At 41.2% G+C, this 288,358-nt stretch overlaps 12 protein-coding genes and 1 non-coding gene across 19 annotated transcripts; 7 read left to right on the top strand and 6 right to left on the bottom strand.

Moving 5' to 3' along the window:
- The first annotated feature begins 43,549 nt into the window (after positions 1-43,549).
- Positions 43,550-68,555, top strand: dok4 (docking protein 4). Its single transcript, XM_076078003.1, has 8 exons — positions 43,550-43,615; positions 60,784-60,891; positions 62,603-62,717; positions 63,445-63,564; positions 63,754-63,943; positions 66,714-66,852; positions 67,981-68,095; positions 68,410-68,555. The coding sequence occupies exons 1-8, from the start codon at positions 43,550-43,552 to the stop codon at positions 68,553-68,555; spliced, it is 999 nt and encodes a 332-aa protein (XP_075934118.1).
- Positions 68,556-83,213: 14,658 nt separating this feature from the next.
- nadsyn1 (NAD synthetase 1) lies at positions 83,214-101,140 on the top strand. The gene is made up of 22 exons (XM_076077919.1): positions 83,214-83,507; positions 84,767-84,827; positions 84,993-85,109; positions 85,318-85,371; positions 85,496-85,585; positions 86,284-86,335; positions 86,465-86,553; positions 86,681-86,798; positions 87,583-87,714; positions 88,336-88,407; positions 90,474-90,598; positions 90,737-90,785; positions 91,620-91,722; positions 92,519-92,687; positions 93,260-93,395; positions 93,729-93,835; positions 94,857-94,988; positions 95,383-95,452; positions 96,295-96,423; positions 97,493-97,669; positions 98,559-98,703; positions 98,837-101,140. The coding sequence occupies exons 1-22, from the start codon at positions 83,423-83,425 to the stop codon at positions 98,854-98,856; spliced, it is 2,232 nt and encodes a 743-aa protein (XP_075934034.1). The 5' UTR covers positions 83,214-83,422; the 3' UTR covers positions 98,857-101,140.
- Positions 101,141-101,665: 525 nt separating this feature from the next.
- On the top strand, positions 101,666-121,968 carry tpcn2 (two pore segment channel 2). The gene is made up of 25 exons (XM_076077914.1): positions 101,666-102,060; positions 106,034-106,089; positions 106,439-106,515; positions 107,979-108,156; positions 108,272-108,388; positions 109,661-109,767; positions 111,121-111,193; positions 111,682-111,781; positions 111,865-111,930; positions 112,742-112,806; positions 113,508-113,599; positions 113,780-113,861; positions 114,145-114,234; positions 114,404-114,523; positions 114,652-114,711; positions 115,627-115,755; positions 117,475-117,524; positions 118,470-118,569; positions 118,901-118,972; positions 120,249-120,322; positions 120,567-120,672; positions 120,995-121,077; positions 121,171-121,252; positions 121,512-121,603; positions 121,712-121,968. Exons 1-25 carry the CDS (start codon positions 101,898-101,900, stop codon positions 121,788-121,790), a joined length of 2,313 nt encoding a protein of 770 aa, XP_075934029.1. The 5' UTR covers positions 101,666-101,897; the 3' UTR covers positions 121,791-121,968.
- Positions 121,969-124,767: 2,799 nt separating this feature from the next.
- Positions 124,768-135,831, top strand: pop4 (POP4 homolog, ribonuclease P/MRP subunit). Of its 4 annotated transcripts, none has more exons than XM_076077924.1 (7): positions 124,768-124,900; positions 130,535-130,590; positions 132,115-132,344; positions 132,499-132,576; positions 132,668-132,729; positions 133,209-133,310; positions 134,850-135,831. In XM_076077924.1, exons 1-7 carry the CDS (start codon positions 124,888-124,890, stop codon positions 134,984-134,986), a joined length of 678 nt encoding a protein of 225 aa, XP_075934039.1. In that variant the 5' UTR covers positions 124,768-124,887; the 3' UTR covers positions 134,987-135,831. The 4 variants fall into 4 exon arrangements, with proteins under 4 accessions (XP_075934039.1, XP_075934036.1, XP_075934037.1 ...); XM_076077923.1 differs by lacking the exon at positions 124,768-124,900 and adding an exon at positions 128,085-129,513; XM_076077921.1 differs by lacking the exons at positions 130,535-130,590; positions 132,115-132,344; positions 132,499-132,576; ... (1 more) ...; positions 133,209-133,310; positions 134,850-135,831 and adding an exon at positions 125,948-129,003 and having other exon boundaries at positions 124,782-124,900.
- Positions 135,832-138,175: 2,344 nt separating this feature from the next.
- On the top strand, positions 138,176-141,027 carry plekhf1 (pleckstrin homology domain containing, family F (with FYVE domain) member 1). The gene is made up of 2 exons (XM_076077999.1): positions 138,176-138,565; positions 139,433-141,027. Exons 1-2 carry the CDS (start codon positions 138,310-138,312, stop codon positions 140,032-140,034), a joined length of 858 nt encoding a protein of 285 aa, XP_075934114.1. The 5' UTR covers positions 138,176-138,309; the 3' UTR covers positions 140,035-141,027.
- Positions 141,028-145,037: 4,010 nt separating this feature from the next.
- drc8 (dynein regulatory complex subunit 8) lies at positions 145,038-147,287 on the bottom strand. The gene is given in 6 exon segments (XM_076078063.1): positions 145,038-145,156; positions 145,321-145,387; positions 145,555-145,597; positions 146,271-146,357; positions 146,923-146,995; positions 147,260-147,287. Coding segments are annotated over 6 exon segments (417 nt in total).
- A 2,019-nt stretch (positions 147,288-149,306) lies between these two features.
- pcsk6 (proprotein convertase subtilisin/kexin type 6) lies at positions 149,307-169,742 on the bottom strand. Its single transcript, XM_076077781.1, has 21 exons — positions 169,578-169,742; positions 167,645-167,749; positions 165,980-166,090; positions 165,742-165,885; positions 165,425-165,501; positions 164,845-164,933; positions 164,003-164,175; positions 163,684-163,896; positions 161,299-161,399; positions 160,003-160,106; positions 159,731-159,848; positions 156,895-157,083; positions 155,841-155,977; positions 155,579-155,734; positions 155,338-155,440; positions 153,396-153,592; positions 153,147-153,234; positions 152,957-153,060; positions 152,607-152,736; positions 151,379-151,491; positions 149,307-150,023 (listed from the first exon to the last, which is right to left on the bottom strand). The coding sequence occupies exons 1-21, from the start codon at positions 169,740-169,742 to the stop codon at positions 149,926-149,928; spliced, it is 2,715 nt and encodes a 904-aa protein (XP_075933896.1). The 3' UTR covers positions 149,307-149,925.
- Positions 169,743-172,954: 3,212 nt separating this feature from the next.
- Positions 172,955-177,612, bottom strand: cry5 (cryptochrome circadian regulator 5). The gene is made up of 11 exons (XM_076077945.1): positions 177,443-177,612; positions 176,844-177,062; positions 176,553-176,747; positions 176,280-176,398; positions 175,964-176,118; positions 175,045-175,185; positions 174,640-174,807; positions 174,369-174,509; positions 173,839-173,990; positions 173,491-173,723; positions 172,955-173,385 (listed from the first exon to the last, which is right to left on the bottom strand). The coding sequence occupies exons 2-11, from the start codon at positions 177,056-177,058 to the stop codon at positions 173,324-173,326; spliced, it is 1,581 nt and encodes a 526-aa protein (XP_075934060.1). The 5' UTR covers positions 177,059-177,062; positions 177,443-177,612; the 3' UTR covers positions 172,955-173,323.
- Positions 177,613-177,880: 268 nt separating this feature from the next.
- trnah-gug (transfer RNA histidin (anticodon GUG)) lies at positions 177,881-177,952 on the top strand. Its single transcript has one exon. It is a non-coding gene; the product is annotated as a tRNA-His (tRNA).
- A 1,970-nt stretch (positions 177,953-179,922) lies between these two features.
- Positions 179,923-229,928, top strand: LOC142933711 (FERM domain-containing protein 5-like). Its single transcript, XM_076077920.1, has 14 exons — positions 179,923-180,306; positions 216,435-216,539; positions 217,607-217,649; positions 217,767-217,845; positions 220,074-220,171; positions 220,853-220,976; positions 224,114-224,201; positions 224,474-224,562; positions 225,501-225,564; positions 225,958-226,049; positions 226,145-226,219; positions 226,384-226,452; positions 226,576-226,682; positions 229,333-229,928. Exons 1-14 carry the CDS (start codon positions 180,205-180,207, stop codon positions 229,926-229,928), a joined length of 1,731 nt encoding a protein of 576 aa, XP_075934035.1. The 5' UTR covers positions 179,923-180,204.
- Positions 229,929-233,238: 3,310 nt separating this feature from the next.
- Positions 233,239-238,766, bottom strand: wdr76 (WD repeat domain 76). Its single transcript, XM_076078014.1, has 15 exons — positions 238,397-238,766; positions 238,096-238,212; positions 237,940-238,008; positions 237,683-237,775; positions 236,978-237,036; positions 236,643-236,760; positions 236,418-236,513; positions 236,145-236,185; positions 235,813-235,966; positions 235,264-235,422; positions 235,018-235,133; positions 234,801-234,899; positions 234,557-234,709; positions 234,408-234,461; positions 233,239-234,286 (listed from the first exon to the last, which is right to left on the bottom strand). The coding sequence occupies exons 1-15, from the start codon at positions 238,436-238,438 to the stop codon at positions 234,037-234,039; spliced, it is 1,620 nt and encodes a 539-aa protein (XP_075934129.1). The 5' UTR covers positions 238,439-238,766; the 3' UTR covers positions 233,239-234,036.
- A 961-nt stretch (positions 238,767-239,727) lies between these two features.
- Positions 239,728-244,830, bottom strand: LOC142933799 (pro-cathepsin H-like). 2 transcript variants are annotated; one of them, XM_076078026.1, is made up of 12 exons: positions 244,709-244,830; positions 243,719-243,750; positions 243,473-243,578; positions 243,248-243,318; positions 243,053-243,157; positions 242,462-242,548; positions 242,183-242,238; positions 242,002-242,083; positions 241,845-241,913; positions 241,437-241,543; positions 240,586-240,714; positions 239,728-240,489 (listed from the first exon to the last, which is right to left on the bottom strand). In XM_076078026.1, exons 1-12 carry the CDS (start codon positions 244,782-244,784, stop codon positions 240,414-240,416), a joined length of 996 nt encoding a protein of 331 aa, XP_075934141.1. In that variant the 5' UTR covers positions 244,785-244,830; the 3' UTR covers positions 239,728-240,413. The 2 variants fall into 2 exon arrangements, with proteins under 2 accessions (XP_075934141.1, XP_075934142.1); XM_076078027.1 differs by lacking the exon at positions 239,728-240,489 and having other exon boundaries at positions 240,604-241,024.
- Positions 244,831-247,285: 2,455 nt separating this feature from the next.
- Positions 247,286-273,782, bottom strand: LOC142933798 (ras-specific guanine nucleotide-releasing factor 1). 3 transcript variants are annotated; one of them, XM_076078023.1, is made up of 27 exons: positions 273,340-273,782; positions 267,309-267,415; positions 265,706-265,853; positions 264,810-264,902; positions 263,159-263,412; positions 262,961-263,040; positions 262,392-262,585; positions 261,049-261,158; positions 260,722-260,840; positions 258,932-259,098; positions 258,460-258,538; positions 257,367-257,509; positions 256,987-257,069; positions 256,095-256,343; positions 253,118-253,491; positions 252,567-252,688; positions 250,590-250,758; positions 250,122-250,228; positions 249,891-250,003; positions 249,372-249,432; positions 249,142-249,248; positions 248,879-248,963; positions 248,531-248,728; positions 247,991-248,070; positions 247,765-247,882; positions 247,606-247,674; positions 247,286-247,378 (listed from the first exon to the last, which is right to left on the bottom strand). In XM_076078023.1, exons 1-27 carry the CDS (start codon positions 273,613-273,615, stop codon positions 247,286-247,288), a joined length of 3,798 nt encoding a protein of 1,265 aa, XP_075934138.1. In that variant the 5' UTR covers positions 273,616-273,782. The 3 variants fall into 3 exon arrangements, with proteins under 3 accessions (XP_075934138.1, XP_075934139.1, XP_075934140.1); XM_076078024.1 differs by having other exon boundaries at positions 258,460-258,523; positions 258,938-259,098; XM_076078025.1 differs by having other exon boundaries at positions 257,367-257,503; positions 258,460-258,523; positions 258,938-259,098.
- Between the last annotated feature and the right edge of the window lie 14,576 nt (positions 273,783-288,358).

Here is a 288,358-nt window from a genome sequence, read left to right as displayed (position 1 = left end):
CCTCCAGCTGCAAACAGCCCACTGTGGACAGACCCAGTTCCGGCTTATCTCTGGTGCTTGCGGTAACACTACTGCATTTCTCCACAGAGACCGCCAAAATCAACACAAAAGTAAAGTTCCTCATAGTAGCTTTAAGGTATAACATCATGATCAGATTATGAAAATGCCTATACTACTACTATATGACATCTGTCCGTCTTCTCAACTGTCCCACTGACAAGTTTCTCAGCATTAAATGAATACGTCTTTACTTCACAGTGACACAGTCAGCAGTTTGCATTAATGACTACTGACAAGGGACCATGCCACTAGCATGACTAAAAATGGACAGTTTGGCCAATATCTTGCTTCCATCCTCCATTCCTACCTTTTGTTTTTACGTGTAGACTTGTAGAAGGGTAAATACAAGAAGAGAAGATCACCAACTGATCTTTGTTTGTTTGTGTCCCATTTGCTGCTGCAATGACCCTGTTTCTTGCAATGAACCATTAAACTTTCATCCTCTGTTAAACAGTATTAGAGAGATAAAGAAGGAAAGAGCGGAAGAAAGATACAGTTAAAACACAAGACACAATAAAGACAGAATTAGTTTGTCTGTACTTTTAACAGACCATGAAGAATAGCAAGGGACAGCAACTTGCAAAGTAAGTTGAGAAATATTGGGAAAACTTAATTTGGTTTATACAGCAAAAATAAAGTATCATCGCCATGGTGTAAGATCATTTTGACTGTTTGCTTGCCGGACATGAAGAGCAAAATTGCCCACCTATTGTTGCTGTCCGTCTGGGTTTGTCTGCATTTCTTGCTGATGATACTGCTTTTGGGATTGTAATCCTGCAGTCAAACTGGAAGCAGCACCAAGAACAACTCATGAATACCAACTGCAAAATTAGTTATAAAATGTGATTGTCAGTGGAAACATTTTAAACATGGATGGAAGCCCATTCTGTTTTCTACCCAAGGAACCTGTCAAAGCGGGCCAGACAACTAGGCCCCAGCAACCCCATGTTCACTGCAGGTCAATTGGTTTTGTTTAAATTCCCACTACTGACGAGCAATATCAGTTAGGGGAGGTTGTGCATCATTAGCTAATCCTGTCAAGGGGCACAAATTCAAGGGCCCTCAGAGGGCCATGAATGACAGTCTGCAGAGACGTCTCTGGGTCGTTGGCTTTCAATCGTTAAAATGTTCTTACAGTCTTAAAGCACATCTTGAGAAATGGTGACTGTACCACCATCCAGCATTGGTACCAGCCATGACGGTGTGTGGCCCATATTGTTTTCACCTTGTTAGTCTGTGTGTGTGTAATTATGGCAAAATGTGGTCCTGAGACCCGAACTGTAGCAGGAACTACCACAGAAGAAATGTTGAGTACTTTGCCAGGTGTTGTCTGCCTGTCAGTGGACAGATATTGTCACCGCGATAGCATCAAAACCGTAAAGAAGCAGTCTTGAAACTTGACAGGTGTGTAGTTGAGCTCAAAATGAAGGCAGAGTTTGAAGATGGGTGCAGTCCAAGCAAGGGCACCGGAAGTAGTAGGGTAGAAAGTGGGGAAGGCGCCACTGGCCCCCCTACTTTAATGCCCTCATCCTGATTTGGTGTTGTGGCTGGTGTGATCCTATCACGAAATGGTCCTTAGGTTTTAGTAGCTTTTGATAGAGGCCTGGTCTGTCTATCAGGTCTGATCAAAGACCTAAAGTGTCAGGTACAACTGACTGTGTCTATCTTGCATCTGTCACAGTCTTGGGCCCTTCCTCTTGGCCCCTATTCCACAGGCTCCTTCATTTCCATTTCCCTCTTTACCCAATCACCTGACTGCCCTGCCCATCTACACACCTGTTCTCACTTTCGTCATCTGCTCAAGGAGGCTTGAAAGAGAAGACGTCACACTGCACATCGTGTCCTATCATTGGGGTACAACATATGCACAGTACAATCTGGTCTGCACTTGCCGAAAGGCTCACTAGCTGAGACACAGGAGACTGGGTGCTGAAAACTAGGCTCACTAGCTGAGACACAATGATCAATTCGTTTCACTGAGGCGTCTGCAGGGAGGGTGTCATAGTCGCTTTTTTTATGGGTGAGAATTACAATTCTGCAATTATTAAAAAGATCTTTAATAATAGACCACAAACAAATATCTATTTGATAATGTCCTATTGTATATTGGCCGCCATCCATTCAAGCATACTAAAAAAGTTCTGTCAGGCCGAGTGCACCCAAAGAACAACTGATCGGTCACCATACCAATATTGCAGCTCCAGTTATTTTGCTCATGTGTCATACCCGTAGCTCAAGCCTTCATTCAATAAGCCTTGCATTTGCTCCGCAGTGGCCTGGCCAACCCTGCCCACCTTCTCCCCTGCATCTCATTCCCTCCTCAGCCCCTCAGTTCATATACCGGTCCAGTCACTGCCATTCATTCCCTGCCAATTTGACAATGCAACTTAAATGAAATGTCATTATCTTGATAGTAGGGCTGGGATTTGCCTTGTTCTACCTCGTTATAAGATACTGAGGTTTGGTTCCTCGATACATTCTAGAAGTAAATCAAACTGCAGAGGAAACTAGTAGAGTTTGTAGGAAGTGGGAGATGGTTTAGACCTCAGCTGAACCAAATTAGTTTTAAGATTTTTACGCTGGGCGACGCACGGCGCAGTTTTGTTTTTTTCCGGCTAACGATTCTGTCAATCAAGCCCACGTGTCCCCCCCCAATGTATTCCTGAGACTCTGACGCGTCGAAGGAGGGTTCATTGACTGAAATCGACCAATCATAGCTGAGATAGGCCCACATACACACAGGGAAACTGGAATTCAGACGAGAAAATCCCATGGATGACAGACAGAAACAGGCTCAGAGAGGATTCAGGCTCTCAAAATGATGCCAAACTGCTGTATTTGGATAGATTGAACAGTATTAGTGATAAAACAAGTGAAATATAGTTATATAGTATATAAAAGTACAATGGAACAGCTGGAACAGCTGGTTCCAAAATGACAAATCCGCTCGACCTCCTGTGACCTCTCTGTACTAAAACCTCTCTAACTTTTTTTCCCTTCACTTTATCAAAGCAAACGATTTGCAGAGAGACTCTGACATGTTGTGCTATGATTTGGGAGAGTTTTAGCTCTCACCTGCATCTTTAAAAAGAGATACTCATGCTTTCAGTGCTTTTTTTTTTCAGGCGAACCTGAAACTTTTCAATTTGAGCTGTGTGCCATCTTCATTCACTATTAACCAGTAACATATACACAATATTTACACATCTGAACAAATCTCACACGTGTTACCTGTATTATAACATAAAAATAATTAAAATAGACCTTGTAGTTACAGAATTAAAGTATTTTTAGTATGGGTATGCAATTTTTGAGCAGAGGCCTAAAAATAGGGCTATGGCTTAGTCTTATTTATCAGACTAGAAAAAAATCTCCATTTTAAAGGTCAACTCAACCATTTTTGATGTTTTTTCTAGAGCTGCATTAATTGATTCATTGGCAACTTGGAGACAGAATGATATGACTGCTGCATTAATTTCCGCTGCAGATGGTAGTTCAAATTTCAACTCCTTGATATAGAGTGCTGCAGACATATTTCTGTTGGACAACCAGGGAAGTTAGCATCACACTAGTTCCCTCAACAAAAAGCCAATGAACGAGGTCATCACCAGTTGATTGGTCTGATTTATTGATCTTAGTATGCCCATGTGTAAAATTGCTCTTTACATTATTGCAACATATGCGTCCCCAGTCCATAGATATTCATATCTATGTGTGTCTTTCTTTTTGGCATGATAATTTATTGTATTGTTGCTTTTCTTATAGCAATATTGTCAGTAGGAGAATTTCAATACCACCCAACCCTGTTTTCTAAAGTGTGTAATCCTAAACTTGTGATGAGTGCCACACATAACAGGATTTTACACTTGATTGTATTGGATGTTTCTGACTTAAACGAACCTTGGGAGTCATAGTCCTCTTCTCAGCATATGTTGTTTTTTGATGTGCCCAGGCTTGTACCTTCCACTTCTGATCAAATTTGCTAACAGAGTTGCTCATCTTTTGTGCTGATGATTTCACCTAGAGAGTTTCATGCCCTCCAAGCCTTGGAAGTGCTCCAACTGCCAGTCACCTGAAATTACCTGTGCAGAAAATAAATTAGACTTTTACCTCACCAGGATGCCAAAATAACTTTTTCCCCACTGGGCTTTGCCAGGCGCGCTTTCAATGATGACGAATGATCAAGACAAAGAAGATGTAACCTATTTAACCTCCATTTGTTCAAGTCAAAAGAGAATCAAATCTTTTAGCAGTAAACCCACAGCCTTTTACTGTGGATGTAAAGAGTGAGAGGAAGCATAACGGCGGAGGTGGCAGACCAGTGAATGTGTGGAAAGAAGAATTGACTATACAAACAAATATTGCATACACAACTAATCTCTTGGTGGATTGACTTGGCATGGCTGCTGATATAAATGGGATTGATATCCACCAGTGCTCTTGGAATCTATCTCGCTCTGCTTTCCATTTACAAAAGCCCATGCTAGGCAATATTGCCCTAAATGAGGCATTGTGGAGATGGCATATGAAACTGATAGAATATGCACAGTGTGTTTTATTTGCCTCTCTTTAGTATTGTTGGCTGGCCATATGATTTGTGAGCTGATGTGTTTGCACCCGAATGCTTGCAGGTTGGTGAAAGATGGCCGTGGTGAAGTGTAGTCTCTGGGACTCCCCACTCTGAAGAACTGAAGAAAGATCTTGGATGAGTTGTAAAACAACTTCAAGAATCGAAGAGAAAATATAACAGCTGTCTTTGTCTGAATGCTCCTACATTTTAAGGTGAGTTAGATGTTATTCCTCAGATAGGCCAATCAGGATGTACAGTAGCCTGTGTTTGTATAACTGGCTAATGTTACCATTTAAGAAATTGTTGTAGTGAGTTTTGTTGAAAAATATAAAATTTTAATTTAGCTTTTAAAAGATAAATTTCAGTTTTTTATAACTTGCGTTTTAAGTAATAGCAATGTGAATCTCTATAGACATATCTGCATATGACTGCAGAATCTGTGGCAACGGGACAAGGTTTTGGTATTTTGGTTTTAGTCAAAGTAATATTGACCAATCACGTTTAAGCTAGCTGTGGTTGTGTAAAAGTTAACAGTCCTCTTAAAAATAATTACATCAAAATGCTGCATGTTTGTTAGTCGGTTATTATCGAGAATTTTAAATTGGATTAGTGTCATGTGAAATATTAAATGCGTCTTATATCAGTAGACAAACCGTGATGACTTCTCATTCACATCCTATAGTCTGATAATAGGCAGTCATTTGGCTCAGCTGATTTGATATGTACAGTTACATATAGTTTTTTTGTGGGGGTTACATGTCGGTCATCCAATGAAAATAATGCAATTAGAAACACCTGAACATTTCGTTCAGCAACATTTAGTGTCACCGCAATCTTTTAAATGGCAATTCAAGGAAATGCTTTAGAATATTTGAAAACACAATGAAGAGAAAAATATGAATTAGAATAAAATATAGCGATGATGTCTTGACCCCTCGGGGCCTGCTGGCCTCTTTGGTTAGCCATGCATGCCTGAATGACAATAATAATCCAGGATACATTTTCAAATTGTTTTATGCAGCATATACTTGTTTCTTAGTGTCAGTTAAATGGTGGTTTATGCACTTATTAAAGCGGTAAAAAAGAGATTAAAGAAGTGGAACAGGGGGATATGCCTGCAGAGAAAAAAAAGGGGGGAGAAAGAAAGCCAAACAGAGAATGAGGAAGAGATGGAAGCTTAGAAAGAGAACATTTCTTAATTAATCAGTGTTATACATGATATGAAGCCACTGTATCAGCAGATACTCAGCATTAGCTCCATCATTACAACTTATAACTTGAACATAGCACTTCAAATGTAACCAAACTTATCAGCTTTTCTTGGATAAAGATTGATTACAGGGCATGGATAAAAATGTGGATGACTCGTAGACACAGTGAAGGTATCGCGGTGGGAGGGTGTTCGTCCATCCATCTCTCCCTGCCTCACCTGCCTTAAGGGTTGAATATCCCCCGGGGCATTCCAGCAGAGAGTCTTAGGTCTCTGGGGAAAACGCTCCTCTGTCCTGACAGGCTCGGCCTCCAGCAATGACTGATGCACAACAGCAGTACAGAGTCCCGAGGCACTGAGTCTCCAGGAGCATCACCACCAGCACCAATCCCTCCTTTTTCTATCTTTTTCTATCTTTACGACTGGTCAGAACGGGCGGAAAGCTCGGCCTGTGGTGTTTGTTGCCAGACATACAGCATCGCTCATACAGACATCTTCACATTTAAGGCTGCTTCCTTGAGTCCTACACCTGCCGGGACATAGTTGCGTCACACACCCTACTCACAGTTGGAAACACCAGAAAAATGCACTCTGGTTCAGGAAAGAACACCAGGGGCAGACTTTAGCGTTAGGCAAGGACGACAACCTGGGCCTCCAAATAAAAGGGCCCCAAACAGCTATGGATTTATTATGATTTGAAGATGTGAATAAGTTATTTGACACCGAAATAACTTATTCATAAAAATATGTAACTCAGCTGTATACTACTTACCAACTTTTAGTTAATAGGAAAACATTGTAGTACCCAACAGAGAAACATTACCGGTGATGCTGCAGATCCAGAATTGACCCACAAAATATGAAAAATAAAATATGACGCATTATTCTTTAAACTATCCCATCACATTAGAACTGAAAGCTACACCTTGAATAGAGTGAAGTAATGTCAAGTATATTGTGCTGATAATGCCTCTACCACAATGCACTTCAAAAAGAATTGCAATGCTATGGGTGCGGTATTGAAAGTTTTTCTCCCCAGTACATTAGAGTGAAAAGTTCTCCAAAATCTCTAACTCCACCCCCGAAAAACACACCCAGGTTGGGGTTTCTCGCAGTCAGGTGCATAGGAGTGCATAGAGGAAATTTCCAAATATGCCTATTAGTCGCTTGTTTTGACCACTGCGGTTATGAGAGCGTGGATTTAAATGAAATCCGCTCCTGTTGACTCCAGAGAAGTGAAGAAGAGTTCTGGTTGTGGAGTGAACTGCAGTCGATTAGCCATGACATGCTGTCTGTCTATCAGTCTACAGAGCCATGAAGCTGCGCCCCGCATGCTGAACAGAGTGCCGTTCGCTTGTTTATTAAATTTGACAAAAGCACGCCTTCGGGTCCTCAGATATACACCCACCAGGAGGAATGTAGATCAGATGAAAAGTTCTCGAGATTTCCAAGGATAACAAACACCACCATTTCTTCACACATGGCGCTAGTGCGCTGAGCCGATGCCGTTTTGCCTCTGATCTCGGGCTTTTGGCGGGGAGCTCCAAAAAAACTCACGGCGAGTGGAAGCGTCGCTATTTGACGAGTCGGGGTGACAACTGGCTTCCTTAAACTTCAGGATTCATCGAGACTGTGCGCTTGGTGAGAGACTGCACAGAGCTGCATCATGATACACTGGGCATTTCCCAGGCGTGGAACAGTTTTTATTCTGCTGTGTGTGCGTATAACAAGGTATGACTGACATATTGCTGTGTGTGTTCTATTTAGATTACAATCCATTAGCTGTGGGCTGTAGCAGTGCCTGTGCTGAATGGAGGCTTTTGTTAAGTAAAGAAAGCTAACTCTGAAATAACCTTGTTAATGAGATGCCTCATTTTGATAAAAGCTCAAATCGGCCTCCGTTCTACTTTATGGTTTTCTGTGTATGAATGTGTGTGTTTGTGTGTGAGTGTGTGTGTGTGTGTTTGTGTGTTCTTGTGCCATTTATTCTCCCAGAGAAAGAGAATCCAGAGTTGTTGCAATGTTCAAGGTTAGATTATTTCCAGACTTTGTGACTGAAGGTGACCTTAGTGTAAAGACGGAGTGTATCTGTTGCAGTCCAACCCATCCTCTTCCACCCATGTGACCTATGACACACACGCGCTTATGCCTCTCCGGTTAGAGTGACCGTATAACAGCGGGGTGAACCAATTAGCGAGCTCTATCCATTCACATTCACAAACACCATTAAGCTCATGAAGTGGCCCCTGATTCTCGAAATGTGAAAAGATCTTCCTGGGTTTAAATATACTTTTTGACCAATGGGTATATGGGCCCTGGAGTGTAAGGAAGCAAATATTAGAATCACACAATAATAAAATGATGTATTAATTACAAGGGGCTAAATAATTAACTGTGAAATTGAACCACTGCTGAATACTTAATGCTGAAATATATATACCACTGAATTTATGTAATTTAAATACTTTACTTTGAAAACCATTTGCATGAATTTATGTAGGTTGAAAACTTTTTGGAAGGGGTTCACGAATTTAGGGAGGAAATTAGAGTACCTGATATTAAAAGTTACCGCTCAAATTCAGTTTGTAAAATGATATTCCAAAGATTCAACTCAAGTAAAAAAACAAGTGGCTCTGGTGCACCAAGGTCAACAGATAAAACCAAAACGTTCTACATTTATGGATTCAAGGATAATTTGTCATTAAAATTACTATAACTATTATTAACTAAATGCGGTAGTGACACCAATAGTGCATTTTTCTTTCAAAACTTGCATCAGGAGAAATTCAAACAGCAGCAACAAAACAATTCTCTGGGCATAATGGCCGACATCTGAACAATAACAACGAAGGAAACACTTTGACTTTGTTTGTGTGCCAATCATCATTCAGTAATGTCTCTGATGGCCACCAGAGAAATTACAGCATCGGTCATTGCCTTAAAACCACAGACTACATCGTGACGTCACCTATTGGTTTGCTGTCGCCATCTTGGAATATGGCCATCGCCAAGTTGTTTTTTTCGCAACCGATAAACAGAGGATACCATATTTGGAATGTGGAGGAGTGATGTAGAGACGCCGTATATGTCGCTGGTAGCTGCAGCTATCTGCCAATCACAGTAAGACCGCCCTAAAGCATATCCTGCTTTGTGTTTTTTTTTACTCTAAATGGACCATAAGTTAGTAAATGATCATCATGCTGTATTGAAGAAGACTTGAAACTAGAGATTGAGACCATAAACTCATGTTTACAATGTTTACTGAGGTAATAAATCAAGAGAGAAGTAGAGTCATTTTCTCATAGACTTCTATACAATCCGAATTCTTTTTGCAACCAGAGGAGTCGCCCCCTGCTGGCCAGTAGAGAGAATGAAAGTTTTAAGACACGCATCGGCTTCACTCGGCAGAACCGTGCGTGTTGGTCAAAAAACGAGGCGTGGCCAGGAGCATTGTTGGCACATTGCTGAGGCATGCAAAGACCTGAACTAAAGGCAATGGTGCAGTATTTTCCTGTTATTTAAATGGAATTATTCAGACAGTGAGATGCGCCTACATAGGCCGGTTCACTACGCGTAACCTCTGCTTGTTACACACAAATGTCCATGAAGTAAAAGTGCACACGTAGTTTTGGCAAAATGTACACAAGTATTCATAATGCAGACCCTGTGAGTCTTATACATTTACAGTATATATTGAATGATTATTACTGATGCATTAATATGAAAGTAGCATTCTACAGTAGTATAGCTGGCTGAGGTGATATATATTTTAACTACTTTACTGATTTGCAGTTCTATCCACAAAAATGCATCATATTTTAGTGATGCTGTTTTTTAAAATGTAAAACGAATCTTAAAAAGTAACGTGTAGCTAAAGCTGTCAGATAAATGAAGTGCAGTGCAAAGTACAATATCTTCCTCTGAAATACAGTGAAAGCGAAATGGAAATACCCAAGTACCTCAAATTTGTGCTTAAGTGAAGTACTTAAATAAAGGCACATAGTTTTCAGCACCCAGTCTCCCGTTTCTCTCCTTGTTTCCTCGTCGCACAAGCAATAATTCTGTTTTTCCTTCTAATCATTACCATTTGACAACACGCTGCACTAACACGCAAACACCGTCTGGAGAAGCAGCATCTTTATCCCAACAGGAAGTCGTGCGCGTGCGCGTGTGCGTGCGTTAAGCTCGGCGGTGTGTGAAAGGAGGAGACGGGAGTGATATTTCTCCCAGACACACTCTGCTCCAGCTCTCCGACTTCACCATATGGAGCCCATTACGCCCATTTATGAACGTTCTACATCGGCTACACACACACACACACACACACACACACACACACACACATACACACTTATGATACGCACAGAAACAGACTCGCTTGATAGCACCGCAGCGACGCCATGGAAGGAACATATGTCATGTAATAAATAAGAGCGCGTCGACATTTACCCCCGCAGTCTGCGTGTGTGTGTGTGTGTGTGTGTAGAGGCCTGTCAGTGCGAGTCTCCGTATCTGTATTTTGTCCCATGAGCCTCACTGTGTCAGTGCTATCACACCCTTATCAGCTCACTGGCACCAAACCTCTCTGTCTTATACATACACACACACACGCACACACGCACACGCACACTCCTGTGTTTCTCTCTTTATGTCATAAACACTGAGGTATGGTCAAGCTGGCATTAGCTGATGCAGCGTTTTATAATTTGTTTGTGTGTATTAGGTTCATGCTTGAAACTTTGTGTTTGTGTATATGTGTGTGGGAGGGCGTTGGGTGTTTGGGGGGTTGTTTTGTCTGTTTCCTCTATATACTTGTGAGACTCGACTGCTCTGTTGCGCTTCACTTCCTACATCTTAGGTGCCAAGGAGTCCCAATGCCAAGGTGTGTGTGTGTGTGTGTGTGTGTGTGTGTGTGTGTGTGTGTGTGTGTGTGTGTGTGTGTGTGTGTGTGTGTGTGTGTGAAGTTTCCACTGTGTCATCAGTATACAGTTCAACAGTCACCTGGGGACACACATGAATACAAGCTCTTCAGCGTGCATGTACGCACGCACACACACACACACACACACACACACACACACACACACACACACACAGCCTGTATATACTGTAGAGATGATGGTTTGTTATTAACCCTACCGTAACTCTTGTAATACAACACCCCTCCCAGTTTAAGCAGGGCTGTTAAAAACCCTGCATTTTTATTCTTCTGTTAAAACATTTAAGGATTAATCCTTTTATTTTTTTATTCTAAATTTAAAGTTGACCGTCTTTCCATTTTTAAAAGATGGGTTCAACATTTTCAAATACGCCACAATACATTAATTACGTGCCACATGCACGAAAGTTATTGTTTGCTGTAATCATTCCTCCTCTTCATAAAAGGGATGTGGACTTGAATCACGTGACTTTTCAGGTCAGACTGGAGTCATGAATGTGATGACTTGACTGAAACTCGACTTTGACATAAACACAAATGACTTGTGACTTTACTTGAACCAGGGCTGCCTGGAATATTGGTCAAGTAATTTGGGAAAAACACATACTTGTAAAAACGTTACATAGCATTTGTGAGTCATATAAAAGCATACTACTTTATTTTTTTTATCTTCCTAATTTTCCTTGATATTGCGATCAAATACAATTTTACTTTCCCTTCCTATAATGCAAAAAATAGTTTGGTCTGTCGAGAGAAACGAAAAAGAGCAACCATTCCCCAACCTCTCGCGTCACCGGGGTCATGCGTCGTAGTTTTGCTCACATACTTTGACCTCAGCAAGATGGCCCTTCACGAAATGCAAGTAGCGATTCCGCTCTGTTGCTGCTTTTTAAATTGCGTGTTGGAAGTGATTCGGAGTGTTTATTCCCCTTGTGGGCGCAGGCAGTATGTTGATGGAAGTCAGGCGTGACAACAAGCTTTAGAGATCATCTAGTCCCAGGGGTGAGCATGACACACACCGAGCCTGCTTGGACTTTAGCCTTTTTCGTCTTGGAATGACTTGACACTGTCCCAAAAGCTCCCAAAGAGTGAGCAGTGAATCAACTCTTTCGTTTTCCTGACAACGGATATACACTTTGAATCATTCCAGTCAGCAACCGGTTATAAAATAGTGCGAACAGGAGGTTAAAGGTGCGTTTGTCGAAGCGGACCAACAGACTTTCAACAAATCGGACAGATTGATAGATGGATAGATGGCTGGACGGATGGTTAGAATCACCTGAAGACTGTTATCACATACATTAAAAATACTCATCATTTCCCTTTATGCCTCTTGGCATGTAGGGCAGCAACACAAGTCTTCCACTCCTGTCTGTCCTGGGCGAGTCGCTGGATGGTGCCCCATGAGTGGTTTAGGCTCTGTATCTCCTCCTCCACAGTTCTTCTCCATGTGTTTCTTGGTCGGCCTCTTTTTCTTTTCCCTTCTGGTGTCCAATGTAAGGTTGTTCTTGTAATATCAGCAAGATCTTTTCTCAACACATGTCCTATCCATCCCCATCTTCTTCTCATTAGGATGGTCTCCATGCATTCTTGTTGGCATTTGTCATACAGTTCTTTATTTGAAATGGTGTTTGGCCAGCAAATGTGCAGTATTCGTCTTAAACTCTTGGTGTGGAAGGTTGATAGTCTGTTGAGGTCTTCTTGTGTCATTCTCCAGCATTCAGAACCGTACAATAGGGTGGATAAAACACAGCTCTGATATAATTTAAGCTGATCTAATTTAAGTTTGGTCTTGATGGTGTACTGCTGTGACTTTGAAAGCGTTCCTTGCCTTATTGAGACGATTCTTGATGTCTTTATCTGTGCCCCCATCGTGTCTGACAGTGCTGCCCAAATATGTGAACTCGTCAGTTTTAGGGAGATCTTCTCCATTAACCTGAATTGGTGAGGGATTGTGGGAAATTAAAATAACTGCCACGGATTAAATTATGAGTTGAAGAGAAACTGAAAGTTTATTCCATTCAATTGAAGTATTGAAATCTAAAAAGGATGAAATCAAAATTAAGTAGTTGGACAAATATTTAGGTACCTCTAAGTCCCCACTTGATTTGTATAACTTTCTCCAACTAGAAACCAATGAATAAATGTTCCCAGTTTTATTTGTGAAGGGTGCATGATGTGCAGTTCAGGACTTAACGCAAATTGAGGACTTGACTTGGTTTGATGACTGTAGAAACCGCTTGAGACCAAGAAGTCGTACAGCGACATTCATGGAATGCATGCAGCCGGCAGCAAACACTTGCAGAGTCTGAATGTATGCGCAGCCAATTTGCTTCCACAACCTCGCTCACCAATTTCACACATTTCCCAAATTTTAGATCCAACGCGTTACAGATACAGTATGTCTTAATTCTTATCAGTACATGGTTCTTCAATCTTTATTGTTTTGTTTCCACTGCTGCTTATATTTTTGATATTATATTTATTGTATTATATTTTAGTTTTTTTTATAGTCACTGTTAATTTTGTTCACGCATTTGTACTTGAATATAACCGGAGTGACAGCAGACCTCTTGAATCTTGCATTTATTTTTTTGATGATTGCGTGCCCTTTGATGAAAAGCATATTGACATTGTAACGTTCAATAGTCTCAGCGCTTCACACTATAGGATGGCGTCCGTTAAATGATATAAGAGACAGGAGGAAGGGTCGGTGGCGTGGCAGTTATAGCGGCATTTGTCAGCTATAAAGAGATCCGCCTGGAACAAGAAATCGATGTATGAGTTTTCACAAAGACGACTACCACACACACCCCCACAGAGGCTGAAGCATCTGCGGCCGAACCTCATCAGTCGACAAAACTGAAAAAAACGCAAAAAACAACAACTGTAAAGTCCTCTTTTGGGAGACGTTCACGTTATTTTGGCCATACCTCCTGTTGGACCAGAGCAACATATCAGGTGAAAGCTCGCCTCCTTGTCTGGTTGCAAAGGATGAAACCTTGACATTGATAGCCCTGAGCTGTTCAGTGCACAGCGGGTATGCGCACTTTCAGCACCGCTTAGAGTCACGCTATTTTTTCACTCATGCTCTCACCTGATTGGCCGGCTGATTGATCGGCTGTCAGGGTGACTGATGGCGTTGGCGCTCGCGTCCAACACATCCAAGGTAACGCAGTGATGCGACAACCCCAAAGCTCCCCAATCAGCATTTCCTCGGCGAACAGAGCACGGAGGAGAGTGTCACGTTCATCTATCATTCTGATAGTAACTGGTACGGCTCCCACGAGTCTCACAGTTGACCCCATTCAAAGCGTCTATTAGTAAAACTGTACTGTCGCCACACACGATCGATGTGTGGGCTTCTCTGACCTCCTCATGTAGGCTAATGGAACTCTGTAATAACCCGCCCGGCTATTATGCGGTTAGTTCACGTTGGTTGAAATGACAAGAGTTGTATTCTATCATACTCTACCTCAATTGTGTCAGCTGCCATGCTTTATGTATGTATTCCTTTCAGAAGAAAAAAAAAGACACTATTTCGCTCAATATTCATGATTTACATCATGCTGAGTGAGTGTAATTATCGTTTTCACCAATCCGTTGCAGTTATTTTAGTGTCCTGTTTTACATTTTGACTTGTAAAGTTTTTGAATTTTGAATGTTCTTTCTTCTACAATAACCCTTCAAATATGGACATATTTACACATGTAAAAAATATATATTAGCACATGTAAAAAAAGGGAAACAAAGCAAACACAAATAAAGTCAGTGGAAGGCCAAAATTATTGTCAAAAAACTGCAAAAAAGGCGAGGTTGCGCATACCCCCCTTAAAACCACACTGTCGTTTTTATACGCTGGTTTTTGTACAGATTAAACATACGAGATACAACACCTTAAAGCTACATTTAGTATCTTTTTTATCATATTTATTAAATTATTAAAAATAACTTTTTACGATAATCATAAAATGAGAAAGTTTGTGAGCCGGCCACCAAGTTTACAAACAGTCAATCCAAAACCGCCCACTGACCGGTGCACATCACAGATTATCACTTATATGATAAAACGTTATCTTGTTCATAAAATTAGCCAACTGCAGCTTTAGTAGTAAGAAGTAGAAAGATTTTTTTTCTATCTTTTGGATGGAGCCAGAAAAGCCATTTCCCCCCGTTTCCAGTTCATATCAGGCGGCAACCTCCGGTTCTGCCGAGTGAAGCCAATGCAGAAGTGTCTTAAAACTTTCATTCTCTCTACTGACCAGCAGGGGGCGACTCCTCTGGTTGCAAAAACTTGTATAGAAGTCTATGAGAAAATGACCCTACTTCTGACTTGATTTATTACCTTAGTAAACATTGTAAACATGAATTTATGATCTCAATCGTTAGTTTAAGTCTTCTTCAATACATGATGTTTCTTTAGTAAATGATGGTCCGTTTAGAGTTAAATCGACCATTAAGTGGAGTATGCTTTAGGGCGGGCTTACTGTGATTGACAGGTCGCTGTCGCTACCAGAGCCGTATACGGCGTCTCTACATCACTACTCAAAATATGGTAACTTCCGTTCGTTGGTTGCGAAAAAAACAACATGGCAACGTCCGTAATTCGAGATGGCGGCGGAAAATTCGCCAAATTCGAGGCTTCAAAACAGAAGTCCACAAACCAATGGGTGACGTCACAACTACTACGTCCACCTCTTATATACAGTCTATGGTTTATATGCTATGTCAAGCTAACCGGCTGGTAGCCGCATTCATATTTACCGGAAAAACATGAGAGGGGTATCAATCCTATCTAACTGTTAACAGTAAAAAAGCAAATATGCATATTATCCAAAATTAAATGTTCCTTTTTAAAAGTAGTCCTTCACATGAAGTGCTTGTCAGAGGGTTGAACCGGATCTGAAATTTTCCAAATAACAACTTCAGCATCACGCGAAACTTCACACAGTGAGCGGTGTGCAAGCTGAGAGGGTTAAGTAGGGTTTGAGCTTTTCTCAATTATGTTAGTCTTCATACACCTGCTTCTGCCACAACTTAATGTCTAGTAGTGAAGCATTTCAGCTTATATTTGTCATCCAGCTACTGCTATCTACTAGCAGGTTGGCTACATTGCCTTAAGAAATTGTTTAGTCGTTTTAGACTGAGGCTTTTTACTGAGTATTACGGTACGAGGCGGGTCCTGTTGGAGCGTGGCTGGCCGGCTGGGCGTGTTTTGTGTATGTGTTGTCCTGCCGGGCTCCTCTCCGCTCCACCACAGCACGGCACGGCACGGCTCAGCGTCGCAGACACATTACAGGGAGGAGAGAAAGAGAGAGGAGCGGTGAGCCGCATCAGCGCCGCCGCTGCGTACGAAACAAACCACCCGTGTTGTGTGTCAACAGACAGCCGGCGGCCAGCGCTTAACCCTCGCGCTCCGTCTTTGGATTTAACTGTGGCGTCTGCTGCAGCTGCAAGGAGGTTGACCAGAGCCGGCGGAGCTACTGCAGCAGGGAGGTTAGGAGCGGAGGGGTGAGTCAGCGGAGGCGGAGAAGCATCAGAGACACCCGCCCGAACACCGGGACCCCGCCCGCAGCCTCCACCCGCTGCGCTGGAGCTCACGGACGGTCGCAGCTGTCATCCAGGTAACACGCATTGAAGGCTGAAGCACGAGTTTATGGTGACGCGATGATTGTTTCTCCGCGATGCCCAGCAGTGTAATTACATAATATTATAATAGAGGTGCGACCTTACTCCACCTTTATTGTTATTATTATGGTTATATTATTAAACGATAAGTGGCACTATATTGCTGTGATATTCATGAAAGTTTTCTGGCGTAATAGGCTACAGTCACTAAAAGACCACATCACACCAGAAAGCTCTAACCGGTGTTGTGCGTCCATCACCATATAAGTTTCTAAAAGATTACCGCTCAATTATAGTCTATTTAATTATAAGGAACTAAATGTGAAATCTAGAATATTGTTATTTTATATAACTATTATATTCATAATCCGTGATTGGTTCAAATGTTTTTGAGGCAAAAGTGCCAGATTTAAATCAAACAAACAAATAAGTCGATTAACTGATTATTGTTTTTGAATATTTTCAAAAGTTGTTTTTGAATATTTTCTTCAGCAAAAATTCCTCAGGCTCCAGCTTTCCAGTCTCTGGTTTTATACATATTTCGAAATTTCTGAATAGTTCTGAAAATGGCATATCTTTAGGTTTTTTAACTGAAGTCGGTGTAAACAAACATGCTATTTCCCAACTCTTTATTGAGCAAACAATATATTGATTATTGTAGGCAATTACTTACATATAAAACAACACTTCAATAAAAGTAATCTTAGTTGGAGCCTTACCAGAAATAATAAATACAATCTCCCCCCCCCCCCCCCCCCCCCCACAGTAGGCTCCACACCACAAGGCATTATTTCTTCCCTGTGCTTCCAACCGTGATACAGACTCATTTTAGAGATGCAGTGAGTGTCTGTCAAGTTGAAAGTATCCAAAGTAAGATTGTTTGCAATTCCATTCTAGCAGCACGCCTGTTGGTGTCACACTGATACTCTTAATGACTATGGATCAAGTTCAGGTAGCGACCCCCCATCGCCTCAACTGTTCTGTGGGGAGGAAATGATGCTGTAGCAACGACCCCCTGTGTCTTCTCATCCCTCCATATATCGACGATTCAATAAAAGCAGCCGGAGTCCATCGGTTTGGTTGCCACTGGATAAAATCACCACTGTTAGTTTGTTCGGTTTGTCCTCAGTACTGAACATTCGTCCCACGTATGTGCCGTTACTCCCTAACCCGCGGAGAAGAAAGGCTGATAATGGAGACCCTGTATTCTTTTTTCTTTTTTTAGTGAGTGAGTTTGATCATGCCGGGGAGTTGAGGGCATCCAGGGTGAAGGATTAGTCGTCCAGCACTGTTACCATCGGAGGCACATGAAGACTGTGCATACCAGCGTGGTTATGCCTATGTGGTGAGGATATAGCACTATAGTGTGTGTGTGTGTGTGTCCACTGTGTGGATGAACTCTAACGGAAACCTCTATGGTCTGTATCCCATGAGGACAGAGACACACACACACACACATACAAACACACTTCTGCATACCTCCTCTGCTAATGGATCAGTTATCATGTGTGTGTGTGTAATCTATAGCGCACACTCGTGGTGAAGCTGTCTAGTGTCTATGCACACAGAACATTCACACGGGTCTCCTGAGTGATGCTCGTGCATGCTCTTTCATTATTTGCATTCTGGAGTGTGTGTGTGTGTGTGTGTGTGTGCGTGTGGCTCAATCTCCGGGTGAATGAGGAGAGAGGGGAATACAGTGGGGAGATGGAGGGAGAGAGGGAGGGGGTGGAGGATAAAGGTTGAAGGGATAGTGAGGAGCAGAAGAAGGAGGTTGAGAAGAGAAAGAGAAAAAGGTGAGGGGGCAGGACAGAGGAGGAGGAGGAGGAGGGAGACTTCTCTCCTGTGTTTTTCCTGCTCTAATTTGCTTTGACAGCTGCTCCATTGGCTCAGGCTCTGAACCAGCCTTTACGTTGTATTGGAGGGAGAGAGACACTAAAGGCTGGGCTGCACCAACAGGGAAAGATTTAATCTAAGATTAGTTCTAATCAGAGTTTAGCAAAACTAGGTTTAAAATGAGCAAATCCAGGTTTATAATCGAGGAGAGCTAAATTGCACAATTCAAATCCAATTTCTGTTTTGTGAATCCAAGTTTAAACCAAAATGAAATAGTTTAAACAATATGGAAATGCTTCCTTACCCCATTAAAAAACAATAAAAATCAATACATTTCTGTGCTGTCGAGACCTAGTTTGCTAAAAATTCAGTTAGTTAGGCTAATGTTACTCACGATAGCTCTAATTTCTCCTCCTTTGAGAAAAACTTGCTTGCTGAATTAATAAAGCAATTTGGCCAAATAATAGAAGATAAAAAAAACGGACAACAGCACACGATGAGGATAAAAAATAACTATTTTTTGGTGCAACAGAATTGAATTCCATCTCGGTTTAGAGTCAAACTAAACTGATGTTTAATGATCTGACTTCAGACTTAAGTGCAACAATTCAACTGTGCAATACTGTGTCGTCAGCATAGCAGTGGAAATCGAGACCATGGTGGCGTATGATGTTTCCAAGGGAGAGCACGTAGAGGATGAAGAGGAGGGGACCGAGTACCGAACCTTGGGGGACACCTTGAGAGACTGGGGCTGTGTCAGAGTTGAATTTATTGATATTTATGAACCGGTGGAGGTGTAACGTGGACCAAGAGAGGGCTGTGCTAGTAATGTGGAGGGAGGACTCGAGACGGTAAAGGAGGATGGAGTGGTTGATGGTGTCAAAGGCTCCACTGAGGTCGAGTAGTATTAGGATGTTGAGGGAGTGGTCATCAGAGGAGAGGAGGAGGTCGTTGGTGACTTTGATCAGGGCGGTTTCTGTGCTGTGATGAGATCTGAATCCGGATTGAAATAACTCGTACAGTTGGTTGGTGTCCAGGTGAGTTTGGAGTTGGTAGGCAACAGGTGGGGGAGTAGTCGCGGGAAACTGTGCTAACATCCTTAACCTTTGGAGCATGGAAATTAAATCCTCAAACTGACAGGCTCCCTTTCAGTGTCCAAAGAGACGGCCCGCCTCCTTGGTGGCTGAGGTGATCTGCTCGCCACTGCATGATGGGAGCACTGACACCAAAATAACCCCTGTGTCCAAAATCCAAAGAATGCGGCTGGTGTGCTCAGTCACCTGCCCGTGATGACAGGCTACATTACCAGTGTCTGTGTTCGTCTCGTCCTCCACACTGTCATTTCAGCTTATTACAACTCGCAGCCTGTTTTTACATGCGAACAAAGTGACAATTAGGCTTTTAGACAGGAGCTCTGGTTTATGATGTTTGCCAGACTTGTGTTGACATGTGCACAAGCGTTTGACGTGGGCTCTCGTCTAACTAGAGCTGTATGTTTTTGCGATGATTTGGTTGTGTCCTCTCCCATCAGCTTCTACTCAGCTTAACCACTTTCTTTGGTGAGGAAAAAGTTCTGTATCTGTCCGTGTACATTTGCACGTATGCAGGATGGACGAGGAGAGCGCAGCAGACGAGGGAAGTATTGTGATGGATAGTCATCTCGCAGCACCCTATGGGCGTCATACGTCAGCTGTCAGCGGTGTGTACACTGTCCACCCTCCCAGCTGCAAATCTTCTCCCATAGCAATGGACAGTTTCTCACGGAAATGGAACTGGATGCTGAAAAGCAAGTCCAAACTCTCAACCTAAACTGATATCAGATGACTCCTAGGTTGCCTCATATAGATGATAGATGATTCATCGTCTATGTCACGATGAATTGTCACAAATTAGTTTGAGAAAGATAAATAAAATAAGTTTATTCACACCTCAGTGGGCTGATTGGTTGGTTGAACCTATGGTTATATGTCACTGGTTGCTGTTATTGTTATTTAATGTGATATTCAGATATTTTAAAAAGTATTATGAAATGGATAAACTGGGATCGGTACAAGGTTCATAATGTTGATAATTTGATAAATTTGCTTCACCACCATGCTCTAAAATGGGACGTGTATTATTAACCATTAATTATGTATAATCACCTGAAACTAGTGCTGGGCGGTATGACCAAAAATTTGTATCAACAGCACTTTGAACGTGCGAGCAGGGTTGTTGTAAATCAGTGTCAATATACTTAAGCAATGGCTGTCGAATGTCCGTTCTACAAACTACATGGTGAGACTCATTCAGTGAATTCATGCAGTGGCCGTCCGCTGTTTAAACGTGGCGTTTGTAGTTTGTGGCGAGCTCTCCCTCACTGCTTGTTTCTATTTGGTGTCCTCATCAAGTTAACAAGCACAGCAACTTAATTAAATGAATGAGTTGGTGGTTTTGTGTGAATGGATCATAATCAGTACAGGCAGCTTCAAGTGTAGCAGCTGGAGCGCCAGCATCACTCTGTGTGTGTGTGTGTGTGTGTGTGTGCGTGTGTGTGTGTGTGTGTGTGTGTGTGTGTGTTGGTGTTTGTAAATCATGGGTACTGCCTGTTTTCTGCGTCTGGGGACTGGAGCTTGGTGCAAAGGATTGTGGGTGCAGTCTGGTTCTGGTTGACTGGCCTTGACAGTGAGTGAAAGAGCGAGAGAGAGAGAGAGAGAGACAGAGAGAGAGAGAGAGATGGTCTGTAATTAGTGCTCAGGGCCAACTGACTGCCACATTCCACATCTGTAAATGACAGAGTGCAGGCTGGACTCTCTCTCTCTCTCTCTCTCTCTCTCTCTCTCTCTCTCTCTCTCTGTGTCTATGTCTCTCTTGCAGTTCGGTCAGACCGGCCGTTTCCACATCCCAGCGTTCAAACCTCCAGAGGAGGAAGGAGATGAAGGCGGTCCTCATCGTCCCCCTCCTCGCTCGTCCTCCTTCCGTGACACCCTTCCTTCTTATCTCACACAAGGGGACCAGATCCCTTCGCTAGTATCTTGATGCTACAATAGTCTTGATTTTTAATATGCTCTGATGTGTTTCACTCCACACTTTCAGTTGGGCACAATTAGCTGGTTACTATTGTTTTAACTCATCCATCTCATCCCCATACATGGAGCTCGCAGGCGACGTCCTGCGTTACGTTTTGATCATTTGTGGTTTCCAACAAAATATCTAACGTATTCCATTATTCAGCCTGTAGTGTGATTGAGATTAATATGTGACCATCTCCAGAAATATATCCATCTGCTAAACACCATCGAGAGCTACATTAAGACGCGGGTCTTGACACCAGAGAGATTATGGCCTTATGTGGCCATGGGTGTGGAACCTTTCTCCAGAGCTATTGGCAACCGAAACTCAGGGACAGTGAAGTAACATCCTCCTCGCCACGCCAAGCAACTACACCTCCACCTCCACCTGACAATTAAAAGTAAGCCTAGTACAAGCAGTCACAGTCATCTTACTGGCAGAATAAATGGCAACACGCAAAAAATGTAAATGAATAGCCGAATCAATTTAACGCTAGCCTGTGATAAGAAATGAATATATGCTAGCTGCCATTGCACGTCCATAGCAACCTCCTCGTAATGTGCAGACAGACCAGGAGGGCCTATTTTAATGTAAACATTATTATGTATTAGTAAAAAATCATTAAAATTGGAATGTGTCTATAACTTTCATATTGCCATACTTATTAATGAGCGTTTTCTGAAAGCAATAGCTCACTTCACGCCGGCGTGGTTATATCACAGCTAAGGGGCGCTATCGGCCCGACACGAAGCGGATCACAATAACACACGGCCTGTCGAGAGCTGTTGCTTAAATGGCTAACTGCCTGCATTTATATAGAGCTTCTCTACTTCACCAGAAAACTGTAGGATTTCCTTCTCCTACTTTAGAGGAATTTATATATATATTCAGAACTCAAAGTCCACAGTGTGTCAAATCTGTCTCTTAATACTATCTGACTTCCCTTCTCTGTCTGTGGCTCTCAGCTCCAACCGACTGGTTTCTCTGAAGACGTGAATATTTAAAAATGCCTCACATTTATAGCTAATTTTTAAAAAAGAAGAAGAAAAAGCTCAGTAATTTCCTAAAACAGCCGTCCCCTTTAGCGAATGCTTCTCCAACAGGAGGAAATAGTGCATTGGTTGGGGACTGTTTTCAGCAGCGGATGAATTCACATTTAGTGCTGTAATGAGTATTTGTGGCAGCAGGACGGTGTATTTGGGATTGAGTCAAAGTAAACTACAGTGTTTTTAGAATTGGAATACTAAGGCAGAGTATAATCCATCTAATGAAAGAGCCCAAACCTTTGCCGTCTTGAAGCTAAGTCAGGATTTGCATATTAAGTACGGATTTAAAAGAATCGCTTTGAATATTTCTCCTGAGTAGTGGTTGAATTATTTGTTTGGACCTGTCACCCATTGAGGCAGTATTACCGAACAATTAGAAGTCACATAAAAATGCTTCTTTCATGTTTCATGTGTATTTCTTCTTAGGAAAGTCTTGACAGCAGTCGTGGGATAGAAAGCGATAGGGTGTGTGTGTGTAGGTGTGTGTGCACCTGCAGGATGTCAGGTAGCCGAACATGCGTGGCAGCCTCACACCGATGAAACGTCTCTTTGCATACTAAAATATTTATAGCCGTTTTTTCGACCAGTCGTTGCCTGTTCAGCTGCTGCCGACTGAAATGGGATTCCACCAGATCTTATATAATACGAGGAACTGCTGAACTCTGCTGTACTTTGGGTTTTAGAAGTGCCATCGATCTGAATTACTAGGAGGAAAGTCGTATGCAGTTTCTATTAAATACACTTAGCATCGTAAATAGGAAGACAAGGCAAATATTTGATTTCACCGTTTGGGGGTGGTTCAATAAACAAAAAAAAATTCTCAACAGCAGTTGCTGAAGAGGACACCAATGGAGCTGCCAAAAGTACTGTAACAGTTAATAATATAATAAATGTATATGGAGGAAACCCTATACATACTGTATAATTGATAGGCAAATAACTTAAAGGTTGTAACCATAGACTGTATATGAGAAGTGGACGTAGTCATCGTGACGTCACCTATTGGTTTGTGGACTGCCCCTTTTTAAAAAAACAGAAATTGATAAAAAAGTGTTAACAATAGTGAACCCCTTTCTTCCTGGGATACAGGGCTTAAGTGTAGTACACAAGTATTTGTGGTGGGAAAGAGGATTTGCTTAGTTTTGTATCAGTTCATTATCATCTGCATTAGTCAATGCAAAATGAGTCGAGAGAGTGTAGGATTCTAACAGTTACAAATCGAGTGACGGCTGACTCATATGAACAAGTCGAGCAGAATGCTGTTGAAACAATGGTAAAATGTGTCCTAGACATCTAATAATGATAACAGTAATAGTAATAAACTCACTTTAAAATGTCTTTTGACCTCCAGATGACCAAATGAATGCGTTTATTCTTTAAGAATGTGTTGCTCGATTATTGATGGGGATTCATTTTTCTTTTGTTGTATAGCCCATTTCTAAACTATAGTATAAGTTACAACGACGTCAAATCCAGCAAGACTCGACGGTAAATTAGGCATATAGAGCACAACTGCCACTGAATGGTTCAGTCACTACTAGCCGTGTTTCCATTCACGTATTTCTTTTTCGAAAAACTGAATGGAAATGACAACATTTGATAGAACTTCCTCAAGAAGTTTTTACGCTCGCTTGAGGTGTTTTTTTGCCTTTGTCAAAACAGGTTCATGCGATAAATGGATTGTGGAAAGAAACGCCTTTGCCAAATAAATTCTGGCGTAGCGAACATTTAACTCACATGGCTGATCAGCTGTTCCCGCTGTCGGCATCTTCACAGATAGTCCCTTAACGTGTGAATGCTCGTTTTTGTCTCCGGACAAAATGAAACGTGGCCGAACAATTAAAACTTGCCCAATTGAAACAAATTTAAATTTATGGAAGACCTCTCTTCATTTTTCTATCGTACAGGGGTTAGATGGACCGGTATCCGGTTCGCAACCTCTACTCCTTCTACTCTGTTTACTGGCGGATTACAGCCATGCGAATTGTACAGCGCTGTCTTTTGACCAAATGACACTTGAGTTCATTCGCTCCAAACCAGTTGATGGAAACATTTGTTTAGTTGTTAATTACGTTTGGGTTGTTAGTTACGTTTTTTTTTTTTTTTTGTGACATTTCAGATGTTTGCTTAACATTCGTTTGACGATCAAATGGAAACACGGCAAATGAACGATACCAAACCATGAAGATTTGGGGCAGCAGTCAAACATGCTATTATTTTTTTAACGGATGTTGTAATGCAGTGTGACCGGCTCAATAGATGGAAAGCAATTCTTTTAGAAATCACTTTAAGCTTTCTGCTTTGGACCCACAGGGCTCTGCGAGGAGCGACTCTGAATTAGTCTCACTAAACAAAGTGTGATAAGAAGGAGAGGTGTTGAGTTGATGTGGGACCAGTGACTTATGTTTGCCAAAAGCGCTGCAGCTCTGTACCGGCGGGAGCCAGGTCATCAGAACAAGAATGCACAGTCATGATAATGTAAAAGATGATATAAAGGCTTCATATAAGGGTGAAAGAAAATGAGCTGAAGTGTGATTTAATGTTGAGGGTGCTCCAGGATGATTCAGCTGCTGAAACGGCAACCCACTGATTAAATAATAGCGTGATGACATGTATCTTATGAGCAGGGCTTGTAGTTATCAAACTTATTAGTTGTAATGTTTTTTGATAAAAGCTAAGAATAAGACACTTTAACAAAGCCTTTAACTGATCTGTGGAGGGAAGTGACCTTATGGGGCTGAATGGGGAGTCTAAAATAATGTAGCGTGTAGCACAACAGTGTATGGTAGAGGGCAGTGATCGTATTAGAAGCCAACATACCAACGCAACGCAGCATCCTTCCTCATTAGGCCGTCTTTGTGTAGGTGTGTAAAGACGCTTGCGTGCGTTGGCGCGATGCCCATCTGTATTTTGTTTATTCCACCCTGCCTCTGCCTCACGTCAGTGTGATTACTGTCAGTGCTGGTGTGTCACGGCCCGTCACATCTTTGACAGTTAGGATGAGTGGGAGGGAGGTGGGCCGTGTGTTTGTGATCACTGACCTTTATCTCTGAGTCCTTTCAGCTCCTCTGTGTTTGTGGTCTTTTGCTGAAAAACTCTCTGGAATAATTATCCTGATATCACACCCCTTCGCTCACCCCTCCCTTTCCGTAGTGTGCAACTATGGTGGCCTTGGTGGTCAGTGGCCCTACGCTCCAAACGATGACACTTCAGCTACCTCTGTAGCGTCGGTTTTGGACGTATCAGGGATGGCGTGTCAGTTTCTGCTTGCATAGTCTCTTTTGAAAATAAACTTTCAAGTTCACAGGAAATGTACAGTTTCCTTGCCCTAAAACATACAGACTTTTTTACAAAAAACTTCCAATATAGGTGTACTACTTGGTAGGTTTAAGAGGAGATCGTGGTTTAGGTTAAAATAAGTATGTTTGTTACCTACAAATGTGTTTTATTTTTTTATGTAACTGGTGTTACTTAAGTAACCTACCTTATCTACGCACAAAACTACGATAAAAACCATCAATGTTGATCAAAGTCTGTTTGTATGACCTCCCAAGCCCTCCCAGCCCACCCCACGAGGACTTGCCCGCTCTTCATACTACATCAGTTGCTCTCTGTCTAATAAAGACGCGGCTGGGTTTACATTGGAGTTAGTTGAAAGCCCGACGCTTCGCATACGTTTTGCATCTGTATTAGATGCCAAGGGTATCGCTGACACTGCTCTGCAATGGTTGAGGCCCTTACTAAAAGACAGGTGTTTCTGCCTTGGCATTGCTGATGCTAGGTCAGTTGCAATAGGTGCTCGCTGTGGGGGGGGGGGGGGGGGGGGGGGGGGGGGCCCAAGGATCGGTGTTGGGTCCACTTCTCTTTTGTTGATTTCAAGATATTATTGGTTCGGTACAAAGCCCAGAGAGGCCTCGCCCCAGGTTATCTATCAGACCTCTGTACGTCCCCTCCCGCACCTTGAGATCCTCGGATGCGTTGTTCCTTGTACCGAGGTCCAGATTCTTACAAAAAAGGTGATACAGCCTTTGCAGTGAGGGCTCCAAGACTTTGGAATGACAAGGACATCAGGGCTGTCTCATCTTTTAAATCACTTTTAAAAACCCTCTTTTTAAAAAATTGTTTTTAAGTATGCTTTTTGACATTTAAGTTCGTTATACTCTCTGTGTTTTTATGTGCTTAGTTTTTGACTTTTAGTTAAAGTCTTAATGTTTTAAATGCGTTCTGCTTTTATTGCGAAACACTTTGTAAGAGTGTAAGGAAAGCTGAGCTAAGGAGGAAAACACAGTCTTAGTTTCAGGGGATTATACTCTAATGAAGACATAGTTATGAAAACTATATTCCATGGCTGCTAAAAGATCCCCCTAAATCCTCCACACTGCTCCTTTAATTGTTACATTACCATTATGAGGAATCACATGCTGAGTGATAACAGCATAATAGGCCTGTTATATTCCTACAACCGCGATGCTGATGAGCTGGGTGATAAAGCAGCTGCTGCCTGTGTGTCTGACTTTCCGTTGCAACGTGACCGCAGATAAGGAGTGGAATTGAAAGGAACGTTCAGACATTTTGGGAAATATGCTTGTTTGTCTTTTGCGAGCCAGATGAGAAGATAAGTAACTGTTTCATCTCCACAACAGGATGTGTTTAGCTTAGCTACGCTTAGCATAGAGGGTGGAATTAAAGGGCTGACTGTGTCAAAAGTGACAAATAGAAGATGTAAGTCGTAAGACAATAAAAGTTTGTCTAGCACCAGAACTTGTCTGCATGGAAATCATTTCTCTATGGTTCATGCATCCATGTCATGAAGTCCTTTGATTGTTAGGTATTCAATTCACCAGATGAGAAATTCACATCTGGTGAATTCTATGAGTCATTTTCATATTGAAATCAATTTGAAATACGGAGCAGCAAATTGCAAGAGCTTCAAGTTTCATTTTCTCTGACGGACTGCCGTAAAAACCGCTGATTTATGATGACGATTGGTCCAACTGTATCTTATTTCACTGTTCAGTTGCAATATTTGTCATGATTGCCAGCATTGGGAATCCTGTTTGTAGACCCTCATTACCTCATGGGACCCACCTTCAAATATGCTTATTCTTTTATTGGAAACCCCAATAAAAAAATTAAAAAAATCATCTTCTGTTGAATTTATTAGCACTAAAGATCAACAACTACTTACAAAATATCAGCTTCTTTGAAAAAAGTTAAGCTCATGCCGGTGTAAGAGTGGTCGGGATACCGGTTTCGTCAGCAGTGCCATGTTCTGCCAAGACATGGATTTTGCAATACTGTCGTTATTATAATAAACACGCACACACATGTTTTGGTTTTGGCACACACTTCGGGAGACGTACTTGTCATAACACCTATTCAGATAGCAAGTTGTACAGGCTACAGCCTACCTTTACCGGTACCTTGCTGCATCTTGCACGCGGGGGGCGTCAATTGCATTGTCGCTGTGGCGCTGCTACTGCCAGCCCTCAACGGATCACTTTCGGTGTCTATTTTGGCTGAGAACCAAGGGTCATGTGGAAAAAATCTGTGACACGTTGACTGCCTGATAGCAGACAGAATCGTCAACTTTGTTTCCAACTGGCTCGCTGGAGTGGGCGGATTCAAAGGTCTGGACCCAGGCAACGAATCTCTGAAAAGATTTTATTGTGAACATTTTCGCCCACCCCTCACAGTGTATAACACCATTGTATTTATTTGTTGCCCAAATTCTAAGTCCCTGTCTGATGCCAATAAAGCATCATATGATGCAAATTGAAACCGAGAGAGAGGGAGTCGCGACAACTGGCTTGATGTCAAAATCAATGCGGACCTTTTTAATAATGAAAATGTTTTTGTACAAGGTGAAACTGTTAAAAAGTAATGGAAAGAAAGAAGACGGGGAGAGGGCCCGGCAGCATTGTGAGGCTGCGTAGTGGGGTCAACTTTGCCAGCAATTACAACCGCCAGCCTTTGATTTATTTTTGGTCCAAAATGTCAATCCGTGTCCCTGAGAATGCTGACTCACAACTGCTGCCCAAATGCCTGCAGTTTAATAATCCTGAGCACCGGAGTCATGCTGCCGGTATCATTGAGATTACTGATGAATGCATGTGCGTGTGTGTGTGTGTGTGAGAGAGATAGAGACAGACTGATGTAGATAGAAAGAGACAGAGGGAGAGGCTCTGTGCTTTTCTTTGATCTCTACTAGGCTCTCGTGTGTGTGTGTGTGTGTGTGTGTGTGTGTGTGTGTGTGTGTGTGTGTGTGTGTGTGTGTTCGCTGTTAGGATTTAGAAATTACATTCATTTACATATGAGGCGGCCTTTTTCAATTTTCTATATAAGTCTGTCTAAATTAAACTTTTCTTAGAGACTGTCATGTCATTGTATCCACTTGTGTGTGTGTGTGTGTGTGTGTGTGTGTTCGTCTGTCTCCGTCTTTGACAAAAAACACTCACGCACACTTGACAGGCGCCAGTCTCGTATCAGTGTAATATCTGTAGATAGCTCAGTGGTCCGTTCCAGCACTGGCAGATGGTGTTCATTGACCAGTGCCCTTTACTTCCCTCCCTCCTCCCTTCCTAGTACCCTTCTTTCCTTCCTCTCTTCCTTAGTCCCTTCCTTCCTACATCCAGTCTGGATAAAGGCACGTGCCTCTCTAGCCCAAGCCCTAAGGGAAGAGCGCCATACTTTGAAGCGAATCTTACATCGTGGCCAAACGGTGGAATTACAACTTCCTGGTCTGTCATGTGACACCATTGGGTTAAAAAAAAGACCTTCCCCATATATTTAGTATGTGGGAAAGGAGCGTCTGTAAATAAGCGGAAAGTAAAAAAAAAAAAAAAAAGATTTGGTTCTAAAATGCACTAATAACACTAACAAATCCAGCATTATTTTCCTTCATTTATTCATGTGAAAGAGCCCGAGAGGCTGAACCGAGGGCTGGGAGGTGAGGAAACGCTAGTGCGCTTGCTCTATGGGCCCCATGGATGTGGAGGATCACCAGATGATCTGGGTGATTTTATACTCGGAAGTCTAACTCTTTTTTGCTTCACTGAGCAACTTCCATTGGAATAAACGGGGCCCTGCCTCCAATGCTCTTTTGCTCTTGCCTTGAACTTTGAAAGCCCTCACCAAACAGTAGAAATTGCCAAGGATTTAGTGCTACCCACTGTGCCCTGCATGTGTGTATGCACGAATGCGTGCGTGCGTGTGTGTGTGTGTGTGTGTGTGTGTGTGTGTGTGTGTGTTCACAGAGATAAAGTAGTCTGCCAATTTAATCTCTGTGAAGTCTGTCTGTGTCCACGTCCAGCCTCACTGCTGAGGGAAGAAAACGGTCGGGGTACATTTTATAGAGTAGTAATTCACAATAATTAGGTGTTGTACTGCGGGAATGGTTCTATTTTATTTCCCTTGGATACTTTTCAATGTCTTTTTCCAATTAGCTTTTCACTTCTATGAAGCTATATTTGTTCTTTATGCCTGTTTCGCAACTTCAGATGAGGCTGCATTAATGACGTTCTCTGTGGTTTTGGCTTTGACGGTGCACTTAACGGGTTTGATGCAGCACTTATTCACATGGGTGTGTCTGTATCTCCCTCTTTGACGAGGTGATACGTGTTTGGATTTGTGGGCTGTATACTGATATTTCTCCAGACACATACGGTGGAAGTCTATAGCTGGACTAAAGATCCACACAAGAAAGAACTTGAGACAAAATTGTGTAACTGTAATACCGAAAGTGTTCAGTAAACATTGTAAACATGAGTTTATGGTCTCAATCTCTAGTTTCAAGTCTTCTTCAATACAGCATGATGTTCATTTAGTAAACCATGATCCATTTAGAGAAAAATAGACCATAAAGCAGAGTATGCTTTAGGGCGGGCTTACTGTGATTGACAGGTCGCTGCCGCTACCAGAGCCGTATACGGCGTCTCTACGTCACTCCTCCAAAGTCCAAATATGATGTCTTCCTTTAAATGATTGCAAAAGGTCAAGATGGCGATGGCCAAAACGCCTAACTCGAAGCTTCAAAACGGCAGTCCACACTGATGGGTGGTGTCACGATGACTACGTACACTTCTTATATACAGTCTATGATTTTTAGAGACAATCTGTGTGTGCCACTGACCGGTGGCTGCACGGTCCGTGTACGAAAACCTCCCTGGGAGGACCGGGAGCCCGACCTTCAGTTGCCGGCTGTGTAGCAACTCAAATTCAGCCAGAGTAAACACCAGCGCCGGGAGCTGATGCAGATTCTAGCCCATGTAACGGCAGCTACAGAAAGCTTGCTGATGCGGCAGCGCATTGGGACAGTCCCCCAGGATCAGACCCCTGGTGCTGGGGTTTGCATTGGCTGAATATGAGTTGCTACAGAGCCGCACTCTGTACTACCAGCGAAGTGGTCTCCTGGAGGCAGGGAGCACGAAATGAGATACCATTTCAAGATACAGAGATACCGCGGATTGTTTTCTCGCTTTGAATTTGATGCAATTAACCAAGAATCTGGTGTTCTGTATTGGTGTAGTCACATTACATTACATATTATTTACTAAAAAGTACCAATAACACATGATAAAAACCGTACAGGCTATAATTGTTTAATTGCAAACTTACAGTCAAATGGAAACATTTAGCCACTGCTTCATCAGTGTCTCTTGTTTTAATCTAAATGCGTTGGCTTGTTTAGTCTGGTCCAGAGCACAGCATTCATCCCCGGGCTCTTTGTGAACTTGGAAGAGACCGACCGGATGCACTGGCTGCGCGGCCTTTATAACTGTCTGGATTGATGATGTAATATTGTACGATTAAGTGGAAAAATGTTTATTGATGTTCAGCATTACTGCAGGACTTTGGCACACAGCGTTTGATTTTGGAGAGGTGTCCACTTAGACCAATGAGGTAAAAGTCACCTCTCACACGGACGACACATTTTCAGCATAAATATTTAACAGCCACTTTCTCTTTGCTCTACAATCCCATTACCACTGAATATGTTAAATGATACACTCAAATATTAGACAACTAGGCCCTTCTTTGAGCTGAACGCTGACACCGGTTTGGTAAAGTGATTAAGACAATGCCAATTAGCTCTAAACACAAAGTGCAGCTGAGGCTGATGGGAATGGCAATAGTTTTGGAAAAACTAAATTTTGACCTGATGATTGCACTAGATGAAAAGTCAGATCATTACCAAAGTTGTCATCGTTCATCCCAAGGGCGACATGAAAGTGAAAGCCAAAAACGATTATGAGAGAACTATTAAGAGAAAATTAAACTTTGTTCGAGACCTTTCTTCGTCTCAGCAACACACTCTCGCTGGATCTGGCAACTATCATTCGCATATGTCCTGGCCAACAAATTTGCATAATTTTAAATCCGGCTGTTGACTGTGTAAATAACACATTTTTGCAAAAGAAAATACATATAAATATGCAAATTTTACCCAATCTGCTCTCATTCATCCACACCATGTTCACAACCCTTCCAATCAAGGACCCAGGAAGTGCATACCAGGAAGTGCATACCATTTCAAACAATTGGCGGAGCTTGTAATGCGTCATCTTTTGAGCATCTTTGGTTTTATCCGATGCCACTTGTGTTCAAATATATGTAAATGATTGAAATATAAAAGTCAAATATTTCATGTGAATGACAATTCATTTATCGTGTCATTTTGTTTTTTTGAGTTACAGCAACCTCTACACCTCAGCCAAAACTTTTTATGCAATATTTGGACATTTTTTTCGGCATGTCCTCTCTGGTCTTTCAATGCACAGATTGCACATTAGAACCGGTGGAAGCAAACGCACTTGAGCAGTTAACACAAACTGTAGAGCAAGGGGTTTATGGAATTTTAGTGATATTTGTGTGCGTGTGTGTGTGTTTGTGTGTGTGTGTGTGTGTGTGTGTGTGTGTGCCAAGAGAACATCAGTGCACCAGCTTCATGTGAGGCTGTTTCGTGTAGGCGGAGGCCCGAGCATAATGTTTTATATCCGCACTACACAGCAGCACCCAATTTGTATTGACGCGTCCCTCCGGGTCGGCCGCCCCGCCCGTTGCAGAGCAAGCGAAGTCATGACAAACTGTGAAATTAACTTAATTGGCACTTTGCTGTCACAGCCACTTTACTCTGTTGCTCCATGAATATAGGCTTTCATGTAGTCTCACTTAATGATATACATACACACGCTGCACATTTTGAACTTGGCGGCTTAGCTCTGCTCATTCGTGGTCATCTCGACCAAATCATTTGTTGTCTGTTGTCGGTCATTGCTTTAGTTTTCCTCCGTGTTGCTTTCGGATGAAGGACTTTTTTGTTGTTGTTGTCAAAACTCTCTTTTCGTTTTAACATGAATGTATCCAAATATTACAGAAGGTCTGAAGAAGCTGTTTATCATGACTTGCGAGATAACCGTGAGTGGTTATGGCTGTGAGCATGTGTGTTTATCGTGTATGCATAAGCTCATCTGATACGGGCGCTGGAGACGCAGTGTCTTGTCTGTCTGTGGCCCAGCTGTCCAGGGACGTGTGTGTGTGTGTGTGTGTGTGTGTGTGTGTGTGTGTGTGTGTGTGTGTGTGTGTGTGTGTGTGTGTGTGTGTGTGTGTGTGTGTGTGTGTGTGTGTGTGTGTGTGTGTGTGTGTGTGTGTGTGTGTGTGTGTGTGTGTGTGTGTGTGTGTTTATCCCCACCGTTATCTGTGACAGATAGTTATGAGCAGACAGACTGACGCTTTCCCAAGTGTTAGCCTTGGGGCGGACTGGGGAGAGGCATGAGGGTGTGTTTGTGTGTGTGTGAGAGAGAGAGAGAGAGAAAGGAAGAAATGAGCGTCTGAAATGCTCTGTTTCATCCCAAACTCCCACAGTTTTTTTCTTCCCTCGTTCTTTATATCATTGTTTCCTTCCTTTTTCTTTCCGTTACTCCTATTGTTTGTCTTTGCTGCAAAAAATATATTCTATTTTCACAAGTTATTCAGTCTCACATCCAATATTTAATTCGTTTTTCTTTCCCAGAGGGATCAAGCCTATTTACTGCAAGCGATGCCAACTTTACATTGAATATTGTATATACAGTTTGTCATTTAGAGAAATAGACTTATTTGCTTTAGCCATAACGATTAAAAAAAGTTATACCAGCGCCGTCTGTATAACTTCCAGTTCAGCATGTACGGGAAGGGAAAATGGCTGCGAGGGTGGATGTGGGAGCTGCTATCAGCTGAATCAGGTTATACAGGTTTGCCGAACTGAACAATCTCAGCACCTTCAGTGAGCCCCGAGTGGAGACTGTGTCAGTCACCGGTCAACTGTATAAAACGGGCGTAATGCTTTTATTTCTACCTCCTTAAATATATGAAAGCAGAGTGCGAGGCCGTGGCTATTTCCAGGAAGCACTACATACAAGAGCAGACCTGCTACTTATCCTACTTTAAAGAATATCTTGAGGAAATGTTTGTTCTGACTTACGTTTCTTAACTTCTCTAGGGCCGCTGTCCTGCTCTGTGCCCCCTGAATCATTCAGGGTCCCCCTCCACCAAAGGCACCAGCAACGGATATGATCCCTCACTGGCTTCTCACCACTCAACACAGGCAATTGAGTTGAAGGTGAGTGCTTTCCAACCCTGCGCCACCCAAGCACACTTTCAGATGCTTTCGAAATATTTATATAAATCAATATAATTTATTGGGTCTGCACGGTGGTGTAGTGGCAGCGTGGGTTCCCTCCGGGTTCTCCGGCTTCCTCCCACAGTCCAAAGACATGCAGCTTAGGTTATTTGGAGATCTGAAATTGCCCGTAGGTGTGAATGTAAGCGTGAATGTTTGTCTCTCTCTATATGTGCCCTGCGATAAACTGGCGACCTGTCCAGGGTGTACCCTGCCTTCGCCCAATGTCAGCTGGGATTGGCTCCAGCGCCCCGCGACCCTGAATAGGATAAGCGGTTTGGATAATGGAATGGAATATAATTTATTTGTATTGAGCAGTATTTAACTTGTAAGTTCTTAAAGAAATTAAAGAGTTTATGTGTATCTTCATTTCGTATGATATTATCAAACTGTTGTAAATATAACCAGATTTGAAACAAATCTTGTATTGAATGCAAATGTGAAATGTGATTAATGTGAAATGTGATAGAGGGATGGCCATGAGAGGAGGGGGAATGGAAGAGGAAAGGATATGAGGTTTTTTGGTGTGTGTGTGTGTGTGTGTGTGTGTGTGTGTGTGATAGAGAGTGTTTTTGTTGGAAGGTGTTGCAGGGTGAAACTGGGTAAGAAAAGTTCAATTCCTCATACGGTAATAAAGCCTGCATCAATCATACACAGACAGCCACGCCGTAAAAAAAAAATATATAGTATATATATATATATATATATACTATATATTTTTTATAACTAGGAAGTCGAATTGAGATTAAAACCTCTTTTACAAGTGAGACCGAGCCAAGAAAGGGTCAAATAGCAGCATCCAACACATGACAGGACATCAAATCACAGCAGCAGCATTTTATATGATAAAATACATAACATCATACAGTTTTAACAAGGACGCATTCTAAAATCATCTAAAGAGATAAGGGTCTCAAGGGGAAGTTTGGCCTGCAGATGGATCCAGGGCCATGGACAGTTAGTATTTTAACTTTGTTGAAAACCGGTCTATACGTTTCGGTGTTTTACAGATATTTGAAACCGTACACTGGAACTATTTCTTTGCGAACAGTAGTGTCAGGGGTGTTATGGTGCCTGAGTATACATGTGTCCGGGTGAATAAATAGTTTTGAGAGTCATAATTGATTGTCATCATAAGCACTTGAAAACAATTTCATCATAAACACATTGGTTGTATAGATATGAATGTAAACATATTTTTTTGATTCATATGAAACTGTAGTGGGGCCGCATTTGACTGTTAAAATGGTCAAAATCATCACTGAAACTCTCGATGGATTTTTCTGATTGCCAGACAGTCAAATAAAAAAAAGGAATGAACAGTTGAATTTTCATGTTAAACAGGCAACTCCGATTAGGGGTACTTCCATGAAGTTTTATTACGAATATTCATGGTCCCCAGAGTATGAAACTTTCCACGCAATAAGTAAGACAATATAGTCTGCAGAAAACGGCTTTGTAGAAAGAGGATAGCCATGTGTCTATTGAGCAGCCCTGCACACACACACACACACGCACACACACAAATGCAGACACAGATTTGTTAGTGAGAGGGTGTGAAATTGAGTAGACTGCTCTTCTCTAATCAATTCCTTATAACAAGCCTCACCTTACAGGAACTTCTGCTTTGTCCCCCAAGGGAACTGCAGGCTTCACTGGTTTTTGTTGGACGCTGCGTGCGAGTCACATACTCATTGACAGATCCGCTTCACATGTCCTGAAGTGGAAACACAATCCACTCCAAATGCCCGATTGATTTTACAGATCAATTTCTCTGCTGTTTGTGGTTTTTGTTTTTGGGGGGGGTTCTGACTGTCCATGCATAGGTTGGGATGTTTGATGATTTGTCTGTGGGCTGCACTGTTCGTAAATTGGACCATCGGATGCAAATCGATGAAGATTGAGGTCTACTATTAGTTCAGCTTAATTAGAAGACTTTTGTGTGTGAGTGAGTGTGTGTGTGTGTGTGTTTTATGAGGATACGTTGGAATGAATGGATGACCGCCGTGAAGAAAACCTGGCTTCACCTGTGCACAATAATCTCCTTTTTATTTTGATTTGAAGGCTGTAGCTGTTACACTGTGTGTGACCAAAATTATATATTATAAATGATTGTAAAATAATGAACTTATGAAAAAAAAAACATAAGCCAAACTAAGCAGCAGGTTAACGTGGCTCCTGCACATGTCCGAATGTATCTGGTTCTTAAACGGGCAGACGTGACACATAGGTACACCGGTTTTCTCTGAACGAATGAATGAGAAGAAGAACGGAGGAGGGGAAAAGTGGAAGATGGAGAAGAGAAGGGACAGGCATGGAGGAATAGGGACTGATTGCCTGACTGATTTCATGAGTCACTTCTCTGCAGGCGAGAGGCTGGAGAGACAGGTGGCTGTGTGTGTGTATGTCCCCGTGGCTCACTGTGATGTGTGTGTGTGTGTGTGTGTGTGTGTGTGTGTGTGTGTGTGTGGCACTGGCAGTAATCGTATTAGTTGTGTGTGTGTGTGTGTGTGTGTGTGTTGTACAGAGATACTGACCAGATGTGATCTTTGATGTTCAAAAGTGTCGACCTGAGAGTGAAAATACTCAGGAGAGGATAAAGGTCACAACACACAAACAATCAGAAGAACACACCTGCACACACGCACGTGCACACATATACATATTTATTTGTTGGAATTTGCAAGACGTAGTTGCAGGTTGGACTCATACACATCCATCTTTGAACTTGACATACTGTACGGCTCAGCTATGTGTATTTACGGTTGCCGGCGAGGAGGCACTATTTTTTCGTCCGTCCGTCTGTCCCATTCTCATGAAACCGACATCTCAGGAATACCTGGAGGCAATTTCAGAAAAATTTGGCACAAATGTCCTCTTGGACCTGAGGATGAACTGATTACATTTTGGTGGTCAAAGGCGAATAGATCCTCACTAAGTCCTGCCCTCTGACGCAGACTGACCTGTTAAAGGTCCGCCAGATATCCGTCTGCTCCTTAGACTCAATCCTTTCAGATTTTCTTTAATTTTCAGGCTGGTTTTGTGGATTTCGCGCTGGTTAAACATGTAATAGTGCCACAGACCCTCTTTTGTCTATGTAAAGCCACTAAAATATGACTAACTGCACTTGTAAGAAGTCCTACCACTGATTCTATTACCTGCGATAGGGGCTGCCATCTCTTTCACACTCATCGTTCAACGTTCCCACTCGCTACAGGGATGCATCACAGTTCATCTGATATAAGGACGCTTTTGCCGGAGTGATTGAGAGGTGTTCGAACCATAGCATAACGGTCGCTGGCTGGTCGGGGGACAGAGTGTGAACACGCCATCGATTCAGTGTCATCGCACACATGCAAACGCAAACACACACAGGAAGAACCGACGCAGGATCAATGAGGGGGCATCAGCCAATCGATGTGGTGCCCTTGTTATGAGTTAGATCTTGCCTTGACAAGATGCCTTTGTGTGTGTGTGTGTGTGTGTGTGTGTGTGTGTGTGTGTGTGTGTGTGTGTGTGTGTGTGTGTGTGTGTGTGTGTGTGTGTGTGTGTGTGTGTGTGTGTGTGTGTGTGTGTGTATTCAAGCAGATGAATGACTAACCCATTAAGTCTGATGGTGCGATTGAAGCTCATTTGAAAGTAATTAAACACACACCCAATGCAGTTTGTTTTCGAATGTGTATTTGTATCTTTCTTTCCTTTCCTAGTTCTTTGTGTTGTATTATCATTCAAGTATTCAGTACCTTGCTCCAAGGCGCACAGTTCATTGTGTGGATATCCACAGACACCAGTGATAAAATCAAATCATTTAATCAAACTGAAATCTTCCACATCTTGTTTCAAAATACAATTTAAATGTAGAAATTCAAACAAATTTAAGATTTAAAGAAGTTTTACAAGATATGCAGTGAAATACCGGGCGGCATACTTTTGAGGCTGAGCCATGAAGGGTAATGTGCAATATAGGATAATAATTCAGATTTAGAAAAAAAATATATACACGGGTACAATTGTCCAATTAAAGCTATATAAACTACAGCAAAACCTCTTGTACAGTACTCAAGAGCAAATATGCAGTGTCCAGGACATTGCAAAGGATTCACAGAGGACAATGTGCTGGACAAGGCAGAGGATATACAGGATATATCTTCTTGTTTTGTTTTACAGTTTATGATTCAGTTTAAAGCTGGAGTGCTACACTTTTGTCTCCCCCCTCTGGCAGTGAGAGTAATTTCCACATGGGAGAGACCATAGTGACAGAGAAGCAGCTCGGAGTACGGCGGAAAATCCTAAAAAGCTCCAGATAAAAAAGAAACTTGGCATTCGAAGGAAGAATGAAAGTTTTTTTTTAAATTACACATTAAGACTTGAATTCTTTAAAATATTGACAGCTCTAGACTTCCATATATTTCTGATTAAATGTGGTGAAAGACCCTATGCCCAGTAGCATATGTATGCATATTGAAAGGGGGGGTAAAGGAAAGTACTTTTTGGGGAGAAAGGCTCCGATTGCATTCGGTCCTTCTGGTCATGATGGTGCTTATCAAAGCTTATTCATCATGGCTCTTTTATGCCCGACACCGAAGCTCATTGGTTTCGTTTCAGCGGACTTAATAGCATATCATCAAACCTGAGTTATGAAAGCATAGTCAGTGGATCGTTGAGTTCTGTATGGGACACATGAGCTGAAAAGGGAATAGTTGAATAATATGAAAAGCAGTCGGCTGGTTTCAAGAGCTCATAATCTCTGGAGCCATCAAAATGGTACAAAATCAAGCACCCATGTCAGGATCATCACCTTCCTCACGCACCACCGTTCTGTGTGGTTTGGAACAATAGCACACACGATGTTTTGCTATCAAAATCCATCAGGATTTCAATGAGTGCAGTTTCTAAATCACAATAACTGCTGTTTAAATAAAATTATTAAGGCCTTAAGCTGTTCCAGGTCAAAGTTTCAACCGGCGATAGGAAAACTGTGACCGGAGAATTTACGAAGCTGCAGCTAATAACATTAAATCTGTGAGGCCACACTATAACAATACACTCTTTACTGTTTTCTGGTTAATAAGCTCTCTGCATACAGGTATCAGTGCATTTTATTGTACACACTGCCAAGGATGGTTTATTTGAGAAAGAAGAAGCACCACTCTGTACTATTGGATGTTTGGAAATGTAGCGAGTGTGCTGTCAGGTTTTCGCCGTATTTAAAAAAACAACAGATGGGTCTCTCTCTAAATAAACTATTTAGCGTCACTGCGTTTTCTGACAGATAGTAGCAGTGGTTTAGGAAGTACTCAGATCCTCTATTAAATGAACAGTGGTAACATCTTCCCATGCGATGCAGCAGTCTGTCGCCCATATTGGGATCCAGTCCCGGGTGAGCGGAGTACAGCAGCATGTCAGGCCGCTGCACGCCACCAAAGTAGGACGTCCTCCCTTGGAGCGTCATTTTTTACGTGTTTTGGCCAATAACAGATTAGCATGAAAAAAGGGGATTACCTTTAATATGATACAAGATGTCCCACCCTGAGGGAGGACAGCAGGAGTTTGTCCTCCTCTGCCTCCAACTACCACTTTCTTGCCTGTCCTACAGGTGTCACTGTTGAAGCATTTTAATCAGTATTTAACGATGGATATTTTTCCAAAGAAGACAGAAAAAACATTTTATAAATGATACTGAGTTTAGGTAATGGTTATAGGTATAGGTAAATAGATTTTATCTCCCTCTTGCCTCTCAAATACCATATACCCAGTGGTATATATTCATGTTATTGTCATCCTATGGGCTACACTATAATCAAGGACACAAATATTGATTTATTGGGAAATAAAAACTTGTGAGAAAGCTTTATCGACACAGCAGAGTGCGCTCCTGGCTGTGTGGAGGCCGCACCATCCACCCCTACATAAATCGTGATGCCCCTCCAGAAGGCTACGTCATCTGCTGCTAGTACACCCTCTCTTCCAGCAGCGTAACACAATCAGTACAGTGTAAAGTGTAAAGGCTGATTTTTGAAAATCAAATTGAAAATGTGCATTAACAGGTAGATGGAAACACACCTAGGGACATATTTGACTTTAGGGAACGTGTTAACCAACAGCTATGCGGTCTCCTTATAGCTCTGTTTCGGTCTCCTCCAACTCCTGAGAAATTTGTCTAGCTGTTTAGCTGCTAAATGTTCCACTATTTTCACCAGCCGGTCACTTTATCCGTCTGTTGGCTGGTGGTTATTAGGTAGCAAACAAAAGGTTTATCAGAGCTTTTTAGAAAACGGCTGCATGCTGCTGCTGGAAACAAAGTTGATATGAGCTGCGAGTACAAACCAAAACACATTTTGGGCTGTTAAACCAAAACAATGAGCTGAAAGACGTTAAAGTGCTAGTGTGTAGGATTTAACGGGATCTATTTGCAGAAATGGAATATAATATTCCTAACTATGTTTTCATCATTGTGTTTCCGTTATCTTAGAACGAGCACTTCCCACTGCTAGATGGCACTAAATCCCACACACTGCCCCTTTAAATAGCCATGCAAATCTGAGTTTGATCATGATTCTCTGTGGGCTCAATTGATCCACTATTAACATACAAATACTGATAAGAGCAGGTTTACAATTACTATTTGATATTTTCACAAAATCCTTTATCCCTTGTACCTGGTGGTTCTCAATGAAAAATGAAGAGTCAGGCCAACCAGAGGCTTCTAGTCTTCTTAGCAATGTGCTTAAGTATTTATGTTGAACATACTAATGGCCACAAATGGAAATGACTTATTCATATAATGTCTCATGAATAGTACACCTTGAGCACAGTGCGTCCTGAGCAGCATATTTATTTAAGGTGGTGCAATTGCACAGCTCCATGAGGACAAACAGATGATTGTTGTATTTACACAATCATATGTACATGTTTGTTGTAGTCATTGACATCTGTGTGTGTATTTGCACGAGTGTGTTCTTCCATTTAGTCTGAATCCGTGTGTGTGTTTAATAGTCTTTTGTGCCTGAGCCACTTAGCTAAACCAACATTTCCATAATGATAAGCCCCTGCCCGTCTTTTGCCAGCCTTCTGTTTGTTTGTGTGTGTGTGTGTGTGTGTGTGTGTGTGTGTGTGTGTGTGTGTGTGTGTGTGTGTGTATGTGCGTGCACCTGTGTGTGTATTAATGATCCCCTTGTTAAAGTTTAATGTCTCTGTTCCGCTGTTGTCAGGGAGATTTACCACTGAGCCCTCTGGGAAATGTCTGCCCCACTGCTCCTAGCCTGATGGCAAACACCCACCCACCCACCCACACACACACACACACACCCACCCACCCACCCACCCACACACACACATACACACACACACACACACACACACACATACACATTGGGTTGCACACGTGCATCTGCATGCTCAGTATGCACAAATGGCCGTATAAGTCACGTCACCTCTTGTATATCAGCTTCATTATACGGCGAGTGAGTCAATGAAGACGGCAAGTGTCCTCTCTCTCCGGAGGGGAGATGTGTGTCTGCTGTACTTTACACTCGGCTTCCTCCGGCACTAGGTCAAAGCCATCGTTGTCTCCTCATTCCTCCTCTTTTCTTTTTTTTCAGACAAAAATGTGACAGAAAATTTGGACCATCATGTCCAAAATCAAAAGCAGATGATTTAGTTTGTAGTACTCTTATCTTCCTACTTATTGTCACTGTCGGGTGGAAACCTTGTAGGTCCAGAATTGTAACTTTTCAGGAAATAAAAAAACACTGCATGGTCAAAGTTAGTATTATGTCTTTATATATGTTCAGATACATACATGACTACTGTCATTATATTACTCATATTTTACCAAGAATATTCATATTTTACCAAAATTAAGCTTAAATAGAGTTTTATTATGGGTTGTGATCAGCAAATGTCAAGGTGCGCTTTTAGACCATGTAATGTAATGTAATGTAATGGATGGATGTAATTCCCTCCAGGCAAAAAACATAATGCCTCCGGCCACGGCTGTTGCCAGCCAAAAGGCCCAAAAAAAGGCCAAAAACATTTAAATGACGAAATATCGAAATAGAAGGTTTCCGCCCAATAGCAACAATATATTGTTCAGTATCACTGTGGACTATCATTTCTTTAACAGATCGTTTCAGGATCTCTTGCCTATATGAAGGAGGAAAACGTCTAACGTTGACATTTTTCAAATGCATACTCCGACAAGAATAAAGTAAGTACTTGACGTGATCATTTACAATTAAAGGCCGATAACGCCACCGGACACGCCAATTGTCGCAAAATGGCTCGAACAATAGAGTTCTCCGGACAATGAGCGGCTCTATTCACACACAGGCACAATCGTACGTTGCACAGACTTTGTGCTGCAGGTTAAAATCCGTTGACAGTCTGGTCCGAATGATTCTGACATTTGTGTTCCTCCGGTTCGAGATAATTTCAGGGTTGCAATGGATGTTTGAAAGGGGCTCAGGACTACAGCGGGTTCATCCGAGCTAAAATAAACTAAAAAGGCTGCATGAAGCTGAGGGGAACTGCAGAGATTTGAGCGACACCTCACATCACACAGTCATTTGGCTGTTAAAAAAAAGGCTTTAACGGATAACCACAACCAAGGGCAACAGATCCATGTTCGCACAAAGGTGGTAATACTGTAAGCATGGATCTTCGGCGGCATTGCAACGCAATAAATGCTGAAAGTAAGGGATGAAGTTATTCGGGTGTTTGAAGTGGAAATGTTTCTAGATGGAAGCAGGGAGTAAACAGCGTGGCATGATGGGTAAGCAGGCTTTGATTAGAGAACAGATTAAACCTCATACATTTGTATTTCCTAGATACACTCCCTGCTAATGGATGCTGCCTCCTGTGATATCCTTGGTAGAGCATCACAGCTTCATGCCATTACATACACACACACTCATACACAAGCTCACACATGCGCTCATTTTTCTCAGACAAATGGCAAAGCATACTGCCCGTTACAGCACAAAGTCACCGGCAGCCATCCCGCCCTCTTGCCCTCAATAATGGTGCATGCCACCCGCATGAATAATGGACGGTAATGTTGTGCTCCTCACGCTCACTCTCTGAATAATATATACATATATAAACATTTGTGCCTCTCCCTCTCTCTGTACATTTCTTAGAGATGCCAATAATGGAGATGATGGAAAGACCCATCTGGTGAGGAGTGAATGAAAGAAGGACGGAGGAAAGGAAAAAACGCACGGACAGCAAGAGGCGAAAGAAGGAGAGAAACAAGTCCAACAGAGGGGAACGAAAAGGAAACGGGAGGAAAGGAAACGGGGAGGGCGGGGAAGATGTGAAGAGCTGCAAGAAGAGCGACGGAGTTTGAGGACCGATAGAAACAGGAAGTGCTAGAGGGAGGAAGCACACAAAGTCCTGAAGGAGACGGACGGGATTGAAAGTGAACGGACAGAGCACAGGACAGAGGAGCTGAGAGCTAGGAGGGGAAAGCGAGGGACTGTTTGAGGGAGGGAAGAAGCATCTGGATGGTCTCCACGGCGACGGCCGGCAGGTTACCACCCACCCGAAGATGGCCTCCAACTTCAACGACATCGTCAAGCAGGGCTACGTGCGCATGCGCAGCCGCAAGCTGGGGGTGAGTCCGTGTCTGTGTTGTCTCTCCATTCGTGTTTAATCACACCCACCACAAAATGCTATTCCTGAAAAAGGTATTTTCAAAGACTCCTTTGATTTGTTTCTACTCCTACAGCGCGACGAAGGCGTTTGAGATTTTGCACAGTACAAAGTCATTATTGTCTTTCGACCAACTGTACATAATCTCATTGTGATGACGTGACTTTATGATGATGCACAGTTTATGAGTTATTGTGATTTATATATTGCGTTAAACTCTATTGAAGTCCATTCAGTCCCTTTTATATTGGTAGATTTATACAGTGCAGACTTGCACGGTAAGTATATCATGAATTATCCTGTACAACACATTGCCGATAATATAGTACATCAATTACTTTTTCAAAATGTTGAGAACTTAATTTTCAAGTTAAAGTTACTGCAAGGAACTTTCATTTTGTTCATTTTGTCTGCTCCTGTGGAAAAAAGTGTTGTGGACCTGCAGCTCCCTGAAGAAAAACTTGTCATTTTACTTTTGCCGGGTCTGACAGTCTGCTCCTTGTAGTTCTGGTTCTCCCGTAACGCCATTAACTCAGCAATACCCAGCAATACGGCTGCAGCAGCAGATGAGTAACCGTTGAAAAGTTCCTTGTAGTAAATTGAAATACTTAATTCATTAAAGCCTGATGCGAAAAGAGCCATTTCACACATATGGAACTCAGCAAATATATTAAGGTCAATTAGTTTTTGCATAATGAAAGTGTCATCCAAAAACCAACGAACACAGCAATCCAGCATTACTCCGGTTGCACCTGTTACAAATCCAGTGTCACTTGTTTAAGGACTTTTTTCTTAACACTAAGCATGTTGCTCGAAGATGTACCATCTTGTATGACCTCCACGATGAACCTGTCTCCTCTCTGTTCCGTGTCCATTTCTGCATGTGGCTTGAGCTGCACGGGGAATGCTAATTTGAGCAAGTGTGACGTCACGTTCAGACGGCGTAGGCAGTGGAATTCAACTCTGCATGAATTCTGCATATTAGGGAAACAAACACAAATCAATTCGAGCCAGGTTCTGTTCAGCAGCTCATTTCAAATAACCCCACTCCTCTGCTATCGCTGCTCGCACACGGCGCCGTTCAGCTCTAGGAGGGGGACTGATGACGTTCCAATTACAGCATCGGCGCGGTGCTTAGGGTAACACCAAAATAAAAGTTTCTTGTCCTCAAGTTAAGCAGCTCAGTTACTGGCTTCTGTATAGACAAAAGTGTGGCCGGAGGGGAAATAACGCGCTTGCTTTTTAGTTCTTGACCGACTTTTCTGTTTGTTCTTTAAATGCTTTGTGCACAAATATAACTGTGTGCGTTTTTATCCTTCCTTTTACCAGCAGAGACAAAACCTTATCACTGTAAAGTGTGTGTGTGTGTGTGTGTGTGTGTGTGTGTGTGTGTGTGTGTGTGTGTGTGTGTGTACCACCACAGTGAATACCAAAACTCAACATGTCCTTGGAAATTGTCTTGAGATCTTTAACCCTGTCAGCAAAGTTAGCATCCTTGTAAAGGATAACAATAGTGGTTGGTCAGTGTGTCCACCACGTTTTTTTGCCTTTTCGTGGTTGTGAACAGAGAGAGAGAGAGAGAGAGAGAGCTGAAAGCAACCAAGCAATTCTATGTCAAATCTGACATTCAGCACCCCCGTATAGCCACAATGGAATGATCCTTTGTTTCACACCTACATTTTGCCGACAAATGAGGCATAATGTGTCCTAAGGACATCTTGCAGTGACAACCATGAGGTTTTAAGTTAGTGGCTTTTGTGTGAAACGACTCGCCGACTTTTACAGGATTGGATTGGATACATGATGTTCTGTGCAGACATTCATGTTCCTCTGAGGATAAATTGTACCAACTTTGGCCATCTTGAGGTCAATGTTTTAATTTGTCCAATACTTTTAATTATGACAAAAAAAAACACCACTAATGAGCATTAGGCGCAGTGGGCTGCTGTGAAGCGCCCGAGGAGCAACTTTGGGGTTCAGTGTTTCGCTCAAGGACACTTTGACATGCGGTTAAGAGGAGCCGGGGGATTGAACTGCCGTCCCTTTAAATGATTAAAGCTTCGATTCAGTTAACACAACTTTCCCGGGGGGGAAACTGTTGTTTCTAATTCGACTTATTCTGAACTCCTTAACTTTCTAACCCTCATCTTTTAGAGTCTGAATCGGAGGAAACAAAAGGAGAAATGTCACCTCCTTTGTTTGAGGCGACCTTGCCGAACGTAGACCCGATCCTTCATGAAGTCCTACTGGGTTATCCAGCTCTGGGACACTACACTCCAGCTCTGTCCCCCTGCGTCTCCTCGTACTGCGTGTCCTCTACCGGCACCGGGCTTTGGATCGGCGCTAGAAACCGTCTGGCTCTGATACCGACATTGATTGTTTACTGTCATCCATCATTAATCTGTACTGCTTTTGTTAATTTGCCCATTTTTATCTGGCTTCTCAATTAGCACTTGTCACTTTTGGATGAGTTTCAGGAGTTCTGAAATGTGCTGCAAATACGGGCAACATATGAGCAGGAAAATGGTGTTGATTGGCCCAGCCAGCGTCTTTTTTTATTTAAAAACCATTCAGACTAATTTTATTTACTGTACAGTTGAGCTTGTAGTGGAATTAACGGGACCGAAGCAAATTTGACTTTTACAGTTTTTCTCTTTGGGAATCTTTGCGCATTTTTTATTTTTTTTTGTCCGTCTTATTTTCCCTCTTTCTCACTCTGCCCGTCATTTAATTGCTCTGTGTCTTCTTTTTCTCCCTCTGCGGTTTTTCTGCCCAGAGCGCTGATTCCTCACATCTCATTCTTCCTTTTCTGCCTCATTATCTATATCCTTCCTTAGCATTCTCTCTCTGTCATCTTTCTATCCCTCGCTCTTTTTTTTTCATTTGCTCTCTTAATCCAGTTTCCCGCTGTGCCAGTTTTGTCAGCAGTCAGTCCATACGTTGTGATGTGTGGTGTGACGCAGGGACAGTTTGGCATCGGTGGAATGCAGCTGGCATGCTTTGCATATGAAAAGCTCTTTACTGGTTTTACAGTAATTTAATTTAAAAGAAGGTTTCTGTTTCCCTTTTACATGTTGTGGTTATTGCAATGTTCAAGTACTTTGATATAGACTGTCATTACTTACAGTCAAGTCGGAAAAACGGCTAATGTTAGATACCAATATATTTGGCTGATACTGACTCATATAGCTATTCAATTTAATTCTATGTTTATATACAAGAATATACATTATGTACTGGGATTTCAATTCCTGTATTAGTTTGAATAATTATTTAATAATTTAATAAATCCAATGATATATTTTTATATTCTTTGTCTCTGGACAGCGAGAAACATGGCCAATACTAGCAGACATAAAAGAACAATTAACCTATGGCGGCCGTGGCTCAGAGGTAGAGCAGGTTCTTCCAATCAGAACATCGGCAGTTCAATCCCCGGCTCTTCCATCAGATGTCAATGTGTCCTTGGGCCCAAATTGCTCCTGTGCAGGCTGTGGAGTGTGGGTGTCAAAGGTTAGTAAGTCCTGATGGGCAGGTGGCACCTTGTAGGGTAGCCCCTGCCATCAGTTTATTAATGGGTGTGAATGGGTGAATGACATGTAGTGTTAAAGCGCTGTGAGTGGAAGACTAGAAAGGCGCTACAAGTACATTTACTATTTGCCAACTTGAAACAAATGCGGTTTCTGGTTCGCAACCTCTACTTCTTCACCTATCTTTTCTGGCGGATTACTGCCCTATATAACGATGCCAAACTACGCTGTAGCCGAGTTTATGGGCTCTAAACAAGTTGATGGAAATTAACCTAATTCACATTTCTTTTTTTAGCGACATTACAAAAGTTTGCTTGAAATTCACTTGTTGATTGAATGGAAACATACGCTACTAGCGACACCTTTCACATTTTATGTAGTCAATGTATCTTTTGTTAATATTAGCATAAGTGGGCGATTGTGGCTAAGTGGATAGCAGGGCCGTCTTTCAATCAGAGGGTTGGCGGTTCGAACCCCGGCTCCGACTCCGCTAGTCGCATGTCGATGTGTCCTTGAGCAAGACACTTAACCCCAAAATTGCTCCCGTAGCTGTGCCTACGGTGTAGAAATGTGATAGACTCTGAATTGTAAGTTGCTTTGGATAAAAGTGTCTGCTAAATGACTGTAATGTAATGTAAGTGCAGCTCTAAGGTGGAAAAGCAGTCTGCTTTTGCTCGCTTTCTTTTTTAAATTTGTGATATATTCAAAGATAAGCGTAGCATTAACAAAGTCTTAATAAGCCTCAGACTTGTCTTGATACCCTGTAGGGCGATCAGTTTTCAGTCAGTGAGTCAACACGGTGTTGTAGGAAACTCAGGCGAGAGACAGGGGTTGAGACGGGGGCATGAGCACAAAGAGAGGTAACGAGGGAGTTACCCGAGTTAGTCTCTGCATCCTTAGGGCAGAGAGGACGCGCACAGCTGAGGTCCTCCTGAAGGCTGGGTAGATTCACTACCGAAGTCATGCTTAATTTACCTCAGCGGGAAAACGACAAAGCCAAAGGAAAAAAGCCCCAGACATGCAAAAATCCAAGCGCACGCTGACTTACCGCTAACCTCGCGTGCACCGATGTACCCACGGAGCCCTGATGCTTCCACGCAACGGCCTGTTTTTCATGTCCTGCATAAGTATTACCACAGTCCTCTGAGCGTAGTGAACTTCCGTATTGATGAGATTGATATTGATCAGCCTCTAGGCGTGGGACAGGGGTTTCTAAACCCCCACACTCTCCTTCACCAACCTCCCACTGATGACGCATGCAGTCAATGCACTGCACTCAGATGGTTGATAGGCACCGAGTCTAAAAGCATATGTTAGTTGTATTTTCACCATCTGTCCATATGCTTATGTGTGCCCTGAAGATATCTTAGACGGGGTGTGTATTCAAATATGGAGACAGCATACATTTATCTTTAATACCTTTTCGATCTTGCTCCTCGGCAGATGTACGTTATGTTCAAAGAAACATACGGTAAATTATTCACTTGGATTAATAGAGGAGGCAACACCCTGGAGTCCTGGAAGAGTCTCACAGTTGGAATTAAATGTGACATTGCCTGAGGCCCGAGTAAACTTAGAGACGACACATGGACACATGCAGGATATAACACTTCAGACGCTGTTTATCTTCATCTGTAAGATATGTCGTGTGCATAAGTTTCACGACCATTCACACTGGAGAGAGTATTTTCATTAAGATCCCTTTAGCTGTCTGCAAATGCACAGACGAAGTGGGTTTGATTTAAGGGCCGCAGAGACGCATGTGGCAGTTTTATTGTGTCCACAATTTCAGATGGGTCATTTTTGAAGGTCAAATTGAATAAGCACTTTTGTTATTGTGATTTTGTTCAGCAAAACCATTCATTTGGAGTTGTGTTTGTGTCGACTTGATGAAGGTAAACCAAATATTCACTCTCACCTTTCACATTACACATTACATTTTTAATATCAAATTAGCGATTAGCATAACTATAATAGTAGGCTTAGCATTGATTATCAAATCCAAACACTTAGCTAAAATAGACTATACGTTTTTTCATCAGTAGGTCTTTTCAAACTGCTCTTAGTCCCAGGCTAAGTGAGCTGTTAGCCTGAGGTTAAGGCCACATCCATACTACTCTGTTTTCGTTTGGAAACGCATATGTTTTGCTACGTTTACGCTGCGCGTCTACACTACGCCGGTGTTTTCGAGCACCGAAAACGGAGGAGTTTGAAAACGCTCCCGAAGACGGATAAGTTTGAAAACGCCGGGGTTGCGTATTCGTGTGGACGGTCGAAAACTGATACGTTTGGAAACGATGACGCCCACACCCACGTTCGCTACTTGATTGGTTCTTAGCAGTCATGACGTGTCCTTCCCTGATTCGTCACACACCTATCACAGAGATTGTTTTAGTTTTAAAACTCCGTTTTCAAATGGAAACGGAGTAGTATGGACATGGCCTAAGTGAGCTGTTCACCTGAGGCTAAGTGAGCTGATAGCCTGGGGCTAAGGGAGCTGGTAGCCTGGGGCTAAGTGAACTGGTAGCCTGTGGCTAGATGAGCTGTTAGCCTAAGGCTAACTGAGCTGTTAGACTGAGGCTAAGTGAGCTATTAGCCTGAGGCTAAGTGAGCTGTTAGACTGAGGCTAAGTGAGCTTTTAGACTGAGGCTAAGTGAGCTATCAGCCTTGGGCTAAGTGAGCTGTTAGCCTGAGGCTAAGTTAGCTGTTAGACTGAGGCTAAGTGAGCTTTTAGACTGAGGATAAGTGAGCTTTTAGACCAGGGGTCGGGAACCTTTTTGACTCAGAGAGCCATGAAAGCAAAATATTTGGAAATTTATTTCAGTGAGAGCCATATAATATATTTTAAGACTGAATTCAACTAAATGTGAGTATAATAAGCCTCTGAATTTATTGTTTTAAATAATGTTGTTGTAATACTCACAATTAATGCGACTTCTGCGACTTCTGCCGCTTTACATTCGACCGTTTCATCGATGCAATTTTGTCATTGCAAATTAAGCACACCGCAGAACCTGCTCTCTCCACAAAGGCAAATTCTTCAGTCCATTCGTCCTGAAATGTACGATACTCCTCATCCTTTTTTCTTTTCGCCATCTTCTTCGTCGAAGGGTTAGCTTTGAGCTAACAACCGAGAACACTGAGTCAAAAGGGGGCGTTTACCTGTTTACCCAGCAACGGCCAACGTCAGCTATTATCATCCAATAAAAATAATGGACAATTGCTCCTGCAGCCAACTGCAGCCCTGAACAGGACATGAGCAGTGGAAAATCGATGGATGGATTAAAACAAGTGATAATATTTTATGTTTTATCTGAAAAGCCGAAATCTGCGAGCCAGATGCAATCATCAAAAGAGCCACACCTGGCTCGCGAGCCATAGGTTCCCGACCCCTGTTTTAGACTAAGGATAAGTGAGCTGTTAGACTGAGGCTAAGTGAGCTATTAGCCTGGGGTTAAGTGAGCTTCCACACTGGCACAATCCTGGCAAATTCCAAAGCAAAGTTGGCTCTGTGGGATTATCCCCTGAAAATCTAAAATTGCCAGTGTAAAGCAGGGTTTAAGCAAACACTGTAATTTGTGTCACTGATTTTGTAGTGTGATAAGTTATCCCAGTGCCAACTCTTAGCCCTGGGCTGCAAGAATATGTATTGTGGAAAAAAAAACAGGATAAAAGTGAAGTACTTGATGATCTTTTTACAGTTCAGCCTGCCACATCTAGTTTTCTCTGCTCAGTCCAAGGAACCTGTAAATGTGTTTTATACGCCTTGAAGGCATCATTATGTAAGCAGCCCTCTGAGACTAATAGGTTAGCCTGCACTATCGAGTCTGAACTCCCCTGATCTGACATTCAGCTTCACCTCTCCTCTCAGCACTGCTCTGGCTGCAGGCACTTTGACCTCCCTGCTTCCCCACATAATATCCTCCTCCTGCTTCTCCTCATCTGCTCCCTTTCTCTGTTTTTTAAGAGACAAATTCAGGTCGCTCAGTCTTGACAGATAAAGCTACAGACTTCATTATGGTGCACTGCAACAATACAGTATTATCTTCCAAGTTCAATGTTTTGAGTTTTTTTTTAAAGACATATCCAAAGATTATAATAAAAGATTACTGCAAATTCTTTAATAAAAGCTGGTGTTCCAATAATTGCCATATCTCAAATAATAGGTGGGCACAAACAAATACTAACTGGTTGCTAATAAAGGTCAGATAAATAACATCCCTGTGGTCTGGAATTACCTGTGTTACAACAGGTCTGATGGGAAATTTAGAAGACAATGGCATTATATTCTTTGCAATTGAGGTAAACAAAGGCCACAATTAGGGATGTCAAAGATGGACAGATCAAGTTGTCCCCAGGACATGCAGCTGAGCAGTTGTTTCCAGCAGCTGGGCTAATGTTAGCCACAGTGCCAACTCATCAGTCCATCACGTATCAGGTCTGCAGATTATTTCATATAAAAACCAGTAAGGCTGAAGTGCATGATGGGGAGGTGGGGTAACCTATTTTACATTAATTCGCTAACGCTACTGTTTATTTACTGTTGGAGGCAACAGCAAATTTGATTAAATGTTAATTAATTGTTAGGTATGTCCAACCCACCTAGTCTGATCTAATGAATGTCCTCTAATGAAGTTGGAAGGTGTGCAATGCTTTGGATTTTGTTGGGCCAGTTGTTGATTAGTGACAGGTGAGAGCGCTGCAATTTTAAATGAAGTCGATGGCGTCTCCGTGCAAATGACCCTTCTTCTTTACCCTCGGATGTTTGTATTTTCTTGTTTTGCGCCAGTGGCATTACAGAAACGCCATCAACGCGCCCACCTGCCCGTTTTGAATTCTCCGGAGAACGATCTGCTCTATTCACACACAAACTCAATTGGACATTACGCAGACTTTGCACTAGGAAGCAGGCAGGCTAAAATCTGTTTAATGTCCAGTACAACTGAATCGGAAATGTGCGTTCCTTCCCAATAATGTCCAGAGAAGTTCAGGGTTGCAGTGCATGTGTGAAAAGGAATGATAATAAAAATATTGTTACACCCGACGCTCATTATTGTTCCTGACTAGTGTAATATGTCTCCAATCACCAAGCACAGAACCTGAGGATTCATGCAAGGAATGAAACAAATATTATATTGTATTGTAGAGATTTATCTTAATTAAGGATGTTGCTGGATGGAGTACAGGTGTACTGTTAGTTTTGTATATGATGAATACATATATTGTTTGGATGAATGTAGTTTCAATGTGTTGCTGGTCATTTTTCCCAGTGAGTTTTGCTGAATCACCAAACCTTCACTCTGATGAAAGTACTCAGCACTGAAGTTTGAGTCTCAGGAACCACTTTGACGTCAACTGTTCAAATAAAGTGTAAGGAGAAATGAGCACGGAACCTGCCACGTTAAATCGTTACAATGCCCTCATGCAGAGTGCTCATGTGCACTGTTCTTCTATTTCTGACAATTTCCAGGCATCCGGGGGGCAGCCCGATTTTTCATTTGTTATGTTGACAGTTTACGCACCATAAAACTGTCAGCTCAGCGAATGGAAGTTTGTGTGGAGAAAAAGATGGACTCATGAGATGAGATGAAGTTATGACCCCACTGACACACACGCACTAACCGCCAGTCAGAAATGATAGGAAAATGATACATGTGTTATGAAATATGTGAATGCGTGCACACTGGGTTGTCAACATATCTGTGCTTTAGGCCCTCTGCATATATACGTCTGCATTCAGATACATATATGCACACAAACATTTTTATTTTTCAAGCTGCGGTGTGTTGGTCTATTATGGCCGCACCTTGTGCTATATGTGTCTAATATGTTTAAATTTCCTGGTGGTCACTGATTGGTTGACACCGCACGCTGAAAATAACTGGAACATTTTACGTCCGAGAAATGTTGCCAGATTGGCCGATTTTCCGCCCAGTTGTGAAGCTTTAGGAAGGATTATGTCGGTAAAAATTAGCTTGGGTGGGTTTCCAACATTTTGGCCTGGTTTGTCAGTGCAGATGTTTTTCTCCTTCTTTTCTGGCTAGCAACAACGTTTTTAGAACCAACGTGGCAACACAGCAGTAGCTAGAAGGCTACTTGACCGGGCTGGTGAACCATCACAGGCACCCCCACCGGCTTTAAGATGGTCAGATTAGCTGGCAGCAGTGACAATTTGCAACAATTTGCTGAAGATATTATTGCGATGTAAGATTACAGGAACGTCTGTAGGACTATCCTTCATATTCCTGAACATGGGTACATTTCATGAACTACAAAAAGGTCATTGTCTAACGGCGGGTCCAGGGGACCTTCATACCACCTACAAAGAGCTTCAGAGAGATGTGTTCAGAGCACCGGAACAAAAACACAGACACATCACCGACATCGATAATAACATCCAGAACACAAGATTCACTCTCAATGGCTTCTGCAATATGAGAAAAAACGTTCAAAATACTAACTTTATAAGACTATATAGCTTCAAACCAGGGCATGAAAAAAATGGAGCTTTCAAAGTAATTTATTAATGTTGAGAGCAAAGGGCATGGGTTTGTTAATGTTGGTAGGGACATTTTTAATGGGACAGGCACATTTGAGTATATGTGATCTCTAACTCGTGGAAAAGCGTGGGAATGGCGTTAGTTGAATAAATGTTATTCTACATGTTACTTATGTTAAAGTTGATAAATGTTTGGCCTGATTACAGAACAGCAAAGAAAAACACCTGATGACCTCTTAGCCGTCACCTTACACTTGGAATTGAAATATATCATCAGTTGTCTGATGTTAGTTGTATGAGATATCCCTCATTTCTCTCACACAGCTACTGTACTCCTCCTATGGGATACGTCTCTACCTGTGTACCGTCCTTTCCCAAATGTATGCCCATGTGGAGGGCAGGAATGTCAGATAAAACGGTGTAAAAATCTCTGCATGGCTAGATTCATGTAGAAAGATCCTCTGATTGAAGGACGACCCGTTCTAGCACTGAGCCACAGTCGCCCCCAGTCAACAATACCAACAATGCATTAGCAGTCGCTCAGTGATGTGCAGCACATTTTGGGCCCACCACATATGATGGAATGGTTATGGGAGCTATTGAAATGACTCGGACTGCGTTTTCCACCTCCACAGTGATAAGCGAAGCACCCAGGTGATTACTCCGAATCATCATCTTGGTGGCTGTTAGCACTGACCTTGCTTTCTGTGAGAGGAGCAGGCCAAAGTCATTGCCAAATATAGCAGCCAGACTATTACAGAGCCAGTGTTGCCGAAAGGAGTCATATGCTGCCGTTACTCTGCAGGCGCTAGGACCATGCTGCAGAGGCGGTGGCCCGAAGCTTACTGAAGCAGGTAAGATAAGATCAGATCAATCTTTAATGACGTCCGTGGGGACATCGGGTGGAGCGGGACGAAGCATTCCCAGAGGCACTGCGACAGCACATCGATCCGTCTTGTCCGAAGCTGATTGTCCTGCTAAGGAAAAGATGTGTCCAATCAGATAGGAATAGGTCACACTTGTTTGGGCAGCTCGCCGCCCTGTCTGGGAATTGAACCCCAATCTCCTGTGTGATTGGCGGGCACAGTCGCTGATGAGGAGGGAGGTGCTTTTGTGTGCAGCGAGATGCACTACAGGAAGGCACCAAAACAAAAGTTAGTGTAGTGGGCCTAGAATCGACATTCGGCAGTTGACGGTGGTCAGCATTGAAGGCTGCCACTGGAGGTGTTACAGTAGAAGTGAGCAGTGAAGCAGTTTTGTGATATGTATGACGCATTAAACTGGCTGTAGGGATGTCACAAGAACCGATACTTTGGTACCGAGTCAATGCCGAAATTCTGTCATTTTGAACGGTATGACTTTTGTGCAGTGCACAACCGAACGTTGATGCATTCAAATCTGAATGGACGCAGTAAATTCACAATTGACGTGTCCAGGAGACGCACCCAAATGTTTCCCCGATGATGCTACATTGTGAACAACAAATCAGTGTTGGAATCGGCTGGATGAGAGCTGGTTACGTTAGCTGTTCGCAGCCGGTGGGCAGCACAGTCCCGCACGGCTAAATAATGGACCTACCGTCAACGGACATCGCTTTGAGTGACGTTTTGATGTGTTCAAGCTCGATTCAGTAAATATTTGTATTGGTAAGGTAGATTGTAATGCTATCATGATGTGTTTCACATGTAATCTTGGAAATTTTGTTTTTGGCCAGATACTTGAAGAAAAACAGTTGTTTGAAGGAGATGTTTTTTTTACTGTGGTATCGAGAATCGTGGAATTTTAGCTGGTATTGGTATCGCCTACTAAAATCTTGGTATCGTGACATCCGTAATTGGCTATGTCAGGATATTTATACCCTTTTAGCGACTTAGTCAGCAGTGTCTCTCCCTGCAGCCATGTGGGGTGCATTTCCACTGACCTACTAAATATATTAACTGTCAGTGATTTCACATGTTCTTTCCAGATCAGTGAAAATTCAGCCTACCAGGGCTGCTGCCCAGGAAATGGAATGCAGCCTTCTCTCGACGTGCATATGCTTCGCAGGCTTATATATATCGGGAGGATGTGCTTATAATTGTGTTGTCGGCCTGATCAATAAACTCAAGTGCCAGCGCCGCCTAGTATGTTTACATTGGGCCAGCGCATGGATATCAGATGTCTGCGACCGGGTCTGCTCCCCTTCCACAATCTGAGCTATCTATTTTGCAAGAGCTCCGTCACTGCACTCTGTGCTCAGCGCCGCCAAAGATGATTGTGATTGGTTTAAAGAAATACAAACAAGCTTATTTTCCCCAGATGCCAGAATGGTAATATTTGGAGCCTGACCTTTCTTCAGCTCTGACACATTGCTGTGGAGATAGGTCTGGCCATGCGAGACATCCTACTGGCCAGTCGCGTTTTTATTTTTATTTTTAAAGGACGGCCGCATTCGGCTGAAAGTCACTCGTTAACATGGTCACTCGTTAGACCAAAACACTGTTGACGTCCATGGCTGCAAGCAAATAAATGTGTTGACTTCCACTGTACTGATAAAAAATGCTTGTGTTGTAGCGCCCATTTTAAAACTCAATAAACTCAAAACTCCATGTCACTGTATTTGACCTTCTGTACATGACCACAGATAACTTAGTTGGAAGCATCTAGTGACTTGTATGCTTGTAATTTATCGCTGGTGTCATGTTGCACACTCAGTTTCTCCACCAAACACATGTATATATCTTGCCACTAAATACTGGGCCACTTGTTAATGTTTTCTACTCACTCACTAATAGCACACAGATCTGAAAAGTCAATTAGTTTAGGTCATATTTGGAATCTTTAGTGATTAATGCTCTTGCATAGCTTGACAAGCTTACACTTACTTACGTCATCATTGTATACAAATTGTTAAAAGGTTCATACATTGACGTCTTTGGCATAACTTCAAAGCTGTAACCTCTTCACATGCAGTTGATAATGTTTGTTCATTTCTTGAATGTTGTAAATTGCGATCCAGATCTCACACATTGCACCTTTAAGCACACACACAAACACACCACTTCCCTTTGTCTATGTCAGATGGGCTGATGAAGAAAATGCACGCTCAGCAGGATTTTGATGCTGTGGCAGCGGGATGGTTTGGTTGCCGTGGCAGCATGTGGAGGTGGATGGTTACTTGGGTGGCAAGGGGAGGGGGGGGGGGGGAGATGACATATTGCTCTCCTGGGAAAACAGCAGCCGGTCAGAGGTAAATTATCCGACCTCCCTTGTTCACTCTCTCTTTCTCCGTCTCTGTAATTGTATGTTCCACTCAATCCAGAACACACTGTGCCTACCGCTGTTTGCACAATGAGTTGTTTTGCTTTAGTCTGCACCTGAGTTTGGTTGTCTCCCCATCCATGTCCACAATCTACAGACCTTACTATGAACAGTTTTTTATCGGGACTATTTATTACTTTTATTGTATGATTCAGCGTTCATGTTCAAAATCTCACTTGATGAAGTTGCTCATATATCTATTGTTTTAGATGTGTGTTAGAGACACACCTGGTCAATCCCGCTGACATCCTGCCAGCTCGCATGAATGGCATGAAAATAATTCACTCTAGACTTTCCACATTGGTGGTTTTGGACCAAATGCATCACATTTTTTTAATACAGTCATTTGGTGTGTTTGTGAATCTCATAAAATTGTATTCATCACTTTATAGCTGTTTCTTTTGTAATAGTTGTGTACTGTATGAAAATGTCTCTAGGGTCAAGTACGCTTTATGTGACCTGCAACGCCGACAGGGTAACAGCCATGTTAATGCCTATTAGATCTGGTGTTCGTTAGAATTCACATACTAACTTTTGCTTTTTAGTCCTGACAGTCTTTTTAGGGTTCTGAGTAAACACTTGTTGGGTTCAGGTTATGGCAAGAAAAACAAAACAAAATGAGACACAACACTAGAAGTTGCTCACAAGTCATTTTTCCAAGTCCAAGACTTTGAGGGGCAAGTCCAAGTCAAGTCTCAAGTTTTTAAACAAGAGTCCAACTCAAGTCTCAAGTCTTTGAGCTAGAGTCCAACTCAAGTCTCAAGTCTTTGAGCTAGAGTCCAAGTCAAGTCTCAAGTCTTTGAGGGGCAAGTCCAAGTCAAGACACAAGTCACTGTGTGTGCCACTTAAGTCCGACTTAAGTCCAAGTCCCCATCTCTGCACAACACCAATAAATTCTCTTGAAATCCAGGGTTCAGAGCAAGGTGACATATTTCACAGCATATTTGTGTTTTAACAAATCAAAATCAACAAAAGACCAGTGGTGTCACACTTCACTTCCTGATGAAGTTTTCATATCTTGCGGTTGTGAATTCAAGTAAACCGCTTTCCATACGCACATGATCCATTTCTATTACCTCTATAAAACCGCTATATATTTTGCCTTTGTTATCCACGTAGACATTTGTAATGTCTGACTCGAACAGTTACATTTTTATGTAGAGTATTTTATTATTTTAATCCTGCAATGTTAAGCACCTTTGTATTACAGAGAGGAAACAGCTGATGTTCATTTCCACTGTTTTTTTACCCTGTCTTCTTGGTCCCGGTCCCTCTCTGTCACAAACCTCCCCCCTGCCGTCCTCTCCAGTCTTGTATTCGTTCCTCTTTCCTTCATTATTGCTTCATTATCTCTTGCTGTTGTCTGTTCCGTTCTCTGTCTCCTCCTCCCTCCCCACAGCCTCTCTGTATTTCCTTTGACGAAATTGAATGGGCTTTTTAATTGTAAGTCAATTTACCACAGCTGCTATAATGCCCCCCCCCCCCCCCCCCTCTCTCTCTCACCACTCCCGAAACTGCAAATTGCGCATGCTGTAGCTACTCTAATTTCTCCATCCTTACAATAACATGAAACATGAACAGTGTGAGAGGACACGCACTTTGTTTGTTTGTTGTCAGTTTTGCGAAAGAAACTCTCAGCCTCTTCAATGAAGACTAAAGGCTGCAACTGCAATTCTTTATTTTGTTAAGACGTTTAAGTGTTGCATGTACTGTGTCCTTTTCATTCCCCATTACCTCCCATTATGCTTAAAAGTTTAATACAATTGAATTTATTTTGAACCATGGATGAAGTGAATATTTGGTCAAGATTTTTGGAGCTTCTGTCCTAATAAATCTGAAGCTAAATAGACACAGATTGTTTGTAGACTCAATGAAAACTGCAGCGCACATTTGCTTAACGCCATTTCCTCAGTCAATCTGGCCCACAATGTGGTAATAGACTTTGCTTCTAACATTTGGTAGCCTAAATGTTGTCTTCAATGACAATAGTCCAACAGAAGTCAAACTATAGCCGACTGTTGCATTGGTTGACTTAAAGAACAATATTAATAGATTGGACTTGGAACAAATCTGTCTTCACCTGACTGACTTGGCTCGGAACAATCGAGACCTGGGATGTTCCTGTGACTTTCAAAACAATGACTATGTTCCATATCTGGGCTTAAGTGCATCAAATCTGCCATAGACACGGCAACAGCAAGCGTGCCCCGCGTCCTTAGGAAACCGTTTACGCTGTCGTCCGGGCTATTTTCAGCATGTTTCTGTTCTGTGTTTTCTCTATTGGCTGCGGGTTTTTTTTTCTAAATGCTGTGCGTGTGTTGTCAAATTCATTAAATGTTTTTGTAATTTTCTTGTGTTTTTTCTATTTGCACCTGTTTGTACTGCGTTGAGCTCACAGACCAAAAAAATGTTCACCTGCCAAAACTTTGTCCCCTACCTGTTTCACAGATGAAAAAAAATGAACTTGTTCTAAATTCATAATCACAGAAGAGAAAATCATTTAAATCAGACTTAGAAAATAGATCGCCTGAATTTTTTCTCACTTGCCTGCTGTCCGTACGTCTGCTTTCATGCCCACCATCTCTTTTTTTGCCCATCCTCCATATCATCCATCTCCCTCCTCCCCTTCATCTCTCCTTCCCCATATCACTTCGCCCATCCTGTGTTTGAAGTAATCGGGTCTCTGCAGACAAACTGCGAGCAGCGCTTAGTGAAGTTAAAGAGAGGAGCGAGGGGGAGGGGGTGGCAGGGAGGGAAAGACGACAGAAAGTGCTAATTGCTCCCTTCTCACATCTTCAAAGATGAAACTGATGAGAAACAGCTTGGAGTTCCTCTTATTCCAGAGGGGTTTTGCTCACATTATAGCACAGGAAAATGATGTTTCCCCAGACATGGCATTAGTGGTAACCTTGAAGTGCTGCGTCGGCAGGAGACTTGGATGGATACATGGGCATTTCGAAATAAGTCAATAAACGTAATTATTTATCAGGAGGTGTCACATCTTATTGACTAAAGATACCGCTAAGCTTCCTTGCTACGAAATGCATTTAGACTGTTTATCTTGTCACGCCTATTTCATATGCATACATCTTTAAGACTGTTAGTTCAGCGTCATGTGAAGTCCTGCCTTACAGAGTTACCTCTGTATTTGTACCTCGACTTAAACCAATGAAATTGGCTTACTGCATAGTGCTGATTAAAAGAAAAAAGAGGTTGCATTTCATTTCTGCACCTCTGAGCTCAGTTTGTTGTTTTGTAGTGTTTTCTAAGACATTTCAGTCCAGAGTGCAACGTAGCAAGAGGGCATGCAGTGTTTCCTTTCAGAAAGTCACTTTCTCTTTACTAGACAAAGTTTCTCTGCTAGTCACATGCCCTAACATGCGGCCGGTCGCTGGCAACAGACTCTTGTAACTGTTTAGGTGTTGACTTTCCAATACAATTTTTTCTGAGATGGATTTTTTTTAAATGTTTTTATTATTCACGACCTTTTCTATGTGTGACGCAGTCATTCTCAACTTAGTAACAGAATCAACAATAAATCAACTATTGGTTAACTGGCAAACACACATTGCATCATGTCAGCAAGTCCACATATGTTAGTATACATTACATACTGTCCTGTACGTACAGTAGTAATAGTGTAGGCCTTTTATTCTGTTACTAGTTAGTCGAGGCTTGTTAACTTGTTTTTGTTCTGTCACACAAGGTTTGGATTTTGATCCTCATATTGTTTCTGACAAAAACAAAAGTAGTATTGAATATTAAATTACTTTTACCAAAAACTGTGCATTTATATCACAGATCTATCGGCGTTGCTGGCTGGTGTTCAAGAAGTCATCGAGCAAAGGACCTCGTCGTCTGGAGAAATACCCTGATGAGAAGTCTGCCTACATCAGAGCCTTTCCTAAGGTGTGTGTGTGTGTGTGTGTGTGTGTGTGTGTGTGTGTGTGTGTGTGTGTGTGTGTGTGTGTGTGTGTGTGTGTGTGTGTGTGTGTGTGTGTGTGTGTGTGTGTGTGTGTGTGTGTGTGTGTGTGACAGGTATACTCTGTTCTGCAGGAGAAAACTAAAGACTTGACAGACACACATCGACAGGGATGAAAGTAATCAGCCTTCACTTAAAACACCTTCTGAGCTCAGCGAGAATCCACAATCCTTCTTCTTCTTCTTCTCTTTTCTTCACTCCGTCTCTCTCAGAAATCACTCGTCTTTCGTTCTTCACCATCATCATCACCACTTCTCCTTCACTTGACCTCCTGCTTTCATACTCCACTTAATGTCCTTCAACACGCCAGGGGGCCTAAAGTGAAGCTGCAGAGGGACTTTGCTCTATTTTTTTATCCTTTTTTCCATTTATTTTCACTGTAAACACAATTATAAAGCCGTACGAGAGGTTTCACAGAGGGTTTCACTTTTGTGCAAGACAGTAGTTTTATTCCATACCAACCAATTAACTGGCTAACGCTGTGTTCTCACTGCGAGCGACAAAGCAGAATGGCACGTTTTGCCAGCTACGAGTTGTCATTGAAGTTAAATCGGAAAGAATACATTTTTCTTTACATTCATTTAAACAGAAGGAAACAGGTATTTTGGGGGGAGAGAAGGACCGTAAATGGTGAAACCAGGCGGCAACCTCTAGTTCTGCCGAGTGAAGCCGATGCAGAAGTGCCTTAAAACTTTCATTCTGTCTCCTGACCATCAGGGGGCGACTCCTCTGACTGTCAAAAGAAGTCCTATCGTAAAGACGTCTATGGGAAAATGACCCTACCTCTCTGTTAATTAGTTAAACATGAGTTTATGGTCTCAATCTCTAGTGTCAAGTCTTCTTCAATACAGCATGATGTTCATTTAGTAAATGGTGGTCCATTTAGAGTCAAATAGACCATAAAACGCGGAGTATGCTGTAGAGCAGGCTTTCTGTGATTGACAGGTCACTGTCAATTACCAGAGCCGTATACGCCATGTCTACGTCACTCTTCCACATTCCAAATATGGTAACTTCTGTTCACCGGTTGCAAAAATCTTATATCTTCTTCGTTATTTTTTCTGCGTTTTCCAAAGAATGTTTAGCAGCACGAGCGATCAGTGCACCTGTGCAAGCCCCCGCAGTGTTTAAGGAACAAAACTATTTGGTTAGGTTTAGGAAAAGGTCGTGGTTTGGGTTCAAATGATAATGACAAATAAGTCAACGCTGATTTTTGGTTCCACACGGGACATGAACAGCAGTCTCCTGGATGAAAGTCTTGTGTTATTTTAGACCAACTTGTACCTCTCCGACTTCCTCCCAATGTGGAATTTGTCAGTTTTTATACTACTTCCCTTGTCCTAGCTTACATACAAATTGATTACGTGGGATATATAAGAATTATAGTGCACTACTTTTTGTAGGTATTGCTACAAACAGTGTATGAGAAAGAGTGTCTTCAGACTGAATGCGATTAAAATCTTCTCACCTCGTTTTATTTCCACAAATTTCCCAATTGGAGATTTTTTTCAAGTGAACTAACATCGTCAATGAAGAATGTCAATCAGACATTGACTTCTGGAATACCTGCTGCTGAAAAATAACTCCTCACACTAAGATCAACTTTGTTAACAATTTTACCTTCAACCTGTTGCTTAGGTGACAGAGATTAGCAACGTCAAGAATATCACGCGGTTGCCTCGAGATACCAAGCGACAGGCGGTGGCCATTGTGTTTACAGACGACACCGCACGCACCTTCACCTGTGAATCAGGTAACGTACGGACACGCGCGCACACACACACGCACACACACAGATTGACAGCTCTGTATTGTCAGGACTCGACCCTAAACCCTCCCCTCAACACACTACACCAAACTGCAAAATACACATCCCTGTCCACTCTGTCTTTTAGACTCGGTTTTCGATCAAAACCACTTTCCACCCAAGTTTGAGCATGCATACTTTCTGTTGATGCAGTTATCGCACCAGACCCTTAGTAAAAATGTAAGGGATAGCGCAAGATTGTGTGAAATACGCTGCTTTGTTTGTGAGTGAGATGAGAAGATTGATATCAGTTTCATGCCTGTGGGTGAAGAACAGAGATGGGGTCAGGACGTGTTTAGCCTAGCTTAGCATAAAGACTGGGAGCAGGGGGAAACGGCTAGCGTGGCTCAGTCCAAAGTAAAACAAAGAAACACCAATCAACGGCTCTAAAGCTCACTAATTATCATGGTGTGTCTCGTTTGTGTAACATGTACGTAAACAGACACGTAAAAAGCACATCATATGTGGAATATTTCAAGGAGTACCGCGGGAAGCTGAGCACAGTTAGTCCATCTGGGTGTTGTTCACCATTAAATAGTTGAGAGAGATACAAATGTCTCAGTAGTCTCAAAACATCTGCCCGTAGAAGAGGTCGTCATTTCACCATTTGACTACTTTTTTAACAAGACTCTTGGTTCTAGTAGATGTGATATCTCTCTGTCTGTCTTTACAGAGCTGGAGGCAGAGGACTGGTTTAAGACGCTGTCAATCGAGTGTCTGGGGACACGGCTCAACGACATCAGTATGGGAGAGCCGGACCTCCTGGCTGCCGGAGTGCAGTGTGAACACACAGGTAGTTCACACACACACACACACAAAATCAAACAAGCAGAGTCAAAATTTCCATCTCAAGGGGGTGGTTAAGCTTCTACTGCCACCACCGCAGGTCTGTGGTTTAGCTTAGGGACCTCCAGCTCAGATCTTAAAAGCAACTCAAACTATGACCCCTGACTTTGTTCATGTCGTTCCTCGGTCCCCGCAGAGCGCTTCAACGTGTTCCTCCTGCCCTGTCCCAACCTGGACATCTACGGGGAGTGCATGATGCAGATCACCCACGAGAACATCTACCTGTGGGACATTCACAACCCCCGCACCAAGCTGGTCACCTGGCCGCTCTGCTCCCTGCGGCGCTACGGACGCGACGCCACCCGCTTCACCTTCGAAGCCGGGAGGTGAGACCGGGGAATGGGATGGCTGGGGGATGTTTGATCGCTGACTGTCCCCACATACATGCAGGTCACACACATCGTGGGTTGCCACACACATACATAGTGAAGTGTTAGGTACATTTTGTTCACCCTTTTTAAAGGGCACCTTTGGTATTTTTCAACCTATTTTCCCATGTTGTTGTGACTAAAATTCATTTTTGAAATTGGTCCAGTATTGAGGGAGAACGCTAAACCGTCAAAAGTGCTCATTTTTGCCACTGACAGGCTCAGCTTGTTATTAAAAAGGTCTGACAACATTATGGAAAGAACCCTACAGAGAAACGAAACCTTTTTCTTCACCTTTCGTTTCATCCGGTCTGTTTGGTATCGCAGAAGTCCTGTTCTGAAATTTTGCGTCACATCGGGTACATCCCAAGTCTCTCATTTGCATCCACGTTTCCCTCACTTGCGTATTTTTCTTGCATTTTAGTCCCTACCACCAGCGATGCATGGAGAGTTGATTTTTCGGGGAAATTTTAAATTATTTAACTCACATCAAACCCGGCAACGCTCAGGAATTATCAGCCTCACGTGATGGAATGAAATGATCCCGTTATATGAAATAACAGATCATAAAAACACAAATATTTCTAATAAATGAAGACAGTTGTTTGTGGTCCTTTTGTTGTTCAGATCTACAGTTAACATATGGTGAATCAGAAAACAAAATACATTTGGGAGTGATTTAAGATCTGACCAATCAGATGCAGCATCCACTCAATAACTGATATGGCGGGGCGTGTCGGCCGTTAAAAGACTTCCGTGAAGGCTGCTCTCGTGTATCCTCGCTCATGGCGCCTCACAGATCCCACCACGCTCCTCGATCTTGCTCCTCAGAGCCCAAAAAAGAGCTTTGGGACGGCCTTCGAGATGACGGTGCAGAACAACTTACGGTTCGAGCGAGGAAAAATCAAATAAGAGACTTGAGACTCCTCCCTCCAACTCTCACTCTCGTTTCCACTATTGTCTTCCGGCAACAAGGCACATGACACGTTCACAAACAAAAAATAAAGCACTTTGGCGGTGCGATATGATTACATTGTAGCCAGTTTTTAGCGGCAGCCATCTGCAGTGTTCTCCTTCAACACTGGACCAGTTTAAAAAAACGGACTAAATGTCTCCATTAGTCACTAAGACACCAACACATAGTAAAATAGGAAAAATACAGAAATGACCCTTTTAATATGAAACGTCCAACTGTTTATTAGAACTGGAAACCAAAGTGTGTGCCTGTGCACTTTGTCAGTGAGCTTACGGTCAGTCCAAGGATACCTCCCTCTCTCTCTTTCTCTCTAAGTCCATGAAGAGATTGATTGAATAGATTAGACGATGAATCAATGCTGGGTCAGACCTTATCTCCCACTCTTTGACAAAACCTGACGAGCTATGATTGGGTCTGGATGCAGATAAAGGTGTCAGTGTGTGTGTAGCGAGAGAGCCCTCTGTCTGTGGGTGTGTTGTACTGCGTCGCCCCCAAAGACCGTGTCTCCTTTGTAGTGTATTCATTTACAGCTCGTCCACTGCCACTTCCTTTCATCAAACTTATTGGAAACAGACTGTTTGAAACGAGTTAATTTACTATTAATGTACTAATAGTATTAAGTACGAAGTGTTAAGTCATCTGTGAAAGTACACTGAGGATGTGCAGCGGTGCACTTGTTCTTGTCGGTCATTTAACGTGGCACAGGAATATGAATCTTGGCTCACTTTCACACCAGTAGTTCAGGTCATGTGGTCCGGAAATGATAAGTTGACTGACTTTTTTGCAAACAAACCAAGAGTTATAATAATGCAATCATACGGAGTGACAGGATGCTCATTCATTGGACAGTTTTGGTGATCCAGCATCATCGCCCACACGGGGAAATGAGATTGATCGACCGACAATAGGGCATGCATCATTCTACCGGACCTAATGTGTGGAAGCCTTGGCCCATATATCCGACCTTCGCCCCTGAAGGCTTAATCGTCTTCAGACCGATAGCCGATGGGTTCCGAGATTGGTCAACTTATGATTGAGGTTCTGTTTGTTTTAAAGATATCGAATATCGTTCTGATACTGACTAAAAATAGCTGGATCTGGCATCAGTGGCATTAGGCCAATCTGGTATTGGATACCATTATTTTAATAACTGACAATTTATTGCATTTATATATATGTATTTATTTGTTATATTCTATTGGTATGGGATCGGTACTCAGTATCGACCGATTCCCAAAGCCCAGGTATCGTCATTGGGACTGAAAAAGTTGGATCGGTGCATGTTTTTTATACATTTTTTACCTTGTTGCTGCTGTACTGACTGATGAGCCAACTTAATTTCGTTGTATGTTTTTACGATGACAATAAACATCCTTATCCTTATTCTTATCCCTAGTTTATTAGTTTGTAATAAGTCAGTGTGAACGCCGACTAAAAGCAAACAATGTATCATGTCTTTCTTTGATCTGACCCAAATTAACTACAATCAAGGGAACTCGGTGCCATTTGCATTTTTTCATAAAAATGGAGGTTCGGCTTTAAAACTGACAATGCTTCCGTGTTTCCATTACATTTGTGTCAGGGGACACTGAATCACTTCCTGAAATCTCACACTGATTCATTTCTATTGAGTGTAGAGGGAGTAGGAGCTTATTAAGGTTTTCCAGACAATCCTCCATTATACTGTATTGGCCATTCTGTGCTGTGCTGTATTGCACACTGGCTTCACACTAATCTTGCTGTTATGTGTAGGATGTGTGACAGCGGCGAAGGCCTCTACACCTTCCAGACCAGAGAGGGAGAGCAGATCTACCAGAGGGTCCATTCCTCTACGCTGGCTATTGCAGAGCAGCACAAGAAGGTCTTGCTGGAGATGGAGAAGAACAGCAGGGTGAGAGCCTGGCTAGAGTGTGGTGGGGCCCAAAACAGAGCTAAAAGAAAGGGAACAGTGGTCTTACATCTATCAGGTGGTTAGAAATACGGCGCTAAATGAATGCTAATGTTACTCTGTGTCTGCTGGATGTGTATAGGTAAGTGAACATGATCACCATGTCAGCTTCATCAGGTAGTAATATGTTCAACAGGGTTTCAACGTTTCGCCCAAGGCCCCAAACAGGCTAATCCAGCTATGATTATAAGGATTACAGTTTTTTTACACATACACAAATGGTGAAATTAAACAAAGATTTTCTTGGAATGTCGTCCCAGCATAAACACCTATATCCTTCACAAACACAAAAAAAAAAAATAGTAATAAAACATATGTACCGAGAAATTTACAATTACAGATTATGCTTACTGAGCAAATCAAGCACAATCTACTCCAATACAGGCCGGCCATCGCCAGCCATTCATAACTAAATCAATATATATAATAACCAAACAGTTTTTTAATAGTATGTTTTGTGGTAATAGTCTTCTGTTCTATATTGATGTTTGATATTTGTGTTTTTCTTTTTACAAAAAAAAAGATACAGCAAAAGTTCTATAATTGAAATAGTGAGTAAATGTGTTGAACTAATTGTTGATCTGACCTGGGCGGGTCATGTCCCCAATGTTACATTTGCATCCTGTCACTGCTGCAGGTTATAGCCATAAAGTTGTGGCAGCTCTCTACCAAAGAAGTTGGGTTGTACGAGACACTTATCAATGGTCCGTGTATTACCTACAAAATATGACGGCCGGCATGCCAGCAGTTTGGAGAAACAGACGGGACCAATGTAATGCAATTACATTACCGGAGTACCTAAAAAAATATTCTATATTTTGAATATTTTCACCGCTTTACCTTGCCGTCAGACAGCCCGACCCGTTGGGAAACTCAAGCCATTATATCCATCTATGCTGTCTTTAAAGCCACTGGACTCCATTGACAGAAACAGTCATTTTGCGTGGCTGTTGCTACCTCTGCCTTGGTTTGCTATTGTGTGACTTTGGTGAATCATAATGAACTAATTAGACTAATCTGCAGTGCTTTTTTTAAACTCCTGAAGTTGTGTCCTATGTTTATGACTCCCAGTTGATGTCTATGGGTTCAGAGCCTGGCTCCTACCCATGCACCCCCACCGCCATCCTGCCCCGATCCGTCTACTGGCACCACATCACCGGAAACCAGACCGGCATGGATGGCAGCGGTAGGCCCTTACACAGACCCTTCAGACAATTATTTTTTTATCTATTCCTTTTCTTATGTAGGCTTCTTACATATTATGTATAGTTCAAAAGCATGACAACACATTTCTCAGTCCATTGCTATTGAACTTTATGTCATGGCTCCAAACAAACCTGCTGGCACCAACATGGCGAGAGTAGAGAGTAGAGTACACACCAAAATCAGAAAAAATCAGAAAAAGAAAACCTCATGTATTTTGGGTTTTGCCTCTTCCACTTAAATATACTTTTAAATCAGCTGTCCTGGTTAAAAGCCGTGTTTATCCTCTGTCTGTAGGTGATGCTGCAGAGGACGACCTGCTGTCCACCCGCCTGCCACCGGACCATCACGCCACGCTGCCCCTGGCAAACGCACATGCACAGTCCCAGTCGCACATACACACACAATCAATGACACACTACCCCACCTACCCTAGACAGTGACACACACACATACACGTAAGAAGGTACGGACGTTGAAAATGACGCAGAGACAAATAAAACACGTGCATACATGCATGCAGGCCCACACAATTCACACACACACACTGAAAGAAACACACGCTGTTCCCTCCTTATTTAAGTTTTACAGCCCAACGTCACACCTCACAAGAGATGGTGTAGGCAGGACTGACACTGGCCAACACACCATGCTGAATGCAGGAAGTGAAAACTAAATCCAGCGAAAGACTGCGAGGAGATAGAGCTTCCTTACATGACTGCAGCTCCTACAATTCCACAGGAGGCGGGGGGGGGGGTATTTGACGTTTTTCCACACTCAGGGTGAGAAACTCCGGCAGATTGGCATGTATTGCCTACTGTTTAAATGTGCAATGTGTAGGGAAAAAAAGAAAAGAAAACACTCAAAAAAGGAATCAACAGAACGTGAAGAGGTGACGTTGTGTGCAAAGACGTCTACGTATTGTGTTGCAGAGATATTTGCTGAAATGAGCATGCTAACCAGCTACAGTTACCTCGTATTCAATCAGCACAAACCCCAGCGCCGGGAGTCACATCAGGCCAGATGAGCGCTGGGTCTAACTTGTGTAACGGGGGAAACAGAATGTTTGCTGATCTGGCGGGGAGCATGGTTTGGGCAGTCCACTGGAATCAGTCCCCCCAATTACAGTTGCTACAACTCTGCAAATCTGCAGAATTTTTGCCACTCTGGATTTAATCAAACAAACTACCAAAGTGCACACAGACCGTACAGCTCCTAGTTAGTGGCACAGTAAACAAAAAATTGCTATTTATTTTTCAATAACAGAGGACTTTAAACTTAGACTGCATCGACCAAGTAGTAGAGGAGAAATGCTGCCACCTATTTGTTTGGAGCGGGTGGGCCAGATCTTACAGATTGCACCTTTAAACCACCAAGGTATTATATATATATATATATATATATATATATATATATATATATATATACTGTATATATTCCGGATGGCCACTCATGGAGGCAGTGTCCAAAGCCTTGATCTTGTTACAAAGCTACCTGGGTAGACTTGGTAGATTTTTTGTGAGGAATCTTTGAATGATGTTTGAGTTTCTCACCCCAAGAGTGACAATTTCCAAATGGCTGCCATGGGATAAACGTCAATAAGGCCCAGTGTGTTACATTGAATGCTGCGTGGACCGGGACTGCATGGTGCCTTAATAGCACCACATGGACTGTGCTATCATTGGACATATGCTGACATTGAGGATTCCCAGTGTACCCTTGCCAGCTGACACACTTGTCCAAAGAACACTTGATAATTTCACTGTATGTCCACGTCTGGATCAATGCCTTTGATTTTGCTGATAACTGATGTGACTTTGCAGTTACTGGAGCTGTGCTGTGCCGAGGTTCTGAACCTCGGGTTGAAACTGTGATCGGATTTATTTTTATGGATTGGCTCCTGTACTAAACTGGATATTAGCACTCAAGCTGCGTACGCATCAAATGCGAAGCGAGTTTTAGCCTTCCGTTACTTGCACGAATTCCGCCGCGGTGATCATTTGTGTTTTTTCTCGTCACTCGCGCTAGACGTGCCGGAGAGGACGGGGGGCTTACCTCTATGAAGATACCAACATTTCATCAAACATGGCAGAAATAACCACTCTTGCTTCCTTGTACATGCTGTGGAATTCCCAGATACATTACGTCTGTGAATTTCATCAAACCGTATTCACTGTATCTAGCAAGCCACACATCAACTGGTTTAATACAGCATTACGAACCCAAAATTAACTGATTTTGCTGTGATTTAATTGCAATAAACAGACAAAGGGATGCCGAAATGACTATATAATGATGCAGATTTTGAAAAAAGTTTTGAATTCAGCAAGAAGACAAGCACAACTTTTAAAATGCTTGTTTTCTGAACGGACTTTGTATCTATCAATGCTCAGCTATGCTAACATAGTAGCTATTCCATCAAGACTCAAAATAACATCATCTAGGCATTTATACGGCAGTGACATTACATTATAGACACTATGGTTTATACACATACATTTATACACATAGAGTTCCTGGACAAATATGAGGTACCATCGTAGAGCTCTGGTGGCCACAGATATAATATTTTATTCCTCCAATTCTGATTCAACGATGTCAAGATGTCAGTGAAGACAGGAGGAGGCTGATAGACTTTCAGCGTCCTGCGAATCTCCAGGTATTCACATCATTTGCGTCGCCTGGCACAAATTTGCATCCGTTCGCGTCTTTGCATTGACTTTGTATGTATTTCGCTTCGCATTTGGCGTGAACACACCATTAGAGCTTCAGACTTTCTGGGAAGTATCCTATTACACCACCCAGTAGCCACATGCTTCTATTGAGCTATATTTGCACAACCCTGTTATTTTCTTAGGTTAGGGTTAGAAGCGGAAGAGGGACTTGCAGTGTAGAGGTCAACAGATAGCCCATACCGATGATTAATTTGCATTGAACCTGCCAATAACTGAACATCAGTGTCTTTACATATGACCCTTACTAGAGCGACAAAACCCTGAACACTGAATTGGAATCTCCCCACTGAAACACAGGAGAGAAAACTTGTTCAAACATTGGCATTCACAGACTTTCTCAGAAGGGCAGGGGTGGTAATCATAAAAGGGCATCTATTCTTCCATTGGGTTTAGGGTTCATTTCTGCCCTAAGGTCACACCAGAGCGAAAATGTAGCATATGACAAGAATATTTGGGCCAACCTGAAGGGCACTTGGACCGACCACAGAAGAACTTTGGCTCACCAAGAAGCACTTGGACCACGCAAAAGCCCTATGATGTGACAACAGGGAAAATCAAACCACGGAAGAGAAATTCTGATATTATAACGGTGTAAAAGCAGTCAGATTGTTGGTTCCGTAAAAGTTTCTTTAACTTCGTATACATGGCCTTTTTCTAACCTTTTTGTTGCTTCCACTCAGTCAATCTAGTCTGGGGGACAGACGGTATAATTCTAAGTTATTACTACTACTTGGATCTAACTTTCAGACTTTTTGGCCCTAAATTCTACGAGTAATCATACCACTGAGTTAAACAATGAGATCTGGGAACACGGCAACATCTCTCAAAAGTAGGCTTCTATTGTACAGTCAGACAGGCCTGAGACAAACCGTTAGGTCAACCCAATTTATTTGGAAGAGACAATGAAGATGCACAGTAAAATTGTTACCTTAAGTGTTCAACCATACTTTGACAAACCATCAGTGCTGCAGCTTAGAGTTCCGCAACCTGATCTGAACTGTGTATCTAGTATTGATTTGGTTTGGGGCCATTGTCCTGCGTAAACCTTGGTACTTGGGCAGGAGGCAATCTCTGTTTCCGAAAAAGGGAAGCCAATGCAGAAGTGCCTTTTAAACTTGCATTCTTGCTAATGGCCATCAGGACGCGACTCCTCTGGTTGCAAAAATAAGTCCGATTGTATCGAGGTCTATGAGAAAATTACCCTATTTATCACTTGATTTATGTCCTCTGTAAACATTGTAAACATGAGTTTATTGTCTCAATCGCCAATTTCAAGTATTCTGCAATACAGTGTGATGTTCATGTAGTAAATTATGGTCACATTTAGAGTAAAATAGACTATAAAAATGGGTATGCTTTAGGGCGAGGCTATCTTGTGATTGACAGGTTGCTATCAAACCGTTGCAGTTTGGGAGTTGTCCGTGTTTTCATCTCAGAAATTTAACCCTTTCTCAGTGTGTTTTCAGAACATGAAAGTTAACTGTAACATTTTGGTCGCCTATTCTGAACAGAAATTCAGCGTTAGGTTGTACTTAGCTCCACCCTCTTGTGTCCCTTCTGCTTGCAAAAAAACAAGATGGCGGCAGCCAAAAACCAAGAGGCTGCAGTGCACAAACCAATAGGTGACGTCACATTGACTCCTTCCACTTCTTAGATACTGTCTATGGTCTTGGGTCTGGTCGTGTTGGGTTATTTTCAAATGAACTGTATTATAATATCTCTCTCTCTCTCTCTCTCTCTCTCTCTCTCTCTCTCTCTCTCTGATTGTTACAGTTGTCTGCTTTCATGTGTGTCATGTGTTGTAAGACACATTGCCTAGTGGGGAGAGCCTTATAGGTCAGGTGTGAAAGATAGAGCTGGGTTTTGTTCTGTTTTAGGCCCAAGCCGAACTCTGCAATAGTTGTAGACACACATTTTTCCTGTTGAATCAGGAAGTATGAGCAAGAATTCAGGTGGCCTTGCTTTCAGTTTTACCTCCATGTGGTAAAATAATCTGCCTATAATTATACAATTTTGAAAGTTCCTGAAATTATGAAAGTAACAAATTGTAAGAAACCATAACTTTCCTTCAATAACGCCCTCTTCCAAAAGGGGGCGTTGTATCATTAGCATCTTAGAAGGTCAAAGTCTTTCTATAAATGCAGTATTGAGCAACACTGAAGTGTATCATAATTCAACCCAGTCTCACTCCCAACTTGTCAAATCCCAGCTCTTGGTCAGTGCCCCTCGGCATCTGATATCGATGCGCCGATGCAAACTTTAGCATCTGTATGGGACGCACAGGGCTTTCAACTAACTCCAATGTAAACCCATCCACTTCATTATTGGACACACAGAGCAACTGTAATCATGTAATCTCTATAAACACATTCGTATGCAGAATCTGTAGACAACGGGACAGGGTTTTGGTATCGGACGCCTTCTGGTTTCTGTTTGTAGTCCATATAGTAATGACCAATTGCAAATATCAGGCTGTGGGTGATGATTAGAAGGATGTGCCGCCGGAACAAGAAAGGTCGGATCATGTTTTTCTCAACTGTGGGCTCATATGGGAGATATCCTTTAATTGCTGCCTTTTGATTTTGTCCTAAGGGTTCAAGACTGTTAATATGACAGTGGAGATTTAACCACAGCAATGTGACGTCTAGGAACACACCGACCACCTTCACGACGCCATTGGGAAATGCCTCGAATCTGTATTGTGTCTAAATCTGACATAGCTCGATTAATGCTGGAATCCTTGTACAAGTTACATTTCATGTTTGTTTTTTACGTCATTGTTACATGACAGGGCTAAGCATTTTGTTGGTTGTTTACATGATGTAAGTTATGTATTGTGTGTAGATGTGTTTTTGTGTACCTACATACTGTATAAGTTTTGTATATATTGCTATTTATTTCATATGGAATGTGTGTGAGTGTGTGTGCGATAGAGAGAGAGAAAGAGCGTGACATGAGGGATTATTGGAACATGTGTTCATTTAAACTACAGACTCATTTTCTACCTTGCAATGTTGAACAAGCAGATGATAACCGGTCCACACTTTGTCGGCGTGTCGCTTCACACATAAATCTGCTCCTGAGTGAACAAAAGCATATTCACCATCCTGTCTTCTGCACCGTCCCCTCTCACACAGCATGAATCTTTTTGGCCTTAGATTAACCACAATCACACGCCATGATGCCGTTTATTTGTTTGTTTGCTTTGTAAAGAAACTGTAGCATCCTTCAGCGAGGTGTTTCGTAAAGAAGGCTTCGAGAAGCAGAACTCATTGTGAAAAGCCCGTCTTGAATGAGCTCAACAAACTAAACCTGGATTAAACTGTTTCATAAAGCCAATTCAGAGCTAATGGGGTCAAACTGAGTCTGGATTGAGAACAGCTGACCTGAAACATCAAGCACAGGTCACATCCTTGAAGAAAACACAAAGGAAAAACTGTGATGTTCCCAGCAACAGAGCAGCACATAAGTATTAGGAAGAAAAGTTCAGTCGAATTATACTACAATACTTGGTTTGTACAAGTGACATAATAGCCTTCGTATGGCGAAAGTACAATTTTCATATCTTCAGACTCGTCTGTCTCCAGTACTTTTGATAATAGTGTTTCTGGGTATCTGTTTAATTTCTTTAATTGATAATGCTACTTTCGCTAAGGCTGCAGCCGTGGGTCAAACACATTACCTTTCATCTGATTTAATTATAGCGCAAGACTAAAAGCACGGTGGCGTTGAGCTAATTGCTAATAGCAGTCGTTATGTTTGGCAAGTATTGATTTCCGTTTTTACCGTTCCAGTTTAGCATGTTAGCATGCTAACATTTGCTAATTAGCACTAAACTGAAAGTATAGTCGAGGCTGATTGGAATCTCATTCATTTTGCAGATATCTGGTCTTAAACCAAAGTATTGGACACATTTGAATTTTGACATGATGATGGCTTAGAAAAGTCAGAGGATGACCAAATGTATAACAGTATGAACATAAATTCACTGCAACAGTTTTTAGACTTGTTACTCTTGACCACAATTGTCCACTGGCTGGTGGCACTGGAGAGGATCTAGTCATTAGGATACATCACCTGGGAACTATGAACATCCGTACCACATTTTGTGCCAATCCATCCAGTAGATTTTGAGCTATTTGACAGAATTAGTGAAAATTTCACCTGCTCGTGGCCGTAGATGAAATGTCAGAGGATCACCAAAATCATTAGGATTCATCATCTGGGAACCATGAACGTCTGCAGAATATTCCATGGCAATTAAAATCTGATATTTGTTGAGATATTTCAGTTTTAACCAAAGTTATCACTTTAACCAAACCTCTTCTTTGAGACGGAATTTCCTGGATTAAAAAAAAAGCCTGATTTATTGAGGTAAGTCCGACTTTTACTGGCAATGTTGCTTTGTAAAACACCCTGCTGGTTATATGAGTGGAAGAGGTGATTGATGTAAATGTCTGGGAAAAGGATGGAAACTCTGCCGTTTTTCTCTCCATCACCAGACGGTTCTAGTCACTGTTTGTGATTGTAGTGTAATGACACTGACTGTGTCAGCTCTCACCAGTGGCTATGACCTCTCCTTAGCTTTGTAACGGATGACAAGATGTTGTTTCCACCCATTTACACTGTCCACACCAAGTGCATGTTTTGTAGAAAAATAAAGTCCATTACTTATTGGTAGCTCTCCATAGTGATGTCAATCCTTTGAATGTGACTGTTGATGCTTTGCCTTTTCTTTTGTTTTTTAAACTATTGGCACATGTAAAATATTGGACATAAAGTTTAAATATTTAGTCTATGTTCATATGGTATGTAAAAAAGCTGGTAAGTTTACAATAAATGAATGAATAAATGAATGAAAGATGTTACTTGTAGTGACGGACCCACCGAGAATTACAACCCTCAGCCCCACAGAGCTTTTTGGCATCTTTTAGCTCGTTGTTTTGGTAATTGTATTGTTTTTGGTTGAGTCTCAGCTCTCATCAACTGGCTGGAAAAGGCTCAGATAATTCCACTGTACCTGTTCAACAGCAAACAGCAGACAGTCACAGTTAGTGATCGCCTCATGGAGACCACTTCACTGGAAGGAGAGTGGGCAGCTCCAGGAGACGGACCTTTAGTTGGCAGTTTGCTTGAATTCTGCCAGCACAAACTCAAGACCCGGGGGGTATTAAACTGGACCGCCTGGACTCCTCGCAGAATCTGCAAACTTTGTGTTGCTGCCTTTACACAGGTTGCTGTGTAAATAGCTGAGTTGCCGCATGCTCTCCTCCCAGCAAAGTAGTTTCCTAGCAGCGGGTTAATTAAACAAAAATACGAGTTGTTTTCTTGTTAGATTTAATCCCATAGACAAACTATTGAGACCTACACGGCCTACACTGCCCCTGATTAATGGCACAGGAAACCCAATGCAAACTATTGGCCCACAACAAAGAGCAGTGTTATTTTTGACACGCTCAGAGTTTCAGCAGTTTTGTCGAATTTTGCGTATTCTTGCCCTGCCCTTAGTAAGTTTATAACTGATGACTGTAAATCAACATTGTATGGACCCATTAGTCGAGGTGAAATGTTAACCCCTATTTCATTGGAACAGAATGCTGCACATTGCACATTTAGCGCAGAGTAACGCTTTCATCAGGTGGCCTGAAGCCAGAGTTATGTTGTTCCATCTCTACTGGATGTTTGAATAACCAACCGCTTACTAACAAGTTTGCCGAAACAAATATAATATGTGAAATAAATATAACGCGTAAAGTTTGGCCTGAAGTTTATGTGTAAAGTCAACGTAAACTGCTACCTGGAAGAAATCGCTTTCGCACCAAACCTTTCTGTTCTAAACGATCTCTGGAGAATAAAAAGATACACAACCCTCTGAACTATAACAGCTGCTCTGACAGCATGACGATGACCTTCAGCAATGTCGGAAATTAACACTGAAGACTTCAAGTTTATGATGAGTACATATAAAGATTTACACACGATACAGCAGTGGCTGTTACAAACACACCTGGTCAGAGGTCTGCACTCTCCTGCACATTTTTTTAGTTGTTGAAATTATCCCAAAGTAAGTTAGAATAGGGGAATTGTGGTTGAAAGTAAGAAAATCTACTCAAGAACTGTAGCCTACTTAAAGGTATAATATGCAGGAATTTCCTATCAAAACTTAAATAATCCCTTTCAATCACCACTCACGACCCAAGAGAAGTGTGTCTACAGATACCCTGCCCTATTCCTGTATTTTCTGTTTCCATCTCATTTTGCTGTGTTGGAGACGTTTGTGTTCCAGTCATTCCCAGGTCATAAAGCTGGCTTTGACGCACGAACACACACAGAGCAGACCGGTCTCTGCGGACAGGATGAAGCCTGTGCTTTCAGCGGTGTGGGTGCCTTTAGTTGTGCTTTAGAACGAAACCACCGTGAAATGATCAGAAAATAACTTTTTATTTTTCTGATCAACTACTTTTGTAGTGGCAGATTTATAGAAATATTCATGTGGCTGACCTGGGGACTTTAAAGGGGCGGCAGGAATATAAGACATTTATCAATATTTGTTTGCAAAAAGCCCCGAATTAAGATATTTTAACTCAACGCATTACATTATTGTGACGGACAAGTAAAGCATTGAATAGAAATACCATCAATTGGCGTTAGAAATCGATAAATTGTTTTATTACCAGTAGGCCAATTCTGATTTTTTTTTATTGAATATATAGCACGTAGCTTAAAATGCGTTCATAACAATTCAATTACATGTGCATAATAAAGCAAAAGTATAGTCATAAGTAGAAATGATCTTATCAGCTAATGTAGCTTAGTCCGTGAAAATACATCATAATATTAGTTGTTTTGTATCAATAATCTAAATCCAGTGGGGTAACGATTATAACATTTCCCTCTGAAATGTAGAGTAACGGTAGAAGTACAAAGGTGTACAGGAAATTACTCAAGTAAATCATTTGAGTAAATAAGAGTGACAATCCACCACTGTTACCGATGAACTGTTTATGGGTGAAAAACTGTTGGAACATGCGAATGGAACCAGAGAACCGAATATTTAAGTGACGCGTTGTGTCGTTCGCAGAACGTTCGGCACAATGACGATAGTTTCAGCAGAACGGGCTCATTTCACCCGCAGACCTCTAGCTGAGAGCCGCAGACACATTCAGAGCGACGCAACTCCAGAAAAAGTGGAAAAATCCAAACCTCGAGACAATTTTAAAGTCAAGTTAGCGACCAGTGAACGCAACAGATAACTGGTAAGTATTTAAATAGCCCAGTGTGATTATTTTAAGATAATTATGTCCGACGTTTAGGTTAGCTGTAGCTATACACTTTGACGTAGCGTTAGTTGACTCCTGCAGTAGCCTAAACGTTAACTCAACATTTTCTCGACTCAAAATATATTCAATAAAATACAAATATAAGTGGCAGAAAAATGAAAATATACTCAAGTAGTATTTTAGTAGTGGAGCAGTTAAAGCATCTCAATTGTAAAATCCGTTTCTGCAAAGTAACACTGGCTTTCACATACATGTAGTGAACTGAAACATGCAATATATCCCAGAATGATCATGATATGATATATAATATATTGTGCTACATATAATGTAGCATTGTCTCCAAAGCAGCTTCCTGTGTGAGTCCAGTAACGATCAGAAAGAGTCCTTAATCTTCTGGCCGGCTTCAGTGACCAACAAGCTGTAGACAGAGCACAAAACATCTCTTCCATCACAATGGATGTCAGAGCAGAGTTTGACCGTGTTACAGCCGACATGGGGGGGGAAGAGTTTTATTCCACTCTCTTGGCGGTGATACAGGAATTTTTGGACGAAACATCCAACACTCCTCCTCCTCCTGTACTTGTACCTGCCGGGCTGGAACTAAATGCCCAACCTCAGCCAATAGACAGCAATGGTGGAGGGTACAATGCCTGTGTCCCCCTGGGAGCAGATACTCCTACATTTGAGGAGCTATGGTCAACCGTGTCTGCTCCCACTATGTACGATGGAGCTGTGCGTGCAGAAGACATCAGGCAGCCAGATTACCCTTGTAGTCAGGCGGGTTCATATAGCCAGGGACAGGTAAGACACTAAGAATAGATGAGGGACAGGTGTCTTTAGGAGTAGTTGTATGTATATATATATATATAAATAACTGTGTGTGTGTCAGGATTTCTGTTTTTTGAAGCCCAAAAAGCGCATCTAAATATGAAGAAATACAAAAGGCGGATGTTACTTCACCCAAACGGGTCCGGTTGGAGCAAAAATTCACTTTTAATCAAGTTGGTCCTCATTGAATGCTGCATGAATACATTAATTAGACCCATATTTAGCTTTTTGCTCCAGACCTTCATATGAATACACCGTCCTGACTCCTGTGACCCTCAACAGCAACCTGTGTGTTTTACATGTGATATGACTTCACAGATGTCATTCAAACAGTTATTATGATTTAAAGGGAGGGATCTTGACACCTGTTGGATTGGTGACACCCTTACAGCCGGTCTCATCACTTGTCCTGTGTGTGTGTGTCTGTGTTTGTCTCTCCAGAATAACGATTTGCCGGTGATGAGTCTCCGCGAAGGCCAGAAGCTGCGTTTTATTGGAATGCTGTAAGTAACACGCTCAAAACATGCACACGAGTGCTCACACACACTCTTTCTATTTTCCTACCTGACTCTCTTTACCTGTGTAGGAATGGAGAGATGTTGTACAAGGTCGAAGAAGACCATTTCGCGCCACCTGTCTGGGCCGCTCCTCCACCGAATGCCTCCACTTCAATGTACGTTCTTTTTACAGTTTACAGTTTTGGGTCAAAATGTACATTTCATTTTTTGTTTTGTTTTACTGTCAATAAAGCTGATTCTGTCACATGATCTCTGGCCATAAATAAGCCAGATTCTTTATCGAATATCATCTTATATTTCATGTAAAGCCGCAATTTCCGGTGTTATTTGTCTACCAAAATGCCTTCATGTATATTACTACGATCAAGTCTCTTTTAATGGGTTTTTGATTTAACAACACGTACGTCTTTCCTCACAGTTTTGCACAGCGCTAACAGGAGCTCTTACTTCGTTTTGTTTCCCCGTAGAAAGAGGAAGTTTGACAAGCAGGAGGACGACCGGCCGTACGTAAAGAAGCCCCTGAACGCCTTCATGCTCTTCATGAAGGAGCAGAGGGCAGATATCAAGGTCCCGGTGTTCAACCAGAACAGAGGGAATGCGGCCGTGAATACAATCCTGGGCCAGAGGGTAAGTGTGTCTGCTCTGGATGCTTGAGACACTCAGTGTTGCACCCTCCATCAAATTTTCTACAGCCACAGCTGTAAAAAAAAAGCCCCTTTAAATCTTCACACCTTTGCAGTGATTTGTGCTGTTCATTTATTGCCTCATGACCAGAACCCAGCCACTTGTATCTGTTAATATGTCTTAATGCTGGCGTTTTGTGTACGTGCACACTGTAGCTGTGTGCGTGCGTGTGCTAACAGCGTGCCGTCGTCTGTCCACAGTGGTCATTGCTGACAAGCGAGGATAAGGCCAAATACTACGACATGGCCCAAAAAGAAAAAGAGCTGCACGCCCAGCGACACCCCGACTGGTGCATCGCAGACAACTATGTAAGCACACCCCTCGCACGCATGTTTTGCATCACGAAACTTTTTTTATTCTATCAGCTGGTATTTGATGGAAAGCATGATGTGTGCAGGGCAAAAAGAAGAAGAGGAAGAGGGGGAAGGCTTCCGTCAGAGTTGAAGGTATGTATTTGATGTGAAAACGTGATGAAAACACTTTGGATCCTATTTGATGAGTTTGAATCGCAGATCGTTAAATTACATTGATTTCACAAACAAGAAACATGGGTTACTTTTAAACCCTTGTCAGGATTCCAGTAGAAAATGTAATGCCATTTGATTCAGTGTTGTTGAACGCACATTTAAGAAGCAGCTGCTTGTTTTTTTTGTTTATGTTGAAGCGCCTGCATGTAAATCCGACGCTGAACCGGCCAAGAAGTGGATGTGTCACCAGCATTTGTGATGGATATGGAGGACAAAAGATTACTGAAATATAAATAAAGAAATACATATCATATATTTAATTTCTACATTTTTGTTCACCTACATTTATTTATTTATGTGTCTGTATGCTAATGAGGTGGGAGGTCCTAACCTCTGTCTAAAGCAGGATTGGTCACAGGAGTGTGATCGCTTCTGGTCTACTCCTTCTGCCTTGCACAGTAACGTTGAAGTTGACTAGCCCACTCAGCTAACTGTTAGCACAAGCCGAAGTCGTTGGCATTTGTTTTAACGCTGGTTTATTCATGGCATTGTTTTTACAAGCCATTTCAAATCAAATACGATCATTAGCGAACGATTTAGAGAACCATGTACTCAACGACTATCTTCAGTTTCGGCTGGATAGATTCATGATAGATGACTTGACTCAGCTCAATGCCAATATGGATGTGGAAGTTGACCAAACGGTGTTCAAGAAGCTGCCCGCCAACTTTACATCCTCTCGGAGACAGAGGAGGCGACCCTTGGATGTCCGTCATACATTTTACCTCCAAATATAATCGAAGCACACATCGGCCCAATCCCAGTGTCCCCATAAGGCCTCAAACCCTGAACCCTCAAGGACTTACTGACGTCACCTGGTAAGTGGTTGAGTGTGAGAGACTGTGAGGGCTTGAAATGGTGTAAATATGAATGGGACAGCACTTTGCTGCAACATATCACGTTACTATAACAACGACAAAAAATCGTTGTTACTCACAAACATCTGTGATGGACTCCTCCTCCTCACAAACATCTGTGATGGACTCCTCCTCACAAACATCTGTGATCGACCCCTCCTCCTCACAAACATCTGTGATGGAGCCCTCCTCACAAACATCTGTGATGGACTCCTCCTCACACACATCTGTGATGGAGCCCTCCTCCTCACAAACATCTGTGATGGACTCCTCCTCACACACATCTGTGATGGAGCCCTCCTCCTCACACACATCTGTGATGGACTCCTCCTCACACACATCTGTGATGGACCCCTCCTCCTCACACACATCTGTGATGGACCCCTCCTACTCACAAGAGGGGATGATGGAGCCCACTCCTCTTCACGAGCAGAAAATGCCGTCAGGCCTGATGTTGGGGACCCTCACACCCCCCATACGCAGACTGCAGTGACTGTGCCCATGTGCCACATGTGTCGCCTGCCACAGGTGTACAATGTCGGCCATAGTTAAAAGTTTGTATTCATGCATTTTTTTAGTTATTTGCCTTTCTTTTCCCATCTTTTGATATGGTTGAAATTGAATAAAGTTGTATTGAACAACATAAAGTAGAGAATGGAATTATTTATTGCTGTAAAAAAAATAGTTTCCACCTTTGGGTGGAACAGTGTTGCTGTGGTTAGTGCTGTTGCCTCACATTAAGAGGGTTCGATTCCAAAGAGGTTAGTCGGTAACTCTAAATTGTTCGAGGTCTCGTTGTCCTAATAACAGGAGCAGAACAGGCTACCTGCCACAACGCTGTCAACGCCGCTGGTGGAAAATGCCGTTATCAAAAAAGGAGAAAATTTGACAGCGTCTGTACTTTTCTAATGTTACCTCGTTTACATTTCACTAAGTTTTTGTAGTTTTAATCCCAACAATGCTGTTCGTCCCGAAACCTAACTAAATAGTTTTGCTGCCTAAGAAAGTGTTGTTGTTGTTGTTGTTTTTTTAAAGTATAGTATAAGAAAACTAACAAAATAGCCAAACACTTACTTAAAGGCCGTACATTTCAAAACGAAATAAATTGTGAGGAATAGTCAGAAGGTCTCCACATAGAGGTTGAAAGTAAAGAGAGGGTGCGGCTGAGTGTGAGCATTGGGAATGGCAGAGGCATAGTTGCTTTATATACAGCAACTTGGCCTTTGAATTAACTGGACGAGAACGTGGATGTGTGATTTGATCTTCAATACAAGACAATATATATATATATATAAATATACTTTTATATATGTCTCCTCCCAGAGATTCACTATTCACTCACTCATTTATCTAATTATTTTAACTTTTTTTTAAACCTAGTCTTCCATCATTTCCATGATTTTTTGTAACAACAGCTCTGCCAATAAATACAATATACAAGATATTTTAGCATTTGGTATTTGAAATATCAGACATTCGCAATGTTTTATTCTCAAAGAATAGTCAAATAAAACACAATGACAGGCAACAATACATTCAACAGATTCAACATTTCAAAGACAGGCCAGGAACATACTCGTTTTCACGGTGACTGACGTAATGCCTCCTTTGTCCTGTGGGGCGCAGTAATGTACTCAGAAGCGAGTTAAATCCCAAAATAACAGAAGAAGAAGAAGACGCGTAGTACTGTACATTTCTCCAAACCAAGTCGACTCCTCTCCACATACTCTTAATGATAGCCGGTCTAGATATAGCTACAGTATTTACCTATACCTTAGCGTGCAAGCTTAACTTTATATACGATATCATTAGCATTGTGGTCCGCCTGGTTTGGTCACGCGACGCACCAGCTGTTGTCGCAGCAAACTAACGACCAAGAACATGGGACGGAAAGTCACCCTCGCTACTTGCTCATTGAATCAGTGGGCTTTGGACTTCGACGGCAACCTAGAGAGAATACTGAAGAGTAAGTCGGACTATTGCTGCAGGGCAGTGCTGTCATAGAGTGTACCTTCTGCCAACTGTAGCTTTCTGGTTTGTATTAATAATGTAAACATGTATGCAAAAACTGGTTTCCCAAAAAACACACCAGACACTCCATAGACGTTATGCAAATCCTCATATTAGATATGTGGAGTATAAACGGGTGTAGCTTCGCTCCTGACCAACTGTGTCTCGGTTTCTTATCAAGTATGATTGGTCAGCCACTCAGGACCATGTAAATAGACCCTTTCCTCTCAAAATGATGCGTTTTCTATTCAAAGACATACATTCACACAGCTGTCTCCAAATCGAACAGTGCAACTCAACCTGATCCTCAAAGTATTGATCATAAAGCCTGAAAACCGTTCACACACTTCATGTAACAGCCATAAACATGCAGTGACAGTGTGAACCGTCTTTCCTTAAAACAAGCATTCCCTCCTCACAGGGTTCTGGGTCCAGTACTTTGCACTTTATACAATCCATGGGTCTGTCACCAGAGCTAATAGCTAATTCTGCACTCTGAGCTAACCAGAAGTGTTCCCTCTTGAGATAATGAACATTACCACCAGTTACTTTTGTGATTTGTGCAGTTTTAACCACAAAAACAACTTTTCATCTTGATCTACCCATAAACTCGACCCATCCATACTAGGGATTAAACGTCAAGATATCTCTGTCTTTGCTGCCACATTTATTACCTTTTTTTTAATTGGCCTCTTGCAGGTCTCCTAACTTTGTGGAAGTGCAATATTAAATCACTGAAAACCTCTGAAATCTATGGGATTCCATTTGTGCCAAAATTATGTCAAATGCCTATGTTGATCGCTCACCTGACAAAACATAACAACAGTCAGACGACACATCATAACGACATTAAAAACAACAGGGAGGACGACCCACCATGATGACAGGGAGTGCCACTAACTGTTAGAAGTACTGTTTAAAGTTGAATAGACACAAACACATGTTTTGTTAGTTGAGCAATCGACTTAGACAATCAGATTGACTTAAATAGTTTTCTCACAGCTGAAGTACAGTTCAAAGTTTTGTAGAGAGAGAGACACATTTTTGTCACATGTTCAGTCAACATGGACGGTGAGCATGTCATAGTTTTGGCCCAAATGGAACCCTGTAGCAATCTTCTTCTGCCACGGGGGTCAATGCACACAAAACCAACAGTATTTGTTTGCCAAAATACCAATAATCCTGCCTGTTGCCTGTCTGTGTGTTTCTCTGCAGGTATTGAGATTGCTAAAGCTCACGGAGCCAAATACAGACTGGGCCCTGAACTGGAGATATGGTATGATGGGCAAACGCTTCATTACGTTTCACACTGACATGAGTGTATTCACACATTGAAATGTCATAGTATGATCTAAGTGGACTAGCTCCTTGTAGCGCAGAACTTTTATTAGATACTAATGCTGCCAGAGTTTGACTTTGACTTTTCTTGTTCACTTTACAGCGGCTATGGCTGCGCTGACCACTTCTATGAGTCAGACACGTTGCTCCACAGCTTTCAGGTCCTGAGGAAGCTTCTAGAGTCTCCTGTCACCCAGGACATCATCTGTGATGTGGGGATGTGGGTATCACCATCAAACCGGCAGACTCTAAACTAAATGTTTCAAGTTTTTAATCACTTTAAATTACAAAAAAGTCAAGGATTGCTCAGAACATTGGACACGCTTCCCATTTGCAGTCCACACATTAGAATTTAAACTGACACTTTGTCGTGAGAGTTTATATTTACTTAAGAAAAATGTAACCTTGGAACATCCTGTTCCCCTCAGGCCCATCATGCATCATAATGTGCGCTACAACTGTCGGGTCCTTTTCCTCAACAGGTACGTCAGCGCACCAGTCCACTCTCATAAATGACTTGTGTTTTTTTCCCTACATTTTATGCATTTATATAACTTGACTGGACACATATGTTTTATCACTGAGCATTTGTCCTTCATCCTGTAGAAAAATACTGCTGATCAGACCTAAAATGCTGATGGCCAATTACGGGGTCTACAGAGAATTGCGCTGGTTCTCACCTTGGAAGCAGTTAAGGTCAGTCATCACTCATTGACACGCGACACGTTGTGGACCTGTGGGAAGTGTAAGAGTCTGCTTCTCTGCAGCCCTTTGTGACCTCCGGATACCCTGCTTTGCAGGGACTTTGAAGTATATAATCACAGAATGCTAATTCCAGCAAAAATCCCTCCTTAGTAGCACAATCTGGTTAAACTTGAGCCGTGCTCCACATGATGAGTAAGCTGTTTGTGATGTGTAAAACATATGGAAGTGGCCTTTTAAAAAATATGCTTACTTATAATGTTGTCCAGTACAGAGACACAATAGCTTTAAGGTGAGCTTAGCACGAAGACCGGAAGCTAACCCGAACGTTTTCATACAACTCCAAAGCTGTCTTGTGATGGAGCTTGTTAGCTAGCGTGCTAGTCACCAGACCGACCAGAGCTGGAACAGTAACCAAACCTGTTCAAACCCCCGTTAGGACAGGTTAGTCTAGTGCTAACTGGCACTGAAACCACAATGCCTCATTTTCTATATTGGCAGTTGAATAAATAAGATGCATTTAGATATAGATAGATATAGATATTTTCACTTTTGTAGAAGCGAGGCTAACAGTTCCCCCATGAGTGTGGTCTTTGAACTAAGGCCTAAAACAATGATGGAATTTTGCTTCACCTTTTGAAAACAACTGGGGTGGTATTGAAAGTACTTGTCTTTTTGCTTGTTTCATTAAGGCAGGTGGAGGAGTATTTTCTACCCCGAATGATCCAGGAGGTAACGGGGCAGGTAAAAAAACAAAAACAAACTATTGTTATCTGTATTTTGAGACTAAGACTAGCCTTTTTTTCGCCACCGGAAACATTAGCGAAGAGATGGTCAGTGTTTTTTATTCCCATGTTTCTTTGTGACCATCAGGATACAGTCCCATTCGGTGACTGTGTGCTGTCCACGAAGGACACCTGCATTGGCACTGAGTTATGCCAAGAGCTCTGGCACCCCAGAAGGTACAGCACAGCAACAGAGGATTGTGTAAAGGTGCATTGCATGGGGTGTTGTCGTTTTCTGTGTTCTGACTGAAACAATCCAAACCTCCCGATGACAGAATTTTTTTTTTTTGTCTCTTTTCGTCAGCCCCCATATTCAGATGGGTCTGGATGGGGTTGAAATCTTTACAAATGCGTCTGCCAGCCACCACGTGCTCCGCAAAGCTGACCAAAGAGTCAACCTGATCAAGTCAGCCACCACCAAGGTACACTTTAACCCTCTGAACCCCAAGCAGTTTCAAGCAAAGTAAAGTTAGAAAAAGTGTGAAAAAACTTTTATTTTTCAAAAGTTGGAACAAAAATTGAATCTATATAACATTTCCCACATGTGTTACCAATATTGGAAAAAAAAGGGGGTCTCCTCGTGCTACACATATTGACCTACTAACATTTTTACAACCTCTCTTGTTCTTTCCTCTCTGCTCTGTGTAAACAGCCGAGTCATTTATATGGTATATACATTTTAATTTAATAGATCGGCCCCATTGTCCCCGATACCTGATCAAGATATTTGAGTCAGTATCGGCCCGATGTCTGTATCGTTGCATCCGTAGAATCTACAAACATTTGCTTGTTTATGCACGTAAAAACAGGGAAACGTTGTGACTATGCTTGGTAGAAACATATGTAGTATGTAGTTACGCAAGAGTATGCGCACCAACACAAACAAAATGCGCACCAACACACTGAGGCAGCCATCTGCGGCACCATCTTGAGATGTCACAGATATTGAAAAAATATCCCAATTGCAATATTGGTCAGAAAAAAAATTAGACACATTCCTGCAATCATGTAGCTCGACCAGCAACTTACCATAGACTTGATGATTGTTGTACTTACACAGACAATGCAAAACAGAGATCACCAGAGGGCAGTGCTGCACTACTAATACAGGACATAGTGCATCCGTAACATCCCGTGTTCTTAGCACAATGCAATGGTTTGACTAAAATCAGTACTGCATTCAGTGTATCGTTGGTGTTGTTCCAGAGTGGCGGAATCTACCTTTACGCCAACCAGAGGGGCTGTGATGGAGACCGTGTCTACTATGATGGTTGTGCCATGGTGGCCATCAACGGAGACATCGTGGCACTGGGAGCGGAGTTCTCGCTTAATGATGTGGTATGGACATGAAAAGAACCAGACCAGGCTCAATACATACCTGCAAATAAGTCTTCATGTAGTCGGAAATCATAAAATGACCGGTGTGAAGTGACATTATTGTAGGTGTGGGCAAAAGAATGGGTTTGGTGTTTCCTGTGTGTACGGGTCTGTTGGGTAAGTGTTGCAGAACAGGTCACACAGTTAGATAGCAGGCAGACAGCATTCCTTTGTCGCAGAATGATCTTTGTGTGTGAGTGTGTTTTACCTGTATTTTGGGGACGTAAATCTGTTTACACAGTCAAATTGTGGGGACTCACCTTACTTATTGGGACAAAATGCATGTTCTCAGAAACGGTTTATTGACAAGTACGTACAAACACATACAAGGAATTTTGCTTTGTGATTGGTGCATAACAATAAACAATAACGTAAATCATTCAATTTTAGTGTGAAGACTTTGATGTAATGTTGGTGTAAGGTTAGTTTTAGGTTATGGTTAAATTCAGGTTGGGGTCAGGATTAGGCTCGTAGCAGTTATGGTTAGTCTCCAGAAAATGAATGTAAGTCAATGTAATGTTCTCAAAACTGTCCTAGGTAATCGTGTGTGTGTGTGTGTGTGTGTGTGTGTGTGTGTTGTAGGAGGTGATTACAGCCACTCTTGACCTTGAGGATGTGCGTAGCTACCGAGGGGAAATTTGCCAGCCGAACATGGTGAGACAGCACCTCCCTCCAACCTTTGTAATGTACAAAGTTGACGAATCATGGCTTATTGATTTTTGTTTTGCTTTTATTCACTATTGCCCTCCATCACTTCTAGCACTTATTACCAGGTTCTATCAGGTGAAAATTTCAATGTGTCCAGTACTTTATTATGACAAAATATATGCAAAACTACTGATATTCCCATCAGCCTTAGCTGTACTTTGCGTTTATGATCAGCAAATGTCAGCATGCTAAACTAAGATAGTGAACATATCAAACATTATACTTGCTATAGAGTGATGAAGGGGTGACGTATGTTTTTGTGCCAACCAGGAAGTTGGCATCGCCTGGTTCCCTCCACAAAAAGCCAATGGGATTTTTCCATTGGATTTTGGATTATTGCAGAAAGTAGGCTCAGTGGCAAACAAATGTTTATGATACTTACATGTTTTGTTCAGCAAGATAATCTTCACAACGAACCCACTTTTAAGGTTTTTGTAGCGTGAACGCAATAAAGGTAAAAGGCTAACGTTAGGCTATAACGCTACAATGTAAAACGTATACCGACGGTGAGGAGTTGCCCCCAGAGACTTTTAGCATCAGCCGTCTGCAGCGTTCTCCCTCAATACTGGACAAAAGTGTTTGTCCCCTTTAGTCACTTAGACACAACAATGTGGGAAATTAGGGTCCAGGCAGAAAAATATCAGTTAGCCTTTAAGTAACTAAATCTGAACAATAACCTTTATTAAAGTACAAAGATAATTATTTTAGTTTAAGTACATTATTGTTGTACTATTTATTCAGTGGCCTGTGGCCCCATAATCACCTATGTGACATATTGTTCATTTTAATGTGTAGAAAGCCTTGGTTGTATAGTATGTAAGGTGTGGCTGTTTCTACAGTTGAGTGACCCTGGGCGGTAAAGCAGGCCTGACTCTTGTATTTCACATATCACAGCCAATGAGACTGCAACAGAGGCTGCTCTGGGGCCCCGCTCTCATGATGAAGGTGCTTCTATCTTTACAGACCCGTGAGCAAGTCTGCTCCTCTTAAGACACATATCTCAGCTAAGTTAGGTCCATGTCCGATCTCTGGCCATGAGAGGTCGAGTCCCAAATCATGCCTTTAAGTGGAAATGGAGAGAACTGAGTCCGGACAAACAAACCAAAACTGCTTAAATGTGCAGAATACAACTCAAACAATATATTAACTTAACATCAAACGTATGCCACTGAAACACACTTGAACAAAGCCCGAAGACAATTAAATCAAATAAGAAATAAAAAAATTAATATTATAGCTGCACCAATCAATATTTTCATGTTAACAATGGATCAAACGACTATGTGTAATGTGAAATGGGTCATTCATAGTAACAAACCCACAGAGAATTACCAGCCTACTTTGCCGCTCCCCTCAGCTCTACAGAGCTTTTTAGCCTCTTTCAGCTCGATGTTTTGGTGTCATGGTGTTTCCAGCAACATGCAGCTGTTTTCGGTGTCAAACCCGCTGCACACTACCTGCTCAGTACCAAACAGCAGAGAGACACTATTAGCGACTAGCTGGTGAACACAGTGGAGCATTCAGCAGCTGCTGAGCAAGATATGTTTTCTCAGGAGTTGTGTGACCAAAACGGAGCTAAATGAGTGAATATTGGACTGACATTCATCAGGTGCACACAAACACGACTCCAAGTAGATGATACTGGTGCTCTGTCTGCTGGATGTGTAAAAAGGCGACTGTCTACTTAAAACTACTAACTTCATAATAGATCAAACCCCATAAAAGATGTTGTCTCCGTGTTGCGCTGCCCCAGGTGGCCAGAAATAATCTTCCCACATATTAAATAATCCCAAATAGTTTCTTTCTTAAAAATCATATTCAATTTGAATTCTCTTTACTTTCTAGCATCTTTAGTTGGTTTAGTTAGACAGTCACACATAGCTAGGTTACAAGTGAACTATGGCTTATAAACCTTTCTCCATTTCCTGATCACTGTTTGATGCTCGTGTGTGTTTCATTATGTGTCGCTTTGTCTTGCCATTTCCTCTCAGTCTCATGCTTTTATGTTGTAGGAAATTGAACCCAAACCGTGCCACAGGGTCAAAGTTGACTTTTCTTTATCCAATGGTGATGATATCTACCTCCCTACCCACCAACCAATAACATTGCACTTCCATTCACCAGAGGAAGAGATCAGGTACAAATGCATACATTTACTTTGGTGCAAAATATGTATTTTTTCGAAGCAGAAAACTATTTATATGCTTCTAAAAAGGGCCAGTTGAAGAAACCCAGTGCAGAAATCACAACAGCATTTGCCACCTGTGTTGTTCAGTCTAGGGCCGGCCTGCTGGCTGTGGGACTACCTGAGGAGAAGTGGACAGGTGAGGAGGAACACACACACACACGCGCTGAAAAAATGCTGCTGCACAGTGTGTCGTGTGTCTCAGTTGACCCTTCACTAAGCCCCGCCCCCTGATGCTACTCTGTCAAGTTGTCAGAGCTACCATGGAGCCCACACTGTCACGAACTTCGATTCCTAAATAAATAATATCTAATTTTTGGAAAAACATAAAAGTAATTTCATAGAGAAGCAGAAAGGAGTGTCTACAATATGTGTCCAGGATGTCAAACTGATTCAGCAGTGAAAAACGAGTGGACAAACAAGGTTAAAAAGATAAAGATAGAAGCTAAAGCTACAGATCACGGTGTAAAAGTGAACCACCACATCACCTGGAGATCGTGACAGAAGAAATTAAGGAACAACACTGTTCCTGTAAAGCCGGGTAGACATTAATCACTGTCATTAAAAAGCCAAAGCAGCATGTGTATATGAATGTATGTTCAGTATACCTTCAGTAGCTAGCGTAGCATAGAGGTACTAACACTAGTTAATGATATGCAAACATACTCGGCTAATGATAGCGACACAAGTTTTTACGTAGAAACAGAAAGTTTTTGAAACATATATCTCCTTCCCACTACACAACATTTAACCATGACCAGCTCCAAATCCACAAAACCGATCTGAAAATTAAGAACATCTGAAACTATTGGATGAGAGTCTATGCATCAGAGCCGGGTAGTTGTAGGACCCTGATCGGAGCCGGCTGATGCTAAGCTGTGATTGGCCGATCTGCGTTAAATATAGGCGGAAGTTAGCGAAGCGTCGAAATAACTAAAATGAAGAAGCTATTTGATTTTGACTTGTGTCCCAGGCTGGTTTCCTGTTGCCTCTGAGTGGAGGTGTCGACAGCTCCTCCACCGCCTGCATTGTCCACTCGATGTGCGTGCTGCTCTGCCAGGCTATAGAGGACGGCAGTGAGTACTATCCTGTTTGCTTTCATTTCAGATTATTGTAAACACACTTGTTCTCTCAATGTGACTCTTGACACATGCTCTTGTTAAGGCATAAGGTGGTAATTTTCTATATTTTCCATATTCTCAACAAAAGTTGAGACCAAATCCAGCAGTGAATGTGTGCATCAAAGCCTGATATGTCTTCTTCCTTTGAGCCATAGAGCTCCGCTTTAAAAAACACACATCACTGAGCCATACTGTTGCTTCACTGCCATGAACACACACGTTGTTGTTTATTTTGAATCAATCCTACATAACCCGTTCTGCTGCCACAAATACTCACCACAGCACTAAATGTAATAGTCCCCAACAAATGCCCTATTTCATCCTGCTTGAGTAACGTCTGTTAGAAGCTACAGTGAGTCACCGTTTTAGGAATTAAAAAAATGAAACACTATATTTGTGAGGTCTGGGCTTTGTGTTGAGAGCCACAGACAGGGTTGGGAAGTAAGAATTGAGCGACTTACTACACTTACTGGTCTGATCTTTTCATGAGATTTGTTGGCAATGAAAAAAGTTATATAGTATGATACATTGGAAATCTGCACGGTAAAGAAGCAGTATTAGTGTAAGAGGGTTAGTTGAACGATGCTTTTATAAGCCTGAGAATCCAGCCTTGGATCTTAGTTGCATGCCAACCGCCTCACTTTCCCGTCTTTCCTGTCTCTTTTCACTCACACGAAATAGAAGTTTAAAAAAAGTAATATTTTCTTGTCCCCTCCCCCTCCTCTGCTTTCTCTCTCTCCATGTCTATCAGACAGCCAGGTACTGGAGGATGTCCGCAGAGTGGTAGGGGATGACTCCTACCGTCCTGAGCACCCGAGGGAGCTGTGTGGTCACATCTTCACCACCTGCTACATGGCCAGCAAAAACTCCTCAGAGGACACATGCAGCAGGGCCAAAGGCCTGGCCAATCAGATCGGCAGGTAGGCGGGGTTCAACCTGAAGGGCTTTTGTTTGAAGAGTGTGAGAATCAAGTGAAACAATAGTACAATGCAGCACATGAAGAATGGAAATCAGTGACGCAAATACTGGCTAATAATAACACAACCACAGTCTTGATGCCAGATTGTGATAAACAGACACTATTATCACAATTATAAAGTGAATATTTTTGTATTTAATATGATATATAATATTTACAAATAGTATGTGGCATAAATGTTTTGTTAAAAGTTACATATTTATGAATGCGAGAGAACCGAGAATACAGTAGCATACAGTAGAATAAGAATTATGTGAACTAATATATAACGTATGAGAAAATGATTATAAAGTAGGGTAGAGCAATGGCCCTGTAGTTCTGTGGCAAAATAAACAATATAGGCCATAATAGTGTTAATGTTATTTATTTTAAATTAAATTTATTCAATAATTTAAAAAATCAATATTTGTATTTATGTTTCATCTCTAGTCTGTTATTTTCTTTGGAGTTATTGTCCTTTGAGCTGCATTGAAATATCTTTTCATCCTCTGTTATTCATTTCTTTGTCTGCAGCACACACATGAATATTAACATAGATCTGGCAGTGAAAGGCATTCTGGGTATATTCTCACTGGTTACTGGAAGGTGTCCTCAGTTTCGAGCCAACAGAGGAAGCCACAGAGAAAACCTGGCTCTGCAGAATGTACAGGTACGACACTCAGTCACACTCACACTTTGAGTCAACGTGATGGTTTTATCGTCACGACAATGTCTTTGCCACTCCTCCTTTTGTCTGTCATTAACATATTCTGACCACAGTCTTCTTCACACTTATGTTTCAGTAACACAACTGTGACCGTTTTGTAGTTTCAATCAGTGCCGCAGAGAGTTTTGTATTCACTGTGTGTGTGTGTGTGTGTGTGTGTGTGTGTGTGTGTGTGTGTGTGTGTGTGTGTGTGTGTGTGTGTGTGTGTGTGTGTGTGTGTGTGTGTGTGTGTGTGTGTGTGCGTGTGTGTGTGCGTGCCTGCGTGTGCGTTCCCAGGCTCGAGTCAGGATGGTCCTGGCCTACCTGTTTGCCCAGCTAAGTCTGTGGGCCCGGGGGAAGCCAGGTGGATTGCTGGTGCTGGGCTCAGCTAACGTAGATGAGAGGTATTACTGGGGCTAGTCCCTGACCAGACATATATGTGAAATTTCCTTTTGAAATATATTCTAAGTTTGCAGTTGTTTCATAGGTAAAATAGATACACCTCAATAAGTAAGTAAGATTTATTTATAAAGCGCTTTTCACAGACAGAAGTCACAAAGTGCCTAACAGGAGCAGAATATCATACATAAATAACACAATGTGACCATACAAGGGCCAATAATTTAAGAACAAAATGTAAAACATGAAATGTATTTAAGAAGGCACAATAAACAGAAAGTACACAATTAAAACATTGCTTAAAAGCAGGCCTAGAGCATGACTTTTACCCAAACGCCAGTCTAAACAGGTATGTCTTGAGCTGATTTTTAAACAAATTCACGGAACCAGCAAAACGTAGGGGTGCAGGCAGAGCATTCCACAGCCTTGGCGCTACTGCCTCAAAAGCTCGGTCACCACGGGTCTTAAGGCGAGTGCGTGGGACAGACGGATAATGAAGTGTCTGATGACAATTTGGACAGACATGGATGTGAACTGCAACACGACTGTTTGGCAGAGGCGGTAATTCTCTCTACTGACCATCAGGGGGCGACTCCTCTGGTTCCAAAAATAAGTTTGATTGTATGGAAGTCTATGAGAAAATGACTCTACTTCTCACTTTAGTTATTCCATCAGTAAACTTCAGTTTATGGTCTCAATCGCTAGTTTCAAGTCTTCTTCAATACAGCATGATGTCCATTTAGAGTAAAACAGACCATAAAGCAGGGTACATTGTGATTGATAGGTTGTTACCACAGCGTTGTCGCGCACATGCGACCGTGGTGTAGTTCGTTCACTGACGTAACGTTAGCTTTTTACTTCTGCAGATTGCATTCACACTTCAAAAACATAAAAGTGGTGTTCATTTTTGACGATTATCTTGCTGAACAAAACGCGTGAATGTAGCGAGAGCGGTGCAACTACCGAAAGATAAATGCTTTCTGAATGGAGAATAATTACCGCCTAACAACAACCTTTCCTGCTCAGTCTGACAGGGTATTTCACAAAGTACGACTGCTCCAGTGCCGACATCAACCCCATAGGAGGCATCAGCAAGACGGACCTGAAGAGCTTCCTGCTCTACTGTGTCGAGCAGTTCCAGCTCACCGCTCTGAGAGGGTGAGGTCAGCTGACAGACATTTTGGGGAGATTAAACTGCTGGGTAACGTACCTGTTAGTATTCAGAACAAAGGTGGAAGGAGTAAAAGGCGGAAGCAGGAATCCGCTCCAGTATATTACCCTCTTCACCAAACACAAAACCTTCAGAGGTAGAAGTGAAAGTAGCTCCAGTATTTATGGGAAATGAGCTAAACCCACCAGCACCACCAGTGTGAGACAATGCGTTAATGGTCTTACACATCCTGCAGCACATTTAAACATTTCTATATACATATTAAGATAGATATAGGTATGGGTAGGCTTAAATTTCATGCACCAGTCATTGTTATATGCAAACTTCATATTCTGCAAGCCACAAACGGAGCATCTCGTGTGGTTTTGGTTTCCTCTGCAGCATCCTGTCGGCTCCGCCCACAGCTGAGCTGGAGCCGCTGACAGACGGGCAGGTCTCACAAACAGATGAGGTGAGAAAAGAAGGCGGTGTTGGGAAACGGGTTTGGTGCGAGCAAGAGCGTAGAAGTAGGGGGGGGCGCTCATTGTCCCTCGTACACCCCTGGCCCGATCTGGCGAAGCAACCGATGGGATCCCATCGCAAAGTGGTCTCTAGTAAATATTAGTATTGTTAAGATATTAACCAGTAATATTTGTACGCATGGAGTTTCAAACTGTGTACAGTAAAATGTGTACAAATGGGTCTACTAGGGTTGGGACAATATTCATATCTCCCGATTCGATACTATCACAATACTTGGATGCCGAATTTTTCAACTATTTCGATTTGATATTACGATTTATTGAGATTTTTTGTTTTTAGGTTCTCTAAACAAATAGTTAAAATGTTTGATTTTCAGCATTTATGTAGTCACAGCTGACCTGAAGTCAAATATATGTGAGTCATTGTCAGGAATTATTTATTATAATTTTCCCAACAACCTCCAAATAAATCAAAGAATAAAGACATTTCCCTCACAATTTAGTGGAATTTTCTCTTTAATTGACAAGAGTCAAAGGTAACATGTTTTATACTTCTGGTGAATATAATTCAATTCATCTTCTTTCAATATACAGTATGAATTTTGTACATACCCTTTGTAAATACCTTATTTTGAAAAAACGGACCTAGTCACACGTGCATCCTTGCGCTAACTTCATCGCTAGCTCTCCCCGTCAGCTTCTTTCTCTTTGTACATCTCTGGTCAGCTCGACAGGCCCAACAACAGTATTTGTTTCATAATGCTTTATTTGTCATCATCCTTTTCCTACCTTCATCCATCTTTCACTAACCACCTCATGCCTCCCTCCTCAGGCAGACATGGGGATGACCTACTCTGAGTTATCCGTGATCGGACGGCTGAGGAAGATCTCCAAGTGCGGCCCCTTCAGTATGTTCTGTAAACTCATTCACATGTGGAGGGACGCGCTCTCACCCGCAGAGGTCAGTTATCTTCTTTGCAGTGTGGAACACAATTGCAGCGCAGACACTTTGAGTGGAAGCAGGACTTTCAACAAATCTTTATGGCATTATCGACTGGAGTTTTGTTTTTTGAGATTATTTTAGGGCTGAACGATTTGAGGAAAATATCTAGTTGCGACTTTTCATGACCAATATTGTGATAACAATTTAAATTCCAATTATTTTCTATAAATGTAATTCTTAGCTTGTATCAAGAATAATCATGAATTCAATTATTTCTGCTGGAATAGAATCCGATAAAACAATACATGTGATTACAAGTATACTAAACATTACTCTATTATTCAAATATTCTGCAATAATGGCATTCATACCGCCTTGTTATAGAGTCGCTTTGTAACAATATTTATTAATAATGGCTACATACCTGATCCATTCTGTTTTTATTGACAAATTGCTGGTTTTGCACACTTGTTATTCTATTTTGTTAAAACTAAACGGAAGTCACATATAGGGGTGTTACAATAACCGTGATGTTTGAAAAATTAAACATTGATATTGTATACACATTTGATAATATCGTGTAAATAATCCAACTCCTTTAAACAGTTATGGTTACAGACTCTCTTTCCACCTTCCTACACTTGTATTTTGAGTGTAATAAATTTGCCAAAAGAGAGACAAAACAATATAAAAGTGAATTTCACCAATAGCATTATTTATTTTATCATATTTTCCATAAAGCTTGCGATTATAATGTTGTCATGAATTCTTTTGGCCACAATAATCGTGTAGTAAAAATCTGATAACGGGACAGCCCTGATTGATATTGGGCTGATGACTCACCAGCTGTACACTTTAGCTGCTTGAGCTAACGTTAACGTCTCACAGAGTGACAGCTCTAAAGCCTGACGGTGACTTGGGGCTTAAAACGATGATGTGATCGGCTTCCAAGTTGAATGAGACTTCAGCAAATCTACATTGAAACATTTCAAAATGTGTCTTTTGAACCTGATAGTGAATATTGTGCATTTAGTGGCTGTCTAAGACTTTTACCTAGAAACAACAGCGTGTCGTCGTCTTTTCCCAGGTGGCACAGAAGGTGAAGCACTTCTTCCGGATGTACTCGGTGAACCGCCACAAGATGACCACGGTGACGCCGTCCTACCACGCCGAGAGCTACAGCCCCGACGACAACCGCTTTGACCTCCGACCTTTCCTCTACAACACACGCTGGACCTGGCAGTTCAGGTGCATCGACAACCAGGTAGCAGTAAGGCAGGAGCGTCACTGCCACCTCATTCTCCGTTTGAATGGTGGGGGGAGACGGAGAAGTCAAATCTGACGGAGATGTAGCGATACAGGAAGGAACTACTATAGTATTTGGTAGAGCTGGACTTTTTTCGAGTGTGATGGCTGTACCTCCTGCACACACTATAGTTATCTATAGTCAACACTTAGTAGTTCATCATAGTAGTAAAAGTAGGATCACAAAACTCACAGTTGGGATCGTATCATAGTTTTGAGTCACGAATCAGATCAGAAAAAACTAAAGAGAACAAATCTAACTTTTAGAGATTGCCCAATCACATTTTTTGTTTATTTCTTTATCCCAGATACCAATTTCCGATCGTGCTATACAGGTCGTTTTTTTTTTTTTTCAGCGGCTGGTATACAAGGCTCCAGACTATTATTTTTCACCACCGTCCCAAAGAATAATTACAACCGTCCCGAAGACGGTGTTGAAACCTTCAAAAATTCTAAATCTTATTATTTTTCTTTGTAACTCTTATCTGTAGTGGTTATTTGCATAAAAGACAATTCAAATGATTAGGAAATAGAAGATGGCATTTTGATTGATAAGAAAATCGTACTTTAGTAGTTTTAATGATGTATTACAAGCTGCTTAGAGCAACGGTTAGCAAGTTAAACCTCTATAGTATCAATTTTATGTTGTTTGAAAACATCTCCTTCAAACAACTGGATTTATTCAAGTTTCTTGCCATAAGCTACATTTTACACGTCATAATAACGTTAGAATTTAGATTCTATTTCTAGTGCACACATTTAGCTAATTTCTTTACCGTCACACTTTACCTTGTCTTGACATACAGTATCTTTGCCTTTTCTAAATATTTGAAAAATTATATTTTTAGATACCACTGCTGAGGGTTCCGTTGCTGGTTGCTGCTGCTGGAGGGACTTCCTGGCCAGCTGGAATAAAGGATGCGCCCCCTAAAACAGAACCTTTAAATGCAGGAAGTGGCCAATTGGAAAGTACTAAGTGTCTGCCACATTCTGGTGAGGATTGGGGTTACTAGTCAAGAGAACACTATATTGTGTTATACACCATTTTTTGGAAAAACCCACCTGTGATTCCTCATGCCAGCCAGCTCGGTCCCTCACACTGATGGCTACCCTCCTTTCCCCACAGGTGTCCCAGATGGCAGATAACACCCCAAAGCAATACGAACCTAAGGTCTTCAGTGTCCTGAGAAAATCCATCACATCTGTGACGGCTCAAAAGGATCGATTATGTGGTGATTTATGTGGCACTTTCAGTAAAGCCAAATACTTTGAACTGTGTTGGTAAGCACAGGGTCAAGCAGGAGAAAAAAAAAATAATAATTTCAGGGACTATATCGAACCTTTGTTCTACCTCAGTGTCAGTGTTTTTAAAAGTTGATGTCTGATTTAACCTGTATGTGATATAGCAAATATATCGAAATGTCATATTAGTTATATGGTGTTAAAGCCAAGAAAAAATAGTTTATATTCATATTGTGGCCGGTAAAAGTCCAATATATATACACAGTATGTGCAGTTAGCATTAGCTTGTTTAATTCTAATTTGAATGTTTCAGATGTTTTTATCTGTATACCTTTTAAGAAAAACAGCGACACTGAATTGAATCAAATTTGCCTCAGTATAATCACAGAAGTGTATTTCAAATATATATTGTTCGTATATACAGTATATATATATATATATATATAACGATTTGTTTAGCTTATATCTCAACGGATTCAGTCTTCAGCCATGCTCGTGGCTCAGTGACGCTGTACTTTTACTGTAGGTTCAGTGGGGCTGAGCTAAATGCTAACATTAGCATGCTGACATGATAACAATGAACATGTTAATAAGTTGATAATGTTACATTGGCCTTCTTGTCAGGTTAGCATGCTAGCATTTACTAATTAGCACTGAATGTTAGTAGTTTTGCAGTTATTTGGTCCTAAGTCAACGTATTGGACACATAAGTTCATACCTGATGATGGCGTTGGATGAATATTGCTACATCTTCTGGGAACCATGAATGTCTGTACGAACTCCCAAAGGCAATTCATCCAATAGTTGTTGGGATGGTTCAGTCAAAGACGCAGTTGTCAACCTCATGGTGGCCGTAGATGAAAAGTCAAGGAAATGACTAAATATTTGGGATTCATCCTCTGGGAACCATGAATGTCTTTACAAAAATCCCGAGGCAATCCATCCAATAGTTTTTGAGATATCTAAGTCTTACCACCACTTTGGTCCAGACTGAAGTGTCCAATATGTCCGGTCAAACTGTTGGATGGACCAACCAACATTGCCATACTCAGAGCCATGCCACTAGTGTGACTTTAAAAGCATTTTAAGAAATCTTTGAAGATTTTGAAAATGGCAGTAGAAGATTCAATATTTCTTTATTTCTTTTCGTTCATTTTGAGTTTAAAGATAGGTTCACATTTTGTCAAGTCTATCTTATCACAATACTCTCATGTCGATTTGTAAATTTAAGGATTGCTGGTCACTGTAATCACTCCTCCTGTCCACACTGACCCTGAAAAAAATCCCTTCCATTTAAATTTACATAAGCAAGTGGATATGGTATTAAAAATGACTTGGGCCTATTGTTTAAGGTCCCATGGGGATGCAAATTTGTTAGATTAGACCTCTGGAGGAACAGCTTTCTTTATCTTTGAGAAGCTAATAGCGTTATAATATCTTTATTTAGACTGCGAGGTATATTGGGTTGTAGTATGCGCTATGTGTGGGCCTCTGAATCACTGACATATTCACAATGCACATTCTGCCCACGCTCACCCTAAAATGCTGTACATAGGAATGTCCAGTTACTTGTGCTTTTTCTGGGGTTCAGGCGAATAACTGAGGAAACACAAATTCTAAGATGCTGGTTCACATGCCCTCTCACTCAACCTCTGGTTCCAATGTCAGGTGGAGGGTTCATTCCTGGGACATTCTTCAGTAAGGGTTAATGGTTCTCATTTGCTACTAAACTATGACAGATTAGATTAAGACCGTGAAAGACATTTTCCTCCAATGTCTGGGACACTGAGGTTATTGGATTACAGGCTTGTATTTGGAGTTTAATGTCGTTGGTGAGACACTGTATGGGAGGGGTTGTGTGTTTGCTGGAAATAAAGTGACTCCAAAATACAAATTAGTTTTAAGGTGTTGTTTGTACATGTTTAAAGTTGAATGACAAAATTAATTATTCTAGTTGGACAATGTATTGGGGACAGCAGCAGCATCTCTGTAGAAAAAAACCCCTGCTGGTTTAATTAGTTGTCAGCTGACAGAGCATGTGACACGTGAGGTTGGGGCCTAATTAACAGGATTCATCTTTCTTTTAATATAGTTGTCATTTTTTCCCCACCCACAGCACTTCTGTCTGCCAGGAGATACTGTTGGGACTGCAGCTCCATACTGAATAAACTGTAGTCACTTACCCAAACACTTGACTTTGTCTCATACTTTTGAACAAAAAATACTGATAAGAGTATCAAGAAAATCTTGATTTTTTTCATGTAAATTTTGAGTCAATATGTCATTATTGTAATTACAGCAATGGGCTTCCATACCTGACACCTGAGCAGCAGTTCCGACACGATGTGAACGTTATTCCCGGCGTGACGGGGCTCTTGAACCGACACCGCGTTTAGACAGACCCTGTGAAGTTTTGTTTGTACTCGCGCGCGTGGCACCGTAGCGCGAACCTCCGCAGATTGCGCGCGAGCCACGAGCCGTGTATCGGAACTTGTAATCTATATTTCCTACAATAGTTTCCTAACACTGCTTGCTTTTACCACACGCCACTTTCCTCACCGGTATACATTGAACGTTTCTGTCCTCTCACGTGACTGTGAGATGAGGTTCCTCGCTCCACTGTGCAGCAGTAGATTGCAGCACGTGCAGCGTGCTGTAGGTGGAGTTTTGAGTGTTTTTAAAGTCAGTGTAAAGTGATACTTGAGAACAGGAGGGAGGGTGGAGCAGCGCAGAGGGGCGACTTCCTAAAAACACATTCCCCTTGCCCTCAGTTTGAGGCTGTCGTGCGCCGCTTGAAACTATGTAACTTTAGAGTTGTCACTGACCGTAGAGCTGCTGTCGGACTTAACTCACTCTCCTTGGAGAGCTGAATCCACTCCGTGTCCCGCCGAACTGCTACTTTCACTTTCACAGCGCAGGAGCTGCCCCGCAGAAGAACTCGGGAGATGTCCCAGCTGGAAACGCAGGTTCTGGTGGCCGGTAACGTGAACGGAGCCTTCGATGATTATGGCTCCTTGTCGGGCAAAGAGCACGGAGGGGCCCCGGGGAGCAGCAGACGGAGGTCGCACACCGTCGCCGGGCAGTCGTGCGCTGTCGAGAGTGACACAGGTGAGTGGACGGTGTATCGTGACCCTCTCGGGTCGGCGGCGTTTCCTCTGTTTGTTATTCGGTATATAAGCCAGTTGGTGGAAGAATATTCACATCCTCCAAAAGAAAATCGCAACACAACAATGTAAAAGTCCTCCATTATAAACAAAACACTCCTATAGGCCCATTTAAAACTTTAATTCAAAAAAGTAAATAAGGAAGTAGTATCAGTAAAATAAACTGCAAAAAAAAAGTCCCTATCATTATGTCCGGTCAAACCCACCTGCAGCTAAAGTGAGCTATGATCCTGTTACATTCAACTATTCATATTAAACACATTTATACAGTAGTGTGCATCGTGTAAGCACATTATAAGCCTAAATAATAATATACAAACGTTATTCCAATCGTCACATTCATACATGCAGATACATACATGAAATTTGACATCTGCATTTAACCCATCTGTAAAGTGTCCAGGAAGTACATTTGAATAGCTTAAATAATAGCAAACTATTTATTGGTACGGATCCCTGTCTAATTACCACAAACCATGAACACCGGGAGTCTGGATCTTCAGAGATGCTCCTCTTCACAGCACTGTTGTAATGCCTGGTTATTTAAGTCACTGTCACTTTTGTGTGAGCTTGAACCAGTGCGGCCATTCTCCTTTCGATTCTCACTAGACGTTAGTCAACCTCTTGACCATATCTGCGTGACTTTATGCACCAGATTTCTGCCACACAATACAGTTGTACCTGATAAAGTTGGCCACTGAGTGTGTAGTTTTAATATATATTGATGTAAGGCTGCAACTAACAACTCTGTTAATCTGTTGTTATAATGGCCATCACGTTCTAATGTCTGTCTTTAATGTACTGTCCAACCGACAGTCCAACACCCCGAAAAGTTACCCAATGAGGTGTTTTTGGCTTCCTCCTTGTGAGTTATTATTGTGGGTCACAGATTGGTGTCCAATCGGTACGTCTGACTCTAATGTCAGAGCGGAATCTATGAAGCGGTATCAAACCTTTCTTCAACTCTACCAGCCGAGAAAATGAGAAAAGCAGATATATGTGTACAATATTGATTAAGACACATTGTTTTCCTAAAGCTTTGGCTCGGTTTCATTCCATTTACCAGAGAGTAAACTGTTGTGCAATGAAGTGAGAACCCCCTTTGTTGTGCTCTTTGCGGCTAATGGAATTTAAGCAGCAGGGATGCGTCTTGTGTGACTCGGGCAGGGTCCAAATTTAACTTTTTGATCCGTCTGCCAATGGCTGGTAAACTAGTTTCAAAAGCTTACCGGACAAAATATTTTTCAACCAGACATAAAAATGTCATTAAAAACATTGCAGCTCATTGTATTGCTGTCATAAAAAAAAAAGTTGATCTCTCGCTACCTCACCCACAGAAGAGCCACGTTTGTAAACTTTCTTTCGACCGTACTGCCATCGCGCTCATCATTTCCCCCCCTGTGTTACCCGACCAGCACCACTGCTGACCCACTCAGGTTTATGACACTAGGTGGTACATGACGTGTCCATAGATGACTTTCATAGAGATGGGTCTGTATGTGCTGATAATACAATCATAAGAAACCCCAAACTAGTAGTTCTTTTACATCAACATCATTGATCAGAATTGCAGGAAAAGATCAGTTTCATGTCTGCGCATCCAGTGTAGAGATGTAGAGCCTAGCTTAGCTCAAAGACTGGAAGCAGGTAAAGTGCTAGCATAGCTCCATCAAAAGTGAAAAAACAAACCAACGCGGCAACAACCAAAAGACCGTTTTATTTCAAGGTTGCACCCTTTGAGCTCGCGAGCTACACACCAATACATCCCAGAGTGTGTACTTTATTCCAATTGCTGATAATTCACTTTTTAAGTATTACGTTATATTAATAATAGTGATTTAATAAGGAGTTTACAAAAATAAAAATGTTATTTGTGGTCTCTTTTGTGACACAACATTTTGAAATGGCTACAAGTATGTATGTTGATTCATTAAGTTAATCTTCAATTTAAAAGTTAAAGATTTAAAGGTACTCCATACATCTGAATCTTTTTAGCTGTTTCTGTCACACTGTTGGTCACTTGACTTCATACAGGCGAATATGATTGAACAGGTGGTGTTGTCGGTTCTCTGTGACAGTTTCTCTTTTTCTCGACTGCTGCTGCAGCGAGCGTGAGGAGTGCAGCTCTCACTTGTTTGTCCGCCGCAGACGTGTTTGTCGGCCGTGTGTGTGTGTTGCAGCCGTTTAAAGTGTTGCCCTGTCAGTGACACCCGCCGACCATCAATGACACATCCTGCCGTGAAACTTTGAGTCAGCAGCACCAAATATGTATGTGTGTGTGTGTGTGTGTGTGTGTGTGTGTGTGTGTGTGTGTGTGGGGCCAGAACTGAGTCATCACGTCTTTGTCTATGTAACTGCTGGATGGAAAACACAGTCATTGAACACGATCACCTGACAGCTGTGGAACAAGCTTGTGCTGTGTGACAGGGTTGCCAGGTTGGCATTTTGAGAAATTGGCAACCGATTCTGTGCCTTTGGTTGCCAACAGAGTCCGTGTTATAAACCTTTTATGTCACACTTTCATTATTAAGCTGACGTATAACTGCATAGTATCTCAAGTACTCAAAATATAAGGTGGCTAAATACGGCAAGCCTATTTTCAGTTTTCGCAACCAGAAGCTGAGGCCGCTTTTAAAAGTTTGTGCTGAGCCCTGCATGGCTCTATTTTATACAACTGTGTTCTTCAACCAGTCTCCACGTGATTTGCTTGACAGCTTTGCCTATATCTTACAATCGTTAACATATAGCCAAATCTGAATTTTACTTGCACATTCTTAACACCACCCCCCCCTTTTTGCATCACATAATCCAATTCAGCACCACTGTTAAAGGCCCAGGTCAGATAAAATCAAACCTCAGCCTCATGCAGGACGTATTATACGGGTGTTGAACCCAAACTCGATGGCTTATTCATCCAAAGAAAGGTGCTGACCGGTCGGGATATCTTGATAAAACTCTTTCAAAAGAATATTTAGAAATTATTGTAAAAAAGAAATGACCATCATAGTTTCTCAATGCCCAATGTGAGGTAATTAAATTACCAGTTTTATCCGAGTAACCAAAAGATTGTTTTTTTTTTATGAACAAAGAAAATCATCAAGTCTTCATGACACAGTGACACTCGTGGATATTAGGCATTTTGACCCCTCCTCCCTCGTTGACATGAATATAGGACGGAAAGTAACTCTGGGTTTGGCAATAGAGACAGAGCGGATCCTGGCACTCAGTAGGCGGCAAGTATTTTTTTTTTTTTATTATTTCTGTAAGTTACGCTAAAGCATTTTGACAGTATGCATCTTGTGTTATAGCGGAATGTGGATACATCAGAAAGATATGCAGTATTATGTTTTGGTTTTCAGAGTACAACGCTCTGTCTCCATTAGTGCATTGAGGACCTAATGATTTAAATAAGGGCCAATGAAGTTTTCACACTGGGAAGTAGATTTAGCTATAAAATAAAGAAGAAGAAAAATCAGCTGATGTACAGGCATCTCTTTCCCAAATATGAGTCTATGGGAAAATTTATATTTTTGGGCTCAATGGCATCATGTGATGGACCTGGAAGTTGTAATTCCACCTTTTGGCCACTGTGTAAAACTTGCCTCAAAGCCTGGTGCTGTACCTGGGGGCTTTGATCAAACTGTGAGGGAAAGATAAGCCACACCTTTTTATTACCTCAAGGAAGAACAAACTTTCACCTCAGCTCCCAGTCCAACCAGTCCTACAGACAACAGCCTCTCAGAGACTGTTTTATGTAGTTTGTTTTTGTCCGGTGGGAGCATGCTACGCTATTCACTGAGCGAAGGGGATTCAGGGCAGTGAAGATCACAGCTCTCCGAGCGCTTCTGAGATATACGTGAAGATGTTCCATGTTGTTCAGATGATGCTGCTGCTCACACTTCCCTCGCTGTCCACAGATGCTGAGGAGCTCTACATCCAGCAAGCTGTTGTACTGATCGAGGACGCCATACAGGTAAGTGCAATGACTTATTTCTCTTTTGGTAAAAGATAAGAAGAGGTAAATACTACCATATTGTGTGTCGGCTCAGGCCACTTTCTTGTGTCCTTCATGCTCATCCTCCTTCATGAATTCAAGTTATCGTCGGGTGTCTCGGATAAGAATGTCCGTCATAGATTATAGCATGTGGAAATAAAACTTATAAGGTCGTTGGACTTTTAATTTATGCTTCGGTCGTTTTTTCCAAATAAGGAACACTGTCAGCCCCCTTCCCTCAGCCTAAAGATTACCAAAAAGTCTTTCAGTGTTTTCACCACTTCACGCGTTGACTACTGTCTTCTTCCCTTTGTGTGCTCGCTTGTAGTACCGCTCCATCAACCACCGGGTGGATGCCCGCTCACTCCGCCTGTATCGATGGTACTACTCCAGGATATGCCAGTGGTGAGTTCACACCTTTTCAAACACCTGCTCAGGCCTGTGGATGGAACTAGACCTGAGTTGATGTTTGCAATATGTTAACGTTTTAGGGCCACACGTCTGCAGGGACTGAAACTGGACAGTCACTTATTTTTGCTTTTTTGACGGACGATTTGAAATCCGTTTAGCTGCTTCAGGATGGAACAGAGGCCTCGTTAATGTTATTGGTACTGGGTTAGAGTTAACCACTGGCTTTTTACCGGCTAAAACATTCCCAGCGACTCAAATTCAGGAATAGAACATAGGACATTTTTATCAATTTTCCTAAATAATTGAGATCACTGCTGATATTTATATCTCCGGAGGTGTCCACCACGAGATGGTGTTGAGGCAGAGACATTCAGTGGGAGGAGAGATAATAACCGATGACTGTAAGATTACTAATAGATGGATGTTTTGTTCTGACCTCTCGCCACATAAACGGACGTCCTCAAATCTACACTTATATCTACATCTACAAATCCTTTATTTATTGAGTCACATCCAAAGCAGCATTATAAGAATCAAGCTGTCAATTAATTTGAATCATTGTGATAAAAAAATTCAATATTGAAATCATGTGGATAATACACATGTGATAATATCGTGTAAATATATGTCCCCTGCTCCCAACAAGTGATTTTGTTTGAGTTGACCACGACATTGTATTGATGGCAGATGTTAGGCTTTGTGATTTCTTTCCTTTCATCAGTTCATCTGGTTGCCTTGTCACTGTCCAAGCGTTCTTTTTCTACAGCAATGGTTACAGACTCTCTCTCCAACTACCTACAATCATATTTTGATTGTAATTCATTTGCCAAAAAGGAGACAAAACGCACAATAAACAAAGTTAAAGATGACTGTTAGTATTGTTATTGATTTTTTTAATATTGCGATAATGTTGCTATCATGATTTTTTTTTTGGGCCACGATAATCATGTAGTGAAAATCCGATATTGTGACAGCCCTAATATATATATATATATATAAAAAAACAAGCGCTGCATACAAATTCACCTTTAAACTGTAGTTTTACTGGTTTCCAGCAAGGTTCTTTGTGTCTACGAAGCAAACGGCATGTGTGCATCCCATAATGAATAATTGTTTAATATTTGTCGCATTAGTGTTATTTAGATATCGCCGTTACAGTCAGAACCGAAACCAACTATTCACGTGACAACACTGCAGGTGTGTTTACCCCCTTCTCTGCTCCAGAGACAACGGTGAAGCAAACGACGTTGTTTGTATACAAGTCACACTAATAGTCACATTAAGAACTCAAAATATAAGGTGATGAAAAATGGCGTGCCTGCAACCAAAAAGCTGATGCCTTTTGCCAGCCTGCCAACCACTTTTACAAGTTAGTGATGGGCCTCGTTCTAAGCCGTTTTTCTCTGATATCCCTACACCCATTTGTCCGTCTACTCACCCGTCTTTCCCGGCACCAGGGGCTTGGGCCTAGCCATCGGCGTGGTGTTGCTGCTGGCGTTCGTCGAGCGCCCGTCCTCCCTGTCCATCTCCTCGGACCCCCGACATCGCTTTCCGCCTTGGGAGCCTCCCTGTGGCTTCACCGAAAGCATCGAGATGTTCTGCCTCGTCATCTTCTCTCTTGATATTGCCGTTAAGGTAAGCACAGCCAGGGTGGAGGACATTTGCTCCCAGGACACTGGCAGCTGTCTGGTTAAACAAGGGTTGTGATGTTTTAAATAATCTTGCTGCACTCCTTATGTTTTGTCCTCAGGGCTACTTGATTGGCTGGGAGGAATTCAGAAAAAGCAAATGGCTGATCGGCTACACATTTGTCATTTCATTCTCCGTCATCGACTGGGTGTTGTCTGTCAGCATGGCGTGTGATGAGGTGAGACCGTCCTCCTCTGTAACGCTTCTTTTAGCATGGTGTGCTTAGAGAAGGCAACAACCTCCGGTTCTGAAATGTGAAGCCGATGCAGAAGTGCCTTAAACTTGTAGTCTTTCTAATGGCCATCAGGGGGCGACTCCTCCGGTTTGCAAAAAGAAGTCAGATTGTATAGAAGTCTATGAGAAAATGACTTTACTTCTCAGTTGATTTATTACCTCAGTTAACATTGTAAACATGAGTTTATGGTCTCAATCTCTAGTTTCAAGTCTTCTTCAATACAGCATGATGTTCATTTAGTAAATTATGATCCATTTAGAGTCAAATAGACGGTGAAGCAGAGTAATCTTTAGGGTGTGGCTACCTCGTGATTGAGCAGACAAATCAGACTGTAGGACACTCCTTTTCAGTCATTGCCTGATTCAAAGTTTGCCAAGTACAGTCCAAATGACAGAAAGTGGTCTTGCTTCGTCCATTTTAGTGAGGATACTTAGGGAGCCGGGCTCATAACTCTTATAACTTTCAGCCTACAACTGTTAAACTGTGTCACACAGGGGTGTCGTACAAAATTGTGAGCCCACAATAACCATAGGTTCGATTTTAATTCAATTCATTTGGGACCTCATTTGGGACTTCCAGTGTTTATATTTGTTGATACAGAGTTTATTCTCTCAACCAATTTTTTTGCCAATTTTCACTTTTCCCCATACTACGACGCCCCCAGCAATTTAGACTTATCTTTATCAAAAACTTTCTTCGAAGATATGAGGACCCACTATCTGGGACAGTCTTATCACAGCAACCCCTTTGGTACATTACTTCTGTGGTGGCCCACTGGTGTTTTAAATATAAGATATAGTTATGTAAGATAAACATAGGTCTCACAGTCAAAACCTATAATTTGTCAATGCCAAATTAGTTTGCCTGAAGGTACAATTATGGTTCAGTTGACGTACAATTGCACTGCCTCTGTGTATTTGATAAATGTAAATGTAAAAAGGAACAGTGGCAGTGTGGTATATGATATGAGCTTTTATATCGTAGTATAAGGATAAAAGATGTATCTGTTGACTGCGTTTCACAGTCAACTAAATATTATAAAGGGTGGCTTTGTCTTTGAAATAATTTACATTTCATTTTGGTGTGCATGTACCCGTTGTTGTAAGATTCAAACTCCCAAGGACATCGAACATGGCATATTCTCTGCGTCTACTGAGTTGAATCGTGATCACCCTGCATTTAAAAAAGTGACGCTGTCTTTTCTCTGCTAATCAGAAATTTCGAGTACGGCGACTCCTCCGGCCATTCTTCCTCCTGCAGAACTCCTCCATGATGAAAAAGACACTGAAGTGCATCAAGAGGACTCTGCCAGAGATTGCCAGGTATCTGACGTCTTTACTGAAGCATATCAAACAACTATTGGATTAATACTACTGTATTACAGTAGATGGAGGTCAGCACCCCACCAGTTTGGAGAAAGAGATAGGAGTACCAGCACGGGAGCAAAGAGATGTACTGCTGCGGACGAATTGAATTGAATTGAATTTCAAATCATGAACAGTGAAGAGGATTGTTTGGAGGTTGTGTTTGGTGCTATAAATTAGTTGTAGGTATTTCAGGCACCAGCAACAGTTGGAAGCTTCATTCATAACGTTGACATTTGAATTAAAAGCAGTATTTCTGCACAGTTGCAGATTAAGATCAGGCTATACTAATATTATTAGTATTATACTATTTGTAGAATTAGATTCCAGTGGTGGCTGCGTACAATCTCTAACTGGTGTGATCCAAATATTTCCGATAACTCCAGAGCGTTGTAAAGGACAAAAGTCAGAATGTTTTGAAAAAAAGATAGAAGTAATCATTTCCAAAATTCACTACGTAGTTTTATCTAAAAAAATATTTTCTTTCAATCCAGATTTGCTCTCCCTCTTCCTGCACACAAAGGGAGGAACGCACTGACGAGCTGTATTCATTAAAGAAAGTGGATTTAATCAAAAAGGACGAACTCATTTAATCCGATGAATCACAAGTATTTTTATTTTATTTTTAGGTCAATGACGTCATACAATGTGATGACAGACATTCAAAGCTTCATTTCGAAAACCGTAATAGAAAATTCACATACAATTTTGACAGTTGGAGCACTTCCAAGACTCCAATTTCCAAAAAATTTAGAGGGAGAAGTAAACTGCGATTTCCCAAGGAGCATTTCTGTAAGAAATCATCCAATCACAGAGCTTTAAAATCTGTAGTTTGTACCTAATAGCTCACAGATTGTAGAAACCTCATAAAACTGTCTCCCGTTTGGATCAGTTCACTTTCGGATTCTGGGTCAGTTTTGGATCATCAGTGTTTTGTTACCAACTGCAGCAACAGACACCTGGAAATTGATGCAGCGCTGACTGGATTCTTTTCTACGGCAACAGTTGCTGGGGCTTGTGGGTATTGTAGTATTTAGAGCCCTCCGCCATGAAAGACTAAAGAAATATGAATTTTCAGTTTTAAAGTTGAAATGATTAAAACTGATGGCCACTGCATAAACCTGTAATATACCAAAGATTTAGATTCTTCACCCTTACCCTGTGTGTGTGTGTGTGTGTGTGTGTGTGTGTGTGTGTGTGTGTGTGTGTGTGTGTGTGTGTGTGTGTGTGTGTGTGTGTGTGTGTGTGTGTGTGTGTGTGTGTGTGTGTGTGTGTGTGTGTGTGTGTGTGTGCGTGTGCGTGCGTGCGCAGTGTCATCCTGCTGCTGGCGCTCCACCTGTGTCTCTTCACTATGATCGGCATGCTGCTGTTTGCTAAAAGCGAGGTGAGTTCAGCAAAGCTGTAAGACCTAGAAAGGAAGAAGGTGCGTGTGTGAAGCCACTAATTAGGTTTGAGGCCCAAACAATTTCAAAGAACTTGTGAAGCCCTCTGTCAAAATTCCCACCAAAATTTGTAGTGATGCACAAGAAAGAGATGACGAAATCCATCCCTGGAACAGGGAGGTTCACTTTATCTGTCTAGACAGGGATGGGACATTCAAAAAAGAAAGAGCAGAATATCGTTTCTTTAATATTTCCAGTGTTGGTGGATATCTGAAATATTTGTTTAACTTTGTTAAAATCATTAGTGGTTTGAATTCTAATATCAAGTGCTGCAGTAGTGCTCATGTAGAACTAAAGAACTAATGACTATTTTTGTTTATCAATTTATATATTAATACGTCAATTAATCAAGAAGCCCACGCGGCTTCTTTCTACGAAATATCAAAACTAACTCAAACTAACTGCCTCTGCCTCTGTGTGTTCTGTTCAGGATCCGAAGAAGAACGAGGAGTGGAGGTTACATTTCAGAGACCTGCCCAGTTCTCTCACCTCTCTGCTGGTGCTGCTCACCACAGCCAACAACCCAGATGGTACTCAATCAGTCACCTGATACACCAGCCTTTGTTTTCCGTGATGGAACTCTTTCTAACGTGTGTCTTCTGTCCTGTCACAGTGATGATCCCTGCCTACTCCCTGCACAGAGGCTACTCCATTTTCTTTGTCACCTTCAGTGTGATTGGTAAGCGGTGATTATCGTTTTCTGTGTCAGTCAAGGGACAGTTCTGATGTTTTGAAGTGTATTTTTGAAAGCTAAACGAATCAATATCAGTTTAAGTGTACGCTTTATTTAGAATACTTACACTGCTTTACCTTGCTGTCAGAAAGCCCGAACTGATACCGTTAACTATGCTCTCTTGAAGACTCCTTTGGAAAAAGCAGTAATTTTAACGCAGGAGTCGCTGGTATACTGCTGCCTCGATCGATTACTTTCTTTGTGCTATTGTGTGACTTTGGTTTTTTAAAGTGTTGGTTCAGATTCACCAAAGTCGCATAACAACACAAAATAACTAACTGACCGAGGCAGCAGCAGACCAGCAACTCCCATGTTCTGCATGGTAAAAATGACTATTTTTGTCAATGGAGTCTTGTGACTTTGTCGAGAGCCTAGATGACGGCTTTAGTTCCCCGTTGGAATGGGCTGTCTGTCTGCGAGATAAAGTGATGAAAATATTAAAAATATAACGTGCATGTAAACTAATATTGATTTTTTTTAGGTGTTTAAAATATGTTTAGCTGCCCCCGTCCACAGCAGTACGCTGCTTGGCTCCAGTGCCGATACTCACTGCTTCTCCAAACTAGGGACGTGCCCACCACCATCTACTGTATGTAATACACTGACTATACATGAGTACCTCACACTTCAAAACATCCAAACTATCCCTTAAAGTGGCTTGAACTAATACTAGATCATTGTGCTGCTGTTAAAAGCAAAATACATGTGTTTGTGGGAAGTTTTTTTTTAAGAGTGGATTTGTTTTGCTTCCTGGCAGGAACCTACTGCCTGATGAACTTACTGACAGCCATCATCTATAACCAGTTCAGGGGATATTTACTGGTGAGTCACACATGCAGTAGGACGCCATGCTGCTGAGGAGCATTTCATGACCCTGAGAGTTATCGTGCAGTTAAAGTTACTCCACACAATCATACTTGAAAACACCCAACACACAACAAGCTCAGTCTGTTTTGATTGTATGCGGCAGACAGCATTAATGTGAGAGTTTTAGTTATTTTTTATTTTTACCAAACAAATGATGACTGCTGTTACTTAATTATTTCCAGCTGGAAAAGTAGGTGTGTCTACGGGTAAAACCAAGTCATCAGACATATTTCATATGCCCCAGCATACGCCCAGCATTGAGTCATGATTTTGTGCTTAGCCTAAATTAAATAGCAGGAATTAAGTCATTGGCGAATACAAAACAGCATTACAGCATTACGGCAGTCAGTGTTGCTGTCGTGTATTCCAATCCACACCAGTACAGTATATCCCTTTAAGACCCTCAGGCCACCTGTTTGCTTGAGCAAGTGAGTGGAACAGCTAGTTGTGACTGCCCTCTTCTGGAAAATAAGAAGAGTCTAGATTATAGCATTCTCAGATATTACCAATTCAAAGGCATCATTATCTGTACTGGAGCAATAAAAAGGCAAGAGACAAATACAGTGTGCATTGCCCACAATAGTAATGGGAAATGCTTAAAGAAAACAGTTTGAGTGTGCAGTCAGGGAATCTTTCTGATCGTGTTTTTGGTCCAGATGTCGGTCCAAACGTCCATCATCAGGAGACGACTGGGGATCAGAGCTGCTTTCCAAATCCTGAGCTGCCAGGGAGCCCAGCAGGCTGCTGAGTAAGAGAGACACGCGCACATTATATTTTAGTTTAACAAGTTGTATTGTGTGCTACCTCCAGAGGAGCAGCAATGTCAGCGCGGTTCACAGTAAACAGGCCCCTGCGGTGGCTCAGAATATTCTCCCCACAGATATAAAATGAAGAGAACAGAGATGGTTGTATTGTTTTCTCCTGTCAGGGAGCATGTGGCTGTTGATCTGGTGCTGAAGGTGATGTCCAGGGTCCAGATGAAGAGCTACTACAGAGAGGCCATCACTAAGGTCAGAGCCGACACCACACCGCTCTCTCTACACACACATTCTATGTTTTGGTCTGATTACACGTGCCTCGCTGTGTGGAAGGGACTGGGATCATTCTTTTATTTGTAAGGCCTGTTTTAAACATTTCTTTCCTAACAAAATGTAACAAATGTATAAAGATAAATACATAGATACAAATTAGCTGGATTAAGTTGTTAGAATAATAAATCATACACGAGCAATATGGTAAAAAACAAATGGTTCTTCACCTTGACTGTTTTCCTTTACGCCATCTGGACTTCAGGAGGCGCAGAAGTATGCACATGTGGGCTACATGGACCGAGAGCAGTTCAAGAAGATATTTGATGAACTGGACAAAGATCGCATTAAGGAGGTAGAGATGTGCCCACGGTCACTCCTGCTTCAAAGATTCATTCAACATTACCTCTCCCTGTGACATCTGTTTCATGCTTCTGACTGTGTGCATGCTTGTGTGTGTGTGTGTGTGTGTGTGTGTGTGTGTGTGTGTGCGTGTGCGTGTGGGTCTGTGTGTGTTCCTCCAGCACCCTCCCTTGCCCCAGTACAACTCTCCGTTCCTGCAGAGACTCCAGGTGGTCTTCAGTCACTACTTTCTTACTATACTTGGCAATGCGGTGGCACTGGGCAATGTCATGTGCATATGTGTAAGTTGCACACACACACACACACACACACACATATGTACACATGTATATACTCATACACCCTCACACGCTGACCGAGCTGTCCACCATATGGCAATATTACCTTTCTGTGTGTGTGTGTGTTTCAGACCGTCCTGGTGCTGAATGCTGAAAAGTCCACGGCAGAGAGAGACAACTACATCCTCGAGGTGAACACAGTCATATAATGTCTTACAGATGTTCATGGTCCACAGAGGATGATTCTTAATCAACCCCCTAATCTTTCCCCCAGTTTGTTAACGTAGCCGGGCCGACCGCTCGTGCATGTTAGTGCTTATGAGTCTTTGTATGCCCCGCTGGCTAGCTAACGGCCGCCACTCTTCACTGCGCTCATACAGCGGTTACCGCCGACAATGCCGACACGGCATTTTCGCGGAAGCGTAGCGCCCACCCTCTGGTTCCCCCCTTCAGGTAAACACCGTTAGCTCTGTCAGCACTGTTGCCGTTGTTAGCACCAGCTCAGCCGTCGCCATGTTGAGAGCCGTGTAGAGGCAATCCCTCAATCATAGATTTGCTCTAAATTCTCTTTGAAATGATTGTCCGTTAAGTGACTATCTACCGCCGAATGAGGTAACACAATGGTGACTGAGCCTGTGGCCCACTGATGAAAGCCATTGCATTTGCAGTATTACGAACTTGGTGACCGTGGCGACATTCCTGGGAAAAATGACAGGCAGCTCATGCTGTTTGGTTCTCTCATAAGTGAGATCCATAAACACACCTTCAATTAACGCTTTGGTCCATGACACAGTAACTCACAAATGTATGCCTGAAATTGATTGTGAATATTGAACCTTGATGTTTTTGATGACCAGGTCAAGCTTCTTTTTTTTCACACATGAATAATATTAAGGATTCACACCACTTATATTATATATTATTACTTATAAAAACCGGTTCTCTAGCTCCCCCAATAAGACAAAGGGTTAAACAATAGCAAAATCATCAGCAGGTCACTTGTTTCATCTAATGGTCTAAAATGAACATTGCAGCTTTGTTAAAACTGTGACCATAACCTTCTTCATAAATGAACTGACCTCAGTCTTCCACTGTCCACCCGTCAGATCATCAACCTGTGCTTCATCCTTTACTACCTGTTTGAAGTGTGCGTAAAGATCTTCGCCTTCGGATGGAAGGGGTACCTGTCCTACAGGAACAACATCTTTGACTGCATCCTCACCATCCTGCTCTTGGTAACTGCCTGCTCTAACCACTCACTCTTTATTGTTGTCATATTTAGTACAACACTATGCAGTTTAGTCAAATGTGAAAAGATGACACCAAGGACACCTTTTTCTGTTACACCGCCCACACAATATTATCGCTAGCAGGACAAGCTTTTAATATTGTGTATAGTGTCCCATAGTATTCTGTCTGTTGATCTTTGGTGGCTTGAAGGTTTGGACAGGATTTAGACTGCATGTTTAGTATGAACAAAATACTTGACCCAGCTACAGCAGCGTTTTAAAAGTGTTGCAGTGTCATTGAGTGACCATGTGTCCATCCTGATTATTAAAGGAGTAATTCATCATTTAAGGGGATGGCTAGCCTGGCTTTGTCAAAAGATAATACAATCCACCTACTGGCCCCTCTAAAGCTCACTTAGCAACATGTTATGTCTCATTCCTTTAATCTGTACAAGAATTAAACGAATTAAACTATTTCTTGGCAGTGGCCAGCCACCAGCTGAGACTGTTGATCTTGTCAACTTACTTTCGTCAAGAAAGTTATTTTTCCAAAATGTCTGCATCTCTGCATCCCAAATCTTGCATGCCTCCAACGGTGAACGAAGAATCAAAAAATTAAGTAAATCCTCGATGAATTGAAGTAAATGGGGGCCGCGATTAACAGTAAATCTATATCAAAGCATCCGTTTAACGACTCTCACACAACTCGTGTGTGTAAGCCAAGTCTAATTAATCCAGTTGAATTCTCACTACTTCCCAAACACGCGCATTGTCGTTGGAAACTGTTTGGAAAAGGGCAGACACTTTCAAGAATTACTTGGCAGGTGATTGGATGAACCTTCTGTCAATCAAACTCTGGCTGAAGCCAGCCGGAAGGGAGCAAACATCTTTTCCATGGAGAAAATTCTTCAGTGTTGTTCTTTGTTCTTCTGTCATTGAAGAAATACTGATAAAACTAATGCTATAGCAGTGTCTACACTAACCTCTATAGGAGCCGCTACTGTTGTTTAGAGCGAGCAGTCGCCTCTCCGTGTCATCCCGCTCACACCTAAGCCACGCCCCTAGCTGCCAGTAGCTCCTCACAGGACGCTGATTGGTCCGTGCTCTGGCTTACCGGACTCAAACGCATTACTTTAAGCCTGACAAGATGAATCTTCTTGTGATATGTCTGCAAAACGTCTTTGACGGAACATCAACACTATATCCTCTTCATATTCTGTTGATCATTTTAATTTATTTTTTAAATGTCTTAAACTAAAATTCTGGCCAGACCTTGCTCAATTTATATGAAAAGCTCACCATCGCAAATTTCATGACCTTACTCAATTGTAACACGTCTCCTCCTGTTATTTGCCCAACCCTCCCTCGTATGCAAATAGAAAAAGGAGACACTGTGTAAACACTGAATTTAGCCTGAAGTGTCTGTTTGACATTGTTTTGCCTGTTGCTCGACATACCTGATGGATGCAAACACCACACCACATGAATGACCGTGTTGCTCCGTAACTGCTGGATGTGTAGATAAGCAACTGTCACCATGTCACTTTAAAAGTTTACCAAAGGTCAATTTTGACCTTTGGACTTGTATCTGCTGCCCTCGAGTGGCCAAAAAGATCCGTTATTACAGGTTTAATGAAGATAAAGGTCTCATGAACATTGGATTTGTTGCTATTGTTACCACTTCAGATATTCATCACTGATCTTATGTGTGTTTTCCCCCATCAGGTCCTACAGATTAGTATATTTGTCACCTACAGGCTTATTTATTCTCAGTGGTAGGTTTGTATTTTCTTCTAATCACTTTAAAGGGAATGTTTGTGTATGATGATTCACATTGAAGTCGCAGGAATGTTTCAAAATAAAATCAAGTTTTATGTTTCAAATGTAACTTTATTTAACAAGATCCAGGACAAACAAACAAAAAATCTAAAATAATAAAAAAACAACGCACATGCACAAATAGAAATACACATGTAAGCCAAAATCTAAAATAAGAGTATCGGCTAAGAACATAGACAAATGGCAATAGAGACTTTTCCCAGAGGCTGGAGCACAAAGCATTTTCTTTCCCATCTCTACAACAGAAACAGACGGCGATTACACATCTTTGGATCAAACGTATTCCAGATTTTAAGGATACATTGAAGTGAATTACAAAGACACAACTGTTTAACCAAACTTACTGACGTTTATAAAGACGCGTCCAACATTCCAACCGTACCTTGAAAGTTGAATGTAGCGATTCTGGAGAAAGATTGTTGTTATTTGAACTTGACATCCAAACAAATTCAAACTAGAATTGTCACGATGTAGTTTACATCCATGTCTGTCCAAATTGTCGTCACTTCATCATCTTATCAGTGTTAGACATTTGTGTGAAATTGTCAAAATTAGCATATGAATTCTTGAGTTATGTCAAAAAACGTGTTTTGTGAACTTTGATCACCAAATTCTAATGAGACCACGTCGACATTTATGCCAAATTCAATTTGCCGACAGCACCATTTAAATGTGCAGTTGCCATTTATGTTTGAATTTGTTATTCAGGAGTGAAGATGCTGCTTATGAAAGGCTCAAAATGCTTATTAACTATACACAGGAATATAATTTGTAGCGGCAGGAGACAAAAGCTCACAAAGGGAGTTCTAGAAATGTAAATTACCCGCCAATTGTCTTCTGTGTGTGTGTGTGTGTGTGTGTGTGTGTGTGTCTCACAACAGGGACCCTTCCTCTCAGGGTATAATGTCTCTGTGGGAGATGGTTCGTTTGATCAACATGCTGATTGTGTTCCGCTTCCTGCGCATCATCCCAGATATCAAGGTACGCAGCACTGTTTTTTTTTTTCATAAAAACTGTCCCAGAACAAATGTAGTAGCACTCACACACTCATTGTTCGCTTATCTGAGTATTATGAAAAGAGCGAAAAATTGCATGCCTAACCAAGACATTTATGGGTATTAAAAGTAAAAGGATATCCAGTGAAACACTATAATGTGAAACGTTGTTGTGCTTAGCCATGATAATAACCGGTTCACAAGAGTTCAGCATTGTGTCCTCTCTCACAATGCAAATCTTCTGTTACAGACACTGCAGTCTAATCAATATTACGTTCCTGTGACTGTCTTTCTGTCCCTTTTCTCTTGTTGTCCAGCTCATGGCTTTGGTCGCAAGTACAGTGTTGGACCTGGTGAAAAACCTCAGAGCCTTTGCAGGGATACTGATCGTGAGTCAGCATACTTAAAGGAGCAGTGTGTAGGACTTAGAAATGGAATATAATATTCATAACTATGTTTTTCATTTGTGTACCTGAAAATAAGAATTATTGTGTTTTCTGTAGCTTAGAATGAGCATTTCATGAGCCGTTCACATCTACATAGGGAGCGGGTCGTCTTCCATGGAGTCCGCCATGTTTCTACTGTAGCCCAGAACAGACAAACCAGGCGGCAACCTCCGGGTCTGAAAATTGAAGCCAATGCAGAAAGTGCCTTAAACCTGCATTCTTTCTAATGACCAGCAGGGGGCGACTCCTCTGGTTGCAAAAATAAGTCAGATTGTATAGAAGTCTATGAGAAAATGACTCTACTTCTCACTTGATTTATTACCTCAGTAAACATTTAAGCATGTGTTTATGGTCTCAATCTCTAGTTTCAAGTCTTCTTCAATACAACATGGTGTTCATTTAGTAAATTAGAGTCAAATAGACCATAAAGGAAGTTGTGCTTTAGGGCGGGGCTACCTTGTGATTGACAGGTTGCTACCACAGTGTTGTCCAGTCTGGAAGTTGTCAGTGTTTTCGTCTTACAGCTTGAACCCTTCCACAGAGTCTTTTCAGTTCATTAAGGTTAATTCTAACTGTTTTGGTTGCTTAAAAATGTTTTATTCAGGGTTCGGTTGGAATTTCCATCCTGTCATCCCACTTTTGGTACCAAAAAACAAAAATGCCGACCCTGAGGCTTCAAAACCGTACTCCACAAACCAATGGGTGACAACTCGCTGACAACGTCCACTTCTCATATACACTGAGACAAACCAAACACTGTCTCTGGAGAGGGCCTTTCCCGTTTTTTACGTTACCTGAATGCCACATTTGGTTCTCTACATGCTTGGAAAGGGAGGGGTGAGCGGAGGGGTATTCAGTTGGTTGTAATCTGCAACCGCACCGTTAGATGCCACTAAATCCAACAAACTGCTCCTCTAAATCAACCAGGTGATCTACTCTTACGGTTTGCCATAGAAATATGTTCTAAATCAGTAACTTTTGTTTCAATGGAGCTCAAGAAGAAAAAATCCTAAATATAAAAAGTTTTAATATTATTTTACATGTATTTCAAAGGGCGTCTACTTACTAGTGTTGTGTGAAAACCTTTTATTTGCTATTTTGGTCATACTCATGCTAGTATTCAGTTTTCACCTGAGAGACGTGCAGAGCAGTTGCCATGTAAGTGGAGAAAGCCTAACATGGGGAATGGTTTGGGGTCTTCTTCACGCTCTCTCTGCAGGTGGTGTACTATGTGTTTGCCGTGGTTGGGATCTGGCTGTTTGAGGGAGCCATTGAACCGCCTTCAAAGATGAGGTATGAGGTCATCTATAGTACTTTTTATATTTTAAGCTAAAATTCTGGCCAGATCGTACACACTGCACCTTTTAAGTAACCTGTAGACTGAACAACCCGCTCTGTTGCTGCGTCGGACTGTCCATCCAAGATGAACAGTGCTATTTGTTACAGATCAGAATCATGAGGCTACATTTGTTACATAGAGTGACGGTATGAATCTGAGCCGTCCCTGATTTTGTGTGTATGTGTGTGTGTTTCCAAGTGTGCTCACCAATACCTCCATGGGTAACATCACCTCTAACTTCAGCATGACGTGTGGCACCTATGAGCAGCTGGAATACTGGCCAAACAACTTCGATGACTTCGCTGTGAGTAACAACAACACCAGTCGGATCTTCATCGTTGTGTACGAGATCAAATCTGGGATTAAAAATCTATGTTTTTGATTGATATATATTTATTCCTTATTGTGTGGCACTTTATAACATAATTATTTACATTTGCGGATGATGAGCTATCGCTGTCAATGATGGTTTACTGATCGTCGTTTAGTGATGGGTTAGGGACAGTGATTTAATCGTTTTGCGCCGCTGAAGACCGCTATGATATACAGCGAACAAAAGTGCAGCAGAGTGAAAGAAGAGTATCTTTCCCTCCCTCTCTCTCTCTCTCTCTCTCTCTCTCTCTCAGGCAGCCATCATGTTGCTGTACAATGTCATGATAGTCAACAACTGGCAGGCCTTCCTGGAAGCATACAGCAGACACACCACAGAGTAAGAAATCATTTGACACGCACAGCAGCTGACGCTGGTGACGGTGGTGCCGGGTGATGACGATGCTGAAGAGCGTGTTTTATTTTTTCCCAGGTGGTCGAAGATCTACTTCGTGTGTTGGTGGCTCACCTCCTCTGTCATGTGGGTCAACTTGTTTGTGGCGGTCATTTTAGAGGTCAGTTCCCTCAGACGGATGCATACATACATACATTCATTCATTGATCCGGTCATATTGTGCACCTATTTAACAACGTATGCAAAGAAATTGACAAAACAAAGTCAATTTATTTTTGTTTTTTTATATCAAAATCCAATCCAATCAGCGAGTGTTGGTTTATGTGGCTTTTTGAAGCAAAATCTGTAATAATGCCAGCCTTCTCTTTTAATAAGAACTACATAACAAATGTGCTAACAATGCCAATGTTTTCTGACAGAACTTCATCTATAAGTGGGACCGGAGTCACAGCTGCTCTGTTACAGATGTGGAGAGGATCAGATATGAAACCTCTGTTCAGCTCATGTTCAGGTAGGTGGACTCTGCCGGTTTGTTGTGAGTCATATACCTTTAAAAACATCCCAGCTAACTGATTGTCCAATCATTCCTTTTTCCATGACTTGCCCTCTTTCTCTGCAGAGAGCAGATCCAGGAGCCAACCGAAGAGGAATTACGATGTCAATTAAACCAACACCCCCACTTACACCTACACTGGTGACACACACACACAGAGCACCAGCACCTACATTCAAGTACATTCACTTGTGAGTCAAGAGACTGCTACTAATTTAGTCTATTGTGTGGTAAAAGCACTGAGATGTCAATGTTATAGCATTCTACTACGAGTGTATTTTAAATGTATTAATATGTATATAAATTACTTCTACTGAAACAAGTATGGAAGCACGTGTTCTGATTATGTTATTCATGAACCACAAGTTGTGTGCCAATTCCGTACATAAATGTTGTTCAGTGTCTATTAATGTCTTTGTAATAACTGCACAAGAATTTAATGAAAACTGTGACTACAAAAAGCTCCGACCAATTTAAAATATGGAAACTTGCACATAGAGAAAGCAATTCTAAATTGCTCACTGTCTCACTAGATTGAAAAGGTGAAGGTTGGGCAAGGTTTGTTTCTCCAAAGAACTAACGATACACTGTAATAATATACACAAGAATATTCATTCTGTGGTAATCAGGCAGAAACCTCCTGTTCTGAAAAGTGAAACGAATGCGGAAGTGCCTTAAACCTGTATTCTTTCTAATGGCCATCAGGGGGCGACTCCTCAGGTTGTAAAAGGAAGTCAGATTGTATAGAAGTCTGTGAGAAAATGACTCTACTTCTCACTTGATTTATTACCTCAGTAAACATTGTAAACATGAGTTTATGGTCTCAATCGCTAGTTTCAAGTCTTTTTCAATACAACATGATGTTCATTTAGTAAATTATGCTCCATTTAGAGTAAAATAGACAATAAAGCAGAGTATGCTGTAGGGCGGGGCTACCTTGTGATTGACAGGTCCCTTACCACGCCGTTGTCCGGTCTGGGAGTTTCACAGTGCGTTTTCAATTCTTGAAAGTTATTTAGTAAACCTTTTTGGTGAAAAAAAAGACGACGGCCGAAATGCCGAACACTTTGAAATGTGTTTTTTTTCTAAGTATATTGTCTCCTCACACTCTGGTATATGAGTCAGCAAATAATGTATGTATGTATTTATATAAACTGCTGCTGTAAAATGAGAATGAACTTTATGTTGCTTGTTTCCAAAGAATTAGCAGATTTCTATCTTTCACTGGATGCAGTGGGAACTCGGATGTTTCTAACAATTTGCAAGTTTTAGAATCTATCCTGATCTGTTTTGATAACAAAGTGACTCACACCCACAGGCTCACAAACGTGTACTTTTAGCTTGGTGTTTTGCACGAACAACAACGGAGGAGGCACACCCAACGCGTTTAGTGTGGCTTGATTGTGTGACGGTGCAACCACAGGAATCACAGCATGGAAATATACTCTACTGGTATCAGTACGTAACTTAATATATTTATAGCCTGATATCAAACTTCACAAATTTGCCTCCAGGGTCTTTACAATCCATCTTAAAAATCAAACTTTAATGGGGGGAAAAAATGGCAGAAACCTCAGGAGGAGCAAGCGAGGAGGGATCCCTCTCTCAGGACAGACATGCAAAACTGTAGACGTTGCGTGTATCGAATAGAGCAACATGGTAAAATCACAGTGTTGACACAGAATTATAGATAGATAGCAACCTTATGGTGCGGGTGAATACTAGGATTCAAAATACAGATCTCAGACGTTGCACGCCCGCTTCAGTTTTATTGGTTAGATGTGACATAGAAATATGTTGCACCTAAAACTGGCCAAACCACTTTAGCAAAATAATATTCTGTAGAGAGAATGTGTGTTCCCCGCACTGCATGAAAGAACATCCACCAGGAAGCGCGCCTCTAACTGGAAAGCACTCGGAGGGCATTCCAGCACCTTTTGACCCAGGCCTCTGCACGTTACCCCGCAGTACTGAACAGTAGTGAAACACAATCGCCTGATACATGTCCCACATTTTTATTTTGATGTATTTACTTCCATCCACGTAAGTACAGCGGTTCATAAGGAAATGTTCCACATGTCCCAATCTATCTGAAAACCAGCCGCCTGTTCACACGGTTATAGCTGAAATCTGATCTCAGATTTTTGACATCCTGCTAACTATTGGAACCAAAAACAAAAGCCCCCTTGGTGAAAGTAAATACATGTGTACATTCTGTGCGTGAGAACATGCAGCCACGTGTATTTGTTGATGTGACTGCTTTATATTCACACCCGACACCCCAATATGTCAGCTTTCCATGACATTTAGGGAGTGACGCGCATGTGAAAAAGGGGCAGATGTTCTGGGAGTATTTGTGGTGCTGGTGAGGCTGGAGGTTCTCTGTAGTTCTGGTATCTTGACTAGCTGCTGTTTTTTTTCATATGTTTTTATTCCTTATTTAGTTTGTATCAGTGCTTTGTATGTGTCGAAGTATCTGTCTGTCTGTCTAGTGAAGGTTTGAATCCTGCTCCTCTGTATTTATTGTGGGCAATATCACATCGTTATATTCATTAATTAATGTTATGTTTTACTAGTTTTTGAATTATGGCAACACAAAAAACACAAGTTCCATAAAAATTTACTCCAACAACAAGTAACAACGATTTGAATGATATTACGTGGTTGGACAGGAACATGGAGCAATGTGGCCCTTTTTTTGATTCTTCTGTGCAGTCAGTTCTTTGAATAAGGCACTGCACTTGTTTTTGTTTCACTGATCTCTGTGCAGAAACTTAGTGCCGCACCAGTTACCTGAATATTGTAACACGTTTAACTGAGCATCATTTCAATATTCAATTGCGAGTTATAGAAACATGTCAAACACACAGAGCTTTGGAAGAGTTAAAGGAGCACAGGACTTACTGAATGTAGAGGGTGTGAATGACAGCACCAGTACAGCTTGATAAGACGATACGGGAATATATTATTTTCTTTTGAAAAGGCTGGCAATCGCATCAGGATATTTAAAAATGTCTTAAATCGACAGATACTAATTAGAAAGGGCTTGTGATGCGTGGTGTAGACTGTAGAGGGCACCAGTGCGCCTCGCGGCGGAGAGTCTGCCGTTTAGGAGAAGGGACAGAAGAAGAAGGAACAGGAAGTGAACTCGTGTGAGAATCAAAACACATGTGGTGAACAGTTTTTCTGCAGTTAGAAAGTGTAGGATTTCCCACCGTTTTCTTCGTGAAGTCGGCGAAAACATGAATATGGACGGTGAGTTTTATTTCCGAGAGGGAAGTAACGTTTCAGTTATAAAGTAGCCAGGACGTAATTGTTTCTGACCCATAAACCCGACATTAGTCAAACTCACGTCAACCTTCGTTTCAAATCCAACGATATGTTCTCTCTCTTTGTCTACTTTGACCCGGCTCGGATAAACGCATATTTAACGTTATGATTTCTGTGTAACGTTCTGTCGACAGTCAACAGTAGGGATTTGGTTAAAGCAGTGGAGCTATACAGTCATATTTTAATGATAAACCTGCATTCAAAATATCTAATACAAAAGTACAAATACAACTAAAGCCATCTCGCCTATACAACCATATAGGCTATATAACTCAGTGACGTGCGGTGAGGTTCGTGGCTGGTGAGGCACTGACCATTTCAGAGTCAGATTTACAAATGTATGAACCCAATATAGAGTAGCTTAAATCACCATTCAATTGGCAGCTTGCACATTGGCTACTGGTTGTTTTTCATATCAGCATTCTTTACACACACATAGGTAAGGTACATATTTGATTGCACCAGGAGCGTGTGTTCTGCGACCTACATAATACAAGTGTCAACAAATATTACAGTGGTGACAAAATATGAGAAAGCAAAAGGCACGCGCTCAACCCAGTTTGTGAGGAATTGCGCAATCTCAGATGCGGCAGAGCTCGTCGCTGCCTCACCTCGCGTGTCTCCTCTCTGTTTGAACAGGACATGCGCATATTCAGCGATTTTGACTGTAAAAATGCTTAAAATTATTGAAATCATACAGAATCCCTTTGCAGTTTAAGTAAATGTTGATTGTCATAGTCTTCAACCAATCAGATCTTTAGTTTGACATGTTGGGCGTATTCTTTGACTTGATTGGTCAGTGGGCTAGCATGACTGTTGTGAAGCTAGCTAGCAGAACGTTGTAGTAGTAAGAGTTAAAGTTTAAAGATATGCAAGAAGTTTTTACTTGACATGACATTTTTTGCGTTTTGGTTGGTGTAGATTATTTTTCTTTAACTAGCTTGTTTTTTTGTTAACATTCAATGGCTGAAGGAGGAGAAGAAACGGATTTGGTGGCGGATTTACTGGCAACGCCTTTCTGGAGAAGGACATTTGAAGAAAAGCTGGAGATTGTAAGAAAGGGCCGGCCAACCCCACAGCTAAACCTGACCAAGCAAGGAAAAGGATATGTGCGCCACTTTCAGTCCACCAACTACGAACGGTATTCCTGGCTGACGGCGTCGGTGAAGAGTTGCAAATTGTATTGCTGGAAATGCGTTTTATTTTCAACTGAGCGTGTTGGTGTTTGGAGCCACGGTGGATTTGTAAACCTGAGTTGCCTGTCCAAGGCAGCAACAAGACACCAAAGCACGACAGGACACTTGCAAGCTACGGTGCTTTCGAAAACTTTTGGGCAGAACCAAGTGGATCCACAACTCGACGAACAAGTTCGCAGGGAAAAGGAGCTCTATAACGAAAAAGTTAAGAAAAATAGGGAAATACTGAAAAGACTGATAGATTGTGTCATCTTTTTGGGTAAACAGGAGCTCTCATTCATGGGACCCGACGAAAGTAAGGAGCCCACAAATAGGGGCAACTATGTGGAGCTACTTTCCCTTCTGGCCGAGCACGACACAGACTTACACTACCACCTTTCCACGAACAAAGCCTTTACCGGGACATCAGACCAAATACAAAACGACCTGATCAGTGCTATAGCTGAAGTGATGGGAGAGGAGATAAGAAGTGAGATAAATCGAGCACCCTTTGTCGCTGTTATGGTGGACGAAACGACTGATGTGAGTAATACAGGGCAGCTGGCACTGATGCTCCGCTATGTGACAGATACCGGCGTCAAGGAAAGGTTTGTCCGATTTGATGTTGTTACCGGCAACAAGAGAGCCGATGACATTGCTGCTCTTCTCATCCGATTCCTGGAGGACCACGATTGTCTGGACAAAGTCGTGGCTCAGTGTTTTGATGGCGCAGCGGTCACGGCATCTGGACTTAATGAAGTGCAGGCTAAAGTTAAAGAGAAGGCTCCTATGGCTTTATTTACACACTGCTATGCCCATCAGCTGAATTTAGTGCTGACTCAAGGGGTCTCAAAGCTGAGAGAATGTAAAACATTTTTTTCACATCTGAATGGCCTCGCTGCGTTTTTTTCCAGGACCCCAGATTGCACACAGCTGCTCGACGACATCTGCCAGCGGCGTCTTCCTCGTGTGGAACCATCACGGTGGCAATGTAGCTCTGACCTGGTCAACGAAGTCTCTGAAAAGAGAGCTGCCCTGCAGGAGCTTTTTGAGCACATTCTGGAGCACCTTGACGACTACAACGATGAATCTGTGCGCTGTGCCGACGGCTACAAAGCCCATCTGGAGAACTTTGAGTTTGTTTTTTTGCTGTCCACTTTCCGTGGGATTTTTGAGTATTCGGATGTGCTTTTTAGAGTACTAGAGAACAAAAAACTGGATGTACAATTCTGTCTGAAAATAGTGGATGATGTTTGTTACACTATTGGGAAAGAAAAGGGACGGTTTGCTGACATTTTTGAGTCCACTGTACACGTAGCAGGTGCCCCAAGCGCACGGAGAGGCCAAGCGGAGGGAGACATTCGTGCACGGTACCAGAAACTCCACAGCGATATCGTGGACAACATTGTTGCCCAGATAGGAAATCGGTTCAAAGACCACGAGAAATTATTGTTTCTCTCCCTCCTCGACCCCCAGCAGTTTAAGGCATATCGGAAGAAATTCCCGGATTCGGTCTTCTCCAGCCTAACGCAGAGTCACGGATCTCTGTTTGATGACCTGACGAGGCTTAAAACAGAACTGACTGTAATGTATGGCATGGCCGGCTTTGAAGGAAAACGCCCTGCTGATCTACTTGCTTTCCTTCAGCAGAACGCTCTGAAGGAGAGCATGTGTCAACTTTACACACTGGCATGTTTGGCGGTGACGATCCCAGTAGCGACTGCCTCCGTCGAGCGGGCGTTGTCCGCCCACAAACGCATCGAAACATACTCAAGAAGTACAAATGGGGAGACTCGACTGTCATCGCTGGCATCCATGGCAATTGAGAAGGACCTCTTGCTGGAGCTGAACCGCACCGGTGTGCTGTACAACCGCGTCATTGAACTCTTTGTTAGCAAAGAAAGTAGGATGGACTTCGTCTTCATATAGTGAACAGCAGCTTTGTTTTTACTGCAGTGTTCATTTTTCTATCGTGTGGAAGGCTCAAACAGTAGTTTATTTTTTTTCCTGTTTTTCCACTACACTAGCATTCTTACTTTGCGAGCAACAGGTGTAGGCCTAATTCATGATATGGATAATATTCCATTCTTATGTGCCATTTTTCAGCATGCTGGTATGTTCCTGCTGCCTCAGTGACGTGACTCTCTGGCACATTGGACTGGAACAGTCTTGATTAGTTGGTATAATTTCCACCTGTGGTTTTACTGCTTTGATAAAACCAAATGTGTGATATGAGAAAGGTCTATTGCCTCTTTCTTATCCTCCACCTACAGTGTTTACCATGTGTCATACATCTTTTCATTTTAAAGCTGCGATAATTTTTTGTGGGGTAAAATGGCTACATGTAAAAAAGGCCAGAGACAGTCATCCCCAACTGTGTAGTTCCCTTCAGCTCTAAGGCCAGAGGTTTTGTTGCTATTTAACCCTGTTGACCACATTACACACTATGAGCGACAAGCAAGTAACTTTCAATGGATGTCTCATGCTAAACATTAAGTATATCTCCGGCCTAAGGAGCGTTTTAGCATCTTTAAGCTCGTTGTTTTGGTTTCACGGCCCACGACTTCAGTCTCTGCTCTCATTTACCCCGTTTCTGCTTTCCAGCAGTAGCAGCCAGCTGTTTTCAGTGAAAATATGCACAGTGGAACCCTTAGCAGCTAAAGAACCAGATATTTCCCAAGAGGACCAAAAGCGGAGCTAAAAAAGTGAATATTGGCTCGGGGCTACGGCTACTGCCAGCGCTTCTATTCTACATAAGTTGCCTCATAATGGCCATAATGTTTGATTTGATTTCAATTTCAAAATGACTCTACTTCTCTCGATGTATTCCCTCAGTAAACATTGAAAACATGAGTTTATGGTCTCCATCTCTACTTTCAAGTGTTCCTCAATACAACAGGATGTTCATTTTGGAATTTATGGTCTCATTTAGAGTCAAATAGACCATAAAGCAAGGGATGCTTTAGGGCGATTTGTGATTGACAGGTCGCTACCACAGCGTTGTCCGGTCTGGGAGTTGTCTGTGTTTTCGTCTTACAACTTGAACCCTTTCACGGTGCGTTTTCAGTTCATTAAGGTTAATTCTAACCGTTTTGGTTGCTTAAAAATGTTTTATTCAGGGTTCGATTCCATTTAGAGTAGACCATAAAGCAGAGTATGCTTTAGGGCGGGCTTACTGTGATTGACAGGTCGCTGCCGTATACGTCATCTCTACGTCACTCCTCCGCATTCCAAATATGGTTGCAAAAAAAACAGCAATCCAAGATGGCGACGGGCATAATCCAAGATGGCGACGGCGAGAGGTTCTGCGATGCACACTCGCTGATCGCGTGACCAGTGTGGTCCGGGCCTTACATGTCTCAGGTACAAACGAACGCTAATCTTCCTCCGCTGGATGTGTTAACAGGCGGTAGGTTGCTGAACTCGTCAGGTATATCACCTCTGCAAGGCCTCTACGCGTCCAACGTGAGAGTTTTTTGTTTGGAGTTTTGCCCCCAAGTCGCTAAAAAAGTGATTACGGCAGCTTTAACAAAAGACGCCACACGTTAAATGTAGCTGCTGAGCAAGAACTTTGCCTTCAAATTTCAGATTTTAATTGAAACCTTAAATTGTCTGATCAAAGAGTAAATAAATAAGATTATATCTCAGACCAGATACTCAATGGCAGATTTTAGTGTCAGTTTTGATACTTAACATTTCAGTCTGCACTGAAATATATTGAGATGGGACACCCAGCTGTCCCCACAGAGAAAGACGCTTAGTCTGAAACAGGTCGTCAGCCTCCGTCTGAACTTTTTAAATGTGTTATCAGTGCGAATGGAAGTGAGTGAGATTTTTGTAACTAGTCAGACAGGTCTGTAATCTCTCTCACACTCACACACCCTCCCTCCCTCCCCCAGTCTCCTCTTTAAAAGCAACTTTTAATTTGGTTCCCTTGAGGCTCTACAATTAGAGAATGTACGACATGTACCCAGACCTGAGATTAAGACTGGAGAGGTTGTCGTTGGACAACTGATAACCTCATTCATCAGTGCCACAGGGAAGTCCCTGCCCAAAGAAACAACAAAATTAGCTCATTCCTGGACGGCTATTTTTGTCAACCAATCCAAATCAATTTGATCACCAACCTCGACACCTGACATTTAGATTTTCAGCTCATTCTCAGTGTTTGTACCGACAGGTGTCAAAGTGATATCTAACTCTCTAGCATTTGCAGTATTGTCACTAAGTACATTATGCAAATGAATGGTGCATGATGTGAGCTGAATGCTTTTTCACATGTTCGGTTAAAGAGAGCCAACAGCCTCTCCTGCATTCTGGTCCAGTACCTCAGTAAGTTGGTTAGCTTGTGTGTAATACTGGTTTTGTTTGTCCTGTTCAACAGAAGCGCTTGTTAGAGCCACAATTCCTCAGGATCTGGTGAAGGTTCTTTGTGTTGAGGTAAGCAGACACCGCTACGTTGACAAGGGATGTGCTGTATAGTGTAACTATGAAATGTGTATTCCAGATATGTAATCTCATGCAGTTTCCAGTCACGTTGTGCAAAGATGTTACTGCAGAAAAGCGAGTGATGTGAGATTAAAAAATCAGCAACTATTTTGATTATCAGTTCATTGTTTTTGTCATTTTTCTAGAAAAACAAAACAAAAAACAAATTGCTGGTTCCACCTTTTAAAATATGAGGATGGGATGCCTTCCTTCATTAACTAAATGATCATGTAATGATAGTCAAATTAATATCTTTGCTTTTGGACTGTTGGTTGGATACAAGAAGACATTTGAAACTGGAAAATCCATTTTCCATATCTTTCTGACATTTTATATTTGTCTACACGCGATCATCAAAAATATATGGATGTTCTCTTTTTAAATATACGTTTATCGACATAAAGGTTTATTTTAATCCTTTCGTCAGCATTTGCATGTGCCTAAAGGCCGGGTTTTGCTCAGTGCTCACACAGCGACCGCTTCATCATCTTCATCATCTTCATCATCTTCACCGAGTTTAAGACTGTTTTAGTTTTTAAGATTGCACAAGTGAGATGCTACAAAAACTAGCAAGTAAAACAGCAGGCCCATTTTATAGACTACTACATAAGTCAGTCAACAGTCTAAAAAGGTGTCATTTGAATAAAGAATAGAATAGGGTATTTTATATTTTTGACCTTTGAACTAGTGGGCACTTATTTAAAGAAATGCAATTGTCAGAGTGCCTTGAATCTTTTTCAGACTGCCGTTTAATACCACGGACTTCCTTCAGATGTAATCTAGGCACTTATATTCTGTTTTTAGGTTTATTTTGTAACATCTGCCTCTTGGGACTACAGATGAAAAATAGCCTCTTGGCTAACTGTGGTGCATTTACAGAAATGTGCACTCTCCCTTATCAAATAAACCAATAAATAAAAATAAAAAGGCATTATGTTTTTGGGTTGTCTGTCCGGTCCATTCTCGTGAACGCGATGCCTCAGCAACGTCTGGAGGGAATTTCTTCAAATTTGGCACGAACGTCCATCTGGACTCAAGTATGAACTGATTAATTTGGTCGTCAAAGGTCAATGTTTTTGACCATAACTCCAAAATTCATATGCTTATTATGACAATATCATACAAATGTCTAAGAGGATAAAATGATGAAGTGAGGACATTTTGGACAGACATGGATCTAAACTGCAACTTGACTGGTTCACAGAGGCATACAAGCGTGAGGTGATAAAAACATAATATTTTGTTATATTTTATTTTACAAAATACTTTCAACTACTTTTTAAAGTAGCTTTAATTAACCAAACTAGATGTTTCCCTCGGATAGTTTAGCTGTAGTTCAACTTCTTCCAGTGTGAAGTAATTGGAAGCTTGAAAGGCTTTTTAAAGTAGCTTCTCCAACACTGTTTACAAGACAAAAAATAAAAACTACATTTCACATCTCTGTAAATGTCCCCGGGGTCACTCTCTTATTTCCAGTCTCGGACCAGATATAAAGCAGAGGCCTTCACCCAGGCGTTCCTGAAGAACAGCATTAAGCCAAGCTCGTACCATAATCTGAAGACCATGCTGACTCACAAGGCGGTGGTGCTGGGCTACGCCAGGCCCAAGAAGGACAAGTCCAAGAGGAAGAGGAAGAGAGCCAAAGGACTCAACGCTCGGCAGAAGAGGGCGATGAAGATCTTCCAGATCAAGCCTGAGCACCAGAGGTCGGTGACGCCTCTGAAGGATGAGCAGTCATTGTGTGTTTGGAACATGACCGCATCAAAACAGTCTAAATTGATTGCGATACGTTTCCCATTTAGCCAGTTGTTTACCTCGGCCCTCCCCTCTCCCCATCATCACTGTCTTTGTCCATCACAGATACGAGCTCTTCCTGCCTCTGCATGAACTCTGGAGACAGTACGTCATTGACCTGTGTAACGGATTGAAACCAACGTGGTAAATCAGTTTGGATCGCCGCAGATTCCTCGTTCACTGCCAGTTTGGAGCGATTTCTGAAGCCTCGTCTGTTGTATTGTGTTTTTTACAGCAGTCCACAGTTTGTGCAGCAGAAGCTTCTGAAGGCAGACTTCCACGGTGCCATCATCACAGGTAGATCTTTTACGTCTTCTCTAAACCGATTGGGTTGGCTAACCTTTACACGTCATTAGTTTGGATATATTTTACTCTTGAAACACAGAAAAGCAAGACAGCAACTTGTAATGTGTGTAAAGCCATCAAATTTGGCTCAAAGATTATCCACCAAAGCGTACCGCCTATTAAAGCGACAGCGTGGGGTCGGTTTAGTGCTGTGTTGTCTTTATGAAGAAAATAACTGTCAACGATCCATCTCACTGCCTGGTTGAGATATGGCAGGACTGTGAGCCATATTTTTTAACACAGTGTAAATGTGATATGTGACCTACTGAATGGTGTATATCATGTTGAACAATGTCACCTGTGCTTTATTGTACCTGTTGTTCCTGAAGACCATCACCTGGATGCATTTCTCTGAGCGCAGACACATCTGTGACAGTGCTGTACTAATAGTTTGTTTCTTTTTTCTCTCTCTCGCTCTCTCTCTCTCGCAGTGGTCCGCTCTAAATGCCCATCATATGTCGGCGCCACAGGGATTCTAGTCCAAGAGTTTAAACACATCTTCAAAATCATCACCAAAGAAGACAAACTGAAAGGTAAGACCGCAAAACACTTAAAAATGGCAGTCCACAAACCAACGGGTGACGTCACGACGACTACATGGTAGTACTACAAGCATCAGAGCTTGCACTGGTATTCAACAGGTTTTCTACTTTCTATCTACTCACGTTCGCTGAGCATGAACGGAGGCGTTTATACTCTTTGAGCTGTGCGCTGCATTATTCTCTGAAACAGCAGAGGGCGTACAAACAAAATGTACTGTGAGGAGTGCAACTCCTAGATCTGCCCACAGACTGTAGGTGTAACTGGTAAAAAGCCATAAACTAACCCCTACAATGCCAAGGAGGGATTATAATTATTAATTAAGTCAAGTATTAAATGCATTATATAGAAACACATGTTAAATATCCTTTAAACTATTTGATTTGGCTGCAAAATATTTACTCAAATGAAGATTTTTAAAACCTCTTTCTAAAGCATCTACAAATGAATTGGCCTGAAAGTTAGATGTACCAGTGCAACCAAAAGTTACTGGATCCATTTTGACTTACACAAATGTAACTGATTGCATTTCAGGCTCAGTGGGACACTTGTTGGAACTGCGCCAGGCTTTACATAACATAATTTTATCTGCTGTGACATTTCAAACTGTCTGCAGTGAAAATGGTCTATTCATTGCAATGATTGATCTGTTTGATTATATCATTTGCGTTTAATATAATAATCATTTTTTCATTTCAGCTATATCAAAGATGATATTACATCACTATGTTACAAAACCCTACTACTCAAAACTACTACGTATTGAAGAGAAAGCTGTTATATTTACTATATTTTATAATAGTTATAACACAAAACTATTCAGTTATGGCGTTAAGAAAATAGTCTCTGGTTTTTGCATGTAGGCCCATTGGTTATCTGATTTATGGGGCAACATTTTTACAACGTGTTTTTTAAAGGTACTAAACATGAAAATTAGAGCACATCTAGGAAGTCTCAACCGCTCTCAGCATGGTGTTAGCCGCTAACAGTGCAAGCAATGGCAACAGTGCTGACAGAGCTAACGGTGTTCATCTGAGAGGGAACCCGAGGGTCGTACTACGCTTCCTCAGGACGGCGTTATCAGCTGTAACCGCTGTATGAGAGCAGTGGGGGGTGGCGGCCACGAGCTGGCTAGTTAGGGCACGATGACTTGCACTAAAAGCACGCGTGGCTGGACTTGCTATGTCAACAAAGCAAGGAGAAGCTCGGATTACAACACACACACACACACACACACACACACAGGGAGAGTGACTTCTCCTCGGGTAGACATAGCAAATAGTTGTTTGCTGCTATATTAATGCTCTGAATATCGTTTAAAGTACCTTTTAAAAGCACATGGTAAAAAGTTCAACCAATTTTAGTAAAATTCTTATTATTCATTTTGACATGAGAACTTTGAACCGCCATATCAGAATTTCTGTCACACAACAATATTATGCTCTTGCAGCCGAATCACGAGGAAGCCTTGCGGTCTTGGACGGTGTCCGTCCGCGCACCTGCTTTGACACCCTGCTCTTGTTCTGTCGCAGTGATCCCGAAGAGGAACAGTGTGTTTGCAGTGGAGGTCAACGGCTTCGTCTCGCACATCTACGGGAGCAAGTTTGAGCAGCGAGCCAGCGAGCGCTCCGCCAAGAAGTTCAAAGTGAGAGGAACCATCGACTTGTGAGGTGTCACCACAGGGCGCAGCATGATGCAGAGAGGCATCGCCTGATCAGACTTCTACTGCCTTCTATTGGAAGTCACAAAGAACTGCAGCAATGGTGACCGATGTGTCGAAGATGCATTGAGGTCATCAAAAATTATATTTCAGTTTTTGGTTCTGTTTACACCAAACCGAATATGGACGACTTTCACAAATATGTGTCACTTTATATTAAAGCCGAACTCCACCATAATGGCACTCTCAGTTTACTTGTCATGGGGAGTACTAATCAGCCAGTGATAACAGCTGTATAATGTCCTCTGTGTAAGTTGCTTTGTCAAGTCTGAGAAAATAACCCTGCTGGTGTTATCAGGAACCTGAAATTGACGCGAGGCGATCAGCTAAAGAGGAGACGTCTCACTCTTGTGGAGTTGTGGGAACTACAGAAACACTCAGACTGAAGAGTGGTGTTACAGAGCGGAGCTTCCTCTGCTCCAAACATCTTTGGCTGAGTGCCGAGTAGACACTGGCTCCAGAGACCACTTTAACCAGACAGCAGGCTAGTTTAATTCTGGTTCCTGGTCGTATTTATTTATTTATTTATTTTCAACCTAATGTTTCTGAAATTAAATGCATACTTTTTTATCATTTAAAATTGTATTGTGCTCAGGCCTTTTTACGGCTGCTTCACGTTGAGACAAAAAAAATGAAACTCAAATGTGAGAACTGAAGTTTCTTTTAGTTTTTTTTAAAATTCATTTTAATAGAAAAACACGATAATTAATCGTCAAACGTTCTCGACTCGGCAAACTGTGACTCTCATGCGCTGCTCTGAATAAACTGTTGCTTGAGTGCATAACAGCAGTGAACCAGTCTCTGTCTTTAGCTCTCTGTGTTCTTTTTCAGACGTCTGCTCGCAGTGGAGTTAAGGAGTTTCTTTAGCTCTCGTTAACGGGTGCCATTGAGCTGATTCATGACATTTAAAGCGTAAAAAATTAGCTCATGTAGGCAGCCGGATGGAGAAAAATTTGTTTTATTATTGATCGGGTATTGTACAGAAGAGAACAAAGCAAACATTTTGTTGTAACCACACAAGTGTACTGCACTCTTTTGTAACAGAAAAACGTGAAACATGGCGGACTATAAGCCGTGTATCGTTGTCTGTGTAGTTATCTGAACTCCTTCACCTGCTGCTGGGGAAGCCCAAGCAACTGAGTGCACATTTGTCTCTCGGAAATTCCTGGTTGTTTACCAGACTGCCTCCTTTTCGAGAGAACCAGTCCAACCAGATATTGACACGGCTGACCTGGATCAGTGTTTACTTTGACAGAGCAGAAACAATTTATTTTAATTTTATTTTTTGCTATTGAAAGATAACTGTGTGGGTTCGCTAGAAAGGCGTACACACACACACAGCGGTTTCACTCGGATCAGATTATCTGATTGAGATTAAGACTGCAGAATCCAGACTTTCAGGTTTGTAGCTGGTGCATTGTGTGAAGAAAGACGAGAATATATCTCAATATAATGCACATATCAGAAAGCCCCCTTTGCAACGCTCCTGGAGTACATAATGGAAGTGTTGCCAATGTGTATTTTAAGTATTGTGCAATGCCAACTAACGCACCGAGAAGCCGTGTAAAAAAAGCTTCCTACCGGTAATGTTTGTTTTTTTGTGTAAGAATGAGGATGGCATCAAACTTTGGCATCAGTTTATTTCCTTCCCACCCAACACCACTCCAACTGCTTGGCTGAGCAAAAACCACACCTGTTTGTGAAATATAAGCTCTTGTCTGTTTTACTCTGTAGTTTCTGGTAACGGTTGAAAAGATCCCACTGCTCTTTGTTTTTTCACTTTTGTGTCTTACAAATATATTTTGTGGCCACTAAACAGGTTATTATGACGTGTATATACCTCAATATCACATATTGTTGCAGAGATGTTTAAAAAGGTGTAGAATGCAACTTTTTAGTCCGTCAGAACATTCCCACCTGGAAGTCAAATAGATTCAGTCAAATGACTGATGTTATAAAATTGGCACAAAAGAAAGTTATTTTGACGTACATAATACTGATTACATGTAATCAGTTACTGCCCAACCATGGAGAAAACACTCCACCTATCTTATTAAAGCATCTTGTGACCAGAAGCGATCCTGAAAGAGTCCTCAGCCGGGGCCACAACACCTCTGCGCTTCGTGACACCAAAGTAAAACACAAAGCGAGCGATGGTGTTGACGTCTACTGATCTTGCTGACAGTTTGCTCAATTCTTTTTTTATCTCCATAGATGAAAATCTGACGAACAAAATAATCCAACCAAAGAGTGCTTCTCAGTTAATATTCTTCAAGGCCATTATTTGAATTCATTCTTTTTGATCGCTAAATGCTAGAAGCAAAGTCTCTAAAGTCATCGTTATGAATATGAAAAGCTCCCATAAAGCTGGTGCAGATGAAGTCTGGAGCAAAATTCCAACAGCTATTATGAATGAAATTGAGCCTCCTGTTTACTCTGTCGACCTTGCTGTACTTTGTGTCTTTAAGTCTGGTGATTAAAAAATGATGTGCACAAACTACCGACTTATTTCTATTGCCTACTCTCCAAAGTATTTGTAAAGAATTGTAGGCTAGATTTAGTAATCAGTTACTATGATATTTTTTTTAAAGTCACAGTAAAGTAAACTAGGACTTTTTTCATTTTCTATGACAATACTAATGGCATACTGTACTATGACATTTTTTTATGCCATATTATACCATGACTTTTCGATGACATTTTGTATGCCGCACAATATGATGATATATTTTGTGGCCAGTAAACAGTATTATCTCATGTATAACCTCGGTATATAGTAATACACTGTTGCCCAGGTGTTTAATGCAACTTTTATTTTAAATTCACCAGTTGGTAAATTTAAAATAAAGGTGGCCAATCACTAAATAGTTGGTGATGGAGTGCATTGTGGAAAGACACAGGTTCTTTTGAATTAACCGTCTATCAAAAAACCTTTCCACCCGAAGTCCTTCCTGGTAGTCAAATAGATTCAGTCTAAAGACGTGACTTGTGTACAACGCCCAGCAGATAGGAAATCCAAATGTGTCTCCCCCACCCTAACATCTTTCAACATGGGTTAGTCTTAAAGCTCTTGTTTCGGGAAGTGCCATTATGTCACCACGACGCGTCACCAAGACTTCAAAAAGCGCCTGTGCGCAGCAGCTTGTGTCATTAGGAAGACTGCACGAGCACAGGACAGCGTCTCACACCTACAGGAACGTGGAACTATATCCAACAAAACAACAACAGCTCACTGACAACAGCGCTCTTGTTGACTTGTCAACTAGATACAAATGGGCACCATGGTGAACCAGCTTATGTTTGCCCAGGATAACCGGGACCGCATCCACGCCGTGGAGAGCTCGTTCGGGCCGTCGGGGAAGCCTCTGTACGCGCCGGATCGGGTTCTGATCGGAGAGGGCCGGCTGATGAAGATGAGCCGTCGGGGGCCACAGCCCAAAGTCTTCTTCCTCTTCAACGACGTGCTGGTGTACGGCAGCATCATTCTGAACGGCCGCTGGCACAAAAAACAGAAGATCATCCCTCTCGGTGAGCAACACAGACACACCTGAGGGGAGAGATTATGCATCATTGTTTGATCATTGTTAGGGTTATCAAATGCTTTGACAGTAAACAAAAGAAAAGGAAAGAACCTTAGACTCACAAAAAAGAAGGAAAACAACAGGTAACCAGTGCTGGTTGGGTCCGATTACTTTGAAATGTAGGCAGTTACAGTATACAAATTACATGGCAACTTTTGTCATCATGAAATGAATCTATTGGATTACAACAAAAAAAGGAATCTAATCTGAATACACTTGAATTACTTTTGGATTACTTCAAAGTCGAACATTGACAATATTGCACCTTTTACTTTGATAAAACAGTTACTCAAATGTTTTTATTTATTTTTTTTGTATCTTTGAACATCTCAAAACATTTAAAATGCAAATAAAATGCATTGTGTGTATTCAACATTTGCAGTTGGTCAAATGAAATTGCACAAAAAAAGTAGGCTACACACAAAGTGCAGGTGCAGGGGAGAGCGGGGCCTCTTGTCGCACAGGTCAAACTGGTCAAACTGGTTATATTTAACAAAAAAAATTGAACTGTTGCATTTACAACTCACTGTTCTAAAGTAGTTGTGTTTTTCGGCATGGACTTATCAGTCCCATCAGTCAAAGTGCATGACTTTACTGCACGTTTGGAAGCACTCCTCACTCATTCATATCATAGCATCACTGAAGTAAAGTCCAACAATTGGAAGCAGAAAATGATCCCAATATAGTTTAATTTGGATGATGTAGAATGTATGCAATGTATACACGCTCAACGACTGACTCTGTGACCTTATTCCGACTTATTCCATTTGAATTGTACTGTTATTTCATTTTCATTTCATTTTTTTTATTTCAGAGGACATCCAGATTGAGGACTTGGAGGACGGCATAAAAATGAGGAACCAATGGTTGATCCGTACACCACGCAAGTCCTTCTACGTGTCAGCCGCCTCATACGAGGAGAAGCGAGCCTGGATCAAACACATAGAGGACTGCCGGTCCAGTCTGCTGCAGAGCAGTGGCTGCCGGCCCGGGTCCCACTTCGCCAACACCTGGATCCCTGACCAGGCCTCCGCGGTCTGCATGCGCTGCTCCAACAGGTTCACCGTGACCCAGCGTCGACACCACTGCCGCAAATGCGGCTTTGTGGTCTGTGGTGCCTGCTCCAAGAAGCGAGCGGTGATCCGACACATTCACCCGACTAAGTGCTTGAGGGTCTGCACCATGTGTCACTCAAGTCTCTCGGCGACGACGGAGGCCCCGGAGGTGTCTCGCGTGAATGGGGGCAGCACAGAGAAGATAGGCTCGGATGAAGATGAAGTGGACGGATTGAGTGAGGAAGAGGAGGCCGAGGAGCAGATGGAGAACCATGACCCCGGCAAGTGGATGAACTCCCAGATGGACTCCTGGTCCACCTATGTCTACTTCAAACCAGAGCACAGGCAGTGCCAAACGTAAGCACGTGAAGAGTGCTGCAGCCACTCAGAAACAACCTAGTGTTGGTCTCTGGGCCTCTCTTTAACATGGACACATACTGATGCAGCTTTGTGCAATAGGAGCAAGTTAAAAGGTATTCCCACTCCGTCATTAACACAACAAGAAAACAATGTATTAAGTAAAAAAAAAAAAAAAAAAGTTTATATATTTATTATTTATGTTAATATGTTGTCTTTTCACGTTATGCTGTCAGTGGGAAGACGATTGCTATGAAGTCATCACTTGATTGTCTCTGATAATGTGCTCAGAGTATTTAGAGTATTACTTGAGGTAGGTCTCAGTCAGGACGGTAGCATAGATACATATATACATGTGTGTAGAAATGAGTAAATCCTACTTGTAATTATATAATTAGTCATTTCTTGTATTTTTCCTGAATCTGAATTTAGTTGTGCAACCCTTTTGTACAATGACATAAAACACATTGTAACCTTGTAATACTGTACAATATCTGGACTTTTATGGACTTGATACCGCTTGCTGTTAGCAAAAGCCAATTAGCAGCTATCAAGTGTACACAGCCTTGTACCTTAATATTTCATCGCTTAGACTACCGTAACTCTCTCTTCACTTGCATTACTCGGTCCTCTCTACCCCGCCTTCAATTGGTGCAAAATGCAGCGGTAAAGACGCATCACCCCAATGCCTCTCCTAACTGGCATCCAGTAAAACACAGGATTGATTTCAAAATATTACTAATTAGGTACAAGTCCTTGGAAAGCGTCTGCTGAAAACTCGTTGTGTATACTCTGTGTGCCTGTAGTTGTGTTTATTTTGTGCTTTACTTTTTGTCTGTCACGCAGATGTGATTGTATGTATGTGTGTCTATCACAAATGTAAATTACAACTTTATTTTATACATTTATAATGAGTATTTTTGGAGAGGATTTACATTGCCAACGGCTGCTTCTCTGTAATTGTTGTGTATATGATAATAAAATAAGTTGATATGCATCCCTGTATCTGTGTATTTTCTCTAATATGTAAAGCACTTTCTAACTGTGCCTTTTAAAAATACTTTTTTGTGCAATGATTTTTTCGACTGACTTTTTTTCGACCAACTAAATAATAACTTTTTTCGACATACTATACTATGACTCTATTACCTTACTCTAATACATTTATTGACATACTATACTATGACTTTTTATCCAATACTTTGAATACATTTTTTCACCATCAACATCCAAGGTGTTCCTCGTAAAAATATAAGAGGCTTTGTATCAAAGTGTCATCAGTGTGGGTCATTGTTTCAAGGAAATTTATCAAGAAGTTTTAAAAATCGGGACAGACAGACAAAACAACTTTACTGACAACACGTAAGCCCCGTTTGCTGAAACACTCAAACATCACAGAATTTTTTTTTTGTACGTTCTTTATTTTTCATAGTTTATTCCAAAGACTGGTGACATAGGGCCCAAATGTGAGTCATATGTTAGTGATCAATCAGGCTAATGTTTGTGAACAATCAGGCAAATATGTGTTGACAGTAATGTCAGTCAGTCAATCCCCCACTGACACATCTCAACAACTCTCAACAACTATCGGATAGATTTTCGTTCCTTTTGCACAGGTTTTCTTAGTGCCAAGAGGATGAATCCTACTGATTTTGGTTTATGGTGGACGCCTTGGACAGATTGAAATTGAATTGAAACACACATTTATGTTCACCTCAGGATGAACTATTGTGACTTGGTGATCAGGTCAACATTTCTATTTTTCCCTGATGATTTTGTCAATTCAGTTTTATGACCAAATATCTGCAAAACTAAGGACATTCCCATCAGTCTCAGCTGTACTTATGTTTAACACTGCTTAGCATGGTAACACGCTAAGCTAAGTGGACAAACATGGTGAAGACCAAACCTGCTTATGCATATTGTCACAAACAGAGATAGAGAGCTGTGGTGGTTAACAATAAAATGGTTGGACGTCTTCCCTGGAACCTTAATGTTACTCAACCGGTATTTCCCTTGAGCTCGAGGTAAGAAAGTCCCTAGACCGTGTAAACATTGCACAACTTTCCACTCGCTTCTGCATCCTTCCATACAGCAAACGTCAGTGTTCCACATGGGCAACACAATAAAATGGCCTTTACCACAGAAGGAACTGTGCCCAACCTGCCTCTGGCAAGGTGGCTACACGGAACAAGACCATGTTATTTTGAGCACAGTGAACAGAGAGTGGTGAAAAAAAGAATCCTCTTTGTTCTCTTGTGAAAACGAACCATTTTAGGCCCTCTTTTATTTTGATATCCGATTGCGAAACAACAGTAGAGAGTTCCTGTGTAAAATGAGTACAGTCCATGGCTTATGTCTGTAAGAATTATGATTATTTAAATGAAAAGAACATTATGCAGCCCATGAACCAACACAGTATAATCTCATTACACATTCAAATGTAGGGGGAACCATGTATCAACAGTATATACGTGTTTGTATCTGCTGGTTCCAACTCTCCAAACTGTACTATACTTTAACAGGGTAAAAACCTTAAAACCCAACCAGCCATGTTCATGGGTTACGGGTTAGGTGTATGCAAAGGTCAACATGGGGTCAACAATAATCTGGTTTTCTATTAATTTCTGTATCTAGACTGTAAGCAGGGGTGGAGAACTACAATTAAAAAGTACTTGTGCTATATTTGACTTCTTCCTTGTTATACTCCACTGTGTTTTGAAGATAAATATTGTACTTTTGAAAAATATAATAATATATACATTCATTTTACATTCATTCTTACTAGTTACAGATGATGATACAAAATATTCCACCTCGACCAGCTTTTAAATGCTGTTCATAATGATAATGCATTCATTCTATAATGTGTATAATACTGTAACACTATGAAAAGGGGCATTTTTCTTAAGGAGAGCTTTTACTTTTGATACTTAACAGAGCATTTTTACATTGCAGTATTACTACTATTTAGTAAAAGTATCTGAATACTTTGCCACCACTGACTGCTTGTGTGTAAAATAAACTGCAGACTGCGGGGAAAGCCATTACTCGCTTAGTTTAAACCAGTACGATTTCAGATAAACGAGAAGGAAACAAAGTGTCTTAATCTGTGCTTTTCTCAGAGTACAATGGTTCCTCTTTATATAAACTGCGTTTCAAAGGAAATGAAGAATGACATCAACCTTAGCCATATAAGTTATATTTCCAATTGTAAAATAATGCCATGATTGTCAGTATACTGCACATAAGGAGGTATCTGGTAGCAGCAGTGGCCGTGGAATCTGGTGCATTCACACAAATTAACTATTTGAAAAACTGAACTGTGGAAAGTAGTGAAAGTACTCTTTTGATCTGGAGGACACAAGATTCTGGACTAGTTCTCGAATCAGGTATTTGATCGGGCAGGGCTAACAGAGGGCGCTACTAAAAACACTCAGCCACAGCTTGAGGACAGGTACAGTACAGCAGTTACACACTCGCCAAAACAAAAATAAAAAAGAACGGTGAAGGCGTTTTCTCGTATAGTCATAACTTCCGTATCTTGTAAATGGGACTTAGCAGCTAGTAATCATGAATTGATAATTACAAGATCTGCATCTTGATCAGGTCTATTGGAGTTGCACTTTATACCCAGAGAGAGAAGAGATGCATTGTGACCCAGAGTGAATACTGGGTCTACTGAAGGTAGACAGCTAGCCTCCGGATAAGTCTTATTGAAACCCAACCTATGACGGAATTAAAACAAAGTGCACTCTGTAGAGTACAGATCACCGCCAGCGATTCATGTATCATTCACTGCATAACTTGTTTTACTGGTTTGCCTCTCTGCTCTCACAAACAACCTTCTTCCCAGAGGCTGCTGTTTTCAGTACAAAAAGCTCTAGAAAACCCCCTCTGCACACTACCTGCTCAGCAATAAACAGACACAATAGAGACTCGCTGGTGAGCATAGTGGAGCATTTAGCAGCTGGAGAACCAGATATGCTTCTTAGGGATTTTGTGAACACCAAAACTAAGTTAAAGCAAGGGGGGGGGGGGGGGTGGAGAAACACAATTACTAATGTATCCACTGTACATATATATATATATAGCTATTGCTATGTGTCGGATGTCATGCCAGCTTTCTGCTTGGTTAACACAAACATCTGTGATACCATGTGGAAACCTAAATTCATAAAATTAAATTAAACTTTACAGGACAACATGTGAGGATTGTGATTGATCAGCGCTTGATGACTCCACACCATAGCGTGTGTGTAAGAAGGTGCTCGCAGCCCCGACTCACTGATAAGGATGACAACAGCACTCCCTGCTGTGCCCGGTCAGCAGGTAGAAAATATTCCCAAACACCGACGCTTCACATGGTGCTGACTTTGGGTGCACTACAAACAAAAGCATTGTGTTGATTCCTCCCACCCGCCCCTGGCCAGAAACAGACACTTAATGTAATGATATCAGAAGATTGGTAAGGATAGTTATTTTGGACTTCCCCTGTGAACCTTTATTTATCATTATTATATACTATATAGATTATACATCAGAGTCATTTGCTAGACACTGTTTTCACATTTTGAATTGTTTTAATTATTCTAATTTGGGATTTGATATGGCCGAGGCGGCCCCTTGGAGGTATGGGTAATAACATCTTCTGCCATGTCGACTGGAAATAAGACATTTCCAAATTATAAATTAGGTTGGGTACAATATGTAAATAGGGGGGGGGGGGGGGGGGGGGCATGAAACTACTGTATGTTCGATCTAAATAAAGGACCTCTCCTGCATTAATACATTTTTTCAAATTCTGCCAGTTTGAGCACTTATAGTATTTAATCTGAACTGAAAGACAATTCTGTAAACACAAGGTCAAGATTGAGATACGAACATTTATTTATTTATTATACCATATTAGAACTACTAGCCTGCATTAATAACCTGCAGACATGAACACAAACGCCAAACACACACAGACTTCTCAACAGTTATGCAGACACACTGTGACATTGCCTAGATGTCAGGGTCAACGGTCAACTGGCTGATCAAGTCTTTGTAATAGACGAGGTTCTTCTCATGGTCAGCGAGTGCTGTCAGCATCTCATCCTTCTCCTCCTGAGTGAAGAGCTCACCTGGTTTAAACACAGCCGTGGTGGAAAAAGAAGAAGAAAAGTTTGCACATTAAATGGCTGTTTTGTGGAACTAATGTTAGACACATAAAACCGATCTATGAAAAGATCTGCTTTTCAACACGCGTGAAACATCACAAGGTGAGAACTGAAAGCTCCTGCTTTACCTTCCTGCGTCATGTACTTTGTCAGCTCCTCAAGCTCCAGGTAGCCTTTCTTTTCTTTGTCCAGAACCTGGAGACACAAATATCAGTAACTTACATTGTGATATTACTCTGGTGACAGTGTGATAGTCACAGAGGCTCAAACTCCTACTTCATTTGTATAGAAGTGCAGTCACTGGTACTACAACACTGGGATATGAATGGGATAGAATATGAGGAAACAGAAGTTTATCTCACCTCAAAGGCCTGAAGCAGCAGGTCCTCTGGGATGGGAGGGAACCTAATACGCACACACACACACACACACACACACACACACACACACACACACACACACACACCATTGCTATTTGTGTCTGTTCCTGTAGTGTGGCAGCACCGTAGTAGATGGTATTGACATGATGACGTACCAAAAACACTGTGATGAAACATGATGGAATTAACACAGCATATATTAGGAATTTCCAGGCCCAGTTTACACAAAAAAACTGAACTGCACTGTGCTCATTTTATTAAAAGGGATCCCAAGGTTTTCACCGGTTTTATGTGAAGCTGAAATGTCGCCAGAGGTGGAAACATTATTACTAAGTATACACTTTAAAACCCGTTTTAAAAGACGTGCACAGTGGTGGCCTTTGTAGACTTTTTCACCGCACAGCTATTCTGCGAAACACTACAAGTACCTACCTCATTATATTTACCAAATATAAAAGCAATCTCAAAAAACCTTCACCAGAGTCAGGTCATTCACTTGCTCCCACAGTAACATCTAGCTGAAAGTCCTGCAGCATAATTTAATGATTTGCTTCAACACAAGCACCTATTTGCATCACTACACGGCCCTTCTTCTCAACCTCAAAATTCAGCATCTTAATTAATTCAGGTAGATATATAAAACAACATGGCCGGCCTCAGGCAAGAGTTTGTATAAGAGATAAGAGATCATGTCTTACTTGTGCTCCAGTAGCACTTTGGTCATGACTGGGAGGAACTTGTCCAGAGGGATGAATCCAGTGTGGTCCTCCTCAACCTGAACAGGACTGTTGCTGAGTTTTGGGCCTTTTTAACAACAAGCTGAGAATGTTCTGACAAAACTGATCATAATATCAATTTATATCAAGCTGCATTGAAGCAAAAAAAAACAACAATAAATGCAATTTTCAAAAAACGAATATATATAGTGGAATAGGCGCTATTATTTTAAAACACTACATTTTTGTAGCCCAAATGTAAACTTCTGTACAAACAGACAAGGCATTTTAATGGAACCTAACACAGCCTTCATTAACTGTGACACTTCAATAAATGAAAAAGAAAAAAACATTAACAGAATAAAAAACATGTAATTATTTATATTGATTGAAAACAGTCTCTTATTCTCAAGAGAGACCTGATTAAACTTGGTGGCCACAGAGGGCCACCTACAGAGATAAAGTGGCCACGGGCGACGGTTGATGTCGAAACCTGTTGGCACATTTTCATACAATGATATCCAGGTACAGTAGATATTGTCGCGTGACCGATATATGTAAATACCCCTCCGATGATGAGGGGTATTTATTCATCCAAAACAATGAGCAAAAAATAGGTAAGCACTGTTCTCACCTCAGCTATTATGTCATGAAGGTCTGCCTGAGTGGGGAAGCACCCCAGGGAATAGATGATGGTGCCAATCTCCCTGGGAATCAAACTCCATGTTATCTATAGACCACACTATTGAACATAAAGACCTACAACAGCATGGGATGAATGTAAATATGGAGTTAAGTAAGTAAGCGTACAGTAACCTGTTTTGTTGAATAGACATTGTCTAATATTGCTAACTCTACCTTCATATTTACTGCGTTGGAAGTTATGAGTTGTGACCTAAAGAGTTGAGAGGAGTGAGTTTATCAGGAGACAACATCACCACCTCTCTCTGTGTAAAACAGTTGGAGCTCACCTGACATCCACTTTGTTGTTAGACTCATAGTCAAACGCTGTAAACGCTGCTTTAATCTTCTTGTGGACGTTTGGCACTAGGGGCTCTGATAAGAGAGGAGAGAGGAGAGGGAGAACCGGGAGCGGAGCCAAGAGTTACCGTTACAACTCCAAGTCTGTCAAGCAAACAACGCTCAACTACCGCTAACCAAATCAATATGGCGCGTTTATTGTTGCCTCAACAGGAGAATTGACACTAGTTGATGGACGGTACACACCTGTAGCTGACGCGGACGGACCTGCGCTTTGCTTGTCCTCCGTCATGCTTGCCCGGTGAGCTTTTTTTTTTCCTGTTACGGGGCAACGTTAAGACCCGCCTTACTCTCTTCTGATTGGTTTACCCTGACCTCTAACCAATCTCACTCCTAATGCCTAAATTGAACCAATCCAACCAACGAAGGTAACGAGTACTAACCAATCAGAGGTGGAGTAGGGCGGGTCATGCCGTCACCAAGTAGGTTTCCAGATTGTTATTCTGTTGCCTAGCAACTGCGACTGGTCGCTGGTTTTAGTCAAATGAGCAGCTAACCTAGCTAACGTTAGCTAGCTAGCTAAACTTGATGACCGGAAGAGTACGAGACATAGTAAACACCCTGCGTTGTAGACCGTTGTCAATCTTTACACTTAAACATTTATAGTATACATAATCTCAACATGATTGTTTTCTGCCGACGCAATAGAAATATTCATTGTCATTCACTACATTGCCAACTTTTAGTTGGACACATGAAATGTTTGCTTTAGGGTAATTAAAAGAAATACACAGACATTTTTACGATTATTTTTTCGATTAGTCGATTAATCCAATGACTAATCTATCAATTATTCAAAAGATAATTTCTTAAATTTCCGAATAATATAAAAATGTATTTACCTAAGATAAATATAAAAAACACGCCTGATTAATGTTTCAATATGTTATTCAATCATCTTCTACTAAAAACAAACACATGTAACAACATAATAGACCTTATTTGCCAGATGCCTGATCAAAAAAATACTGGACCTCAATTTCAAATGGATGGCTGTGACACATCAGTTTAAACACTGTTTGTCATAGCAACCCTTTCCCTGAGAGAATCAGTAGTTAATGTGGTTATAAATATATATTTAATCACTGGAGTTTTATGAAGTTAAGATATATATAGACACACACAATCTGGACTAGTGTTTCGGTCATTGTTCTACTAATTGTATGTGCTTTTGCTTGTTCCCTTAAATGCCACCAACCTGCCAGGGACTGCAGATATGAATTAGCCTCCATGGCTTAATGTTTCACATTTACATGATGGACTCATGGGCATCATCAACGTGCAGTGTCTCTTCTTGAATAATATAAACATTAAAGCATACTTAATGTCAGATAAACAGGCCAAAAAGTATGAAAGTGTGAGACATTGGTAATACTAATAGTGATGGGCAGATGAAGTCTTATGAAGCTGCAGAGGGGTTATGGTTTTCTTTGAATAGGAGTAAAGAGGTCTGATTGATTGGTTTTTAAAAACAAAGCCAATAATTTCAATATTTTTCCACATCCCAGCTTAGCATGTTAACATTTGCTAATTAGCACTATAGACAAAGTGCAGCTGCAGCTAAAGGGACTTCAGAAAAAATACTTGACAGGTGATTGGATGATCGATCTGTCAATGGATGCAAGTCGGGAGAAGAGAAAAATGTATATTCCGTCGATAAAAGCCTTCAGTGCCATTCTTTGCTCTTCATTCAATGAAGAAATACTGTCCAGTTCTGATATAATGGATGTTATGGCAGTATCTATGCTGGCACATCATTTCAACACATTCTGTACCACCACCACGTGACTGGAGGCTTGCCTCTTCCAGGCCTGTGCCACCCACATATTTGCATGGCCCATGAATCACAACATTTCTGGCAACACAGAGCTTTTTTTTTTTTTTTTTTACTGAAAACAGCTGTCTGCTGCTGCTTGAAATGCCGTGGGTGAGAGCAGTGAGATTGAACAGAACACTGAAGTATGTGGCCTACTAAAAACAACAATGAGCTGAAAGATGTTCAAACGCTCCACAGTACTAATAACAGCAGACCTAGCATGGGTAGAAGTCATAATAAACTGAAGCATCATGTTTTAATAAAGCTGTGGTAGCCAATGTAAAAGAAGACAAAGGCAGCATGTCTGGCTTTAAAAAGCCATGTGTGCTTTATTATTTACATTTCAACTGACCTGAATATATAATAAGGAAAATATCAAGCTCAAAATAAAATAAAACAAGTGCCAGCTGCAGTGTTTTTAAACGGTGCATCCTATTGAAAGCACATTCATGATAGTGCTGTTTTACATGTTCAATACAATTCATTTTCAGTGCAGAATATTTGTACACATTCTACATGCTGCAGTTTACAAAATGTTCTATGACAATCACACCTGCCCTCTGCAACCTCCAGAAATACAACTGAAGAGCTTCCTTCTCAATCGATACATCCACCAAAAAAACGACCAAAAAAAAAGTTGACTTCCCTTTACAAATGAAAACAAATTGTATTTATGCATGAATGATTATAGACATAGGTTTGACCAATTGATGACACTTCAGTCTCTTTTCATGACGGATTTAGAGTAAGAGAAGCAGGTATCCAATGGTGGTCGGCTCCTCATCCGTTCATCAGACAGGTACGGCAGCAGAACTGACGGTAAAGCCTCTTCTCACAGAGACGGTTGGACTTCACCATCTCACAGAACACCTCATCAGCTGACAGACAGAACGGAGAAGAGAATCAGCTTAACTAAATAAAAAGTTCACTATGTGTGCTCCCTGTTCCAAGTGTCTACTTGATTTTAACATTGTTTTTGTTGTTTATTTGCTTATATTTACTACTTTTACACTCAATCTCTTTCTCTCTATCAAAATTAGATAAACCATGTATTTGCTGCTTCTTATTCTTCAAAGCAAAGAGGTGTCACACTGTTGATTAACCACATACCATAATGTACCAAAATACCATGTAACAATAACTCAGTCTTTGCAAATCCTGAATGACGATACATAATAATCCGTGGTTCCATCTGTGATGTTAACAATAGATAATCTATAAGGTCCGAATGAGGACAACCCAGCCTTTTTTCATCAATTATTTTCACAATGAATGATTTTCTCTGTTATTATTGGAGGTGGCTTCAATACAACTATTTATCCAAATCTGGATGTCCACTATATATTCAAGTATGATTTTCAATACATACTTTCATATTTAGTGGACATCCTTCTGTAGGAAATTTGGGTTTAGAAGTGTTTTAAGAAATCATAATAGAAGTGTTTAATGATTCATAATTAAGAAATCATTTGTAGTTAGAAGTGTATCTTAGTAGCACCTTTATATCTGTTTGAAGTTTTTGCCAAAAGTTGCAAATCCTTATCTTTATATAGAATGTTTATCATAGAAGTGTTAAGCCATAAAAGACAGTCATTGAATGTATTAAACTGTGAAGAATAGCCAAGGGAAAGTCAGACTTCTAGACAGACATTTGCAGGTTGTGCCCGCGCGAGGGTTTTCGGAAGCCTGACGCCAGGAGGAGGCAACCGAAATTAGCCAATAGGAATTAAGATGGACAAAAGGGAGGGGATTTCAAACTGTAAGAGGAAGTGCTGGAAAGGAATTCACTCTCTTTCGTCTCGGCTCTCAGCCTGGAAACATCTGTGTTTCCAGGCTGAGTCGCGAGTGAATAGCTTTTCCGCGCGGATCATATATTATATATTCTGTTAGTAGTGTACTTCATTCTGTGATTGTATAAGCTTCAGTAGGATTAAATACATTTTAATTGTAAACCAGTTTAGGGTAGATTTATTAAGAAGCAACTCAACTGTAAAACAGTGGAGCGTGCTCTCCGGCCTTCTCTTGGTGGGGAAGATTTCAGCCTCCACACTTCCTTGAATTGAATGACTCTCCAACAACTTCCTCACCCATACTACTCTACATTTAGTCCGAGGGGGGGGGGGGGGGGGAGCATTAAGCAGGTGGTTCACAGCAGCTTTTATCCTGGAGATTCTCCAGTGTTGCCAGTAGAGGTGCACAATGAAGCTGATGTGGGTTAGAATTTCAAACTCACCATTATTACAGGAGGCATTCACAATACAAGTCCTGCTGACCAGACTGTAACCCTCTTTGCATTTGGTGCAAGTTGTTCCGGGGCCACTGCAGCTCAGACAGTTTTCCTCACACCTTGGGGGACAAAGCGAGATGAAAACCAGTAGAATGGAGCTGAAATCATCAAAACCTGGACAAACAATTTGTTCCTTTCCTATTATATACAGAGAGTTGCTTGGGAGTACTCAATCAGTAAAAGTATGATTCCTCTGCATTTGCACCATAAAATGTCACGTCTATAATCCAAATGTTTCTGTAATAGAAGAAAGAGAGAAAGAAAGTTTTGAATTGTTCAGTTGATTTGAACTCTTGTGCCTCAGAAGGGAGCAACTTGTTTTAATTTAGGCACAAGAGTTAAGTTGTACAAAAGAAGAATCGCACCCTAACTGACATTTTAAAACTAGAAAGGTGCACTCAGAAGTGTGGAGATATCCGTTGTGTATGTGTGTGTTGGTGTGTCTGCAAGGACCACTGCTGTATTGTGTGATTACATTAAAATAACCAGTGCTGTAAAGCCCAGTCAAACAGACTTTATTCAAACTCAAAAAACAAGCGACGATGTAACGTGACACAAGCAATGTATAATCCACTTCATACAATCGTGCCAAAACGCAAAGTTAAACTCAACAGGCTGTCTGACCGCTTAGCAGCAGTTTCATGGCGGCGAGGTACCACAGTGAGTGCCACTGGTAGTTCTGTTTGCTGTTAGCAGTTTGCCAAACACACCGTCCAAAAACGAATAATAAAAGTGAGCCGCAGAGCAGGGACCAGGAGGTAAAGTGTGTGTACTGGTAGTTTTGTTAGGTGTTAGCCAAACTCACCATCAAAAACAATTACAGTGTGCAAAGTGTTTGTGCCCCACTTTGTCTCTGGGTGCAGAGTAGGGTTTGCAGATGAACTCAGCTATGTTATCATTTGACCAGGGGGCCGGTTAAGAGTGGTGAGTGAGGAATAACCAGGAAGCCAATGGTAGTATAGAACATGTTATAAAAGGTGTTATAAGTGTGAGTCACTGCAACCACAAGAGGTCATTGAGCATACAACCATAACTGGCCACCAAAAAATATGTGTTTGCTGCGGCAGATTAGCCTTGGACAAAAACAGACGTGCACACTAACTTAGTCACGGACGCAGTCACACAATGATTCAGGGATGAACCAGTGATATTCGCAAGTCTTAGATTCACCCACCTGTGACACATCTTATGAGGGACTCCGGCTGCCTCTGCAGCGTAATAGCCAGGAGTACAGATCTGCACACACCTCCACTCCTGCTGCAGGTAGCCCTCAGCACATTGGATACACTCCTCCTTACCGGGCCCTGGGAAAAACAGATATTAAACGCCTGGCAAGATGAAAAAATGATCAGGAGCAAACAGCGCTTTTGGAAAGACATGATCAAAATATCTATTCACACCTATACCTGAATCTCTACCTACGTTATTTTTTAAAATTAGCATTTGCCTTATCACTAGGTTTTATTTCTGCTGCTTCTGTGAAGACACTGAAGAAACTGTATACCTGCCAAACACACTACTGACCTGTACAAGTCCTACAAGAGGAATGGCATGGGCTGCAGGTCATCTCTTCCACATGGAAAAAGGTCCCATTGGTGCATTCAGGAACACAAGTCATCCCCGCCAGACTATAAACAAAAAATCCACTTCATTACAACAATTTGTTTTAAACCAAAGTTGAAATATACATGGCAATCTCACTGTCTTTACATACCGGTAGCCTTCGCTGCAGGCAGTGCATCTGTCTGCATACCTCAGGCATCTCATACAGGTGTCGCGACACTTCAGACACTGTCTCTGATCTGGCATACACAGCATGCATATGCATCAATATACTGGTGGAAACAACAATAATTAAGAAAATAAAAATGTTGACAACCTCTGATCTACATGACTGTTACATATCGGATAGTTAATAAAAGACCAACTGAATTCGGTCCACACTGTGGATGTGTTGACTTACGCTCATCAGCAAAGTAACCAGGGGGACAGGTATTGATGCAGCTGGAGTTGAGTGTGTTGAGGTAAAGGCCTTTTCGACAGGAGAGACAGTCGCTGGCTGATAGGCCAACACATCCCTCACAGCCTTTATAGCAGCGTCGACAGCGTCGAGACGCTATGTCTCCATAGCGTCCAAGTGGACAGTGGCTCACACAGGTTCTACACACAAAGGTAAGACGGTGCAAAGAGAGTTAGTTTACAGCAGAAATATGGACTAGCTTGTACGGGTGGATCTGTGTTGATTTTTTAAAAACTTGATGTAGCATCAATATCTACCTAAATTTTGCAAAATTCGCTAACATAATGGTGACAAACGTCTCGGAACCGGCCTTTACAGAATATTGACGACGTTCCTAAAACGACCTCTTTTGGTTATAAAAGTCCTGCAGTTTGAAGTTCATTCTGTTATGGCAACATGGCATCACAAAGGGAACTTTTGGGACATAAAAAAACATATGGTTCTCTTTAGATCATATGAGAACAATCCCTTTAGGACTTTCAAGAAGAAAAAGTTCCCTTGATAAGTGTTGCACAACTGTAACAGTATACAAATAACACTACTGCTCTTGAATACAAAACATTTAGAAATTTACACAACCACAGGGTGGCCTCAGCTGCTTTTGTAGTGTGAAGTTGGTCCGTTTGAGTGGAGCACAAGGCAGACAGGCATTCCCAATATGACATGAGGGGGACGTTCCATTTGGGTTATTTTGTGGTCACATTGCAACATTAAAAAGAAGTAATTTGGGACGTTATGTTAACATCCCCATATGGTTCCCTGTTGGTCATATGAGAACTTTTTAATTGCATTGATGAGAACGTGATGGAAGAACTTAAAAGTAACATTCTAGTTTGATCCCCTAAAGGTTCCTGTAATGTTACTAAATGTTCTTGAAGTTGTAATGGAAGGACCTAAATGAGACCAAAAAAGAACATTGTAGGTTGTTCCCTGAAAGGTTCCTGTAATGTCACTAAAGGTTCTGCAAACTTCCCAAGAGGGAACTTCCTATTGTAAAGGTCCCCTAAACATTCCCAGATCTAATGTTCCCTTAAAAGTCTTTCAAATAATGGAACAACTCAACCAAAACATTGAAAGGGACCTATTGCATTTCATTTCCAGCTCCATATTTACATTCTGTCACACCACTATAGTAGTGTAAATCTGTATTTATCTTAAACTGTGTTGACGAAAGAGTCCTCTGAGAAATGGCATGAACAAACCGAAACGTTTACGTATGGCTGTTGTTGGCCTGAAAAAAGGAACTGAATGAATCCCTACTGTCTGGTGCTTTCTGCTTAAGGAAAGGCAAACAAAATCAATTTTCCTTCGCAAAGGAAATAACACTTCCTGGGAGACTTTCCAGACGGACTGAGCTGCTAATTGAGCATCTATGGTTTGAGCATCCATTGGTTGAGTTCGTCCATGTACTTTGTGGGCCTGCTTTGCCTAGAGCAGATGACCATATACAGAAATCCGGCACTAACTAATGTCAGCTTGTAGCCAAAGTAAAAGAAAAATCCTTGAAAACACAGTGGTGTTCACAATGGTCAGAAGCCTCATGTTTTTGATACTTTTACATACTATTACCTCAATATTTGACACTTTGGCCATGTTTAATATAAACACCCAACATATACTGTATATGACAAAAATAAGGAAATGCATGAGAGGTACTCCTTAAACTATAAAATCTTAACAATCAGCTGAAAGAAGCTAAAACGCTCTATAGAGCTGAGGGGAACTGCAGAGTTGTGACAATTCTTAAGAGTTTGCCAATATGAGTGACTATTTTCATAGTACACAGTCATGTGATCCATTGTTAATAAAACTATATTTAGTAGTTCAGCTTTTAAGTTTAGGACTTTCCACTTGTCTGGTTCCACTTCCTTCTGTCAACTCTTACCTGCCACTTTTCAAGCTGCCTGAGCTGAAGTGGACACAGTTGAGGCAGTGTTCAGTATCTGGTCCGTCACAGCCCTGGTCTCCACACTCACTGTGGCATGGTCCTTGAGGAGCACCACATTGATAAAGATCAAGAACGCCACCATCATCATCATCACCAGTGCAAAGAGCTTATAACTCTCTTTCCGAAACGTGCTCTATTCATTATACTATCACTATTTCTAGACTCGATGAGCTCTCACCATTGTACTCATCTTCCTCCTTCAGCTCTGGCTCCTCAAGGATCTCCGCTGGGGCTGGGATCTCCAACATCCTTGAACAGGAGTGCTGAGCACTGTGGGGCTGGTAAGGGTTCTGAGATGTGCCATAAAGGATCAGTGTCCATTCTTTTAGGTTGCCTGTGAAGTGTAACAATACTAATAAAGCTCTGGATAAGGACATCAGCTTCAATTGTGGTTCGACTAAATGTATGCCTTAGTGTGTACATTTGCTGTCGGACCTTACCCAGCACCTCAGGGTTGCGTAGCTTTGATGGTGAGTCAACAATCTCCAGAGTCCATATGCCCTCTGCCCTCTCACCCCAGAAATGAACCGTCATGAAGTCCCAGTTCCTGAAGCCCTCATTGGAACTGTCAAACAACCTATAAACATAGTAGTGAGGTGAAATGAAATGTGAGAAAGGTGAAGTTAAAAGAAACTCCCAACTCTAATCAGTTTTACCTTAGACTAGTATATTGGTCCCTATTAACTATAACATTTCATCTGCATGTTTTGTTTTGGCAGGATCTCAACTGCCGCAACGCCAAATCGGGCCAGACTGTAAAGTGGGGTGGCCAATGGCCCCTTCCTGAAGTTCTATCCCCCTACTTCTGGCACCCTTGCTTGTTCCACATCTTCCAACTCAGCCTTATTTTGAATGGGGGTTGGGGGGCCACCTTCATCCCCTTGATCTAACCATGCCTACCTTCAAACTCTACCTTTATTTAGATTCCTACCACAAATCTTATAAGTTTCGTGACTGCATCTTGCAAGGTTGAGACGCTTTCGCGGCCACAACATCTGTCCACAGACAGAAATACGGACACCAGGCAAAATACTTGAAATTCCTTCTCTGGTAGTTCCCGCTACAGTAGTTGTCTCCAGGACAAAACAAGAGTCACTGTCGTGGCTGGTAATCACAGACAGTGCTGCAGCAGGCGCTGTGAGAGATAAAAGCAGGGGCCACCTCTTATCTACTCTGAACCATTTGAGGAAACATTGAGTCAATTTTTTTTATAAATACTTGAGTAACTATATAGGTGAATACAGAATATATACTTGCTATTTGTAACATACCTCATCATGGCCTGCATGCATAAAGTTCACCACACTCAGTTTAGCAGAGATTGGGGAAGGCTGATAAACGCCACTTATGTCTTGCCAACAACAATGTTCCAGTTACTTGGGGTAATCCACAGACCTCACTGTGAACTGTTTCGAATAGGAATAGATACAAGTGGGGAATTTGGTAGAACTGACAATTTAATAAACGGCCAATGTGGTACAGTGTAGCTCTCACCTCTTGGCCAGCAGCTGTGATCTCGTCCCAGACGGAGAGACGAGGTTGATCTCAATGTCTCCTCGCCGTGGGTGGGCAATCAGGACCTTGACCACTACATGTTCCAGGTAATCCACATGCTGGTCAGGTTCTTCTGAACACCCAGAGGTGGTCATGCTGCTGTTCATACTTTGGCCAGCATGGATGTACCTGGGACAGCCATAAGCATAGTGCAATTACAAAATTGTTAGAACAGATTGTCCTCCACTGATCTGGAACGTTGTGTCTGTGAAGTCTGCAACAGACTCTGAACAAACTACAACAAGAATAGCGAAAAGCTTTGAGAGGAAAGTAAAGCTATCCACCTTCATCATCCGCAAAGAGCAGAGATGCAATCATGAGGCTAATGAACCAGACACTCCACCTACAAATTCTGTCAATGAAAATCTGAAGGGAACCCAGTGCCCACTGAGAGCCTGGTTGACTTTCTGTCATGAATGCAGCCACTCTCACTACAGTTATATAAGGACTGCATAGCTTGTAATAATGGCCTCCAGTGCTCCATACTCCCCTAGGATCCCCCCACAAGACAAGCCATCTCCAGATTTAACAAATCATACAGTAGATAAACTGGGCAGGCAAAGATCTATGAGCCGTGTGTGTGAGTGTGTGTGTGTGTGTGAGTGTGTCAATACATTTTCATTTACATAGTGCATAAGCACAATAAACTGCACTAATCCTTATCATACATATTTTTCTATAAAATAATCACATTTCTATTTAAAGTCTTAAAAAATTTAAAGTATTTAAAGACAATATGCTATTTGATATACATGTGGTATTTTCTCAACAATTCCAAAACATTAGCCATCCATCCTGGAATTTGCACGACTTTGCGCACACACACACACACACACACACACACACACACACACACACACACACACACACACACACACACACACACACACACACACACACACACACACACACACACACACACACACACACACACACACACACACACACACACACACACACACACACACACACCATTTTCCACTCAGTTCAGATTTTGGATTTTGTACTGTATATAGATACGTATGAAGTAATCAAAGAGGAATAGATCCCTGTATATTTTCCCACAACTTGTTGAATAAAGATTTTCATTTTAAGGTATTTTCTGCACTGTCATAGTGTTGGTAACTGGTCAGTGCATGTTATTGAAGTTTGTTTGTCTTCACAGCTCTAGCTCGCACTGCTCCCACACCCACACAGGTCAATTAGTGGTTGAACTGATCAGAAATTGAATGTATCCGCCACTTTGTAGTGAAACACTTTCCGTCATACCCTGACCTCCCGTGCAAAACACGTTGGGAAAGCCTACTGGACACACATCCAACTCAGAAGGGACTGATCTAAAGTTTACAACCAGATAACTACAATAGATACCTTTTCTACAATCAAAACCAAATGGGAAAGTGAGTTGAACATGAACCTGACAGAGAATTGGTGGGTGGATGCACTGAATAGGGTGAACACATCTACGTCTTGTGCCAGACTTGGTCTCATTCAGTTTAAAGTGAGACCACTTTAGTAGGATGCACTTTAGTAACAGCAAACTAGCTAAAATATTCCCAGGTCACGACCCAGGATGTAACCGTTGTGATCATCCTCAAGCAGATTTACTACACATGTTTTGGGCGTGTCCTAAACTTGAACACTTCTGGTACTATGTTTTTGATATTTTAACTATAATTTTAGGGATCAAGGCACAACCGTGCCCTCTTCTGGCAGTCTTTGGAATCCCAGCCAAATCCATCCTATATGGTACCAAAGAGAAGGACATTATTGCCTTTACCACTCTTCTAGCACGTCGCAGAATACTTCTTGCTTGGAAATCTCCAAGTACACCATCTCAGTCTGCCTGGCTTAAGGATGTGATGTTTTTCTTAAGTCTTGAAAAAATTTAATATGCACTTAGAGGCTGTAATGACAATTTCGCTAAGAAATGGCAACCTTTCATTTCATATTTTCATAATCTATTAGTGTTGCCCACTGAATGAGATACGTCTGGTAATTTGTACTGATCTATCTGGTCCTCTGTCCTTCCCGTATCTGTCTGATTAACTACAAATTTGGGTTTGTGGGTGGGTGTTTTGATTTAATTAGCTCTTTGTTTTTGTTTTGTTTGTTTTTTGCTTTTCTTTCTTGTTCTTTTCTCCTATACTACTGTAAACTGAGTAACACGTGCACAAAAAATGAAAATACTTGCTCTTTGATTCTTATGTCATATTGTGCATTCTCATCAATAAAAGAAAAAAAGAAAAAAAGAAATTGAATGTATGTGACTGCACTGTGTTAAGATAACTAAAGCATGTTTTCCTTCTTTCTTTACGTGATAAGACAGAGAACAAACAATTAATTTCAGTGAAACTTTAGATGCTGTTACCACAAGGAAAAGGGAGATGATGGTTTTATTAAGAACATCAGACATTGAGTGGATATTATCACACACTGCTTACAGATGAAGTTACACTATGGGAGGAGATAGGATCACATATATGTATGTGTGAGAGAGGGATGCATTTACACCTTTTCAACATCTGGCAAGAATGAGTCTCAAACAATCACATCTGAATCTGCCTTGAATGCTTCTTAGATGCATTTACACTTTTCAGAGACCACATAGCTATCTGATCCGCCCAAGATGCATAAAGTGACTCAGTGTAAACGGGGTGCAGCGGTTGGCCTTGTTTGATTGTTCTCAAGCTAAACCTGAAGCCAGAAGCCACTTTCATTTCTGCAGAAAGTTCACGGTTTAGCAACATACTTATGCGTATACAGTTTTTCTCACCTGGTTTGTCGCACAGGCATCTGACTGCAGGTGTGCTGAGGAGGAACAGTCCTCCACTTCGTAGCCTCCAGCACCAAGGCCTCTGCATCCACCAGGCCAAAACCATATAGGTGGCTGACTGTGAGAAAAGACACGGACTGATTACAAGACGAAGACAAAGTAAAGAGAGATCAAACTGTGACTTTCTTTAATTATCTAAGGCTTCAGTTTTGTATTTTCTGTATAAAACAGTAAATGTATTATGTAAGTATTAGAAGTTGAATGCAATGTGCCTCTGAGTCCCGCAGCATTGGTCTTCCAGTCATCAGCTTTCAGGTGAACTGGTCTGGATGTCTTCACCAAAAGATGTTGCACATCCCTCCATGTCAGCAAAAGGCTGGAAAAACCAAAGACACTGTTCATCTTATTTGGCTGGACAGAGCGACTCGTGAACTTTATCTTTGTTTGTCTGATGAGCCTTTGATTGTTATGAGTCAGTAAAATGTCTTTAGTTCAACCAGGTTTGCAGAAATGCTTGTGTTTCTGGTAGACTGTGTTCCATTGGTCAACTTAAGCCTTTACAGTACATCCACACATGTAGATACATAGAGGAAGAGGCAACACAGCCTTCATTGGTAACTGAAGCTAAAATAATTAGACTGGTTGTATGCTTTTCCTATTGTTAACAAATCCCATGAAAAGACCCGAACCAACAATGTACCCTACAAACAAGAATTGTGTGCCATTGTATGAATTGTATTCAAAGCCAGATATCATATTCCTCTGTGCCAGAGCTGCTTACAGCTGTTTTATATATTTTATATTTTGCCTGCCAAATCAATTTTTTTTATATTAATTCAACCTTCTTTTCCTTAGAAAGCCTTTAATACTTGACTTATTTTTCTTATTATGACATATGAGTTTACAGTTAATTACAATTCCTCCTCGGCATTGTGCAGATTGGTTTATGCTGTTTTGCTGGTAACACTCGTTGTCTTCTGGCTTCTTCACAGTACAATGCGTTTGTACGCCCTCTAGGGTTTTGAAGAATACTGCAATAAACAGCTTATTGAGCATGGCCGTGACAGTACTTAAAAAAAAGGCCTGCTCGTAGTTTGTGCACCATCTACGGAGGCTCGCTCTATGGCACCACGCGCACAAATAACAAAGCTTAAAAGAGAGAGAGTGGCTCAACTAAATTGAACTTTGACTCTAGATAGTTAACTGGAGTCACAATTCTTGCTGTAGGTGAATTTCATCACACGCATGGGTAGTGGGAAATATAATGGCGGCATCACTTTCCCTTGAGAGCATTGTGAACATCACAAAAAAAAAATGTTCACACTTCCTCTTTTTAAGGGTCGACTAAAGATAAAAGAAATTTGGTCAACATCCTGACCACAAAAAAATGGAACAAATTCAGAGAAATTATATTTTTGGCTGTGTAACTATGCAGTATTTTGATAAGAGAGTTTTGACAGCAGAGAATCTAAACAGACAGAAGGAAAGACAGAAGACAGATGGCGAAAGAGGAGGGGAAACAGATAATTGAGGCAGCAAACAGGAAAGACTGAGAAAACTTGACTGACTTGGCCTCCAGAGCGAGGGCTATGATTCCAGCCACAATGGGGGCAGAGACAGAGGTGCCGGTATGACCATCTGTGCAGAGGTGCCGGAGGTCGGTGGTTACCTGGAAGGGATCACAAACACAGTATAGTTCCCATTAGGTTAAAAGCAGATGGAAAAAAACAATTTACAGGTTCTTATGACATCTTTAAAGAGAGACTTCACAAAATTTAGAAATGAGAAACACAAAGCAGTTGTCCTACTCTGACACGATTGCCAAAACAATCCACGTGCCTTGTTTGTTACTGTTGACAGGGTGATAAACCCTCCTGTGTCAGTAGCCCCTGAATCCACTAAGTCACGCAATTCATTTGTATCCTTCTTTGCTTACAAACTTATTAGACAAATTAGACAAGCTGTCAGTTCCTCAATATCAGGTAGAGGGTCTGTATTGTCCTTTAATCCACTGACATAAAACCAGTTCAATTAGCATGACACAATATATGGTACTATCAGCTATAACATCTTAGAAGAAATTGTGAAACATCTGAAATCCAGTGACAATCCAGTACTGGGTTCCTTTACTTAAAGGTCTCGTGTGCGGTGAGTTTGCAGATTACAACCAACTGAAACCTCTCCTGCATGCAAAGTGTGTAGGAGAACTACGATGGCTAACGTGAAAACACAAATGGGGCCCTATGAAATCTGTTTGTTTTTTTTCCCAAATTCCGTGTTTTCCTTTTTCTTAAGTTTGTGTTTTAGTATTTAAGCACATTTCATCACATCACAAAAGGTGTATTATCATGTGGTGGATGAATTTCAACAATTGGTAAGAAAATATTCAAAATGTTATGAATATCAATACATTTGATGTAAAATAACAAAGACAGTGATTTAATGAAGTTGTAAAAATACATTATATCCTTTTGTAAAATAAATTGCTCTAAATTTAGCTGTTAATGTAAAATTCCTCAGTTTTTTGGGTGACTAACAGGTGAACGCTCCCTCAGGTTTGTCCTCAACACGTGTGTTGTACTTTCATTGGCTGTACTTCCCTGACAAGTCAGATATATGGCCTGCTAGGTGATGTGTCGGCAAAGTTTTCAGTTTGCATCTTTGAACGATGAGCAATGCCAATTTGCCTCTGATTGAGGGCTTTTGTTGGGAAGACGAGAAATCGAAAAAGGGCCTATTCGACATAACTGTGTGTGTGTGACATTTTCTCTATCTACTTTCCACATGATGTGAGAGACACACCGCAGTCAAAGCAAACACAATCTCTGTTGATCTTTGGTCTTCTCCCACACAAAAACACACACACACAGTCGGTGCTACCAATAGAAAATGGTCAACTTACCAGTCAAATGACTAGAACATGAACACGAATACAGTATGACTCATAGCTTCAGTGATGTGGCTTGTTTGCTCCATGTCACGGTAACAGGTTGTCATTTCACATTTTTGATTGGTTGTCAGATTTGACAGAAACATTCTGTGATGAGAGGCAGCTTTTTCCAATATTTATCATTACAAGATTGGAAAAAAGTAATCCATGCTTTTCTTACCACTCGCCGTGACTACAGCAACTCCTTGTCCATGGGAGTCAGTCAGTCTTCACCCTGCCTGTGTATATGCATTTTTTTGCCGACTGCTCTGTTGACCTTTATTCTGCATTTGTTTGTAAAGCACTTTGGTCAGCATATGTTGTTTTAAATGTGTGATAGCAATACATGTGAATCGATTTGATTTAAAAGCTAGTCAAGTTCACTGAGGTTTCAGGAGGGACCGTCATTCTTTTCTTGTTGATTGACAACCAATGCATGTCTGACATTCTGTGGTCTGCTTGTAGCTGGCATAGCCAGAAAACTCACTGGTAGTTAAATTCCTTAGACCCCACAACATTTTTTAACTTTACAAGTACTTCCTGTGCCATGACAATAGACGTGTGCCATGTTTTTACTTTCAGTCAATTTGCCTCCCCTCATTTACCTTAGCTTAGCTACTAATACTAATACACTAGCTAATTTAACTAACCACTGTCGGCCATGATACATGTACATTTAGTAATCATTCTCCTTTTAGCTCTGTGTTGGTCGCCACCAAACTCCTAAGAAAATGATCTCCAGCTGCTAAATGCTCCAGTATGTTCACAGTCAGTTCATCAGAGCTGTGTCCTAGGACCGGCAGAGCAGCGAGGCCAATGACTATAAAAGAAATAGCCAATCTTCTCGCTGATAGTCTCGTTTACTTACCTAGGTCATATGGAGGCATCAGTATTAAATTGAGCCAGTCATTCAACAGTCCCATGACACTGGGGTAACTAGTTTGTTTTGAATTGTCATCAAAATTACACATATTCTATCTAACTGTCTGAGCTACAGTTAACGTTAAATGTATGCAGTACTCACAATATTCCTGTCGTTAAACTCTCCACTGCTGTATGTTGTGGCAATGATGGAGCTGCAGACCTCAAGGTACCAGGGCTTGTTTCCATTCTCTGTGGTGCTGGAGATGGAGATTGTGTAGATACTGCTGGTGTAACCGTCACATGAACAGTGATCCCCCTGTCGACCCCCGTTGCCCGACGCCCAGACAAAAATGGACCCCAAGCCTTTGCGTCCCTGTGTGACACATAGTGATGTGGTGCTGTGATTTCATTCAAACATCCAACATACATGCATACGATTGCTCAGAGAAGTTCTGTTTTTTCTTTATGACTGATCAAACCTTCTTGATGCCTTGCTCAAAAGCTTGCTTAGTTAGCGGCCCAGGGCCATCCACTGTCTTGCCATCGTCTTTTGGTCCCCAGCTGGCACTGTAGATGTCAATGTAGTCAGGTCGGATTCCCAGGGACTTGGCCTCTACCAAATCAGTCACATCACCATCCAGCATCCGAATCCCTGTGTCCAAGGTAACGTCAAACCCAATACGTCAAACTCATTTCAAAGGGAATGAATGTAAGGCACCCAGTCTTCCTTGCATCTTCATCGGAGAATGGGTGTATAAATGAACAGCTAAAAGCAGCATCTACACAAAATAACTTTTTACTCTGCTATCTTTGTCAGATACTTTATCTGATGGCTGAAGGTTATGCTTGATTTTTCACACAAAGCACATGTTGAATTCATAAAATATATTTTGCAACAGTTATAACTATTCAAAGGTATAAATAACTTATAGGTACTACCAACTGGTTCTGCTCACCCGTAAACATGCTGTTTACAGGTTTACGTCTGCAGAGACCTGAGGTCTGAGACCTGATTAATAGTAAGATCAACACATTTATTAGGATTCAATGTTTGTTAACCGTGAATGTTTGTACCAAACCTAGATTTTGAGATATTTCACTGTATAAGTGAACCTTTGACTGATTGTGGTGCTAAATTGAAAGTCAGGGGATCAACAGAGTCATTAGGATCCATCCTATATGAACCATGAATATCTGCAGCACGTTTAATGGTAACTCATTGAATTGTTGCTGATATATTTATGTCTCGAACACAGTGATGGTTCAACAACCCACACTACCAGTCTGGTGTGAGTGTTTAGTAAAGGACAGAGAACTCTACCTCCAATATGAGCATTATAGGCAATCCCAACGGTACAATGGGAGTTATTGGCCACTGCAGCAACTTCACCTGCACACCGAGTTCCATGTCTACATGTAAACAAAGAACAAACACAGAAATTGCTGCCTGACACATAGCTGTGATCTGTTTCAAAGACATGTTCAAAGGCAGATTACTGTAAGCATCAGTATAAAAGGCACATCTGAAATAAAATAACCTGGCAGTGTAAATACTAATGAGAAGGCTTATTTTATAAACCACACCAAAATATATTTTATATATCATTAAAATGTGAGATGTCATTACATCCACGCAGGTGACTCAGTCACGAATACCGCAGTTCGGACAGTGCAGTGGGCATTAAAGTTACACAAACTAAACAAAAAAGGGGTTTCAGATGCTATTGGACTATCCAACACGCACTTTGAGGCCCTCAGTACTTGGAACCCATCTGGAACCACTCCTGCTGTATAGCGGGCACTTGGCCAGAGACATTATTAAGGGACATAGATGAGGGAACTGCAGAATAGATTTAAGTTGAATGTGACAAGGTGAAGACATTGGTGCTATTGTTTCTTACATGTTTTCATTGCGGGAGTCATAACGTGGTGTCGGGTCATGGTCATTCCCATTGACATCATAACTTGCTAGATGGTCCTAGAGAAACAATAAAGGACAACGGAAGAAATAGCAACATATCGGTGAGGCTGAGACAGAGGAAACAGCTCAGTTATGGAAGCTTCTATCTTAGTTCTTGTACTGATGAATTGGAGCCAAACATGTTGTTAACTCAGGGCAACAACCTAAGATGTTAAATGCAGAAATTAAATTCATTAAGACATATTTTCAGTTTGAACTGTATCCATATTCGGAAATGGTTGGATGGATGGCACATACATAGTTCTGAACCAGATCTGGGTGGTTTCTCTCAATGCCGTCATCCAATATGGTGACAACCACATTCTTGCCGGTGTAGCCCCTCTGCCAGGCAGCCAGAATGTTCATCTCTGAGTGACAAGGGCTGCTCTTATCATTGCAATGCTGAAAAGAAACATGGTAGACAAGCACCAAGGTTCTTATCTTTTCTTGTCAAAATGGAAATGGCAGTATGAATGATTCAGTGTTCTGTACTCACAATGTACCACATGTTGGACCATTTAGGGTCATTGAAATGAATGAAGCTGGGGTCACTTTTGGCATATCTTTTTACTCTGTGTTTTACTACCTGCTGCTGAGCCCAGTCCACCTAAAGATGGAAATGGAAATAGAAAGAACACTATAAATCTGTTTCAAGTTAAAGAAACCTATGAAATTCTATGGAAACATATTTTTCTGTATAATTAAAGTCAAAACTTGGATTTTTCAAAAAAATAGCAGCCCGTTGCACCAGTTATATGCAAGTTCTCTTAGTGTACAAAGTCACTGAACCATTTGTTGAAACTAGTTAGTTTGATACTCAAACTGTGTCGATGTTGGGTGGCACTACGGAGACGTAAGGTTCATCTTTGCTACTCTGGTGTTAAGTCCACTAACCAAAATAGTGTAGAAGAAAAAGACGTTTTCACTTCCTTTGATCAATAGGTGTGTGCAAAAACAAGTCTACAGCGAAGAGACCATTGGATGAAAATAGCTTGTTGTAACGTTAATCACCAAACAACAAAAAAAAGGTACTTAGACTAGGAAAAAGCATAGAGTGCTGCAGAAATAATTTGTCCATTAAATTCCGGTTGCTATTGCTGGGTACGTGTTATGGTAAATATAATCATAAGTATCAGATGGGATTGGTTCCCATTTCTCAAAGTTGGCATCACACGTTCACATTCATGAGGTCATATGATATGTTGCCAGGTGACGATATTGACATGTACTGTAGCGTATAGAGCTTTGAGTGGTCTAGAAAGGCACATAATTCATTTCTAAATGCTCATCGTTACCGTAATGTTATTTTCTCTCTTACATTTTATTCAGTACATTTTACTGTGGTCATTTATATATTTCCATAAAATACATTTTTCCATCTCACAGTTGCAATTATTCTCCTGCTAATTGTTGATTGGATGAAGTGTCCACAGTGAGCTCACTGCTGTCTTCATGCTCTAATGACGGCTTTAGTTGTAAATAAAATTCACCAGACGACCATCACAAATACACTACTGGTGCGTTGTCCAATGGGCAGTGTGAAATGTATTTGTTGGCTGGTGGCAGTCTTTTGCAAATACTGTAGGTACTGTGTGTGCAGGTATGTGGACTGGCGACAGTCTGTGTATGTAATGTATGTATGCAATATGTTATTTGTATTGTTTTTTAACAGCAGACACTGTACACTGTACGTATGTTTCCAAGACAAATTTCCTTCGGGACAATAAAGTCTATCTTATCTTAAAGTCTCTCACTTTTCAAAATTAGCCCTACTGGAGTAGGGTGAATCCGTCTTGCACTTTTTTTTTTTTCATTCACCTGAAAATCAGCCATGGAGAAGCGAATCTGTGTCCTCTTATGAACACATTTGGATTTCAATGTTGAGTATAACCGCACAAATAAATATGTAATTTTCTTATAATTTAAGTGGAAAAGAAAAGGTGGGTCAATATTTTGAAATCATGTTTTCTCACCACTGTACAAACCAATTCAATGGAAAAAATACAGAAATATGTGAACCGCTGCCAGTATTCTAAACTTTGTCCAGGATTGGCAGGTCTGCTTGGAAGACTTTAGACAAGAGGAAAAACGTGTTAATGTGACCATATCTCCTCTGTTGAACATTTTGATTCCACTTGAAAGAAACTGATAAGAGTCTCACCTCAGGATCCATATGGATGAAGCTGTGGGGCCCCTTGAAAGAGTATACAGCTCTGCGAACCACTCTGCTGTGGTGGAAATGGTAATAGTCCTCCAGACTTCCTATCTGACCAAACACATCCAACAGCAACATCAAGACGATGACAACAACCACACTGGAATGTAAGCTTTAAAAAGATGTCTAAATATCTTAAGCTGATGTTATCCAAATGGCTTTTACACTGATGTGGTCTGGCTTATCCTTCATTTAAAACACATTTGGGCCATCTGTTTATGATTCAATAAATATGCATGTTCTCTCTTGACTTTCCAACAAAAATGTGAGCATGATTCTCAGCACATGTGCTCAGCTGACTCACTGCAGTCACTGTTGTCTTCATCCTCTCCCTACCGCCTCGGCCTCACGTCTTGAGTTATTCTCTTTTACAGACTGTAGGCCTATCCAGTACCACTTTCTAATATGGCAGCCTTCAAGGGCTAAGAGGATGAGTTGCTACGTGAAGTTTTACTAAATGTTAATAAATAATTTACTGAAGGTTTACAGATCACTTATAGGTAAACAGTGCACACATCTGATTCTATAGGTGCAGGACACAAATCCAAAGTGAAGAAGAAGCTCCTAAAATTCTAATGTTGCAATGTTTCACGGTCCTTATCAGGTAATCATCTATGTGAACTAAAATCAGGTTTATACACAAACAAAAAAAGACATTCTGCACCTGGAGATACAGGAGATTATCAGGAGATACAAAATAACACCCATCAGCCCAAAATGATGTACTCTGCACATAAAACAATTTAGTCTAATAAAAGTGCAAACCTGTGCATTAATAGACTAAAATTGGTTTATTAAAGTGCAAACATGTGTATTATGTATGTTTGCACTATTAATAGACCCATTTTAGTTGAATTCCTCATTTAAAGGGCCAGTGTATAAGATTTGGTGACATTTAGTGGTGAAATTGCGATTGCAACTAACTGAAACTTCTCCCGTGTGCCAAGCGTGTAGGAGAAGTAAGGTGGCCGATGCGAAAATGTGAATGGCCCTCTCCAGAGCCAGCGTTTGGTTTGTCAGTTCTAGGCAACTGTAAACGAATCATGGCCGACACCGTGAAGAAGACCCGCTCCATATGTAGATATAATAAACTTATTCTAAGGTAAGAAAAACACGCCATTTTGTATCATGTAATATCCTAATTTTAGGGCTGCTGTCATTTTTTGTATGTACATCATTATCAGTTATAAGCCAATAATAAGAACAGGTTTGGGGTTTCCGTGATTGTAAAAAAAACATTCCTGCCAGTTGTTTATGGGTTTCACACTTTTAATTAGCCACCAAGTTTAGAGAAATGGATGTTAATAAGTTGTTAAGAAATTTTGGTTCAAGTTTTTCCAGATGCCAAGTGGACACATTACCTAATGGATAAATCAAGTGTCTTGTTGGAGGATAAACACCAGCAAGAAGGATTTTTCTCACTCTGGCAACCAAAAAGTTATTTTTGTTAATGGCTTATTACTGATCTATTTAGAATTTGAAAATGAGTTATTAACTATTAATAACCAATGATAAAAACGCATTAGAAAGTGGCAGCAATTTGGTAATCTTCGTTGTGTATGTTTCAATATCTTAGCAGTCAATCAGTTATCTCAGACAAGAAAATGTAGTTTGGAAAGTTACAGAACATTCATTACAACCTTTACCTGAAGAGTAACCTCACAGATCTTTGGTTTTAATGGGTTAAAGTTACAGAAAATCTATGTAATGTCAACTATGTGGGTGGAATATCGTGAATTCTCAAATATTTCCTAACATCCACATAATATTTCTCTGCTTCAAACAGTTGAGAGATCAGAAGTGTTCAGTGAACAGTGAACTTAATATAGATTGAAAGGCTGCCATAGCAGTAATAGCAAATAAACAGGGATCAACTTACCTGTCCAAAGTTTATATATCCATACTTTGCTGCGATTCTATGAGCTTGTTGCTGACCACCTGTGATCTGCACCGCCCAGTGGTTTGTAAAAACGTCACCGTGTCCCGATACGACTGATAGACTCGTTTCAACTGCTAATACAATGAATAGCAAGAATGAAGTCATTGTGACCTCAAAGTTGAAAAAAATCAAAGTCGGTTGAAGAGATAAGTGTCGGATCTTTGTTTTAGTAAGCACCGTAGATGTTTGGTAAAGCCTGTCATAAATCAATCATGAAAACGTCCCGGTGAAACTCACAGTCCAGTTGAAAATCTCGGAGGGGCTGTGCGATACTAACGCACGGCAGCAGCCAACGACACAGAGATCACGGCGAGACCCGGTGAGGATTAAATCAGCAGCCGAACCGGATGCTGCTGCTTTGACCTAAAGTGATTTACCCGCAGGAATGATTACGTTTACACTGTACTCTACAACAACCGCAAATGTGAATGTTGCCTGTATTAAAACACCTCCCACTAAGTAGGCTTGTGGCATGTCATACACGAAAAAAAGACTGAGGAAATACGTTTTTAACTAAATGACATCAATAGTTCATCCAAAACAAGCTGCTGCAGACAGGTTTGAGGATTTGTCTTTGAATAATAATTAGTGTTTGTTGAGGTTCTTCCGCAAAAAGTTAAATAAACTAGTAAACACAAAAAGAAAAGACAGGTCCTCACTCCTTATCTCACCGATAATATGCAAATATGTCACAGGTGTAACGGCTGAATATAAGAACAGCGGAAAAGTCCGTTCTCTGTGTTTGTTACCTCGACACAAACACTCGTACAGGTTTCATATTGGACTATGATTGGGGCGCGAAACAGTTGTGATTTTACAAACTCTTGCTGATACATGTGTTAAACTGAAATTTAAAGTGAGCGCAGAGTAACTGCCCCCGTCCTTTCAGCAGATGAATGTGAAAACGAAAACGACATGATGTCTGTGCACAGTGAAGCTCTAGCAACAATAAGAAAAAGACATTTTTGATTGGAGGGGGACATGTGAATAAATAGTACATGTGCAGAGTGTAAATGCACAGAGAAACTATCCAGCATGAATGAACCTGAACATTGAACCTACATTTATAATTCTATCTGTAAAAATCAATTTCCTATTTATACAAAATGAGTTTGTCAACTGCTCAGCTGAAGGCAGGTGAGGGAGGACACTTCATTTTCCAATAAACACATTTGTGAGTCCATTGAATAGGCAAACAAGGACAACTTATTCCATTGACATAATATTAAAGGTATCTTTTGTCTGAGCTGTAAACATGTTTCAAAATATCCCTATGTGCCTATACATGCAATAACAATAACTGCTGCATATTTGTAACTAGTCCAACTGGTTTTTGGTTTTTAGCAAGATACAGATATTCCTAAATACAGACAGAAATATTTATATATATATATAAAAATATACTTTTTAATACCTTTTGATCCACAGTACTGATAATGTGTGCCGCATAGGCAGCACTAAAATGTAATGCAAATGTTATGCGGAAGCTTTGTGTAAGTGACTTTCAGATTGTTATTTGTGCTATGTTATTTTGGTGTGTGTGTGAGAGAGCGACAGACCTGAGAACATTTAGAACTGTACTATGACTCACTGCCCTCTGCAGGCACACTTGAGAAGTGTATTTACACCTCTGCACAGCACATTTTAGCTATCCTGGTTTTTAGTTGTGTGACAAAGAAGAAACTAACCCCCTGTCAAGTTTCTTGAAGCTGTTCTGGAGGCTTGTGGAACAAAACCTTACAAAGACACTCGTATTTTGACATATTTACCTGCAGTATTGTTCATTTTGGGATATGGTGATGATAACTGCTCAAAGAGGTGTCTGATTTAGTCCACCGCTTAGTATCTGAGTATCCGAGTATCGGTGGTTCGATCTCCGGCTCTGCTAGTCCATGTCGATGTGTCCTAGGGCAAGACCCTTATCTGTCTGTCAGACATCTCCCTGTACAGGATACATAACTCTGATGCTTTTTCATCAGAGTTAAATAAATCAAAAATGATTTACTGCAATGTATGCCCATTAGGAACAGCAAATGCAGGGAGCCCCTCTCCCACATAGGATACTTGGATAGATATTATATATATTTTTCCATTTCAGGCTGTCCTATTTAGAATCAGATAAAGTTCTAAATAGGAAGCCTCAAAGCACGTAGATAGAGAATGGGCCATGGAAAGCGTAGGCCTACTGGTACCTATATGCAGAATGCTAAAGAGCATTATTACTTACAATTTGAGCTGTCTGATTGGCTCCTGAAACTTGACACAAAATTGAGAATTTGACACAGAGAAGAATGACACCCAGGACGACATGCAAATTCGTGAGGCGTTCAATATTGCTGAAAAATATGTTTTTTTCATATTTGTGGGGGGGTCGGTACTGCAGCAGAGCAGAGCTCCGCTCTGGTTAGGGTTAGTTAGTTAGAGCCGTGGCTTTCTTGTGAAAGTCACGAGGGGCACGGGCACATGGGGAGCATTTATCTAAAAAGACCTTGGAGTTTCTTTATTGGAAAGCATAACTTGTCCATAATACTGGACGTTTAATTTGGGTAAGGTGTGAATTGAACCGCCTCATTTTGGAAGGGCTTCTGGTCATGAAAATATCTTCTACACCTATCCATGGCCTCCCTTTGTTAGACCACAGTAGTGTACATTAAAGTAGAGATGAAACCCTTTAAGATCACATCCCCCGGTAATATTGCAGTTATTTAATAAGGTACTGTAGGAGCGTGGATATTTGAGATACCTTAGCTCTTAACCAGCCGTGCAATACACACCCATTATAAAATCTGAAACGGATCCAAAATTTTCCTGAAACTTAATCTGTGACTTAATGAAAACTGTGCTAGCTATCAAAATGTCCATTTGGCTCAATAAAGTGCAGCGTTTTGTCTACGTTTTAAACTTTGAATCGTGTTTCTACATTAAAGTATGGCTAGTCAATATGGGCCCAAAGTGTTTTTTTTAGCTCTCTTCACGCCAAAACCCCATTCAAGTGAATGGAGAAATTTTGATCAGTTTTTTGGGATTTTCGGGAAAACCGCTGGTCGAATCTCTCGAAAAAATACTTAGCACACTATTCCCGATCAGGCCGCACATTTTGATGTATTTTTTTGCGCAGGTGTTGGTAACGCTGTGTGAGGAGAAGCGCCCCAAACTTTTTTGGATAAACCTGATTATTATTATTAAGCCCGATGGATTATATACAGTGTGCTTTGGCACAGGCAGTTTTACTGCCTTGTGCCACAAAGCCACACTGAATTAACACCCGAGTAGTCATACAATGTAAAGAGTAAAAAATAGACATCAAATTTCTAGGGTGGAGCAGTAAGGCATTTTATCATTAAAGTTACAATAAAAGGCCACTTGTGAAGCAGACACTACTGCATCTCAATATAAACTGTAGCCTTCCGACAAGATGAGACCATCAACTTTTATACATTTTAACTTAATCTCCATGCAAGAAACTTTCTACAACCATAAAACGCACAACATTTATATAGATACAATATAAAAAAAATAAAAACAGTACTCAAAATATAAAATCTTAACCAATGTAGGGTGTAATAAAAAAAGAAGACATAATAGACTGCCTGCACACATTAATGAGACCTGAATATAATCTGTGATTTGTAATGAAGAGCTATAGATTACACAAAACCTCTTTTACTATGCATTCATGTGCACCATTACTTTCTTCTCTCTTTCTTCTTCAGCATGTCAAAAACAGACGGAGCCTTGCGCTTTACACCTACAGGAGGAAAACTGAAGGTATTAAAGAAGCAGGATGTTCTGTAAACACGACTAACATCAGAGGAGATAAACCTCTCAGAAAATTGTACTTTTCTTGCACTACCTTGTTTGTCACTGGGTGATTTGTTGGGTGATTCAGCGGGGTCTGCCGATCTCTTGGCATAAGCAAACTTCATCCTCTGGATGTTCGTCTTGCTGATCACTTCATGCTGTGCGATGGGATGCGGGTAGTCTTTACCCACGACGCATCCTGCTGCCTGCTGGACACTGCGTGGAGCTTTCCACGGCTCATAGATATACTGGGCCGGGAACTTCTTAAGAAGAGGAAGGTACTTTCTATAAAGTAGAGTGGAGGCAAAATCATTAATATTATTATAATACATATATTACATGTATATACAATACATGTATCCTTTGTAATGACTTGAGCTTGTTAAGTTTACAATCTTACTTGATGTAGTCTCCATTTTTGTCCGTCTTCTTGCCAAATGCGACAGGGGAGTAGACCCTGAAGAACTGGTGGAAGAAGGTACTTGCTGAGAGCCACTGCCAGTTTCCAGCATTCAGAGCCCAGTCGCCATCCAATAAAAGCTCCTCAAACACCTTCAGGGGCAGTCAGCAAAGTGAGTACTCCACAGATTTAGCATTGCACTCCTATAACACTTTCATGGTGGACGGTTGAAAAAGGATCAAAATCGATGCAGCAGAATTCTGTCGAATCCTGCGTTTTATATTTCATGCATCCTTCTTCCTTGTCAAATCCTGTGTACATTTTCGACAATGCAACTTGACTGGCGAGTATGCTAGTAGCGGCTAACGTAGCCTAAAGGGGCTACCCTAAAGCAGAGATAAGGAGTGTGATACAGAGGTCTGGTAAACTCACTTCTTTCTGACTGCACATCCTCAGATTTTTCTTTAATTTTCAATCTTGAAGTCTTCAACCCGAACAGACCCTACTCAAGGTCTCCGATCTCATTTTACCTTCTGCCCTTCTTCCCAGCTGATCCACAGGTCTCCCCTTGTGAGAAAACAAGCGACAGCATGTCTGGCCAGGTGGTGGATCCAGCCCTCCCGCCTCAGCTGGGTCATGATGGCATCGATGAAGGGGAAACCAGTCCGAGCCTTAAGGGAAATACAGAACATCCAGGATGACAGCAAATATTTATGATCCAAGGAAAATAGCAATGCTAAAATTACAAATTTCAGCTGTTTTCATTCATTTCCATTTAAAAAATTTTAAAGGATTCAATACCTCTTTCCATGCAGCCAGATATTCTGGGTTTGTGTCCCAATCCACCTGGGTACATACAGGGTTGCCCTCCATCTTGTTAAAATTGGGGATACCCACACTAGCTGTGTAGAAGAACTCTCTCCACAGTAGCTGGCCATGCAGAGAAACTGGAGGATCCGAATGCTTCTTCTGCAAATGCCACACAAACACAGCAGTCAGACTAAGTCCAAAGTTAGGCCCATACATCAAAAGTTAAACCGATTACACATTTTCTGCTATTTCTATATAGCTTAAAATCAACATCTTGCTTATTTTTTTACTGTTGAAATGTATTTAACAATGAGGGAAGTTAAGTTACAATACCATTATCGACCACAAGTTGTGCAGCCTTATTCTTATAGTACTGTACTGCTGGGTGACACTCACCCCCTGATAGACGTCTCTCAGCCGCCACCAGAAGGTGCGTGTAGACAGGCAGCCAAAAGTGACGTATGGACTGAGGACAGTGGTGCTGGGGCTCAGAGAGTTTGGAGAAGTCTGTGGCTTCTCAAAGCCGCACACCCATCCCTGGAGAAAAGACATAATCAGACTGAGCATTTCTATCAAAGATGAGATGTGGACATTTTCTGTTCGTGGGTATTTGTTTTTCTGTTTAGCATATAAATTTGTATCATATATTTATGAGAAATATACCAAATCAAATATGAATTAACTCTACAGGTGCCCAGTAGTTTTGTGTAATATGTTTTACTTCACTAAGAAAAGCTGTACATTTGTTGTAAACTCAACCTCCTTTCATTTAATAGAGGGCTGATTGGCATCCGTCAAACTCTTTACAAACGGCCTCCTCAATCTCAAAGTCCTTCAGGTATTCAATATCTGCCTGGTTCCTCAACTCCTGACCTTTGAAGAGCGTTTGCTGCAGCTCCAGGATCTCAGGACCATGTTTGTGTTTTTCAGATTTGGGCTCGGCTCAAAGCAGCCGGCTCTGAGATCCTATGCATGTCTTCCGGTTTTCGTTAAAGAGTGTCTGTGATCTCCACAGCCTCAAGTTTTTCTGTCTCCACCTGGATCACTGTGGCTCACTCACAATGTGTTTGTAGTTTGTCTCCAACAGCCTGTCTCTGCTTTGCTGGGACGCAACTATAAAGTATCTCTGTAATAACAGCAATGCGTTAATAATAAAGCACTCTTTATTGTTAGTTTGGATGCTGGTTTAAAAAAAAGTCTTCTTAGACGACGTCTCAAATAATTGTATTACCATGTGTCTCAACAGTGAGTTGCAGCGTCCAACACCCTTCAGTCGTGTAGAAATGAAGAACACACAAGTGTGAGAGTGAAATACCGTTCTTTTCATATGTTCATCTAATCTCCTCAGAGCCTCCTGTTCTCCTCCTGGGAACTGCTCCTCTCCGAGAGCTGCAGGGTCCTGGTCGAGCTCTTCCAGCGTAGGGATCCCGTATTTCTTCTCGTGGCTTTCTGAACAAGGCGTCTTCACATCTGTGACAGAAGAAACAGGCATATTTCAATTAGCCCCTTGATAGGTTTTACTTTCATTTGCTAGCTTTTCTTAAAGGTTTACCGTTTAAACTAACTGGTTTTTAGATTATATTTCCATGAACGCATTGTGATAATTCACTGGCATGATCCAGTAGTAGTACCTTTCATATCGTCCATGGCTGGAGCAGGGATGGGTCTCTTAGGAGGACCGAGAGTCTTCACTATCGTCTGCATACGGTTGTAAGCAAGCGGAGCCTTCCCATTGTTTTCCTCAATTATCCTATGAAGACATGAAAAACAAAAACGTAGCATGCAGCAGTCAACAACCCTGAAAGCAGATATTTCATAAGTAACAATTGCATAGAAGTTAAGTAAAGTAAGGAATAAATGCCCCAATATGTGTAGGCTACAAGTTCAGCATTAGTAATTAATACCTGTCTATATCATAAAGAGTGTGAGAGATTTTGTAGATGACTTCGACTCCGTGTTCTTTGGCCAGTGTGGTCACGGTTTTGTCCCGGCTCAGACTGTAGGGCTCTGTGTCGTACTCATAGGTCAACTTTGTGACTTTCCATGTGTCGAACAGCTTGGGGAACACTTCCTCGGGCTTCCCTCTCACAACAAACAGCCTGAGTGAGATAAACACACCACAATATGACAATATAATATGTATTTCAAACTTTCTTAATATTCATTATTTCTGAATGTCGTCCTCGTGTCTCTACCTGGAGTTGAGTTTCCTGAGGCTGCAGTCCAGGTCTGTGAGGGCTCCGACGAGGAACCTCCAGCGGTTGATGCCCACACAGGTGTTGTTGTGGAGGTGAGGGTCCAGGATGAACACAGGGTACAGCTCCTTACAGTCCCTCAGAGCAGCCATCAGGGCTGGGTTGTCATGCAGCCTGAGGCCCTTGCGGAACCAATGAACACATGTATGAGCCATGAACCTGTGAACACATCAAGTGGAAACTTTTCTTTATTCCTCTAAGAGTCCTAAAGGAGGCATAAGGGAATGGCAGCACAGACATTGTATTAACAACTTTGTGGAAGTTAGAAGATTTCCAGTGGTGCTGTATAATCTGCTCAAACAGTGGCAACAGTAACAATAGAAGTTTCAATCCTGCTTTAAATGGGACATTAGGAAATTTTGGTTATCGACTTAAATCCATGCACCTATTTTTTAGACCACACAGTTGCAGAAAAAGTGCCTAGGTTTGGCAACAAAGACCCAAAACAACGACCCAACAACATGACAACATCATGTTGCAGCAGTCACATGCGCAAGTTAAACCCAAAAACGATGCACAGTTGTGAAGCAAAACTTTACCTTAACTGGCCCTTAACAGTCACGCTTGGTCAATGTTGTGTTCGCTGAGATATTGAATTTGGTAATCAGCACGTTGACTTGTGTTACAAAACAGGAAGCTCTGCTACGTATACAGCAGAATCAGCCAACCAGAGAAGAGGTGACGTCCCACGTGTTGCCCCTGCAGTTTGTCCGTTTTTACACCAGATGTCACTACTGTGTAAACAATACAAGCTGTCCTGCACGTTTCCGTAGTTAAAAAAAAGTATAAAAAAGGTGCTTTTGGGCACATTTTGTAAAGAAAAGGTGCAGGATATGTGCCCTCCGTATTGACTAGAGAGAGAGAATCAACAAGTAAGTTTTCCAAAACAACTCTCCATTCAACAGACCCGCGGAGGTCTTGTCCCGTTAAAGACATGGTGTTGGGACTCCTTTGAATCTGCCAGCTCATCGTAGCTCGCCGTGATCGTATAGTGGTTAGTACTCTGCGTTGTGGCCGCAGCAACCCCGGTTCGAATCCGGGTCACGGCATTGCGATACAATGTCACGGCAGATGGGCTGTATTTTTTTGTCAATGGGAGTTGATGTTAGGGACACAGACAGTACTAATAACCACTTTATATTTCCGCAAGGAAAGTTATTTTACGGAATATTATGGTTTTCTCTGGTGAAATACGTAGACCTACATTTACTCAAGTAACGTTAGTCTACGAAGTACCTGCACTTTACTTGAGTTGTTTTTATTTAATGCATCGGATTTCAATCGTAATACCCGCCCAGTCAAGTGAAAACCATGTAGGCAATCTCCAAATTTGGTTACTTTTGATTTGATTTTGTTCTGATAAACTGAAGGATTCATAATGATATTAACAATACGAATAAAACCAATAAACGTTTTTTACGTGTTGAGAACATCATCCTCCTTCTTAAGATAAATCATTTTAGCCTAAAAAACAACAACATTTAAATAACTGAAAAATGTATCGTCACAAAGCTGACAACAGGGCTGTTTTTCTGACCTCATATGCTAAGTTGTCTTTGTAGAGGTAACAAACTTAAGATGATTATATAGAATAACATGCATTGCTGTAGACTAAACTACCCAACAGTTTAAATAGGAGTTAAAATAAGCACGACGTTAAACACGTCAGTAAAATGCAATATGCACATTAATGCACCAGTAATACCAATCCTGGTGCAAAAACACAATAGCAAAACACTGAAGGGGACCATTTTTCTGATAAATTTGTATATTTTAAGTATAGATTTACTGCTGCGGGGAAGGAGCTGAATACTTGTCCCACCAATAAATAGTCGACAATTGGGGTTTTCCCAATTTTCCCCACTTCGTTGTGATTACCATGAAGTGCCACCAGAGGGAGGCACAGTCAAAGAAACCGGAAACTATCTGTTATCGGTTTGGCTCAAACTCATCTCAAAGAGATAGTTGTTTCCGCAGTAGGTAGTATGTTAAAGGTGCCTGCACGTGACAGCAACAGCTCTCAGAAAACAAGCTGAGAAAGACGGGCTGTTTGTTTGCATGTGATAACAACCTTTGAGCAAGCCATTTAATCCCCATTGGTTTCAATAGAAACCAATAGAATCAATGCATTCTGCTCAGTATGTATACGGTCGAAATACGTGAATGTGAAGGAGAATGCTACCTTTATTTGTTTGTTTGTTTATTTATTATATATAATTTATTTTATTTAGTATTATAATTAGAAAAGCCCAGATTGATTTTTCTATCAAACTGACTCTGGTTACATGAGACATGAGGCAAATAGCCAACAATAATATCATCAGATATAAACAATGATTATTACTGTTTTACATGACTGCATATCATACTTCAGTCCTGCTGACTTCATGAGAAAGACAGGTAATCAACCTGTGGAGGCAACAATGTTAAATGTGTTGCTGCCTTCAAGATATGTCGGAAATATAGCAATTAAACAAAGAGGGCGAGTCAACAATTGGTAAAACAAATAGGAAATCTGGCTCGTGCTTGAATACTGAAATGTCACGTTTAAGTCATTAGAATATGAAGGTGATTCATGTATCCTGAATGTTATTTATATGACATAAACTGTAATGTGTTTTTTAGCAGCCTGTTTGCTTCTAGTTTTACATTGTTTAAAAAAAAAAGCCTATGTCCTTCGAGATCAAATGTTGAATATTGATTCATCAACGTCTGCAGCACCATGAAGCGCCCGTCCATTATTTGACTTGTGAAACTGAAGCCCCTCCACCTTCCACTATGTTATTATTCCCGACCATGTGGCTGTGGTCACGATGAACACGAACACCAGCCTATTGGAATGTCGTCTCCGGTCGTCCCTTCTGTGAAGGCAGCGTCTCAGTCACGGCTTCCTTTGGCTGACGGACTCGCCACTCACTGGCCTCGGCCCGCCCAGCAGCGTTACAGCGGCATGGCAACGGCGAGGAGACGAGGGGGGGAGAGGGTGAGGTGAGGGCGGGGGGGGGCACACAGTCTTTACCGGACCAGAGAGAGAGTGCAGCAGCAGCAGCAGCAGCACTATTTCCACTCAGCGCTGAGTGAAGAAACGCACCGTTGTGGCACCTCGGCCAGTCAGCGCGCTCTAACACACGGATAAAAAGATGCACCACCGCCGCCGCTGCGCACCGCGCCGTCACCGCCGCTGACCATGTGTCGGACTTAACATCAGGGACGTCGCTAACGTGTCAGAAAGATACAACTTGTAGCCTATGTATGTGCTGTGCGCCCTTCTCCCTGGTCCCGCGCGCAGACGACCGAGAAGATGCTGAGCCGACTGATGAGCAGCAGCATCAGGAGTCTGGACAGGGAATGCAACTGCACCGTGAGGCTGCTGGACGACTCGGAGTACACCTGCACGATTCAGGTCAGTGGGGACCAACGTTTCCTGTTTCCTTAAACCACCTTGTAGTGGAGGATGTGCTGTTGACACGTAGCAGGGCGGTGATCAGGTAAAACAACCCCCCCCCCCCCCCCCCCCCCACCCCAAGCACATCTCTCCCTCCCTTAACCTGCTGCAAAAGGATGTGTCATCCAATGTCACAGAATATACTTGAATGCTGCTATGTGTTTATGTCCAAACGTCAGTCATCAATAGTCTGCAGATGCTGCTTCCATCAGATACCATAGCCTATACCTGTGTAGACATCATGATGTGCATTGCGTCAAGGATTGTTAATTAGCACTATGTTGACAGATGGCAAAATAAAACAAACAAAAAATCTCAGTTGGCTGTTGTCATTTCAGCTGCTTCATGCATGCATTGATATGAATGCATTACGAAGCAAATCTGGATAATCTGATCTCGGTGACGAGGATTTCTGTGTCTCATGGCTACGTGATACAGAGGAATAAGAGGTTTTTGTCCCATAACAAAGGATTTAGATTCTGATTAGTCTAAATAGAGGGTGGGCATGTCATCATTTGTCTTAACAAAGCAGGCATCATACCCCCGAGTTGTCAATTTGCCCTTCAGACTGACCCTGTTTGACCGCGGAGTGTCACGTGGATTTTGGACCCCAACAGCCTTTGTTTAGATTAAGTTGATGAGATTGGTTGTCTGCTAAAACCTACAGATCAAGTAAACTCATGAAGAGCGACATTTTATGAAGAAGCAACCCACTCGCCACATAGAAGACATAACGATTCAAACTGGTCTTGGGACCATAAAGGTTTGAAGGATTTGATTGAAATCAGTTGCAAAAACACCATGTGCATGAGCCCACTTCTCTCCCATCACGTAAACCAGTAGTATAAAATGACACAAAATAACCAGGTTTGCTTCTAATGCTGTGGCCTCCACTTCAGTTCTACTTCCCTTATTCTCAATTTGTATTGTTTTGTTTCAGTACATCATTGTTTTTTTATTCATTGTTGACACAGTGGCAGAGAAGCATTGATTCTTCTCTATGGTGACTGAGGCTTGTATTGCTGTGTTGTATAGAAAGAACTAAGGAAGTCCTGCTTACTTGGTGTAGATTAGTGTCTTTGTTGATAGGTCTCCTATGTTCTTCGGCAACATAAATTCATTCTGCGCATTGGATTAGTCAGTCAGTCAGTCCCTCACTCAGTGAGTCCCTCGCAGATTTGTTTGATGCATTTCTCTTTATTTCTTGTACTTCTTGAGTTGTCTCAAAAATCAATTGTATTGACATGAATGAAGGTGAGACATGACTCGATTCAGTAAACGGACTGAGTGTTTATAAGCGAGAGCGGAGGAGTACGAGCAAGTGATTAATGTCCATTACTTCCCTTTTAAATCAAGTGTGTGTGTGTGTGTGTGTGTGTGTGTGTGTGTGTGTGTGTGTGTGTGTGTGCATCCCTGCAATGTCTTTAGTGCGGCTGCATCGTTGAGAAGTCTGTGTGCATCATCTAACCTGCTATTAAAGTTGCTGGAGCTGCGTTTGAAGCTTGTTACTCGAAGGGATTCCATTGCTGCTGAAGTGGAGATGACAACAAACAAAGACCATCAGAGCACCTGTTCATTTATAGGATCCGACAGCAAACCACTTAAAGTGGCAGCGCTCGGGGGACAGATGAAATGGTGATTTTACGTCAGTCTCGGGTCCCTGCTTGTGCTCGTCCTGTCTGTAGCTGAATCATACATAGCGCCAACAAGTGGGAGGCCCATGATTGTTTTTTCATACATGTAGTCATGTTTTTGATTTAATGTGTGTGGGACTGCACGGAGAAAAGGCTGTGACTTTTCATGCCCTGCTGTTAACTTCCTATTAGTTGCAATTGAGCCAAAATAAATGCTTTGTTGTTGATGCAACATCCCAATTTAAGTTTTAATCTTAATGTTTTACAAGCAAAACACTATGTAACTTTTTACCTTCTGACTTCAGGTCAGGTGTGTCAGGTGTTTTTTGATGAGTTGTGTTTACCAAAGCACAGCCTGCACTTGTTCCATCTTCACTTTTGATCAGCTCCGTCACCGAGTCATGATTCCCTGTGAAATGTTTGGCTCTTAAGATATGCTGACCCCACCCTTTTAGAAACTGAAAGCACACAGCAGGGACCAAATGCTTCATTTCTTGCTTCTCTTGAGAGGGATTAGCTGTCTGTTGGCATATTTCATTATTTCCACTATGAGAAATAATGAAATATTTCATTATTTCACACTATGGGGCCCTTGATGAAACACAGCTGGTCTAAATGAAAACATAAATAGGATCATCGGCTTAATCAATTGTCTATTGTTTACAAAAATGTCACCATTTATTTGTTGGCATTAGAATATATGAACACAACATTTAGGGAGTTCTATTAATTATGGTCTACACAAAGCGTCTAAAAAAAGCGAAGTAAGCCCCCGGTGAACCTGTTATTTTTTTCATCTGCATTAAGGTCGTTACAGTGACCTTAGTGGAGCATGACAACACTGTTGATACTCTGAGAATGGGAGCGGATGGCTGCTGTCTTTTCCTGCACACCTTGGAGATGTGGCCCAGAATGAAGGCCCCTCGTGGGGCTCAAACATCGTCACACTTTTCATTTAGCTCAATTAGCCTACACCTCGAGCTGCTGCTGTTATACTGAAATCCCATCATAGTGGAATGATGGTCGATATGACCTTCATAAATGGAAAAAAAAATATTACTGCGAAGGCAGCATGAAGTGTAAAAGGTGGGATGCGAGGCAAAGACTCCAGGCTCACCTGCCAGCCTCATCAGATTCCACTACCAACACCCATTTACCTCACCCATACTGTGAGTCTGTCCCCTACATTGTTGCTGATTACATCATAACCGTGGAAGCATGCGAAGACATGTGTTTATTGATTTCGTCTGTTATTTGAAAACCATTCATTCCTCCAGGATATTCACAGGCTTCTCACAGTCAAAATACACTCTTAAAGCCTCAATCCAATATTAATTGGTTGGGGAAAATGTGGAAGATGCTACAAAGGGCGCTCAAAGGCACCATAGAAGCTTTGGGAAGCCCAAGACAGGGACTTAGAGGCAGCAAGGAAACACAGCATCAGGAGGGGTACTATGTTTAGCTACGAGATGATGTTGGTGATACACATCAGCAAAAAATTAGAAGCAATTTTTCGAATCACGATTTTAAAGATACCAGCCACACTAGACATTGCCTGGCAATAATCCGAGAGCTGCGGCATGTAAAACACTGGCCACTTTCTCAAAGTAAAAGTGTGGATCTTCCAACTGTCACACGGTGTTGGACACGATGAACAAACGGCAATCCCTACACACATCTTCCTGGTGTCAAAACTATCCATGACGGATTAGTTGGTGGAGAGCAGGATATAGTGAATGAGTGTTTTTACAGAATTGTTATTCTTGATTATCAGTGTACAGTTCGGGGGGTTTACCACATTTGTGTCCTATCTCTTTAAGTTACTGTCTATGTTATTCATTTTGTGACACTATAATGTGTCTCTTGTTTAGATTGAGCCCAATTCAACATAGAGGCACTGTAATTAAAGAAACACACAAATACAAGGATTATTTAGATTAATGTTTTGCAGTTACACCCTGGACGGCTTTGAATTATCATGGATTGTAGTTAAGCAGCTACGGTGCACCAGTGTTAATCTGCAGTATCTCATTAGACAACTCAGAAGAGTAGAATATACACCTTAATGCCCCACATTCCATATAGTTACATTTAATTAGTTTATTATAGGAACATACAAAGCTATGTGATTCAAATCATTGCATGAACTCTAGGATGTAGATCACACACTTTTACACACACATTATTAATTGAGTAACATAATGTAGAACAAGGTTTACCATCATGGTAAAGAGTGGAGGCAGATACTGTGGGCCATTTGCTCTAAATTAATATTCCTACCGTGAACCAAAAGATGTATATCCAAGATCGAAAACAAGATGAATGATGGAAAATCATTGATCCAGAGAGACGTACCTTATCACTGTGAGTGAGTGGTTCAGTCACCTGGCACCAACTCAGATCCCGTAACGGCCACTAATGAAATTAGGGCCGTTCTTTTGAAGCCAAATGCAAAACTTGGAAGGAGCGCCTCTTGTTTTGCGTTACGAATGCATTATTGAAATAGGTTGTTCTTGTCTCTTAAGTGGTCTCTGTGCACTCTTATTGTTTTCTTCTCAGCATGCAAAGCTAAAATTGGAAGAGAGGTTGTAACATATTTTGTTTTCATACATGCAAGGGTCTGCTCTTCTGCTAGTGTTGCCTTCTCCTCTTTACTGAAATAATGTTAATGGCGAGCATCTTACCCTGAAAGACAATAGGTTTTATCATTTTAAAAATGGTCCAAACCAGATTTCATCCAAATACTAACGCAGATGCCTTTTTGGTGTACCATTTAGATTAACATAACAAAGTGTTTTGTTCGTACCTTTGGCTGCTAAGTATTGAAATGGTTCCAATACGCTGAACTACTGCAATCCTTGAGATAATACAGTGCACTTCACCTTCACGTCAGAGAGGATTTTGGATGCTGAAATGGTTACGATATGACATTGAGTATGTTGTTAGTATCCTTTTATTATATCTCCCTGTGATTGACACAGTTGTTTCAGAGCGATGAGACCAGTGATGTGATTGGCTGAGAGCATGCATATTAATCACCTCACCCTCCGATCCATATTCCACTTTTTCGAGCCATTTGCAATTTGCCTTGCTGGTCATACATGAACAAAATTAGCAGGTACGGTTAGAGACACCCACACAGTTCATCTTCCACTTTACATTCATCGTGGTGCCTGCACTTCAAATAAAGCCCCAACAGTCTGCAGCCATGCTAGCAGCTCTGGGAGGCGTATTTGTTCTTTGAGTTAAATGCTTATGCTAACATCACCATGCTAACATACTCGTAATGACAATGCTGACAGTGTTTAGTAGGGATAATGTTTACCATGATATTAATTTAGCCTGTTAGCATACTAACATTTGCTAATTAGCTCAAAACATACACAACAGCTGTTGCAGATGGGGATTCGTTTAGCAGATATTTGGTCATAAAATGTCACAGCAGTCCAATGTTGCAATGGTTGCTAAGATATTTAGGTCTGGACCACAGTGGTGGGCCGACGGACCGAAATTGCCATCCATAGTGCCATGCCTACGGCTGATGAAAATACAAAATGTATGCTGTCTTAAGCTCGTCAAATGTGAGGATGTGCTCACTTTTGCAGTTTCATATCTTTGAATATGAAACTTTTGGGTTTTTAACTGATGGTCAGATAAAGTAAGGAATTTAAATTCATCACTTTGTGCTCTGCCAACATCTGATGGGCATTTGCCATCAATATTTATGTGATTTTATTGACTACAGTAAATGTGTAATCAGTCAAACAAATAAATAATCAATAGCTTACTCAATATGACAGCTTTGGGAACCTGGCAGTTAAAATTTTGAAACGTGATGCAGTCAGTGGACAACCAACCAACCTGTGATTTGGGCTGTGGATTCTGGCGTTTGAATCTTTGATACGCTGGGACATGCTTGACTGCACTCACTTCACTCAGAAACTGCTGTCAAAATGTCTTTGATCAGGGCTCTCAGTCTCAGCTCCTGTGGATCTGCTCAGCAGCTGATAACAGAAATCTGCTCGGACTGGGAAGCTCCCAGATGTAGACTAAAGGAGCTAAATGGGAAATATTAAAAAGGGGTTCTGTTTGTATTTTTAGACATCTAAATAATAAGTTTGTTATGGAGTCTGTTAGCCTCTCTCTCACACTGCAGCTAAATAACCTTAAACTGTATGAACAGTGGTGCTAAAAACAGGGCTTGCATAATCAGTCATAAAGGTTTATCATAAAGTATTCAGCATATAGTTATTGGATAGACAAATCCGACGTCCAGACATTCAGACTGTGGCTCACAAGCATGGGATTGGAGAGTTTTTATCAAATGTGATATTTTAGCAAAATAATCCACAGACTGGGAATGCTGGTACATTTTTTCTAACCTGGCTTAATATAGAACAAAAGTAGGATGTGCTTTAGCTCCTGCTTATCGTCCTCGCTGCCAGCTGCATGCCGCCCTGCTGAAACCTGCAAGAGACGTGTCTTCATGATGTGAAGGTGCCCGGCTAAATAACATGTTAATCCATAATATGGAGAAACGTTGAGATAAACCCTCAAGGCTTTGGTGTGCTGTCAGACATGCGGCTGTTGGTCATGACAGTAATATCTACGACTGCATTGATGTCAGGGCCTCAACTCCGCTCACCACACTGACTGATTGTTTTAGTCAGCACATTTACTACTGTGTACTGTGCAGATTAATCATTAGATTTAAACCAACTGATTAAATCCAAACCCACATAATTTGCTCTTGTGTAATGAATTCATATTCATAGAAAACCAAGACTATTGGCTACTTCACGGTAATGAGTTATCAGTGAGGATAACTTTCAGTCAATACCAATTCCTATTAACGTTAAATTAGTGCAGCGTTATCATTTTCAGTATAATAAGTCGACTTTGACTGTTCCACAGCTAATCACACAGTGGATTTGACGGTCTGTATACTGACAGATGACTTGCTTGAAACTTTCATTTAAAATAATAAAATTTCCATGAAATAATAATGATAATAATAATAATAATAATAATGTACTACTATGTAAAAGCAAAGTATCTTAATAGATGATACACCTCAACCATCTTATTGTATGTTTCATACATAAGAGATACATTTTGGATGGACTTATCTGAATAACATTTTCTTTTATCTTTATTTCAACTTAAAAAGCTGATTTACTGAATATATAATTTAGTTCAGTCTAAATGTCGTGGATTCTCAATGGTCTTCATTCATCTTCATCTGCAGTAAGATTCGCAGTCAGGTTTGAATGGGGGGCTGTTTAGTCTCAGAGGCTCTTGTGCCTCCATGTTCTGTCAAAGGCTTTCACTCTGAAATCATGGCAGCAGAGACGGCTGAAATTGTGTATTTGAGGGTGAGCTCGCTGGGTTGTCGGCTTTCCAAATGTGTGTGTGTGACATGGGTGAATATTTTATGTTGGTTGTCTCCGATGCACATGAGGTGTTTGATGAGGTCAGCCTATGTGATTATGTGATGCAGTAGCAGCAGTGATAGGAGAACCCGCCAGTACGCGTAGAGCATTTGGTTGCTACATAGTGATGTCACTGCATTTGCCGTATAACAGCATCTGAAGGAGTCACAGTTAATAGTGAAGCAAAACTCTATTCTGCACACTCTTTTTCTCCACCCCCCCCCCCCCCCCCCCCCTCTCTCTATCTCCCGTTCGATGTCTCTTTTATGCTTCCTCTCTTTTTTGTGCTTGTTTTCTCCTGGCTGGCCCCTAAATTCCACAAAATCCCTACTTTGTTCCTTTTCACTTTCATTCCTCCTCTTCTTCTCTCTGTCTTTGTCTCTCTCCTCTCTCAGTCAGTAGCACTGCAGCTGAACAGATTAATGAGTTTGCCCTGACTGAACCTGACACCGTTAGACGACGCAGCAAAGACATGCTATACATGACACAGCAATAAGGAGGCTGGAGGCATTTCACTGAAGGCTATAGGCATCACAACCATTGTTAGTAAAAAGGCTTACGTATGCTACTTAGTCAATACTTTGCATATACAGCGGGTTCTTGGCCTTTAGCAATGCTAGCAGCATGTCTCCAAAGATGACAGTGTTGGTCAGTCCACCACTTTGTCCACCACTTTGGAGATCCCTTAACTTTCAGCTAGTGCCATCATTAGGTCAAAATTCCAATGTCTTCAATTCTTTGGTTCCTGAGCAAATACCAGCAAAACTAATGCCATTCATCAGCCTCAGCTTAACCTTGTGTTAAGTGCTAATTAGCAAATTTTAGCAATCTAAAACACTAGCAACTAAAAAACACTAAAAAAGTACTCACCATGGACAGGTTTTTAAAAACAATCACAACTGATGCAGCAGAACCAGAGATATCAGCTTTTTTTTATTCCATGTTACATTACCCACAATGCAACATGATTCAGATGCATTAGTAGCAGGTTATGTGGTCTCCAGCTACTAGCGTCAAAGCAAGAGAGAAGTGGCCTACAGAGGTCTGGTTAGATCACTTCTTTTTAAGTCTCACAGCCTCACAAAGCTGCTAGCATGGCAGTATAGACTTGAATGAATGGATTCGGCCCAATCCACATCGGTTGTAGTTCAACATATAGTTTGAGGGGGCAGGTTCACGATGCCTGATTAAATAATATAAACGATTAATTCATTCTAATATAGACCATAATGTGTGTACGTTCCAGACGTTCCCCCATGTTATTCTTTTCTTCTTCCAACTTTCCATGAGAATATAATTGCACAAAGTAATGCTGCCTTTTAGTCTTTTGGCAACATTTAGGATGCATATTAAGCATTTGTACTAATAGTAATAGAAGGGTTAGTTTTGCATCCACTTATATATTAGTCTGTGTGGCCCCAGATGACAGTCTCTCTTCTTTGTAGCATTGCTTTCACCAAACCAACCTTATTTTTCACTCAAACGTTTAGGAAATAAATAGAAGCTAACAAGCAATATAAAATATTTATTATCTGCCTCTTTTTTGCATTGATGAATTACATCTCTCAGTGTCACGGGGTGTGGTGGTGGACCCAAAAGCAGACATGACCAGGGATCTTGAGGGAAAACAAAAGGGTTTAATTCAGGGTAGACACAAAGGGGAAACTGGGAGGGAACCACAGGGAGATCCAAGGACAAGAGGGCGAGGGTGGAAACCAGGCAGGACGAGGCAGACTGGTGAACTGGGAGGATGAACCAAATGAGGAGGTTGAAACAACAATGATCTGACAGAGAGCGGATATAGAACCGGGGTAGATATACTGTTGGGTGATGAGTAGATGGAAGGCAGCTGGGTTGACTGGGCAGGTGAGTTGAATGAATGCAATCAGAAGGGAGCCGGGAGGAGACCAGGGCGGAGCCACGCCCACAGCACACACACGCACACACACAGAGACACACAGACACACACACACACACACACACAGAGACACACAGGAGGCAAAGCCTAATCGTGACACTCAGGGTAGCTGTGTGTCTTTCCGGCTACTTTTGATTATTTTGGAAATAAAAATGACATTAAACTATTTAAGTTGACGAGTCGATCTGCAGCCCTCTGACATGTCAGGGTGCCTGAGTCCAAACAAAGTCATGAGGAAATGAAGAAGTGATTGCAGAAGAGTATAGGTAAAAAGCATCTTGACTCAAGCCGAGCTTCATCAGTTTAATTAAAATGGTAACGATCAGTGTTGCAGAAGTCCTCAGTATGGAGGGTTTTCATTTTGTAGCTGGAACATAATTAAGTCATTTTCCTGTCATATTTGGGAGGCATCAAAAGACTGTGGTTTTATGTGGGGAACTGAGCAGCAGCCAGACTGTAACCAGCCAAAATACATCACCCCACTGCATGTAGGGAGCAGTTACATCTCAGGGATTATTGAGTTCGACTACCAGGGGACTGGGGGAGATCAAAAAGAAAAAGACGGTCTGGAAATGGATGTTGCCTTTATCATTCTTTCTGTGTCTGTCACTACGCCATCCACAACATTAGGCCCAGCTGCAGTAAGGTGTTAGAGGTACACCATGTCTTCAGAAAGCTGCAGAGAGGCTCTTAAGATTAGCAGAATGAATGTGTATTATTAGCCTCTTAACACTGGTTGACATCAGACTGGCAGAGAAATCATCTTCCCCCAGCACAGGTTTTCCAGCAGGGAAATCTTTAAGGCTTTACAGAAATAAGAGAGCAGTTTCTTGTTCTCACTGAAGTCTTTGCCACTGCTCCTCTTCCTCTTCTTTTATGTCAAACTTGAAAGGGGAGACAGGGCTTATTTTGGGGAGGCAGAAAGCCTGCTGTGGAGTTGAGGACGTCACCGGAGAGGAAGAGTTCAGGCACAGCGGTGATTCTGTGTAGACTGATGTCGGTCGCACTGAAATCATTCTGCCGTGATTCTTTTGCCCAGACATGGGCCTCATGTGTTATTCATGATTCAATTCCTTCTGGTTGCAACGGTTGATATTTATTCCCCATGCTAATGATGTTTTCAATGAGGTGCTCGTAATTGTGAGAGTGTGCATGTCTTCTCTTCATGTGTGTTATGTGTGCTGTGTAACGGTATTCTTGTGTGTCAGTGTTTAAAAAAAAAAAAGGGTTAGCTTGCATATCTGATTTGTGTGAATTCATGCATAAATAAAGGATGGCACAATCGTTTCTGTGTCCACTGGGGTGTGTGTTGGGTGCTTTGTAAAGAAAAGGCAAAAAGCTTTAATTACACTCGGATGCTGACGTCCTGTTGGGCTGCCTGCTGGCTCGGCACATTACAGACAACAGTATCCTCTGAGTGTGCAAGCTTGTGAATGTGTGTGTGTGTGTGTGTGTGTGTGTGCCTGCAGGTGCTTTGGGAAGGCAGGTTTTACATTGGACAAGAGGAAATGGAGATATTACACCATACAGACGAGTGTAAAGACTCCAGGACTCTCGCGATAGTAACACACTGTGTCTGCAGATTACTCTGCAGCAGAGTGACAAAAAGCAAATGCATGAATGCGTAGAGATGAGATGATGCGACATCGATTTTAAATATGTAAATTCTATAACTTTTAAGATTTTTAGAAGTATATGACAGTCTGCTATGCTGGGATTATTTCGTTTTTGTTATGTGAGCAGTTAAAGCATGCCTGGGGATGGACAGTGGTGTCTGTCACAGCTACACTAATGTTTTTGCTGTTTGTTAGGCTCACCATACACTAATGTAAGAGTGCTTCCGTCTGTGCGGTCGGTCCAGACCATGTGTGTGTGTGTGTGTGTGTGTGTGTGTTTATGTTGTAGTTGTCTTGTTTGTTGTCTCCTGGGAGTCTGCTGGGAGTGGGCTGTCTGCGCTGTAATGTGGGATGAAGCTGCACTTCTTCCTGTTGGATCCACAGAGACAAGGTCATGTGCAAAACTATTATTTGGTTAAGTAGTTCAATACAGCTGGTGTGACTCATGTTCATTGCTCTAACACACTGCACTGACAGTCAAATAACAGTCGACAGCTTTAGGGTATGAAATACAAAGGGTATTAATCAGCTGATTGGTGCGATTGTTCAAATCACATAAACTGCACCTGCGCCGGACAAAAAACATGATGAGTGGTGAAGATAGTACGGAGTTTCACCAATCTGGACCGCTCACTATTCCCCATCAATAATAAGGCAACAAGGCCCATACTCCTGTTCTTACTGTTATACAACAGTTAGAGGCCATACTCACTTTCCATATTTTATTTGTCTCTTCACATCACAATAAAAGCCTTTTAAACACCTGAAGGCTTTTATTGTGAAGCAGCGACAGCAAGCACAGTCTTAGTCACAGATGTTAAATAAGTCATCATTTGGTTAAAGCTTCTCGGGCACATACATATTTTTAGACCTTTTTTGGTCACCAGGTCAAAGAGTCAGCAACAGACAAATCTTGCTGTGACCAAAAAGCGTAATTAGTGGACGGACAGACAGAGTTATACCTATTATAAAGTCCTTTTACTGTAAAAAAACACATATCCTAATTGTATTGTTTCCTCCGCCACAAAATGAAAACTCAGCGTCTCTTTCTGTCGTTTACATTCTTGATTCAAGATGTGAGCCAGACTCTCGTGTGACAACAACCTTTTAATTTCATCTCATCTGCCAGGACACATTAGCTTTTTTTGTGGTAGCTGAGCCGTAGCTGAAGTATTGTGAATGTCAGTGCTGAAGTCTTCTCCTGGAAAAAAATTATAGGACGTAAAACAAGCCTCTCCAGTTCTTCAGACGTCTGGAATCAGATTTCATTCAAGGGTTTGACCGGGGAAAGAAAAAAAACCGGGGCTGCAGTTTGCGCTGATATAAATTGAATCTAGGCTTATCAATTTTTCACAGGGCTTCGTAAGAGAGACGCTGTTGATATGCCGGCTTTTGTTAAATCTCTCTGGTTAGTCCCATGTGTTTTCTGAAGGAGCAACTGATATTTCTGCAGTATGAAACACTTCAGTGTATTATTTTATTCTTGTTTGAATGTAGATTTGTAGGATTACTCATGAGGAAAGTTGGGTGGCTTTGGTAGTATGTTTGCTCTTAAATTTACCCCATCTTGATGTGACGGTCTCAACTTCTTTGTGATACAATATTCTGCTGTTTTACTCCTGAAGATATTTTTGCTTTCAATGCATCAGATATCTTCATAAACTTAATAAAAGTAATCAAACTTCTGGCACTGGCCTAGATGTGGCACTGTCTGCTCTTTTTTATTTGTGCAATGCCAGATCGGAATTCTCTTTACAGTACAGCAGGAATATAGTGTTAAAGGAATAGTTTGACAGTTTGGCAAACTCACTTTCTTGCCCTCTTGTCGAGATTTGTTGAGAAGATTGATACCACTCTGAGACACAAGAGTATCTTCTCATCTAACTTTAGGCAAGAACACCAATAAGCGTAATCTTTAAATAAGTTAATGTCTCCATGCCGGTCTAATGGCATTTTATCATGTAAGATGGTTCAGAAGAATGCATTGGATCTTTCAATCAGAGTTGGAAAGATGTGAGGTAATTTAGGAGCACATAGAATCTAAACAAAGACTCAATCCATTCATATGCTCTCATGCCTTTATCTTCCTTATGCATTGTTTTTTGTGACTCTTACAACCAACTAAAAGAATGCAATAATGGTGACTCAGAGCAGATGATGTTTTACCATATTTTTCACAGGCACTATGTTAAACAGGAGGGGTTCAGTCAATAATTATCATAACCAAGGGCGAAGCCATCCATCTCCCTCCCCTCCATATCACTCAGAGCAGTCTGGATCCCCCTCATTGTACGCGGCTGCACACTCTTTTTTAGCTCAGCTCCTCACTCCACAAGTCTGCTGCCGTCTATTTTTAAACTCTTGCTATAGTGGAGCAACTGTGTGTGCGTGGAATATTAAGCACTCCTTCTCTAACTGGCTCTCGCTCATCCCCTCTCTAACTGTGGCTAACTGTGTAGTCATGATCGGCTCCCTTCCATACGCAGAACAGTCACACACTCCAGTCAAGTGCCAGCCAAAGAGCCCTCGCTTTTTCTTCCTGGCTCTCTTGCGTTCCCTCTTGCCTCTCCCTCTCCTGCACACACAAACACACAATCCGTCTGTTGTCTTTCAGCCTTTCATCACCTCTCTAATATTCCCTTTGTCTCTTTTCTGAGCTTAGTTTCTCCATCGCCTTCTGGAATGGTAAGCAGTGAGATCAGTGAGCAGACTGGCTAACAGACTACTTTGTAATCTGATGACGTCTTGGAGAGAGCTGCTGTTCTAATACGCTGGACTGATCATCACTGCCATTCGCTGAGTGTGTGTATGTGTTTCTTAAAACTAGAAGAAGGAAGAGGCAGCACAGGTCTGCATGCCATGAGGGAGCTTCATCTTCTTCTTCTTCTTCGTCTTCTTCTTCTTCTCTCAGTCTTTCTTCATGGCTCTCAGAGAGGTGGACAGCATGAATGACTCACTGAGAGGGATTGATCTCGCGGGCCTGATGTACTCTACATATAGCTGCTGACATTTTGTACAACAAACTGTTCCATGTTAGAAATATATGGCTATTTTGGATGTTTATGGACCAAGTTTTTCTTTCAAAATGCAATTGTCAAGGCTCAGGGGTAATATTTTCCATTTAATGGGAGCTTGTGGTCATGCAGGCAGCAGTGAGTCTTCTTGGTCAGAAACAGTACTGTTGAATATAATTACAGTTGATTTAATGTGTGTAAAAAACATGCTAAGTGCCGTGACTTTTTGAGCAGCAACTCTTTAGACATTATATGTCAAGTACAATGCAACCGATAGTTGATATTGATAACAATATATGACATTTCCTGCACAGATGAATGCCAAACAAACTGATCTTATGCTTTTTTTTGTGTCCTGCTCAGATATACAAAAAAACACAGACACGTGTGTGTGAAGGCATACACATTCAACACCTTCTGTCATAACCACCACGGCAGGCAATGAATCTATTCAATGATGCATTCAAAGATGTGAGGTAATTTGTCTGTCATTAATTAAGGAGGTATATAACGAGGAGTTGCAAAGTGGGAGAGGCCACTGGTTGTGGAGGTGTTTCTCCCCATTCTGTATTCTTTTATCCTTTACATTTTTTCTTTCAATGATACCCTCGATGTTCCAAAAGATAAACTTTAATGTGAATAAAAAATTGCATGCTTAATCAAAGTGCACATCCTAAAACACCTTCACTTCTTCCTCTTCAGTGACAGCACATCTTCTATGATTTTGTGGCCGTCAAAACAAATGAGAAGAAACTTATTGTTGAAGGAGAAAAATACTCTGACATCTACACCCACACAACACAATATTAAATCCATTCAATTATAGCTGGAGAGGTTGGCTCATCTTCAAGTGAGGAATCAAGTGAATTAACACCCAAAAGGCTCTGGAAACCTTCCAGGGCAGCAGTTCAACTTCACTTGGTGCTGTATTTATGTACTCAACCTGCTTTGCTGACCTGCTGACCTGCTGCACCACAGTGCTTCTTATTTTTCCTGGAACACTGAACAGATGTTTCAAAGCTAAGTGAATTCGAATTTGAATTATATGTAAGTATAACATCTGTATAGTGTGTGTATGACTGCCCTCACATGGTTGATTTTCATGCTTTTTACACGCTGAATGACTTATTTTCAAGACATTTTTGAGCATATCTCTGGTGCTTTCATGTGATTCTTTATGGAGGAACTCAGTTTTATTGATATGATTATTAAAGCAACTAATCGATTAGTCAACAAAATGTTGCATCGACGAAGAGTTTCTCATCCCTCATGTGTATAGTTTTATAATGTAACTTATTTAAAAAAACTTCTCCCTCAAAGCATTTTTTTTGTCACCTGAAATGGTTTCACATGCTACTTATTTCTTATATAAACAGGCATCTAATTAGATTCCCGAGCTGGGTTTCTGGGCCTTAGACATCAAGGCAAGGGCACCACTTCATTTCCATATTTTGAAACAGTCAGGCTTTAACTGATGATGGGATGCAGGCTGCTAAGAGTTGTTTTTTCTCCCCTTTTCTTTGTTTCCCTAACTATCTCAACCCTGTATTTCTCTGTCTAACTCCAGAGCCTCATTTGGATCTCATATCCTCTATATCAAAAGAATGAAGAGGTTCTCTGCCTCAATTAAGGGTGAGAACTGACTCAGAGGAACACATAATAGACAATATGAAAACCTTTCGGTTTGCTCTACATGACTAATGTGATGAAAGACAGCGGAGACTCATTGGCAATGCAGGTTTTTACCTACCCGATCACTCTCCACTAACCAAATTCCAAAGATCTGTTTGATTGGGAGATTTACTTATGCACTACTCTGGCTGAGGATTTGGGCAATCCCAAGTAACGCTTTGAAACCATGAGTAAACCTGTCTAGGTGTCAAAGTCATAGTGATTTAGCTTGTAGGGCTGAATCTAACATGGAAATCCTTCTTCTTCTTGTGTCTTTTTCATGAAGCAAAAGGCCTGTTTTTTTAATGTGTTGATCCTCCCAATACGTAAGAATATCATGACGATGTATATTCTATCATACTTCTATTACAGCAACATAAGAAGCTGTCGTTAACTTTATGCTGCACACACTAGCTTGATGAGAAGTGAGTGAAGTCAGACGTCTCTGCACTAGCGGCTGTGTATCATCTTGTCACAGCAGTACCACGTCCCAGCCAGCCGGCCCGCTGACTTTCCTCCGCCCTTGGATTTTTTGGAGATGCTGGGGCACCACAGGTCTCCATGGCAACAAGATTATTACATCACTACTCTCCAGCTGCTGTCGTCGGGCTGGTGTTTGGCCAAGCTCTGCGGCAGCCCAACAGTGACTCCACACACTCGTCACACACACACACACACTGCTGCGCATGTCAAAATCCTCACTATTAACTCTTCAACAAGAAGAGCATGACCATATGTTCAAACATATCAAGATTCTGATAGCAGCTAGCCTGTCTCCATTTAGGATTCCTTATGTTGAATTCAACTTAAATTGTAAAGGATGTGTGTTTAAAGGCTGGGTGCCCCCCTCTCTCAAGCGTCCTGTATTTGTGTGTTTGAGCCATTATACTGCAGGGAGATTCTAAAAGAAATGCATGCATTTGGAACAGTGTTCACCAGAGTTAAAATGCGAAACATTGAATGGTTCCAGCTTCTCAAATTAGACTCTTTGTTTCTTTTCTTTTTTGTAATTAAAGGAAATGGAACATATCTGGATTTGGTCTGGCACAAATGGCAATTTGAAGATGGGCTCTAAGAAATTATTTTTCACACCATTTTCTGACATTTTATTGATCAAACAATTAATTGTTCAAACAATTAATTGTTTGATCTTATAAAGAAAAAATATTATTTATTGTAGCCTTACCTGAAACAATATTGAAGTCCAGACAAAATGGGAAGAAGGGAAGGAAAAGAAAGCAAGAACAGGACAATAGCAATACATAAATAAAAAGAATAAATCATGAAAAAAAACTAAATCATTTTAAGGGGAACTATTAGTGATACAAAAAAAAACAGATACCTGTAACGGCCTTCTCCACTTGTAGCCTTCTTTACCCCAGTTTGGTTTTCGCCTTGGGGAAGGTTAGTTCTTAAAATATTTGGCAGTGTTTAAATGGGGTTAACAGTCCCTGTTAGCCCCATTTAAACAGTGGACTGGTCCCTGTGGATGCATGTGATAGATGGCCACACGAAAGCAACTTACCTACAGTCGTCTGTGATGTGCTCATACAGAGGATGTCATGAGGTTGTGATTGGTACAAAAAGGTCCAACAGCATCGGGCCTGTCATTTGCGTAGCTTCAACACAGCTCGCTCTCTTTTACTAACCCCTGTCTCTGCCAGCGACATTGATTCAAGAAGGGTGAAAAATCCCCCCAGCATCATTCATCAAGTTGCCATTACCGACGATGACAGGACAAGGCCTGATGTACTTCCTGCTTCGGCAGAGGTCAAAGTGGCCTTGCTGCCTGACTGAACTCTCTCCGCTCTGACTGTGCTCCTTCAGGTACTGAACATGAATGTGTGCACAGCGTGCTGTCAGCCCTGGGGTCTCACTAAGAGGAGAGGGTTGAGGACAGATGTGAAAAGAGGATTGTTAGACAGTTAGGCAGGACTCACCTGGCTGGCAGCAGCTGTAATGCAGTCTACCTAACAACATGACTTTTTTACTGGGTATAAAGAATCATAATATATATATATATGTATATATATATACTGTATATATACATATGACATATTCTTTTTTTCCTTTCACTTTCATGGGTGTTACTCATTATCTTTCTACATTTTAGACCAAAGCTAAAATAAGACATATGATGTCAGCACATATATCTATAGAACAGACATAGGTGGAGGGGATTCAAAATTAATAAATTGTCAGAAGGTGGAAGATAATGCAGCAGAAAAAAGGTGAGGAGAGAAACATTGTGCACAGAGAAAGAAAAGGCAAGAAAGGATGAAATAATTACACTGTTTTCTGTAAAAGAATTGGCAGGTAAGTTCCTTATGAGCACAATTTCATTATTTTTTTTCCTCCGAGTTTTACGTGGCTTTACAGAAGAGATCATGGCTCATTTCTCAAGCTTTATCATCTTTCCTGTTCACTTGAGTAACAAGTCTGAATGGATGACATTGCAATGAATAAAAAGCACTTCAAATTGCTTCATCCACACTTTGAAGGTTTTAGTCCAATTAGTATTTCTCATGAAGCTCCCTGGTGAAACAGGATCTGATGTCTGCAGGTGATGTGGTTAAATGTTTGTTTTCTGAGAAAATGCATCTCTATCTGATTACTTGACAGAATCTATCGTACAGGAGCCCCTGACTTATCATTTACATTTTCCCTGAACTCTCTCCTGTATATATGGCTCAGCTGTTGTGCTCATTAATTAGTCAGTTAGTTCTGACTTTGCAGAAATGTTTGACCCCAGTTTACTGCAGTCCTACCTGGATACTTGGACGGACCGTTAATTTGCTCTTATGGGGATTAAACCACCATAAAAAGTGCTTATTATGAGTTCTGGATCAAGACTGGTTGTTCTGTATGTGATTAACCAGCCACACTTCTCATCCAAGGAGCATTATTTCCTTTGTTCAGTTTCAGTTGTATGTCTTTATTTAAATCTTTCTTGTTTTCTTGCTGAGATGAGATTTGGCGGATAAGAGAAGCTCATAAAAAATGTTCATCCAGGTTGCCTCAATAGGCTCAAATTAATACTGTAAGCATTATGTGCAGCAGTGAGGACTTTTGGGACTTGTTTCCCCTGGGTTTCACATGTCTGCCATGTGAATGTATTGGTCGACATCTAATGGTTTGCCATGAATTCCACTAAATTTTAATTTCAATAAAATCCAAACATGTCAACCCCTTTGGTAGTACTAGAAGAAAAGTTACAGGATCACCAATAAAATTAAATAAAATGAAATGAAATGAAATTAAATGAAATTAAATGAAATTAAATAATTTAGTAAAATCAACAAATAAAAACAAAACAAAAAAAACAGTCTGTATTACAAATGCACTAGTTAACAAGTTTATTTTGTATTAGGGGAGTCTAAATGTCAGTCTTGCTAGCTCTCCCCTCCCTGAGACATTTAGAATGCATCTGAAAGACAATTACCAACTCAAAGGACCAGTAATTGCTCTGTTCTTTACAGAAAATAGATAATAATAGATAATAGATAATACCCAGACCTCAAAACCCAATTTCTCTCTCAATGAATCTTTGCTTTTGTGAACAGACTTGCTCCCAGTCTGGTGAGCTATTTCTCTCCAAACACAATTTGTTCACGTGACATTTGTTTAATATTGCTGCAGTGGAGCAATGATGACTGTGTCACAATCCTGACTATCACTAAGAAACAGATCTGCTTTAAGGATCTCACAGAATGTTTTAGTGCACCCAGTTTACAGGATGCATGTGCTCGATAGCTCAATCTCTGTTCTCCTTTAAATGAAACATGAATACTCATTGGTGCTATGGACATCTGGCTTTAACAAGGCTTCTAAATGTGTCAGTCATCCTCTCTGATGTAGTGCATAAAGAGGAATTATGTTTGCTGTGTGAAGACAAGTTCACACTACTTTCAAAAGAATTTCAAAGTTTCCAGATCGCTGTCCTGCCACTTACAACTTGCCGTCTTGTAATCAGGACTATTGAAGTCATTGAGGTTTTCACACTGTGAATGACCGGTGACAGGGGGTCACCCAGATAATTTACTTGTAGGTAAGTAGTATTGTCTGATCTACAACCTACGTTTTGTCACAATAACACACTTGAGAAGTGACAAAGTAAATGACGTAATTCTTGTCGATGTTGTCATTGGCACACATGTTCACAAAATAGCCTGTTTGCACCATGGATGTGTAAAGAGAACTGGATTTAACGTATGAAAGTTGCTCGGTGGCGCATGAAGCGAAAACATTTAGATTGAGTAAACGAGATAAAAACACCAGATTTCAGATTATGGGGCCCATATGGCATGCCCACTAGCGTTGAAAAAGTATTTTCGGGCCCATGGCATCACAGACCCAGAAAATGGGTGGCTTGGTTTCCACACGTCGTTACTATTTACAGCCTGTTTCCTATAGGTGCAATAACAGCTTTGGTCTGTTCTAAATTCTAAACTAGTGCTAATTTTATACTTTCGCAAGGCAGACATGGTGAGTGCTCGTCAAAAGCTCTTCCACTAATGGAGTCCAACAGGCTGAATATATTGACATGATGTGACTGGACTTTCTTCTCGTTATATGAGCTGGTTTGCAGAGATGTTTGATTCTGATGCCAGAAATGCAATGTGACAGAGCTGGAGGACGACTAGAGCCGCAAAGAAAGGCAATACAAGACTACTGAACTCATCTCAGGGTCCTGGTGCAAATCTGGGGAATTAATGTGCTATGCAGTCAATTCAAATCAGTGAATGTTGATGTTGTACTCCAAAAAAATTAGCTGAGCCTGCACCTGCTAACACATAGACGCTACAAGCTTTAATGTGATAGGTTCCATTTAACTGGAGGATGTAATTGTATCGTGAGGCTTTGGATTAAGGACAGCTGGCTGTATCCTTGTTAGGGGGATTTGGTTTAGTTGGAATTATGTGACATCAATTAGCATCAATCCATCTGATGTAAATAAAATGCCACTTTTACTCCAGTCTTCAGTTAGGCAGAAGCTTTATACTTTGCACCTCCAGTGCTCTGTATGCACTGACCCCGCTGTCTTTGTTAAGGCCCTGGCCTGCCATTACTTTGAATCAGAGACACAACTTCTTCTCTCACTGTCATTTGTGTGCTCTTCTTCCATTCATGTATTATCATTTCCCACTGTTGAATACTTCAGCAACAATTGGAAACACCTGCTAGTGTTTGTGTGTTGTTCAAAGAGATAATGATGGGAATAAATCCGGTATTTTGCAAAGAAGAAAGTACATGTTTCAATCTTAAAATAGATCATTTGACAAACTCCAATAGCCTAGTTGAAGAGGTTAAACATTCAGAGCGCTGCCCTTCAGCAGACATCGTTTGGATATGTGGATAACAGCGCAGCGGGAGGAAAGAGAGCTCTTTTAGCGCTTCTTTATCCTGCAGGCACTAGCTTTCTTGTTCAAGACCTCATGCTCTTTGTGTCTCCACCAGGTTTCAACCTGAAACAAAGTTACCAAAAATCTTTTCCATTTCCCAGCTCAGTAATAATGGGAATTGTTAACGGCTATTGTAGTAATACCTACATTTCAATCAGGAAGACTACTTTTCTTTTACGTAAATAGTTGTCGAGAAAGGAGGTTTTCCTATCGCTGTCAACTTCCCTCACTGCTAGCTGTCATTTAATCATTTCTTCTGTTTTCATTGAAACAGCCAGATCACAGCCGATAATCATGCTGTTTTCAGAATTTTAAACCCCTCTTTGCTCCTCTGCCTTCAGCGCTTCAGCACTACTGTGCGCCTCAAAGTTAATTTCTTCAAAGGGACTTAGTGCCAAAGCCTGCTCTCTATTTATTCAGTCATGCAGTTAAAATGAAATTCATCTTTCATGTCACAGGCATCGCTACAACACATTGGCATTTTCATGACCATGAAATGCACTTTTAGTATTTTTGCTCTGTGTGAGGTGAGCCTGATGGGAAGGTGAGAGGGAAAGTGCAACGAGATGAGCCAAGTTGGCTCAAGCTGAAATTTGGGTCTTTGACACAAAATGTCTCGGCACCAAGCCTATTCTACACAATTCAGCTGATGATTGAGTGATAATTGACGGCGGTAAATCGAATTCAACACGTCTGTGTGGATGCTTACTGTATGTAAGTGGGATTATTATACATAATTGTTACTTAATGCAATCATGATAGCATCTTAAATAACTATACCTTCACTCACAATGTTTGCAATGCTTGTAAACTAAGTAAAACAAACTGAAATCAAATAAGCTAAATTATGTAGCATGCTTTTGCTTGTTTCATTGTAATAATGGTTAATGTGTGGATCATTGTTTTGCAAAATACATTTTAATATTTAATTACCATACTTACATGTGGTAAATATGGTAACCAGGCTTTCAATAACCCCATAAAGATAAATTGAATTTCCAACTGTAAGACCTTGCATGTAATCCTAAAAGGTGCATAAGATAAAATGATAAATTGCTTATTGTGTATAGGCTGTTGGAGCAGAGGTTTCTTTAGAGATTTACTACTATTGTTATACTACACTGTGGAAAACTGACTTTCTTATTTCAGCAGCTTCATGAGGTTCACAATTTCATATTGAACGATACACTTCTAAGCTGTGTTTTTGCGTTTGTGCGTATTCACATGGTAAAGGTCTCGTGTGGGTGGTTTAATCTCATGTGCTGAGGTTATATAGCTGAGATGAATACAGCAGAGGGCTGAGAATGCCTGCAGGTTAAACAATGGAAAATACAGTAGTGTCGTAGAGTTATAAAAAGAGACATTTTCCAAACAAAGCCTTCGATTTTCAAAAAGAAAGAGTTAATATAAATATTTCTTTTTAGGGATAAAAGTATTTGCAAAATATTAATTTCTGGACCAACACAATTTTCTAATCAGTAAACATTGTCACCTTAAAACTACTGCTCGTGAATAGACCATCTGTTAATGGCATTTACATTGTAAATAAAGATGCTCAGATCGAGATGGTTTGGTTGCAATAGAAATGGTTTGTTGTCAAAATGTCTATTTTCTCTGTGGTTATATGCTAAAATAACTCAAATGTGTGGGCAATTATGCAACTAAGAACATTTCTCTCAGCAGGCATTTACATTGTAGAAATAATCGATATAACTCTGTGGGAATGAGTCTCCCACAATGGACCGTTTATGCAAATTTGCAAATGGAAAAAGTTTGCATGTGAAATTATTCTTTTGTTTCCACAAAGGTTTAATTAACAAGAGGGAATCAAAGTATTTGTATCTTCCTAGGGCCAGAACGGACAATGGCTCTGGCGTGACCCATTCGTGTTTTAAATTATCTGAAGGGATGCCTTCCGAAACCCGGCATTAAATGGGCCCTGGTGCTAAATTACTGGAGTATTGATAAGCCCTGACGTTACTGGTGCTTTTATTAATATGTTTTAATGTTTTGACATTATTTATTATCACACTGCAGTGCACATTTTCTCTGATCTCTCTGTTGTGCTGTGCTTCTCCATCTACACACATAGACACAAACACACAGACAAAGTGCGAGCAGATAGGCTGCTGTGGTTAAGTGAACCAGGTGAAGTGAAGGATACTCCAGTTGACGGCAACTACGCTCGTATTATATTTGTAAAAAGGCAATACTTTGTCAACACATCTGTAAACGTGAAACCTAATTCAATCGGCCACCATTGCTATGTCTACACAAGCACAGCATGAACTATCGGCCAAAAGCTCTTGTTTTTGCAAACTTCTCTGCTGGCTAAGACAAAGCAGACAGGAGGCCAGAGGACAGGAGGAATGAATGATACTGACGGATGTCTGTGTTCTTCATTCTTTATATGTAAAAGCAGAGTATTGATTAAGCTCTAGCCAAAGTTCAGTCAGGAAGACCCTACTCTTGTATGCCTAAACCCATAGTTTATTTCTCATACATCAGCCATTCACTTCTCACAAATGCTCACTCATAATTTCATTGCTCAGGGCTGTCAATCGTGATATCAGCTGTTTAGATCAGCTTGTCTCCTCTATCCAATAGCCCAACGAAACAATTACATCCTTAGAGTATCATCTTGCTGCTGTCTCTTTTAAATATGATTGTCTCTTTACCTTCAGTACGTTCATGTTGCTGTTACGCATCAGCCTCATCAGCCACCACCAGTGTCTGGACTCCACAGGGAGATTTATCTTGCTGCTGCTCAGGGCAGACGCCCCTCGATTACAAATCTCCCTGTAGAGTCCAAGCACCAAAGACTACGTCAAGACCTTATCATCACATATCATCTGTTAATAATAAATAATTATCTTTTCTTCATCTGGCTTGTCTCTCCGGATTGAAATAAAAGTAGCTCCTAGTTGCATAAAATCCTAAAGAAGACTATCCCTACCTGAAGGCCACCATAGTTCTCCAACACGCTTGGAAAGGGAGGGGTGAGCAGAGGGGTTTTTAATTGGTTGCAATCTGCAACACACCACTAGATGCCAATAAATCTTACACACTGGGCCTTTAAATAAAGCAAACAGGACCGGAAGTAAACTGTTCAGAGCCCAGGGCCTAGAATTAAGGCTTGTTTGAACTGTTTTCAGTATTTTTTATTTGGCTTCATGAATCACATGATCTCTGAACGAGTGTAGGTCAGAGCCTCTATGAGATCCACGCACACTTTTGAGGCTTACACACACACATTAAAATAACATTTTCATCTTAGCAGCCAACGTGATTCTCACAGTTTGTCTTTTTGTAGAAAGAAGGATGGGTTCAAGACATAATGCACCATTCTTGGCCCTTCCTCTCATGACATCCACCCAGAACAATGACCTTAACTGTATGGGAGATGGCTCACACGGCTCAGCGGGAGTTCAGCTGGTGTCAAGGTGCTTCAACAACAAAGGGGTATCCTCTTTTTGTATAAGCTTATTGTGCTCTATTTTAGGTATAGCACCCTGGATGTTGAGCTGTGAATTGCTGAGGTTCTCCTTTCTTCCTTTACTATCAAAGAAGTACTTCAATTTTTCTCAGGTTTCCCTGCTCGCCTCAGTGGTATGTCCAACTCCCTTTATCAACAGATCGGTACAGGAGGCAAGCTTTTTCACTGCTGCTCTGGCTCAGTTTTCTATTCACGAAACCATTCTGACAGCATTCTGACTGTCGTGACAACGCACTGACGGTCACGTCGTCCCCCAAAGGAAATAAAACAATTCATCCAATACTCAAGTGTGCTCATGGTGCATTCTGGGGAGTATGAGGAAAGATAATGAAAACTATTTTGTGTTGTGGATACATTGCCTCTTCATCGTCTAAGAGCAGGTCTGTCTGCCTGTGCATACCATCTGGTACTTTGATGAAATAAGATAATAATAAAACTTGTGCATGTGTGTGTGTGTGTGCCTGCACGTACATGTGTGAGCTTGGTTGAGCCGAAGTGCTTGGTGTGTGTGAGCTCTGAAACACAACAGCGTCCTTCCGACTCCTTGTCTGGATGCTAGCGCAGCAGATGCAGGGCGCCTCCTTCTATCGTGGACCGTGATCAGTAACACGTTTGACCTGCTGCCTGCTCACTAAGGGCAACAGTATCGGCTGTTAGCACTTATTACAGAACGAACCGCTGTCTGCGGTATCAGAGCGCGAAGTCTTTTGTTACAGTCCAGCCCTAAGGCACTGCTTAGAGTGCTGCCAAGGTCTTTCCAGAGAGAAATACATGCGTTTTTGTTTTACAAATTACAGTATGAAGCTGTGTCTTGTGGTCATGTTAAATCTTTTTGATGCATTTTCTTTCCTTCTTTTGTTTGTTCTCTCACTGATTCATCGACAATCTCGCGCAGTAAATCTTATCGCTTAACTTTTCACAGAGAGCCAAATGGTCGCTCAGGCAAGTAATAACACCTAGGTATTAGCAGTGCTCCTTGAGTTAATCTCTTTAATGGACTGCCATTATAGGGCCTAGTAAACTGAGTAGTTGTTGGGTAAAGTGACCTCTGGGCATTTAGCCACTCAATACTCAAACTACTTATTTCTGCCACTTCGCATGAATGAAAAATAACCAATAACCAATGGCACAATAGTGACAAGTTTGCAAAAGAGTTTCTTGGAAATATTGAAGTGACCTCTCATCCACAAACCAAATTACCTCTTTCACAGCCATTGGCCTTTTATTCAGAGTGGTTTGCTTGATGTCTTTCCCCGCCCACATTCGGTGAAGACCCGCCCTACTCTGCCTCTGATTGGCTAGTACTCATTGCATTCTTTGCAGAAGTTGTTAAGTGTTAAGCTTTTAAAGAATGGAGATTTACGTTTTTTCCATTATATAACAAGTCTCACAGAAGGTATAATGCACTACAAGATGCAAAGCATCACATGAACACAGACAACCTTGACTCTCCTCCCAAAACCTGAAAAAAACAAACCATGGCTTTTGCTAGATCATTTGTCAATTCATTATTTTAGCGTAAAGCAGTGTGACTGACGTTATTCATGGTGGCATCTAAAGTTTCTTCGTTATCATACTACATCTACATGGTCTTGCATATTCAAGCTGTAGTTTAATATACATTTAGTATATTATAAATTATTTAACAGCTGTTTGATTAAATGTTATGAGCAGCACTGCCCAAAGGATTTTACTTGTCTCATTAAACATTTCTTAAGATTTACACTGTCCTCAGCAGCTATAGTTTTGCTTCAGTTATTGTGATTGGTTTTTAATTGGTCCTTTTTAGTTCTTCTTGGTTAGCGATTTCCAGGAACACTGCTCGTCATCTGCTGACCTGTTATATTGAAACATCTCTCGCTGGTCCTTCTGGTCTGGGTCAAGTTTGAAGAAATAATGATCAAATAGAGATTTTCTGCATTATATGCTTTATTCTGTATATTGTTTTCCACCTGCCTTGTTCTCCTCTCCTATGGTGTGTTTCGCTCTCCTCTTGGGCCAGCCAAGTGCACAAGTTGTTGGTGTCTTTAATAATAATATATGCTGCAGAAAGAACAGTATTATCCAGCAGCAAGACCTTCCTACTCCTCAGTGTCTTTGGCTGTGCGATCAGGTCAGAAGTTAGATGAATGTGTCCTGTTAATGTACGATACAACAGATCCAAAATTGTACCCGAAGCTGTGGCTGCAAAGTTCACATTAGTTTGTTGAGCTGTAAACATTTCTAATCTCTTATTTGTCACAATCACAGAGGCTCCTACCGTCATTATGCATGCAAGACAATATTATACTGTCAATATAAATTAACTGAAAATGAGTGATGGTTTATTTTTTGTTTACCTGACCTTTATTTGAGTGCGAGCCCTTAGCGTGCTCTGCTGTAATGAGCTTTCTGTTGGAGCATGTCTAAAAGACGTGTATGGACACCAGATGGAGCAGGTTTGAAGAAATGTGTTTGCCGTGATGCTTAAACTGCATTCGAAGGAACACAGTTGATACAATGACAAAATATGGTATGGTATGATGTTATTCTACTGGATCCACAGCCCATATGAATTGCTGACTAAAGTAAGGTTTCATGCAGAATACCTCAGACTAATAAATGAAAGCGTGGAGAACATTACATTTCTATTTGCAGAACGTCTCCTGTGATCAGGAGCAATGTTCCAGATTTTTGGCACACTTTAGTGGATCCAATTTAGAGTGTCCCCTCATTTCTTAAAGGGCTCATTTCAGAATGACAGTAATAGTTTAATGTGAGAAAAATCATCCATCAGTAATCTCCTGAGGCCTGAGTCTCCACTGACAATGACATCACTGTTGATTTGTGAGATACATGAAATTATACTTTACGATTTCACAGAACGAGACCTTTCCTGCCCTTGAAGCCAGCAGACTAATGAATGTAATAAGAACAAAATAAGTTAATATCTTTTAATTATATTTAAAACGTCAAAACGTTTCCAGTGTCTTGTCTCTGCTGGAGGAAATTGCTTGATGACATACTTATCTACCATTTTCTCTCAAATACAGCTGACATTGCACCTGTTACAGAAGCCAGCTGGCCATGTGCAGTTTATACATCTAAAACCACAAAGAAACTCTGAACACTTCTTAATTTCTTTCTCTAAAGTTCACCTGAAACAAAGTATTGTACAGCAATGCAGTGTTCACTTGTGTTTCATACATTCAAAAAGGGTATTTATCTCAGACAAACTGAATTCACATATACTCCTAGAACCACTTAAACAAATAAATAATTATTTGGCAACATAAAAGGCATTTTTTACTTGGTGTGTGTGCTTTTAAAAAAACTAAGGTTTAGAGCCTACAGAGACAATGTGCATTGCTGCAGAGTTTCTTTGAAATGCAGACAAGGCACCAGCTCTTACCTTTGCCTACAGAGAGCAAACATTCAGCTGCACTGCCACTTGACTTTGAAACATTCTCCTGGTTTGTTTGGTATTTCATAGTTATTGACGTAGAAGTGAAACACGCTGAGGGTTTGTTTGTAGCTGCTTCCTCAAAACTTGTTCACATCATAAACTAATGCTTTTTGTTTATCTTATAGTGAGCCCTGGATCGTAGCTTAGTCTTAGTTTGCCAACAGCTACATGAGCAAGCACCTTAAAACTTTATGTCTGTGTACATGATATTGATGATTAGTCTGGCGACAATACACAAGACTAAGCTTCTTGCTGCCCAATGGCCTATCGTTGGATATGACTGGCAAATGTTTGTGTTGAAAGTGGTACTCATGTTTTGTTTACATCCACCACAAAGCACCCAAAGAAAAGATGAAAAAATCCAGGTTGAAAAAATGTAGAAATTGGGATCCAGATTGAAAACTGCTAAAGTTATACCTGAAGCTTTCAGACTCTGCAAGGACTTTTTGTAAGTGGCCTGCTCAGTCCCTGGAGGTGGCGGGTTAAAGGAAGGACGGAGAGAACAAGTGCTCAGTGGTTTGGCTTCTTCTTTTGTCATGCACATCACTGCCCTCTTCCTGCACAAAAGCCTGAGAGACTTCTCAACTGGGACATCAAGTCACGTTGTTGTCTTTCTTTTGTACTGTTGCTCTCATTTACTTTATTATTTGTTCACCTTTCCTTTATTATTTTCCTCTTCCACTGACCTTCCATTTCCATTTTATTGCTTTATTTTCCGTACAAGTACAATGCCGCTCTCTCTTCATCTTTCCTCTTCAAAAGCCTTCCTTACCAGTTATAGCATTAAAGCAGTGGTGAGCACTCAAAGTATGGTTGCCCCTATAACTCTTGCACTCAGGGCCACTTCTCCGCTGTGGCATCTCTTTAATAGAGCCCCTGGGAGCCTGACTCGCTGTCTAAACGGGAAAGGATTTACACAACTGAGCACTGATTGTGAACGCAGCCCCAGCATTGCTGAGACCAAGGGCAATAAGATGGCAGCCTGCTGACAGTGAACGTCTTTTTAAGAGGATCGCTGTCTTTCCGTCTTGCAGCTAATGGGGTTTTTAGGGGCGCGAGTGAACTTAAAAGCGCTATGTAGAGGTGTTTTACACTGAATAGTGTATTGTTTGAAGAGGTATTTTTCTGAAGGGGACTCTTTATGTAGACAAAGTAGAGGACCGAATGGTTATTTTAGACAACAGTAAGGTTTAAAGTAGTTGGTCAACTTGTTAGTATCAATCTTCTCATCTAACTCTCAGCAAGAACGTTAATGAAAGCATATTTCCCAAAATATCATACTATCCTGAAAGAAACTATTATCGGCAAGCGTTGTGTATAACTTTGATTGTCAGAGCTGGAATCACACCCAATGTGACGGCAATCGTTGCAGTCTAAAGTATAGAGAAAAGTTTTATTAAAATGTTTATACTTTTAACTTCTGCTCAAGGGGAGTGAAACTACTTCCCTTGAAAGTAAACTTGTTAAAGCATTTACCGTGTGAAGGCCCAGGCACATAAAACGGACATTCTTACAGTATTATCTCACTCCCAGAGTTGTTTCCTGAGTTATGTTGAGGTTAAATAATAATATATCCTGAGCAATTTAAATAAGTGCCACCATGCTGTGAAGCAAGAATGAATCACCAGCATGCAGCCAAATGTAAAGTAATGGCTGTGCAGCCAAATAAAGATCTAATCTCATCCAGTTTTTGGACGTTGCGTGGAGAGGGGTGATAAGCAGTGGTATGAGTCATCCTCAGAGAATAACCAGTACCAAGGGTTTCATTTTTACATTTTTGAAAACAGTATAACTCGACGATAAATTTATGTGTGAAATACAAACTGTTCTGCTAAGTTGTCACTTAATTATTATTAAAATAAAATGTAAGAGAAAACAACATCCCATCAATAAAGAGAATTTGCCTGCACGTTCTGCAAATTTGTTCATTCATTTCAGCTCTTCTATGTAAATACTGAGAGAGACCCATTGGAACCAGCCTGTTGGGAACATCAACAAGTTATTCGAGTCCATGCTACTACTATTCATCACCAAGTTATTGGTACCTTCTGTTCATTACTTTGTAGAGAAGAAAAATGTGTGCACAACATTCCTGCAAAACACTGAATAATCATCTGTCTGCAGATGGCATTGTGGCAAAAAAATATAACTGATTTATTGTTTCTATTAGATTGTCAGGGAAGGCCTGTTGAGTGTAAATCCTCAAACACCATTCAGCTGCTGACTGACAGGGGCCTCCGCTACGGTCTTCCACTTCTGTGCCTGCTCTCCAGTGTATGGAAAGTAGCCTACACATTACCATATCATCAGATTATAGTAAGCCATTTACAAGCTTTGCTGCTCGCAGCCTCGGAGGCAGTAACTTTGAGAACGGTGAAAATCAGCATAAAGATCATGCAGTGAGGCGCTGGGATATGCCAACACTGCAGTTGAGCCCCAAAGAAGCAGCCGCTGTTTAAGACCCCCATAAAGCATTCGTCGACTTAATCACCTGCTGGTCAGGAGCTCAGAGCTGTATGTAAATACACAACTAAAAGAAAACACCATTGAACACCAGTGTTACCAGACGCTATTGCAGAAGCAGAAACATTTCAGGACCATTCGCTTAGTTGTTGCAATTTCCATCCTCTAGTTTAAAATGACACCATCATTTATTGATGTGGTGTTTCCCAAGCTGATATGGAACCCCTCTCAATAATTAATCTGACGCAAGGCTTGTCCAGGCCCAGAGAGCGGCGTGCTGCCGCTCCAGTAAGGGCCGCAGTGATCATTTGGCCCCAGTCTGGGTTATTTCCATCTCCCCGTTTATCACTTTTATTATAGCTGTGATGAGACGCTATGCGTGCTTCCATAAAGCACTTACGGGCCTCTGCTTGTTTAATACTTTCCTCTCCCACTGACAGGCCTGCACTAATCTCATTTACCCATGAGTCACTGTGGCTAATATCACGGCTGGTCATTGCACCCCCATATCATTACTTTAATTAACATCACATTTCTCAAGAGAAACATATTAAATACATGAATATGGGCATGTGTAGGTGCACACAAATTTCTACTGACGCCGGTACAACTTTTACTACCTGCACATGCCTAACAACTGCTGTTTCTACTAGCAAGTACCTTTACTACTGCTACTGCCACAACAACTATTTCAGTGTCTATGCCTTTCTTCATTTGGCCAGGACTAGTATTATACAGACTGCGTTGCAGTGGCAGATGTCCATCTCAATCAAATGGGATGTATAATCTCTCTAGCGTCTCCTGTGCTTGATCTGGATCTTTGTCTTGTTGAACTTCACAGGGATGTATCAGGAGGAATGCCCGAACATCTCAACTGGAGCCTTCCTGTGTGAAGGAGCTGCAAAGCTACCCAAGCTCCTCACCCTTTGGCTCAATTTGAGATGAAATGAAAATTGCCTCCTTAACCCTTTTAGATCACATCCCTGGTCATATTGTGCACTTATTTAATAAAATATGAAAAACTAAATCCATTTCTTCATATTTCTATATCAAAATACAACCAATCTTTTCTTCTTGTAATCAATCTGCAACTTTCAGCAACAACAGAGGTGTGTGGAGCCACAGTCCTCTGTAGCTCTGTATCACGCTGCATTCTAACCCCGCCCACTTTTCAGCGGTTCAATCAAATGCAAAGGATGTGATTTAAATCCCTCTTGTAACTGTACATGGCTCAAATATTGTGTTTCACTGGGGAATACGTAACAGTACAGGAGCTTAAGATGCTCTAACTTCTGCTTCACTTGGACTTTAAGGGTGAGCTCAAGACACCCTACAAAGGAAGGCCATTTTGGCTGCTTGTATCCACGTATTATTTCAGTCACCACCTCAAGCCAATAAGAGTATGTGAGAGTTGGAATGTCTGCTCATTTCTCTTCATTTGTCTCACACTTCATCGTACTCTCACTACGTGACTGTGAAGGGCTCATCCTCATTCTGTTTGCTTCCCACTCTGCTGAGGTCACCAACCCAGACACTCAAGCTGAATCTTGAGGTTCTGTCCCTCAAATTCAATATTTAGATTATTTTGTTTTGCTTCGTAATTTCAGTTGTATCCAGAAGTGCAAGATGGTTTGAAGACTGTCTCAGCTAAATAGCCTTCTCACTATACCAGGTATTGCAGATGTTTATTTGGACCTTGGCCTGTTATCTGCAGTAAGTCTGTAAACACGTCCAAGCCTGCCAGATTTCATACACAACTGGACAAGCACACATACATAAAACATAGAAAAAAGGGCCTCCAGGCCAGTCATTTGTCTTGACCAGTGAAATCAAATACCAGACTTTAATGACTTGCCCATGAACTGGATGGAAGCTGACAGAACAATCGTGCTGTTTGTTCACTCTGATAATTAGGAAGTAGGACTGAGTCATATGGCAGAAATGTTTATCATGATGTTATTGGTCAATATAAGTATGTCACAATATAAGTAATTGTATGGCTCAAAGAAGAAGAAAGAAAGACATTTGACATTTTACATGCAGTACAGTTGAGGAACCTGTGCTCAGGTCGAGTTTGGAAAGCAGGGGATGAATGGGGTTTAATTACTCTGGAAAGTCGGTTTGAGTGGAGACACCATTTATCAGAACTACTGTAAATATGTTGTGGCAAATTTCCCAGATCTAACCCTAATTAATCTTACATGCAGGGCATCAATTGTCCACATCTAGATCTTTGAGTCTTAACGAAGCATGAAAACAGTGTAGTTGGTACATTATATGCAGGATGGGTTAGTTTGAAAAGAAAGGAAAAGAAGAAAGCACTCAAAACAAGGCAGATCAACAGCGCAGCAGTAAAATATAGCAACTGTAACTTTATCACACAGAAGCCCCACTGGTGAACTCCGGCACTTGACCTTTAACTAATAAAGTAGAGTTTACCAACTTTACTTGTGGTGGTAGATTTCAACACAACAAAACTCAGCAGCGTGGAACAACACTATTACAGCAGCAACAAGCACAACAGTTATGTTACACAGTACTGAACGGGACTCAGCGGTCCGTAAAATACACTTTAACAAGGTAAATAGTACAGTTAACATTAACAAAACAAACAAGGTTACAAACACACTATGTCCTATCGCTGCCCAGACAAAAGCCTCTTACTTTAGATCGCTCCTTAGCGATTAGTGTGTTCCTTCGGACTTGTAAGGTGTAATTGCTCCTGCTTAGGAAAAATAATTTTCTCACTATGCATTCTATAGTGTAAAGTCCATGTGTTTTGTATGAAACACAAATCACTCCCACTGCAAAGCCTGTTGTATAAGTTCTCACTGTATAGCCATATATCGTAATAGCAGGTTATTTTATTCCCTTCTGTTTTGGCAATAAAAGGGGTTAAATCCTATAGCATGGATCTAATTATTTCCCCCACAGCAATAACAACCTAAGGGAGAGAATACTGTGAGGAAATCAATTACTACACTGAAATCACGTGACCACAAACCGCATAAAAGATCTGCAGTTGATCTACTCTAAAACAATAAAACAATGCTTTAACTAGCAACATAAAGTATATTTCCTCTCTGCAGCCACCAGCGTATTGCAGCTTGGCTCTGGGTTTAAATCTCATAAGGATGTTGAAGAACACTTAACTTCAGATCAATAATGTTTCTGCCTCAGAGCCCACCTTTGTGTCCCAGTGGAGCCTCAGTCAGCTCACTGAAGTTCAGTGTGTCTCATCAGTATGCAACACAACACCTAATGTACATTATAACTGTTTGGTCAGCTGCCTATGGGCAAGAGAGACTGCTGCTTTATTCTAATGCTGTTCAGTCGAGCCAGACAATGAGCACGGAGCAATGTTAGAGTGCGGTTCGATCTCATCGTTACAAACTGCATCAGAGTGCAGAGTCAGGTAAATTACCAGGGACAATAGGATTACCTGCGCTGCACTCATTGCAATGCGCACTAGAAGACTCCAGATCAGAAGCTCTTTATTAAGTCATACCATTCAAAATCTGTTTGTAACAGCTGATAAATCCATTGGAGAAAGTGTGTGTGATTGCACTGGTTTCTTTGAGTAAGGACATTTTCACCAAAGAGTTCAGAATTCTTCATTAATTTCCTTTTCATCTATTTGCTGAAGTGTTGGACTCAGATGAATCGCATCGCTTCTCTGTTATTGTTTCATAACCACGAACTTGGATGTGCATCATCAAGAACCTCACACAAGCACACACACACACACACACACACACACACACACACACGCAGGTATAGTACAAACACACTGGTGCACACATAGAAGGAAACAGGCGCTAACAACATGATTAATTTGGAAGGCTTTTTTGGGCATCGCTGTAGTTTTCACTACGGTGCACAGCAGATGGAGGGAGTGGGAGGTACATGCTCTGACAATGTTGTGGAGCTAGAGGTTTCACAGGTGTACCAAAGACATTTATAATAGAGCAAGAAGGATGGAGACTCCTTGTGCACATTGAAGTGTGTGTTTCTATTTTTGCTGCTGGGCCAGTCAGCAGGCCTGTCCTGGTGAGTCAGGGTGTAAGTGGTGACAGTGACATACAGACACACTGACAGAGGAGATGGAGGGTCAGCCTGGTGCATCCTGGGAAAGGTCTGGCAAGTGCTTAGCTTGACACAAGGAGACCTGATAGGTTTAGGTTGGGTTGTGCTTTGTTGTGGGTTGACTGAACTCAAGCTTATACCTCCTTGATGCTTCGTTTGTGTGCTTCAATGTAATATAATCTCTTTAATAATCACTGGTCAAATCTTTATGCAGAATTATCATTATATCATTTATACACGACATTTTCTACAAATATTTTGGTCATTTTCGTCACATCTTGGACTTTAATATTTTGATTAATATGGGTGATATACTGTAGCTTTCAATGAAGTGCTGACACAAGCAGATACAGTGTGATATATGTAATGTTGTCAACAAGACCGTGTTCAGTCAGAACGCAAAACCCTTTTTAAGAGCCAGCAACAAAAAGACGCAACTAATATTCACAGGGGCACAAAGGCTCGCTCAAGCTTGTGGAAAATGTTTCAACCTGATGTTTCAATGTTTCAACCTGAGCAAAAATGTCTCCTGAGGATTTATGAATCTGCCTCATTAACGTACAGAGAGCGAGAGACAGGGAAAGAACTGAAAGAACTGGAGTCACTAGTAAAAACACAAATAAATGTAAATGTCGATTTAAGCAGTAAATTCCTCAGTGCATGCTATATTGACTGAGAAAGGTGACTTTGCAGCTGCAAAATCTGCAAACAAACAAACTGGCCTGTCTTGTTCTCTCCCTCCCCCCCTCTGTTTTCTCCCTCTCTTCATTTGGTTTTGTCTTTCTCTTCTCTTTTCCTCTTCCGTTCTCATATATCTGCCGTTGACTTTCTGACTGTGCAGTTTTGTGTCACGCAGTGTCTCCTCTGAAGGGTACAGTAGGATATTTTATAGCGTCCTTTGCCACTGAAGGAAGGATAGCTAGAGCGTATATGGACAGTGAACGTAGCACAGTTGGAGAAATCTGTGTCTGTGTCGATATCAGTGACTTAAGTTTCTACAATATAAGCTCCAAAAGGAGCTGAACTTGACCATAAATTTACTCCGAACAGCTTGTGCAGGATAACACAGTCCGTTTTCATTCCCATCCGAGTCATTAGACACCCAGAGAAAGTGCTCTGGGAGTATGATGACGTAGAAGACTGAAAAAAGTCACGCAAGCCGGGAGGGAAGGGAGGCGAGGAGGTGGATGGGTGAAGAAAATACAGGACTTTCAACCAAGAGACTGGTGTGGTAGACCGGTGTTCGTGTCCCAAAGTTACGTTAGTGATGTTTGTATATTCATAGTGATCCAATGGCTGGTTTTGTTATGCATGCAGTGGCAGCCTTGTTTGCCTGCACCTTATTGTTGCAGTTAAATCTAAATAAAGACTTAATTAGAATATGTTTTTAATAGGTCTCTTAGGGCATCTAAACTTGGGGAGTTGAACAGCTTATTTTCTTAGTTATTCTAAAATAAACTTTGTATTTCCAGGTTCTTAAATGACACAAAAGATACAAATATATATATATATATATATATATATATATATATATATAATATATTCATATATGGAAGGGTCAGGTTTTCACACTGCATTGCAGGACGGGGGCTTCCTCTCCTTTCCAGCCGGTCCTTTGCCCACACATTGTCTCACTGTTTCTCCAGGTCTTTTTCTGCAGCAGAAATCTCTCAAAGCTTTCACAGGTGGCTGCTGCCTCAATATGAATATTTGATAGCCCTCATACAGTATGTCTCTTGAGGGTAGTTAAATATTAAAGCACTTTCTGGTGGCTTCTCTGACGTCTCAGGGGTCTAAATGTGTGATGTTATTTGCTGCTTCATCTGGGCATTGTTGGCATACAGTAACAGTATATGCACCATTGATTGGGGTTCATTATGTGACTTTTCCCATATTATTTCTCTTTCAGCGGGATGCCAAGGGACAGTACCTGTTCGACGTCATCTGCCACCATCTCAACCTGCTGGAGAAAGACTACTTTGGTATTAGATATGTTGACCCAGACAAGCAGAGGGTAAGTATTAGTTTGTAATAATAAACCCAACCAAATTTCAGTTGGATTAAATTCGGTTGAATGTTCAGTCTCACCTTCTTCTCTCCGTCATCTGCCCATCTTTCTTCCTTTCTTTCATTTCAATTCTCTCTATCTTCTTCTCTTCTCACTCGTGTCATTCTTTCATCTGAAATAGCTGGAATGATTTTGAGTAATTTGTCCCCTTAAAAACTAGTTCACCCAAGTTTGCAGAGCAAATCCCTTAGCTCGTAAAAAAAACATTTTGTGTTGTCAAAGGTAATACAGCGATGTGTTTAACACTTCAAATGTAAATCTTAAAAGGACCAAGGAAACCCGGTGAAGCTGATGCAAGGATAAGAAACCCTCTGTGGTCACATTTTCATAGTCAGTCTTGACGATCTCTACTCTACCTTTTAGAGTCTGTAGATCAATTAAGTCTCTCAGGGAGAGACGGATGCTTTAGTAAATATAGGTAAGAATGCCAGACCTTACTGATCTAATGAGTCTTTTCTTCTCCTCCACATAAATATTCAGGACAGGTATGGAGGCCAGCTGGTCAATTATGCAAACTGGCCAAAGGCCAACCACCTTTGATTGAGATGAATATCAATCACTAGACATTAACATAGTCCTTGGTGAATTTGCAGTGCTTGGACCGAGTATTTGTTAACCGTTGTACTTTTGAACTATGGATAGGAGTGCAAATGCTTTCAGGGCTGGAATATGGTATCCACTTTGGACTTTCTCTTTGCATTTTAGCTGAGAGACATTTGAAGATTGGTGTTCATTTACATTCATCTTTGTGTTTTACAGTTACTGTATTGTGAACGCAGTGCTCCATTATTGTCAGCGTGTCATCATCTCACTGACTGCATGGAGACTGTGTTGTAAGGGGTCTAAATAAAGAGAAGGCAAGGAGATGATAGTTATTCTAATGTGCCTTCCAGCTATAGATTAGAAGTCATCATGTTCAGCTGCTGAGCAATCAGATTTCAGACTGACAGTTTAGACGCCAAGCATTCAGTGTCCAAAGTGCAGGTCGTTACCTCTCTTTCTCTCCCTTTCAGCATTGGTTGGAGTTTACAAAGTCAATTGCCAAACAAATTAAATGTAAGTATTGAATGATGAAATATGTGCTAATTATAAAAGAAAAAGAAGAACACACCAAACATGCCAACAACATTAGAAACATGACAATAGATTTTTAATATTTGTCTTTCTCTCCAGCCCAGCCTCCATTCACCATGTGTTTGCGTGTCAAGTTTTACCCGCCTGACCCCGCTGCCCTAAAAGAGGAAATCACCAGGTAAGATTTCAAGATAGCTTGATGGGCTGCAGATGGGGGGTTGGGGTTGAGGGAATAAAACTTGCCTCTCATGTCTCCCTTTGTCTTCCACTGATTGAGTTTTAAAAGTGACAGTTGTGACATTTCTACAGTAATCATGTAATACAAGCAAATTGTATGAATGGCAGTAGGATTGAGCGACGTCTTCAAAAGCGTACTCCACTGATTTAGCATTGCTCTCCTTTAACATTGTCAAGTCCTAAAGGGCTTCTGTGTACTTATGGATCACAAGTATGGCATCTTGTTGAATTGGTGAATTGTCTCAAAATTAACAAAGGATGAAATGATCTCATGCTACAAATCAGAGCTTGCATGATGCCACCAGTATTTTCACAACCAGAACTTCCTTGGAAACGCTTCTCATATAATTTTTTCTGATTGTTCATAACAGCTCTTGGTTCTGTTTGACCTCACTGGTGGTATTAACACTAATGTGGAAAAAGTGATGTCTGACAGGTGGCGTATAAATCTAATTACATTCAACTAGGGACAACCACACCATACAAATCTATATTTGGAAGTCATAACCACGGTGTAAAAATGCTGACAGAGAGCAAACCTCAGTACAGTAGCATTAAAAAATCCCACACTTTGGGCTGGTTTTATTAAACCAAAGGGAGTGTTTTTATCGTCTGCCTTTCTTTTAATCTGTCTCATAAAATCCGATCAAAAGTATTCTGATATCTTACTGTTTTAAGGCCTGTGCAGCCATCTTTAAGATACTTTAAACATGGATAAGTAAACCGCAGCTTAATAGAGATTTTCAAGAATAATGTTTGCCTTTGTTTTAACTGAGAATTGGATCAATACATACTTCTTAGGACTGTAACCATTGTTATTATTGATTGAAAACTGAAATTAAATAAGTTTATGATAGATTTTAATGGAAAATATGTTTTCAGTTTGCCTTCTTCATAATTGGGTGAACTACAAGTATAAATGTACCATAAATGCAATAAGTGACGCAGGTACAAAAGTAAAACCACAATATCCAAAGCTCAACAGTGAGTCTGTGTGCAGGGGGATTTGAGTTTTCTCTTTTTTATACAGTAAGCTGCCACGTCACGAAGCTCCTCGCCACTACTGTACTGTGTGTGGCATCCTTGACAGCTGAACAAACTGCTGTGAGGAGTGAGCCACATGCTACGGAGCGCACAGATCCCTGTAAATCACATCCCTCGACTGGTTGCCAAGCAGTGAAATCTCTTATTTGCAATCCAGCTCTTCTTGATTGAGCTGGAGTGCTGGCAAGGGACAGCTCCTCCACCCTCCTCCATCTGTTGTGACTGGAAGCTCTCGCAGACACACAAATGCGTGGTGGATAAGCATAGACATGCTTTACACTGTCTTTATACTGTATATAATTGTACAAGGTGGTGGCAGGATGTAAAAAAGGCTCAATAACACATCCCGACTGTACTTAGTATCATTGCTTTGCTGCCTGGAGAGAAGCCGAATCACAGGCGGAATTGAGCGGGAAAATTGACATATGAGTAATGTCTGGATGTTGTTGACAAGATCAGAAGACTCAGCCTCTCCCAGTGGACTTCAGTGCAAAACAGCAATCATATTTTAGATCGTTGTCAATTCTCCAAATGATATGCCTACCTCCAGTTCTGCCTTCAGGTTGGTTTAATGTGCCGTGTCTAATGATCCAGGCAACTTTGGATTGCCAATCTTAGATTCATTTATTTTTTTCTAAGTTATAGGTTAATAGTAAATTGGTTGTGAAAGGGCCCTAGAGTAATGGAGTTGTTGCTAGCTGCATTTATTTTACATCTCACCGTGTAGGGCTGACAGGTACTGCAGCATATCTGTAATAACTACAGACATCACATCTAAAGGAGACTAGGAAACACAGGGCATCTGCCTCTTAAGCTATCATTATATCAGTCTCTTTGTTTAATAAAACAGCCTTGAGCTAATACACATGGGTTCAGCATTAGGTACACAAACACATATAAAAGCACACATTAACACAACATACATTTCACAGTAGTCAAATTTAGAATTTAGAATTCTCAAGGTTTCTTCTTCTAACAATGTTGTTGACACCCATGCTGCTTCAAGGGACACCTTACTTTTAACTTGTAAACATCCACCATGTGTGTTTACATGAGGAGGACCTTCGATATCGGGCTTATCTTAAATAATGACCCACATCAGTTTCTCTGTGTTCCACTCCACAGATATCTCGTCTTCCTGCAGGTTAAGAGGGATCTCTACCATGGTCGCCTCCTGTGCAAGACATCCGATGCTGCTCTGTTGGCTGCCTACATATTACAAGGTACGACAAAATAGGGAGTTGTCATAGAGTCAAACTATCCAACATCACAAATATCCTCCCACGAGGCAGTCTTTACGATATTGACCAGAAAGCCAATGGGGTCTTCTAATTGGTGCATTTGAGGCAGTTAGATGTTATATCTCAATCATTGTTTTGATGGGAAATTACGAGCTTTAATTACATTGTTGTCTACCCAGAACTTCCACAGTTGTGGTTGTCATGTCAGAAAACTCACCCCAAACTACAACTCTAAATATATTACCGTATGGCCTCTGACAGAGGTTTGTCAGGCACATATGACATATATTATTTATAATGTTTGTGACCTACTGTAGACTTTAGGATTCCCATAGGACCCTGGCTTGTTGATAAACACTTTCCAGCTGTGTTTGTGTGCGTTTGTCTTCGCATTCTTCCATATACAATATGTACTTTACTATGTACTGTATGGGTGTGTGCAAATGTGCAAGCAGAGTGTGTTCAAAAGGTTGAAGCCTCATTCTGATGGGGACCTTGAAAATCTGAATTTGTTGTTTTTACTTTGAATTGACTACTTCTGGTACTTGCAGCTAGTGTCAGCCATGACGTTTGGTAAGGCAATTTAATTGAAAATTAAATAAGTGGATTAAAAAGTCATCATCAAACATGGAAGTTGACCTTTTTTTTTTTCAAATTTTCCAGCTGAAATTGGCGACCACGACCCCGGGAAACACCCTGACGGCTACAGCTCCAAGTTCCAGTTCTTCCCCAAGCACTCGGAGAAGTTGGAGCGGCGGATTGCTGACATCCACAAGTCTGAGCTGATGTAAGGTGACACTTGTCCATGGCCCAATCCCAATGTTCACACTCACTGACTCACAGACTTTGAGGCACGTCGCCTTAATGGTCATGAGGGCTTAGGGCTGTCCCACTGACAAATCATAGAGAGCGGATATTTTGAGCTTTTTATGCACACTTTCCATACGTCTGCATTTCCACAGACTTTGTCTGAAGGAATTACCCACAAGTCATACCGTTGTCACGTTGAATAGAGTTACCAGGGGAAGCCTGGATGTGTAAAAAACAAACAAAGAGGATGTCCGTGGGTGTTCAGCCTTACACAGAAACATTAACATTCAGGATTTAAGATGGTTCATAAAAAGATGTGAAATCAGAGGAATACAAGCATAGGCAATAATACACACCTGTGATGGGCCTTCACCATGTGGTTGAAACAAAGAGAGAGGCCTGCATGTCATTTTGAAAGCCTTGATTGTGACATCGCGCCAACCACAAACAGGCATCAAAATCTCACCAAAGTATGAGATTTGGTTCAAACCACAACACTGGTGCCTCATTCGACGAGGGCCACGGGAACCCCAGGGAGTCCCTGTGACACAGCCATGATGTCACAGGCTGTATAGACCGGCGCATACCTTTACCCTGCGCCGTCCATGCGACTCACGTTGCTAAGAGGGGGTGAAACAACGTTGATGTATTTGAAGAGAAAACCCTAAGTAATAGTCCTAACTTCGCTGGCTGAACAACAGACTGTTTTGTGTTAAAGAACACACTTGGATCCTGAAAGGAAAATGGATAACTTGCCCCGTGCTCCGCCACTTTAACCTCCAGAAGGAAGATCACGGAATTCCCGGTTTCTTCAAGTCAACATTCGCTGTTTTTTCCACCGCCAGACGAGAATCAGCTTGCCAGTTAACCCGCCTACACACCGTGGGTCAGTCCCTGGTCCTAAGCAGGAGAAATTCCGCTGGACAAGTCCGAAGAAAGACACCAACCACAACAAAGCAATCTCAAGTAAGAGGCTTTTGTCCGGGCAGAGATAGGTCATGGTGTGTTTGTAACCTTGTTTGTTTTGTTTCAAGTTTAACTCTACTATTAACGTGTTATTGTGTATTTTACGGACCGCTGAGTCCCGTTCAGTGCGGTGTAACATAACTGTTCTGCTTGTTGCTGCTGTAACAGTGTTGTGTTTGGATCAGCCACTGCGTGTAAAGTCGGTAAACTGTACTTTATTAGTTAAAGGTCCAGTGCCGCGGCTTCTGAATCTGAGTTCACCAGTTGGGCTTCTGTGTGATAAAGTTACATTTGCTGAACTTTACTGCTGAGGTGAGGATCTTCCTTGTTTTGAGTGCTTTTCTTTTGTTTTCTTGTTTTCTAACTAACCCACACACACGTACACACACTCACATACACACATACACGCTGTTACGCTTATTTCATACACATGTGCCGTGTAAGCGCGTCCCCCATTGTGTCTTATTGCCCCGTTAAATAATCGAGACCGCCATTGTTAAGTCTTGCATGACGTAACCACTACGTGACCACGTCCGCCGTCTTGCTCTCTTTTTCTCTCTCCTCCCCCTCTTACAAACACACACACACACACACACACACATTCACACACACATATACTCCCTGCTTGTAATTGTATAATAGATGTTTCTTGATTGTTATTGTTGATTTTTGATCAGTATTGTTGAAGATAAATAAACTCTGTTATAGTTTTAAAGAGCAGTTTTCTGTGATTATTTTGTGCATATGTGTTGTGATGACAGCTGTTAGTCAGCGCTCAGATTCAACCCTTCACTGTTCACTCTGAATGTGGAATAGTACTTTGACTATTGACCTTTTGAGTAAACACCAATTTTAAGACCTAATCCACAGTTTGGTTATTGGTCCCTGATTCCAGGGTGATGCCCCGGTATTGTTAATATATGTTAATAATCCTATTGATAATGCTCATTTTATTGATATCTATTATTTCAATTTCATAATTGGTAATAACCAAACACGCTCCTGCCAGACCCCTCTATACAGCCTTCATGCAGGCTCTATAGACTTGCCCACTCACCTCTGCAAAACAAGGCACCGACATTTTCATTTACAGATTCAGTACACTTTCTGACTTCTACTCAAGCCTGGCGATTGAAAGCAACAGTCTGCAACATCCAGCAGAGCGCTTCCTACAATCCCCCAGTTTTGAGGGGCCCTGCCTCAGGCAAACAGTGGCCAGAAGCCAGTGCTCAGGCAACCATTAATGGCCTGCTGAATTTGGATTTGTTCCCCTTGGTGGTGCTGATAGTTCAAAGAGTTTGGGAACAGTTCACAGAATTTTGCCGGTATGCTGGACAGATCTGAGGTGGGGATGTCACAATCCCCACTCATTCTTTTACATAGTGTGAGACACTTTTGGTGTGCGAGTGCTACTGCATCATCAGGTTAAGCAGCTCTGGTTGCTAATCCACTAACAATGGTGATGTTGGAAAAGGATGATAGCCTGTGTAGCCTACGGCAAGAGGTTGGCTCGACTTTTTAAATTTGCTGAACTACGTGCACATTCCAGTGCTCAGATATGAGCTTAACCTGTGCTCATATATAATAATAATGTGTACTGTGCAACCTTAGTTTGATTTACTAGCTGATAATTCACTTGAATCAACCCTATTTGTTAGTAGAACATTTGCATTTTTCTCTGATCTTTTCTTATCTCCGTTTTTTACACACACACACACACACACACACACACACACACACACACACACACACACACACACACACACACACACACACACACACACACACAACACCAGAACAGAGGCACTGGTTTGATCCTACACTGCCCTCTATCGCTCATTTCCTCCATTGTGTTTGACAGAATTTTGAAGAGTCAAGATGCATCTCCCTATACTCGAGCGTCACCACAGGTAAAAGTTGTACCTGAAACCATTTTAGGGAAAAATCATCACAATACTGGTAGACTTCACAACTAGAGAGGGTGATGTTTGACAGAGTAAACACTTTGGTTTCAGCTCATTTGTCAAAAAAATTGCACAAACCTTGAATCACATGATGATGGAATAGAATAATGGTTACACACAGTAAGCGTTGACCGTTGTTTGTGACAGAAGTCAATTAACTGACTTTTTTGTTCTTTTTTCTCAGAGGACAGAGTCCTGAAACGTCAGAGCTTAACTTCCTCCAGAAGGCTCAGAGGCTGGAGACATACGGAGTGGACCCTCATCCATGCAAGGTGTTTTTTACAAAACAAATGTATTTTGTAATTAAGACCTTTTGCTTTTCATGAATCTCAGCTCAATGTGCAATTTGATGCAATGAGTAATTTTGTTGATGTTTTTTGAGTAAATGTGAGATGAACTAAAGTCAATCAAAGTGGAATTGTTATACTACTGTCTTGAAGTGTCATTTATCAATGTAGGACATTGACAAGAGAATATTATCTAACTGTGATTTAAAATCATGATTCTAAAATAACAAAGAAACATGGGTTCATGTGCCTGTCAGGATGTGTCTGGCAACCCAGCTTTTCTGGCTTTTACTCCTTTTGGATTCACTGTGCTGCAAGGAAACAGGAGGATCCATTTCCTCAAATGGTGAGTTAAGATGAACAGTTAAAACTGCACATGATGCTAGATAATAACAACACAGCAACACAGGCAACCCAACAGATCATAATGCCAGACAGTCTTTAATTGCAAACCTCAGTCCTGTCCCAACAAAAAGCCAGAAGGCACAAGATTTCTTTATACCAAGAAAAAAACTTTTAAATGTAGCATGCTATAGCATGCTACATTTTGACTTTTTTATGACATACATCACAGCCTGGCAAAAACAGGAGACACATAAATAAAGTGATTTATCAACTAAAAAGCAAAACAATATAAGTTAAATAAATTGATGGGAGGAATCTGTAAAGTCAGTAGTAGGGAGTGGATGCATGAAAACATGCTGCACGGGTGTTGTGCTGTAAAAAGAATGGAAGCTCTTGGAGCTCTTGGAAGAATCCAAGAGCCACAACAAAGGACTGAGAGGAGATCTGCCAACAAATTAATTCTGCTGCTCAAGCTTTTATCTACGGGGCACGCTGGGCCCAGGTGTGACCAATGCCACTGATTAATCCCCAATCAGGTCTGCAGCCCTGGAAATAGAAAGAGACACAGCAGAGGAACCAAACAGAGGGGCTGTCACACATAATACACTACAGCACACTATACTGTTTTATTTCTATACAATATACTTTATTTTTCAAAATCTCTTGCACCTTATTCTTGTCATTTTCTGTGATGGGATTCAATATATAATACTGTTGGCCTTATTAATTTGCCTCCAAATATTTTGCCACCTTTATCCATTTCTGCCTATCCCTTCTTTCTGTCCTTCTTTCCTCCCTCCATCGCTCTCTATGTTCTGTTATTTGTGGCTGTTTCTTTCTCTTTCTCACTTTGTCTTTTTCTTTTTCCATTCATCATCATTTCCCTCTCTATCTGTCTGTCCTTTGTTCTGTCTGTCTGTCTGTGTATCTCAAACACAGGGAGGAGGTGACCAAACTCAAGTTTGAAGCAAAGACATTCCATATATATGCAAATCAGACGGAGGTAGGAGTGTATGCATTATTAAAAACTTCCCTTTTCTAGCCTGTGGAGCTCAGGAAGTTAAATGAATGTGGCTTTGTTTTATGCATGGGGCACTGCCACTGTGTAGCCTATCTAATCTATCCTTAATAGTGATGTAAATGGGAAATATTGGACAGGTGTGGTAGCTATGGGCTTCAGCAGACAAAAGACCAAGTAAAGCCACTGTCTGTGTGCATTGACTGATCCGTCCTAATGCCCTGTAGCAAAGAGCTCAGTAAAACGAACACAGAAGACTATGCATGTTCTCTTCACATGGTGAAACTGTATTGACAATCACCACATGGAGTCTTGTTGAAGTATGAGTTATATAAACGTATAATATATGTGTGAGTCACTGTGCTGGACATGTTACAGGATAAGAAGATCATACTGACATACTTTGCACCTACACCCGACGCCTGTAAGCATCTGTGGAAGTGTGGAGTCGAGAATCAGTCCTTCTTCAAGTGAGTCACAAGACCTGCAACACAAACGTGCAGAAAGGACGTAACGCTTCTCATTATTATGTAAATCATGTTTCCTCTTTCCATTTTTCTCACAGGTTGGAGAAGTCGAGTCAAGTCCGCACTGTGTCCAGCAGTAATCTCTTCTTCAAGGGTAGTCGCTTTAGATACAGGTAACTTATTAAGTAAGAATATTAAGTACACATAAGTATAAGTAAGTACATGTTTACTTATTAAAAACAGCCTTGGAAATGTTACATGTCCTTCGGTGTAACAGTCCTATATTTAGTCTTTAATAAATCACATGACAGGATTTCTTTTTCTTATGTTTTCTCAGTGGAAAGGTTGCAAAAGAGGTGATGGAACAAAGTGCCAAAATTAAGAGAGACCCCCCTGAGATACACAGGTCAGAATCCTTAAAAATATTAAATCTGAAGAAGATATTGCCTGCAGCCCTAAATGTGGGTTAACAATGATTTATTCATTGTATGTATGTGATGTGCGCATATGGCTGTGTGTTTTTGTCCAGGCATGGCATGGTGCCCAGTAGGAGTTGTCCATCCATCACCCACGGCCCTCGTTTGACCAGTGTGCCAAGGACCCGACGGAGAGCTGTGCACATCTCTATCATGGAGGGTAAAACACACACTCAAAAGAACAGAGAAATACTGTAAAGTAAAAACAAAAACAAAACAAAAAATGTGGCTGACGGGAGGTCACAGTTGTGGCTCCTCAAACTCTCTGAGAGAATGAGACCAGCTCCATCAGTGTGAAGCAGATGTTGGTCAGTGAGCCTGCACAAGTCTTCGTCCAGGGGTTCCCAATCTTTTATCCAGACGCACCCCCCGACTTTATCCAACAACACCTAACATATTACAAATCCTTTCATTTTAATTGATTTAAACGGGATTGTTAAAATACTATTTCATTCAAGCAAATATTGTACAATTATTTTTATACAATTGAAGTGTTGCACTACTGGAAGAATTGGCATTTCAACTATTTATCCATTACAATTAGCTGTTTCATCATTCAACTATTACTTTTACCCAACTGTTTCAACCATTTGTTACCTTAACCGTTTACCCATCTATCCAATACTTTAGCTATTTCAATCAATTACTTTTATCTAACTATAATTGTTTATTCATTACTTATAGATAATGCTCTCTCAATTGCTATACTTAGAGTTCATGTGTTACAACTTGACTCAACATGTGGCTTTAAAAAAAAAATCCAAAACTTAATTCATTTTGTTTTTAATTACTTGAGCTACTCCACAAACCTCTGACAACCGCATACCCCCCGGGTACAATTCGGTTGGGAATCACTTTCTTAGTCCATGTGACTTGATCTGTTATGGATTACACATTGCACAATTCATCTGGGGTCCTTCTTAAGGCGCTCACACAATTTGAATACACTCATATCCTGTTTGGACAATGTAGCCTTTCCATGTGAACAATCCCCCACTTGTGAGTGTCAGTCATTCTCTTCACTTGATATCTCGCCCTTCCTCTCTTGGTGTGCTCTTTCTGAAACACACACACACACACACACACACACACACGCACACTCACACACACACACACACACACACACACACACACACACACACACAAGCTCCTGGAGCCAGTGGCTTGCGGCAGTATTTTGACACAAGAAAGTCCGTTTATAAAGGGCATGACTGACCCGTCTTTTCTCCAACAAGCTATTAACCTTTTGCCAATGCTGTCATTGTGAGTAAATTTGCTCTCCGTTGACAAGCCTCGCTAAAAATAAATAAACTTATAGTATAGTGTTTTCAACGAAGACAGTCTTTTGTAAAACTAGCCCCCCTCTTGTCATCGACATCGAGAGAAGGCTCTGACATTGCAACCCACTGTTGCAACACTGAAACAAACCCCCTGTGTTTTGTCCCGGTGCTCTGTCGCTGCGCTGGCATTTCCACTGGTAATAATATCACAGCCTGAAAATAGCTCTTGCTGTCAGGGGCCATGCCATGTGTGCCACCGCAGGAATGGACGAGGTGAACTGTGGCACGAATGAGCCACATTCCTGGGCCTTGTCTTTCACTCTCCGTCTGTCTTTCTATTTTTCTACCGCTGTCAGCATGCCTGCCAGTACTGTGGAGAAGGGAGGGCTGCTTAGCTAGCCAGGCGCAGTCAGAGACAAAGACGGACAGCAGGGAGAGAGGAGAGGCAGTTTCAAGTACAGACAGAGATAAAGAAAAAGAAGGAGCGCAGCAAACGTGTGTTGGAACACAGTTTGGGTTAGACGGGTGCTTGTTGATCTCCTTGAACCATGGTGAAGTGTCTGATCCGGATCAAGACCAAGGTGAATGTTCAGTTGCGCATGGTTAATCATTGCTATCGAGATGTGAATGTGCGCGTGCTGTCTCTGGGACCCAGGCTCTTGGGCAAGGCTCTGGGGCTCCTACCGTTCTCTCCCGCCCTCCCTGGGGGTTCTTCCACCTCAGGCTCTGGTCCTGGGTCGGGACAGAGCTCCAGGACCCCTTCCAGACTAGCTGTCCCACCCCAACTCCACGGCCGCAACCCACCAGCCAACTGCGCAGGTAAAACCCGGGGCTGCTTTTTGTCATGCAGGATTATGGAGTGCTGCCTTTTTGTGGTTCTTCTTGTGGATTCAATTTGGACAACTTTCTCTTTAAGAGTACCGTCTGAACGATGAGCCAGATATTTTAGGGTGATGCTGTTTCTCTGATTCCAATACATCAACTTACGGAATTATTTAATATCTTGAGTCCAACGCCATGGATATCAAAGTTTGAAGTTGACATGAACATGAGGATCGGGGGAGAGCTGAGGAACAGTTGCTCCTATGAGTCTTTGCCGTTTATTTAATTTAGAAATAGATTACATGACAGGAGGATGGGATCAGTCTCTTGAGCATAGGTCATGGCAAGCTGACCACCTGTTGCCACAGTGTTCAACAGAGCACAGTGTACTTAAATACTCCCAGTAAGCCAGGTTAAAACTCAAAGGGACTGAGCAGATCTCTGCTTTAGGACTAATTAAACTCAAACTGAACAGAATTAACCCTGTCTTTTAATTGCTTAAAAGACAGGGTCAGGTTCTTTATAGTCACACGTTTGCATCAATAACTTGTAGACATAACAGATTACATTTCCCATGAGTCTTATAAGGTCTGAGGTATAAGAAAGTCATGTCAGAATCTTTCTTTAAATGTGAATGTGTCAACAATACCTCCCAGTTATTAAACATGTCTCCCTTACGAACTGCCTTCCTCTGTGGTGTGTTTCCAGGTCTGGAGTCCCTTCGAGACAGCGCTCACTCCACGCCCGTACGCTCCGTCTCTCATGGCGATTCCTTCATGTCTTCTCGGGGCCACTTGGTCGACGGCAGCGAGGCCAGCACCTCAGCAGTCATCTCCGACGAGGCCTACAGCCCTTCAGACAGCATGCTGCCCACACCCGTGGGCGAACACGGGATGGAGAATCCCTTGGCGCGTCACTTCAACGGTGCTCCCTGCAGCATCGATGGGCAGGAGTCCGCGGCAGGCACATCGAAGGAGGGGCACGCGGCAGAGTTTTCTTCCGGCAGGAGAGCACTGCGTATGGTCAGGAGCAGGCCGTCAAACTCGTCACCACCGAGCGACGTGGAGGAGCTGAACAAATTCATCCTGAGCGTGTTGCGTCTCTTCCTGGTTACCATCGGACTCCTGTTCGCCCTGCTGCTGCTCCTCATCATGCTGACCGAGTCAGACCTGGACATTGCCTTCCTGAGAGACATCCGCAAGACACCTGAATTCCAGCAGTTCCACTTTGAATACTTCTGCCCTCTGCGGCGCTGGTTCGCCTGTAAGTTACGGTGGATGGGAGGTTTCCTCACCAGTAAGTGAAGCAGAGACTGAAATACACAACACAGGAGATGCGACACATAACAACAGACGATGGGAGGGTGGGAAGAGAGAAAAGGATGGCGTCCCTATTCAAATTATCAGCTCAGCTTCTCCCAGGAAGAGGTTCCTGTCCCAAGCCACGGACTGTTCTCTGCCTTTATTATGTTTGACCATCACTGCGAGGACAGGAAATCACATTTTACTTTGGAAATTCAGGTCATTTCAAGGTATTTTATTTTTACACAAAGCCACAGTAACAGGGTTTGATTCAAACACTGAAAGGGACAAGCAAGTCTGACAGACTTCACTTATTCAACCAGTTAATAGTTGCCTTTATTTTTGTATTAATTTATATGTTGCAATATTATTGTAAGACAGAATGACCTGGTGTGTAGTGGTGTGTCTTGTGTAACCTGAGAGTTTGAATTAAGTACTGACAGAAGATGGGAGGCAGTCTAGCTCGTCTAATTTTCATATTTTAAAGCCAACAACATTCATGATGATAAGAAGTTATTATGGTCACTGCTATGAGAGTGAAAACTGCTGCTTTGAGTTGTACAAGTGTCTGGGGGTTAGAGAAAGTGTGAAATGGAAAACTAAGCAGCACTTACTGACTGTAGATCAGTCCTGAGTCAAATAATACTTGCAAATATTATAATCGTTTTTATTCAAATTCGAGCCATAAATAGATTAGCCACGTGACACGTGACAGGAAAGAGTAGGACAATTTATTTAGCCCTCTTTAAGATGGTTGACAACTTCCACGAATTGTCCTAATGTGGTATACAACCCAACATCTGTTAAATTGAATTGAAACGTTGCAGTAGCTATTTGACCCAAGAGTGATGTAAGTGCTGTCCTGTTAGATGGCTTGAATGATCATTTTTGAAATAAGTGTGACTTAGCTTGTGGTCAGACATCCTTAGAGTGCTCACGTCACCATTCCTGTCCAGCAACTAGAGCACCAATAAAGTTTTATCGTCCAATGACTATAAATGATGGATAATTGTGAGGCTATACGTAAGTAATGAAGGTGGTAGGTTTACTGGTTTTATAAAATAGCAGCCAAATAATTCTTATAGCTACGATCAACTTCAATGTGTAAGGAACAGTTGTCTCTTTGCCGTAGTTACTTTGACAGTAGTTGTAAAGGTGATGGGACTCTGTGAGCTAGAGCTGTAGTGATAGTGAAGTGTTTGGTTAGTTCTTTGACTCCCACAGAAGGAGTTTATCTTGATGTGCAATACTGTTAATATAAAAAAACAAGATCCTTTCCACTAAGGGAAATTTGACCTTAATTTTAGTGCTATATTTTCCCCACATTATACTGTTAAGAGAGCTTGATTTTAGTTCATGTTCAGTGGAGGTCATAGAACTTTGTTTAGCCCTGCTGTGTTCACATTTATGCATTTATCTGTAAAGACTGAATCCATTTAAATCATGTTTCCATTTTTGTACGAACTGATTTTCTCATTTACACATTGAGATTTCCTCACAGTGGCTTTTAATGGACATGAAGCATTATTTTCTACAGTGGATGTATAGTTTTCAGCCCTGCTTACAAGAAAGCCTAAGATACGTCTCGTGTACGTCCGACAGCAATCTTCATCATCACACCTACCAAAGAAACCTCTGATGTTTGTCAGTTTGCGTCAACAGATGGAAACTCTGATAGTCTGCTCTCCTTCTCTCGCCTTATTGCGTATATGTTATTTCACAGGTTAGCCTGCAGTGCGTCTTTACAGCCCAGAGCAATCAACAGCATCATTTAAAACCATACAGTTAACTATTGGTCCTCCCAACAAGCCCACAGGTGTTTGATTGGGATATACAGTATGTAGGTGTATATGCTGTGAGTCAGTGGCAATGATCAGCAGGTATATGTCATTATACCTACAATTGATGTATTATTTATGCAACAAGAGGAATGGTATATGATGCTGATTGGCTGAGGGGTCGAGGATATGCAGGCTCCTATAGGCAGTTTGGAAAGTTACCATAATAATATTCACACCTTTCCCAAAAAAAATCAACAGGTTGGAAGTTAACGCGAAACATTACTTCAGTTTATCCCTGTAGAATTAAATACCTGGCTTTGAATGTTGATTTGATTTTTGTACAATGACATTTTAAGATTCAGAAATGGTAAAATATCAAGAAGTATTAATAATTCTGTAAGTTGGATGACTAAGACAGACGTATTGACCGATATATTTATATTTAGCAGGAAAAAAACATTTTATTTTGTGGTTGGTTTTTAGACTTGATACATTACTTAATATGCATTTGCTTTAATTCAGATGGTGCTCGCTGGTTTCTGATTGACTGTTAGGGGAAAGGCCAGGCGAGGCAGAAAATAAGTGATTCATGTATTATAATTTGTACTTTAAAGTCTCATTTTATGTTCATGTGTATGAAAAACTTAACATAATTTGAGCAATAAATAACAGATAATGTTATGAATAATAATAACCATAAACAGCAAAGGAATGTTCGTCTGTCTGCTAAACATTCAAAATGTCCCTTCAGAAGGTGAAACAGCCTGTAGATGCATGTGTGAAGGGGATGGTGCCCACTGCTCCTGACCCAACACAGCGGAAGGTAACGTCGTCATGCGAGTCCCGTTTATGTGTCGCCTAATACTAGACTGCTCTTCCTTGACTCATTTGAGAGAAACGGAGTAGATGCAAGTTTTCTTGTGAAAGTACATGTAAATGAACTGAACACCTAACAGTAGACCCATTTTCACTTGACTCTGAACAGGTTTTTACCTAAATGGAAGTGCAGCGGTTTGTATTTTTAGCCAGTTTAGAACAGCAGAAGTAGCATATTCAACTGAATATTTCCTCTTGCAATGTAGTTTTTTTTGTATTGTTAAAATCTGTTTCAAATCACTTGTACTGATAAAGAGAGGTGACGGTTCCATTGACAGGCAACTCTTGTATGCGTTTTACTGAATCATGTAAACAGGAATAAGGTCTTACTGCAAGCTTCTTCCCTGTACCATGGCCCTGCACATGGAAATGTCTCTGTAAGCATGTGTTCAAACAAGACTGCTTATTTCCAATCACTGACTTAAGACTGGTGTAATTTATTTATGAATAAATTTAATCTATTCTTGACATCTGGCAGCTAGCACGTCTACAAGTTCCATCATGAATCCAGAGGAAACAAGCGTGTCCCTGCTTGGAAACGAGAGACTGTAGTCAAGGATAGCGAACACTATTCTTCTGTCACAATGCTGCCATCTGAAGCTAAAGATGGTACGACCACTGCTAAATGAATAACACTCGCACTCAAAATGTTTGGTATGAAAATGCCTTTTTATTTATTGTATTTGCTTCAGCAGCAACAAAATAAAAATAAAATAAAAAATATTTTTAAAAAACAACAAATTAATACCAATTTTTAAAAATTGGTATTAATTAAGAACAGAATTAGGAACAGAAACGTAAACAGCAAAGTCAGTCAGTCAGACGTAGTCATTTGCAACCTACAGGTCATGTACAGAGACATGAGAGCATGTGATTTCTTACTTGCTGTCGGAATGTATCGAGAGTTTCAACAAATATAACAAAGATTAGCAACCCTAGTTTTAACGAGGCAAAGCGCAAATAAATGAATGCCATTCTCAGGAGAACTACGACTTAAGAATCATTTTCCAGTAAAACAACAAACACAAACATGAAGCCAGATATAAATAGGAGTGGCTTCGAAAGTCCAGACCTCAGTTCAGCCCGGGATGTGTGGCAGCACACCGCTGCTCGCTCACGGTCCGCTGCACCTCGACACAGTTTGAACAGTGTTACAATGTTTGGAGGAGAGTCCTCGTGTGCGAAGTTAAAACAGCCCCTTCCACATACAGTAGACTCAAGACTGAACGTTTCACAATTATATTCACGGTATTGTATTTAGTCTGAGAATTCTTAAAGCAAATGGAAATCCAGAACGGACAACAAACAAGAGACGACGGTCACGACTAGCGTTGAGATATTCATCTACACTGTGCGAGTTGTTCACCATGACTGTGTCAAAAATACTTCCTCACTTGTTCTTCCTATAAATGAAGGCAACTAGGAAGCCGTGGTCACATATTTTGGTCTTCATCTCAGTCGGTGAAGACATGCAGGCGCCCTGATGCATTGCCACCCAGGAGGGCGTTCCTTGTGGGGTGGAAAGCAGTGACCGACAGCGCTGAGTGAAGGTTCTCGCTGTAGGAGTGCTGGAGCCGGCCGCTTTCGTGGAACACCTGCACCGTCCGAGGTTGCGACACGCTGCCCACCGCAAAGCAATCTTCCTGTTTGGGGTCCCACATCGCTGATAGTTTGGTCAGCCATTGGCCTGTGTTCATGTTGTGTCTGAAGATGAAGATTGATGAGACAGGTGGTGAGTAGGTTCAGCTGACACAAGTCTCAAACAAACACAGAAATACACAAGAACAAGACAGCACAACGTCGGTGAACACATGTGGGGATTTACCCGACGGATGTCAGCAAGGGAGCTTTCGTAGTCATTGCAGATGTGTCATATATCCTGTCAAAGGAGTTCAAGATACAATTGAGCTGGACTTGAAAAGTCAACCAGAATAAGTAAAACAACAGTTATTCAAAGTGCTGAGCCGGCTTCACCTTATGTGGTGATCCAGACAGGAGGTGAGGACTCTGTTGCCTGTGCGAGGGGAGAAATAAGCGCTGGATATGCTTAAAGAGTGTCCGTGCAGCTCCGAGACTGCCTGGCTTTTAGTCTTCTTCAGATATCTGCTGTCGTAAATATTCACTACCCTGCAGACAACATCAAAACATTCCTTTAGTTCGTTTAAAAAAAAAGACGGATCTTTCTGCAAAAGTATATTAAATCAACAGTCAGACATACTTGCTTTCTGCAACAGCAAAGTAGTGCTTCTGTAGCGGGTGGACGCTAACACAACGCAGGGTCTTGGGGTCCAATAAGTGGAGGGACTCGTGGGTGTTTCTAAAGAGAAATAAAACACCAGTGCAGCATGTTTATGAACACATCGTTCATTGACGAGAGAGTTCAAACTGTTCTTCTCCAACACAGTGGAAAGAGACCAAGAGCTATTATTCATTACCCTGGGGTCCGCCGATCCACAATGGCAACTTTTCCAAACCAGTTCCCCACTACTAGTGTCAGACAGTCATGGGACATGAAGTCAAACGTTTTCAGGCCTTCTTTAATGTCATACACCTAGAACAATGCACAAACAAATTGGCGTTAACTGATTGAGGTGGTACCAAGGTTTTAAGCTCTTGGAATGTTTGCGTGTAGGCAGTTAAGCTTAAAACCTTCACAATAGGTGAAACTAAAGCTATCTCACATCACTAAAGACGGCCTTCTCTACATCCATGCAGCGTACAGATCCGTCGTAGCTGAGGCTCAGCAGCTGGGTGGGATGAGCTCTGGAGAACGCCATGCAGCTAACTGGACGGGTGTGGGGGTCGAAGAGCAGCACGCCATCAACCCCCCAATCACCACCCTGAGGGAAAATACAAATTAAAATAAACCCGAGAGCGTTTTCTTCTTGTAGATTTCATATGATGTGAAAGAGATGTGCCTTTTAAAAAGGGCACTTATGTGTCCACTGACGGATGCTTTGCTTCCAGGAATCACTACTGAATATTAGCCTCACATTTACAGTAGTCCAACTGACCGTTCCTTTTAAAAATGTGAAAATAAAACAGTTATTTTCAGGTACCTCTGCTGTTGTTTACTAATGTAATAACTAGGATTTTCCCAGCTGATCTAGTGCATCAAGTCCTGTTGCTTTGAGCAAGTTTTGGAGCCCACAGCGCCCTCCAGTGGTCACATACCAATTTGTAACAGCACTAAGATCAGTGAAAAGAAGAAAAAAAAAAAAACACCGCACCAACTTCCAGAGTCCAACTTTCCCCAGCTTGTCTCCTGTGGCCATCAACAGGCTGCTGGTACACGGGTGGAAGGCAGCAGAGAAGATGCGGCCCTTCACCACTTTGGCCACTCTGTCCTCAGTTATCCTCATGTTCTTCAGGGCGGAGCGGTACCTGCGTAAAGACAGCAGGGAAGGTTTTAGTCCGCCTGTTGAACATTTTCAACTGTTTGCAAAAATGTGACGATGAATGCAAGGACCAAAGGGAGACTAATGTGCCGTAAGAGATGGAGTCGTCACTTCTTAAGAAGAGATAAGCTGAAAGAATCAGAGTCAAAACTTAAAAATCTTACTCTTTCAGATCAAGCTCCATTTTTCTTTCTTCTGTTGTACCCTTTGAAAAGAAAAGCAATTTTAATAAACAATAAGAAAACATAAACGATCACCCTGTAAAGATGTAGGACAACCTTTTTCAACATTATACATCTCCAAATTATTTTTGGCTTGAAACGTCATTGTGTTCTTGGAGCACAACAGTCAACAGCTAAACATTCATTTACGGTTCTGGGAGAAAATCAAAGAAAAGACGACACATTGCAATAGCCAAGGAAGGTGATGAGTGCTACCTCGGAGCAGAGCTCAAGAAGCTGTGATGGCAGCTTGCTTCCTTCTTCCATGTTGACTGGATCCATGGCCAGAGGACCAGGAGGTTTCTTTAATGACTTCAAAGCAAGTAAAACAACTCAAGTGAGAAACAGGAAATAAAGAAGAAAAAAATAAATGCTAGAGAGACAGAGAGCACTAGAGTGGCATGAAGTGAGGCAAGATATACATTATGTATATGCAGCTACCTCCTGCATGCTCAGCCCCCCCCTGGGTTCAGGAGCAAGTGTGGAGGTCTTTGATTCTATATTTTGGAGACGAAGGGATTTGCGAGCTGGCAGCGCTTCATTTACAGCAGCCTTTGACCTGCCGCCACAGACAAGAGCGTCGAAGTTACATGAAGAAGACACTGGTCGGTTGGACTTTTAAAAGCTTAAACTTACAGCTAAAACTAAAAAATGGACGGTCTAAAAGTGATGTCTACAGGCAACTTCTTTGTCTGACTAACAGTGAAAAAAAACCTATGTAATCAGTTATCACACCAGATGTCAATTACTAAGACGCTGAATTAAGAGCTCAGTACCTCATGAGACGCCTCTGCGATGGCTTCGGTCGTGTCAACTGCTTCAACTCCTCTGTTGCCTTTTGAGAAGAAAAACAATTTAATACTAATCCTACCTGTTCAGAGAAAGTAAGACGAATCACAAGATGGCCGTGGTGAAATGAGTGCACTCGTACACTGTGCAAAAATAAACCCCAAAAGACGTCACTCGATGTCACTGGTTGGTATAGCTATTTTTAGTTTATTTCAATGGGATTTAGAGCGCATATATATATATATATATATATATATATATATATATATATATATATATATATATATATATATTGAAAAGTGGGAAGAGAATAAACTGAGGAAGTGAAAGATTCACAATGTCAGTAAATATCATCCGGCCCTAAACCGGCCCAGAACAGGAGGGCTCTACAGCGGGTGATTAAAACCGCCCAAAACATCATTGGTACCCATCTAACGAGCATCAGTGATAATGGTGAGAGGAAGTCTATGCAAAGAGCTCAAAGGATAATAAAAGACAATATCCACCCAAGCCACAGCCTGTCCACCCTGCTGTCGTCTGGCAAGAGATACAGAAGCATCAGCTGCCGTACCTACATATAATATGGCTTTGTTTTAGTTTCGTCTTATGTAGCAAAATGGGACCACAAACTTTGCACAACCCTGTGCTACAAAGACAATAACTGAACCTTGTAACTCCGCCCCTTTACCTACCTGTAATAAATTGATAGAGGACAGAAAAACTTGATTCTGTCTGATGTTCTCCAGACGCTCCAGTTCATATGATGAATATACGCCATATCCCTTCTGTGTGGAACAAAGATACAGCACTGACATTCAGGAGAAACAGGCAACAACCAGCCATGAAGGAGTTGAGAATAAACGTGTTCATTTGACACATTTTTGTACAAGCTTCAACAATCCACAGACATGTAGTGAGTAAAAAGGACACTGTCCATGCGTGTTCATACATCACTATCTCCAACATCCTGTCTGTCATTCTGGCTGGGTTGGTCATTGTGTGTTGTTGTTGTTCTCCTCTTTCAACAAAATATTGGCAGGCATTTTAGAAATAAAAAAACCACATACATACAGTTTGTATTATGCATTTCTTTAGTGTCTCTTACCCTCTTCTGTTTGTGTGTTTTAACGTGAGCTGTTTCCGGTGAGTACTGGAGGCGTTTAGGTGGCAGGGCGCTTCTTGCAGACCGTCGGACTCCCTCGAGAGGCACGGGGGGCATTTTCTACAAGGTGTGCATTATGAAAATGTAACTAAAATGCATCATTGAACTTTTCACACAGAAGCACAAGTTCCCACGAAACTCGCAACACGCTTAACGTGAGACCTAAAAGCATAGCCTCGCAGAACGCACGTGCCTCAGTTGAAATAACGTTAATTAAACCAGATTAAGAACTTCCAAAACTCACCAATAAACGTAACTCCACAACAGCTTTGCGTTTTGTCTTCATATTTGTGCACTTATAACAGTACGTATGAACTATTCCTTCAATAGAACTGCAAGAAGGTTGATAAATGCTCACTTCTGAGGCTGTTTGGTACCTAATAATTAGGCTCGTTCGAGTTGAACTGCGCCTCGCCTGGAAAGCAGACGAGAGCAGGCGGACGTAGAAAGGGGCGTTGACAAAAAACTGCTTTCAAATCGGACCGTTTTCAGTCGCCTGCTTCTACTTCTTTCTTCTTTTTTTTTGGCGGTTGGCAAACAGCTTTCGGGTGCATTACCGCCTCCCACCAATCTGGAGTGTGGACTAAGGACTCTAATACCACAACCAAACGAAAAGAAATACATACACATACAGTATATACACACACATACATACATATGTGTATAAATAAATAAAGATATGTATATAAATATATATATATATATATATATATATATATATAGAAAAAATAAAATAATCTCTGCATTTGACCCATCCCTATATATGGGGATGTCTTTGACAGGTGACACGTCAAAGGCCAAGGCTCGAACAGCCGTGGCTCACCAGCCAACCCTCTTAACCCAGTGAGCCACGGTCGCCCACCTTTTCCACTAAAGAAAATCTAAGAGCCAATCAGCTCTTTGATCCGAAGACAGCAAGAAGTTTCCCATCATGCCCTGGGGTCATGCAGTCGGTGTAGAGCAATTCTGCATAGCCTGGCTCTAAAATCTGCGGCCGCCTCGCTCACGTGAGATCATCGTTACGCACGTTTTCATGACGTCAGAGCAAGTCGGACGCAAATCTACCCAGCATGTAGTGTGCGCCGATCGCCGGTGATCGATTCTGCGCACGCCTGGCTTAAGTCGAAGTCGGTCGAAGTCGCCCCTCTGTGTTGTGAAACAGAATGTCAGCAGCTCATTGGTTGTCTCCACATGTCACCAGAATAAAAGGGGCTGTTCTCTTCGGCCGACAGCCAATGAAAACAGCCTTACACTTTGATTGACATCTCATCTCTGGCTTCCGGCTTCAGCTTCCACAGAAGCAGACATAATGTCGCCACCTTTTGGCAGATGTTGGCAATAGCAGGCTGGAACATGACATAACGTCGCTAATATTGATAATTCTGTTTTTTAATACTTGAAAGCAGCCCCAATAGTAACGTTGAAACATTTAACAATTGATTGACTCACAATGCCAGATTTTTCAGACAGTTAAAATAGAAAATAGTCCTCAGTTGACAAAAACACCCACACACAGGGAAAGATGTAATCAGTAATACAGGCAATAATATAATAAAAGACCCATAAGCATAAGGGGGAGGATTGTTTATTAACAAAACATGTAGAAATGGAAACAGGCAATTCTTTCACATCTGAGCGGACTCCTTAATGTGCCTTTTGTGCGTGACCATCTCTAAAGTATGTTAATCGGGTCAAAGAAGATAGAGAACTGTGGAGGTCAAGGAAGCAGCTTGTCCTTGTCTTTGAAGACGTTCAGAGATTTTTACACACATGATTTTGTCTTTACGGAGTCATAGAGAAGCCTCTCACTGAAAAATCAAGTCAATGGCCCATGGAAGATCTGTCATAACATGATATCATTGATCTACTGGGATGTTTATAGCTCAGCGTGACACTGTGCATGTCACATAACTGATTATATGAAGTGTTGGAGAGGTGGCCTGCATGGTACAAGCGTCAGTACAGGCAAACTTTATACGATTAAATACATTTTCTTTGTGTAGTCATTAACGACACATTAGGAAACACAAGAAACAAAGATAATAGATAAAAACTTCCAACCTTAAAACAAGGAGAAGCAAATGCAACACAGGAAAGTTGACAGTGTGACACAAAAGTTTATAGTTTAATAATCTCGAGAAATGAAACTTCTACATAAAACACTTCAGAGAGCATGAAAGCACTTTCCATTACTCCATGTATGTTGTCTCTTACATTTTCCTGAGTCTTATCACTCCTCCACTTAGTTGCCATTTTAATCCTCAAACTAAAGGTAGAGGGTAGGAAGCACATGCAGCCAGTCCGCACATGTTTTTTCCCTGCTCGATAAAAAAATATCTGTTGGAATAAAGAAAGAAAGGTGGCCGTGATCACTAGAAGCTGTAACAAGTCATCACACTGAAACACGCACAGACAGACACAGACTATATTTACCCGTCCATTCCCCAGTCGGTGCCCCAAGAGTTCTTCACAATCCAATACGGCGTGCCGTTCTCTTCAGCACCGTAACCCACAGCCAAGACCGCATGATTCACCATGTCTGCTGTCTTCTTACACTGGGTGCTAAACAGACAACACTGATGCTTTTAGATCAATGGAGTACATGTCTTTTGTAGGGTGACTGGGCTGCATCCTGCCTACGCAAAGATGCGTTTTGTAGCTGTTTCCTCTTCACGCCAGAGCCACGAAACACAAAACCACAGACTAATATTAGCGCTGTTATGATAGAGAGGACAGAAAGTTGAGTGAAGTGAATCACAAGCACTCATAAATGTAGGCACCGTAACAAATGAGCCATCAGATCTTCACAGTGGTCTACTTATGAATAGCTCCGTATTAAAGACGGACATGTTGCAGGCCAGCAGGCAGTACCCTGTGTGATGAAAAGAGTATTTTGTTTGTGGTCACTACACTGGTCTCACACCAATGTTGAAGCAAACAGGCAGGCAAAGTAGTAAAACAGCACAATATCTAACAAAAGTCTGAAATATATGTTACGCTCTGATGTAGGCACGAGCAGATTTCTGTCACATCATGCCAACAGCCATCAACTAAGATTTTGTGGATTTCACTGGTTGCCTTGTTAGTTCCATAATCCTCTTTCATGATTAAATAACTTATAATGCTGGTGGATTGCGAGACAAAAATCCAATTATTGTATTATAAATATTTCCATAGTGCAACAGGGACAGAAACAACATGGCCACACACAGTCCTTTGAATATTCCTGACCACACGTTATTTCTGAACAACAGTAAACACGTGTTGACTTGTCCTCAGCTCACCTGGTGTAAACACCTTCTTTGTAGTGCTTAAATTCAGCCGTGACTTCAAAGGCAAAGGACACAGGGTTGAGCCGGGCCACAGCATCAACCATGGCCTTTTCATCATACTGTGGATGGACAAACACACAGACATTTTAATACAAAAGTGAACAGCAAAATGCAGTTAACGTTAATATAGTGTGAGTAAATTGTTGCCGATCCAGTATATCAGACTGTCACTGTAAGAATTCACAACAATGGCACAAAGTCACATTATAAGAAACTATCTTGTCTATTTGTCCACCAAAATAGTTGCTTTTGTCTTTTCCTCTTGTCAGGTCACCAACAAAGACATAGTTAACTGTACCTGATTCGTGACTTTGTGACCAAGCACAATGTAACTCCGCATGTGTACACTTGTTCACTCACACTTGTTATGTTGACAACATCCAGGACAAAAGCAGCTGCAAGGGCAGGCTCAAAATTGCAAGTGTCATCCTAAAAGAGGAGAGAGAAAAAAATATTACATTGTAAAATGATTTTACATCAAAAAATACAATGAGACATTACAACAGAAAAGTCGTACATGTCCTTTGTAGGGATAGTCCTCCTCTGTCATGAGGCCGTTATTGTATTTGATGTACTCAAATGCCTGGCTGGGGAGGCCACTGAAACAAACCAGGTGGTGTTTAATTGGTTGAAGCCAAATACACATATTCTTCTTATTACTATAACTTATAATGTTGTCAAAAAAACACATTACTTACCCCATGCATCCATGATTGTTGAAGTCTTTGGCACAATCTATCAGCTGCTGCTCAGACTGGTAAAGAAAGCAAACTGCGTTATGCTTTTATACAAAGCAATAATTCTGTACTACTACTACTACTACTACTACTACTACTACTACTACTACTATCTCTAATCACCAAAGAAGACAAACCGCAGATCAAACTGTGAAACAGAGATTTCTTCTGCGAGTACATCTGCTAAATTATCCTTGTGGGAACAATCTATTAGATCGTAATGAATAATAGAAAACCCACCAGAGATATTAGCTTCCCGGTAGCAATAGCATTCACTGACTCCAAACAGCCAGTAGTAGAGAAGGTCCAACAGCTTCCACAGTGACCCTGAAGACGCAAACACGTTATAACTCAAACAACTTGTAATTGACTTATGTTAAAAAGGTACTCCACTCATTTTTTTGCATGAAGGTCAATGGCTTGTGAAAACAGAATAATGTCTTCTGTGTCTCTGGCGGAGCTTTGTAAAGTCTGCGGTCTTTGTCACTTTATTATGCTCATTTAAACTGAAATTAGTCAAGCTACATAAATAAAGATTGTAACTACATGTTGGATTATATTAACCACTGTGCTTGTAAATGAAATATTTGTTGCTTTTACCTTTTCAGTGCTCACATGTAACTCAAAGTAGCTGAATGCAGCCGTTATGATGGCTACTGATGAGGTTTTGCTTGATTAAAAAAACTGTCAACTGAGGTACAAGCCTTCGGTGATGTGCTGCAACCATCAGTGTCATTTTCCACTATAAATTAGCCCAAATTCTTGTCATCCTGATTCTCCTTCTAGATAGCGGTGTTAATTGATTGGCGGTTCAGCACCATATCTGGGTACCTGGTTCTTCACGGGAGTCACAATGTTGCCCTTCATCCTCCAGTCTACGGACTCGGGATGAGGACCAGCCCAGCTGACATGACCCCCTTTAGTAGCTGAGCAGTTCTATAAAAGACCAGAACCAGAAGATTGCGATCAAAAGAGTTATTTGTGTAAAACCACCAGCCGCATAGTGTGTTGTAAAATGTGTCATACCTGAGGCTCTGTCAAAAGAAAAGATTTCCTGAATTCCTCAAATGTCATGTCTGAGAACTGATTCAAGCCCACTAGAGTTGAAGATGAAAAACATTGTGAGGACATGCATGTGTTTCATAACATTGTAAAATATTACACCTTTCAACAGAGAGTTGACAGTGCACCCTCTGTGGTAATAATCTATATATTACATGTTATGAGACAGGGTGAGGAGCTCTACTGTACTTGTGAACGAGTGATTCCCAGCATTATGATGATCTATTTCCCTCTTATTCTCAGTGAATGAGCGGAGCCGGTGGTAATACTCCTCGGTGTCATAAACGTTGTTGTACTGCAGTCAAAAAGAGAAGTGTAACAGCACATAGAAAAGAAAGAGTTTTTAAAAACGTTTTTACTGAAGCAATCAAAATCAAACGATTCATAAAGCTGTGAAGTATATATTATAACTTTGTTATTATGTAGGCTACATACCTGTGACATCCACTGTTTGAATTGATATTCCTCTGATAGGACACAGAAAGAAGCCTTCTGTTAATAAAACTAATAATAAACATTTCAAACTTTCAAGTTTAGTCCTGAAGTCATTAATGGGGGCAATGTCGTACTTTCACTCACACTCTTTAAGTACTTGTGCTTGACTTCATGGTACTAGTAGGCCAACTCCACCACTTTTCAGGGGGAATTTAAAATTAAAAAAACTCCACTCCATTTATCTGGCAGCTGCAGTTACTTTACAGATGAAGAATTTACATGCAAAACTAATATAATATAATATAATGCACGGCACAAACAGTAGCCTTTATTAAATAGTTCAAATTAGCTTTAACATAGACAGTAAGTACAACAGTAAAATGATACTTGCACATTAATGCACCATTAGCCTAATAATAATCCTATAATAGACTATAGTAAAGCGTATATTAAAAGTGACATTTCTAATAGGCTACAGGACGTTTACTCGTAGTCTAATGGGATGTTATTATATTGCAGAATTGAATCAGAATGAGATTCATTTGCAAAGTGCGTGTGGCCATACAAGGAATTTGACAATATTTTTTTTTTTAGAGTATTTACATATAAATAAAATAACATAACAGCAAGAACAAGGCTGGACAAACAAAGGTAAATGCTAGGCAGGACTGTTATGTACACAAGTAGGAACAAAATATTACATATGTGTGATTACATAAATATTATGTAAATATATATATAAAACAATAACCAACAAGGTGTAATGTTTCGTACAGTAAAGGAGCAGCTGAATACTTATTCCACCGTTGTTCATGACAGATAAACTATATTGTTTTTAGCCTAGAAATTAATATTCTGTCTGTTAACACTTGTTTTCAATTAGTTTCAACGAGATATTAGGCTGCTGTAAGCGACAGCGACTTACATTTTGCAACAAACTAAAATGACGGAATAACAAACAACCGTTAAAGTCCATGAGTGTTTACTTACCTTCGGGTAAAGTTAACGGTGTTAAATGGACTAAACTAAAAACGGTGGCGATGAACCACAAAACACCGAGCGCCATACTTTCACCGTGTCGACCCCCAACAAGCTGTGAGAGCGTCACATGAGCCGGCTGCTTTTTAAAGTAACACCCCCTTTCCTTTGTCCCCCCCTCTTTCTCTTCCCCAGTAAAGCTACAACCACCAAGTGTCTGTGCTCATGCAGCTAGCTCAGTTTACAGTGTAAAACAAACGTGGCACCCTTGAAGACACTTCTCCCCCTGAGAAAGAATAGATTTATTAACAAGAGGTAATCAGGAAAGAATACACTTTTATACAAAACTGGAAATACTACTCAAGCTGTTGAAATAGACTGAAAGATAATTCTCATACCACTGGGTATTGCTCACTGCAAACATTTGATGTGCCTGTTAGAGGGTAAAGATTCATGTGCAAGGGTGGGGTTTAAATACAGTACACATATCGTTCTAGATATAGATTTGATTTGAACACGTGAAAGTGGTACATGCCTGCCACTTAAGCTATAGGTGTTTTTCTATACAAAGCCTGTAAAAAATACCTATAAATATTCCAAGAATAAGCACAATATTACTACTGTATAGTTCCTGCTAACACGTTGGAATAGACAGGATACAGAATGTGTTACACTTATAAGTTGTCTTCAACATTTGCTTTAAAGTATCATACACAGAAAAGTTATTACAGAGTTGAACGATCATAAGGATAACACATTTCGAGGGATATGTTTTTAACACATTGCACATTAGGAAATGCATCAGACTGCCTGTACACAATATTGTACACAGCAAATATGTCTGCTTCATTGGCAAATTGTAGAACAAAATAGTTTACATACTTTTGTATATAATCCATTTCATGATTAAGGCAAAACCATAATGCACTGGCCAAAGAGGATTAACCATAAAAACTATGCTCTTGCTGTCTGAGTGAAGCTGGAAATTTAACTTCCTGAAGTGGCTCAATATTGGTTACGTCTGCTACATACACTGCCCGGTGCTTATACTGTATATACATCATGTTGCCCACCAGGGGAATAAGGTGATTATAAGCAAAGCATAAAAACCCATCTCTCCAAACAGAAAACATGTGTTCTAGCTCAATAAGAAACCAACAGGTATTCTTGTTCCAGTTCATCTCCCAACACTTCCAGAACTCTAATCTTTGTCATTCAGCGGCTACTTAAAACATCAGAGCACATGATTCAACTTTAGCCACCACAGCAGTCCCACTTTTCGCTCCCTTTATTCGTCTGAGAAGAAACGTTTTCGAAAGTGTCCCCATTTTTGATAGCTGGTCGGCATCTTTTCTGCAATAGCCATTCCACATACATTCAATAATTAGTATTTTTCTGTGTTAGTGGCGGAGTCTGCCATTCTCGCTCTGTATCCAAATCAACCAGGACTGACATCTTAAGGATTACACCACTTTGAAATACATGCAGCCAGTGGATTAACAGATATTTGTATTACTTTTATATTTACACTTGAGGACAAATAGGCTGAAGAAATAGATGTTGTAATCAGGCAGAATGTGTTTATGGGGACATGTTTAGAGACGGCTGCACTTCTTCTTGCCGTTCTTTCTTCGACTTTTACATCAAAGCAGAAAAGTGGGAGTTGATCATCATGTGTCAAATGTGACCACCATTTCTCATGAATGAGAGCCTTTTTCCATACTGCACATTCCCAATAGAATATGACTAAATATCTTCTCTATATACTCTCTCATCTGTTTGCTCTGTGGTTGAAAATAAATGTATCATAAAATGGTTATTTAAGACGAGAAAAAACATATAAATACTCTGTAACTATATAAATAAAACCTCTCTGGGCTTCTACTCAGTCTCTAATAACGATTATACACTAACGAGTCCATTGGGGAGCACATACTAGAAGGGCACGGCCTACTGTGTCTAATACAAATAATAGTTTATGTACACTATGATATATTATTTTTGTACACTCCTCTACACTGGCTGACTGGCTGCATCGCCCTCTGGTATGGCAGTTGCGCCGCCCTCCACAGTAAAGCAAATACAGAGGGAGGTGAAAACTGCTCAGCACATCACCAGGACGGAGCTGCCATCCACGGAGGACCTCCCCACCCAGCAGTGCAGGAAGAAGGCCAACAGGATTATCAGGGACCACTTTACCTTTATAGACTTTAACTTACTGTTTAGAACCTGTTTACATTTCTTGATATATATATATATATATATATATATATATATATATATATATATATATATATATACATATATATATATATAGACTAGAGCCCAGTTAATTAATTTTCCAATTCCAATTCCATATCATTTCATTTTAGATTTTAGATATGTTAAATTTATATCCCTATATTTTAACTTTTACAAACTATTTAATGTTGTATATTCCAATTTTTACTTAGGGGATCACTGTTGGAGTAATATTTTCATTGCCAATGACTGCTTCTCTGTAACTGTTGTACACATGACAATAAATAACTTGTGAGTTGATCCATATGAGGGTTGAGAGAGAGAGAGAGAGAGAGAGAGAGATCCTCTTCATGATAAAGTTTTGGGCTCGATTCTCAGAGACGCGTCATACAGGCTCTCCTCATCCAGCACTGTACTGCTGTCCAGCAAGTACTTTGCAACCTAAAGTAATAATGAACACAGACACAATTTTAAATGAGTTTTCCCAAGATGCCATGCATATCTGGAACAAACAGAAATGTAAGCTTGATAAATAAGAAATATGATGAAAATAACTTCTTCTGAGCAAATATATACTTTTACTGAACAGTACAGACTATTAGGAAAACTAATCAAAGACATGAAAAAGTATAAAATACACAATAAAACAATACTTAAGAAAAACTCACCTTTGGTTGATAATCAATCTTATAAGCCGTTTGCTGAAATTGCCGTATTTCTCTGATAATGTGAGATATCTGGAGACAAATGAAATAAAAACAATTTAAGACAGAAACAACAACATGTTCATGTTATTGTGTGTACTTCAGCACACTAGGGTTCGCTACCATTCTCATCTTGGAGAAGTTAACCAGGCTGTCCTCGGTGTAGTTGGGTGTTCCCTCCTCGATGAAGGCCAGGTCAGTCAGGTACATTCCCAGGTAGGGAACACAGGGAGGGTCACAGCTGAGGACAAGAGGAGGGTCAGCTATAGAGATATAGTGCTCAAACATAACGAGGAATGTATGAAACTCCTCCACCACAATGTGTGAGTGAAAAGCTATAGATACGTACTTCTTCAGAGCTTCTCTCAGGTTTTTGAATCGCCCCTCTGATGACACCAGCTTCTGTAACTTGTCGATCACAGTCTTTGTCTAGAAAATGGATCAAAGCAAAACTGTTATTACCAGCAGCCAAACAGTTCATTTAAATCTTTATCAGAGTTTCATGAACTGAGGACAATGCTCTTCAAAATGACCACTATCAGCCTCACTAAGAGCATGTTGTCTTCCTTTCATTTTGTTTCATTTTTGATACAAATTATTTAAAAAAATTAAGTCTCTTCAATATGACTCAATAAAAAACCTTGAAAAAAATATGTTTATTCACATTCACGTCCAGGAAGTCCCTGCCCCCCGTAAAGCCTTATATTAAGCGTGGTATTGATCTTCTCACCTAACGCTCGGCAAGAGAGAAAATAAGCGTATTTCCCAGAGTGGCAAACTACTCCTTTAGGGCAAGCTAAACTTTATTACTAATTACTTAGCTAAATACTGAAAATCTTGCACCCAGTTAACGTCACTGCTGGGAAGCAACGTCAGAAATGTCTGTTACCTGCTTGGAGACTTTGAGCCAGGTCTTCTTGAGGCGGAAGATGGAGCTGCGATTGAGAGAGGATGTGATCTCCAGCATGGCGTTGTAGTTGTGGAGGCAGCGACAGACGTCAGCCACTGCCACCCATTTCTCGATCACCCCCACTCGCATGTTGACATCGTCCCACTGCAGGATCTCTGTGGCGATTTTGTTGCTGATCTGACAAAAAGAGAGAAAAAATACATGGTAATAATAATGAGCATCAATAAATCTATCTATCTATCTATCTATCTATCTATCTATCCATCCATCCATCTATCTATAACACACATTTACATTTTTATCCACAATACCAGGGTAAAGACATACATCGTTGAAATGCTTGGTTGTCTTCATAATATAGGGAGTTCTCTCGTTCTTGTCGTTCTTCATCCAGCCTTGACCAAAGAACTCCCTGTAGAAGAAAATGTTTTTTCAAATAATCAACAATGAAAAACACACCAACATTTACTGTGTGCGCTTCCCTTCACTCCCCCCGCCCCCCACTTTATCACCCTTTATCATTTTTTATCGTATAGACCAAGTGCCCGTGTTTGTGCGTTTGCGTTGCACATGCATGCCTGCGTACTCACTCGTATGGGATCACCTTGAAGACCAGGTGGTCCAGCAGCGTGAGTTGCTCAGCTATCTCCAGGGCAGAGTGGCTCTCAAACGGCTCAGTCTTACAGTCCTCCGTGGCCTGACACAAACACAAACACACATTTTGACAATTAAAGCCCAAGTCATTTCTACAGGATGTGTAATACTCTTTTAAGAAGTACAGGGGCTATTTTATACTGAAAAGGCCTTTTATTTCACTCACCATCTGTGTGATCTCTTCCAGTGTGACCTGGTTGTCTCCAGGGTCCTCCTGAGTGAGAGTCCTACATGCAAAACATACAAGTGTCATTATCTGATAGGTTTGTCCACAATTGACATGACCTGAGTAGACATAAATGGACTTAACCTGTTCAAAAGTGCTCAACTTGACCCAGCACACTGGGTATTCCTTTCTTTCTTTGTTCAGTTTGGGTTACAGGCACTTTTGGCTTCAGCTCCTCAGGTTGATAATGTTTAGCAGTAGGGCATGCTGACAGGTTGTTGCTGTACGAGCGTACAATGTGAAACTGCTGCTCAGAGGAAAAGATTTAAGTTTCTATAGCTTCACTGTCAGTGTCCAGGTCCATTGTGTGGAGGTCCAACAGGGACCTGGGATGTACTGTATCTACATTTGCTGGCATCAGAAATACTTTTGCAGAAGTTTTTTTCTAAAGGGAGCTGACAAACAAATGTGTCATATATGACTTTATGTGCCATCAAGCGATGATAACAGAAAACCAACCTGATGATGTTGGCAGCTGCCTTTCTTTCCTGTGTCAGGAGCTCCGGGTCATGTATCACCTCCTCCAGGAAGCCAATTACCCGCATCTTCAGCTCTGTGTTGAGCTCAAAGTCCTGAGGATAAACACAGGAACAACAGCAGAGTCATTACAGAAGTGTTGTTTTTCTTCTGCAAAGGCCTAGAAAGACAGATTGAAACAAAGAAAACGATCGAGGGAAAGGTGAACTGTACCTGTGAGTGTTTGGAGACCCAGTGACGTAGCACATTCAGGACTCTGTTTGTGGCAGCTCTCCTGATAACAAACTCTTTGTCCCCATTCCTCTGGTCTGTCGGAAAACCTGGAACCCGGTTTACACAAAGTCGCAGTGAAAATCAATTCTCACACTGATGTAACACTATTTCCTGCCTCCAGATACAGACAAAGCAGATAATAGATATCACTGAAACAGACATTTACAATTTGTTTGGAGGCCCCCTGGTGGTAATAAGCCATAAAACTGCTTATGCTTTTGCTTATCTACTGTGTGTCACTTAGGCGAATTTGTTCAACCAGAAATTAACTGTTGTACAAAGTCATCTGTCATCCAAACAAGGAGGTTTTTGGTGGGGATCATACTAGATATGAGATGCTGCTTTTGTTAATTCCATAATAATAGTCTAATCGTAATAATTGAAGTAGCATCCCCTCACGCGACTGACCTGTGCTGGCGAGCGACATACGACGGTACTTCTCCTTGGTTGGCGTGCCTTCATTGGCACCAGCGGTGGCGATGGCAAAGGCCGAGGCAGCAGAAAGAGCACTGCGGTTATTGTCCAGCTCCCGGCAAGATGACACCACCATTCCATTGTTGAAGGAAAACAGGGAAAACTCTACAGGGAGGAGAAAAAAACAGGGACTTTTATAAGATTAAAACTCTTTACTACTCTTCATTTTTGTCATCAAACGGTTAAAGGATACTTCCACTAGCATTTTTTATTTACAAAAACAATATTACAACTCTTATATTTCTGAGCCTCAGGATTAGGCCGATATGGGAATTGAGTCTGGCTCATCTGTTAAGCTATTAAAATGTATTTCTGTAAAGTGCTTTGGAATTACTATTTGTGGACAATCGAGCTCAAGTTGTTGACCAGTGGAGGGCAACAGAGAGCTAAAACAAACCCAGCACAGTGGGTCCTGCAGCTCGTGGCAGTGACGGTGTACACTCCACTGTTTCTGCCTCTCTGCCTCCCTCCTTCACTCCCTCCCTTCCTCCCTGCCTTCCTCTATTTAGCCGGGGGCGGTATAGAAGAACATGCACATCGTTGCTAAGGTACAAGGTTTCCTTCCACCTACTCACACAAGGCACTGGCTTCCCTTGTATCCAGCACCGTGGGAAGAGAACACGCTGGGGATGAATTGTGCCTGACTACCTACGGGGTGGATGCTCCCTCTCTGTGCGGTACGGGGAGGGCCAGGAGGCTGTGGGTGGTTTTTATCAAGCCCTTATTTGGTTATTGTTACGCTTGTCATTTTCTGAAAAACAAAAGTTTGCTATACAGTCCACTGCTGCAGTGTTACTCTTCTCATCTCAACCTCTTTGCACTTCTCACATGCACAATCTGACTCTGCTGGATGGTAAAAATGGATCTGATGGTAAAAAACAAAATTATGATTTGGACCTAAAATGTACCCATTTCTTCTATTCTGAGACAGCCACTTGTTTCATCTGCTTTGCTGACATATTTTAAGAATAAGACAAACTCCTGAAAGTTTCAAATGCATTAAAGCAATAGTTTGTAATTTTGGGAAATACGCTTATGCCATGTCTTGCCTAAAAATACATGTGGTCAACACTCTCATGTCTGTAGAGTAAATATGAACTACCGCCAGCAACCAGTTAGTTTAGATTAGCAAACAAGCAACACGGGTTGAAAACAGCTTATTAACAACACGTTGTGGTTTTACTGGGGGTTTATGGGTAATTTATGAGCTTTAGAGGTGCTGGTAGGTGGATTTTGGACAGAGTTTCCCGTCTTTATGCTAAGCTAACCAGCTAACCAGCAGGGGGCAGTGGCTTCTTCTTTACATATATTTACTGACATAAAAATGGTATCAATCTTCTCATATATCTCTATGCATGAAAGCGAACACACTGTCAGGAAATATATCCTGCCTAACCTGTATATGAATGCCAACTGGCTGGTGTTACTTCTGCTACAGGTCTTTTCAGTACTACACCACTGGACAATTGCTCTTTTTAAAACTGATTTAATTTTCGTTTAACTGCTCATTTCACATTATCTGGTTCTCTGACAAGTTGAATCATGCAATCTGTTAGCAGGAAGTATTCATTAAAGTGCTCATAGAGGATGTGGCATAAGAACAGCATGCCTGTTTGTGCTTTGTGTTACTAATGATATTGTTATTGACATGATCTATTATTATTGATTTTATTTTGTCATTTTCTAATCCGCCAAGACGCTCCACTGGCAAGTACTCACTAGCACTAAGCGCTAAGCTACTTTAGTTTGCCAGCTCTTACATTCTTGCCAAGTTACTTAACAATCTTGCCAACTCGTTTGTTTTTAAACTGGTGGGTTGGTATTCAAAAGTAGATCACACGATGTCGCGGACATGGAGCCTATTAAACAGAACACTGTGATGTAACACAATGGAGCAGAGACAAAGTATACTGCACCAGAGTTTTTTGACTTGACGTTCTTGGGTGTTGATGGTGATTTGGGAGGAGACATTTCTGCTTCTGCTTCGTCACTCTGTCTTGGGTCCTCGTCACATTCCTCTCTCACAGACAGATCTGGACAGAAAAAAAAAAAAGTGTTTCACAATCAAGAAAAAAAGGCAGTAAAGGAGGATACGTGTATGAAAGTGATGTACGGGCATAACTGCTGGGTTGAGCTTGGTGGTAGCTGGCAATGATACGACTGGGGCATAGTGTCAAAACATTCAAATTTAATTTGAAAAAAAAACTATACATGGATGTACTGCTGCTCTTTTGCTGTGCAAGCTCAAAGAAGACTGTTAAAGAAGCTGATTTATTTTTTATTTCACCTCTTACATATATTCAGTACCAGTCTAACTTTGATGGGATTGACAGTCAAAGTTGCTCTAGTATGAGTGGAGGATATATACAAGATATGAGCATGACAGTGGGTTTGTGAAAATGCTTCCACACTACATGAACCTCATTAAAACTGAGCAAAATCCCATGGACAGTGATTCTGACCTTGCTTGTTGAGGACAGACTCCTCCGCCTTGCCTTCGGCTTTGGTCTCTCCCTCGTCGGGGATTTTGCTGGCCATGGTGCTGGACACATATAGCTTGTTGATGTCGAGGGTGGTCTTACTGAAGGGTGACATGGTGGAGTGCATGCTTGCATAGCCATTGGGAGAACAACTGAGTGCAGCCAGGTCCAGGGCTTTGCCCCCTGTGATGATGGGGATGTTGAGCGAAAGCTTGCGACGGCGGTTGGGCGAGGACGTCTTGGTGATGGAGAGCGGAGGAGGGGAAGAGAACTTGCGGCTGGCACGTGGCGACGTGGGTGGCTCGCCGTAGAGGAGTTTGTTGTTCTGGCTGCTGGCAAAGAAAAGCTCCAAAGAACTGCAGAAGAGGAGAGAATGAAAAAGCGGAAAAAAGACAGAAGGGTGAACACTAAGAAGAGCATCTTTCACAACTACAAACATCACTTTTGGGATTTTTGGTTAATTATTTCCAGTGACCTGAATAAGAGAGAGAGGGAAGAATTTGTAATAATGGGGGTGGAATGGTGCACTTGGTGTCAGTACACAGAAGCAGAGAGGGAACACATTAACCACAGGGCTCTTCGGGAGCTCCTGCCTCTTTTATTTAAGCTACATTGTTTAAGACAGCATCCTTCTTGCACTGAGAGCCACCCCCTCTGAAGGCCTATAAATAGCATGTCAAGTGACAGTGTGGGAGGCACGGGTGCTGCCAACAGCAACCAGCCCAGGGGAGGCCCACAGAGACATGGGGAGAGAGAAACAGAGAGAAAAGGGGAGCCAAATAGAGGAAGGGAGAGGGAAAGAGGGAGAAAGAGACAGAGGTGCAGTGCAAAAAAAAAAGAAAAGCGGGGCAAAAACAGTGAGACTGAGAGGGAGGGGGCGAGAAAGGAGCAACATAGTGGATATGGATTCCACCACAGCGAAGGCTGCTGGCTGGGAGTGGGCGAATGGGAAGCCTCCAGCCCTGTATGGTGTTAGCTGCAGCCATGTTGTGTCTCCTCGCCTAAATTTGTAAAAGAAAGGAGGTGAGAATGAGAAAGATGGGAATTGAGGGAGGCCGGGAGAGGGAGACAAGGGGGAGTTCAAAAAGAAAAAAGGCAAAACACAAAAAGCAATGTGGAGAGTTAAGAGAGGACACAAGTCAAGCAGGAAAGAGGAAAATCGAGAGGAGATAATCAAGCAGGAGAAGAGAGAGGAGTAAGACAAAAAGAAAGAAGGAGCAAGAGAGGAGAGCAAGGTCTGGGTGCAAAACACCACCATCAATATTTAATACCGTAGAGCCGCTGCAGATGATGGGAGAAAGGGAGAGAAAGAGGGAGGGAGGGAGAGAGGGAGGGAGGGAGAGAGGGAGAAGACGAGGAGGAGAGAGGGAGAGGGTGGGGTCCTGCAGCAGAGTGAAGGGTTGCCATGGTGACAGCGCAGCGGAGAGAGGAATGGTCAGACTCGTGGAAAGAAAAGTAAAAGTGAGAGAACGGAAAAGGGTAAAAGAGAGGAATGAGAAAGAAGAGGAGGGGTAAGGGAGAGGTGGGTGGACGCAGGACCCAATTAACTGTGATGGCGGACAGAAGACGAGAGGAGTGGATGTGTTGGTGTGACCTCTCGCTGCCTCTCCTCTAGTCCCTTCTCACCTGGACAGGGTACGATAGCATGAAGGGCTGCTTACAGACAGTCCACGTGAGAGCAAAGACAAATCCAGACACAGGGGAAGTCCTACCTTTTCACTGCACCATTACAGCACTGTTGCTGCATTCTTCGGAGAAAATTTAATTTCAAACTTTGTTCCCTTTTCAGTTGTCAGAATCTACATGGATTGGCACCGAGGTGCTTGGAGGAGTTAAGTGTAACAAACCGTTTGAGCTCACCTGTTTAAAGGTAGAACCACTTCCTGAAGAGGGACTACAGTAACTCTGAATTAACTTGATCGCAATTGCAAACACTGTTACAGAGGTGGGCGATGTGCAGGCCCTCTGTTTCAGCTGCAGTTTCAGCTGGTTGAGACACTTTCCCTTTAATTTCCTTTGGCTGATGTTGTCATGCATTTCAAGTCCGCCACATACAGCACATTGATTTGCCTTGTTGTTGAAAGGTGCTATACAAATAAACTTGCCTTCAACGCCTTCACATATCAAATAATTATGCTGTTCTTGGACTGATGGACCTGGAGATTTCATTTGACTTTGGAGCTCGGCTAGTTGTTCCATGTTGGTTTACTGTAACAAGACTAAGAGTCTTACTTACAGAAAAGTTAGCTGCCCTGTGGAGCTGCACTTGGGCACAGCGGTGCTTTGAGCTAACATCCGTGCGCTAACATGGTTACAGTGATAATGCTAATGGGAATGTCATTAGTTTTGCAATTATTTGGTCATTAACCAAACTTTATTAAAACTTTGACTTGATGGTGGTAAATGAAAAGTCAGGGGATCCTTTAAAGTTAGTAAGATTCGTCATTTGGGGACTATGCATATCTGTACAAAATGACATGGCAATCCATCCAATAGTTATATCGATAAAATATTTCATTTCTGGATCGAGGTGGTGGACCAACCAACCGAGCTTCAAGCATGGCTAAATGAGTTACATATCAAAGTGCTGATTGCAGACCTCTTTACACCTGACAAATGCTGCTAATTGGTATTCAGGCCTTTGTAGCAGTGTAGCAGGTATTTTCTTATGAACTAGAGATAAAGACTTTCCCACATTCCACAGGTGTGGAATAAAAACCACGCATACTGTAAATATGATGTGAAGAAATTTCATCGCGACACAGGCTAACAAATGATCAAACACATAAAAACAATGTGTGCACACACAGAGTAAGCAGAACAAGACATCGGAGTGCTATCTTCAAACGTTCTCTATTAGCCTGCAAATAAAATATGGTTAGTGTGAAAGATGTCACACCAGTGAGCTCATAAAATCCCTTAAACCTCTTGGAACCGCCTCACTCGGGGGATCACTCACCGTGCAGGGATGGCACTGATGGGCTTCTTGTAGATGGTGATGAGCTTGTCCAGCACTACGTCAGCGCTGGTGAAGACGCGGTAGGAGTGGAGGAAAGTGTTCAGGAAGTCGATGGAGAGGAAGCGCAAGTCAGTCAGCCTCTCCAACAAGCGCTCCACGCTGGCGTAGCGGATCTGCAGCACCTTGCAAGAGTTCATCATCTTGCTGAAGCGGATGTCCACATCATCACAGTACAAGCTGGTGTCCGACCTGCGTTGGGGTTTAACTGAGGTTAGGAATGTGACTCATAGGGATTTAGCTCCCAGTACTTGTGCAAACCACCTCCAGTTAGTACATTTTTATGGTCACATGTGGGTCAGTGGGTAAAGCATTAACATGGATATGGGTTGGGTAGTTTTCAAACTTGAAAAAACACACTTACAAAAATCTATACAATATCAGAAAGTACTAATTTTGACATTTTAACTCTATGGTGAATATTCAGTTGTGTATACATACAACTGCAAGAGACTAGTGTGTGTGTGTGTGTGTGTGTGTGTGTGTGTGTGTGTGTGTGTGTGTGTGTGTGCCCTTGTAATCTTTATGAGGACCAATTTCAGACCTTGAAAGTGAGAAGATTTTAGAAAATTAAAACGATGATTCACTTATTTAACTTGCTGTTTCGGGGTCCAATAAGGTTTAGGTTGGGTTTAGGCATGTAGTTGTGATGCTTAAGGTTTGAGCATGGGGGATATGTTATGTCGCTAAGGGTCCTCACAAGTATAGCACTAAAAACATTAGAGTTTGGGCACACATGTTCATGCATTTTTCATATATGTATGTAATGCCAATGCCAATCTCTGTTTGTGCATGTATAATGTCTGTGCATTTCTGCGTGGTGTCAGACTCTCACTTAATCATCTGTGGCACAGTCACTTTACTGTTTTCCTCGAAGGCGTTCATCATCAGACCATTGCAGCGAATATTGTCAATGCACTGTAAGGCAAGCAGACAGACAGAAAAAAGGCAGTTAGTGATTATAACATAGCAAGAGGGAGTTAACAAACTTTAGATGATACACTTTTCTATCCCGAACAGCCATGAGAGTTGTTCTGTTCTAATCTTTGCAATGTTACGTTCTGTCCCGAAATGATGTTTGCAGCCTACAATCTCAGCTCTAATTTAATTACTTCAATTGTAATGTAAACTCTGTTCATCTAATGATGCTTAAGTGAAATCATCGCTTTGTTTGGAACACATTGAGTCTTTCATCACGCAGTTGAGCGCACGTACCTGGCTGATGTCGCTTGTCCACGCTGATTTCTCCTGTCGGGACGAAGGCACCAGGATGACGGTGAAGGGCTGGACGTCTTTGGGCTCCACCATCACTTTAAAGTCCAGGTGCTCTATGTCCGGGCCACTCCGCTCCACTTTGGCTGCAATGTTCAACAATAATTATTTTCCTGTGACAGGGTAACATAAAATATACTGAGAGCAAACATTGTGAGAAGAAAGAAGAACTTACAAGAAAACAGAAATGACAAAATAACATTTAAACAAATTTACACTTTAGCAAAGTTCAGTTTGTAATTGTGACTGAGTCTAGCTCAAAGTTCTGAGAGGGCAAACATTCATTTTTAAATCAGATTTGTGTCATGTATGATTATACTGTTTTTTTATTGCTTTATACATTCAGAAATATTTAACAACAGTGACCTTTTTTGCATTCTTGACATTCCCAGACCCGTATGGATTTTGACATTATAAGGGTTTAAAGTGCAGATATGTGTTTTCCATTTGCAGTTTCTAATTAAGAGAGAGTTGCATGAATGCACAAAGCTATTATTAACAATGATCCATTGTGGTTTGCTTGATTAAATAATGTGCAACCAACACCATTTCAACCAGTTTCAACCATTGTGAATGGGATTGTTTTTATTACGTTTGATGCTGGTGAGCGAAGAAACAATATCTTTGTAGAAAAAAAAGTCTACAGCTCTCTGTGGACAGTCATGCAAACAGGATCATTTTGGAGAGTTTTATCCAAAGGGCTCAAAGAAACTACTTAACTGATCAGAAAAATAATGTAATATGTTATTCATCTGCAGTTTTGTTGTTGTAACTGTTTAAGTTTAGCTATTCCCAAAACAAAAGTGACTGTGGGAGTGAAGAAATGATGCAAAGTGCTCGGAGTCAGGGTTAACCTCGTGGAAATATTTTGCACAGACAGAAATTAAAATGTTGATCACTGACTGTTACAGTTTGTCTTTGGGAAGGTTTGCAATTATTCAAGTCCAGTAGTTTACTGAGCTACTGAAAAATTGCATAGCTTTACTGTATGTTTCAACTACATAAACTTTTGAATATATTGTACGTGGTAACTTACACTCATCATCTGTCCCCTCTGGCTCCTCCATCAGTGTGCAGTCTATGAGAGAGATCACTCCATTCTGTGACAGGGTTGAAAGGTCACAATTTCATATACAGTTTGCTAGACAGTGGAGGTTTCTTTGTAGTTTTAGGAAGTCTGAACAAAAAGCTGCTGAAAAAGTTACCGACTTTGTAAATGTCTCCTTCGGGGCCATTAAAACGCTGGGTCAATGCTATGATTTTATTGGATGTGACTAAAACGTTTTCTGGAGAAAAAGAAGATAGACTAAATTATAATTATAATATGTATATATTATATATTATATTCGTTGGGAAAAATGTAAAGCTTTGTCAACTTTGGTATTTCTTCATTTCAACCAGTTTACAGACATTTGATCTGTTTTACAGGAAACTTTAAGAAAAACGTTTACCTCAATAATTGGGTTGTATCTTTTTTTTAATATCAGGTCCTCTGAAGTACAATCCTACTGTACCTTAGTGATGTGTAGTTTTCCCCCGGAGCCGCGGGTACAGATGATGAGATGTTTGGAGAAGAGGAAACACTGTCTCTCGCCCTCTTTCTTCAGAGACAGAGAGCCCAGTCGGCCTCTCGTGATCTTCCCTTTCTCGCTCATCGGCACCTGGATCAGGGAACCTGTGGAGTGTCACGCACACGCACACACGCACACACACACACACACACACACACACACACACACAGGAGAAAACACATAAAATGTGACTTTGACCTTGATCTTATAATTAAAATTGTGTGTAAACATTTAGACTTCTGTCGTCTGTAGTTTGCAATTAGAGTGAAATATATAACAGGTATGTGTTTGTGCGTAAGTAATCAGTGATTTTATTCACATGTCTGCAGAGATGGAGGAAGGTGTTGAACATCTGGGTGAGATTATATGTGATGCATCACAACAGAAGAGATGTGTGAGGACGGTGTTAAATGTATGAGGAAGAATTGATATATAAAACTGTAAACAAATAATGTATGCCGTGCCGGTGAGTATAGTGTTACTCAGTTGATAGTTAGTTAGTTACTCAGTTTGAAATTCAGTAATAACCTTCCAGTTACTATTAGTTTCAGTAATGCTTTGTTACTTTGACATCTCGGGTCGGCTAGTTTGCTGTCTGACCAGAACTTAGATAGTATGTTAATCATCAGTTTGGTCTCTTTGTGTTTAGTGAATAAACTGGAGGTTTTCAAATGCTTTTTTAACAATGAATCCTTGAACTGAACTGACTTTACTAGCTGTGAGCAGAGAAAGTCCCCTCACCGGTGACTGAGAGCACTGTTGTCAGCTCCGCTGTGATAAACCCTACGTTACTTCCTCCTTAAAAGCCTATTAAAAGACTGTGAAAACCACAGAAACAATCATAATCCAATTAACTCATCAATAACATGGTAATTAGCTGTTAACCATATGTGCAGTGCTTGTGTTGCTAGTTTTGTATTGAACTGATTATGACAGCTTGGACCAGAATCAGACTGAACGAGCTGAAGACAGTCAGAATGAACGCTGAACATCACAGCGGTATGAATGCTGAGGCTAAGTGCATTTGCACGTTGATGTGCCGCTAAGCTCAGGAAGAAAAGTAGACAAATTACATAGTCAGTGAGTGGATCTTTGACCTGAACTGACAATATGATTTGAATCATCAAAGTGATTGTTGATCTCCACCTCTATAGTCCAGACGCAAAGGGTCTTGAGTTATTGTTTTGTTTAAAGTCTGGGCGTGTTAAAGCGCCTTTTTTGAGGTTGGGTCTTAAAAAGCTTTGTGCATCAAAGCTAAGGTCAGTAAATTCCTCCAAATTGTAGGCCTTGTTAAACTACAACATCTTATTTTCCATTTCTACACAAGTTGAATACAAAAGATTTGACGTGTGGGTGTTTGTTGTGTAAAAGTACCTTTGACAAAGCTGAGAGTAGCACACGTGAACTAACAAGTAATGTAATGCAATACAATACTTTTGCCGTTGGGTAATTAGGACAGTCATTAGTAAAAAAAAACTCTTCCAATGAGTATAATGGGTAATAAATAATAAAGTACAGTTTCAAGTAAATTGTCCAGTGCTGGTTGTGTGACCTTTCGTTTGGTATTGTGGGTTCAGATGTAGCCTCCTTAATTAGAGAAACATTTGTATCAATAAATGAGTCTTCAAACCCTACATGTTTACAATCATCTTTGGTGAATTTGCTGAGTATAAAGTTTGCAAACAAATCAATACAAAAATCCCTTTTCACAATTTTCTCTTACTTACCTTGCCTGACAAATGTCTGACTGGTGTCCAGCAGCACTTCACAACCCTCCACAATCATCCGCTCAATAGCTAGGTTCTTCCTGATGTTCTCCGTCTCGCTCACCTCATCATGCATGATTCTGAAGGTACAGAATGAAAATCAGAAACTTCACCGTCCAAGTTGCTTAATGAATTCATTAAATGTAGTATCCCTCCACAAAATCACTGCATGAATATGACAGACATCTCTGTATCCATTCATTCACACTGAGAGAGTTTTAACATATACTGTAGCACAATGTACATTATATTTTCAATCGCTTGATTGACTGACTGATAGAGCTATACCTGGAAAGTTCCTCCAGTTTTGACTTGGCATAGTCCAAACTGTTTCTCTCTACATGCTCATGGGGGGTGTGAGCCAGCAGCTCATGCAGCGTCAGGATGTAACGAGGGATCTGAGAGGGAAAGAGACAGAAAGGTGTTTTAATGAGTTATTGAAATGGGTATCTTTAATCTTTTAGTGTTAAAATGTGTTAAAAGAGATTTCAAGCTTTTCATAAGCAGTGTCAAACATCTTGACTCGAATGGCCTTGTACTGGTAATTAACTGTTCATGGATCCCATCCAGGGTTTGCCTGGGAAGCAAAAATATCCTCTCTTTTACCAGAGAGCTGATAATATTGGCACTTTTGTTCACATTCACCCTGAAACACTATGTTTCCTTTCATCACCACAACATCCACTGTCTTCATTTGAAACATAATTGTTCTGCTGTTAATGTAGCTTTGAAAACCTCAGTTCATTTGAACACAGATTATTGTGCAAAAGTGCTACAACTGTTTGCACCTCATGTCATTATTGAAGATTAAAAAACGTAATTAATTTGTCTATGGTGACGTCTCACCATCAGATTTTTTGAATAATTTATTTTCACACAAATAACATTGATTCTCTAATAGAGGCATTCTTACTTTTTATTTTTGGTTTTCAGTTTTTTTAACGCCAGAACTGCTGTATTAGTGATGTCACAAGTTATGAAAAATTAAAGATAAAGCATTGAAGCCATTTGGGGTTTTTAATGTTACACTTGTTGCCCTGATGGGGGAGCCATGATTAAATGTCTTTTAAACTTAAATGCCATTTTCCAGAAATCATTGGTCCAGTTTAGACCAGAACAGAATGATATTTTCTGTCAAATGGGCATGTCTCTCACTTTGAAAGACCCGATATGCAGCTGCTTGAATCTCAAAAACAATACAACTATGAATACAAATTAAACAAATTGGCTATAATAAAGGTCTAACTCATAAGTGATATGTCACAACACTGTGTGATTTTGACAAAACATGGACATATGAGGCATTTTGGCACTGTGCATTGTTAAAAACACTACACAAGTGTGAAAAGTGTGAAAAGCCATAGTTGTGTAAGAAGGCTCTGGATGGCTTTATAATACTAACATTAACACCAAGTTGGCTTAATCCAGGTCAGTACATCGGAAAAGTAAACATAATACCGTATTTGAATATATTTCACCACAGTGTTGTTTGAGCACAAAGACCTTTTTCAAAAGGAAGTAAGGTTCATGTGCATGCACCAAACAATGTGTACAGGCTTATACTTTATCACAATGTATACGGATTGTGTAATATAACTGCTGTTATCAACACTGTAATCCTGAAGTCTCACCTGAAACATGGGGTAAGTGAGGAAGGTCTCCAGTGTCCTCTCCTCACAGTCGGGCTTGGCCTCGTACTGCTTCAGCAGTTTGTCGAAGTCTCGGTTCTGTTTGCAGTGGGCCAGAATTTGCAGGCTGTACTGATGGTTCCTCACAAACTCCTGGTAGATGTTGAGCATGGGCAACAAGATGTCAAACAGGTCCGCTGTAAAGAGAAGCAGAAATCTTCATGAATAAATATATGTTTTCTGACACTACATCAAGAGCAAAAGCTAAAAACAAATCTTACACCATGAAAAAATAAAAATTGCTTTTTATTTGTAAAACTTTCTGCAAACACCTAAATTAAAGTAGGACACAAGTACAAAATCATTCGGCGTTATGTTGTGTACAGTGTGAAAAAAAGCATTGTTTTTAGAGAAATGTTTTTGCATGGTATGAGTGCCACAAGCTGGTTGGTGACTCTCTCAGGTAGATCTTTTTTATGTATGATTTGGGGGAACTGACCCTTTAACAAACCCCAACAAAAACAAGCCAAATGTTGTGTGGGTGACACAGGGATAGTCTCCGTGTCTCTTACCCAGCACCAGGGTCGGCCAGCTGGCTATCCGGGCCTTCAGGCCCTGGTAGAAGATCTGATGGAGGAACATGATGGTCTCACTGATAAAAAAAATCAAAGCAAAACATCGGTCATGAGGTATTGTTTCTTCCTCTCTTGTTCACAACCATTGGCAGCTTCCAATGTCCCACTATCACAACCAGTCTCAGCACCAGCCACCTGTTAAGGAAGATGCTGCTGACGTCATCGTGAGTGATGGGCGGCTTCTTGGAGCTGGCGGCCATGCGCAGCGGCCGCAGGAAGTTGTTGACCAGGATGTGGAGTTGCTGGACATATTCGGCCTCGGCCTCCAGCATGCTAAACACAACCTGGTTCCTCTTCCTCATGCTTTCAGCGTGGGGTGAACGGATGTAGTCCTGGATGATGGTTTTCCACTTCCTGCGGCAAATCCAACCTCGCAGGAAACTCTGGACCTGTGTTGAAAAAGGTTAGCACACACAAGTTAAGCTACCATTGTTTGCATTTGTGTGTGCATGCATGGATTTGTGACTATAATGAGATAATCCAGTGGGTTTTGGAAGAGTTTTACCAGCCTAATAAGTAGGCTACTTTTCTTTATAAAAAAAGGTGTACTTAGTGCTTCAACTTATCCTGCAACTTTGGGAATAATTAGGAGGTAGCTCATTTTCACTGGACAGCCATATGTATAGTATATATTTATATTTCCATGTACATTAAAACAAGCATTTCATTTAAAATGAGTCTGGAAAAAGTGTATTCCAATAGAGTCACAGACATTTTTTGTATTTCATTAACTATTTAAGACAAGTATCATCGTTTACATGAGGCATTGTTAGATAGTGACGAACTGTCACTGTCACTCTTCCCTTCACGATGTAGATAGTAGTCCTTCCTGGAAGTAAATATCAAGATTTCCAACATCACAAGGCGAAGAGGAATGCACCTAGTCAGACTAAGATCCATATCTTGAAGCTAATGGCTATGACGACAAGCTTAGCTAGCTCGTGTTTGGGTCATCACTGTGTGAGAATTGTTAAAGAATGCTAAAGAATTCCTAGTGGTTTTACTAAAACCCGCATTAATTGATTTTTGTGGTCACTTGGGGGTATCACAATAACACATATTATGACCTAATAAAGGTGCCGTGGAGAACGTGCTAGCAAACAGTTGCCTGTTTACACATCCTGCAGTAGCATTAATTTGGAGTAGTGTTTCTGTTGATCTGACAAATTCAATATTCATTCTCCTTCATGCTCCATTTTGGTCTTCACCACCTCCTGAGATCTATATTGTTGATACTAGTTGAACATGTTGCACCGGTGCATAGGTGTAAATACAGCTACCTGCTGCAGTTGGAAACAATTTTAGTTGAGAGTACTGAGAGGACACCAAAACAGAAGCGTTGAAGGCGGTAAAAACCAAAACACTGAGCTCAAAGGCACAAAAATCTGAGGTGAGGGGAACAGCAGAATCGGGTCGCAATTATCTGTAGGTTCGTTGCCTTCTCGGCTTTAAAGTAACTACCTTTCTAAAACTTTCCAGCTTCATTAAGGAGCAGGCATCTGCTTCAGTAGAGCTGAAGAACAAGCCTGTGGTTGTAGTGGATGAGGGGCTCCCTGCTGTGAATACAAGAGTGAGCTTCCTTGAATAAATGAAGGTTAAAAATAAAACCTGTTTCAGAAACCATACGTATATCTCTGCTGGAACAGATCAAACTTCCCCTCCGTCCTTTTCCCCTTCCCACTTGGCTTTCCTCTTTGCATTGCTTTAGTTTTTCTTGATAAAGACAGAAGAGTGATTCAGGCTTTCTCCTTTAAAACGGCGTAGCACTAAAGCAGTCAGGCCTCACCTTTTTGATCTTCTTGATCTCTGTGTCGTCTTCACTGGGAGGCACCTCTGGATTTGACTGGATCTTTTCATTGTTCTTCAGCAGTCCAGCGATCTGAAATCCAACACAAATCAAACATTGCATTGACTGAGTACCTCACACTGTACGCATCTATAATCCTGCTCTTGATCTTGGTAATGTCATATTCTCTCGCTGCACTCACTGTTTTTATCATGATTCTGAATGTTTTTTGCTTGGTTTTTGTTCAACTTTGTTATCGTCCATTAGCCGGTTTCAAAGATTCACATATGAACAAACGGTACCAGTTGCATCTAAATGTATTTCATTTTATTCAACCCTTTTTCATTTACTCCCATTAGACTCACACCGTGTATAAATAAGAACAGACCAGAGAAAAACAGCTTTCAATAAAGGACTGAAATTAAACAAAACAACCCAAAATCCATTACTACTTCCCGTTTTAGCCATGGAAAGTGAAACAGTTGATTATCATTTTGTGGTGCAGGCGGCCGTATCAGGTACAATAGAAGCTGATTCATGCATATTGAAAACATTCAATTCAAATGGAGCTAGCCATTAGCACATTAAAGAGAGATGTATTTGATCCATTTTAGACTGTATAATTAGGATACAAAACACTCAGTAACCGTACTGCAGAGACTCTAACAAGGACATCCCGGGGGCGCTGCAAGCTCCCCCGGATCACTTGCCTTGAACTCACAACATTTTGGTTTGGAATCTGGGTCGTGACCTTTGTCCATTGCCCTTTCTGTCTTTATACTCTGTGACTGACTACTTTTACTTCAATCTTTTCTCTCTCTGTCTCTGTAAACCATACAGTAACAAAAAACAAACACACACAGGTAATACTAGCATGAAATTACAAGGCAAGTTACCTCTGATTTTAGCCGCTCTATCTCGATTTCCCCATCCTCTATCTGTTGTCGAAGTTGCTTGGCAACCATTTTCTCCGTCTCCACTATTTGGAGTAGATGGAGATACTTCTGCATGAGGGTCTCATGCTCTGTAGCCAGGTTCCTGTAACTATACAGACACGCACACAGACATTGTAAGGACCTCATTAACGCGTGTTTCATGGGCTCGCCATAGATTTATCAAAGCAAAAGGAGACTTCTGATCAGCATATGTTTGAACCACAGACCTTACGTCCGCACCGAGCGCAGGCACTTACGCAACCAGTTCTTCAAATACTTGTGGGCTTTAGCAAACCATGTGTAAAGCCTGCTTCTGCATGAGCAATTATTCTGAGCATTACCCAATTCAACAAAAGGTTTTAGATTAATTTGATTCAACATCACAAAACAGTGTGTCAAAGTGTAAATGCACTGAAATAAATAGTAGTTAAAAAAAGAATTCAAAGCCTTAGAAAATGGCATCCAGACTTAAGAAACCTCAATAAAGGCCATATAATGATCTGTAAATACAGATCTTCATTTGCCCTGCAGCATATAACATGCTTACAGGCCATCTTACTACAGTAAGTGCTGCTGCCCTGACTGAGAACTAATCAATGTGATCTTCAATAAGTTCAATCAATTGACCTTTCACCTGACAAATTCACACTGCTGATATTTAGAGTGATTGTATCGTGATTGTAAATGTCCTGACAAATATCAGAAAATGGCCATGACATTTTTTTTAAACATTCATGGGTCCGAGAGAATAAACCAGTCTTTTTGGGTCAGATAAAATTTGCATTAGTCCGATATTTTGGTTCAGCATATTAGCATATTCATGTTAGCATTTACCTCAAAGCACCGCTGTGCCTTAGTACAGCCTTACATTCGATTCTTGTTAGGATACAACTACATCTCATTTTAAGGTCCAACTGAAATCACATTTAGTCATCCCTCTTTATGACATTTGCGGACCCTTTTACATGCAGTTTGATGTGCTGCAGCTGAGCGGCTACTTAGCTAGCTAACCTGCAAACTAATGTTAGCAGTGCACGATTCCCAAGTGGATGTTTGTTATATCGCTTGATTGACAAGCTGCAGGACAAGACACATGTTCACGGGTTGGATAAGAAGGACACTTAAGCAGGAAAGCTAATGTAGTGTCTGTCCTGTGACTCTTGTTCTTGTGCCGCTTTCTGGCTCGGTGTGACCGTCTGCTCTGCATGTGAGAGAATGCTGAATTGATGCAAATCTTGGGGATGCCATCATGAAACCAAAAATAGATACTTTCTCCCTTTTGGTTTCCGACTTTCTTTTCTCAAAGGAGAACACAGGACAATTGATTTAAAGGGCAGATATGTATGCTGTAGCAGATTTCTTTTTTTTGTTAGTGGACTTTGAAAGTTAAAAGTTAATAGTACTCCAAATGACCGTTTTGAGCATATCGAGTCTTACAACCCGATAAGCTTGAAAAACCCTTTCAATGTCCTACATCACAGGGTGCACACACACACACACACACTTCCTCAACATCCTCAGCTGACTGTGTGTATGTAGGTGAAAGGTCATGTGTGAAAGGTACCTGGCCTGTGTGATGGCAGCCACCCACTCATCAGAGTCCTTGACGTCCTCCGTGCGCAGCTCCAGAGCCTTCTGGTTGTCATGATTGAACGTGACGGTAAAGTAGTACTGGAAACAGAAATGATGGAAAGAGTCAAATATTTGCTCAGCATGTAATAAGACAATCAGTATATATTAAAGGCTTTCAGTTAAAGATTTGGAGAAAAGCCTATCGAAGGGAAAACTTTGGATGATTCGTCATCACTGACCGTCTTTTTTGTGTTAAAATTGAAGTTGTATCTACATGCATGCCCATGTGTGTGAATGAGTGGGAGAGAGAGATCCTGAGGGAAAAGTATTGAGAGATTCATTATAAAGCCTCTGTGCATTCTCCCTGTAACCTGGCAACTCACCTCTGAATTGGTGGAAGCCTCTCGACTGACGCCACATTTTGTTTTGCTTTGTCCCAGTGGTTTGGCTGCATTTTAGTGACACAAACACCTCTGTGTCCTCGCCCGTTTTAACTCCCTCGCCAATTATCCCCAGTGACCCTTCAGCCTTAAAGGTTCAGAAATGGCAATTATGGCAAATGCATGTGGAATTGTTTTCTAATAGGCTTATCAGGTAAAATCCTCAAATCAACAAAGTGGTGGTCATTGTATTAATAGTACAGAGAGCCTATTTGTTGTAGAAACACATCAAATTACAAAACACTAATGCATTGTAAATAGACCCCACAAATCCAATATATTGGATTTTTTTATCCCTCCCAAATGCCAAGAGCAAATCATTGGTGAAGGGGAGTAATGTTCCATATTTCCTGATGAGCAGCAGAATGGGCCTTTGTCAATAATGTGCTTCCAATCTCTCGCTTCCTGTGAGCTGTTATGTCAAGCCTTTCTTTTTGCCACAGAGACACTGTAGTGTAAGTGAGACAATATAGTAGTAAATCCTTGTTTATAATGGACAAACGGTATTTGAGAGAAAATTCAAATACACGTACTATACCACTAATGCTCATGATGAACTACACTTAAGAGTCATTTCTCAAAAAAAATATTTTGATGCAGTTTTATTTTGTTTGGTTCTACTTTTTTTCAATCATACATGTATAAATTTACAGCCCTAATGTTCTGTTTGAAGTCATTAATAACTTACTTAATACTTACTTAACATTGTTTTATCACCATGATACTTCATGAGTTTTTCTAATTTTCTGCGAGTTGCTTATAAACACGATCTTGAGCAGATGACTTGTTTTAGAGTCTGCTCTGAACACAAACAACACCTTACTTCTGTATGGAGTCAAGCTGTGAAGCACAATTCATTTGTATGAGACCCTTTTTTTGTGATTAGTGCTGACAGTGCTTCTCTCACAGCACTACCCTTCACAAAACCGTCTACCTGGATTTCTGTTACTGTGGTTTTCTAACAATTTATCCACCTTTGGTGTCAGTCTAAATGACCCAAAAATCAAGCAATGTCTGACTGGATAATATTCTGTACATTTATTTCTATGTGAATGATTTTTGAATGACCCATATTCTGTATTTGCTGTAACAAACCTTTGTGGTCATTCCATGTTTTGCCACTTCATTAAATGCGCAAAGACAGTTTGAAGAAAAAAGAAGCGTTACCACTTCAGTACTTTTGTACATGAAAAAAGAAAATTAATAATAAAGATGTTATTATTATACATACAGTGCAACCACTGTATGTATAATAATAACATCTTTATTATTAATTTTCTTTTTTCATGTACAAAAGGTTTGAAGTTGAGTACATAATGGTAATGTTTCTTCCTTGTGTAATTCGAACCACCTGCAGTAAACTGAAAATGTAACTTGTTTAATTATCATTTAAACAGTTAATAAATAAGAAAAAACGAATTAACGGACACACATTTCAAAACAATTGGGACTGTATTTGGACTATTGATACTCCATAGTGCAAAAAATATAATGGACCACTATTGATGGATGCATTCATTCAGTCTATACAAGTCGTTGACCCACTTGCTCTGATATTTTGACACAGATAGTGTTGAGACAGCCATGCTGTTTGTACAATATAAAAATAGTTTACTGTACACTTCAAGATTGTACTTAATAAATTCTGTAGAGTTTTAAAAAGTTCTAAACAATCCTCACAGAAATCCCTCCAAACAATAGTCAAGTTATGAAATATGATGGTAAACTAGATTCTTTTCTCTTTTGTTCTTTTGTAAATGTGTTTATGTGAAACAAAGAAAAACGGTAAAAACAAAAACACATCAAGCACTTCCACTTCACCCGCCCGCTACGCCTCACCACCTCACACTTCTTACGTGCCCATATTCGCTGCACTTGCTAAGTGAAGCACAATGCCGAGGCATGTTGTTGCACATTTCGTTGGCCCCTTCAAATGCACTTTTTTTCAGATGCAAATAGGGGTTGCCATAGTAACTGTGGGCTTAAACGTAGCTCGCCTTCTAAATGGGGAATAAGAACATTTAAAAAGTAGAACACTCCAAAGAATACAATGAGAAGGGAGAGACAGACGGAGAGGGAGGCAGAGAAAGATCTTTTTGCCTTCTTGAGGAGTGAGGGCTATAAAAAGCGCTGTAGCCCTGCAAGGTGGCAGTTGGCTTGGCATCTATTCGCTGCATTGTCCCTCTCCCTGTCACACACAGATAAGATCCAGCACTCGCCCGACCATTCCTCCTGCAGCTCTGACACACACACACACACACACACACACACACACACACACACAGTGCAGACACACCACTGAGACGCTCATCAGAAATCTCTTGTAATCTGCATGTGTACCAGGTTTAATGTCAGTAAATCTACAATCACATTGCCTCAGATGACCTCTGCAGTCTGCTCATTGACTCGAGTGTCATTCTTTGTTTTTCCAGAGTGGGGGAAAGGGAAAAGGAAATCTGTATGCCCTCAGATACCTGGAGCATTGATTACTCTTTCGGTCCTCGTTTCACCTTTTAGAGATCGACATCGGCGCATGCCAGGAGGTCACAGTGGGGCGACTGCAGACTTCAAGCCACACACAAGATGCACAGATGTGGACACATGTACACTTGCATGATTGATTGGCAACCACGAAGCGTGCGGTTCTCGCACATGAAAAGCACGCATTTGTGCAAATATGGATCCAAATTTTATATATGTGTGCACAAAATTTCACACCCCCACACAAATAACACAAAACTGAGAGAATTTATTCACGACACATATTATGTAAAGGGACACGTGCTGAACAGAAGACTGTGTTATGCTAATTGAAGGCTTTCAAATTCATTTAATTCACTGTTGAAATAAATTCACTGCAGCAGCCTGCATGAACAGCTGTCATCATAGATGTCACTCAGTCCATATTTCATCCCAAGAATAGAGCTCTTGTCCTGACAGGGTTTTAAGGAAATAGGTTTAACGGTGAGCAAAGTTTAATAGTTTACATCTCCATAAGGGTGGCCAAGAAGTTCTCATAACTAAATGACAAAGTGGGTTGTTCGTCAGTGTCTTACAAAACAAGCCATTTGACAAATATAAGTTCTTTCTGAGAAAATTAGCCAGAACTAAATGTAGCAGATCATTTAGTTCTGGCTAATTTTAGGCAACTAAAACTACTTGGTAAAAAATAAAAATAAAACTCTCAATGTCAAAGTTCACATGACTGTAAAATCTTGCTTGTTAGGAAAATAACAAACAACCAGTGATTGTTTTTTTTTTCCTGCTGAGGACTGTAACCCCAAAAACATAAATTTGAATATGTTACAGGGGGAAAAAAAATGGTCTCTTCTAAAATAAACATGCATTTACTTGTTGTGAATCATCTGAATTCTGCTGGCACATCTGTATGATGCCCTTTTGGTGACAATGATACTAATCCTGACAGCTCTGCCAACAAAGAGCACAGGGCAAGTGTTTGAAGAACATGACGTGACAGCAGAGTTCAGTTCCAACACCAGGTACAGCTAATGAAAACAGCCACATACAGAAACTGTCGGAGCCACATGACTTTACCCTGTGTCCAGCCTTCATCTGCCATTCATACAGTAACATTTACATATTACAACTCAGGATTGGGATCCTAACCAGACAACCTACAGTAAGGAAGCTGTATAATTCAATCGATTTTATTAAAATAATAATAATAAAAGTAAAATTTGAGTCTGGCAATAGCAACAAAATATGTAGAATTATCCTCAAACATTGTTTTGTTTGGTAGTTTAGCTATTTATATTAAATGAGAACTCCCAACACATGGTGCATATTCAGATAACATATGACATGCTCAATATTTGTACGGGATTTTGGGTCGATCTGATATTAGTTGGTGATTTTTTGTAAGGCTCAGTAGAGTACAGAAGCTACGTTCTAGTCATCTAAAACTGAACTTTTTTTTTGCAATGGAGTTATTTTCAACACCTGTGAGTCCAGAACAATGTGGGAAACAGTATTAGTTTGTTTTTCTCTTTAAATCTATAATCTGAAAAACATTGAAAGGCGTAACCTAGGGGGATCATGAACCCCTACGTCCTCGGTTTCAGCGCGGCCAGGCTCATTTGTTGCATGTATAGAAATTAGACAAAACACTCCAATGCCATGACGCAAACACGATGTGTATAGTTTTCAGAAGGAAACTTGTCTGTCTCACTTTTGTTGCACAAGTTATATAGTGAAAGTGCAAGAGAAAGTCCAGGTTTTCCTACATTCACGTGAAAACTTTCATACCCGCTCAAAAGGAGAATAAATGCCAAATGAAACATTATAATGGCATTGGTGGAAAACAGTGACAACCTTTCCCCCCCCCCCCCCCCCCCCCCCCCTTATAAACGAAGATTATGATGACTGACCAGATAAAATGACTTTTGACTTCAATTATTCATCGGCTGTGCTGCAGGGAAAGCAGAAGAGACTGCAGCTGGCAGAGCAGATTTCAAAAGGTGACTGCAGTCATAGCTCACAGCAGCTTGACCACTTCTCTGGCTCTTAAATGCTTTTATGCCACAAGGTTTATTCCTTCCAGCAGCAGCCTTCCTAAGCCTTCAAAACGGTTTCGCTAGAAGCAACCATGCTTTCCCTGAGATTATTTCTGACCCTGTCACACTGGCATAAAAAAAAAAAAAGAGTGGAAATTGTGTAGGCCTCACACATGTTAATCCATGGAACTAAATGCCTGAGGAATTCAAACGAATGGGGGATGTACTGAAAAACAAAAGCATGCCTGGGACATCGTTTGGGTTTCATTCATGGCTATCGTTATCAACACTATATGATAATGAGAGAGCCATCAAATGAACCAAGCCGCTATGAACCGGGGAGACGCAGTTGCCAAGGTAGGATGCTATTAATATCAAGACAAGGAATTAAATCAATACGTCAAAACGACAGGGAAGGGGCAGCTCTCCTCCGCAAGATGGCAACCTGCAAACTTTGGCTGCTGTTTAAGTTTACTCCCTACCCATGAGCTGCGATCCCTGAGCACTTGGGGGGGGGGGGGGGGGGGGGGGGGGGGGGGGGGGGGGGGGGGGGATGCAGCCTCTTATATAAAAATAAATGTGCTGCAACACATATTGTTGTGATAAGGAGAGAGAGAGAAAAGTGGAGGAAGGTAAACCAGTTCCCGTGTTTGCAAAGTTCCTCAGAGAATTGCATTTATCCTGTCAACTTTAAACCACTGCATGATGAGTTACATGTGAGGCTGGCTGCGAGGCTATTTCAGTGCAGAATCGAGACAATCAATCAGTTAGAATGACGCCATTACGTAACACCGAACGTCAAGTGAACATCTCCGGGACATTATTTGCGTGATAAATAGATGTTGGGATAAAAACAACAACTCTGTCGTTTGCGCTTCTGCTGCGTATACAGACACCTCCTCGCGTAAATGAGTCTTTCACCGAGTGCCACACTGATGAAAGCAAGTTTCTCCAAAAACAGGAGACACATCAAGTAGCATTTGCGAGTGAGCCCCGTTCACTGAGACGATTTACATCGACAGTGTCAGTCAGTCGGACTTAAGGGAGCTTCGCGCGGTCGATATCTCACCTGCTTCTCTAAGCATTCCTTCGCTGAGAGGGACGGTTTCGGTGACGGTGCCCTGTCACACACACATCCCTCCAACAGGTACAGTCCGGAGGGGCGTGAGCTGGAGTCGTTCTCGAAATAAAACAGCATGTTCTGCAACAAAGCGAACCACTTTGAATGCCATTTTGTGTTGTCTGAGCTTTTCTTACTCAGGCAACCTCGCCTCGTCCCATCCTTCTTCGCCAAAAGAGCCAGATAGGTGATGTGGCCGTCATTGAGTCTCATCCCTTTCTGCATTTTGGTCTGTGAACCCGAGAGGTTCTGCGAGGGGGATGCCTGCGGACTCTTACATGTTCTTCTTCTACTCAGCACCTCCGAAACCTAGTCAGACTTGGTGGGCAGCAGCCCACTCCCGCGTGCCCATCATCCACAGTTGCCACACTAATGTCTGCAACGGCGAAAGAAATAAAAAAGGACAAAAAGAAAAGGATGCACGTAGAGTCAAAGTTACGCATTCAACTGCACTAATTCCACGCTGCGAGCACACTACAGTAGGCTACAGCTGCCGCCGACGCCGTCTTAGAAAAGCCTTCCTCGTGAGCCCGAATCGCTCATGATGAGGACTGAGGTGTCCCCGAGGTGTCTACACGCGCGCACATAAGCGAGCGAGTGAGCGCGCACACTGCATCCTGTTCTCACAGAGGGAAGAAAGCGCAGTCACGTGACCCGTCCCCGGAGCAGCAAGATTTCAGCACCTTGGACAGAAACTCCGAGGAGCAACACAGAGGAGAAAGAGAGACGCAGCTTCTTCATGTGGAGAATCCCGGAGCAGATAAGGCTTATCGGGAGGCCCTGTAGACCAACAACACACACACACACACACACACACACACACACACACACACACACATCTGAGAAGAGTGTTTTCTTTCTCAGAATTTGAACCACATGTGGAAAGAGTCTGATTTTGGGATGGGGAATCGAGATAAGCTCAGGCAATGATAATGTCACTCATGTCTATGGCCTATTACTTTGTATTTATGTTCTACCCCTAATTTTCTTTTACCATGCTTTATGAATTATTATTGTTTTTTTGCCACTGTACATCACTTTAGTCAACTTCTGTTGTTTTTAAATGTGCTCTATAAATAAACTAAACTTGATAGTTGAAACTATTGTGATGTATAACATTTAACTGTCCTTGCTCAACTTATTATTTAGTGTTCAGTATATTCATTTTAAATAGTTCTTTACCTGTTATCGACCTCGTAAAACTGCTTCTTTCACTGCTTGAACACATTATTTCAATGTGGATAAATACATTCATATCTTTTCTTATACAGAGTGAACATGTTTATTCATTATTACCTATAAAACAGTGTAGTTAAATAAGAAGACAAACAAAAGGAACACTAACAAGATAGTTTATACAATAACGTACAAATGATATACTTTGTACCCTGCAATAAATCCTGTAGTTTTGTCAGTTGTTGTAAGCGTTGTCGCTTTAGATTGCATGTTCAGGTGTTTGTATTATTGTGTCCATCCTCCACACATGACAGAGAACTATAGTGCCAGTGATACAATCAGACAGAAGACAATGCAGCCATTAACAGCGTTAACAGGCCCAGTCCTAGATTGGCAACCACTGGTTCAAAATGACTGTATATACAGTATTCAAACTAGCTCAACCTTAATCTGCTACAATGCTAAAATACAGTCAACAATTTGATGCATCAGTATTACCAATCTAATAATAATAATCTAATGTAAAGAATTTGAAAATATTCAGAAGTTCTTCGACCGCTCCTGAGAAGTCACACCTCCTCTAGTTTGGGGCTAAGGTGTTTGCCTTTCAGTAATCCTTAGTTTTAATAACTTTATATATAATATGCTGCATCGATACATATTGTGTAACTGGCTCTATATCAGTTACAGTGCCATGCAATACATCCCTAATGCCCCCTTTGACTGCTTGTCCTGATCTTGAATCAGCATATTGTATTGTGCAAAGTACAAAGCTGAGAATCTTCCCACACTGCCGTCCCAAATGTTCCTCTCTCTCTCTCTCTCTCTCTCTCTCTCTCTCTCTCTCTCTCTCTCTCTCTCTCTCTCTCTCTCTCTCTCTCTCGCTCTCTCTCTCTCTCTCCTCATCCATCACCTTTGAAGTAAAGAGGATGAAAGTGTTAAAAAAGCACACTTCCTCTGGCTCTGCCCATATTCACACTTCCTGTCTAATTAAGCATGGGTGGTGAAGCAATTCACCACCCATGCTTTCTGGAAGACAGGTAGATGGTGAACTGTCTGTCAAACAGCCATATCAAATGGGTCCAGGTCAGTTTGTACACTTTAGAGTTTATCATAGCCTGTACAGTGTATTAATATATCAATATTCTTGATATAAACTCTGCTCTGGGCAGATTTCTGTCTCTACTCCCACAGGTGGAATCCCCTCAATTCACATTTACCGTACACTGATTTCACTACACTGATCAAAACAAATTTACTTCTGTGACCCAGTGAGTATAGACTTTATTTTATTCCAGCAATGATATCATTTGAAATAATCTATGGCCACTAAACCTTTGTCCTTGTCTCTTTCTGTCCTGTCCTGCCTCCTTTACAGAACACAGAGAGCACAGAGTTGACAAAAGCCTCTCAACGCTGTCCACTGCTGGCACATTAACATATCTAAGAGGACGAGAGAGATACTCATTAGGGTTGGCCCATAATTAATCCAGGATTACCATATTGGGGCGAGGACACACACAATGGTTTATTTCATCACAGGGTGTCTCACAGTGGGATCACACAGTCTGTGTGGGATCATTAAAAGGATCCAGGGAGGTAACACAGCATAATTGAGAGAGACTCGACTGCTCTCTTTGCTGGCTTCAACCAGTTTATTTGTCTTTTTTTTACTAAAGAGGAGAGAGGACAAGCCACCATTCTTAGGTTTTTAATTTCTTTCGCCCTTCTTTTGGTGTCAGGTGCAGTGAGAATTGACAGGGAAGTAAAGGGAGAGAGATGCAACAGTGTGGAATGAGCTGCAATTCAACCCCATGCAGCCATTACCAGACTGAGCCACCGGGACGCCCCAGGCTCAGCTCTGTTGGCGGGTTCCTTCCATCCCATAATCAGCCCCTCAGACAGGGGTGGTAATGAGGTGGTGATTCTCCTCTCTGACTGGCAATGATAGTAAAGATTATTTTTATGGCTTCCTTTTATAGACGGTATAAAATGGAAAGTGACGCAGACGATTGGAGAGACAGAGCGGTGATGACATTTGACAAAGGTCATGATGGGGAGTCAAACCTGTGAAACTTTAGCCAATCCGAAAATAGCAGAGCCCACAGCTGGAGGTGATTTTGGACATATTGTGCAACATGATTTTCAGGCATTCTTTCTGGGTTTCTAGGTTGCTGCGTATCAATAAACACGTTGAGGGATGAAAGGGCGGTTAATGCAAGCTGCCAATCTCCAGCTCTGACATATTATTGCCTTATACAATTATGTTATGTCATGGCGTGTTGCAAAATACATTCAGCAAACAGAGAAAAATGCCTGACACATATAAATCACAATATTCACTCTCTTTTTAGCTTCGTTTTGGTCTCCACCAACGCCTGAGAAAAATGTCAGGCTATTTAACTGCTCGATGCTAGACTTTCTTCACCAGCAAATATCTGTATGCTTTGTTGGCGGCAAAGGTTGTGCCTCAAAGCTTTTAACAGATTCTCTGTTTCATAACACGTTGTTTTGTGTACAGTATATTGCATCTGCAAAGTTGATTGTATGACAGATGTTCACATACTACAGCTGTAGTTTCCTGAATTAATTATGAAGGTGGTATCTGGATTAATATTTCAGTACAAAAACAATGTCTAGCCAAAAATTATCCCTAAATATGAATCTTGAAATGTTTATTCAGGTCAGTTTTTTAATGTAAACTGGCCTATATGAATTCCTGTGTGCACTTGCTTTTTGTAAATGTCTCCTAACATGTCAGTAAGTCAGTTTGGAGACTGTGAAGACCACTAATCCTGTCACGCCTGGCAACCATTCAACCACAGTAATTGTCTGAAGTCACATCCCGTTCGGGACGCTGTCAGTCTTCACAGGACATTGAAGTAATGAAAAGACTTGCTGGATTAGGGAAGCAGCCTTGACACTCAACTAACATTTGTAAATGAAAAGCCAATTTACAGTAGATGCATGTTAAGACCAGCTAACCACATACATATTTCTACCGCGGTTTGACATCTGAAAAATAAGTTCTGTTTGAATTATTACTAATAAATAATCACTGAATGTAAGAAACATTTGAGATTGGCCGAATGCTGCTAACTGAGACTACACAGTAGTTAGTAAGTAGGCCGACTCTGTCTCTGTCTGTCAGAAGTTGGCACCATGCAAAGAAAGTTACGTTTGTTTCTTCTAAAACATTGTTTTAAGAAAGCAGTGAGTGTAGACTTTTAGGGAACATCACAATTCAAATCCTTTCACATAAAATACAAAAATAAAAATGACACATTTTATTAAAACAAGGTGAAAGGGTAGCCCAAGTTATTGGATTATAAGGAATAACATGCATTGAAAATGAGCTTTCAATAGTCCTGCCAGAGTGTTTGTATAAGTGACTGTGTCGACTGCTCATTCCCTCTGATGGCAGATTGGCCAGTGTGGGCAGCTCTTAGACTCCACGCACTCTGCTGTGTGCCAGGTACTGCATGCAGGGTCACCACCTGGCTGCAGCATCCTCAGGCCAAGCAGCATCAGAACTGACCAAAAGCCTGCTCTTTAGACAGGAACAAACACAACGTACAGATCTCACCCACGCATTACCTGAACTGCCCCAACTAAAACAAACACAAAAAGGAGTTGAAGATTGGTTAAAGGATGACTCAGACCCTGGAAATTACAGAACAGGAATTTATCCCATACTTGCTCTCATGTCGTTGTTAGTGCGTCTGCTGTGTAGTTTGAGGAGAGACAGAACTGATTTATTTTTTTTGTTGAGCAATGAGCTATCAGCAGTCTTACAGAGGAAGAAAGTTTGCTAAAGCCTTGGAGCCCTGTCATTGCTGTCCCTTTGTTTATACAATGAGTCATTATTTCAGATGCCATACTGAATGAGAGAAGGCTTCACAACAATGGGACAAAGATGTGCAACAATTATTTGTTCTTTTTGAGAGAGCGTCATTTCTGGTACGGATGTCTTCTTTTGCCAGCCAGGCCTCATTTGATAAAAAAACGATGCTTTCTCACCAGCGGAGAGACCACTGTAATGCCTGAAAATGCTCTCAGGATGAATTTTACTAACTTTGGTGATCCCTTAACTTTTCATGCACCACCATCATCATGTCAAAAGTGTAATGTGTCTAATGCTTTGGTTTGCCACCAACGTAAAGACAAATGGCATTCCCATCAGCTTCAGTTGCATATTGCACTTAGGCCTAATTAGTAAAAGCATACTAACATAAATTAAGAAGGCAAACATTATACCCATTAATTAAAAATCATCATCGACATAGTGAGCGTGTTAGCATTAAGCTCAAAGGACCAGTGCGCCTTCTGTTCTGCTGCAGCAGGTTGGCTTAACGTTTTAGGAAAAACAGTACCCACAATCTCTGGAGAACCATCTATTTCATATATCATCTGAACTTCTAAAAAACTGCACCCAGATCCTTGGACATATTTTTGTTATGGATTTGAGATCAGAGAAACTTTAACAAAACTAGAAAGAATCAAAGCAAAATGAACAGTGGAATCATTTCTACTTCAATGTGAACTCCATGGTAACAAATAGAACTGCAACCAGTCCTAAATTATGGCTGCACATGTTCCCTTACGCCCCAAGAACTGTCTACACCCCCCTTGTCTTCCACCCTCTTCACACAAACATCCACTGTGTGATCCTGCTAGAGTGGCACCTGCCTCTCTGTCTAACAGGTGTCATTCCCACAAGCTCCGCACACTGCAGCGTCAAACGGCTGGCCCAAAGACATCTGCTAAAGTCAAGCAAATGCCATGTAGCAGATCTGGAGGTGAGGCGTAATTAATGAAAGGCAAAGCATGATCATCAGCCAGAGAAGTGCACTGTCCTTGACAAGCATCTTCGCATCTTCAAATGTTACTGAAGGTCAGCGGACAGCACATCACTGGAGACACTGCTGAGGCTTTAGGCAACATCTGCTGTGACACGTGGCTGCACTGACACACGCGTGGGGTCATGTTTGCCCGTGAACATGCACACATTTACGCTTACAGACACCGTCCACCATCACATGCACACACAGTCTTGGCTGTGGGATGAAGGAGGCTGACTCATGTAGGTGTTCATTATTATAATGTAGTCAGTGTGGAAGCATCTTAAACTGATCATAATTCGGATCAGATGAAATATGTGACTGAGTGGTAGATTTTTTACAGACTGTCACGGCTTCTTAAATGTGATGTCTGGATCGCACTGTTATCGATTCACCAGTCGACAAAAGACTTCTTCGGGATTTGTGTTCCACCTACATGCTCAGTGCCCACAGTGTGTGAAACACAAAGTCAGAGCAAAAGGTTAACTGCAGGTCAGTATGGCGCATTGCAGCACTACGGCATGCGAGGAACCAACAGGAAGAGGGTCCTCGGTTCAGAAGACAAAATGTCATTGAGTCACTCAAACTCCTTCTGCTCCAGGGGTCACGTACGGTGAAACTGTTCCTTAATCACAACTGCTTGAAATTTGTAACAATTGCTCAAAACTCCGAAAGAAATACTGTAGCCTCACAAGCACAGATGATGCACATTTACTGTAGATACACACACAGTTGCAAGCAGGCACATGCCCACACTCAGACTCAGCTACAAACACTCAAAACATACACATATTACAAAGTGTCATCAACCGTTCAGCCTCTCTTCTGTCTTGTTCCTTTTATAGAAGCTGTTTGGTGGAGAGGCCTAAAATTCGATCATGCATTCTCTCTTGACTGAAGCCCTCCATATTTAGAGAGTCTATTTGTGGCGATGTCTCTCCACAGTTGCCTTTGCCATGCCCTGAGGAGAGAGAGAGAGAGAGGGGGACTAATAAACCTCCCAGAGTATGCCTCTATTAGTTTCAAAACTGCAGCAGAACTGGCACTCACCGCCTGCAGTGCACAACAGTGCATGAACACACTGATAAACTGGAATAGGAGCAGTGCTAAGGGCCGACATAACTGGAGGGATTGTTAGTCTGATCTGTGCAGATTGTTAAAATCCTTCCTTCTTGCTGTGTCATAGCAAGTTCAAGGCTATATACCTATATAATTAATAATATGCAGCTAAAATATTTTTTTTATTTTTAACAATGCATGAGGTAACTAATTTGTGTCTATAATTAGATTACTTCTGGGGGCATGCTGAATTCATCTTTCATATCATTCTCCTCCTTCGGGGTCATTTTTTTAATTGTGAAACTGAATTTAACAAGATATATAGAGCACTGAATATATAATAATCCATGTTTTTCATTTTGCTGAGAAAGAACATACTTCATTGACAGAAAATAACCTTTTGACTTTAACTCCTTTTGACAGGACTTGTCTTAGCTGCTATACAGCCATGTCAAACTAGTTAAAACAAATAAAGACAGCAAGTTGCTGACAATTCACATCGTCACTTTTTTTCAGAAAATAGGGATAACCTCTCTACACATCCCAGATCAGCATCTAGTCCGGGCAGATCAACAAGTAGAACAGGCTGACTCTGTATCGGCCAGCTGTGGTACAACTGGACAAATAAAACAAAATATAGCTCAACACTTGTGGGAAATGAGTCACAGCCAATTTACTGCTGTGTCTTCAAGCTGTAGTTTAATATGCAGCTGTTTACCCTTATCTCATCTGTTGTGTCTTGTAGGAATTAGTACTGACACTAGAGGTCACTGTTTATAAGGTAGAGGTAACACCTATACCAAACAGTTGAACTGAGGTTTAAAGCAGTATAGTGTGCGGTATAAGTCTAAGTTAACTGCACAGATCACATTAAAATAAAAATGTAAGATCTGACACATTTGCCAAATCTATACAGTAAGTAGAGGGGAAGAATACTAGAGGTTAAGGAATAAGGAGTTAACAATATTGTGTTTCAGAGGGACTTAATAAATTACACACAGTGTGAGTAACGAAACGGGAACAATGGGGGGAAAGGAATAACAGTGCTAATATTCTAATTAAATTAGTTACGGTATTTTAAATGATACAATATTTACAAATAAATACTTTAGGAAATTATAACGCAAAGGTATTTTTAATATGTAAAATAATAATAATAATAATAATAATTACTATCTATATCATAAGTACAATACTAAGTAAATTAAGTGAACAATGTATAATATCAGAGAGAAGATATCGAGAAAGAGCTGATAGAATGTCACTCACATAACCTCCTCTGTACCAGGGAGACCTGGAGAGAGGACGGACCTCAAGGACACCATTCAGAGAGAAGAAGGGACACGGGGTGCTGAGAGAGGATGAAGCAGAAAACATGTGGTTCAAGAAAAGATACAGAAATGTTTGTGTTGCTGCTTCAAGAGATAAATAAAAGTCAACTGTTTTTACTCTCTGGGTTAACCACAGAATTTGTCAACGGTTTTCAGAGGGTCTACTTCCTTCAAAAGCAATACTTGCATTGTTTCTTGGATGACACATTGGTCCTGAATGTTCCGTTACAGAAATGCATTTTTTTCAATGAAGCCCCACAAAACAAAATGCCGTTAACACACACTGTGTTAGGATGGGGTCATACATTTCAGAGACAGATGTCTCAACATATTAGCAAATTAAAGCAAACCTTATGAAGGGGCCTAAAGTAGGAACACTGAGAGGCCAATGTGTGTTGTCTTTGAAATTTGGATGAGACAAAATGTTAAAAAATTAGAAAAGTTAGAAAAAATGTACTCAGATATTGACATTTTTTTATTAATCTGTTCTAAGGCCTATTCTGGTCATTTGGGATACTCACTTTTGAGTACATTTGAGCGTACAGATGGTCGGGGTGCAAAATTAACTTGTTAAAAAAAAAAAAGACACGTCTCTCAAAACTTGTGGACACGAGGGACCTATTGAACAAACACTGTGTGCCAGATTCAAATACAACATGTTGAGCGTCTCTTCTTGTTGACTCTTGTAGACTGAGGAGGCTTTTTCTATCACTTCAAAAGCTTTGAGAACTGAAAATGACCAGTTGATTTTCTCAGTTCCTATGTTTTTATGCAAGATGTGTCTTCACTGTTGGGCCAGACAGAATCCATTATCAAAGTAGATGCAGTGCTTGCCCTCTAGTGTTCATAGGCTGACAGTGACTGTGGAGACGCGTTAGATCTCAGTTTGCTGGCCTTGCCATTTCAACTGCCAGGTCCTGATGTGTGCTGGCAGCCCTCCATGATCACATTTCACCCTTCAGTGAACAGCAGGGGTGTAGCACAGCACAACAATAGCAGCAGCAGCAGCAGCAGCAGCTCTGGAAGCTCCACAGTGTTGCTTCGCATCCGCTCAGGTCCCAGCGAGGTTGATCAGTTACAGATCACTTTCTCCATGCTTAAAACTGGAGCTTGTACTGTGTTGTTTCTCCCACACAGTGACATAATGAAAATTAATTCAGTTACCTGGGAATCAACCAGCTATCTTGCTGCTAAGGTTTATGATTGTTATTCGAATCAACGTTTTTTACAGTGCACAGGATAAAAAACTGTGAATCTGCAATTGCTATTTTTCTAATCTTATATAACTGTTGCCCCTTGTCTGTAACGATTTGTAAGTGCCTTGTCTTCTTTTGTAATGCTTTATTTTATAATTTTTGTAACATTGTAATGGTGTCCTCTTGGTCAGGTCTCCCTCAAAAAAGAGATTTTATTCTCAAGGTTGAATAAATAAAAACGTACAGTATTTCTGCCCAAAGTGTTGCACAGGCTCACCTGTGGGTAAATCATGTTAGTGCACACGCCTTGAGAAGCACCAACAAACCTCTGTAGTGCTTCTTCCACACAGGTACAGTATAGGAACACACGTACACACAAACAAACAGAGAGCTGTAGTTTGTTTTCAAGGACACATTATTTCAAAACCCACATGATCTGTGTTCATGGCAACTGAGTGCTGTTTAGCCTGTCAAAGTGGAACGAGGACGGTCTGGAAGTGATAAGAAACTCAAGGATCACGTGTGACAACATGTGTGGAATCAGCCACAGAATTACAACGTTTCAGCCGATAAATCAAGTGCAACTCCACTGGTTCAAGTAAAGTCGTCATCATTTAATGATCTCCCGTATACAGAACTGCATGCTTAATTGTGTGCGATTGTTATATCCAAACACAGACTAAAATGTGCACATGGCTGCTTGTTTGAGGTGTCATAAAATGCACGTCCTTCACATAGAAACAACAATGTCTTATATCGCCATAGGCTTTATTTCCATCCGGAGATCAGCACCAACTGTACTGAACCACAAGCACAGCATGTATAAGTGTGTTTCTGTACTTTAATATGTGGGTGTGAATGTGCTTTGTTTGTCTTTGTACAAAACCAAACCCTGAGCAAATATGTAGAAATCCCTCTTCAAAGTAGTTTGAAAAGTGACGTGACAAAAGTTGAATCAATCCAATATTCTTTGAAAGTTGTGTTTAACATTTAACATAAGACATTTGAAATTTAAGTCAATCCTTTCAACTTTCATCAGGTCCAGTTGGTTCTCATCAGGAACTGGATGCATGGATATAAAGATGCAGCAGAGAAAGAGAGATAAGAACGAAATGAAGAGACCCATGTTGTCTCATAGACCAACAGCCTTTCCTTACTTCCCACTTAGTAAACATATAAAGTCAATTAGTAAAATATTTTTACACTTCACTGCACACAGATAATCAGATGATCAAACATCAGGGCTGGTAATGAATGTGTTGAGGGAGTGTCTGAAGTCCAACACGGTCCTTTGTCGAAGCATTCGCTGTCTCTTGTGCCGGTCTCAATCTGTCAGAGCAGAACAACACGTCATCCAAATTACAGGTCTCAGTAAAAGGCACAAAGGAAGATTTAGAGGCCATTACCGGCCATGACGTTGCCAAAAAATGCCCTGTGTCCGATTGCCTTACAGACTGTGACACACTTTTGGTAATGTGATGGTGTATTTTTGCCAAGTTACCAATAGTGATTCTTCACCTTTTCCATTTTATTTAAAAGTCAAATCTTAGTCTGCTTTGTCAGTTTGCACTTTTGCCCACTAGAAGGCATTGCACCCTTGAAGATGATCCAAGTGATGTGGTGTCTTTTTTATTGCTATCTCTTTATAATACTGAGTTCACTTAAAAAAATAAAAAATCATTCCCAGTTTTAACCACATTGGTGCTGTAATGTTGGTAACTTTACGTCCAAAATACATGTTATGCATGCTCCAAAATAAACTCAATGATACAAGATTATGATTAATGTATCATTTTGTCTTTGACTATTTTTCATATAAACCTGCATTTCATTTCAAAACCCATTATAAATAGGCAAAAGCTAAAGTAGCTTATATTTTGTCATGTACACATCAATCTCTGTGATACTAAATACAGCCACAAGGCAAATGTTAAGAGAAATCTTATTATAGGAGTTAAAATTGGGACCAACAATATGGCAGTGTGTCCTGGGTAGTTTTGCTTGTACTATAGACACAATCAGACTCTCCTTTGAGAGATAATTGTACATCTGCCTCATCATGACATGAGGCTTTATCAGGACAAGTTTCATCAAAATTTAACACATAGAAAATAGGGTCCTCAAATAGAGATATAAACACACACAGATTTGGTGCTTGAGACTACGTTTACTACTGTAATATCAAGTTCATTCAGATGCCTCTCTTACCTTTTAGTTTATTGGTTGAGCGTTATGTGGCTTCACTCTGCCGTTTTCATTGATGGACCATAAATAATTCCAGCAGCCTACTTTTCATTTTGTGGCATCGCCTTCCTTACGTGTCCTTCTCCTTCCAAATGAATAAAAACTCATTTCACCACAGGATGACATGTTGCATCATCGCCAGAGTTTATTGAAAAACTCACTGGTCTGCTCAGGGATCCCCAACCGATCTGTGTGAGACTGACGTGGATGTATTTTCTGATCATTTAAGCACGAATATGTGAGCGCATGTACCTAAATGTCTCACAGGCAACGACACATGAGTGCTCTCCTGTCCCAAGTAAAGTTTGTGATGACTGTGAATAGAAAACCTGAGTTTGCAGTTCAGCTGGTGAATGTGTGTGTGTGTGTTGTTACGACTATCTTTTCTCTTCTGCTGCAACCACACACCAGAGCTTTTTATGTGTTGAGTACATTTCTGCTCCGTCCTGTCTCATTTTGAAATGAGTCCCGTTACATCATGGTGTCACACTTTATTGTGTTGTAATATAGAAGGGTTGGTTGTAAAACATACAACAGGAAAAGGTGTGGTGTTGGTTATGATGCGTCTGTTCTGGTTTCAGAGCCATTGTGCGTGTATTTGCTATAACGGACACTCGGTTGGAATCATCGTTAAAGTCATTAGCTACACCTGTGCATTTTCTGCCATGACGAGTCACAATGTCTGCCTTGAAAACAGTCTACTGGGTCAGTGCAAAAAAAGTTTGCAGCGAGAAAAAGACCATGTGACCAGGTGATCATGTAGCATCCAAAAGACAGCGGCGTCGAGAAGGAGAACAAAATGTCTGTTGTCATCTATGTCACAATTCTTTTGCTATTGCTCACACACTGAAAGTGAATGCTCAGACAAGAGTATCAAAACCTTAACTTTTGTAACCATGTCTTAAACAAAAAGTAGAAAGACATTTTCTTTGTTTGCAATTCTGAAACACTTTTTACAAACCACTACACACTGTTTCTTACATTAGACACACACGTTCAACAAATGAAATATCAGACAATCATTGGGAAAACACTTATCAAAATGCAAACATACCTGATTTGGCAACACGCACCCCCCACACGAACACACATGAAAACACTTAGCACTACAGACCTCAGGTAAGCCCACCTCTTTTGTGAGAACTTGCAAACATGGAGGAAGTTAGAACAGGAGGACAAGAACAAAGAAGGGAGCGGGGATGACATTGCTTGTGATGTGGATGAGAACTTAACAGATGGCATATTGTATCGGTTAATGTCATTCTACTGTCCTTTGTGTTTTTTGTTGTTGTAAAAACCTGAATTTACAGTTAAAAAAAGCTATTTGTATGTATTCTTTTGAAATGTGAGGAGATGTACTGTGCTGGAACAGTCTTACACAGAAGCTTGTATGAGAAAATGAAAAAGGTATACACAGTACAAAGACAGCATTGTTTTGTATAAAGTACATCAGTGCGTATTGTTGCTGCTTTTGAAATTCAAACCACCCTTGTGTGTGAATGTGTGTATCATTTTGAAAAAGTGATTGTAAGGTTTTGATTGCAGTTTCACTTTGAGATAGAAGTGAGATGTTTATATCCAAGTCTTATTTGGCTTGTGTTTACAGTTTGGACCCAATGAGCCAAATTCTGAAAAGAATATTTTCGAAAATAAAAACGACCTGTGAAATGAATTTCATGACCAAAATTCTCAAATCATTTTGGCAACCATTAAGAATGGTAATTTCCCAAAAGTATAAATTTCCTGCTTACAGACTTATACTCTTTAACATCAACCCTGTTGTCACTGCAGACATTTTGACTTGTCATAGTAGGAAAAGCACAGGAGTTACTGATAACGTGAATTATTAAATCAGGACTCCTGACTTAACCACATCTGTTCTATTCAATTTCAGCAAGTCATGGAACAGTGAGGCAACATGCACAGTATCAGCTAGATTAACCTGTTTTAACATCATTGATGTCAATATTTAGATTTGAGCTATACCAACAGTGACATGTGAAATGTGTTCTCTGAAACCAGCCTATACCTCCGTTAACACAGGTTGTAGCATGATGTGTTCATCCAGCAAGGACTGCCATTTAGGACAATGAACTTAAGCCATCACACCTGAACTTAATCAGCAGTCCATTCTCCAGGTCCAAACACGAAACAGCAATTTAGAATTTCAGGATCAATAAATAGTTTCGGTTTTTTTTCTGGCCTGGCGTAGACGGTGGAAAACCTCGTGCAATGCTGGAGGAAGCATGCGGGGACATTCCACTGGAGTCCACCCAGGGGAGGATTCGACATGCCAGGGGGTACTTCCCCCGCTGCCTGGCCCAACCTAACATTGCGTGTGATGAGTGGATGACATTTTATGGCAGAACGTTTAAGATGAGGAAAACAATATGATGTGAATGAATATTTACAGTATTGTTTGCACTACTGCAGTTATGTGCTCTTGATTGGTGTTTTCTCTCATTTACTAAGTTTTAACCCAACATCAGTTTTTAGTGTACAGCAGTCATGAAATAAAGCTTTTTTTGAATCTGGATTTGTTTTCTGTCATGCTAACTCGTGGATTGTAGATATATACAATGACAATATTTTTTCTGGCAACTGGCAACAATCCAAAGCATATGTTGTTATTTTAAAGCACATCTGGTTTATTATAGTAACATGCTTTAGGATGTGTTTTAAACTAAACATATTAGTGTGTTTTCTGATGGACTTGCCATTTGGAACAATGTGTCATTTTGATGTTTGACTTATGTAAGTACTTATTAGCAAGTGATTTTGTCTGATTTTGTCATTATTACAATTTTCATTGGTAATATATTGCTATGGCCATTCAGAATATCATTGTCTTTGAATGCATGCTTACATATCTGAGTGTTCCTGTGTGAATGCGCACACATGGACACTAATACGTGTGAGCAGCGTGAAGCAGAGTGGTGGGAGCAGCCGAGCAGAGGGCCCAGGAATGTGTGCGCACTAATCCCAGTGAGGGACAGAAGATGTTTTAGCAGATCTCCTCTGGTCCACATGAGTGGCCCCGGCGTCGGATTTTCCCACAAACTCCGGAACTGGATAAAGAGAGGCAGACGCCTGTTTGCTTAGCACCAGATTTTCACACTGA

The sequence above is a fragment of the Anarhichas minor genome, unplaced genomic scaffold, assembly GCF_050575085.1.
Source record: "Anarhichas minor isolate MPS153535 unplaced genomic scaffold, ASM5057508v1 ptg000062l, whole genome shotgun sequence".
Lineage (NCBI taxonomy): Eukaryota > Metazoa > Chordata > Actinopteri > Perciformes > Anarhichadidae > Anarhichas > Anarhichas minor.
Note: the sequence above shows the minus strand (reverse complement) of the source record. Positions and strands in the feature narration are given on the sequence as shown.

Excerpts from the sequence above, each read along its gene's own strand:
- pcsk6 (XM_076077781.1), bottom strand. The coding sequence starts at position 169,742 with ATGACTTCATTCTTGCTATTCATTGTATTAGCAGTTGAAACGAGTCTA. Across the intron at positions 163,897-164,002 it reads TTGAGCAAGGCATCAAGAAG|GGACGCAAAGGCTTGGGGTC; the intron begins GTTTGATCAGTC and ends TGTGTCACACAG. Across the intron at positions 151,492-152,606 it reads CCTCATAAGATGTGTCACAG|GTGTGAGGAAAACTGTCTGA; the intron begins GTGGGTGAATCT and ends TTGTCCCCCAAG.
- LOC142933711 (XM_076077920.1), top strand. The coding sequence starts at position 180,205 with ATGCTGAGCCGACTGATGAGCAGCAGCATCAGGAGTCTGGACAGGGAA. Across the intron at positions 220,977-224,113 it reads ATCCACAAGTCTGAGCTGAT|AGGACAGAGTCCTGAAACGT; the intron begins GTAAGGTGACAC and ends CTTTTTTCTCAG. Across the intron at positions 226,220-226,383 it reads GGTAGTCGCTTTAGATACAG|TGGAAAGGTTGCAAAAGAGG; the intron begins GTAACTTATTAA and ends ATGTTTTCTCAG.
- wdr76 (XM_076078014.1), bottom strand. The coding sequence starts at position 238,438 with ATGAAGACAAAACGCAAAGCTGTTGTGGAGTTACGTTTATTG. Across the intron at positions 235,134-235,263 it reads AGAAGGCCGTCTTTAGTGAT|GTGTATGACATTAAAGAAGG; the intron begins GTGAGATAGCTT and ends GCATTGTTCTAG. Across the intron at positions 234,287-234,407 it reads CCCTTGCTGACATCCGTCGG|ACACAACATGAACACAGGCC; the intron begins GTAAATCCCCAC and ends CTTCATCTTCAG.
- dok4 (XM_076078003.1), top strand. The coding sequence starts at position 43,550 with ATGGCCTCCAACTTCAACGACATCGTCAAGCAGGGCTACGTGCGCATG. Across the intron at positions 60,892-62,602 it reads ACATCAGAGCCTTTCCTAAG|GTGACAGAGATTAGCAACGT; the intron begins GTGTGTGTGTGT and ends CCTGTTGCTTAG. Across the intron at positions 63,944-66,713 it reads TTCACCTTCGAAGCCGGGAG|GATGTGTGACAGCGGCGAAG; the intron begins GTGAGACCGGGG and ends TGTTATGTGTAG.
- LOC142933798 (XM_076078023.1), bottom strand. The coding sequence starts at position 273,615 with ATGCAGAAAGGGATGAGACTCAATGACGGCCACATCACCTATCTGGCT. Across the intron at positions 257,510-258,459 it reads AGAGGGGACAGATGATGAGT|CCAAAGTGGAGCGGAGTGGC; the intron begins GTAAGTTACCAC and ends TGAACATTGCAG. Across the intron at positions 248,964-249,141 it reads TTCAAGGTGATCCCATACGA|GGAGTTCTTTGGTCAAGGCT; the intron begins GTGAGTACGCAG and ends TTTCTTCTACAG.
- plekhf1 (XM_076077999.1), top strand. The coding sequence starts at position 138,310 with ATGGGCACCATGGTGAACCAGCTTATGTTTGCCCAGGATAACCGGGAC. Across the intron at positions 138,566-139,432 it reads ACAGAAGATCATCCCTCTCG|AGGACATCCAGATTGAGGAC; the intron begins GTGAGCAACACA and ends TTTTTATTTCAG.
- LOC142933799 (XM_076078026.1), bottom strand. The coding sequence starts at position 244,784 with ATGGCGCTCGGTGTTTTGTGGTTCATCGCCACCGTTTTTAGTTTAGTC. Across the intron at positions 243,579-243,718 it reads TCAAACAGTGGATGTCACAG|TACAACAACGTTTATGACAC; the intron begins GTATGTAGCCTA and ends TTTTGACTGCAG. Across the intron at positions 240,490-240,585 it reads ACCGACTGGGGAATGGACGG|ATATTTTTTTATCGAGCAGG; the intron begins GTAAATATAGTC and ends TTATTCCAACAG.
- nadsyn1 (XM_076077919.1), top strand. The coding sequence starts at position 83,423 with ATGGGACGGAAAGTCACCCTCGCTACTTGCTCATTGAATCAGTGGGCT. Across the intron at positions 88,408-90,473 it reads AAATTTGCCAGCCGAACATG|GAAATTGAACCCAAACCGTG; the intron begins GTGAGACAGCAC and ends TTTATGTTGTAG. Across the intron at positions 95,453-96,294 it reads AGGTCTCACAAACAGATGAG|GCAGACATGGGGATGACCTA; the intron begins GTGAGAAAAGAA and ends CTCCCTCCTCAG.
- cry5 (XM_076077945.1), bottom strand. The coding sequence starts at position 177,058 with ATGGCTCATACATGTGTTCATTGGTTCCGCAAGGGCCTCAGGCTGCAT. Across the intron at positions 176,748-176,843 it reads CTCAGGAAACTCAACTCCAG|GCTGTTTGTTGTGAGAGGGA; the intron begins GTAGAGACACGA and ends TATCTCACTCAG. Across the intron at positions 173,991-174,368 it reads GCTGGGAAGAAGGGCAGAAG|GTGTTTGAGGAGCTTTTATT; the intron begins GTAAAATGAGAT and ends CTGCCCCTGAAG.
- tpcn2 (XM_076077914.1), top strand. The coding sequence starts at position 101,898 with ATGTCCCAGCTGGAAACGCAGGTTCTGGTGGCCGGTAACGTGAACGGA. Across the intron at positions 114,235-114,403 it reads ACAAAGATCGCATTAAGGAG|CACCCTCCCTTGCCCCAGTA; the intron begins GTAGAGATGTGC and ends GTGTTCCTCCAG. Across the intron at positions 118,570-118,900 it reads GCATCATCCCAGATATCAAG|CTCATGGCTTTGGTCGCAAG; the intron begins GTACGCAGCACT and ends CTTGTTGTCCAG.